Source organism: Rattus rattus, chromosome 12, assembly GCF_011064425.1.
Source record: "Rattus rattus isolate New Zealand chromosome 12, Rrattus_CSIRO_v1, whole genome shotgun sequence".
Taxonomy (NCBI): domain Eukaryota; kingdom Metazoa; phylum Chordata; class Mammalia; order Rodentia; family Muridae; genus Rattus; species Rattus rattus.
The window spans coordinates 68,052,625-68,340,982 of record NC_046165.1 but is presented as its reverse complement, the minus strand read 5'-3'; the positions used below and the strand labels follow the sequence as shown (position 1 = coordinate 68,340,982).

Below are 288,358 nucleotides of genomic sequence, written 5' to 3'. Positions count from 1 at the left end.
TACAGGTAGAAATGGTGTTATTAGAAGATCCAGGTCATCCTTAAGCTGCCTGATAAATTTAAGGTCAGCCTGTGCTGCATAAGACTCTAACTCAGAAAATAAGTAGGAGTGTTGTCTTGATTTTAAATGTTTTATTGTTTTAATTTTTGTTTTATGGTATGAATGTCTTGTCTCCACATGTAGTTGTGGACAACATGCATGCCTAGTGTCCCAGTGGCATCAGAAAGAGGGTGTGAGATCTCCTGGGACTGCAGTTACAGATGTTAGGATTTGAACCCAGGTCTTCTACCAACAAACCAAGTGCTTTTGACAGCGGAGCCATATCTCTGGCCTCTTACTTATTTTTAAGCCCCAAAGATAGAACCTACAGTCTTGTCTTATGCATGCTAGGCAGGATGCTGCCACTGAGCCCTACCTGAGCACCTCTGCTTCTGAGATAGGGTCTGGCCTTCAGCCCACTCTGTAGGCTGGCTTTGCACCCTGGAATCCTCTACCACAACCTTTTATAAGCTTTAACAGGCCTGTGCTACCAGAGTCACCTAACATTCAGATCTTACAGCATTTCAAATTATTCAGTTTAGCAATGCTTGACCAATATTGGCATAAATAACCCCAAATCTAAACAAAAAATCAGATTTGTTCTGGTGTCCAATATAAGGGATATGGAACCTTTGTAACTTATTTACATTCTCGTGGGGCATTTAGATCCCCACACTGAGTTTGCCTTAGGAAAGCTTGTTCCAGTAGTCTGGGGTGGGACTCTCTGAGGCCGGCCTAGTTAAATAGCAAGGTCAGTGCTACAGAGTGCACACAGTGAGACCCTATCTCAAAACGTAACTAATAGGAAAACCATGTCTTGTCACAGAAAAGCTGTGATGTCACTTTGTGCCTATAACCCTCACCGCAACTGTTTCCTTACAGCATAGGGGTGTTCATGAAAAGTGCTTATAAAGATTGTTTAGTCTCTCCCTCTGGGTTCTGCTTTAGTTAGAACTAAGGAGGAGGGTAGGAAATCACCACTGAAATGTTCAGAAAAAATTAGATTCTTGGAATTGGAATATAAATAGAATATGTAAATAATAGATATTCCTGTGTTAATCTGAAAAGCTATGTGAATGCCAATGTGACTTACACAGTCTAATTTTTGTAAAGTACATACGTGCCTTAAAGCAGTATTTCGTTAGTAGATAAAAGCAGCTTTTTACTGATGAATAATATTATATTATTTTAGAAACCAAGAGGTCAGAATAAAAAGTACGAAGATGAAAACTGGAAAATAAGATTTGAGGTAAGTTACAACTCAGATATTTTTAAAGCCTTTCATCAGGAGAAAGGATCTGATTCAGATTCATGGCCAAGCAGACACCCGAGTTTAATACCCAGAACCAGATGACAGAAGGAGAGGCCTGGCTCTCAGGAGTTGTCTTCTGACTGTCACACATGCCCACCCTCTGCACTTGCTCACCACACATAACGACTAAAAAGTAAATTAAGAACAAATGGGAGACAGGGTCTCACTATGAAACTATGTAGACCAGAAAGCCTCAAACTCACCAAAATCTACCTATCTCTGCCTTCCAAGTGCTGCTATTAAAGGTGGTGCCACATGCCCAGCCACATCTTTTCATTAAAAGAATACTTTAAAAGGTGAAAATCTAGAATCATTTCCTTCTCATGTCCTCTCTATCGAGCTACTATTTACATACTATAAATTCGTGTAATTCGTTGGACTCAGTACTCAGTGAGTTGTGCAGCTAATGCCACTAAATCAAGAGCAGGCTAAAAAGAAGGAAAACATCATTTTCCATCCTCCCCTCCTCAGCGTTTGGTAAACACTCAGTCTGTGCGTCTTCCTACTCAGTAAAGTCAAACAGCCTGCTCCTTTGTCCTCCTTTTCCCTTCACCTTTTTCTTTCTTTTTAAAAATAATAGTTCTTATTTTTATTACATTTATTTATTGGGAGGAGGTATGCACATGCCATATCCCACATTAGGAGGTCACAGGACATCTTGAGGGAGTCAGTTAGGTCCTTCCCCATCTGGGTCCTAGGGATTAAATTCAGGCCATCAAGTCTGTAGATAAGCACGTGTATGGGCTTAGCCAGCCCTCTCAGTCGGTTGTGCATGTAATATGTAGCAGTACTGGATTCTGTTCAATATCAAGCAAAGGCTCCATTCACTTGCCTGCTGAGGGACAGTGTGACTGTGGGCACTACTTTCCACGAGCATTATGTATAAGCTTGTGTAAGCTTCCTCAGGGTGTGCAGGAGGAAACATGCTCAGTCTGATGATCAGTAGGTTTGAGACCTCAAGGAGCTTGAGACCATTCTGCACAGTGACGTCACTGCTGTGCCCACAAATCAGGGTGTGCAGGTTTCTTCGTATCCTCCGCATTGGTGAGGACTTTTCTTTCCCATCTTAGGCTACACGTCAAGTAACTTATCATTGTGTTTTATCTTTTTTTTTTTTTTTTTTTTTTTTGACTAGTTGTTGAACTTTTCCCATGGGGTTAATATTTTTAATGTTTTTTAGAAAAATTCAAATTATCTTTTTTATTCTAGTTGTAGGAATTCTTCATATATGTTATATACAAGTTCTTTTCAGATGTGAGTTGACATTTTTTTGGTATGTTTTGTAAAACAAGTCCTTGCAAATTAGCCCAGGCTAACCTAGGCTTCCCTATGTAATTTAAACTGACCTTAAATTTATAGTAGTCCTCCTGCCTCAATCTCCTGAGTGCTGAGTGCCCAAATCTATAGCTTGCCCTTTATTACACCAGACTGATTTTATTATTCTAATTATGTGTGTGAGTACCTATGTGGGTTTGTGCACAAGAGTGTAGATGTCTTCAGAGACCAGAAGAGGACATCACATCCCTTAAAGCTGTAGCAGTCACAGGCTGTTATAACTGGGAACTAAGCTCAGTTCCTCTACAAGAGCAGTGAGTGTTCTTTAACCACTGAGCCATTGCTCCAAACCTCGCTCCTCCAACCCACAACCACTGCTTCCAGAGCTTTTCAATTTAATGAAACCCAATTTGTCCTTTTTGTCCTTTGCATCAGTTTTGATTCCGGAAGAGTTTTTCTGTCACTTGGGTTTTAAGGTGTGGTGATCAGGTCCTGGTGCCTCACAAATGCTAGGCAAACTGCCATTGAACTATACCCCGAGGAGGAGTTAAGCCTTCTTGGCACAGTTTCATTTCTATGTTTATAAAATGTGAAGTGGTTCTTACTTTGTAAAAAGTAAAATTACAAAATGGGTGCCACTTTGTATAAAACTTTCCTGTGTTTAGATATTTTACCCCCACTTGGAAATATTAAACAGTAACAAAGTAACCTACACGGTTGACTATGATGACTTTTTTATGTTACTACATTCCTAAGGAGAAAGATACTGCTGGCCTTTGCAGATACCCTGCACCTACACTGTACACTCCTTCGCTTTACTGCTGATTCCCATGAGCCTCTTGAGAATTGAATGCGTTTGTTTTTCCCTTATACTTTATAGAACTTAAGAACCGTCTTACTTTAACTTACCTCTTGTGAGCATTTCATGTGTTATTTTAGTTTTCTTATGCAGTAACTACCTGTTACAAAAGCAAATACATGCAGTGGAATAAGTCCCCCTCCCCTGCCCCACATGGATATATAAACCTTTAATTCGAGCATTTGGGAGGCAGAGACAGGCTGATCTCTGTGAACTCCAGACCAACCTGGGCTACATAGTAAGGCACTGTCTCAAATAAAGGTGTGGGGGGGGGGGACTGTCCCTCTGTACTTCAGCATCCATCTGTACTTCATTCAGCATCCCAGTACTCTTAATAAGTGCCACTTTGAGCACTTGTCAACCACACTCCATGTCTCCCCTGCCACAGACCAGGAGTCATCCCACCTGCTGCTCGTGACCTTTGTTAGTTTGCTTGGTTGGTTGGTTTTGGTTTTTTTGTTTTTGTTTTTTGGTATCTGGTACATAGAAGAGCTTGGTTCATGGTAATTGAATAAGTTGACACCATAATAAAGTTTTATGTTAATTTTCATGATTGGTATTCTAAAATTAAACTTTGTGTGTGGTGTTTTAGGACTTGCTTTTGCCTGAAATGGAGGCTCCCATTTTACCACCATATCTGTCTTCACTTCTGCCCCCACCAGAGGAGCTCTATGCGGTGCAAGTGAAGCATATCGTCTCACCTGATGAAGTACGCGCCAGGCTGGCTGGGAATAAGGCTCAGGGACACTGCAGGTGTCTCCGTCTCAAACACTGTCTCTTCTCCATCTTCCTAGCTCGACAGTGGGGATAGGTGGCCTCCACTTAGCCCCGTTCTGTTAGGTCTTCAGGACACTGGTGTTTCTTAAGCCCCTGCTGATTTCCCAGAGTTGACGTCCTTTACTTTTCCACATGTTTATATGGAGTGCTTAGATTTTTATAAATGTAAATGTATTCATAGTTTCTGCCTGCATGTATGTGTGTGCACCACATGCATTCCTTATGCCCGTGGAAATCAGAAGAGGTCCATCAAGTCTCCTGAAATTGGAGTTAAATGGCTTTGAGTCATTTTGTGGGTACTGAGAATAAAACTCAGGTCCTCTGGAAAAGCAACAGCTACTCTAAGCCACTGAGCATTTCTCCAGCCTGAGATTAATTTTAAAATGTTTACTTTAAATTTATTTTTATTTATGAGTGTTTTGCTTCAGAGGTCAGAGTTTGCTGCAGATCATCAGTAAGTGGGGTTATAGATTGTTGTAAACCAGCACATGGGTGTTGGATTCAAACCTGAGTCCTCTGGAAGAGCAGCCCTCCGTGTCCTTAACCACTGAGCTTTTTGTCCAGCCCCAAATGAATAGCCCAAGTGAGCATATCCTATTTGACAGATTAGTTATATTTTTAAGTTGATCTTTTCCCTGTGAAACATTGAATATCTCACTCCTGTGTCTCTCCCTGCACCGAGCTCGAGTGCTTTTCCCTACTCCATGATTTTCTGAGTTTCTTAAGCTGTTTCCCACATTGTCCTATTCATGGTGTTTGGCTGCCTTCCTCTCTAGAGGGTAATAAGTCCATGAAAATGGGGGTTTAGTCTCTTCTTTATTATATCCTTAGAACCTAGGGAATACCTGATATATAGTAGTCAATTAGTAACTATTGATTGAATAAATGCACTAAAGAAAATTTAGTTGATGTCCCTGGCTGACAAGAAGGTGAGGGGAAAGCATCAGGAAGCACTGGCAGCCCTTGCCTTTGCAAGGGAACAGGCAAGAAGGGGGAGGGGAGGTTGTCTACTTACATGCTTTGGATGACCTCTCTTAGTTGTATAATGTTTGTATAATTTTTGTATTATTTGTTGCTATGTGACAGATTACTCCAAACTTAGCAGCTTAGAACATCACATACTGGAGCTAGAAAAATGGCTCAGTGCATCCCGTATCAAGCCTGATAGTGTGAGATCAATCCCCAGAACCCACACGGTGGAAGGAGAAAACTGATCTCCACACATGTGCTCTGATACCTATGTGCCTCCCCCATAACATGTGTAAAATAATTTTTAATTTAAAAGTGCACATTAGGGTCAAAAACCAGAGAGTTGCTTGATTGAGTCGAGCTCAAGAGTACATGATATTACAGTCGAGGTTCAGATGAGGCTACAGACCCCACTTCTGAAGGTCACATTGGCAGGCATGGGGAGACACACCTGCAATTTGAACGCAGGAGGTGGATGCAAATGATTAGGAGTTGAGGCCAAGGTCAGCTGCATGACACCCTGTCTCAGAATAAGTAAATACTCATGTGACATGTCCAGAAGGCCCAATGCTGGCTCTAGGACCCTTTTAGGGATTGCTACAAGAATGCCTTCCTGGTTCCCATCTCTACAGCCAGTCTTCACAGCCACACGGTCACTTCCATGTGGTCTCTTGGTACAAGATCAGTATGGCAGGACGCAGAGAGCACTGTACAGGGCCATGTAGCAGGAGACCAGGGTCACTGGGCTCTGGCTGGAAGTGTATTCCAGAAATGTCAGACTCTGCAAGGTTGGTTTCCCTTCTCCCCTGCCTCTCCCGGGTAGGTGTATATTTGCCTGGACTCTGTAGAAAGCTGTACTCAGCTTAACAATCATGGTGACACGGACGACAGTGGAGTCAGCTGGGAGCCGGAGTCTGAGAGCCTGGAGGAAGCACTGCAGAGATTGAACAAGAATGTGGAGACCTTTCCTCCCCTCACGGATTTTAGCTCAGGTATGCTGTGTTCTGAGTGCCTGGGAGCTTGGTGAGATTCGCCTCTATCAACACCACAGGGAGGCCAACGGGCTATGTATAACGTTAACTGGAATTTCCTCTCCTCAGCATATGTATCATCACGTGTATGAGCTCCAAATTCTAAAGACACACATTTTCTAGATTAGCAAGGTGACCCAAGTGGGTTAAGGAACTTACCACTCCTATGGGGACAGTTCCACTCTGCATGACTCTGGTGAGTTGGAAATTGAGGGTACAGTCACATAAAGACGATTGTTTTTAAGTCTGAGGCTTTACCACTAGCTCAAACTGTGACCGTTGACTTTCAGACTACAGTGGTAATGACTTTGACTACAAATCACCTAAAATGACAACTTTGGAAGTAGAGGCTCGAGCTGCGATGATTTGTCAAGATCAGTTAACATTCTTAGTGTCCTTCATAATCGTTCTTCACTTCTTTACTGAACTGCTGCGGTTCTCTTCTGAGGAAAGTGTGCCCGCTTGCTGTTGACAGCCCCTGAAGGCAATCATAGCTACACATTTTCTGTGTGGGGCATAGGGCTACCGTACATTTCCCTCTACCAGGGGTGCCTGGACACCACTGGCACACTGCCAGGAGCAGGGCAAAGTCCAAAACAGGTCCATGGTGGTTCCTGGTCTGCTTTCTGGGCACCCAGGCATCACCAGAGTATCGTCTAGAGAAGGGGTTAAGAGGAGAAGTCAGGAACAGGTATGAAGTCTAAGCTCACCCTCAGGCAGGAAGAGGAAGTGAGTCCCAGATTGGGGGAATCAGGTCTGGTTGAGAAGGGAGGCCAAGAGTACCGGAGAGGCTAGAGGGAAAGCCTTTCTGGCGAGTCTTAGGCTGGGCTCTTTAGTTGAAAGCCTTCTCCAGGCAGCTTTCTGAGATGACCCTTGCTTGTTCATACTTGTTTATTTGATGGTGGGTGTGAATGCATACACTTTATTCAGGGTGAAGCAGGGATTAAATACCTCTGGTGGGAAGGAATACCCAGGAAGGGGAGGCTCATTGGCTGAAGGTTCAGGGCTGTCTGGATATATTAGCGTGGAGAACTCTGGCGTCAGGCTACATGACTCAGCACCCGGAGTCCTTAGCGGAGTGTCTGGAACATGTGTTCCAGAGCAGGAACACAGACAGATACGAGTCTGAGCTCACTCACCCTTGGTGAGTTCTTAGTGTTTGTAATGTGGTCCACATGCCCTATACAGAGCTATCTTTATTCTTGGTCTGTTGTGTATCAGAGTATGTTTAAACAAATGAAAAATAAGTCAGTCGAACTTCTCGCCTGATTTAATTAGTTTAATAAGCTCTAATAGGCCATAACTGTTTTTGGCTGATTACTGCTTACAGATCCTTTTGCTTGGAGTGTTCTTCCCTCTGACTGTCTAGCACATTTAAAGTGTGTTGCTCAGGTCTCCCTTATTGGAGGTCTTCTCTTACCTTTCCCAGCATGGAGCAGCACCCCCTCCTCCTCACCATTTTACAGAAGCACTGTGAGCAGGTACCCGTCAGGTGCATCAGCAGCAATTGGAAGGGCACTGTGCACATAGGCCTCATAGTTACCAAAGGAGTGTAAGAGAAAACTTACTAGATGAGCTTTGTGTGTACACACTGACAGCCCAGAAAGAAAAATCCCTCCTCATTCATACCTCCAGGGAAATCATAGTCGGGCACAAAGTAACGTCTGGGTACTTCAACGCCTCCAAGATTGTTTTCATTCTTAGCACTGAGCATCTAACCCAGGGCTCTGCTCGTGCTGAGCAGGAGCTCTGCCTATGAGCTTCATTCCCAGCCCTTGGCAATGTGATGTCGCCTGTGTGGAAATGCACCTAGGAACTCTGAGGGTGGGCAACTGCCTTTCTTCAGAGCAACCTTAGACATTAGTAAGAAAGCTGGATAAAATGTAGGGAGGAAAAAGAGAAGCCACCACAATAGTCAGCTCTGTGTAGTGACCACGTGGTTCTACATTTCTTTGTACTTTTTGTGTTAAAATTGTGGAAGACAACCAGTAACAGTTCTGTCACTTGTCTCCTTTGTCTGCCTTTCCAGAGATGCCTTGCCTTGCAGAATATGCTGATGGTTTATGGTATAGAGCAAAAATTGTTTCCATTAAGGAATTTAACCCTCTATCTGTCCTGGTATTGTTTGTTGATTATGGGTCCACAGAGAAGTTGACAATAAACAGGTAAAGGGAAAGAAAAAGTGGGATAAGATGCTGTTTAAAGCATATTTATGTGTGTGGTATATATTTCTTTGTGGGTGTATGCCTATGCAGAGGTCCAAGGTCAATACTGGTGTCTTCTATTCCTCCCCACCTTGCTTTTGGAGACAGGGTCTCTAACTGCATCTGCTTTCCATTTCAGCTAATGCACCCTTTTAATCTTAATGTGTGTTCTCTTCCATGCCCTGTTCTAGAGAGGAATGTATACAATGATGTCATAAAATAAAAAGTAAATGAAATCTCCTGAAGTTATTTTTCTCCTTCCACCACATGGGATTCTAGAACTGAACCAGATCTCAGGCTCCTTAGCAGCAAACCACCAACCCGCTGAGCTGTCTCACCAGCCCAGATTGAGTATTTTAAATACATTTGTTTTTATTAATTATGTAGAGGCCATAAATATCAAATCCCCATGTGGCTAGACTTACAGGGAGTTGTGAGCCATCAAACATGGGTGCTGGATCTCAAAGTTGGGTCTTCTGCAAGAGCGCGGTATATGCTCTTAACCACTAACCTCTTGATCTTGAGCCCCCAAATTAGGAATTTTTAGCATAGGTTTATAATCTTGATAAGATATGCATAGGTTCACCATCTCAGTATGTAGATATACTCAGTATTTATTTAGATTAATCGGCTTCTAAATACATTCACAGTATTATTGAATTTTACATTTTCCAATCATTTTTAATCAATCTACACAGAAAGTCTTCCATCAGCCATGATCCATTTCACCCTCACCTAGCCCACTTTCTGTCCTTTCTGTGCCTAGTCTTCAAGGTTCACCCATGTGCACATGCCACAGGTCACTTCCTAAGGCAGTTATCTGGACATGTCTGTCAAACCTCAGACACTCTTCATGGGCTGACTGACGCTGGGATGTTTACTTTTTCCAATCTGAGCAAGACCGTAGTGAATACAAGCATACGGTGCCTTGAGACCCTGCTTCCAGTGTTTGGAGTGTAAACAGGAGATGGGATTGGCTGGATTGGCTGGGCCACATTCTGTTTTTACTACCTAAGTAACTCCCACAACTGTACATCACTAACAGTGCCCAAGAGGTTTTGGCTTTTCTGACTTTTTTTTGGCTATGTCATCTTTGCCAAATCCAGTATCATGAAGCTTTCCTCCTGTGTTCTACTGAGAGTAATATGATAGAGCTTTCACTGAGATTTAAATCATGGCATTCTGATCATTTTATCACTCTCTTGTAACAGATTACGTCAGATTCCTATTCAGCTTATGCAGTACCCAGCCCAAGCCATAAAGGTGCTCTTGGCAGGGTTTAAACCTCCCTTGAATGACTCGGGAAAAACAAGAATACCCTACTGTCCCAGGTGGAGCATGGAGGCGTTGTGGACTATGATAGACTGTCTCCAAGGGAAACAACTTTATGCTTCCTCTGTGGTAACTATGTCTTAATTAGCCAAACCATTTCAAAGCTATTTCCATAAGCCCTATTAACTTCATAAAGTGTTTTGCTTCTACTTAAAAAATAATAGTTAAAGCATATAAAGCTATGTGGACTCCAGAAGTCTGAAGACAAGTTAAAATGTTTTTATTTGGGGCTTGGGATGGAATTCTACTAACTACCACAAGTTAGTCATCACCCTGGGCCCTGTCACACCTACCAAAGAAAAAACTAGTTTTAACAACCTAAAGTGATACATATTGAGTAATATAAAGTAATAAATATGCTTATATAATCCAAACACTTTGAAGGTAATGAAAACAAGCATACATACCATTGACTGATCTGAGGTAGCCTCAAAGTACACTAGAGGTATAGGTAACTGTGGGCGGGGGAGATATAAAAATGACTGTTTTCATCTGAAGAGACCTGGAAAGCTGCTTAAGAAACGTGTTAGTAGGTACTCAAGTGACTCACTAAGTAAGCAGGGCCCAGAAAGTGACACACAAGCTGCACCCTGAAAGCTAGGGGAGCTCCACTGGAGAGGCTTGCATTGTAAGGTGGCTAGACCTGTTTCCAAGCTGCAGGTGGGAACTGGAGATATGAGGGATTAGAGGTAGAGGGACCCAAGTCTGGTTCCTGGTGGCTCACAACAGTCTCCCAGTTCTGGGATCAGATGCCCTCTTCTGAGCTTGCTGGCACTGTAAACACTTGGTGATCTTAGATACATGATAGCAAAGAACTCATACACATTAGATAAGTTTAAAATATTTTAGAAAAAACTCCAGATGGAAAAGTAATCTCTTTTTAACTTATGTTGTACAATAGTGTCCCACAGGCAAGCAGGAACCTAGTTTTGCATGGTGTTCTAGAACTGAACATTTTTTTATCCTTACACAAACACACACACACACACAAATTTGTTTTTGGGTTTTAGCTCAATATTATAAAACCCAGAGTTGATAAACTTCCTCCTTGACATGGCCCTGGGCTGGGATGATGGTATAGAAGGTGTCTGTGAGTTAACCTTGGTCCTTGCAACTGGTATTCAGGCCTGCCTGCCTCCCTCCTTTGTGTTGTCAGGTGCTAGGACAAAGAATCCTGTATACTGCCTTCCACAGGGATGAACTCACAAGACAAGGCCATTACTAGAAAATGCTTTTGGACAGTCCTGTTATCTGTGCACTAGCATATACATAGTTCATGAAAGGTGTTTCTAAATAAGTGAAAAAATACAGACAGGTCAAATATTTATTACAAATATGCATTTCTTCACTTCTATGAATAACAGCCCAATTTTAGCCTCTACATAGTAGATAAAGTATATGGTGTATAGAATGTAAAGGAAGCTTTACATTCTAAAATAGTAAGACTATTGACTATCTAGGCAGAGGAGAATGGAAGGAATAGGATTTAGCAGGAAACCATTAGGTTTGCCCTCTGAAAGTAGAGTATGAATGAGTCCTGTGCCTCTCTCCCTGGGAGAGCAGCCAGAGCAGGGAGGGAAAGGGCACCAAAGACAGTATTGTGTTTTGTTTGTTGGTGTTAGTTTTTGTAGTTGGTGAACTTCCTGCTTCTGCCTCCTGAGTGTTAGGATTATAGGTGTGTTACCACAACATTACAGGTGTGTACATTGTTTTTCTGATAACTATCTTTCAATTTTAGGCTCAGGCACCAGAACAGATAGTGACATTATATGAAGATGAACAATACCCAGTTCACATGTCCTTGGTAGAAATGGGGCTTGCAGATAAAGATGAATGATGTAAGTGTACTTGTTAGTCTCCTGTTCAGTCATCACGTGTGTCTGCACAGGACTGCTGTGACCACAGAGATTAATGCTTAATTGCTTATAAATGCATCTCATATTATTTCTCAAAGGTGACATTCTATAAAAACTCTCTTCCGGGGCTGGGGATTTAGCTCAGGGGTAGAGCGCTTACCTTGGAAGCGCAAGGCCCTGGGGTCGGTCCCCAGCTCAAAAAAAAAAAAAAAAAAAAAAAAAAAAAAGAACTCTCTTCCATACTTTGTTGCCTGAGGCCTTTCTACCTCTTGAATACCATTATCAATGTAGAAGTGGGTGTGGGGCAAGCAGAACAGGACGACTTGTACCACAAATAATTTAGGCTCAGTACCAAATGGAAGGCATACAGAACCACTGGGGCCCTAGCTAGCTAAATTCCTAGTCAGCCAGAACGGAGGACAGCGTTGAGGCCAACTTTAAAGGAATACTTTTTGTCTTTCAGGTGTACAAGAGCTCCTGCAGCTGTCCAGAAAAAGTTTTGTTAGATTTGTACCATTTCAGGTTTGATTTTATCTTGTTCTGCAGTGCTGTCTTTTTTTCCTCCTTTAGTCTTACTTGGTAAATTGTTAAGGAATTGTGTGAAAAGTTAATGTTTTCTTTGAAACATTGTTTTGTTTTTATTTTTATTGTAATTTCAAAATAAAAATTAGCCATATAGAAACTTTAGTTCATGTTATTAAGCTTCTGCTTAAGGAATAGCAGAATTGTCTAAGGTCCCGAAATGTCTCACCCATGAGCACCTCACTTAGAGGTGAGTATAATTGGGATGGTGTCTGTAATGACTTCGTAAGTCTGTGTGGTTTTGCTGAGTAATGGGAAACCTAGGTAGCATTCTCATGGTCCTCACTGCCCATCTGAGTGCATGGTCTGTTGTCAGTTACTGGACGCTTTTTGTTGTTTCTTAATTGTGTGAGAGGTTTACTTATATGTGCACAGTAGAGAGATTTGCTGGGTCAGGGGGCAGTTACTTTTGAAAAAGTAGCTACACATTCCTGAAGATGGCAGTTCACACCACCATTTCCTTTAAAGTGTATGCCTCATGTCTTCTTCTGCAGCCTAAAGTAATATAGCTTTTGCTTTTCACATTTCTTTCTTAAATCACGCAGAATGGCTATTTTTTTAATGAGTAACTGCCAAGACCTGTTGTTCTAGTCATAAAGGTACAATGGGCAACTTTCCCTTTCTTTGAGCATAGCTTGTGTGTGCTGCCTACCGCCTCTGGTAATAACAGTAATAACAGGGGGCTGTGGTTGGCACACACCAGCTACTTCCTGCTGCTTTTGACAAGTTATGTAGCATCCTGGTTGTAACTGTTTTCGCCTAAGATTTGTTAGTACATGGTCTGGCCCTCGGTGCTTGTCTCTATTCTTGTACAAGTCCTGAGCCTTTGTACGGGTGGCAGTTTTCATCTCAGATTTGGCTGCAGTACTGTTTTGGCTTTCACTTCTTAGTTCACATCCCATGGAACAAGTATTTGGTATACTTCTTTTATTCTTGGCTTTTCTTATTTTGAAAACCTGTACAAGCCATGTGTGGTGGTACATAGTGGAGACTGGTCTTCAAAAGGCAAAAAAAAAATATATATATATATATATATATTTTTTTTTATTATATAGTTTACAACAAAGTAATAATGTTTTCCTAACTATAGAAAGATACATACACTAGATAAGCAGCTTTTGTGTTTCAAATAATGTAAAACAGAGACTGTATAGCAAAACTTTAATTTTAAAATTCAAACATAATCTTTTTATTTAGACACACGTTATATAAATTAAACAACTGAACACATAAGAAATGTACATCCTCTGAACAGAAAACCATTTAGTGTTACTTCATGATTAATCCCACAAAGACCTTTCACATTTCTGTGTCCATTAGCACATTACCATCTTTGTCCTTCACTCTGACTCGGCCAGAGGTGTACTTTGTCTCCTGATGACCATTTGCATAGACAGTCTTAACAGTCCCATCGGGGTATTCTCGTCTCTTGAACTGGGCAGTGTGGAGCTCTCTTTGGCCATTATTAAACTCTATGATTTTGTTGCCATCACTGTAAAATTTAAACCAGAATATAATTTCTTTAAAAACTGTATATATCCTTATGGTCTCCATCTGCACCCAGAGCTAAGGCTGTCCCACAACCCTACGGACCCAAAGCCTGCCCGCAGAGAACTGGTCTCCCAGGAGCATTCTCAACTCCTAAGCCCACAGATGAGACCCCACTTTGTTCAAAGAGGGAACTGCCAGAAGCGCACCGGAACTTAAGAGCAGCCTGGGACAGGATCCTTCCAGTCTCCATCTACACTCAGAGCTAAGGCCCACAGCTCTACAGACCCAAATCCTGCCTAGGGAGGGCTGGTCTCCTAGGAGTGCTCTCACTCCTAAGATCACTGGCCCTCACAGGAAGGACAAGCTCCAGACAGAGACAGCAAGACTAACTAACATCAGAGATAACCAGATGTCAACAGGCAAGCACAAGTCTTCTTCATCAGAACCCAGTTCTCCCACCATGCCAGAGAAGCAAGATTTGGATTTAAAAATCAAATCATAATGATGATAAGAGGACTTTAAGAAGGACATAAATAGGGGTTAGGGATTTAGCTAAGTGGTAGAGCACTGGCCTAGCAAGCGCAAGGCCCTGGGTTTGGTCCTCAGACCCAAAAAAAAAAAAAAAAAAAGGACATAAATAACTCCTTTAAAGAAATATGGGAGAACACAGGTAAACAAGTAGAATCCTTTAAAGAATCACAGGAAAACACAGCCAAACAGATGAAGGAATTGAACAAAACCATCCAGGATCTAAAAATGGAAATAAAAACAAGAAATCACAAAGGGAGACAACCCTGGAGATCAGGAGTCATAGATGCAAGCATCATGAACAGAAGAGACTGAAGAGAGAATCTCAGAGGCAGAAGATATCATAAAAAGCATTAACAAAATAGTCAAAGAAAATGCAAAAAGCTCCTAACCCAAAACATCCAGGAAATCCAGGACACAATGAGAAGATCAAACCTAACCCCTGACCTCAACAGGAGCTGGGCACAATGGTAGGTACACAGCTGTAATACCAGCCGTCAGGAGTCTGAAGGAGGAGGACTAGATGTTCAATACCAGCCTCAACACAAAACCTTGCCTCACCTCCCCTGAAATTTAAAATAGAGCTGGAGGGAGCTCAATGGAAAAGTACTTGCCTAGTGTGCATGAGGCCTTGATTCAATCCTCAATACTATGGGAGAATAAAAAGAAAAGAAACGTATACCAGGAAAGCTGGATAAAAGTAGCCTTTGATTTTGGCAATTGCTTCTTCCCCTAAACACACTACTTGGTCCAATACAATTGCAAGTTCTGTTTGCAGTATTTCAGTTCAGTTCCCGCTACCAAATCAGCCTTTACATGTGACCATGAAACGTTTCTATTAATAATTTATATAGATTATATCGTTATAAAATATATAAAAAAGTAAATTAATATAAAGTGTTTAGTTTTAATTTTAGATGTGTTCAGCCTCTGAAATTATTTTTATTTTTTTGCAACAGAGTCTCTTTATGTAGCCCTAACTGGCCTACAACTCATTATGTAAAGTATGCTGTCCTCAAACTCCCAGTGGTCAGCCTGCCTCCTCAGTTCCTTGTGTATCCTATGTAGCAAATGTGCAGCTTGGTCTTCATGCGGGTGCCCCGACAACTGGAGCTTGGGCTGTCCCTGAATCTGTGGCCTGCCTGTGGATCCTGTTGTCATAACTGAGCCGTCTTGTCTGGCTTCAGTGGGAGAGGATGTGCCTAGTCCTGCAATGACTTGATAGGGGTCTTGAGGCGAGGGAGAATACCCGGGTGGGGGGTCCTCCTGAGAAGGGGGCCTGATATTGGGATGTAAAGTAAATAAATTAATGAAAAAAAAAAAAAAGAAAGCTTGCATATATCACCATGCCCAGCTCAAAGGTGGTCATCATGTTTAAATTTAGCTACTCAGTTTCCTTGGGGGGAAAATTGAAATAGTTTGGGTTTTTTTGTTTTTTGTTTTTTGTTTTTTGTTTTTTTTTTTTTCACTAAATGAAGACTGCTTGAGTACTTAGAACAGTTAACACCAAGTGGATTGCTGGGCATATCTATGGGACACTCACAATGAATTTCCATGACCAATAGTCTGGGGTTACAGACTGGGAGTCAGCAATTCAGGACATAGATAGGCAGGTGTTACCAGCAGAACAGTCTTGTGCCACATATGTGTGTGAGACACAAAAGCCATTCCAAAAGCTGATGCTTCCTCAGGGGATTCCGTGCCCCATCATAGCTGCAACTGAACAATCCAGGTGATTTCAATGGCACACTACAATATAAGAACCACAGCTCTTAAGTAAAAAATAATCCTGCCTATGAAAATAAGAATGGCTATGAATTAATCTATGTTGAAGCTAGATGCATTAGTACATAGTTTTCTTATTTCTCTCTTTACTACGCAAAACTTGTAAGAGTAAACAAAATCTTAAATGTGTATTTAAACTATTCTACACTAAGGGGAAAACACTACAATGACGTAAGAAGTCCATGTACCACCTGGATTCGTTCTACTTCCTTGGCGAGTTTTACCATAAACTTCATGCTGATCCGTGTTACCTATTCTCATAAAAGGGGGTATTCAGTTGTCACATCCTAAGATGACAAAGGAAAAGCTCAAAATTAGATGTGGCACAGCTTCGCCAGGCCATAATTAAAATGGGATAAAAGGCTCTGCATCATCATCTGTACACACGTGGGAGGTGAAGGCCAGCCTAAGGTACAAGAAACTCTGCTTTATAAAAACAAACAAAAGGGCTGGAGAGAGGGCTCAGCGGTTAAGAGCACTGGCTGCTCTTCCAGAGGCCTTGAGTTCAAATCCCAGCAACCACATGGTGGCTCACAACTGTCTGACGCCCTCTTCTGGTGTGTCTGGAGACAGCTACAGTATTCTCATATATAATAAATCTTTTTAAAAACAAACAAAAAAACAATACTTTTAATTGTAGATTGGGCCTCCAGGGACCACATAAAACTAACCTTCAGAAATGTAATATTCAGAAGGATAAAGAGCTTATTGATTTTGAAAGTTTGTATCAAATATGCCAAGAGATTAAACGTGTAACACAACAGAGAGCTTGAGAAATTGAAAATACAAGCAAGATGGGAAAGTCTAAGCATGGTTCAGGGGTTCTGTCAACTGCACACTTGAGGGCAGCCTGCCTTCTGCATCTTCTGAATTCAGAATTCACTAAACTTCTAAACAACTTCCACCCCTGAGTTCTGTGCAGCCTCTCTAAGTCCCATTAGCTCACATTGCTTCTAAACTTGTCAGTGCAAAGTGTCTGTGCTCACTTCTCGTCACTGATGCATTTTGTTTTATATTTGGGAGGCTGCACGCTTCCTTGAATGCAGAGCCAAAGAGGGACTCGACTCTATTCCCTTAGGACAGGGTCTCTCACTCAGCTGGAACCTTTCGGATCAGGCTGGGCTTCCTGGACCCACCTGACTTTCCCTACCCCATTCCCAGCACTGGGGTCACAGGGACATGCACCCATGTCTTTTATAGGATGCTAAGTTCCAATTCAGATCTTCACTCTGCACAGCAAGCGCTCATCTCTACTGATAGATGCCCGGTCCCAAATGTTTCAGATTTATTTTAAAATTGACCCATGAAAATTGGAAATATAGAAACAGACTTAAGAGGTGCCATACCGTTGTACTCGGACAATTGTGCCATCTGGAAAGATGCTCTCTTCTTGACCATCAGCAAATAAAGTCTTAATGGTCTGGTCAGGAAATGTGATTTCTTTTCTTCCATCTGGGAAATGCTTTTCTGTTTTAAAAATGATTGTTATCAATATATTTTCTTAAAGGAAGGTTAGAGTTTAAAGTGGAAGCAAAGTAAGTTTGTACCTATTTGCCCACTTGAGAAATGTAAGACTTCAAGCCCTTCTGGGTACGTGGTATGTGTGGTCTGGGCAGCAGCATAGTAGTAGACCTGCAAAGACATTTAGTCAATCTGCCCCTCTCCGGAGATGATGCAGCTAGAAGCATCGCCCTGCGCATACATACCACTCTCTCATCTGGCATGACCTGTTTGACGTCACCATTGAAGAATGTAACCGTGATGCTCTTCCCGTCCGCACTCACTTCTTTCCGAGTTCCATTGGGAAACAGAACAACCCGGCATCCATTTTTATAAACTTTTTCTACCTGAAAAGATACAATGGTAAAATCCTTAGTTACCCTCCCCAAACAAGTATTTATGTCCCTTTTTCTCTCCTCCTTTTGGTCAGCACACCCACTTTTCCCAAGGAAATGGACCACAGAGATGGCTTGCAGGTTAAAGGCACTTGCTGTCAAGCCTGAGAACCTGAGTTCTTAGGACCCACATGTTGGAAGGAGCACCAACTCCTGGAAGTTATGCCAGGACTTCCCCATTTGCCTACACAAATAGCTGTAAGGCCAAGGACAGAGTTATGCCAGCTGGTAACAGACCGGGCTCCAGAGCAGTATTTTGAAGACCACAGAAGAGAAAATGCAGGAGGCCTTGTAGCTTTGTGTAATGCAAAACCAAGGGACAATATTCCTCCTTTTGTTTGTCACTAAATGTTCAAGCCCCACAGTCCATAAGGTAAGCACCATCCACAGCCTTAACACATAGCCATGGATGGGCCATGTGCATAATACTCTCCCTACTGGTAAATGAAGCAGGAGAATCTTTATTCCCCTCATCCCAGCCATCCTCAGGCAGCACAGCATCGAGGTCCTGTGTTTGTGGTGATGGCTGTAAGCCTGTACTGACAGTTACAGGAAAAGTACATCACACAATCACATAAAGTGCTTAGAACCTGATGTAAGACAGCCACGTGGCTGCTTTGTGTCTTTTCCGTACTGTGCTTTTATTCTAGCACACACTCCCATATAAACGTTTATGTAAACACCACACATGTGTTTATATCATCACAACAAAGTCACCTGGGCTTCAGCTTCTCTGTCGCTTTGTTCATTTAGGCCCTCAGAACAGCTCTACCGTATACATTCCTATGCACACACACACACCCCCACATACATTCACACACGTGTGGCATGGCCCGAGTCTGACGTACATGATCTCATAGGGCTGTGGAAGCACATTCTAGGATGTTCACATTGTAATACAATCTGTAACAATGCAACAGCTCTCAGAATAGGTCCCTGTGGTAAAGTGACAAGTGATACTCTTTTTTCAGAGTCTAGGCTCCTTATTTTAAAACATACTTATTTTGTATCACATTTTTAGTGACTTATTGATTTTTATTTTTATGAGAATCAATTGGTGTTCTGCCTGCCTGTATGTCTGTGGGATAGCATCAGATCCCCTGGAACTAGAGCTACAGAAAGTTTTAAGCTGCTACATAGGTGCTGGAAATTGAACCCAGGTCCTCTGGAAGAGTAGCCAGTACTCTTAACCACTGAGCCATCTCTCCAGCCCCAACACAACCATTACTTTAAATGAGTATGTTTTTAACCTTCCCATCAGGATGATTGATTTCTCCCTGAATTTCTTCCTCTTTTTCCTCTTTGTTTTTATATTCAAGGTCTGGGAAGTTCACTGGTTGAAGAGGCTCTCTAGGCAAGGCAGCCTACAAGACAAGACATTTTAACCAGTCACAATCTGCACCTATTAAAAGCTAGATTCTGAAATTACATGATTCTATGACCAGTGTTTGTTATATAGAAAACATTTGCAATGTTAAATAAAAGCCCTCCTTTTTACATGGTTTGGAAATTTAACAAATCCAGTTCAACCCTGAATAAAGTACATTGACATATTAACAACATAAAAAGATTTACTTGTCCTTTATCCAAGCTGCCTAAATCACGAGGCGGCACAGACTTGGATCTTCTAGATGAATTTCCTGTTAGAAAGTAATTGTCAGAGTTAGTTTTGATGCTTAATGAAAATATTTAACTTACTGGTCTGGTAAAACAGTTCCTTTGGGGCCAATGAGATGGCACTTGCAACATTAAAAACCTTTAAAAATTAATCCTTGGAACCCACATGGTGGGAAGAGACAAGAACCCAGTAGTACACACATTCCCACACCAGACACAAAACATTTCCTTTGTCAGTGCTGTTTTATTAACCCAGCTTCCTTATTTTATTTATGTGTCTATGTGAGTCTGTCTGTGTATACATGTACTCAGAAAACAGGAAGAGATGATCACATGCCTCAGCAGTTAAGAACCCTTGTTGCTCTTACAGAGGACCCAGGTATAGTTCCCAGCCCCAACATAGCAGCTAACAACATCAGGCAACTCCAGTGCCCTCTTCTGGCCTCTGCAGGTACTAGGCAGGCATATGGTTCACAGACTTACAAACAGGCAGTACCATCCATACACAAAGCAAAACTACACCTTGCAGAGGAAAAAGGCCTAGCAATATTAAAATAATTTGGGTTCACATAGGCTAGCCTTAGCTGCAGCTCAAGACTAACCTGAGCTATATGGGACTCCATCTTTTAAAAGAAAGGTTGATAAGCAATAGGTTAAGAAAAGGTTTTGTGATGTAGGTAAATCAGATTGGTTAAAGACCCAAATAATTTTCCTTTTAAAAAAAGGTCAGTGCTGGAGAGATGACTGAGTTTTTCAGTACCTGCCTTGCATACAAAAGCCTGAAGCCTTAAGCCTTGGGTTTCAGTTCCTGGTAATGAGGGGGTTGGGAGGAATGTTTAGTATCCATATAGCTAGTTGCAAAGGGAATGGTATTCAATGCATTTAAATGATCCTGGAAATGCAAATTAAAACAACAATGACACATACACTTAACCTGTTAGCAAAAAGTCAAATCTGGCAGTATTGAGTGTACTGGGCAAGTATGGAATCCCACACTCTCTCAGCTACTGAGAGTATAAAACTAGGGCTAGGGAGATGGTGCTGTAAGTAACACAAATGCTGCTGGGAAGGTCCAGTCACTTAGTCTAGAGGACCCACGAGGGAAGTTACTTTCTTACAAGTTGTTTTCTCAGTCCACATGTGCCGTTAAAAAATAATAAATAGATCCCGGCCTGCAGCAGCTCTCTGCTCCCAGACCCCGGGGGAGAAAGACCTCACCGCCTGGTCAGGTGGGCACTCCTGAGGCTGCAGAGCGGAAGAGACCACCAACACTGCCCACCCCTGCCCACATCCCTGGCCCAAGAGGAAACTGTATAAGGCCTCTGGGCTCCCGTGGGGGAGGGCCCAGGAGCGGCAGGACCCCTGCCTGAGACATTGTCGGAACCTGAAGGAAACAGACCGGATAAACAGTTCTCTGCACCCAAATCCCGTGGGAGGGAGAGCTAAACCTTCAGAGAGGCAGACAAGCCTGGGAAACCAGAAGAGACTGCTCTACGCACACACATTTCAGACGCCAGAGGAAAACACCAAAGGCCACAGGTAAGACCAACTTGTCTGCTGCAAGTGACCTGCCTGGTAACTCAAGACACAGGCCCACAGGAACAGCTGAAGACCTGTAGAGAGGAAAAACTACACGCACGAAAGCAGAACACTCTGTCCCCATAACTGGCTGAAAGAAAACAGTAAAACAGGTCTACAGCACTCCTGACACACAGGCTTATAGGACAATCTAGCCACTGTCAGAAATAGCAGAACAAAGTAACACTAGAGATAATCTGATGGCGAGAGGCAAGCGCAGGAACCCAAGCAACAGAAACCAAGACTACATGGCATCATTGGAGCCCAATTCTCCCACCAAAACAAACATGGAATGTCCAAAGACACCAGAAAAGCAAGATCTAGTTTCAAAATCATATTTGATCATGATGCTGGAGGACTTCAAGAAAGACGAAGAACTCCCTTAGAGAAACACAGAAAACATTAATAAACAAGTAGAAGCCTACAGAGAATCAGAAAAATGCCTGAAAGAATTCAAAATGCCTGAAAGAATTCCAGGAAAAAACATAAATAAACAAGTAGAAGCCCATAGAGAGGAGTCACAAAGTCCCTGAAAGAATTCCAGGAAAACACAATCAAACAGTTGAAGGAATTAAAAATGGAAATAGAAGCAATCAAGAAAAGAACACATGGAAACAACCCTGGATATAGAAAACCAAAAGAAGAGACAAGGAGCTGTAGATACAAGGTTTAACAACAGAATACAAGAGATGGAAGAGAGAAATCTCAGGAGCAGAAGATTCCATAGAAATCATTGACTCAACTGTCAAAGATAATGTAAAGCGGAAAAAAGCTACTGGTCCAAAACATACAGGAAATCCAGGACTCAATGAGAAGATCAAACCTAAGGATAATAGGTATAGAAGAGAGTGAAGACTCCCAGCTCAAAGGACCAGTAAATATCTTCAACAAAATCATAGAAGAAAACTTCCCCAACCTAAAAAAAGAGATACCCATAGGCATACAAGAAGCCTACAGAACTCCAAATAGATTGGACCAGAAAAGAAACACCTCCCGTCACATAATAGTCAAAACACCAAACGCACAAAATAAAGAATATTAAAAGCAGTAAGGGAAAAAGGTCAAGTAACATATAAAGGCAGACCTATCAGAATCACACCAGACTTCTCGCCAGAAACTATGAAGGCCAGAAGATCCTGGACTGATGTCATACAGACTCTAAGAGAACACAAATGCCAGCCCAGGCTACTGTATCCTGCAAAACTCTCAATTAACATAGATGGAGAAACCAAGATATTCCATGACAAAACCAAATTTATGAAATATCTTTCTACAAATCCAGCACTACAAAGGATAATAAATGGTAAAGCCCAACATAAGGAGGCAAGCTATACCCTAGAAGAAGCAAGAACTAATCGTCTTGGCAACAAAACAAAGAGAATGAAAGCACACAAACATAACCTCACATCCAAATATGAATATAACGGAAGCAATAATCACTATTCAATATCTCTCAACATCAATGGCCTCAACTCCCCAATAAAAAGACATAGATTAACAAACTGGATACGAATAGCGAGGACCCTGCATTCTGCTGCCTACAGGAAACACACCTCAGAGACAAAGACAGACACTACCTCAGAGTGAAAGGCTGAAAACAACTTTCCAAGCAAATGGTCAGAAGAAGCAAGCTGGAGTAGCCATTCTAATATCAAATAAAATCAATTTTCAACTAAAAGTCATCAAAAAAAATAAGGAAGGACACTTCATATTCATCAAAGGAAAAATCCACCAAGATGAACTCTCAATCCTAAATATCTATGCCCCAAAATACAAGGCATCTACATATGTAAAAAAAACCTTACTAAAGCTCAAAACACACATTGCACCTCACACAATAATAGTAGGAGATTTCAACACCCCCCAATCTCATCAATGGACAGATCATGGAAACAGAAATTAAACAGAGATGTAGACAGACTAAGAGAAGTCATGAGCCAAATGGACTTAACGGATATTTATAGAACATTCTATCCTAAAGCAAAAGGATATACCTTCTTCTCAGCTCCTCATGGTACTTTCTCCAAAATTGACCATATAATTGGTCAAAAAATGGGCCTCAACAGGTACAGAAAGATAGAAATAATCCCATGCGTGCTATTGGACCACCACGGCCTAAAATTGGTCTTCAATAACAATCAAGGAAGAATGCCCACATATACTTGGAAATTGAACAATGCTCTACTCAATGATAACCTGGTCAAGGAAGAAATAAAAAAAGAAATTAAAAACTTTTTAGAATTTAATGAAAATGAAGGTACAACATACCCAAACTTATGGGACACAATGAAAGCTGTGCTAAGAGGAAAACTCATAGCGCTGAGTGCCTGCAGAAAGAAACAGGAAAGAGCATATGTCAGCAGCTTGACAGCACACCTAAAAGCTCTAGAACAAAAAGAAGCAAATACACCCAGAAGGAGTAGAAGGCAGGAAATAATCAAACTCAGAGCTGAAATCAACCAAGTAGAAACAAAAAGGACCATAGAAAGAATCAACAGAACCAAAAGTTGGTTCTTTGAGAAAATCAACAAGATAGATAAACCCTTAGCCAGACTAACGAGAGGACACAGAGAGTGTGTCCAAATTAACAAAATCAGAAATGAAAAGGGAGACATAACTACAGATTCAGAGGAAATTCAAAAAATCATCAGATCTTACTATAAAAACCTATATTCAACAAAACTTGAAAATCTTCAGGAAATGGACAATTTCCTAGACAGATACCAGGTACCGAAGCTAAACCAGGAACAGATAAACCAGTTAAACAACCCCATAACTCCTAAGGAAATAGAAGCAGTCATTAAAGGTCTCCCAACCAAAAAAGCCCAGGTCCAGAGCGGGTTTAGTGCAGAATTCTATCAGACCTTCATAGAAGACCTCATACCAATATTATCCAAACTATTCCACAAAATTGAAACAGATGGAGCACTACCGAATACCTTCTATGAAGCCACAATTACTCTTTATACCTAAACCACACAAGACACAACAAAAGAAAGAGAACTTCAGACCAATTTCCCTTATGAATATTGATGCAAAAATACTCAATAAAATCCTGTAAACCGAATCCAAGAGCACATCAAAACAATCATCCACCATGATCAAGTGGCTTCATCCCAGGCATGCAGGGATGGTTTAATATCTGGAAAACCATCAACGTGATCCATTATATAAACAAACTGAAAGAACAAAACCACATGATCATTTCATTAGATGCTGAGAAAAGCATTTGACAAAATTCAACACCCTTCATGATAAAAAGTCCTGGAAAGAATAGGAATTCAAGGCCCATACCTAAACATAGTAAAGCCATATACAGCAAAACCAGTTGCTAACATTAAACTAAATGGAGAGAAACTTGAAGCAATCCCACTAAAATCAGGGACTAGACAAGGCTGCCCACTCTCCCCTACTTATTCAATATAGTTCTTGAAGTTCTAGCCAGAGCAATCAGACAACAAAAGGAGGTCAAGGGATACAGATCGAAAAGAAGAAGTCAAAATATCACTATTTGCAGATGATATGATAGTATATTTAAATGATCCCAAAAGTTCCACCAGAGAACTACTAAAGCTGATAAACAACTTCAGCAAAGTGGCTGGGTATAAAATTAACTCAAATAAATCAGTAGCCTTCCTCTACACAAAAGAGAAACAAGCCAAGGAAGAAATTAGGGAAGCGACACCCTTCATAATAGACCCAAATAATATAAAGTACCTCGGTGTGACTTTAACCAAGCAAGTAAAAGATCTGTACAATAAGAACTTCAAGACACTGAAGAAAGAAATTGAAGAAGACCTCAGAAGATGGAAAGATCTCCCATGCTCATGGATTGGCAGGATTAATATAGTAAAAATGGCCATTTTACCAAAAAGCGATCTACAGATTCAATGCAATCCCCATCAAAATACCAACCCAATTCTTCAAAGAGTTAGACAGAACAATTTGCAAATTCATCTGGAATAACAAAAACCCAGGATAGCTAAAGCTATCCTCAACAATAAAAGGACTTCAGGGGGAATCACTATCCCTGAACTCAAGCAGTATTACAGAGCAATAGTGATAAAAACTGCATGGTATTGGTACAGAGACAGACAGATAGACCAATGGAATAGAATTGAAGACCCAGAAATGAACCCACACACCTATGGTCACTTGATTTTTGACAAAGGAGCCAAAACCATCCAATGGAAAAAAGATAGCATTTTCAGCAAATGGTGCTGGTTCAACTGGAGGTCAACATGTAGAAGAATGCAGATCGATCCATGCTTATCACCCTGTACAAAGCTTAAGTCCAAGTGGATCAAGGACCTCCACATCAAACCAGACACACTCAAACTAATAGAAGAAAAACTAGGAAGCATCTGGAACACATGGGCACTGGAAAAATTTCCTGAACAAAACACCAATGGCTTATGCTCTAAGATCAAGAATGGACAAATGGGATCTCATAAAACTGCAAAAGCTTCTGTAAGGCAAAGGACACTGTGGTTGGACAAAAGCGGCAACCAACAGATTGGGAAAAAGATCTTTACCAATCCTACAACAGATAGAGGCCTTATATCCAAAATATACAAAGAACTCAAGAAGTTAGACCGAGGGGAGACAAATAACCCTATTAAAAAATGGGGTTCAGAGCTAAACAAAGAATTCACAGCTGAGGAATGCGAATGGCTGAGAAACACCTAAAGAAATGTTCAACATCTTTAGTCATAAGGGAAATGCAAATCAAAACAACCTGAGATTTCACCTCACACCAGTGAGAATGGCTAAGATCAAAAAACTCAGGTGACAGCAAATGCTGGCGAGGATGTGGAAAAGAGGAACACTCCTCCATTGTTGGTGGGATTGCAGACTGGTACAACCATTCTGGAAATCAGTCTGGAGGTTCCTCAGAAAATTGGACATTGAACTGCCTGAGGATCCAGCTATACCTCTCTTGGGCATATACCCAAAAGATGCCCCAACATATAAAAAACACGTGCTCCACTATGTTCATTGCAGCCTTATTTATAATAGCCAGAAGCTGGAAAGAACCCAGATGCCCTTCAACAGAGGAATGGATACAGAAAATGTGGTACATCTACACAATGGAATATTACTCAGCTATCAGAAACAACGACTTTATGAAATTCGTAGGCAAATGGTTGGAACTGGAAAATATCATCCTGAGTGAGCTAACCCAATCACAGAAAGACATACATGGTATGCACTCATTGATAAGTGGCTATTAGCCCAAATGCTTGAATTACCCTAGATGCCTAGAACAAATGAAACTCAAGGCGGATGATCAAAATGTGAATGCTTCACTCCTTCTTTAAAAGGGGAATAAGAATACCCTTGGCAGGGAAAAGAGAGGCAAAGATTAAAACAGAGACTGAAGGAACACCCATTCAGAGCCTGCCCCATGTGGCCCATACATATACAGCCACCCAATTAGACAAGATGGATGAAGCAAAAGAAGTGCAGACCGACAGGGGAGCCAGATGTAGCTTCGCTCCTGAGAGACACAGCCAGAATACAGCAAATACAGAGGCGAATGCCAGCAGCAAACCACTGAACTGAGAATAGGGACCCCCTGTTGAAGGAATCAGAGAAAGAACTGGAAGAGCTTGAAGGGGCTCGAGACCCCATATGTACAACAATGCCAAGCAACCAGAGCTTCCAGGGACTAAGCCCTACCTAAAGACTATACATGGACTGACCCTGGACTCTGACCTCATAGGTAGCAATGAATATCCTAGTAAAAGCACGAGGTGGAAGGGGAAGCCCTGGGTCCTGCTAAGACTGAACCCCCAGTGAACTAGACTGTTGGGGGGAGGGCGGCAATGGGGGATGGTCGGGAGGGGAACACCCATAAGGAAGGGGAGGGGGGAGGGGGATGTTTGCCCGGAAACCGGGAAAGGGAATAACACTCGAAATGTATATAAGAAATATTCAAGTTAATAAAAAAAAAAAAATAAAAAAAAAGATATGGATCCAAAGGCAAATTTGCTGAATATATGCCCTACAATTGTTCTAGATGATCCATACCGAGTATCAATATTTGTACCACATTTTTACAAATACTAATAATGTTAAGACATATTAGATGCCAGTGCCACAAATAGTTGATACAACAATAAATTGGATGTTTTAACAATTGAAAAAAAATAATAATAAATAAATGTAATCAAAACTTTAAGAACGTATTAGTATATTCTGGAAATAATTTTGATACAATCTGTTGGTATTAAAAATATTCTACCAATTGTCCAGTTATTCCAGCCCTTGCTATGTACCTAGGGAACGGCATGGGTGTATTCCAGATACAGAGAAGAATGTCTGTGGTACTGCAGCATCACACACTGACTAATACAAATAAATTTGTTGAGGCTGGAGAGATGGCCCAGCAGTTAATAGCACTGGCTGCTTTTACAAAAAACCTAGGTTCAGTCTCCAGCCTCCACATGGTAAATTCATAATAATCACGGAAACAAGCTGTCAAAACAATTTATAAATTGTATGAGCATACATGAAATGCTATTGGGAATTATCTGAGGAGTAAGACTGATATAGACACCCTAAAACAACCCCTACAGGGTTCAAGTTTCTCCAGAAATCTCATGGTGGGGGAAGGAAAGGCTACCGTGCAGGCTCCAGAGGAGGAACTGGCGTCAGGAACAGCACCCAATCCTGGGCACTTACCTCACAGTTAAGTGAATACATGCATTTCTGGTCTTTCTCTTGTCTTTTCTATAAAACTTAACCATTATAGTTTATCCAAACTGTAAATGAATCCATTCTTTACCAGTTTGTTTCCTCACTTCTGAAACAGAGACTAAAGCAGTCTGCAGAGGCTTCAAGATCACTCTGGTTTGATTCCTTGAATGTAATCCTCTCTCCTATTCCCATCCCCTTCACCAAGCCAGTCTCACTGTACCAAGTACCAGATTGGCCCTGAACCTGTGGTAAGCCTCCTGCCTGATAGGGTAACAACTCATGTCACCAAGCTTAGCTCAAATTACCTATTATGTTCTGAAATATAAAAGAAACATGTAGTCTCTTACCTTGTGCTGGCAAATACTTTTTCTTACATTTTTCTCCCTGGACTCCTAAAGAAGCATGACTCTTTTGAAATTGAATTGATGAGTTCTATAATATAAGAGATAATTTTTAATATAATTGTTATTCTACATTTTATGACACTGAACAAAAATAACTCAGTTAAGAGCTGTTCTTCTGTACTCTCAATTACCATAGGAGGCCAGGTAAATGCACACACATACACATGCAGACACACACATTATCCTCCAACTCAAGACACAAAACAGACCTTCATGTCAGGTAGCCTCTTCTGCAAACCTCCCTCATGCCCCCAATGATGAAGCTGCCTGACCTGACTCCCCCATCGCCAATCTGTGCCCATCACCAGCACTGTCGGGACCTCCCACCTCCCTGTCTGTCATAACCTAACCCCCCCCCCCAACCCATCTGTGCTATCTGTCCAACCTCACCTTAGGACAGTCCCAGAAATTGCCACCATCAATTGTATTAATTCCTTCAATAAACAGATGCACAAATCATAATTTCAAAACAATTCAGTTACAACCAAACAATTAGAGTCAGGGACACTTCATAAAATGCTAAAGTACTTAAAGGCTAGGAGCCATGATTTGTACCAGCTCCTTTCAACTACTTTAGCCACACAGCACAGTGAGATAATTCATAGCAGTCAGAGCAGGGACGGTTCAGGACTCTGTCACACCCCTGTGACCTCCTGTCCACTAGGAAGCTTCTATGATGAAGCATAGAGGACAAGTAAGTGCCTCTTCTCGGAAACTGTATCCTGTCTTCCCAGATCATGCCCTAACCCTCACCTGGACAATGTCCACACCCTAGAGCACACAGTCTATTGATCCATGCATGCTTGCTATGTCCCCTGCACCAGTGGCCTTGGGCCTTCTGATACACCTTACATTCATGGTCACTCTTAAACATTGCGAACCTACATCATCCTCCCCTGTGCAGCAATGTTCACCTTTGCCAAAATCTAAGTCTACATCAAAAGAGCTCAACAACAACCAAAAAATAAAGCAAATCATCTCACTGAAGTGCAGGGTCTCCCACCCATGTGACCCCACTGCAGCTACAAACCTGCCTTCCCTGCTGTCCTGGTTTGTTTTCTGTTGTAATAAAGATCATGACCAAAAGCCAGGAAGTGGAAGGCATCCCAATCAGAATCTATCACTGAGAAAAGCCATGGAAGGAACAGAGAAAATGGAGGAACACTGCTTTCTAGCATACTCTTCATGGATTGCTTAACCTAGCCAAGGCTACAGTAGGCTAGGTCCTCCCACATTAATCATCAAACAAGTAAATGCCCCACCAGCTTGCCAATAGTCCAATCTGACAGAGGTATCTTCTGAACTAAGGCCTCCCTGTTCAGTTGACTCTAGTTGGCCAGCTACCTCCCCAGGATCTTTGGTTTCTATTCTCAGTGTTCCCACATCTACCTTCTGCCTCTTCCTTCTCCAGCTCAATGAGTGTGCTCCTGTTTCCCCAAGAAAGACAGACCTTTAGAAGACTTCCCACCAGCTGCCACTCTGTATCAGCCTGGCCCGGACTTGCCTCACAACAGACTGCATCTAGCCAGAGCCAGCCCTCATCTGTTTTAGGATGCTGGCCCAGCTATTCCCTGCTTCCTCCTGCAGCTGTGTCCTCTTCACTGAGACACACTTAACCTGTTCATTCTCTTACCTAAAATAACAAAATCCTTACCCCAGCCTCTTCAACCACTGTCAACATCTCTACAGGGCTATTACGCTCTGCCCTTATCTTCTCTGCATCCTTGCCACCATAAGCACATAAGGGTCTTGATGTGCTGCAGTTTGGGGCTTGGGAAATAACCTGGCCATTAGTCCTCAATAGGCCCAGCAGGTCACTCTCTCAAAGAACCCTTCAGGACACTAGGACAGCCTTTTCCCCTCCTCACCTGCTTTATCACTAAACCAGCGTTTCTCCATGAAGCACAAATTCTGAATGCATCAAGTGTCATCCACAGTCTGCACTTTCCCTAACAGTGGTCTAGGGCAACATTCCCATTTTACAGCTAGGAGAACTGCCATGCTTACCTCACCACCTGAGCTCTACGGTAGTTGAATGAGAATGGCCCCCATCGGCTCATATATCTGAATGCGTGCTTCCCGGCTGCCGGGACTGTTTAGGAAGCATTAGGAGGAGGTATGTCACTGGAGACAGGCTTTGAGGTTTCTAAAGTCCATATCACTTCCAATGAGTTCTCTCTGCCTCTTAAATGGAAGCTCTTACCTGTTCCTCAAGCACTATGCCTTTCTGCCTTGCTCCCCACTGTAATACTCATGGACTCTTAGCTCTGCAACCATGGGCCCCAAATAAATGCTTTCTTTTGTATGTTTCCTTGGTCATGATGTATTGTCACAACAGAAAAGTAACTAAGACAAGTGGTACACTACACAGCATCCCGAATTTTGCTCTTGAATAAAGTTTACACTGGAACTGCAGTGCTTCTGACTTGAACAATTATCACCCTGTCCACCTCTAGAGCTTTCAGTCTTGTGACAGTCTCCTGGATCTGTGTAACACTAACTTCCCACCCGCTAGTCCACCATTCCATTTTCCAGCTTTATGAGTTTAAATGTGCAAAACAGTCGCCATGATTTGACAAAACGGTTCCCAAACCTACCATGGACTCATCCTTTTTTGTGGCCATCATGTACTGGCAGGCCTTGGGACTGTTCTCAATAGCTTCTGCTCTCTTCCAGGCCTCCAGTCGGAATCTTTCCATTACTTTTATTTCTTCTCGGAGGTCTGTATTCTCTTTGACTAGCATTTCTATCTGGCTTCTGAGGCGACCGTGTGTACTTGACCATTTTGTTTCCTTCCTTTTCAAGTCTTCCTGTAATTCCTGTATTTGCTGTTTCAAAGCCTCACAAAAGAAAAAGTTACAGAATTAAAACAAAGCAATGGGAGAAGAGATGCATCAATAAAACAAAATGCCAGCCCACCACAGACAGCAGGAGAACAGGCATAGGCAGTAAATGACACTGGAGTTTTCAAGAGCTGAGATGTAAAGTCAGGTAAATGCTCACCTTACATTGTCAACAAATGATCACAAGTCAGGGCAAAGCAAATTCAGCCCTGAGTATGGCACAAGGAAATGCAGCCTAACCTAACCACTAACTAAAATGGGTAAACTAAAAAAAAAAAAAAAAAAATGAATTCTTGAACAGAAGTCGACTTGTGCTAAAGAGAAAATTGAATCTAAAGTCAAAGCCACTTGCCCTGAAAATAGATTAGCCGAAATCCATGAGCAAGGCTGTCCAAAGGTGGTGTTACCTCCATTGACTGTTCACAGTCAGTGCAAAATTGAATTCCTTATTCAAAACCCCACCCCTTTCTCACTACTGCACTTGTCATTAATGAGTAGAAAGCAATATTAAGAAAATGAAGGAGGCACTATGTTTGCCAAGCATGTACAGGGTCCTGGGTTTAGTCCCCAGCAGCACAACAAACAAAAAGAAGAGAAAAAAAGGGAAGAAAGGAAGGGGAGGAGGGGAGGGTGAGAGGCTGGGAACGTAGCTCAAAGGTAGAAAACACTTGTCGATTTCCCAGTGAGATTCCCCAGTAGTGAAAAGGGAGAAATGAATTGTTCTAGATGGAAAAACAAAACGAGTGAAAGAACAAACTGCAAACGTCCACACAGAAATCAAGGCTACAGTCGGCATAGAATGTCATCAGTGACTTGAGAACTGCAACAAAGAAGCTAAGGGGCAGCACGAGACAGTCTGCCAAATAAAACAGGCATCCCATTCACTGACTCACTGCAAAGACCCGAGAGCGGAGCACCTGAGTGGAACTGCAATTGCTAGAACTGGGAAGGACGGAGAGATGCTGCCGGCCTTCATATCAGATTATGTACCCTGGGGACTGGCGGCAGGCCCCTCACAAGGCTGAGGCATGGCTTTCATGGCTGCCTAATTCATGTTAGGCATTCGCGTTTCATAAAATCAAAAGGGAAAAGACACTGTAAAATTCATTCTCGGAAACCAGCATTACTCTGATAACAAAGCCCACACAAGTACACAACACAAATTCTCATTTCTGCCCGTCATCCTGCTAAGGATTGAACTGGGGTTTGAGCATGCTGGGCAAACACTGACTTACACCCTCAGGCTTAAACACTCAACAAAATGAATTCTCTTCATGAGACATACATCCCTGGGTGAGAGAACTGCAGGAGAAGAAAGGAGGTCCTGTGACAGGCCCAAATTGGGATCCATCTCAAGGGGAGGCTCCAGGGCACTATTACTGATGCTATGATGTTCTTACAGACAGGAGCCTAGCATGGCTGCCCTCTGAGCGGCCCAACAAGCAGCTGACTGAGATAAATGCAGATAGATACCCAACCAATGGACTGAAGTCGACCCCTATCGTTGAATTAGGGAAAGGCTGGAACTTGTTGAGGAGGTGACCCCATAGGAAGACCAGCAGTCTCAACTGACCTGGATCCCGGAGATCTCATAAGACACTGAGCCACCAACTAGGCAGCTACACCAGCTGGTACAAGCCCAACACACATACACCAGAGAACGGCCTGGTCTGGCCTCAGTGAGAGAAGATGCACCTAGCCCTGGAGAGACCTGGCAGGGTGGGGGATGCTGGATGGGGGATATCCTCTTGGAGATGGGGGAGGAGGAATGGGATGAGGAACTGTCAAAGGGCAGACTGGGAAGGGAATAATGACTAGACTGTAAAAAGAAAAAAAAGATTAAAGATAATTAAAATAAATAATTGTCATCACTTGTTCCTGTTGACATGACCTTGAATAAGTGCTTATGTTTTAATGTCAAAAAATTCTCAATAAAGGTCTATGCAGACCAAATTAAATGCAGACAAAGTAAATAAGACCATATAACAACATGATTAGGTTGGTTTCATTCCAGGGATGCAGGGCTGGTTAAACATGTGAATAATAAGTGTAACACAGGGCTGGAGAGATGGCTCAGTGGTTAAGAGCACTGACTGCTCTTCCAGAGGTCCTGAGTTCAATTTCCAACAACCACATGGTGGCTCCAAACCATCTGTAAAGAGATCCGATGCCCTCTTCTGGTGTGTCTGAAGACAGCTACAGTGTACTTATATATAATAAATGAATAAATCTTTAAAAAAAAAAAATAAGTGTAACACACTACATAGAAACAGATCACATTATCATCTCAATGGAAACACCTTGACAACATCAATATACCTTCATGATAAGAAGCCTTAAAGAAGCTAGAACCAGAAGGCTAGAGCAAAAAAGGCAAGAGAAATAAAAGTAATACAAAAAAAGGAATTCAATAATCCCTGTGTGCAGATAACATGAGCCTATACTCAAAAATAGATTTTAGAAATAAGACTTCCACCAGAAAACCCTCTAAATCTGACGCATTCAACAGAATGGCAAATTACTGTATATAGTTAATGAGGAAAAATACTAAACTGCTAATATATTAAATCACAATCACTAATAGGATGTGACAGAAATCAAGAAAGCAGTGTCCATTATAATTGCTTTAAAATACACATATATCAGATTTCGTATATCCTTGGATTAAATCTAACCAATGTGATAAAAATTCTCTACAGTGAAAACTAAAAGACTATAAATAAATACATACATACAAAATACATACAAAAAAATTAAATAACACTGGAGAGTAAGGTGAATTCCCACACTCATGGGTTACTAGAATACACTGTGAAATGTCTGGACTACCAAAAACAATTTTCAGATTCAGTGGATTCGAATTCCCAACATTCTTCACAGAAATAGAAAACAAATCTGTAAATGCATATGAGAGTATGTGAGACTCCCAAAGCAATCTCAGACTGAAAGAGCCATGAGAGAGGCGCTGCAGAGCCTGACGTCATATAACATCGCCACAGAGCTGGGACTAGACACGGCTAGAACAGACGAACATTTAAAAGATGAAAAATACTAAAGGTAGATTTAAGTGGTCAGAGCAAGGACGAGGTATTTGTTCACCTTTCTATATGTTTATAATGGAAGTATATATTACCTCACTTTTTCAAAGGTTTATTGAGCACACCACAAGGAAGCGGTGGGCAAACATAGAGCTTTTCTATACATTACCTTTTAAGATGGGATTCTTACTAAAGCATCAAATCTAACCTGTATTTAATAAACCAAAGAACCAGAGTGTAATAGCACGTCTCCCTACTTAAATAAGCTAACAGAACAAATACCTAAGAGCCAGGTACAGCGGTGCCTCAACCACCCAGGATGCTGCAGACATAGGCTCTCAAAGCCAGTGAGGGCTATGCAGTAAAACCCTGTCTTAAAAAAATAATAAAATAAAAACACAAGTGATATATGGTGTGTGGTAACTGCCGGAGACCAGCTCTGGAGGTCTGGTTCTCTCTTGAAGGAAGCTGAGGGAAAGAACATCAGCAGGGGCAAGACCTGGTCTGGCACAAGATTACGGTTGCTTTCTATAGCGTTTACCTTATCTTGGCCCAGGTCCTAAGGCTGAAAGTTTATTTAACTCCTTGTCAGCTAGGTAAAGTTGCTCACAGGCAGAAAAAGAGGAGACAGTTTGAGAAAGAATTCTCATCTTTACTGCTAAGGGAAAGTGAAAGGGGGGAGGTATCAGACTGTATGTTCTCTTAACTTCTAAGTTACTCTGCTGTCCTCCTTCCTCCTAGTCTTGCTCTCTCCTTCTGCTCTAATATCATCGTTCCTAGTTTTTGTGACCTTTTTAGGAAGGCAGATCATATGTTTTTCTAAGTATCCTTTTTTTGCAAGTTCAGTAAAAGCTCAAACATAAATTCAAATCATAAATTGAATAAGAAGTTTACAACAGGTGCTCACATTGTTCCCATTACAACTAGTTATCTAGCTAGGCATTCATTATCAGTTACTAGTCCACAAGTTGAGAGTCTAAAACTGTAATGTTTTAGTCTAACTTAGCATTGAAGTTGTGTATAGATAAACCCAGTCAATATTTCATCTTCTGTCTTTGCATCTACAGTAAATCATTCATTCCATTTTATGACCTTTGGTTAATTGTTTTATAGCTCCAAGGAATGTATTCTAAGTTGTAAATGCCCACTTTCTATCTTAGAAGCAGTTAACCTGTGACACATGAAGACTGACAGGGTTCTCATTGCAGTTTTTACATCAGAGAAGACTTTAACAGCAGTCCTACTATAAAGGGCTTAGTAGCTATTAGTATAATTTTAGGAATTCTTATGAAATTATCATTAGTAATTAAGAAATCATGTGATCTGCAGAACTCTGCTCGAAAGGATGGACTAATACTTAGTGATTGTTATATATATTTAATAATAACAGCAAAGGCATATTAATAGCATCAATCTCTCCTGAAATGTCATCCCCCTGGCCTTGCCTACAAGGGTTCATTCATTGTGGTTCATAGACCACAGTGAAACCACCTCAGGAAGCTACCTGCTGGCTTTTAGCATTTAGTCCTAGATGGCCTCTGGCAGGCAACCAATGCTACAGGTGTGCAAATGAAAAGCAACACCAAAGTGCAGATGCCTCAGTCCTCCTTATAAGGGGGAACAAAATCCTCAGGGGAGGTAGAGGGAGGGATAGAAGAAGGGGTGGGGAAAGGGGGAGCAGAATCAGGTATGAGAGGAGACGGGGATGATATACAGAGGGTCAGGAATTTGAACAGAGGTATGCAGCAATGGGGAATGGGGAACTGGAGTAGCCACCAGCAAGTCCCAGATGCCAGGAAAGCAAGAGGCTCCCAGGACCCAAAAGAAATGAGATTAGCTGAAACACCCAATGAAGGGGAAATAGAACCTGTAGAGTCCATATCCAGAGGTTAGGCAAACCCCCAGTTGGGGGATGGGGCCACCCACCCTTCTCAAAATTTTAACCCAAAATTGTTCCTTTCTAAAGAAAATACAGGGACAAAGAATAGAGGAGAGACTTCAGGAAAGGCCATCCAGAGACTGCCCCATCTGGGGATCTATCCCATATGCAGCCACCAAACCCAGTCACTATAGCTGATGCCAAGAAGTGCTTGCTGACAGGAGTCTGATATGGATGTCTCCTGAGAGGCTCTGCCAGAGCAATACCGATACAAATGAGAATGCTTGCAGCCAACCATTGGACTGAGCATGGAGACCCCAATGGAGAAGTTAGAAAAGAACTGAAGGAGCTAAAGGGGTTTGCAACCCCATATGAAGATCAATAATATCAACCAACCAGACTCCCCAGAGCTCCCAGGGACTAAATCACCAACCAAAGAGTACACATGGAGGGACCCATGGCTCCAGCCAAATATGTAGCAGAGGATTGCATTGTCTTGCATAAATAGGAGGAAAAGCCCTTAGTCCTGTGAAGACTTGATTCGCTAGTGTAGGGGAAGGCCAGGTGAAGTGGGAGTGGGTAGGTGGGAGGGGGAGCATCCTCATAGAAGCAAAGAAGGGGTGGAGGGGGGAGCAAGGAAAGGGGATAAAATTTGAAATGTAAATATATAAAATATCCAATAAAAATTTAAATTGACTTCTTCTGCTCACATTCCTGGTCCAAGAAGAACCCACCTAAAGCCCTCTAGACCTAGGAGCAGTCAGGGAGAAGATCCTTCCAGTCTCTGCCTGCGCTCAGAGCTGAAAGTCAGTCACCAGGAGCACTAACACACCTGAGAGCAGAGGTAAGACCACCACTTCTACTCTGAGAGTCCCACCAGGAACCCTCAGGACACTCAAACCCAGGAGCAGTCTGGGACAGGACCCTTCTGGTTACTGCCTACAACCTGGGTTGACCCAGTCCCACAGCTCTCTGTACACAGATCCCGCAGGAGAAAGCTGGTCTCCAGAAGTGCTAACACACAGACTTACAGGAGGGAAAAGCCACTGTCAGAGATGGCAAGACAAGCTAACTCCAGAGACAACCTGATGGTGAGAGGCAAGCACAGGAACCTAAGCAACAGAAACCAAGACTACTTGGCATCATCAGAGCCCAGTTCTCCCACCAAAGCAAATACTGGATATCCAAACACACCGGAAAAGCAAGATTTGGATTTAAAAATCACATCTCATGATGATGATAGAGGACTTTAAGAAGGACATAAATAACCCCCTTAAAGAGATACAGGACAACACAGGTAAACAAGTAGAAGCCCTTAAAGAAGAAACACAAGGGCTGGAGAGATGGCTCAGTGGTTAAGAGCACTGACTGCTCTCCAGAGGTCCTGAGTTCAAATCCCAGCAACCACATGGTGGCTCACAACCATCTGTAATAAGACCTGATGCCTTCTTCTGGTGTATCTGAAGACAACTACAGTGTACTCACATATATAAAATAAATAAATCTATCTTTAAAAAATAAAAATAAAAAAATAAAAAAAGAAGAAACACAAAATCCCTTAAAGAATTACAGGAAAACACAACCAAACAGGTGAAAGAATTGAACAAAACCATACAGGATCTAAAAATGGAAATAGAAACAATAAAGAAATCACAAAGGGAGACAACCCTGGAGACAGAAAACCTAGGGAAGAGATCAGGAGTCATAGATGCAAGCATCACCAACAGAATAGAAGAGATAAAAGAGAGAATCTTAGGGGCAGAAGATAACCATAGAAAACATTGACACAACCATCAAAGATAATGTAAAACCCAAAAATCTCCTAGCACAAAACATTCAGGAAACCCAGGACACAATGAGAAGATCAAACCTAAGGATAACAGGTATAGAAGAGAGCAAAGGGGTTGGGGATTTAGCTCAGTGGTAGAGCGCTTGCTAGCATGCAAAGGCCCTGAGTTAAGGTCCCCAGCTCAAAAAAAAAAAAAAAAAAAAAAAAAGAGCAAAGACTCCCAAACTTAAAGGGCCAGTAAACATCTTCAACAAAATTATAGAAGAAAACTCCCCTAACTTAAAAAAAAAAAAGAGATGCCCATAAATATACAAGAAGCATACAGAACTCCAAATAGATGGTACCAGAAAAGAAATTCCTCCTGTCACATAATAGTCAAAACACCAAATGTACAAAAGAAAGAAAGAAATTAAAAGCAGTAAGGGAAAAGGATCAGGTAACATATAAAGGCAGAACTATCAGAATTACATCAGACTTCTCACCAGAGACTATGAAAGCCGGAAGATCCTGGGCAGATGTCATACAAACCCTAACAGAACACAAATGCCAGCCCAGGCTACTCATCCAGCAAAACTCTCAATTACCATAGATGGAGAAACCAAGATATTCCATGACAAAACCAAATTTACATAATATCTTTCCACAAATCAGCCCTACAAAAGATAATAGATGGAAAACTCCAATACAAGGAGGGAAACTACACCTCAGAAAAAGCAAGAAATTAATCTTCTTGCAACAAATCCAAAAGAGGAGGGTCACACAAACATAATTCCACCTCTAACAACGAAAATAACAGGAAACAACAATCACTATTCCTTAATATCTCTTAACATCAATGGACTCAATTCCCCAATAAAAAGACATAGACTAACAGACTGGATATGTAAAGAAGGCCCAACATATTGCTGCCCACAGGAAACACATCTCAGAGACAAAGACAGACAATACCTCAGAATAAAAGGCTGGAAAACAATTTTTTAAGCAATGGTGGCAAGAAACAAGCTGGAGTAGCCATTCTATAGTGACTTTCAACCAAAAGTTATCAAAAAAAGATTAGGAAGGGCACTTCATATTCATCAAGGGAAAAATCCACCAAGATGAACTCTCAATTCTGAATATCTGTGCTCCAAATGCAAGGGCACCTACATTCATAAAATAAACCTTACTCAGCACACATTGCACCTCACACAATAACAGTAGGAGATTTTAACACCCCACTCTCATCAATGGACAGATCATGGAAACAGAAATTAAACAGAGATGTAAGAGAAGCTAAGAGAAGTTATGAGCCAAATGGACTTAACATTTATTTATAGAACATTCCATCCTAAAACAAAAGGATATACCTTCTTCTCAGCACCTCATGGTACCTTCTCCAAAATTGACTAGATAATCAGCCACAAAACAAGCCTCAACAGATACAGGAAGATTGAAATAATCCCATACATCTTATCAGATTACCACAGACTAAGGCTGGTCTTCAATAACAACAAAAACATCAGAAAGTTTACATACATATGGAAGCTGAACAACGCTCTTCTCAATGATAACTTGGTCAATGAAGAAATAAAGAAAATAAAGACTTTTTGGAATTTAATGAAAATGAAGGCACAATATACCCAAACTTATGGGACACAATAAAATCAGTACAAAAAGGAAAACTCATAGCTCTGAGTACTTCCAAAAAGAAACAGGAGAAAGCATAGACTAGCAGCTTGACAGCACACCTAAAAGATAGGTAAAGAAAAAAAAGAAGCAAATACACCCAAGAGGAGTAGAGGGCAGGATAATCAAACTCAGGGCTGAAATCAGCCAAGTAGAAACAAAAAGAACTATACAAAAAAGTCAACAGAACCAGGAGCTGGTTCTTTGAGAAAATCAACAAGACAGATAAACTCTTAAGACAGACTAGCCAGAGGACACAGAGAGAGCATCCAAATTAGCAAAATCAAAAATGAAAAGGTGGGTTGGGGATTTAGCTCAATGGTAGAGCGCTTGCCTAGCAAGTGCAAGGCCCTGGGTTCGATCCTCAGCTCTGCCAAAAAAAAAAAAGAAAGAAAAGGGAGACATAACAACAGAATCTGAGGAAATTTAAAAAATCATCAGATCATACTATAAAAGCCTATATTCAACAAAACTGGAAAATCTGGATAAAAAAGACAATTTTCTAGAAAGATACCAGGTACCAAAGCTAAGTCAGGATCAGATAAACCATCTAAACAGTCCCACAACTCCTAAAGAAATAGAAGCGGTTATTAAAAGTCTCCCAAACAAAAAAAGCCCAGGACCAAATGGGTTTAGTGCAGAATTCTATCTGACCTTCATAAAGACCTAATTCCAATATTGTCCAAACTATTCCACAAAATAGAAACAGAAGGAACACTACCCAATTCCTTCTATGGAGCCACAATCAGACTTATACCTAAACCACACAAAGACCCAACAAAGAAAGAGAACTTCAGACCAACTTCCCTTATGAATATCAACATAAAAATACTCCATAAGGGGGTTGGGGATTTAGCTCAGTGGTAGAGCACTTGCCTAGCAAGCGCAAGGCCCTGGGTTCAGTCCCCAGCTCCGAATTAAAAAAAAAAAAAAAAAAGTTTAAAAATACTCCATAAAATTCTTGCAAACCGAATCCAAAAGCACATCAAAACAATCATCCATCATGATCAAGTAGGCTTCATCCCAGGCATGCAGGGATGGTTTAATATATGGGAATCCATCAACATAATCCACTATATAAACAAACTCAAAGAAAAAAACACATGATCATCTCATTAGATGCTGAGAAAGCATTTGACAAAATTCAACACCCCTTCATGATAAAAGTACTGGAAAGATTAGGAATTCAAGGCCATACCTAAACATGTAAAAGAAATATACAGCAAGCCAGTAGCCAACATCAAACTAAATGGAGAAAAACTTGAAGCAATCCCACTAAAATCAGTGACTAGACAAGGCTGCCCACTCTCTCCCTACTTATTTAATGTAGTACTCGAAGTCCTAGCCAGAGCAATCAGACAACGAAAGGTCAAAGGGATACAAATTGGAAAGGAAGAAGTCAAAATATCACTATTTGCAGATGATATGATAGTATATTTAAGTGATCCCAAAAGTTCCACCAGAGAACTACTAAAGCTGATAAACACCTTCAGCAAAGTGGCTGGGTATAAAATTAATTCAAACAAACCAGTAGCCTTCTACTCAAAGGATAAAAAGGCTGAGAAAGAAATTAGGGAAATGACACCCTTCACAATAGTCACAAATAATATAAAATACCTCAGTGTGACTCTAACCAAGCAAGTGAAAGATCTGTATGACAAAAACTTCAAGCCTCTGAAGAAAGAAATTGAAGAAGATCTCAGAAGATGGAAAGATCTTCCATGCTCACAGATTGGCAGAATTAATATAGTAAAAATGGCCCTTTTACCAAAAGCAATCAACAGATTCAATGCAGTCCCCATCAAAATTCCAACTCAATTCTTCATAGAGTTAGAAGAACAATTTGCGAATTCATTTGAAATAACAAAAAACCAAGGATAGCAAAAACTATCCTCAACAATAAAAGAACTTCTGGGGTAATCACAATCCCTGACCTCAAGCTGTATTACAGAGCAATAGTGATAAAAACTGTATGGTATTGGTACAGAGACAGACAGATAGATCAGTGGAACAGAATTGAAGACCCAGAAATGAACCCACGCACCTATGGTCACTTGATCTTTGACAAAGGAGCTTAAACCATCCAGTGGAAAAAAGGTAACATTTTCAGCAAATGGTGCTGGGCACCAAAGGGAGGAGAAGCCCTTGGTCCTGCCAAGGCTGGATCCCCCAGTGAAGGGGATTGTCAGGACAGGTAGGTCAGAAGGGGTGTGTGGTTGGGAGGGGGCAGGAACACCTTCACAGAAGAAGGGGTACGGGGGGTGGTATAAGGGGTTTATGGACAGGAAACCAGAAAGGGGGATAACATTTGAAATTAAATTTAAAAAAATCTTATAAAAAATTTTAATTAAATTTAAAAAAAGAGAGAGACAGAGAGTCAGCATTGCCCTGTGGTGCCATGCAAGTATGGGAGGCAGAAAGTGAGCTCACACTTGATCAGCACAGGTACAGTTGTGTAAGCTGGGGTGTGTAACTCTAACGTATGCTCTGGATTTGACACTTAGCTAATGAGTTTCCTTAGGAAGCTGTGCATGTGTCAGTGCACACACTCAATCTAGCTTCCTCTAGGTTGACAGTTCTCACACAGGCACTCATGGAGCTGGAGACAGCTCAGTGAGGAAGAGCACCGGCTGCTCTCCCAGAAGACCTGAGTCAGATTCCCAACACCCACTCGGCTTCTCACAACCATCTGTAACCCTAGTGCCAGGAGCTCTGACACCTTTTTCTGATCTCCAGCGGCACTGCACATATGTAATGCACATGCACATGCACACACGCAGGCAAATACCTACACATGTAAACATGCACTCACTGTTTTCAACTGTTACTTCCTCTGCTCTGCCCACGTCCACCTCTAAGGTGACCAGAGCCACTGCTCGCCCTCTCCGTTCCCAAGTTTTGGAACTAAATCCCTAGTTAGTATGTGGACATAAAACAGCTATGAATGCAAAGAACTCCAGCAGCCACCGTGCTGGTCAGGATGAACATACAGCACTGAACTGGTCACACCCGAGTCCTGGCTCCTCCCTCCCCCTCCCCCAGTCTCTGCAGGAGCTGTGTGACTGAGTGAAGGACTGGCAACTGTGTCTGTCAGAGCCACACTGTGATGAGGTGTCGCAGACCCCACTTCTCTCCCCGCCCACCCCCTTGAGACAGGGGTTCTCCCTCCACCCCTCTAAGAGCTGGAATTGGTGGCACACATGATACCCAGTTCACACTTTCTTTCGGAAACATCAAAGAACTCTAAGGGGCTCTTACAAGATGGCTGCCTTTATTAACCTGGAATGTGGTGCAGAGCCAGGTACCTGTATCTCTTCCCGCTCCTTTTTATCTGGGAATGTTCTTGCAGCTGCTGTGTACTTCTCGAAGACTTTGCGCTCCTTTTGTAGTTTCCTCGTCTCCTCCTTTTTATACTCTTCTATTCGAGCCAGTTCTCTTGCTTTTTGTTGCTCAAAGTCAGCAATGTCTTTCCTTCAATAAACATACCACATTGTCATGGGACAGTCTCAGCATAATGACCTGTGTGCACCCGAGGGTGAAGGTATACACCTTCATTCCTAGCACTGGGTGGCCGAGGGTACATACAGGATCCCTAAGATACAGAAAGACTCAACCCCAGCCCGGGAAACACAGTGACACCCTCCATCACAAAACTAAAACAAAAAGCACTGAGTTATAATCCCCAGTGCTAAAAATAAGATCAAGTAAGTAACTCAGCCTGTGACCCACCGGCCTCCAGGGCCAGCCAGTTCACTCGCCCTAACATCCGTTCACCAAGCCTCCATCTGGGCCCACTGTGACACTGCCACGGGACAGACAGACAGTCACAGGGCCAGCGAGATGGCTCCACGGGTGAGTCCTGAAAACTGTCCTCTGACCACATTGGTACCATGCCGTGCACGAGCCTCACAACACATGCACGACACCCAAATGGTGAAAATAAGTAAGCGTGTGGCACTTTAGAAACATGAGGAAAGTAGAAGAGACGTGAGGCTATCTCTGGCACACTCGCCAGCAAGTGTAAAAGTACTTTTTAAAACTGTAGTAAGTGTGGACGATTGGAGTGCACTAGCACCGTGGTGCTACAGACTGGATTAAAGAGGACATTTAAGGAGGCACACGACTCAGAACCAGGCTGCTGAGCTGGAACTGTGGCCCCTCCCTTAAGAACAGACCCAGGCAGCCTCTGGTCAGTACCTGTTTCCTCATTTCTAACAATCCCTGAATCCTTTGATGATGTCAATGTTCTTGAAAAGTATAATTCTAATGAAGTATAGAATTTGAAGTTGCCTTGAGTGAAGAAGACCTTTTAATTAAGTTCCTACTTTCTACCCACAACTATTTTTAAACCACATTCTGTTTTAAATTACGTGTGAATGTCATATGGGTGCACATGTGCACGGCACCTAATTTGTCTCTCTCTACCACGTGGGCCCTGGGGACTGGCCTCAGCTTGGCAGACTTAGCAGAAATGCCTTTACTAACTCAGCCAGCTTGTTGGCCCACAAGCCTACTTTTAAAATAAGTATACAGTTACAAGATATAATTGTAAAAATAAAGACTTTTTCATTAGAAAATAACAAGAAGCTATTCTGCACCTTATTGTTAAACTCATCTCAGGAACACGAACCGTAACTGAGATTCTCTGTTAAGTGGGTCTTTAATTCTTTATCTCTATTCTCTGAGGCCAAGCATATTTTAGAATTTACACTTTTCTAAATTTTTAGAAAAGAACAGAAATGGTATCAGGGAAGATGGTGGAATAGGAAACTGGAGAAACTGTCCTTTCACCTAAACAAACTAAGGCAGGAGGAGACAACAAGCTCAGAACTCAGCTCTAGAGAGGTGAGCACCCAGCCGAGGCTGTGAGTCAGTTCCAGCATTTCCACAGGAGCGTCTAGTGACCCCTTATTCCTCCACAGGAGCGTCTAGTGACCCTTATTCCTCCACAGGAGCGTCTAGTGACCCCTTACTCCTCCACAGGAGCGTCTAGTGACCCCTTATTCCTCCACAGGAGCGTCTAGTGACCCTTATTCTTATTCCTCCACAGGAGCGTCTAGTGACCCTTATTCCTCCACAGGAGCGTCTAGTGACCCCTTATTCCTCCACAGGAGCGTCTAGTGACCCTTATTCCTCCACAGGAGCGTCTAGTGACCCCTTATTCCTCCACAGGCGCGTCTAGTGACCCTTATTCCTCCACAGTCTAGTGACCCTTATTCCTCCACAGGAGCGTCTAGTAACCCTTATTCCTCCACAGGAGCGTCTAGTGACCCCTTATTCCTCCACAGGAGCGTCTAGTGACCCCTTATTCCTCCACAAGGAGCGTCCTAGTGACCCTTATTCCTCCACAGGGCGTCTAGTGACCCTTATTCCTCCACAGGGCGTCTAGTGACCCTTATTCCTCCACAGGGCGTCTAGTGACCCTTATTCCTCCACAGGGCGTCTAGTGACCCTTATTCCTCCACAGGAGCGTCTAGTAACCCTTATTCCTCCACAGGAGCGTCTAGTGACCCTTATTCCTCCACAGGAGCGTCTAGTGACCCTTATTCCTCCACAGGAGCGTCCAGTGACCCCTTATTCCTTAGGCCTCCTGTGGGTAGTTCTAGGGACCATGCCATCCTTCCTGAGGTACCCTACTGGTGCAATGCTGAGAGAAACATGAGGCCTCGAGCTCTGGCCTGCCCCACGCCTCACTGAGGGCAGGAGGAGCCAGACTGATGCTCCCACATCCTTTCCAGAGAGGCTTGTTGAAAGAATTCAGAGACAAAGCAGCTCATGAGGGCCAAAATGGCTAACCAGAAGTGCCCAGCACTCGCCTGCTTCTCCACAAAGAACTAAAGCAACATGCACATGGCTGCTCTCCAAGGTGAGCAACCAACACAAGAACAGCAGGAGAAAATGGAGCCCTGGGCCAGGCCGGTGAGGTCGCTCAGTGTGTGGGGTAAGATTGACCCCAGGACCCACCCAGTAGAAAGAAAAAACCAATCTTGAATGTTGTCATGCATTCCCATGTAACTAACACACACACACACTCACATTTTGTTTTGTTTTTGAGACAGGGTTTCTCTGTGTACCACTGGAATTCACTTTGTAGACCAGGCTAGCTGGCCTTGAACTCAGAGAGCTACCAGCCTCTGTCTCCCAAGTACTGGGATTAAGGGCTTATACCACCACACCCAGCAGTAAATGTAAATTTATATATTCTTTAAAAACAGAAACCTTGTAAACTGTAGACATCTGGGGCAATGGTATAACAAAACCAAAATACCCTCATGTGTTACCCAGTTCCACAGACAAGGACTCTGTTCTGCAGGGATGGGGGCGTTAAAGAGAGTCCTAGCAAACTTGAGCACACAGATGTTCCCAGCACTATCTGTTGGCAAGTTCCAGTTCTCATGGGTTTACAATCACAAGATAAACTGAAATCTGCACTGTAGTCTTGCTTTGGAAAAGAATTTCCTATCTCCCAGGGAGCTGGGATCTGAAATTAAACTGCTCTGTGGGTCAGAAATCCACACATATTCTCATATCTGTTCTACACTGGCACAGAAAATAAGGTCAGGAAACAGACTTAGCCCAAAAAAGTAGGCTGCCTCAAACCCACAAAATGCCCACACTGTAGGAGTTGGGTGTTTAGACACAAGAGTCGTGCAAGGCATCGTCCCAACCCCAACACACCGATAGACGACAGAAGTTTGCCCTCTACAACCTTTGGAATGACCAATGGCATATAGATTGGTACCAGTGTGAAGACTGAAGGCACCACCTTTATGGCCATCTCCCGCCTGGCACTGTCAGTCCTGTCTAGCCGAACAGGCAACTCTCTGAAGCTGCAATGCCCTGAGGGCGCTGGGGTGTAAGCAGCACTCGGCTGTCGTCCCACCCCAGGGGCAGGCACACAGCTTACATGCATCTAAAAGGAAACTACAAGGACTAGCATTTAGCTTCTGCTCACTGCAGTGGGCACTGCAGTCAAGAAGTAAGTCAGACAGAGACCACTTCAGAAAAGCACAGCTAATCAAAATGCAGAATCGTGGACTCCGGTCCCAGTGGACACATCTACAAAGCACTCTAGCAGCCAATGCTCAGGGACATTGTGGAAGAGACTGCAAGAGCAGAGGACCAGGGAGTCTGCTGTGAGACTGTGTGTCCTAACAATGTAAGAAGCTCAGCAACTCAACTGCCGAGAACATGAGCTGGACAAGGATGATCCCCAGAAAAGCACACCAGTTAGTTATCCAATACCAAATGGTCAGCCCTGAAAACCCTCATACAAGGAGCATTACACAGACTGAGCGAGCGGCTTGCATTTAGGAATGCACATGTACATACATACACATATATGAATGTAATAACAATGAAAAAAGAGGCCATGAATTTAAAAGAGAGCAAGGAGGGGTGTATGGAAGTATTTGGTGCAGGAGAGAAAGGGAAGGGAGAAATGTTATAATTAGGTTTCAATCTCTAAAAAAGAGTAAATGAGTGAGAAGAATGCAAACTACCCCTAGGTTAAAACATACCTTTGTCTCCTCCTTAGAGGTTAATCCATACACCAAATAAACCTAACTGCCTCACAGAGAACACTACCCAGCTGTAAAAAGTGCGTCCTTCTCAACTAGGAATAGTGCATTCCTGCCGTAGCGGACCATCTGTAGGCCACGCAATCTGAGACAAGCGACATCATGCAGTACCTCCTCTAGCCAGAGCAGAGCAAAACCAAGCAAGCATACAGGAAGGCACAGCTCTGAGGGTATCTGTTTGGTTGGTTTGGGGGTTTCGTTTCTGCTTGTTTATTCGGGGCATAGGGATTGATAGAGCCTCATTCTGTCATTCTGTTACCCACAGTAACCTCACATCTGTGGCATCCTCCTGCCTCAGCTTACTCAGTGATAGGATTACAAGTCTGAGCTACCACCTATTTTAAACTATGTGTTTGCAGTCATTTATGAGTCTAAAGCATTCTTTTTCTTAGAAGGCTCTAAAGGCACATTTTATCTGTATGCATAGGGTCCCAGTCTAAAGTGTCCAGTTTCCTAGATACATAAACAATAATAACAAAATACATTCACGCTCTTAAAATTTTAAATCTGACTGAAATATACACATATATTAAACTACAGAAAAATTAGTGGGTTTTTTTTTTCAGCATAACAGTCTGACCTCCAAATTTGTTTTATGATTGGCTTCAATTTCTAAAACATTCTGTGTAATGAGGGAAAAGACCATATGAACTTTTAATGCTAAAATCCCATTTTAAACATTGCTTTTATGCATATATGGGAAACAACAAAGGTAGCCAACTGTACCTCAAAAGTAGTTATGTGTTATTGAATGTTGTGCTTACACAGTTCAATTAACTGGCATTTTAAAGTAACGTAAAACAATATACTGCTCCTCTTTATAAAATTTGCTTCCAAAGAATCTTGGAGAAAATAGTGATGAATTGGAAAGCGATACAAAGTATCTCTGGACAATTCTAATTGTTCTTGGAATACAATAAAAACATGCCAGGGTTTCACACAAGGCTGCTGTAAGCTCAACTCTTCATATAGCAGCATACTTCCATGTTTCTCACTGGACTCAAATTGGGACAATCTTAAGAGACGAGCTCGCTGTGATTACACAGTTAATTCAACTGCTGTTGCTGAAGCATAACGGCCCCAACATGCTAGGCACATGCTAGGCACAGGATCATCCAATATTGTTGAATTTAGGAAAAACAACAAAGTAACAGGCCAGGAGAAAAAAATTAAAAACAAATGAACAAAAAACTCAAAAAAATCCAGCAAAGTAAGTGTCATGATTTGCAAAAAGGGGATACCATAAGATTAATTAAAAAGTTCCACACAAGTTTTAATATTGACAAAAATAAATATTGTTTTCAGTCTTAAGGTACATGTTTTGAAATTCAGAAGCCATAATGTTTATAAGGGACAGGTAATTTTCTAATTTTTTTTTCTATTTGGCTCTTATTATAGCAATAATTTTCACATGCTGGATATTTTTAAATAAATGATGGATTTTATTTAAAAAATCTCCACACAGATCCTCTGAATTCATGTAGACTATTTCATTAAATTATTCCTGAGTTTGGAGGTACAGCTTTATTGTTACAGTAATTATAAAATATCAACTGTTTTATCAAAAATATTTATACATAGTAACATTATATTGCTTTTGCCCTCTGTAACTGCCAACCCAAAATGCATAAAATGCATTTAATATAAATGCTAGAGTTTGAGGTGTCTGCGGTCCAGACCACTGTACAAAATGGTGAAATTAAAAAGTCTGCTTATAACTTAGAACATTACAACATATATATATATATATATATATATATATATATGATACAACTTACACACACACACACAAGATAACTAGATTGATGTAAGTATACAATGCATGTCATTAAAGGGTTAATCATGTTCATTAATTTTGGAAGATCTGACTAAATATCCTTGAGTGTTTAGACTTGGGAAATGTGCAGCTAACACAATGTCTTGGTTCCAGCTGATCGGAAGTCGTCGCTCTTAATATTAAATAAATGCTGATGTTCTGAGCCACCACACGCAGCTTTTTGGTTTGTTTATTTTATTTTATTTTTTTGCAGTACTGGAGACTGAACTCACAGCCTCATGTCTGTATATTCAACCACTGACCAGTTCTGACTATATTGGGAGACTCAAAAATTAAATAAGTAAGAGAGAAAGGTGAGAGTAGGTGCTGCCTAGACAGAGAATCAGACAGGCAGAAGAAAATACTGCATGAAGTTAAAAACAAGAGAGAATGTGGCCATGACACCACAGAAGCAGAGACCTCAGTGATACTCGGGCCAACCAAGGACCACCAGGAACTGCCTGCCTCAGTCACCAGAAGGTGGGTGGGTAACAAAGACCAGGTCTGGACTTCAGCCATCCAGCTTCTAGAAACATGAATTTCTATTGGTACCCAAGTAAGTCACAGAGCTTTGTTACAACAAGCTGGGAATGACTATGACCAGCCAGTCGCCACTGGATTCAGAACTACAAACTGATTTATGAATTTCAACTTATCTTACCACTAAAAACTCCCTTTAATGTATGTGGCTAAACTGGGTCATTTCGTATAATTAAAGTTTTGAGATAGGTCCTCATGTAATCCAGGCTGGTCTTGAATGCACTATATAGTTGAGGGTAACCTTGAACTTCTGATCCTCCTACCTTCAACTCCCAAATCTTGGGGGTGTAGGAGAGTGACGCCACACCTCAAGTTCATGGGTGCTGGGGACCCAAACATATGACTCCTCACGCATGCACGGTAAGCATTCTAGCAACTAAGCGATATTCCCATAACTAAAAGTACATTGATAACAAAAATGTGTCCTCTTCATTTATATTTGTTACAAGTGATCAAAACTTTGAACATAGTCTTAATGAAACAATTAAATCATTGTATTTTCTCTTTTCATAAGTGAAAACTTACCTCAGTTTTTCCAAGGCACTTTCTCGTTCAATACGAAGTTTAGCTAAAGATGTGTTCTCAGCTTTAAATTTTTCTATTTCTGATTCCAGTTCAATAACTTTCTCTCTTAAGACCTGAGATCGAACACTGTCACCTATAAAACAAATCATATATTCTGAGCTTTACAACCAAACACTAGCCATCTATGAATGCAACAGTCAAGGTTTGCCGCTGGCCTGTATAGATTTGGGAGTTGAAGGTAGGAGGATCAGAAGTTCAAGGTTACCCTCAACTATACAGTGCATTCAGACAGCAGGAGGGAACAAAGAGCCGGGCTTTCTAAAAGCAAACAATTAACCTTAAGAAAGAATCAAGGCTGGGCCGCTGAGTGCCTGCAATCCCAGCACTCAGGAGGCAGAGGCAGAAGGATTACTCTAAGTTCAAAGGCAGCCTGGTCTACATAGTGAGTTTCAGACCAACAAAGGACTAATATTATAGGTAAAAAGAAAGTTTAACTCAGATCCTTTAAAACAGACAAGTATTGAAAATGAATTGATTCGCATGAGATCTGAAGAGCTAATCAACACCCAAACCAAATGTAAACAAAAGAAACACCAGCTGGACATGGGGACACGGTTGTGATCCTAGCACTCTGGAAATTAAGGGGAAAGATTCCAAGTTCAAAGGCAACATGAGGTACACAGCAAACCCAGGCCAGCTACTGAATTGGTCATCATCGTATCTCTAACATACATGTGCACGTACACGCGCGCGCGCACACACATACACACACACACACACACACACACACACACACACACACGCACAGGAGGCGCAGGGTTTGCAATTTTTTTTCTTATTAAATTTGCTATTTAAAAAGTAAATAGCTAAAGTTTTTTGTAAATATTTTTATCATTTAAAATTATACGTACATATGTGTCTGCATGTAGATATACATGTGAGTGTGGTGCCCAGAGGCATCAGACCACCTGGAGCTGGAGTTACAAACAGTTGTGTGCCACATATGGGTGCTGAGAACTGCATCTGGGTTCTCTGTGAGAACAGCAGTGTCCTTCACTGTGAGCCACCTCTCTGGTTCACCCTGGAGCTCAGCGATCCTCATCTGGCTATTGCTGCTCAGCCCTGCCCTCCTGAAAACTGCATCGGGTCTACATAACGGGATAAAAGCATGTGCTAGGTGGAACACTGTAATACATGTCAGTGTCACAATAAAAGCAACAGGAAAAGTGTCTACAAAGGAAACCCCAAAAATGGTATGGAATTTACCTTAGGAAATTTTAATTATAAATGTTTTTGCTTTGTTACATTTCAAGCATTCGAATTTCCTGCATATTTGAGTTTATGTGTTAGAGCACTCTTAAAATGTCACCTTCAACGAAGAGCTGGAGGAGACGATGCGGCTAGCAAGAGCGCTCGCTGCCCTTCCAGAGGATCTGACCTGGTTCCCAGCCTCATGCAGGGGGTTAACAAACCACACACACACACGCACACACACACACACACACACACACACACACACACACACACACACAAACTCTTTTGTATCTTAAATAAGTCATACAAAATTGCTCTAAGAAGCAGCAATAATATTTTAATACATGCGTACATACATACATTTATTTTCCTACATTAAAATTATTTCAGAATGCATAAATGCAATGAATGGTAATGTTAATACCATCATGAAAGGTCTAGGGAAAGAAAAAATATAATTGTATAGCAGAAACACACATACTTACACACACACACACACACACACACACACACACACACACTCCACACCTTATCAACAATGAATTTCTCAGTTTCAGTTCCTAATAGTCAACTACAAACCACACGTATTTAATAGAACATTCCAGAAGTTATTTTCAATTGCATTCCACTCTAGGTAGCAGCACAGTGTCACACTGAAGTCCTTCTGGCCAGCATATATCCACGTAACTCACAGTCACTCATTCCACATCAGGTTATCAGATCCACTGCTGCAGAACTGCAGTGTTCATATTTAACCCTTAATGCCCCGAAGGACACGAGTGGGGTGCTGGCAGTCTGTGTCAAAGATAAAGTGCATAAGTAGGTGCACAGTAAAACGACAGCAGTGTGGTGGCACAGCCCTGCCACGTTTTCTCATGCCTTGACTTACCTGGTGGTTGATCTTGACTCAGGCTTAACTTGGGTTCATCTTCTACGTGTGACTCTAATTTTGGCTTTGGTTTCAAAGAAGGGAAGAATTTTACCATCAAGTCAGATGGAGGAGGACTTGCGCTCCTGTCAGACTTGCTGAAGTCTTCTCCCTTCTTGACTGGTGCAATCTTCCTTTTTATTGTTCTGTCCAGAACACATCCTTCACTTGTACTGTGGCAGTGTGTCTGGGAAGTACCAGACATGGCTTCCTCTCTGGGAACAACGCCATGTTCATGTGGATTCTCCTCAAGGTCTGCCCAAGATCTTTCATCATCGAAGTCGACTTTACTCCCGCCGTGAGAGGAGGGCAGCCTCAGCGGCTCCAATCCTTGATTGCTCAGACTTTCAACTACGACAGACTCGTCACTGCTACATGCTTTATCAGACAGGTCCAGGTCTGCGTCTCTCCACTGATCTTCTTGAGCCCCGGTGTCCCGAAAAGGTCCTTTGGCGTCACAGACTTGTGGACTATCCTCTCTGTTGCTGAAGACCCTGTCCTCAGCCTCGGTGGACGGTTTGATGGTGATGTCAAGCTCCTCAGACTCAGAGCTACTGTCGCTGTTGGCAACGTCACCATCCCCTGCATCCCATCGGCCCTGGTTCTCAGAAGTGCTGTTTTGGAAGGCTTTCTTACTAAGTTTACAGGACAGTTCCCTCAAGCCAGGTGACCCTGAACCCCGAGACAAGAGCATGGCCTCAAACTCACTCTCATCCTCATGTGCAACACTGGGGCGGGGAACCTCACTGTGGTTACTCTGCCCCCGAGGATCTGCCTGCTGTGCCTTCTGGGGCTGCACAGCTTTGACAGGGGTGGAAGACAGCCTGTGACCTTCGTAGATCTGTTGGTCTCTTTCTAAGATTTTCAGAACAAAAGAGGAATTACTAGAAAATGATATTTCATCAGCAGCCCGTTCCAAAAATAAAAATTCATCTAGTTCCAAGTTTTCCTTTTCTTTTTCTCTCTCCCAATTCTCTAATTTTTTCTGAAGAGAAATATCAAGGGAAGATTCTGTCTGTCTATCTGTCTCAGGTACCAAGCTCCTGGAGACCACACAGCCAACTGGCTCTATGGAAAGAGGAAGTCTGTCTCTCCCCTGTGTCTTATTCCACACCTTGCAGCCAGCACCCCAGGGCTTTATGTACGCAGGTACATTTTCCTTATTATTAGTGGGCACATTTCTCTCTAATTTGACCTGGGGTCTAAATTGTCCATCGCATTTCTTCCCCGTCTGTACTTTCCGTCCCGGCGGGGATAGACTGTCCCTCCTATTGGTCTTGGTCACTTTGGGTTTCTGCCTGAGTGAGGCCAAGCCAGCCTTGGACCTAGCTTTACTGTCCTTTTTAACAGAGGTGGTGTCTGCACACAGGTCCTTATTTACGAGCGCGGTTTTCCTCTGCAAGTGCTGTCTGTCTACTTTAGGCACAGACTGGTGCTCTGACGGACTCTGGGTACTCGCTAGCTTGCTTTCTTTCCCCTTCTGAAATTTACATTTAGCATTAGTAAACCTCGCTAAACCTTCTCCTCGTTTTAAAAATGGCTGCTTGGGTTTCATTTTCGTTAGTAATGGTCCTTCTGCTTCCTAAAATAAAAGGACAAAACCTAATTAATTCACATACACGAGCCATCTCAGTCATTTCCAAAGCCGGCCTCCCTGCAGACGGAGAGCTGTGACAACAGCGCTCAGCTCACCTGTAGCTGCTTCTGTCTCAGTTCTCGCTCTTCCAGTCGGATCTGCTCCTCTAAGTAGTCCTCGAATGTCTGCTGCTTCTCTCTAATGGCAGCTCTGATTGGCCTAGTCATAAAAACCAAGACATGAACACTCAACTTACAGGGTGAGTGTTTATACTCAGTGTGACAGTCGGCCTACCTCAGCCTACTCTATCCGCTAACGCTTCAGGGCCAGGGGCCAGGTCAGAGTTTAACAGCAGAGCGCAGGCTTTGCATGTCCTAGACCCTGCCATCTCCAGAACAGAAGAGAAAGAGCAGGTACGCTGATAACTATGTTAGCCATCCTAGCACTCAAGGCACTAAAGCAGTCGAGGCCAGGCAGAGCTACACTGAGACTCTGTCTCAGAACAAAACAGGGCAGGTAGAGGTGCCTGCTATGCAAGCCTTGAGAGCTAAGTTCAAAACCCAGAGCCTACAGTGAAGGAGAGGACCGATACCCACAACCTCTCCTATGACCTACATGCACTGTGGCACACATGTGCCTGCCCATGCATGCACAGAGCAGGAAGAAAATAAAATTGAAATAAAGTAAGCAAAAAGACCTCTATTTACCTTCCCCTTTGAAAACCTAATGACATCTACAACCCGACTCTAGCCCCACAAAATACAAAACTATGTAACTCCACATAGGACTTGGCACTAAAGAACCCTCCCGAGCTCCACCCACTGACTGCAGACATATTCACTGCATAAAGTGACATAGTTGTTATTTAACCTTAAACATTAATAAATAACATTAAGTATATATTTGTAAATTTTTTTTCCTTTTTTTTTTTTCGGAGCTGGGGACCGAACCCAGGGCCTTGCGCTTGCTAGGCAAGCGCTCTACCACTGAGATAAATCCCCAACCCCTATATATTTGTAAATTAAGAAAGGTTGTCAAGTAAAGCCATAATCAGAAGTTATCTGGCCTACAATATATATATGAGAAATTCAAAGATATAAAAGAATAAACTAAAAATACTTTTTCTTTGAAATACTTTTCGGTTTTGGTTTTGAAGACAGGGTTTCTCTGTGTAGGTAGCCCTGGCCACCTGGAGCTTGCTGTACAGACCAGGCCAGGCCAGAACTCATTAGAGATCGTCTGCTCTGCCTCCAGGGTGCTGGGTCAAAGGCGAGGCCACCACTGCCCAGCTGAGCTAACATTTCTTAATTCCTCTAACTTTAACTAACGGTGTGAATATAATGTGTAACCAACGCCAAATGTGAAATTCCAACATCCGGTTTTCCTTTCTCTGTGACTATTTAACTATAAGGCAACCTTTTTTTAAATAGGAGGGGGGCGCATCAGGACGCCCTGTGTATCCCAGGCTGTCTTCAGGTTTTGCTGTGTGGCTTCAGTGCTAGGATTGCAGGCCTGAGCCACAAGGCCCGGCGGGAGGTGTTTGCTTGTGAGAGAGGAAACTCCTCACAAAGTTCTTCCTGTACAACGTCACGACTGCTTCAACTGTCCTTCGTTCCCAACCACTGCCCCTTGCTTAAGAGTATGCAATGGAGAGAGATAAGGGACAGAGACGGAGAGAGGGTGAGAACCCATGGCAGGTGATGTTAAGATTCTGCTCTGTGTATTTACAGGTAGTTATTAATGTTCTCAAGGGATGGATGGTGTCGGGCTTTGTATGTTTAAGTGGACAATTATATCTTACCAATTGGAAAAAAAAAAAAAAAAGTATGCAATGGGTTACGTCATCAACCTGATGCTCTGAGGAGAAACAAGAAAGCATAGATCTCTCCATCATGGCGCTCTGTAAGGAAAACACCACGTGGTTCATTTCTTACTTAGTATTTGAGTATGAGCCGTACCTCTCTTCAATATTAACCACTCCTGAGGAATCTCTACTTTTTTGTGAGTTCACATCCTTCCCTTCCTGGCTCTTCCCCATCTTCTTTTCCCAGCATGGCAAAGCACCTTCCCCTAGAATAAAAATTAGGGACAACTTAGTTCAAAACCTGCAGAATAAAGTTTTAAGACGTAAGACGATCACAAGTTATTAAAATATTTAATTAAATGTGGTACATACGGCCTTGGATTTAGCCTAATATAGATCACTTGCCCAGAACACAAGCCTTAAATTTGATCTCCAGCACCACAAAAACAAAAAGAAAGAATTTAAAATAGCCAAGTAGGCTGACATATATCTCTAATCCCAACACCTGGGAGGCAGAGACAGGAAGACAGCCATAAATTCAATGCCAGCCAAGGCTATATAGTAAGAACCTATCTCAAAAAACAAACAAAAAGAAAAAGAAAAGAAAGAAAATATTTACACCAAAAAAAATTAGAAAACTTAAGGATTTTAAGAAAGAAAAATTATGAAACTACAATTAAGATAATTAAGATACATGACATTCTTCCAGAAACTGTCTTTTAAAAGTAAGTATTGAAGTCTGCTCCCCCAGTATAGCTGCAGCCATTTTGTTCCATGCCTACCAGTCATTCGATGTTGTTACTGACACAGAAAAATAGCTTTGACTCAGAACAGGGTCCAGCTTACCACATACCCTGTTATGTTCTGAGGTTTGTTAATCTTAGAATTCCACAACTGGGGCTGGAGAGATGGCTCAGCGGTTAAGAGCACTGACTGCTCTTCCAGAGGTCCTGAGTTCAAATCCCAGCAACCACATGGTGGCTCACAACCATCTGTAATGGGATCTGATGCCCTCTTCTGGTGTGTCTGAAGACAGCTACAGCGTACTCATACATAAAATAAATAAATCTTTAGAAAAAAAATCCACAACTGTAAGCTTGTAAGCTCTATTTCGGACCAATCGGAGTAAAGGTCAGTTAGAACTGGTCTGTGCAGCTAGCCAAAACAGCTTGAGTCAGAGCCGACCACTGGGCAGAGCTTCCCGCACCTGCACATGAGCTCATTGTGGGTTTTCCTTTAGAAAATGGCCCTAAGAAATATCCGGAGCCCACAGTCAGCTCCTGAGTCTGGTCTGTGGTCCTGATCAATCAGTCTTGGGATGTATGTTCAATAAACCAACCCTGTTTAACTGAGATGACTGTCTGAGTGATTTTGTAGTGATTCCAAGATCTCAACATTAAGCATACTGCTGGTCGTGCGTGGTGCATATATCTGATCCCAGCACTCAGGAGGCAGAGGCAGTCAGACTTCTGAGTTCAAGGCCAGCCTAGTCTACAGGACCAGGACAGCCAGGGCTACAGAGAGAAACCCTGTCTCAAAAAACAACAACAATGAAGTAGGGATGTTTTAAAGTTACAACAACCAAATGCAATGCAAAAATTTGACTGGATCCTCATTTTTTAAAAAAACACTAGGGGGCTAGAAAGATGGCTCTTCGGTTAAAAGCACTTCCTGCTCTTGCAGAAAACCTGGGTTTGGTTTCAGTACCCACGCGGCAGCTCATAACGTCCTGTAAGTTGGGTGATCCAGTTCTGAGGGATCCAATGCCCTCTTCTGGCTTCCTCGGGCACTGGGTCTGTGTATATGTGTTTATATATGGCAGCTACATATATATACAAACAAATACACATATGAAATACAAGTAATTTTTTTTAAACTGTAAAAGATCATTTTAGGGGTAAATAGAAGAAATTCCCAAAATAGGCTTCAATATTAACGTCCTTATATATAATAAAAGTATAACTATAAAGACATTCTAATTTGTACTTAATATATAATAAAATACTTCAAATAGAGCTATGATGCCTGAATACCACCTACAATAAAATGTTCAACAGATAGACACACACACACGCATACATATAACCAGATTCATATATACATATATACATATTCCTGTATATAGCAACAATGGAAATATGCAACATATTAACCCCATAATCAGTGATCTTTCCATTCTTCTGGGTATTTGAAATTGTCCAAAATAAAAAGAACCTGCACTGTGTAAAAAGCAGGAAAGGAGCCGGCGGGATGGCACACGCCTTTAATCCCACACTGCAGACCACGGCAATGAGTTCGAGGCCAGCCTGGTCTACACAGTGAGGTCCAGGACAGCCAGAGCCATAGAAAAACCCTGCCTCAAACAAACAAAGAAGAAAGAAAGGGCTTTTGACTTTCCCGTATCACCGGCTTCCTCTAAGTTGGAAAGAACGCATGAGGCAAAAGGAGTCCTAATTCTAAATCCTGAACAGTGCCTCTCTTTACTGTGCTGTCTTTCTGTAGCTTTAATTACAAAACATTCATGAAACACATCCAATTTAAATTGTAGAAATACTGAAAATAACTGACTCTCTATAAGAAGTATTAAATAGATGTATTGTGTGATGGTTATTCTAATGACGATTATAGAGCATAAGAATTTTCCAAAAAAAAAAAAGAATTTTCCAAGTTAAATAGAAAAAGTACACAGTATCATATGATATTCATAATTACAAAACTGCAAAGAAAGGGAAGGGGGACAAGAAGCAAGGCTGTTTTGTTTTAAAGATTGGCTGGACTGAGGAGACGGCTCAATGATTAAGCTCTCGCCATGTTAGCATGAGGACTGGAATCTGGAGCTCCAGAGTCGCCTTAAGTGCTGGGTGGGAACAGTGACAAGCTTAGTAATTCTAGCCTCAGAAGGCAGACGGCTGATCCGCAGAGCAGGACCGGCCATGCTGGAGAACCTGACTGAGACAGACCTAACCGATAATATGGTCAAGAGTAATTGGGATGAGTCCCAACATCAACACTGGGCCTCCACATGGACATGCACACACATATACATGCATGGGCGTTAAAATGGAAAAGAAAAAAGACTAGCTAGACGAGTGAAACACTGTGGTAGAGCACTGATCTAGCATGTGTAATGTTCTACATTCTATCCCCAGCCTGCCTGCCCTGTCTGTCTCTCTTACACACACACACACACACACACACACACACACACACACACACACACACACACACACACACACACACACACATACAGAGAGAGAGGGAAGGAACGTACATCAGAAAAGCCAGGTAGCTCAGGACTCTGTTACCACCAAACAGGAGGCCGACTCCCTGGCAGGAAGGAATGTGTCTCTTGCTGGGGACACAGCAGCACTGTGAGGACAAACTTGCAGCTGGTCCGCTCACCTGCCACAGCTATCACAAAGACTTTAACAGCCCCAAATTCTCAAAAACACTTGATGCAGAACTCACTGCCTCCCTCTTGGAAGACGCCACGCTATCTGTGAAGTCTGAGGTAGGAACCAAGACCCAGCTTAGGGTCAGTCTGGGCAGCATGGGGGACCTTACGACTAAAGCAGCAGAGGATAGGGTACACTGTGAAAGGATGCCCTGGTCCTAGGACAAACCGACAACTCAGTGATGTGACTCACCTGAAGGATGGTTATGGCTTTCCTCCTTTAAATCATTTCTTCTCGCATGTGCTTCATGATATTGTGACTCATGAAACAAATCAGAAGCATTTTTTGAAGTTAAAACAGAATCTTGTTGAGTGGCTCTACAGAAGTTACTTTGTTCATCGGGTAGAAGGCTGGAAGCACGGGAGTTGTCTTGGGTTGGATTGGGGTAGCTGGGTGGTGACAGAGTGGCCTTCTCTCCTGAGGCTGACTCTCCTGGAGAGCGATGCTTCTGGCTCAGCTCATCAGGCAGTAAGGAACCTCATAAATGAAAAAACATCAACAAAGCTCAGACCACCCTACAACGCTTTCACTTTTATGCGGTAGACACCCTTCACCCCACAAAGTAGTTGCCAAGATAACAGAAGTACTTTTCTCCATATTAGTACGTCATTTAATGAAAGTATAAAACCTCAAAATCCAAAGTAAACAAATGTCACACACTTTAAGGTTAGAGAATATTTATACTACACTTTCTATACAGACTGCAGATGGCACAGTTACAGTACACTGGCTCGGAAGGCGCCATTCCTGGGCCATCTGTGAAAACACCTTGGCAGCTGCCAGCCCTGTCGTCCAGGACAGGCGGGCGCAGGTGCAAAGCCATGCAGTGAGCAGCTATACAAACTATCAGAGCTGCCATTAGGACTGATGACCAGTGACTAATCATCCCTCCTTCAGACCAACCCTGAAACTTTCATGCTGTTGGATAAAGGGATTACTGCTGACTTCTTAGTTTCTAAATGTATGCTGCGTTTGTCTATTTTGTTTACGTCAGCTGGACTGTACGTATCCCTCTGAGCATCACTTCTCAGAGCATGGAAGGCGTACCGTGTGCCCTGTCTGCCACACCAGCCCAGGAAATCCTGCTGCCAGCCTCGTTCAGCTGATTGCCTCACCTGAATTTGGAATATAGACACCTGGAGGCTAAAAAGACAGTCCCTGTTGCTGCGATCGGCAGAGCGCTCGCCTGGCATGAACCAGAGAGTCTGTTCGGTCCCCTCACTCCATAAAACCAGACATGGTGGTACATACCTAGAATCTCAGCACACAAGATGAGGGGAAAGGATCTGAAATTCAAAGTCATCTTTAGCCAAACACTGAGCTTAGGACCAGCCAGGGAAATATGTGACCCTGCCTCAAAACACACACGCACGTGTGCACACACACAGAATAACAACGCCTACCTATTCACGCCCACCTCATCCCCAGCCCACATCTAAAATGAGAAAGGCAGGCAGGGCCCCACACTGTCAGCTTCAACTTCTCATCTTTTGCAGTATTACCTCCCCACACACCCCAGCATGGAAATATTTTTGAATGGCAGACATTGCAGCTGAATCTGAAGAGTTCTTTGATAAAAGATCCCAAGGTAGCCAAGATATGATCTATTATTCATCCCTAAAGATCTTCAAGACCCTGTCAGGAAACCTACCAAGGTAAAATTACTTTTATAAATTATATATTGGTAAAGAAGGCAACCTAGAGACCTGCTGGAACCTCAGTTCAAGGAGGGCAGCAGTGCTGTCAGCAGCCACGGTGTTTACCTTCCCCTTAGAAATGCCACAGCCAAGCCATCACAGAGCCCACAGACGCTACACAGGACGCGGGACAAGAGTCACCAACTGCCTTACCCGTGCGGACCCCACAGGCTACTGGACTGCCAGGTAACACGCACCCCTGTGCAACAGAGGAATGACTGTCACGGGGTAACTGCTTTCTTACTGAGTTTGCAGCCTGCTCCACAGAAGGAAGTGATGTCTAATAACATCACTGTAAACCTGGTCACGCGCTCGTCTCTGGGGAGGTTCTATGCCACAGGAAAGAAACCAACTAGTATTGTTTTGCTAAATGGCTACTAGAAAAAGGAGAGTGACTTTTTTTTTTTTTTAAATGTTTCGAGTTTTTTGTCTTGTTTTGTTTGGTTTTGAGAAATGTTTTTTTCTGTAACACAGTCCAAGCTGACGTGGAACTCGCTCCATAGACCAGTCTGGCTTCGAACTCAGAAATCTGCCTGCCTCTCCTCCCAAGAGCTAGAATTAAAAGCATGTGCCATCACAAGGAGGGAGTGCGTTTCCTACAGGCACGTGGACCCTGGTAGGCTGCCGTGTTCCAGTAGACGGCCCCAGACTCTTGCATATACAGGCAGCACTAACTGAACTAATGACCCACGAAGGGCGTGCCAGGTGCAGTGACATGGCGTATGGGAGTGGATATAATCAAAATACAATAAATTCTCAAATAATACCCAATCTAAGGCCAGCCTGGTTATCAAGAAAGTTCCAAGCCAGATGGAGCTATAGAATGAGATCCTGTCTCAAAAAATAGATGTTAAGTAATTTTATTAAATTTTAATTAAATAAAATATATTTAAAGAAAATTTCATATATTTTAAATTTAAATATGTTTAACTTTATTAAGCCTCAGTCTATGAGCAGTGGCAATGGCACATAACTCGTGCCTACTGTAAGCCAAGAAGGAGCTGTGAGACGGAACTGTAGGCTCCCCTTACACAGGGAACAACACTCCGATTTACAGGAGTGAGGAACAGTCAAACCATGATTATGTAAACCTGTGTTTTTGACAGATATTTTCTCAAAAAAGAATAAATGCTGTGACCCCAAAGAAAGCAGCTCACAGTATATGTTGCTAAAGATAAAATTTGATCTTTCAAATAAAAATTGCAATTCTGGAAAGCAGCCCCACAGTGAATCTGGCAGCTGTCGGGGACTGGGTCTAATGCTCTCATTTCATCGGCAATCTGTGTGTCCAAACGCTGAAGGTCCTTGTCCTCAACTGGTTTTTAACTGATCAATAAAGATGCCAGAGGCCAATGGTTGGCAAAGGGAGATGGGTTGGGACCCTTAGATTTGCATGGGCTAGGACGTGGGAGAGAGGAACAGAGAGAATCACCATGATGCAGTGGGAGACGATCAGACTTAGAGCTGCAGGACAGAGAGCCAACCAGCCACGTGAGATTTTGGGTGGGTGGCTACTGGCCACCTCCCCAACTGGGCCTGGAGTGGCAGGGGAACAGCCTTTGAGATAGCCCAGGCATTTTAAAATTAACTGGCACGTGCGTGTGTGTCTACCATTCATGAGTCCAGACAGCCCCTGGGTGAGTGGCTGAAAGTGGGTAACCACCGGGAGCACAAAGCAGAACCCATATTTACTGCTACAGCAGCTTTCTAGTACTGTAGGACATTTAAGATTGGGTTTGTGGTGATATTAAAACATGCGATTTCTGTTGTTAAGATAGCATCTCGCTATGTATAGCTGACTGACTGACCTGGAACTCACTATGTAGACCAGGCTGGCCTTGAACTCACAGAGATCAGCCTGCCTCTGCTTCCCAAAGGCTGGGATTAAAAGCTTGAGCCACTACATTCAGCCACATGCAATTTTTTGTATTGTGTGAGATCTGTCAATGTTCTGAAAACCTACAAAACTCATCAAATTACTATTTTCTGGATGACCAATGCATTAAATCATACACACACACACACACACACACACACACACATTTATATATATATATATATATATATATATATATATATATATATATATATAAAAAAATTACCACGCAAAGAGGAATATCCTAATTATCTGAGAAGATAGTAAAGTACTCCTTTTCCCTAATAATGTAGCCATATAAAAGATAGAGATTCTTTTCAAATACTTTACATCATTCATTTACATACAATCATTAGTATCATTCCAGAGACCAGGTATAGAAGTACATGAATCTGCTGACTTCCCTCGATCCAATCAAGACGGAGAGTCTTTTGGGTATCTACAAAAAGTCTTTTGGGTGGAACAGCTACATCTTGTGGTAGATCAGCTCTCAACTTTTTGAGGAATCTCCATACTGCTTTCCAGAATGCAGCCCCCACGGGGACATGACAGACCTTTTAGGAGGTGGAGCCAAGTTAGAAGGAATTAGGTTATTGAGGGTGTCTCTCTCTCAGCCATCAGGAAGTGGGCAGCTCCCCTGTTACCTACTCCCGCCATAGCACATGAAGCTGCCACAGAGCCCAGCAACCAGGGCTGAAACCTCAGAGCAGGAGGCAAACCAACTGTGCCACTTTCCGCACTGTTTATCTTGGGCATCCCATCACAGCAATGAAGGGCTGACTAAAACTGTAGGCCACTCACTACATATCCTTCACAACAGAAAGAACCTTGGAGCATCAATAATTTGAGAGCAGTTGGGGACTAGTGAAATGGCGCAGAGGTTAAGAGCACTGACTGCTCTCCCAGAGGTCCTGAGTTCAACTCCCAGCAACCACATGGTGGCTCACAACCATCTGTAATGGGATCTGATGCCCTCTTCTGGTGTGTGTGAAGACAGTGATGGTATACTCATAAATAAATAATTCTTTAAAAAAAAAAGTACAGATGGTGAGGTGGTTGAAAAGAGGGAAGAGAGACAGATAGACAGACGTATCAACTGTGACCACAGTCCAGTGAATATACATGTATGAACTACCGCAGTGAAACCCACTATCTTAAATGAAAAGTGAAAAAGAAAATAAATTAAACCTTGTCATTAAAAAAGAAAGAAAAGAAAAGAAAAAGAGAGGGAGGGAGATAGATTTTTGGGACTACCGATTCCCTGTGCTGACAGCAACAGCATATGCTTGGCAGGTACAGGGCTCTAGGTCCACTATCCAGCACCACGAAAGTAAGTCAAATTAAGAAAATTCAGAACCCTGTTGTGTTCAAGCTAAGTGTCCCAAAGTCAGTGTGGCTTGTTCTCACATTAGTAACTTCAGTCTGCTCCTGCCACCCTATCATATCTGTACGATAAAAAGTCATAGCCTTGTATCCAAATCATCTTTAGTGTTTACAGATTCCTCAAAGCAATTATAAACGATTCAATTATGTTAAGATAAGCTAAGTGTGGTGGTGCTCGTGGGAGATAGGGGTAGGCAGAGCTCTGAGTTTGAGGCCTGCCTGGTCTACACAGAGTTCTAGGGCAGGCAAGGCTACGTAATGATAGGGTTATCCCTATCTATATTGTGTGTGCTCGAGTGTGTGCGTATAAACAGATATATAAACTTTTATATTGATATAAAGACTAGAGGCTTTCTATATTTCTCCAAAAAAGCATCCACATTTCTTATGCCCCCAACCCTCTTCCACCTAGCCACACTTGGCACACTCATTTAAAATATTCACACTAATGTCTTCTCCATACTCTCAGTGTCTGGCATAGTAACTGAACAGAGCAGGCCCTTCCTGAATCTCTGAGGTGTGTCTCTTACAGAGTAGTGCCAAAGAGCAAACGCTGCTCCAGATCACTGCTTGTAATTTATGAAACATGATCCATTGACAACGCTATGCTCAGATGACAATGTCCTCGATTATGGCTGGGGACATAGTCCAATTGGAACAGTATTTGCCTGGCATGCACAAGGCCCCAGGTTCAATCTCCCATGCTGACGAGACTGAGCGCTGGTGCCCACTGAAATCTCAGACAATGGAAACTCTCCAGACTGCTCACACCAGGGCAGCAGCAAGCACTGGTGTGGAATTTGCTCGTCCTGAGTCAGGACCGAGAATGTTTTTGTTACTAAGGAATCTGGTCAGAAAAGCTTTCAAGCCACTGCTCCAGATCAAATTTCACCGTGGTTTTCTCTGGTAAGCTCCTGATGCTTTCTGTTAACAGACACGCATACAAGAGAATACTGCCACCTACTACCCTAGGAAACACAGCTCTTCAGTCAGGCAAAATGGTTTCTATGGTTTGACCACTGTAGCCCTGAATAGTTCCCATGCATCGGCCAGGAGCTGGATACCAGTAACGACACAGATAACTTAGCTTCTATTCTGCTCCGGTTCTTCCCCAAATCAACGACTGCTGGCTGGGCATGTGGCTCAGTGAGCCCGAGCTTAGCGCGCCTGAGGCCCTGGCCAGCCCTCGTAGGAGCACGCTGGCGGAAAGCACGCGGGCCGCGAAGGACGGTGCACGTCGGGATACCAAAGCACCCCCAGTGCAGGCACTACTGCATCATCACTTCACACTCATCGCCCTGGCCCTGAAGCGGCATTTCCGATGGGAACATAGGGACGCAGAACTGGGCTGCCCGGCAATTAGGATAAGAAACATACCTGGAAACATGTGCTGCCCAGACACCATGGTGAGCAGCTTCTCTTGCTCCTCCATGAGCCTCTGCAGTTGTTCCAGCTGCTGCCTCTTCAGCTGTTCCTGCTTCTTCTGCTGTATTTCTTTCAGCTATTTAAATGTAAAATCAAAGGAATGTTATGCTCCTGACATCCCTTACCACTGACATTAATGTCTTCATCCTCCCCTCTCAGACTATCCCCGACAATTAATTCAGAGAAAGACTCCCCAAAAAGTAAATCTTGCCACAAGAACGAATTTGTCTTACAAATGTTCCTACCAGCTTCCCAGTTAAAGCCCATTTTTTGGGTATTTACCCATTGTGGTAAACATTTGCACAAGAGTGCTAAAATCTACTTTCTTCTAAAGGAAATCATGTCAGTATCTCAAATAAGAAATGGGGGGGGGACAACCCCTTTGAGTTTTATAAAAGGACGGGTGTACCAGGACATAAACTATTTTCTGATATTTGATCACCCATTTCTAACTTCAGTCTTACCAAATGAGGTGGCAATGGAAAAACATGAATTTATCTTAACTGCTTCATTTTGTGTTTCTATATGTACATGTATACCAAACATATCAACATTTCACATTAGATAAAATTGGAATTTTGAGGGTTCTGAGTAAAGGGGAAACAAGATGACCGTCATACACTGCCTATAACAATACAAATAAACATCTATACAGCCAAACCTTACCTGCTCCAGTTTTTTAAAAAGTGGGTTTTTACTAGCCACTTCTTTGAATTCACTCTTGAGATCAGGCGTAGCGGCATTTCTGTTGCCCTCCTGGCATCCCGGGGCGTCCCGACATGATGCTATCGGCTCCCTTCTGACTGAAGCAGAGACTGGATGAGCTTCCAGGTCTTCTGACCGTGGTCTATAAGGTCTTCCAGCCTCCAACGTCTGTTCTTCATGAAATGAATCCTCTTCACTACTAATACTGAAGCTACTTGAAAAATGGGCGGCTTTCACAGGAAAGCTGGCAGAAACATTTGTAGCTGCTTGCTTCTCATCGGCATCCAAAATAGGAAATCCTCGATTTAATATGACCCCAGCCCGAGAAGGACTAGTCATCCACTGGGTGAGGAAGTTCTGCCCAGTGTTTAATTCTGAAGAGGTTGGCATCAGGAACATTTTCATCTAATGACCCAATCTGAACACTGGGAAGTCCGCAACACCTACTGGCTTCCAACACCTGTGAAAAAGGAAGCAACATGGATGCTCACTGAAATCTATGCTTATCCCAAGCAGCCCAAGCCCCAACCCAACACAGAGCTAATATTAAATATGCAAAACACTCTATCAGGGACTGACAGGTCGGTTCAGTGGGCAAAGGTGCTTGCCACCAAGCCAGATGACATGAATTCAATCCCCAGGTCCCACATAGTAGAAGAGAACGATTCCAACTTGTGAGTTGTCCTCTGAGCTCAGCATCCATGCACAGCATCAATTAAGACTTTAATGAAAAAGCAATTAAGCAATAAACTGCTTGGCTGGCTTGGGTTCTGCCCTCAAAAATCTAAAGTGAATAGATCAGAAGCCTCGGAACACAGCTGATACAATCATTCGATCACTATGATATACAAGTACTAGATCACCTAGGAAGGCACAAGCAGTGTCAGGTACTACACACTGGTTCCTTTGCACTGTTGGGGGTGAACAAGAGTCATCATCCTAACACCCCACACACAGCCCCACCTGCCTGCTGGAACCTGACCTACAACTCCTTAGCCACTGGCAGTCCTTGTCTGTCTTCCAGATGGCCCTTCATCAACAGTTAGCACTAATCTCAGGATTAGCGACATCTTGATGATTCACTCTACCAAACTGTGGAGATCCTAGAAAAACCTATGCATCTCCACTGCCTAGCCACACACGCATAGAAGGAAAGCGGTGATTTGCTAAAATTGTTAAGAAATAAAATAAGCCAGAAGTTTGCATTTAAAATAAATTCGGTACTCCAGAGTGTCTGTGCTCACTCAGAGTTCAACAACACAGTGACATTGGCTCAAGTTATAGGAGCATCCTGTGTGAACCATCAGACTTCAGTGTTGAACTACACTGCGTGTAAGAAAAGACAGGGAAAGTGGGCTCCTCCCCTTAGTATGTTTGCTTTACCCCCACTGGCATTCCTAACTTCCTGTTCTATTGTTTTAGGCTCTGGACACATGTGGCTGTTAGGGTTTCTGCTGCTGTGATAAACACCATGACCAAAAGCAACCTGAGGAGTAAAGGGTTCATTTCACCTTACAGCTTTAAGTCCATCACTTAGAGAAGCCAGGGTAGGACCGCAAAGGCAGGAGCGGATGTCGAGGCCATGAAGGAGTGTTGCTTACTGGCCTGCTCTTCATGGCTTGCTCAAGCTGCTTTCTTACACCACCCAGGACATCCGGTCCAAGGGTAGCATCTCCCAGTGAACGGGATCCTCCCCCCATCAGTCACTAATCAAGAAAATACACCACAGACCCTGTCCTCAAAGTGCTCCCCAACTGCACCATCACCCTGACTCTGAGACATCAGAGATGAAAACTCATTTTTTGGATTTAAGTTCTTCAGACAGACCTCCCTGGTCCATGCTGCCACCAGAGGCCATATTGAGACCCAAGTTCTGTGTGCCACTGGAGGCCATGTGGATGTCTGCAGTCCCTGCTGCAGCTGGAAACCATGTGGAAGTCTATGATCCATGCTGCCATGAGCTGCTATGGGCAAGGAAGCTCCTTCTGCATTGATATCAATGACTGCAGACTCCTAACTGAGAATGAGAGACATTGAAGGTTTCTGTGACAAGCCCCCCCAAAACAAACAGAAACAAACAGAAACCAGAAACAGTCCCGACAGGAAGCTACTGAAGAGAGTCCGTCCTTAAAAACTGTGATACAGATGCTGGAGTGTAGCTCTTCATAGTTTATGGCTTCCGGTGGGGGCGTGGAGGAGGACTCAGTTTTCTTTTAGGGGCTTGGCCATCAGGAGTTTGATCATGCCCTGTAAATTGGACTCGATGTATTTTCCTTTTTGGAGGGAATGGGGTGGCACAAGGGTGGGAGTGTGGACCTGGGAACAATGGGAAGCAAATGTGATTGGGGTGCATTGTGTGAAATCCCCAAATGATTAATAAAAATATTATGTTGGGAGAGGAAGAAATAAAATGAAGTTTGGAAGGAAGGAAGGAAGGAAGGAAGGAAGGAAGGAAGGAAGGAAGGGAGGGAGGGAGGGAGGGAGGGAGGGAGGGCGGGCGGGCGGGCACCAGAGGCTTCCCAACAGGCCGGTATAGTGAAGGTATTTTCTCAATAAAGGTTTCCTCTTTCAAAATGACTTAGCTAAGTCAAGTTGACATAAAAGTAGCCAACATAAGTAAGAGTTTAGTGGGGAAAATATTCAAGTAAGTTACATTATATGAGATAAACAGTAACAACTGGAAGAAGGGTTGGGGATTTAGCTCAGTGGTAGAGCGCTTGCCTAGCAAGCGCAAGGCCCTGTTCCCCCAGCCCGGAAAAAAAAAAAAAACCAAGAAAAACAAACAAACAAACAACTGGAAGAAAATAAAAGTTGAACAGGGGAAAGAAGCCATAAGCTTAGGCAGGGTAGACATAGGGGACTCATTTATTGAAGGTGGGTGGAGCTAACAAAATTAGAACTACGAAGGGCAGAGGAAGAGGAACCATCACCTAGACTCTCCAGTCTTCGCTAACAACCGGCTCCTACTATCACTACCCACTGTAAACTCTGCAAACTCATCTCTTTCTGCAAGGAAACCTATGTCCAACAAAGAGTCCTTGGCTCCCCGTACCTCAGCCACCCCGCACCTCAGCCACAAGACTCTCCTCTTCTCTCACACTGCACTGCACTCTAGTGACTGGTTCTCTTCACTGCCCAATGTCTTCAAAGCCAGCACATCCACCAGCGAAGTGCCCTACGCACCCTTCCCCCTTTGTCTATTTCTTCGCCTTCCTGAGAACGCCTGTTCCAGTGAAGCCCACACTCTCATACCAAGGGGCTTGAAGCAGAATGTGTGTTCTACATTCTTAGTTCTCCGGGACTCTCCTTCAAACACACACACACACACACACACACACACACACACACACACACACACACACACACACACGGGGAGAGAGAGAGGAGAGGGGGGAGAGGAGAAGGGGAGGGGGGGAGGAGGGAGGGGAGGGAGGGGGGGGAGGGGAGAGAGACCCAGCCTCTGAATCCCATACAATAAAAAACTGTATGACCCAGTGTTCCCCTTTACCATCTTTCTCTCACTTCCTGATAATGTGAGAACAGAGTTGCCACTCACGGAAATGAGAAGCCTGGGGAGTAAGGACTAACTGCAGGGCCTCTTCCCACAGAGCTGCACCTAGAGGATCCAGATCCACAGTGGAAGGATGCCCGCAATGCTTTGACGTGTGACTGCAGACTTCAGCTTTATCAAATCTATGCTCACAAGTGTGCGCTTCATAGGAAGAAGTGTTCTCAGGAAATCAAAGAGACGTACAAAGAGGGAGGATACACGGGACACTGACAGGAGACAGTGGATGCATTGGCTGTGGAGATGTAACTTAGGAGTGGAGAGAGTTGGGTATTGAGTATAAGGCAGATGAGAGAGTTAAGAGGTTAGAGAGGAAGAGGTGAAGGGCAGCCTGGGAGCCTAGGGCTCCCTGTGGACATAGGTTTAATCGCACACTCACACGCACACACACAAAGGAAAGGTATCTAGCTTTCCAAGTGGCATATAGAAATATACAAAAGATATAAGCAGAAAAATAGATATAAAAAGAAAACAGATACATCAAAATGTGTTCACTCCTGTGCCACTTTTCTGCCCCCATGCACTAGGTTGGCAAAGACTAAAAACTGCTAATATTCAATATAAAAAATTATTTTATTAAATTATCCTTAGATATATAACATATTTTGGAGAGTTAAGGCAGTTAACTAACCAAACTAAAAAATACACAAAAGCCTTGATCTAGCAATCTTGCCCCGAGGCATTGTGTACCACTGTTTAAGGGGACAGACTCACATTTGAAATGAAGAGAAAGCAAGCCAGGAACTGAGACCCCACCTGTTATTCGAGCACTGAAGAGACTAAGGCAGAGGGAGTTCCAGGCCAGCCTGAGATTCAGTGTAAGCCCCTGCCTCAGACGTGGTTTTCTCAAGTCTGTTCACCGTATGTGATGCCCTAGATTCAGCACCCTGTATTAAAGTTAACAGGCAAGCCAAGCACCGTACCCCGCCTGTAACTCCAGCACCTCGGAAGCTGAGGCACCACGAGTCCCAGACCGACCTGGCTTACATCGTGAGCTCCAGGCCAGCTGCCCTACAGAGTAAGATCCTGTCTCGAAAAAACCCACAAGGGGCTGGAAAGAGGGCTCAGTGGTCAAGAGCTCTTCCTGCTCTTCCATAAAACCCAAGCTGAGTTCCTGGCACTTACACAGGTCAGTTCACGACCACCTGCGACTCCAGCTGCAGCGAGTCTGATGCCCACCTCTGCCCTCTGCCAGCACCCACGTGGCACACATTCATTACATTTACACACACACCCACAAATAAAACCTAACGAAGTGATCCAAGGCATACCATTAATCATAAAGCACCGAGCAAGAGCAAATGTAGTATAAGAAATACAGACTGAGATGGCTCTGTGTTAAGAGCATGTGCTGTTCTCGCAGAGGATCTGAGTTAAGTCTCAGAACCAACACAGTGCCTCAAAACCGTCCGAAACTCCAGTTGCTGGGAATTCAAGCCCTCCCTGACCTGTGAGGGCACTGGGCACACAAGTGGTGCACATGCATAAAGTTAACTGGTGAAGCAGAGAAAAATGGAATTATAAAAGCGAGAATGGTGGACACCAGTGCGGGCTTAGTTCTCGTCACTTAGGATAAAGGACCCTCACCTGAGGAACTGCCTCCATCGGACTGGCCGGCCATCAAGCTGCTTGCACTAGACATGTCGTTGAGGCATTTTCTTGATTAATGACTAGTAACGGGAGGGCCCAGCCACCGTGGGCAATGCCTCTCCTAAGCAGGTGGTTCAGGGTTATGTAAGAAAGCCAGCCATGAAGCAAGCTAATAACATTACTCTTCCATGGTTTCTGCCTCAGTTCCTGCCTCGCCCCTACCCTGGCTTCTCTGCATGACAGACCATAACAGGTAAGCTGAAATACACTCTTTCCAATTTGCTTTCAGTCAGGATTTTATCACAATATGGAGATCCAGACTAGAACACCCAGACAGACAGGGGCTGGTTCTTACTGGGAAAGGACTCCTCCTGCAGGGAGTATATACACTTAAGAGTAACACATACAAACTAGCTACCTGTATCCAGTAACTCTTAATTCCTGAATAGTAATTTCCTTTAAATCTCTTGTAAGAAAGATAATCCTAATTGTTTTTACATTAGGCAAGGTAGGGGGTTTTCAGTTAACCTTGGTTAAATTTCAACATCCTTAGTAAGAAATCTTTTTAAATCAAACTTGGGAGCTCACAAGTGTAATCCCAGCACTGAGGAAGGAGCTGATCGTCACGGGTGTGAGGCCAGTCCGGGTACACAGCAAGTTCCACAGGACAGTGTGAGTGTAAAGTGAGAAAATGTCTTAAAAACAAAAAAACAAAGAAGTCAGAGCTGGAGAGATGGCTCAAAGTGGGTAAAGTGCTTACCCCACAAGCCTGACAATCCGAGCTGGTCCTGCCACCCACATAAAGGTGAAAGGAGAAACCGACTCCATCAACTTGTCCCTGCTCTCCATACATGCATGACATGCATGAAACCAACGCATATCATATACACAGCAACAGTAAGTATTTTTTTTTCTTTTTTCTTTTTTTCGGAGCTGGGGACCGAACCCAGGGCCTTGTGCTTGCTAGGCAAGCGCTCTACCACTGAGCTAAATCCCCAACCCCAGTAAGTATTTTTAAAAGGTAATCTTTAAACTAAATAAATTTTTAAAATCTTAATTTAGAAAGTAAACAAGTGTAATGTGAAAATCATCAACAATTCCCTATTAAATTGACCAAAGTGTAAGGATCTAAGGCAGCATCTTAACATCTTAACACACACACACACACACACACACACACTTTTTTTTAAAGCACTAAAACTTCTGTACCTTTGCTACTTTACTACATTGCTACATTACTATGATCCTAAAACTATACTTACTGCTAATTTTAAGTATAGAAATATTGATTCACGATTGGGCATTGGTGATGCACACCTGTAATGAATGCAGCGTTCATGATGGAGGGCCAGCTTGGGCTATACAGCAAGTCCTTGTCTCAAGAACGCTAAAAATGTTCCCCTAAATCTGTTTTTTATTAAGTAATAAACTATATAACCTGCAAATAATAGACTGTCTAGGACAGTCTATTATGCAAACTCAGACATTAAAATCCAAGGTACAACACCACCTGCTTATCAAGCGGTAGGCGTTACCATAAATTAATTGTTCATCGATAAAGCTGCCTGTAAAAAAAATTCGACTAATTGAAAGCTTTGACATCTTTAAAGCTAACTGTAGAAAACATAAATTATCTGCAGTGGAGGAGAAGGAAGATATCAGGAGACTATTCAGACCCTGAAAACTTTCAGCTGACAGGTCCGCCTCCCCTGAAACACAACTTTTCTTCAAAGCAACAAAGCTTTTGGAGAAGCCCGGATAAGGCAAGGCGACATGGACCCTGGAGGATTGCAAGCGGCGCCACTGCGCCCGGCCCGGAGAGACTGAGTCCGGAGCACGTCTCCCGGGACAGAAACACCCACCCCCGCCTACCCCCTTGAGAAGCGATCTCTCGGGTGCTCGGAAGAACAAAGCGGGCTTAAACCCCGGAACCACCGCCGCCCGCGGGCTCCCAGTCCTCCGCGCTATGCCAGCCCCAAAGCCCAAGCTGGCCTCTCAGGAACCAGGCGGCGGACGGGCTTCTCAGCTCCTTTCGCCCACCAGTTACCGTTCCACGAAGACACAGCGGTTCAGACCGCTCCGACCAGTGATAAAGTCACCATTGAGCAGGCCCGGCATTTACGAAAGAGCCGCCACAACCACCGCCGCAGCCAGAGCCCCGCCTCCTGGACCGACCCCGCCCAGCCCTGCTCCAATGACTCCTGGGAAATGTAGTTCTTACAGCCCCTATGAGCTTGCGCGCAGGCGCCTGGGGCACATGCAAACTACAACTCCCAGCAACACCACCATAAACGTTGCTAGGTTGCGCTTTGCGCGCTCTTTGGCGGCGGGCACTGGTCAACAGCTGTTGTTCTGAAATCAACCCATTGAGACCTGACCCCTGCGGTAACAGAGGGTGCACTCCACTGTGCCAGGAACACGAAGACTCAAACCACATCTAAAAGACGACAGGTTTGGGAGAGTTTCGTTGTCTTCGCTTTTCTCTTTGGATGGGTTTGATTTAATAAAGACCTGTTTAAAACAAAAAGTGACATTGTTTGGTAGAACAAATAAGTGAAGATAACCGTGGAAAAAAATTACTGGAAATAATCACCTGTTTTGTGGCTAGTTGGTGGCTTCACAAAGTGTATTCATTCAGTGTTTAAATTTTATATGAAATACTGAAAGTGCAGATATTTAAAAAAAAAAAAAATGCTGAGCATAGATTTTACTGTTTATTTGTATTGCCACCAGAGGGCTTCCAAAATAGACATGACCCTTTACTCTAGGATGCTACAACACTTCATGTTACCACAGTTTTCAGACCAGGTTTGAACAACATTGTAAACTAAATAGTATCTATTTTTATAAAAAAAAATCTAATTTTACTATTTTATTTTTACTTTATGTGCATGCATGTTTTGTCCGAATGTTAGTAGGTGCCTGGACATGTGTGCCTGGTGCCTGTGGAGGTCAGAAGGGGCCATCGGATCCCATGATCCCATAGAACTGGAGTTACATATGTTTGTGAGCTACCGTATAGGGGCTGAAAACTGAACTCGATCTTGGGAGAGAGAACAGCAAATGCTCCTAACCACTGGGCCATCCCATCTTCCCCTCTCCAGTTGATCAAATGTGTGCCTAACATGTTCTATCCCTGGCACTGTATAATCCAAAACTGGTGGCCAGTCTCTCAGATCCTCCAATATAAAGTGAGTTAGAGACCAATATGTAACACGAGATTCTATATAAAAAGGACATCAAAAAGAATCGCCCTTTATGCTAACTCAAATAAATCACTATCATTAAAAATTTATACAGATGCCTCAAACCTGGAGACTTGGGGAAAGGCTTTGAGATTTTGTTTTGGTTTCGTAGGTCACATCATAGATGAAGAAACCAAAGTTCAGACCTTCCGAGATCACATGCCTAAGATGTCGGAAACAGATGGAGCTCAGTGGGCAGCAAAGCCCTTGTGTACCAAAGGCCCTGAGTCCCATCCACAGCCCTACAACCCATCAGTCAGTAAATTGGGAATTTAAGATGTGAATGAGGGTTCAAATGGTCTTCCTTTGGCCTGAAAGCGAGCCCAGAAATCTTTGTTTTAAATGTGTATCTTTGACAGTAAACAATATCCTCTACTATTTCTGCCTACATTTTATTCTGTATAGTGCATTGTGCCACATTACTTGTTGACTGAATAAATGAATTTTATCAAACTCATCCTTCTTGTCTGTCTGTCTGTCTCTATCTCCTGATCCTCTTGCCTTCACTTCCCAGGGTATGTGCCACAAAGCATGTGTCCACATTCAAGTTTAAAGTAGCTTTTAAGATTTTAATGTAGAAGTTATCACCTGGAGCCTACATTTAAAAAGTAGTAGGGTTTAATGTCATCCTGTCATCCCACCACTTGGGCAAAGGAGGCAGGAGCAGCCTTGAACTAGCTACTTAGAGTTTAAGGGCAGCCTGGACTACATAGCAAGGCCCTGTCTCAAAAGATAAATGAGCCAGGCATGGTGGTGCACAACTTTAATCCTAGCACCCTGGAGGCAAAGGCAGGAGGATCTCTGTGAGTTTGAGGCCTGGTTTACAGAATGAGTTCTAGGACACCCAGGGCTGCTATATAGAGAAACTCTATCCTGGGGGAAAAAGAATAAAAAATAAAATAAATAGCACACTATTCAACTGTTGGTTGTGTGACCGCCTCCCCAAGTTCATAGCCTGGGCCAAAATCATAAGCAACATCATCCCGTGGGCTAAAGACTGAATTGAATTTTAGGAAAGCAGGCAATACTCATACTTCCTGACTGCAGACAAGATGTGATCAGACACCTCCTGGTCAGACCTACGCTGACAAGGACTGTACACCCTAGAACCGTAAGCCAGCACACCCTGTCCTTCCAAAAGCTGCTTTTATCAGGGCAAAAGACAAACTAGAACTGTTTCCTTTTCTGCTTTGTTTTCTAAGAGCGCACTAAAGATCTCTACCTCCACATTGCAGAGATTCCAGACATAAACCACCAAGCCTGTTTTTAATACATTGTAGGGACTGAATCCAGGGCTTCACACAAGCACTTTAACCTGCTGAACCATATCCCTAGTCCAGTAAAGAAGTTTCTAGGGATGGGGAGGTGGCTCAGTCCCTAGAGTGCTTGCCTTAGAAGCATAAAGACCAGAGTGTAACACACAATACCAACATTTTGAAAACAGCTGGAATCCAGCTAGGTGGCTCAGTGGGTAAAGCATTTGTCCTACAAGCCTGACGACATGAGTCCTGTTCCCAGAGTCATGTCAAAGTAGAAATAAGCACACATACGTGTACACATGCAAACAATAAATATATGTATATATTATACTTATAAAACCACACATACTGGTATGTGCTTGTAATCCCAGTGCTGGGAGGCAGAGACTGGTAGATTCCTAGTGCTCACTGGCTAGCTAGCCTAGCATACTTAATGAGTTCCAGATCGGTTGGCACCCGAAGACATCACCCAATAAAACATGTCACCAAAATTCAGCTCCACCTTTTACATTCAATTCTCTAGTCTAGACCTTATATTCTCATTTCATCGTATTCTGAGGAATCAAATTTTTTTCTAAATCAGTCCCTACTCAGTACATTTCTGATTCTAGCACCCAGGGCCCACACGTGTGAAACTAATAACCAACTGAGCTGTAGAGCCCTAGTCCCATCGTTTGAGTGTCTCCGATTAGTGATGGATGCTATTGTGCGCTCCAAACTCAGAAGTTCTCATTTTCTTCCACTGTTGATGCTGAAAATCCAACCCAGGGGCCCACAAATGTTAGCCAAGCCCTCTACCAAAGACCTAGCTCTTCAACCCTAAATTCTCTGTGATGTCAAACCTTTGGGAAATTTCTCACCTGCTCTGGGATTCCAGCGCGCTACTTAGCCCCAATCCATGATAATTTCTCTGTCAAAAGTCGCCATCTGTCACATCTCCCAGATTCAAATTTTGGATTTACCCCTACTGGCAATTTACAGTCTGAAAAAGAAACTGAAAGTCCTGAAAGCTGGGCTGATCTTGGAAGCTGAGGCCACGCCTTCTCGCCAGCTGGCAAAGTGATAGGGACAGTCTCAGGGCACCCCGCTAAGGGGCGCTGGCAACTTTGAGCATAGGTCCAGGGTTCAGGAGACTCAGCCACGGCCCCGCCCTGACGCGCCCCACCTCTCCCGGAAGCACAGAGGCTGGAACGCTGGCTGCGGGGCTCCGAGGAGAGGATCATCCGTCCCCAGAAGGGCCAGGAGGGATCTCCAAGCAGGTGCGTGGGTGCCCCAGGAGGCTGTCTGACAGCCCGAGGACCCCGGTAGTCCCGGGTGGCCATGACCTTCGCTGAAACTTTGCGCAGGGGTCGCGCCCCTAGGCCGGGTGCGCTGGAGAGGTCAACCTTGTCTGCGCGATCAGACCCTCTGCTGTTCTGGGAAAATAAGCAGCAGAACACAACATGTCTTTACTTTCTGAAAGTTGAATTTCCAAGGAAACTTATGGTAGAAGAAATTAACTCATTGAGGTCGGGAGTTGAAATTTGGCCAAACCTGACTGACTGTAAGGTTTAGCTCCCGGTCCTACTAAGACAAAAAAATAAATAAATAAAAAGAAGGGATTGGGTTAATTTGCAGTTTTAGCCAAGACTGGGAATAGAGAAATTCTTAATCTGTCTGACCCTACCTATGGCAGTTACAATTCATTTTAATGAAAAAGAGGAAGGTCAGGAAATAAGCCTTTTTTTGTTTTGTTTTGTCCTTGTGTCGGATATATGCCTCTGCCCTACTAAAAGCTACTTCCGGTGCTATGGCTATTCTTGTCTGTTAAATTGACACACCTAGGAAAAGTGAACCTCAACTGAGAAATGGCCTCCATCAGATTGACCTCTGGGGCGTGTCTGCAGAGCATTTTCTTGATTGCTAACTGAAGGAAGAGAGCTTAGCCCAGAATTGCGGCTTCTAGGCAGGGGGTCCTGGACTGTATAAGGAAAGCAGGTGAACAGAAGCAGAAAGCAAGCCAGTAAGCAGCGTTCTTCCTTGACTATTAATCAATTTATTTATTCGCTTTACAACCCAATCGCATCCTTTCATACAGTCAGTTCCTTAAACTGTGCTACTGTTATGAATCGTTATGTAAAAATATCTGTGTTTTCCCGTGGTCTTAGGAGACCCTGGCAACGGGGTCGAGACCCACAGATTGAGAACCACTGGCTTCCAGGTTCCTGCCCAGAGTTCATGCCCTGACTTTCGTGTTTGACCGTAAGCTGTGAGATGAAAGAAACCTTTTCCTCCTCGAGTGGCTTTTGGTTATGATCTTTCTAACAACAATAGAAACGATTAACATAAGGTTCTCGCATGAGCCTCTTTATTCCCAACCGGGTGTTTCTTGCAGAGATCCTGTTTCCTACGGCCCCTTACAGAAGACACGGGTCTGTAAAATAGTTCCTGCGGGGGTGCAGAATGATTCACTGGGGGACGGAGTGGGTAGACCTCAACCTTCTGTGGATTCTGGACTACTAAATGACAGTACAAAAATAGCGACAACCCAAGTGTGCGTTTTCGAGGGAGAAAGTCACTCTAGAGAATGAGTGTGTTGCAGAATTTTTCATCACACTTGACTCCATCTTTATTCAGGAAGCTCTTACTAGGTAAATAAGTTTAACGCCCTGTGCCACGAGGATACATCTGCTTTCCAGGGAGTTAATCCTTCCATTACAGAAGTGTGTTACCGATGCCATTTAGTCTGGCCATGCTGACAGTATCAGAAGGTTTTTCCATAATCATGGGCTTTACTTTATGTGCGAGTGTTTTAAAGTGATCCGGATTCTAGCTTGTAAATAAAGCATAGCTCTTAAGTAGAATTAGCCCTCATGTAGAAACGAAGACAGGAGTGGAGAACAGCCAATGAGAGAAGAGTAACTGTGTGATGCTGGGACCTATCTCAGGGCAGCCAATAGGATGGGCAATAGGTTGATGGGCAACCCTGGGACATCCTAAAAGGAAGAAACGTGGGTGATGAAAGCTACCACTACCGTTTACTAGAGAGGCAGCCTTTCCTCCACTGTGTAGTTTCTCACGCTTTTGTCAGGAATTCGATCTCTGCGGCTGGGTGGGCTTGTTTCTTGAGCCTTCTGTTGCACCCATGTATGTCTGTTTCTATGTCTGCACCAGAGTTTTTGTTACTGCGACTCTGTAGTGTGAATCAGAAATGAGCCTTGTTCTTCCTGCTAAGGGTCGCTCTGGTTACTGTGAGTCGTGTGTGCTTCCGTGTGATTGTTTTCCTCTTCTATGAAGAATATCTTTGGGATTTTGGTGAGGATTGCTTTGAACCTGTAGATCATTTTCAATAATACAGGAACCTTATACTATTCTGTCAACGCATTCACAGGGAAGGCCTCCCTTGTAGTTTCTTCTTTCGTGCTTTAAAGTCTTCATCAGAGAGGTATTTTACCTTCTTCATTAGGGTCATTTAATTAGGGTCATCCTAATTTGATTTGTTTTGTTTTGTTTTTCAAGACAAGGTTTCTCTGTGTAGCACTGGCTGCCCTAGAACTTGCTCTGTAGACCAGGGTGTCGTTGAACTCAGAGATCAGCTTGCCTCTGCCTCCTGAGTGCTGGGACCAAAGGCATGCGCCATCACCACCAGGCTTTAATTTAACTTTTAAAAACTATTGGAAATGACTTTTTTAAAATGCAGGTCTTTTTGACAAGTTTGTAATTGGTTCAGTGAGAAGATGCTTACGCTTTGTTGGTTTTTCCTGCTACTTTTCTGAAAGTGTTTTTCAAGTCTAAGAATTTTCTGGTAGAAGCCAGTCATGGGGACACACACCAGTAACCCTAACACTCTGGAAGCTACAACAGAAGGATCACCATGAGTTTGAGACCTGAGCTTCACAGTGAGATCTAGGCTAGCAAGTACAGACTGGATCTCAACATTAAACCAGGCTGGTGAGGTATCGTGGTGCACACCTTTAATCCTAGGACTTGGGTGAGAGAGTTAGACGGATCTCTGAGATGGAGGCCAGCCTGGTCTACATAGCAAGTTCTAGGCTAGCCAAGGCTACAAAAATGTAACGCAAACCAAACAAATTCAATAAAAACCAACAACACCTAGTTTCTGGTGGAGTCTTTGGGATCTTTTGGGGATTGCAGCCTGTCATACAGAAAAATGGATGAGCTGGCTGTCCCCTTTCCCATGTGTATTTCTCTCGTTTCTCTCTCTAGTCCAGTAAGACTTCTAGTACCATATTGAAAAGAATGGAGAACGGCCACTCCTTTCTAACTTTAGAGGAAATCCCCATGGAGTGTAGTGTTGACTACAAGCTTGTCATGTTTAGCTCTTACTACATTGAGGTGCGTTTCTTCTGTCTCTAGTTCCACAGAGGCTTTGTCACGAAGGATGTTGGACTTTGCCAAAGGCCTTTAATGTGTCTACAGATTCGGGCAGTCATGTTTGTCATTACATCTATTCAGCCATTGTGCTCTATCCATAGGTCTGGACATATTGAGCCAATCTTATATGCCTGGGATGAAACTAATTTTATCACAGTGTTCTTGAAATTGATTTACAATATTCTTAAGAAATATGGTGATTGTCAGAGGATTTGGTCTGTAGTTTTCTTTTTGTTGCTCTTGTGTCCTCTCTGGTTTGATGTGCAATGGCTTTATAGGATGAGTGTGGGAGTTTCCCTTCCCTTTTTACTTTGTGAAGCATTCTGAGAAGTGCTGTCTTCCTCTTAGCAGCATGGGGCAATATGGCTGCGAACCCGTCCCATACTGTGTGAGACTTTGTGGGCACGTTTCATTACTGTTTCTACTAGTAGCCTGTTGCATCTGCTTACGTTGTTTATGTCTTCTTGATTTAATTCTGATAGGTCAAGAATATCTAGGAATGTATTTATTTCTTCCAGATTTTCTACATTTTTTTGGTAATTCAAGTTAAAGTATTGCTTAAGATACTCTACATTTTATTTCAAGATATTGTAATATTCCCTTTTCATCTTCAAATTCTTCTTTTTTTTCCCCAATTCCACTCCTTCTTAAAAGGGGGGAAAATATCCATAGGAGGGGATATGGAAGCAAAGTTTAGAGCAGCGACTCAAGGAATGGCCATTCAGAGCCTGACCCATATGTGGCCCATATATATACAGCCACCAAAACCAGATAAGATTGATGAAGCTAAAAAATGCATGCTGAAAGGGACCCGATATAAATCTCTCCTGAGAGACACAGCCAGAGCATGTCCAATACAGAGGTCAATGCTAGCAGCAAACCACTGAACTGAGAACAGGACCCCCTGGGGGGAATTAGAGGAAGGATTGAAAGAGCTGAAGGGGCTTGCAACCCCATAAGAACAACAATGCCAACCAATCACACCTTCCAGGGACTAAACCACTACCGAAAGACTATACATGGACTGACTCAGGGCTCCAACTGCATATGTAGCAGAGAATAGCCTTGTTGGGGCACCAGGGGAAGGGGAAGCCCTTGGTCTTGCCAAGGTTGAACCCCCAGTGCAGGGGAATATGGGGGGGCAGTAAGGGGGTGGATGGGGGGAATACCCGTATGGGGGAGGGGGAGGGAAGGGGAGGGGGGCTTATGGACAGGAAACCGGGAAGGGGAATAACATTTGAAATGTAAGTAAGAAATATATCTAATAAAAATTTTTTTTTAAAAAATAATAAACAGATGGGTCACTCTTTTACCCCAGTTTTCACCCAAGAAGCAAAGGGGAAATTCTATACTTTGTGCTAACATTATATGAACTAGAGTGGAAAGTCAGGGTGAAATTTTGCCCATATTAGGGCTCTACCATCTATCAGGAAGTGTGGAATGATGTCATTAAGCAGGTGAGGCAGGTACAGGATAGAAGGAGGCCTGACATTGGACGAGAAGGAAGGATGGTGGGGAGAAAAGTTTGAGAGAAGAGGAGACTGGAATGGGAGGAGGAAGCTGTGAAGAGAACATGGAGGCTGACGTTAAGATTCCACTCTGTGGGGGTTGGGGATTTAGCTCAGTGGTAGAGCGCTTGCCTAGAAAGCGCAAGGCCCTGGGTTCGGTCCCCAGCTACGAAAAAAAGAACCAAAAAAAAAAAAAAGATTCCACTCTGTGTATTTACAGGTTGTTATGAATATTCATCTCTAAATTCTTAACTTGGTGCTTTCTATCCATCTATATCTATCCATCTATCTACCTATCTATCTATCTATCTATCTATCTATCTATCTATCTATCTCCATTCTCCTTTACGGCCTTATGTAACCATAAAGACTTACTCAGACTTACTCATCTTACTATATAGCTGAGGATAACCCTGATAGTCTGACCCTCTACCTCTACATAGACATGCACCACCATGAACCAGTTTGAGCTGACACTGAGGGTCAAGTCCACCACTTTACTGCACTCTGCAAACCCAGTGACACCTCAGCCCTTCTCTCTTTACTTTGTCAGTCTTGCTTATCTTTTCCAAGAAGCAGCGTTTTGATTGGCTAATCCCAAGTCTCGATCTTCTACCCCGTTCCGTTTGTTCCGTTCGTTTCTGCTCCACCACCTACTGTTTTTGCTTTCAGCTCGTTCTTGCTTTTCTAGGTAGTGGGGCGGGGGGATCGTTAGGTGTTTAAATTTCAGATTACACTGATTCATTTTTCTTTTTATTTTTGTTAAACATCTTTTAAAAAGCATTTATTTATATATATGGGTACTTTATCTGCATGTGCATCTGCACATCAGAAGACAGCATCGGACGGTTCTGAGCCGCCATGTGGTGCTAGGAAACGAATCCAGACCTTCCCAAGTGCATAAGTGTTCCTAACCACTGAGCCATATCTCCAGCTACTTATTTTATTTTATTTTTGAGATAGCGTTTCACTATGTAACCTTGGCTGGCCTGGATCTCACTATGTAGACCAGGCTGGCCTCAAACTCACAGAAACCACAGGCCTTTGCCTCCTGAGTTCTGGGATTAAAGACAGGCGCCACCACACTCAGCCTTACTCTGGTCTTTTTATTGTAAGCACTGGTAGCCGTGGATAGGTGTGGCCTTTGCAGTCTGCATGGAGCCATTTACATTTAAGGGAATCACGGAGAGATGTTTACTACTTCATGCCACTTTACTGGTTGTTTTTCTGGGTGGAGGGATAACTATTCTTTTCCATTGCTGTTGGGAAGTTGCTGGTTTACTGTGTTGGTCGTAGCTTTGTCCATCTGTCCTTCCAGAAATGTAGTATTTCCTCTGCTCTTCTGTTGAGGATCCTTTCCCTCCTCTGTGGAGAGAGAGTATTACAATATTGTGTAAGCATCTTCTGCAGTGCTGGCTTGCTGGCCATGAACTGCCGTGGACTGTGCTTTTCCTAAAGTGCCCTTACTTCACAATCAAATTTAACAGATACTTGCTGGATACGATAATCGAGGTCATTAATTCTTTACTTTCAGCAGTTACAGTGTGCAATCCATCCTTTCCTGGATGAGAGAGGTGATGTCACTGCGTGTCTCTGTAGGCGAGTTGGTACTTTCCCACGACACTCCATTTATTTTTTTCCTCGTATTTTTGACATTTTGGAAAGTACCTTTGGCAGCCCCGTCAGTCTGGAATTCTAAATGCCTCTTGTATTTGGCGGTCTGTTTTCATTCTCTAGATCTGGAAGATTTTCTGTTACAAGTGACTTGAGTTAGCAATGAAACAGTAACAATCTAAGAAAGTCTGACAGTGGAGGAGGAACATGTGGGGAAAGAAGCCCAGCGTGGTAGCTCACACCTGGAATCCCAGCGCTTGGAAAGCTCTGCAATCTCACGAGTTCAAGGCCAGCCTCGGGTAGAGAAGGAGAAATGAAAAAAAAAAAAACAAACAAACAAACAAGGAAAACAAAAAGATTTGCTCATAGTGACAAAGCAACTATGAATAAAACGAGATAAATAGAAACATAAAATATATCCATTTGGAGATAATTTGTAATATGGTAAAAAATGAAAATATTCCTAAAAGTGTAGTTACTGGGAATGTAAGGCAAAGAAGGAGAAGGAAGTGGAAGTGTGGAAGCAGCCTCTTTCTGGTCTTAGAAACCTGGAGAGGTGGCTCAGCCATAGAGGATTTACCTTCCTTGTCAAGCACTGAGTTTGGTCCCCAGCCCCACTTCAGATGGCTCACAGCCACCTGTAACTCCAGCTGTAGGGGATCCGACACCCATTTCTGGCCTCCACGGTCACTGGCACATACACAGGGCACATATGTACACCCCAGGAAATAAATCGATCTTTAAAAAGAGAAAACTGGACACTGCCTGTTGTGTACCAGGGAAGCCAGTTGGACTTTAGGGACTCTCCCCGTGTTTATGTTGGTGTTGACTGGCATGCCCGATTCGCGAGACCCCCAAAACGACCACCAAGAAACTGTATCCGATGCAAATACAAGAAAGTCTATTTGTGAGCTCAGCTCAGACCTCCTCGATCCGCCCTGACGCTGCAGGGTAGGAGAGCAGCAGCGAGGCTTAGGGAATCAGGGTTTATAAAGGAAAAAACCTGCAGGCGCAAGTGGGGGCAGGAGGGGAGAGCGAGTGGGGGAGGGTCGTCTGTGCCTTGGAGTTCCGTGATTGGGAAAGAGTGTATTGGGGAATGGGCCAAACCGCAAGCGGTGTTTCTAAATCAAAAAAGAGAATAACACAATCGGGTGTTGATTTTCCCACTGACTGATCCACTGTGAATGCAGGTGGGTGCATCTGGTTCAACTGAGAATGGACATCTCATGGTCGTTCTTTGAACTGGGAGGTCCCGGTACCTTGGTGGGGGGGAGGCGGAAGGGCTGTGACAACGGCCAATTTCCCCTTTGTTTTTTAAACAGAGACTTCCCAGTACCTGGTGGGGTGGGGAACTGGAGATTGACAGTTCCTGTTTCACTGGCCCTGTGCTGCACAAGCGTCCAGCACCCCCAGCACCTGATCGTCACTTCAGTAGCTTCTCCCTGCACGCCAGGGGCTTCTGCTGCTCTTGCTTAGTTTCACAGTCTGTGGGCAGGGCAGTTTATCTCACCCTCCTGAAGTTCCCCAGATCCTACTCACTGGCTAATTTGAAAATGTCTCCCAGGTGGAATGTGGGCAGCCACCACAGTACTGAGATCTGTTCAGGCGGAGGACCCGTTTTAGTGCTTTCAAAACTATTAATCACTTTGTTCTCAGCCCTAGCTGTGAAGGGCGGAGAGGTGGCCCCAGAGGCTGAGTCACACACAGTCCTCAGGTCCTCAGGTCAGGGATATTTCAGCTTGTCAACACTCGCCCTTACTGTTCTGCAGAATTTCCTCCCAGGACTTCAGACTGTGACACTTAGATTCAGACTCTGACAACAGCACTTCCCTGTTATGTAAGCCAGGAGATTGACAGGCCCAACTGGATTAACTCTTATGTTTTGAGTAGCTTGGACTCTTAGGTCTCCATCCAGGCCAGAGAAATTGCTTTTCCCCAAGGAGCCTTGATCAAAGCTATTGTAGCATTAACAGAAAAAAAAAAAAAAAAAGAAAGTGCGTTTGACATCTTCTAGCCTGGCTCTTAGACCAGTTCCTGCCTTGGCAAGTTGATCTTTAAAGGTCAAGAACTAAGCTTTCTCCTCTTGTCCCACAGACTTGGAGGAACGCTCACTGCATATCCTCTTATCTCAGCTAACTGAGCATGTCTTATTAGTTTTGAGGTATATCCTGAGAGGCCTGCTCTCAGCCACTCCTACCCAGGGCTCCTTTTGGCTGAGAGAACCCACCTCTTTTCCATGTTCCAGCTAAGGAATCGAAGCCAGTTTGGAAGGGGACCGTGGCAGGAAAGGTCACATGTTCATACTTCTCCAGCATCACGACCCTCTGAGCAGGTAGCAGACTGGCCCGTTCCTCTGTGGAAATTGAAAGTCATTGACTAATAAGGGCCTGGCAGATAAAGACACAGCTGATCGGATCTTTGACAAATGGCCTGTAGCTTTTCAGCCAATGGAGGTGGTGTGCACTGTGTTGTCACAGCCAAGCCTTTGAGCCTCGTACCATGTAATATTTTACTTTGGAAGTAAAGGCTTCTGTTCTGGGGGAGGCAGGGATGCACCTCAGGGACGAAGGCTTTAAGCACAAGCCCTGGTTGAATTGCTAGCATTTCAAGAAAAAAAAGGGGGTGGGGGAGAAAAATGAAAACAAAGGAGAGGTAAGGGGGAAGAGGGGGCAGGGAGGGAGGGAGAACATGCTTTTAGGTTTTTGAGTCACGGGTCTGATCCATAGCTGAGATCTGTCGTATTTCTGACGGGGCCCTTCGTATTCTACATTATAGCAACACGTGTGTACTTCATTCTGAAGGAAGGAAGCTGCACACACAGACTGCCCGTTGTTTGCTCTGAGTCAGCCTTCAATTTAGATGTCAGGAGGAAGGTGAAACCCAGTGACCGTGGTGTATGTGAACCCTCGCCCGCCACCCAGGGAGAAAGAGACAATATGAAGCAGAGTTCTGTTTAGTGAAATAATAAAGACGCACCATCCCACACTACCCGGACAGGGCACTGGTGGGCCTGGCCAGGCTCTCTGACCTGGAACTCCGAAATCTCTCCACCCGACTTGCTAAGTTCCCATGGCCGGTCGCTGCCACGCCAGCCCCACACATTCAAATTCACATGGCTAGTTCCGGTGCCCTTCTCGCAAACCCACGCCTTGCCGCCATACCTTTCTCTCTGGAACCCAGCTGAATCGCCACATGAAGGAAAACCCTGCACAAACGTAGTTTAGAATCAACAATTGCTGGGCTCAGCAACAGGCTTCCTAATTTGTAAGCCGTTCTAAGTTAAATCTTCCAGTAGGGGATCCAGAGCCGGGGTGTGGGGGAGGGGTGGGGGGACGCGGGGACACACCCTTCCCGTAACCTGTTGTTTTTTTTGGCCTCCACCTGTCCCTTGTTCAAAAGCAAGCCTTTTTTTCTGTACCCCCTTTCTCCGACCCAGAAGGCCTGCCTACTACTCCTCGCCAGTGATTGGTCCACTGAAATCTTTATTCATTAGGGGAAGGTTCTGCCACAGAGCTCCATCATCACCCACCACGTGACCAGAGGGGCAAGACTGACTCTTGAAATGAGAGACTGCCTTTATTACAGTCCACCTCAAGATGCCATAGAAGTCAGATCTTTAGATGCCAATCCATTCCCAAATTCCTAAGCAGACTGCCAAATTTCTGAATTAAGCTAATTTAAAGATTCGATTCCTGGGTTCGGCCTGTGTGTCAGGCAGTACAGAGCTGTTACGTTTTCATTAACGTGTGCATTATGAACCTGTAGAAAGAATTCTTAGGTCATAAGATCAGCCATAAAAACTAAAAATAAATAGCAAGTGAGTAAAAATTGAAAAACTACATATTAATATTGCCACAAGCTGGGATAGTCATGTTAGTGCTGGCTTTTGGATAGAGTTGGGTCTCAGGAGGACCCTGACAAATTGCTAGGGACTGAGGAGTTTGGTAGAAGAGTTATTAACTCCCTGAGCAGAGAGATGAATGGGCAACACCATGCTAGGGGTTCCAAGGAGAGCCCTGGCACAGTCAGAGACCTCATGCCTTCTTTTCATACTGTCTGTCTGGGAGAAGGTACACAGCAACAACCTGCAGCCAGGTCCTTGATTTGTGGCAGGAGGCAGGAAAGGGGACAGGGAACAGGATATGGCACTACTCTAATGTCCCTGTCAGCAATATTCACTGAGAAGTGACCTCTTAAGAAATATGACTTGAGCTAGCTGTAATCCCAGGACACAGAGACTGAGGCAAAAGGGTCATCACACGCTCAAGACTGGATTACAAAATGTATATACCAGGCCAGCCAGCAGTACATGAGAAATAACTGTCTCAAAAATTGTGTGTGTGTGTGTGTGTGTGTGTGTGTGTGTGTGTGTGTGTGTGTGTACGTGTGCACACATGAGTTTGGCTTGGGAAAGTGTCATAATGCCATTATAGTGCATAATTAAGATACATTCATAAAAAAGCGTCTTAGGGGACTGGAGAAATGGCCTCACAGTTAGGAGTGTACCCTTCTCTTATAGAGGACACAATTTCATTTCACAGCTCCAGTGACAGGGGCTCACGAATGCCTGTAACTCCAGCTGTACTTGGAGGTAACATCTCCAACCTCCAAGGGCAACCACACTCCTATGTGCGTACCCTAGCCCATGAATACACGGACACATAAATAAAAATTTTAAAAACATTTCCTAAATGGAAAACTAACTCAAAAGCAAGCAAACCCGGGGTTGGGGATTTAGCTCAGTGGTAGAGCGCTTGCCTAGGAAGCGCAAGGCCCTGGGTTCGGTCCCCAGCTCCGGGGGGAAAAAAAAAAAAAAAAGAACAAAAAAAAAAAAAAAAAGAAAAAAAGAAAAAGCAAGCAAACTATCCCTCCAAAGAGGGCTGGGAGTGTAACAATGGCAGAGTGTTTGAGCCCTCAGGTTCCAACCTCAGCACCGTATGCAAAAGTATGGAAATAAATCCACTTAACATGTACTTAAAATACTTATCCTGGAGCTACAGGTACAGCCTGATACCACAGCAAGTGCTTAGCTTGCCCCAAAGCAGATGCAACCTGATTAAACCAACCACTGAAAGGCAAATATGTATTCTCTCATTTGTCTTTCCAAATTTTCATATAAACACAGAAAATCACACATGTATACGTATGTATGTAACATATATGTATATAGAAGTAAAACTGTCTATCAGGACAAAGAGAGGCAACATAAGGAATGAGAAGGATACAGGGATGTGAGAGGGAATGTGTTCCGTGTATAATATATACACACATGAAGCTTAAACGTCACATAATTACAACAAGCCTAGGACTCAAAACTATCTTTTTTTTCTTTCAGGATGACTTTGGGAATCTTTGCAAATTGTATATTCTGCTTAAAAGTCAAGTACTTACCTCGTCAACAGAAGAAAAAGCTGCAAACTGATATTAAGGAAAATGGCGGAAAGTTTTCCTTTTTATTAAACCCTCAGGTATTTCCAAATCTCACCAGTTACTGTCTGATTAATAGGATGTGTTCAGGGAACACTGCTCGTGACCAGAGAGTAAGCAGAGGAGACTGGGCAGGTGACAACATGAGAAGGCTGGAGACACTGAGACATGGCCCCCTTGGGGATAGACCAGAAGAAGCAGAGGATGCCAGAGGACCCAGCCCAGCCCAGCCCAGCCCAGACTGTTCTACTCTGGGTGGTTTATAACACTGTTTCTACCTTGTCAACCTGACCTTTGGGGCTTAGCCATAGATGTAAATAGAATTTCAGAGCAGCACCAGTTCTCAAAAGAGAAAAGTCATACTGTGCACGTTTGCAAAGGGCACACGGCTGAATCTTTCTGCGGTAGCTTATGGCATATGAGCTGAAGGAAGTTACTGGACCTCAAGAGAATTGTAGCTCTAAACGTTTAGATACAGAGTTTCACAAGTGGATGTAGTCTTGAAAAATGTTAAGGCAATGTCCTCTTTTATTTAAAAAGAAAAAGGCAATATGGAAGCCTAAAGGCATTATGTCCCAAATTATCTGACCCTATCCTTAGTTCTTCCTTCTGTTGATAGGTCTGACCCTGGCCTACTCCATCCCAGGCAGTAGCCACAGTGAGCCTCATCTGTTCTGAGAGGCAAGGTCAGCTCCAGCAGGGTATTCCATTCACCTCCAGTTCAGGCAGAGCAGTACAGACCTCTATCACAGGGAGACTCCCAGCCTCACCACATTCATGGGCAGAAAAATAATCCACTTAAAAGTAATAAGTAAGCTGCCTCCTGGGTGAGAGTTGCCCATGGTCTCTGGTGTTCAGGAAACTCTTACATACTGTATATGAAACATTTTGGATTCCTCCTCCTCCTCCTCCTCCTCCTCCTCCTCCTCCTCCTCCTCCTCCCTCCTCCTCTCTTTCTCCTCTCCCTCCTCCTCCTTCTTCCCAATGTATATAAATGTTTGAAGTATGCAAAGGAGACACAAAGCCAGGTGTGGTGGCATGTGTCTATAATCCCAGCACGTGGAAGGCTGAGGCTGGAGGATTAAATTCCTGACCAGGCTGGGCTACATAGTGAAAATGCAATAAAACAACAATAAGTAAGTATATGTATGTATGTTTGTATGTATATATGTATATGTGTATATATGTATATGTGTGTGCATGCACATGTGTGCGTGAAGTTATACCTGTTGTCTATAAAGAAGAGCTCTAGAAAGTTCTATGAGGAGCAGATCACAGTAGCACCTCTGGGGGAGGGCACTGGGAGCAGTAGGCAGGGAGGATTAGCAAATACCTATCACTGCTTTATAAACGCTTATACCTGGGGTGATGGTTCAGTGGGTAAAGTGCTGGCCACACCATTGTGAAGACCTGTGTTTGGACCCCCAGAACTCATGTAAATGAAGAAGGACGGTCTGTAATCCCTCAGCCCCCACAGTGAACCAGGGGGAGAAATCAGAAGAATCCCTGTAACCTCGTGCAATATCTGTGGCAAGTGACAAAGAGACCCTATCACAAACAAGGTGGATGGTGAAGACTGACACCCACTGCCGTCCTCTGACTTCCACACGCACACAGAGGAGCAAACACATCACACACATGCACACGTGTGTGCAGCCCCAGCTTTTTCAAAAACTAAATAGAACTACAAAGTAATTTTGTGCCTCCCTCTCTTGACTAAAGAGATAATAGACCAGAACGTAAAGATGTGGACATGATACTGTCCACAGCATGGAGGACTGAAGCCGCCTGTGATGTTACCTCCCACACTCGTAGTCTGATCACCGTGGCTCAGGGCAGGGGATGTAGCTTGGTGGCAGAGTGCTTCCCTAGCAGGTCACAGCCCTAGGTTGGATCTAGAACTTGGAGGTTTGGATGGAACGGCCTGTTTTTGTTTGTTTAAGTTTTTCTAGAACTGTAAATTATGTTTCTCAGAAATCGCTGTGAGCTTCCTTACCTCTCCGGGTACAGAGTCAAATGCTGTTCTTACGTTTCACTTTTACCGCTGTGTGACAGACTTGCCGTTTATCCGCAGTGCACACACGTCATCGTTGACAGTGCTGACGTCCTGAGCCGGTGTCATCTGAACTCCATCCAGAAGAACGATGTCCAGATAGCAAACCCAGCCTTCATCGAGGACTCGGTCAGACAGCGCAGACTCCTGGATGTGAAGAATTATGATCCCATGTCGCCGGCTGGGGCAGCGCCTGCAGCTGAAAAGAGCAGTTCCAGTGAACGCGCCCTGCCGAGCGCTCACTATGTTATACATGGTAGACACTTTGACATGTCAGAGGTGTTATGGGGGAAAAATGTCCAGAAATACTACAAATTAGTTATGTTTCATTTGACCTCAGAAACAAGAAACAAAATCCTGAGAGACCACAGGCCAACTCAGCAACAGATCAAGATTTTTTTCTACTCTGGTCAGACGCAAAATGACTAGTCAACCCTGGTGGTTTCAGAATATTTGATATACAATTTTTAAAAATATTATATTTTAATTAATTTTTTTTTGCTTATGGGTGTGAATGCATGCCCCATGGTACACTTGTGGAGGTCAGAGGTCAGACGACCTGGGGTATCATCCTGTGGGATGCTGTCCACCTCCTTTCCAACAGGGCCTCGGTGGTATGGAGCTCACTAATTAGCCTACGATGGCTGCCAAAGGAGCTCCACCTCCCCAGCGCTTGGATTACAGGATCGCCCAGCCGAACTCAGCTTTGCGAGGACCTCATGCCTGCCAAGTAGACGCCTTACCAGCCGAGCACCCCAGCCTCTGCGTACACTTTGAACTGGGGATAGAGTGATACTTGATGTTTTTAAAGTTAGCACGGGCTGGTAAGATGGTGCAGGGGGTCGCTGGAGCCTAGGAGTCCAGGGCCAGCCTAGGCAACTGCTGAAACTCCCAAAACCAAATAAACCAGTAAAACAGAAACACCGCTGAGGCTGGGAGCGCGCCTCAGCAGCAGAGTGCTCAGCCAGGATGCGTAAGGCCCCGTCTGAGTCCCCAGAACACTGAAGGGGAGGGGAATATACAGCCTGTATATTCTGTAATCTCTGTATGTAAGAATCATAACAAGCCCAGCTGCGGTGGGGCACACCTTTAATCCCAGTGCCTGGGAGGCAAGAGGTAGGTTCCAGGCCAGCCTGGTCTACACAGCGAGTTCTAGGGTTCTAGGGCAGCCAGAGATATACAGAGAAAGCCTGTCTTGAAAAACCAAAAAAAATTAAAAAATAAAAAAAATAGCGATTAGTTTAACAGTAATTAATTATAAAGCTTTGAATAGTCAGCAAGTTCTCCTTTTAATTCTAGAAGTGCAAATAGAAGATCCGCCTTTGGACAACACCCCAGAGAAAGAAAACGTCGAAGTTGTTGAGTAAGTGAAGTACTCTGTTAGCGTCAACCGTAGCATTACAACTGCAAATGATGCCAAGGGTGGGATGTAAGCCAGCACATGGGAGACTGAGGCAGGGCTGAGCTGCCACTAAAACCAAACCAAACAAGCGAAGGACAGGTGACACGGTGGGCTTCTTCATATTGTAAAAGGACTCGACATAGCACAGAATACTGATGCCATTGCTAGGAGCCAGAGCCCCTACCAGGCACAGTGACCAGAGAAGGCAGCAGCCTGCCCTCCCCTCCCTGTGCACCCAAGGTTCTGGGTGTTAGTGCTAAGGAATGACGAAGAGGAGGGTGGAGATTTCCCTGATCATTCCTCACTGCGTGCACAAGTTAAATGCTCACGCTCCAGCCACAAATATGTAAAATCAAAAACAGTAATAAATTAGTTATGCAGAAGATGGCTCCAACTGGTTCTCACAGTTGTTTTAGAATACCTAAGGACTCGCTGTACCTTCTGGGGACTTATTATGTACATAAGGAATTAGGGGCTCTCCTGGAAGGTTCTGTGTGGTCTAACATTCCATTTCAATCATAAATGTTTAATTATACAAATTTCAGGGTCTCTGCAGAGAATGTTGAAATTCCTCCCTTTCTTCAGGACTTTGAAGTTGTGAAATATAACGTCTTGAAAAAAGTAAGAGTCTGATTTGCACCTTGGGAAAAGAAACTGAACGATTTCTGAAAACATGTCCTCTTTGGTGATTTTCTCATTATTTTGAAAAATTGTCCATATTCTGAATATTGTATATCCTGTAGCACTAGTTGGTTTACTATTCAGAAAATGTTTGTTTAAACTTTTGCCTGGGGTGGTGGCTCATGCCCAGTCCCAGCATTAAGAGGTCAAGGAGGAGGGTTCCGAGTTCAGGGACAGACCTAGCTACACAACGAAACCCCTACTCAACTAAAACCAAAAGTTAAGTGAATTTTAACAGAACAATAACAAACTTTTAGTGTTCTTCATGAAAGTAATTCATGCTCACAATATATAATGTTTGTTTTTGAGGCAGGATCTCATATATCCCAGGCTATCCTTGAACTTACTACCAGTGGAAAATGACTTTGAACCTCCTGATCCTCCTGCCTCTGCCCCCCAGATGCTGGGTTTGCAGTGTGTGCACCCAGTTTATGTGGCACTCGGGATCAGGGCTTCAGGCCTGCTCAGCAAGCTACACTCCAGCCACTCACGACACACAATTAACGATATAAAACGTCAATATGGCGTTAGAGATGAACCTCTCCCCCGTCATTTACAGTTTCTCATATCTGGACAGGACAGATCGACATCAGATATTTTATGCCATGTTGAATTATTCCTTTTATGTTAAAGGAAAGCTGAAAATTTTACTGCACAGTTACACAAATTAAAATCAACATTTGCCCTTGAAGTGGTGTCCCACTTATATTTCTAGATGCTTAAATAAAATATAAATGTTAAAGGGTACTTTCCTCTATAGTAAGAAAAACGTGAAAAGTAACATACTATAAACACAGAGAAAATGAAATACAAAAATATTGATAGCGATGATATCTCTATGATTCTGACTCTCTCGGTACTTCTGTGTTGTCTAAGATTCTTCTCCAGAGGAGCACATCAGCGGGCTTTTCGGACGTGGAGTGTGGCTAGCCCCACAGCTCTGCTCCTAAAACGTACCCTGTATTGCAGATGGGAGCAGACGGAGGCCCGGAGACGGTGGTGGTGGAGCTGCAGAGCTCCCGAGACCCGGGGAGCTCCCCGTTTGTGATAGCAGCACACTTCCTCCTGGCTGATCAAAAGGTAGAGAAGAGCCCCCTCTTCAGTCTCTCCCTCCTCCGACTCTTCCTCCTCGGTCTTTTCTTCTTCCCAGCTTTTCTCCTTTTTCCTCCTCTTCCTCCTCCCCTTCATCCTCCTCTATTCTTCTCTCCTCCATCTTTTCCTCCTCATCTTTTCATCCTTTATCACCGCCCCCCCCTTTTTAAATGAGACAGGGGTCTCACTCTGTATTCCAGGCGCCTCAAACATGGCAGTCCTCCTCCATTGGCCTCCCTAGTGCTACGATTACTGCCATGAGCCACACACCCGCCTCACACCTGATTCTTCCCTGGGATCCCCTGTGACAGTCCTGACACTGCTGTGCATGGGAAGCACTCAGGGGCTCATGGTCATAGCTGGACATCACAAGGGTGGCTTTGCAGAAGAAGCCATGGCCTTTGTCCTGCATCAAGTACAGAGCCAGTTGTGATCTAAAGCAACTCTGAAATGAAAACAAATCCAGAGCAGCTGCCTAAACGTTAAAGTACGCAGCAGGCAGCACCCACCAGGGTGTCTTCTCACAGAGAGTCAGCCTTCTAGATCGACTGTGGCCAGAAACACAGCAGCTGGCAGGTGAGTCCATTCTCCAGGAAGGGAGGTCCCCACCTAGATCCGCACAGGCTCTGGAAGCTTCTCATCTCGTCCCTATCCCAGGTCTCACTCCAATGGACAGGAAACTCACATCGAACTAAGGCATGGTTCCAGGCGACCATGGAGATGTACCCAGTTCTACACTGCTCTCCAGGGAGGCCAAAGCTCCAGTTTCACCATGTGTGGCTAAAGTCCTCGTCTCTTTGCAGTGTAGCAGAGATGTCACTACAGTCATAGCTGACTGTGTTTGGGGAGGCAGAAGGCCTGCACTCCGAAACCAATCTCACTCTCTCTTCAGCCTCTCATGTTGGGGTTGAAGTCTACACTACCGTGCCAGTCTTATAGCTGTATCGGGTTCCCATGGGAACAGAGCTAGATCCTTAGTCCAGGGGCAGATGTGTCCAGGTAGGAGCTCTTTAGCCTTGTGTCCCCAAATATCTGACTACTTCATTATTTGGATAAAAAGTAATTCAAAATCAAATCAAGCACCACAGTAGACTGTGTTCTGTGTTTATAGAAGAGTAACAGTGCGTAGTCCCTACGGTGCTCCTAGCAGCCATGACGGCTGCTCTGTGAAGAGTTTCCTCCTGCTTGCCCCATGTCATGAGGCCCTCAGAGCAGAAATCTCCAAAGTGTTCCATCATTAGGACACTCTCCATCTCTGAGCAAAACATCCGAAATAATAAACTTGTAAAAACAAAAGACGGGGGCCAGAGAGGCGGCCCAGAGCCCGGTGCTCACCTCTTATCCAGAGGATCTGCATCTCAGCATCCATTTTTAACAATTGAAAAGAAAGAAAGAAAAAGGAAAAAGAAAAGCTTTCTTCTCAGTGATAGAAGCCTTGTGTAGCGGGTTTGAGGTCTCTGTGGTTCTCTTTGGCCCTGGACGATTGAAATCCAAACTCTAGCAGCTACCTTTTAAATGGAGTGGCCTGGGCATATACTTCACTTCTGTACATTTCAGAGATACCCTGCAGTGAACAGTCTAGGAGGGTGACATCTTCCTGTAGCTGGGCACTGCAGGGTCAGGCCTCGCCATCATCTAGGGGACATCAGGACACCCAAGTGGGGCTGATCTCCCTCTGTCGTCTGGGGTCAGCATAGGTCGAGTTGCTCCTGTCGTGGGATGGGTTTCCAAGAAGAGCTGGAAACCTCCACTGCAGGAGGAGCCCGTGCCTTTCTCATCATTCGTCTGACCACAGAGCTTTTCTGCCCTCTCCCGGGCCGGCAGCTCATTGTTTTGACTGATGCCTGCCCCCAGCAGTACCATCCTTTATGAGGTATTTTTTTTTTCTCCTTTCCAAACCTTGGTTGGCTTTCCACATTTCTGAAAAGGAGTAGGATGCCAGTCTTCAAAGTTCATTAAACCAGTGTGGAAACAAAGACTCCATAGGTTGTGGCCAAGTGCTGGGCTGAACACTTCCCTTCCCCATTAGGAGTCCTTTCTCTCTTCTGCTTTTTCCTCCCTTAACTCCACCTTTAAAGGCTGTCTTTGTAAAGAACCGAATGAAATAAGTGTTCCTTTGCATCGCTTTTTGGCCTTTTGGCTGAGATCAAGGGTAGTGTTCCTTGTCTACACTGTGATAAAAACACCCTGACCAAAGCAAAGCACTGGAAATGAGTAAATAGGACGCTTGAAGCGGGAAACAAAGCTGCCCCGCCCCCATGATGCACGTCCTCCCCACCCCCAGCAAAGCCACACCTCTAAGCCGCCTCAAAACAAACAAACAAACAAACAAACAAACACCAACTAGGGGCCACGCTCTGCCATCAGGGCCTGTGGGAGACATTTTCATTCACCATCACAGTAACCCCTGAACGCCATGACAGGATGTAGTCACTGAAGATGAGTGTGTACTGAGTTTCTGTGTCTCTTCCGTGTGCTGCAATCCCCAGACGAGAAGAGCGAGCACTGGACAGCAAACCTCCGAAGGTGCAATCGAGTATTATGAGAGTTATGTGCAAGACCTGAAGAGACAAGGATTCCTGCTCCAAGAGCACTTCACGGCCGAAGCAACGCAGTTAGCATCCGAGAAGCTGCAGGCAGTAAGCTGGCTTCGATTCGATTGTGTCGGGCTGGCTGAGCTGGACGGCGTGCTGTGGGATGGCTGTTTGGTTTGGTTTGGTATTTTAGATAGTCTCTCACTCTAGTCCAGGATGGCATCAAACTCAGACAAACATCCTGCTCCAGCCTCCTAACTGCTGAGATTCTAGATGGGCACCACCATACCCAGATGGCTGATTTTTTTTCTTTCCTTTTTTTTTTTTTTTTTTTTTTAAATTAAAGAAAAGTCATGCAACTCTGGCTGGCTTAGAATTCATTATGTAGACCGGGTTAGCTTTAAATTCACAGAGATTCACCTGCCTCTGTTTCCTGGGTGCTGTGGTTAAAGGCTTGTGCTTCCGTGCCCAATTAGAATATATTTTTTAGTTATTTTATGTGTGTGGATGTTTTGCCTATATGCCTGTCTGTGTGTTACCTGTACTGACAGGACCAAAAGAGGGCATCGCATTCTCTGGAACTGGAGTTACAAATGGTTATGAGCCGATGTGTAGGTGCTGGCAGTCAAGCCTAGGTCCCCCTGAAGGGCAGTACTTGCTCTTAACCACTGAGCCATCTCTCTAGTCTTCTTTCAATATTTTTAATAGAAATATTAATATTGTTGGTCAGCCATGGAGGCTTACACTTATAATCCAAGCATCTTGAAGATTGAGTTGAGAGGATCTGGGGTTCAAGTTTATCCAAACTTAAATAGGATCTTTGAAGTCAGCCTTGGGGGTTGGAGAGATGGCTCAGTGGTTGAGCGCACTGACTGCTCTTCCAGAGGTCCTGAGTTCAAATCCAGCAACCACATGGTGGCTCACAACCATCTGTAATGAGATCTGATGCCCTCTTCTGGTGTGTCTGAAGACAGCTGCAGTGTACTCATATACAATAAATAAAATCTTAAAAAAAAAAAAGAAGACAGCCTTGGTTTCATGAAGCCCTATATCAAAGAAGGAAATACTATTAAAAAATAATAAATAATAAATAATGAAACCAAAACCTGGCAGGGGAGAAGGACAGTTAAGAAAAAGATAAACTTGAAGACATAGCGCTGGACAGTGAGATGTGGGACAGCCACAGGTGTGGTATTTAGCTCAGTGACAAACTCACAGCTTTGAAAGATTTCCCTACCATCTCGGCCGATTCCACGCTCCTTAACTCATACTGTGTGTGCTTAATGCCACTGATGGGCTAAAGGGAAAGATGAGAGAAAGAGTGGAAGGAAGGTGAAAGGAGAGGGGTATTTACAGGGGTATGTGGCAGAGAGGCATGAGGACCAGGAAGCCCGGAGGAGAAAGGATGCCTGAGTATACCAGCTGCCTAGAGTCTCTTGTGTGGCTGTCACGAGAGGCTAAAAACTTTATAAAGTTTATTTGGTTCACATCTGGTGGCTTGAAGGTAAAGTCCCATGGCACTGGCATCGATTGTACGTCCACAGTGGAGCCAAGCTGCCAGCACTTGAACCTTGAGGGACCCTCAAGTCATTTCTAGCCCTAGTGCCCAGCTATGGGAGTGGGGGGGCCTCTCTTGGGTGATTTTTTTTCTCATGCTTTGTTTCTGGGTCTATTCTCTTCTCTTTGGTTAGTTGGTTGGGTGGTTGATTGGTTTGTTGGTTTGTTGGTTGGTTGGTTGGTTGGTTTGTTGGTTGGGTGGTTGGTTGGTTGGATGGTTGGTTGGTTGGTTGGTTGGTTGGTTGGTTGGTTGGTTGGTTGGTTGGTTGGTTGGTTGGTTGGTTGGTTGGTTGGTTGGTTGGTTGGTTGGTTGGTTGGTTGGTTGGATGGTTGGTTGGTTGGTTGGTTGGATGGATGGTTGGTTGGTTGGTTGGTTGGTTGGTTGGTTGGTTGGTTGGTTGGTTGGTTGGTTGGTTGGTTGGTTGGTTGGTTGGTTGGTTGGTTGGTTGGTTGGTTGGTGGTTGGTTGGTTGGTTGGTTGGTTGGTTGGTTGGTGGTTGTTGGTTGGTTGGTTTGTTGGTTGGGTTGGCGTGTCTGTTTTACACAAAGCGCTCATGAGGACTTTTCTTGGCTGTAACTCTTGGTCACTTTGTGTTTCAGTTGCTTTTGGAGGAGGTCATAAGTTCAGGTACCCTGAGCCAGGAGGTGACTGATTTTCTGGAGGTGATCTGGACAGAAGCTCTGGGCCACCTGGAGCACACGCTCCTCAAGCCAGTGAACAGCGTGAGCCTGAATGACGTAAGTCAAGTGTGTCACTGAAGCACCTCAACAAACCTACTTCCTGGTGAACAGGGGTAGCACAAGTGCTAACATTCACTCACGTGCTGCCTGGTCTGCTCTGAAGTCTTCTCCTCACTGTTCTTCCCTCTGTCCCTAAGGAACAGATGTCCCTGTTGGTTCACAGTGGTGGCCAACATAGGCCTCAGCATTGGTGCCAAGGAACAGAGGGGTAGTGGCACTTAGATACCCAACTCCTGGCCTGCTTCACAGCATCTCCTTCAGCCTTTCACCTTCTTGCTGTCTTCGGGAAGGCAGGGCTGCTTCTAGAACACGAGGACATGACTGAGTGGTTATATGAAGACAATGCAGGGAGTGTTCCCCTATGGAGTGAAACTGATTGTTCCAGGGAGAAACAGACTTCCTATGATTAGGTCCACAATGCACTCGCATTTTTAGGTACATGGCCCTGGTTTGATGCTGACGTCACTCTATGTTTCCCTGTAAAAAGTACGTCTCCTACAGTTCCATCCACATGGCTGTCTGCTATGTGTTCCTGTGCACACATGTATAGAAATATGATGCTGCATTTTTCCTCAGTGGTGTAGGCCCTGACAAATTGCCGGTGATCCAATGGATAACCCTGTGTTTAAACAAATGGAAGAAACCCATGGTAAACTCAGTGAGCTTCTTAAGAAATAACCTTCTAACGTCATCTCCACTTCCCTGAAGCACCTCCCCAGAGAGTCAGCCTTCAAACAACAGCCTTAGGAACACAGTCAAGACCCAAACTAACAGGATTGAAGTGGCAAAAGAGTTAATAGAAGATGTCCTAGGGGTTGGGGATTTAGCTCAGTGGTAGAGCGCTTGCCTAGGAAGCGCAAGGCCCTGGGTTCGGTCCCCAGCTCCGAAAAAAAAAAAAAAAGATGTCCTATTTCTTTTAAAGGCCTGAACTGCAGCAGCAGCAGTCTGTAGAAAACTCATGGTCCCGATGCCCCTGGCAGCTGTTTTGGATGTTTTTATGGCTATCTCTTCAGTTTTGTGACTATCGAGATTTAGGTTTTAAGAAGTACATTTGCTTTTGTGTCTGCAGGTGAGTAAAGCGGAAGGGATTCTCCTTCTGGTGAAGACAGCACTGAAGAATGGAGACTCGCAGGAGCAACTGCGGAAGACAATGGCCGAGTTCTACCGGTTGCTGCCTCACAGACATCCAGCATCAGAGGAAGTTAACCTGAGGCTGTTAGCTCAGAAAGAGGACCTTTGTCAGGTATGGTCCTGGAGAAAGAATTCACTTTTCAATGTGTGGCTGGCTGGGTCATCCCTTTAAAATATGGTGAGTTAGGGCCGGACAGATGGCCCAGTGGTTAAGGGCACTGGCTGCTCTTGCAGAGGACCTGAGTTAGTTTCCCGTGCCCACAGGTGTCTGTAACTCCAGTCCCACGGGACCCAGTGTCCTCCCCTGGTATCTGTGGGCACCGGCATGCATGTGGTGTATATGCATGCATGTGTGCAAATACTCACACAGATAAAACAAAGTAAGTCTTTAAAGTAAAATAAAGCTGGGCATGGTGGCTCGCACCTTTAATCCCAGCACTTGGGGGACAGAAACAGACAGATCCCTATGAATTTGAGGCCAGCCTAGTCTATGTAGTGAATTCATAGATAGCCAGAGCTATGTAGAAAGACCCTGTCTCAAAAAACAAATGAAAATGTGATAACAATACTAGTAACAATAATATAAAAATAAGATATATATGGTGAATAAGCCAGGATGGTTATGTGCACCTGTGGTCCCAGCACTCAGGGAGGCAGAGGCAGAAGGACCAGGAGTTCAAGGGCAGTCTCAACTACATAGCAAGTGTTAATCTAGTCATGACTACACGAGGCCCTGTCTCAAAAACAAAAACAAAACAAAGGAACAGGCTGTAGAGACGGCTTGGTGATTAAGAGCACTTGTTGCTGACCAGGTTCAGCTCCTAGCGCCCACATGGTGGCTCACAGCCACCTATAACTCTAGTGGTAGAGATCCCATGTCCTCTTCTGACCTCTACCAGCACCAGACATGTACACAGTACATATACATACATGCAGGCAAAACATTCATACGTATAAAATTAAAACATGATTAAGTCTTTTTAAAAAGTGTGTGCTGGGCAAGTGCATCTCAGCACTCGGGATGCAGAGGCAGGTGGCTCTCCTTGAGTTCCAGGCCAGCCTGGTCTACATAGTGAGTTCTAGGATGGCCAGGGCTGTATAGGGAAACCATGTCTCAAAAAAAGAAAAAATAAGCAAAAGCGCTGGGGTTCAAGACTGAGTAAGAAGGAGAAAGTGGGATGGGCATCAGGATCTCATCTCTCTGTTTCCTGACAGCAGAGACGGTGTGACCACAGGTCTCAAAATCCTGCTGCCATGCCGCCAAACTTTCCTTCCTCCCTTCCTCCCTTCCTTCCTTCCTTAAGTTGCCTTTGTCCGGTATTTTGACACACTAATGAGAAATTTAAATTGCTAGACTAATGTACACTTCTATCGTGCTCTCAGGGAGCAATTCTATCTATCTATCTATCTATCTATCTATCTATCTATCTATCTACCTACCTACCTATCTATCTACCTACCTATCCCCCTACCCACCCACCCATCCATCCATCCACCCATTCATCCATCTATCCATCCACCTACCCACCCATCCATCATCTATCTATCTATCTATCTATCTATCTATCTATCTATCTATCTACCTACCTATCTACCTATCTTTTTTATCTATATTGGGAATTTCGCTATGCATCCTAGGCTAGCTATGAATCTCCTAGGCTTGAGTAACCCTGCCTCAGTCTCCCAAGTAGCCAGGAAAACTGTTTTGTACCAACCCTTCTGATCTTTAAACCTTTATTTTTACTTTTGAGACATAGTCTTACACTGCAACTTGGGCTAGCCTGGAACTTACTATATAACCTAGGCTAACCTTGAACTTATAGCAGTCTCCCTGCCTCCTCTCCCCAAAGGCTAAGGGTAAAGGTGTGAGCCACCATGCCCAGCATTGTGACCAACATTTTTCCAGTTTATTATACTACCAACCTCAAAAATTAATCATAAACTTTGTTGGAAAAAACCCTAATTTTTATCTTTTTGGAAACTATTAATTTAGTATGCATTGGATACATACATACATACTTGGATATGTGGTGTCTCTAACATCTCTGTATCATTTCTATCCACAGCTGGTAAGAGACATGGTGAATGTTTGTGAAACTAATTTATCCAAACCCAACCCACCATCTCTTGCCAAATACCGAGCTTTGAGATGCAAAATCGAGCATGTTGAAAAGAACACTGAAGAATTTTCCAGGGTTAGGAAAGAAGTGTTGCAGAGCAGTCGAAGGTAAGCATGAAGCGAGTCTCTTTAACAGTGCAGTGCCTGTGAGATCCTGTGGGCAAGTCAATCTCGACATTTAGAGAATGAAATCTTCTACATCCCAACAATGCATCTGCGGACCATGACGAAGAGTTACTGTCTGTGTTTGCATTGTCTTGAGGGACTGAGGAGATGACCCAGTGGGTCGAGAAACTTGCTGCTAAGGCCCACAACTTGAGTTTGATCCCCGGAATCCACGAGGTTGATCTCTAACCTTCACAGGAGTGCCATGACACCTGTGGGGACACACACACACACACACAAATGCAATTTTAAAAGGAAGGTGAGTCTTACCTGGGGGGAGGAGTATCCTATGCTAACAAGTATATCCCATTCTCTCACTCGGCTTTCTGGGTGACCTGATCTTTTGGTGCTATTATTATGATGATTGTGCATATATGGTGCGTCACGTGAGTGTCGGTGCACATATACCACAGCATACATATAGCGGTCAGAGGACAACTTTTTGGAGTTCGCCTTCTTCTTCACTGTAGGCTCTTGTTTGCCTAAAGAGCACTTTACCAACTGGGCCATCTCGCTAGCCTGTGACCTAATCTTGTTGAAGATTAAGTTTAAACTTCCAGAGGCTCGGCAAAGGTGGCCCAGCTTCTTTAGCATGTGTAGGCCTTGGGTTCCATCGCAACATCACAGCAGCACATACACAGCGCAAGAGCATTACAAAAGAAAGGTTATTCTATTTAAGATTTAAACACACAGTAACAAAGGTGTGTGCCCTTCTGACATGTCCATCCGAGGTATGAAAAATGCGCCGAAAAACTTGGGAAACGTGTGATGCTGGTTCAGAGTTTTTATTATTATTGTATTTTATTTAAGGGATGTGGGAGTGTACTGTAGTCTGTGTGGAGGCCGTAGGACAACGTTGGGAGTCAGCTTTCTCCTTCTACCACATGGGCCTCAGAAATGGAACTCAAATTGTCACGTTTGGTGCCTGCCAGCCCTGTGCTGGTCATGTTTGAATAGGACTTGACATAGTCTGTCACATGGGAGTGTGTGTAGGGGCTGTCTTGATTATTAACTGAGCTAGGGAGGCTGGGCAGCACCGTTCCCTGCTTTGGGGTCCTGAATAGTGTAAGAGAGAGAAAAATCTAGCTGAGAGAGAGAGTAAACCAGTAAGGATCTGTGCTTTTATTCTCTCTCCTTGTTCTCGTTTGTGGGTGTGGGGTGACTCCTGCTCTGAGTTCGGCCTGTACTTCTCATCAGTACTAGACCACAGTCTGGAACTGCAAACCAAACAAACCCTCCCCTCCCCTAAGTTGCTTTCGGTCAGGGCACTTCACAATAGCAACAGAGATGACACCAGGACAGAAACCATTAAATAAGAGTTACGTTTGTCCCCCAGCCTGTGATTAGTGATTCCTCCACATTACTTTTTTTTTTTTTTTTTTTTTTTTTTTGGCTAAGACTGTCTGGTTTGGTTTAGTTTGAGACAGGGTCTCATTCTTCAGCCCATGATGGCCTTGATCTTACTTAGAGAGATCCTCCTGCCTCAGCCTCCAGAGGGCGTGAACACCATGTCCAGCTAAGACAAATGTATGTTGTGAAAGATTAGAAACCATGTAAAACTACAAAGGAAGAAATATCTACCAACCTCACTGTCACAGCCCACGGGTAACGCAGCCCCTTAGTATCTTAGGGTGGAGCATATTTCACTCTGAATTATCCTTTCATCGTTCACCGTGTATGTGCTGGTAAATCAGCTCTCTGGATTAAATGCCCTGATTGTTGATGACCTATTTTGCAGATGAGTGGGTTGAGATAGGGTCTTCCTATGTAGCCCAGGCTAACCTAGAACTTACTATGTAGACCATGCTAGCCTTGAATTTGTGCAGTCCTCCTGCCTGTTTCCCAGCTGCTAGGACAACAGGTGTACACCGCCATGCACAGCCTTGATTGACATTAATCTTTTCTGTATACATATTCCACCCATGACCAATGTGAAGTTACAGCAGCATGCTTCTGACCATGGTGTCCCTCAGCAGTGTCCCAGTGTCCCAGGCCTCCCTGTCTTGGCCAGTCATTCACAGCCATCATGAATTCTTCCTCCCACCACATCCTGTCCCTTCAGTCATCAGCCTCTCTCCACTTGTGCTGTCATTGGTGAGGATGACATCATCCCATCCAGGGTCTGCCTCATCCTCCCCAATGCGTTTTCCTCTCCTACTCACCCTGTCCACTTGAGTCCTTATGATAGCCGTTAGGTCGTATCGCATGCACTGTCTCAGACTAATATTGCAGTAAATGTCTCCTCAGAAGAGCGGCCTTTCCACCATGCTTTTTTCTGGACCTAGTTGGTTTCCTTAGTAGCACATAAATAATTTGGTAACTTGTTAATTCTTTCATTAGAATCTAAACTCCATGAAACCAGAGATCCTGTTGTCTTATTTCTAATTCCTGGGGAAATATTCAGCGCACAGTATGATTGTGAATGCATAACTGAATGCATTTCTAACCCATGGTCATAGGGATCCCGCTGTAGCTTGACACAGCTCATGGATGGAGTGGTTATACCACAGTTCGTATTATATATGTGAACTGCTTGGTTTCCATCAACTAGACACAAATTACAGTTGTCTGGAAAGAAAGAACCTTAGCTGAGGGGCTGCCTCTATAAGATTGACCTGTAGGCAAGTCTCTGGGACATTTTCTTGACTAATGGTTTGTATGGATAGGCCAGCCCACTGGGACTGTGGTAGCCCTGGACATGTGATCCTAGCTTGAAGAAGAAAGCAGGCCATGGAGAGCAAGCCAGTGAGCAGCATTTTTCTGTGGTCTCTGCTTCCGTTTCTGCCTCCAGGTTTCAAGCCTGCTTGAATTTGGCTTCCCTCCATCACCACCGACTATAACCTATAATCCAAAAAGCAAAACAACAACAACAACAGAACCTTTCCTTTCTTTTGGTCATGGCAGCAACAAGAAAGAAAAACGTGTATGTGTGTGTGTGTGTATGTGTGTATATGTATGTGAATGTATGTGTGTAAGTGTGTATGTGTGTATGTGTGTATATGTGTGTGTATGTGTGTGTATGTGTGTATGTGTGTGTGTGTGTGTGTATGTGTGTATGTATATGTGTGTATGTGTGTGTGTGTGTATGTGTGTATATGTGTGTATGTGTGTATGCATGTGTGTATATGTGTATATGTGTGTGAATATGTGTGTATGTGTGTGTATGTGTGTATATGTGTGTATGTGTGTATGTGTGTGTATGTGTGTATGTGTGTGTATGTGTGTATATGTGTGTATGTGTATGCGTGTGTGTATGTGTGTGTATGTATGTATGTATGCATGTATGTGTGTATGTGAGTGTATATGTGTGTATGCGTGTGTGTGGATGTGGATGTGGGTGTGCATGCATTTGCCACTGTGTGCACATGAAGATCAGAGAATGGTTTGTGGTGGCTCGTTCTCCCTTTCCACCACGTGTCCCCAAGACGTAAGTGGCAGGCTCGGCAGCAAGCGCCTGTACTGAGTCACAGACTTCTGAGTTTTCTGAGATTCTTACCTATGAATGACTTTTGGTTTTCGTCTATTTTCCAGCGAAGGCCCCGTCGATATCTTGCAGATATTTAGAGTTGGCCGAGTGAATGAAGCTATGGAGTTTGTGAGTAACCTGGGCAACGTGCAAGCCCTGTTCCATGGATCTCCTGTGCGGAACATTCTTGGAATCTTGTCCCGGTAAGAAGCACATAGTCTTTACTTTTTAGTTTTTGGACTCGTGGATGTGAGATGTCCCCCTTCTTGTGTAGCTTTTGTCTTTGATCCTAAACAATATCACAATAAATGAACAAAGCACGTGGGCCTAAGTTAAAAGCAGCAAACCTCGTCATGGAGAAAATTATGTCATTTAAAATTATGCATTTGTGGTTATATATTATATATTTGTGGTCTTTTTTAAGTATTCTATGTAGGTATGAATTGCTCCTTGAGATTTGGGCATAGTAATGCCTTTAATCCCAGCAGGCTGAGGCAGGAGAATTGCATCTGGTTCAAGCCCAGCCTTGGTACAAAATGAATTCAAGGCCAGCAAGGGCTTATATAGCAAGACCATGGCTCAGAAAAACCAAGCTGCAAGTGAACACACACACACACACACACACACACACACACACACACACACACACACAAACCCAAACAATCAAATGCTCCTTCACGATCCCTTATGTGAAAAGGAGCTGGTCTACAGTGCACAGTTCACAGTGTCCAGGGAATGTGAGTTATTTGTCCAAAGCACAACCCTAATTTTCTGATTGCTTTAAATAACCACATACTATTGGAGCAGAAGCTGAAGTTACTAGGGCAAGGGGAATTATGAGTATATTTCAGTCCTTTAATTAAGCAACTAGGAAAATTAAGAGGTACCTAGGTGTGGTGATTATTCTGGAGGCTAAGGCAAGAGGCAGGGGGATCTCTGTGAGTTCAAAGTCAGCTTGGTCTACCAACCCAGGGTACATAGTGGGACTCTGTCTCAGAGAGAGAGACAGAGACAGAGAGAGACAGAGACAGAGAAACAGAGACAGAGACAGAGAGAGGAGGTGAAGAAGAGGAGGAGGAGGAAGAGGAGGAAGAGGAAAAAGAAGCTGAAACTTAAGAGCTAAAGATGTGACTTAGTGAGGCAGAGTGTTTGCCTAGCAGGAGTGAGGTCCTGGGTTCAATCCCAAGGACGGAAAAACAAGTAATTGTATAGAAATGACCTTTCTATATAGTACCAAATCCCAAAAGCCATCTTATAAACTCAATCTGATGTAAAATTTAACAATTGATGTTTCTGTAATCACGAACAGAAGCCGACTTTACCTGTCGGTGTAGAGAACACCATGGTGTCATGCTGAGAGAATCCTGAGTGCTGGGAGTGCAGCAGGAGCCTGAATGAGAGCCGAAGCAGTGAGAGAATCAGTCATCACCGGGCAGACTCACTCTGTGTCCTTGCCTAGAGGCAGGAAAATGGCAAGAGCATTGTGGTCTAGACAGTGGTGGGGAAACAACCATAGCTGGTAACATGTTAATAGCACGTGCTGCTCTGGGAGATTCTAGTGAGGCTTGGTATCTAAGCAGTTGCTTCCAGAACTTTCTCAGATGTTCAAACCTCTAACATTCAAGGGTCTTTTATGAAAGAATTTACATAGAATGGAGCTGGCGTTTCCCATAGACTTTAAGTTATATCTATGTGATTTAACGGTGTCTAACACAGTATAAATGTTATGGCAACTGTTGACAGGAAATGTTGTGTAGAAACTAATGACAAGGATTGGAGAGGGGACTCAGTGGTTAAGAGAACTGACTGCTCTTCCAGAGTTCAATCCCCAGCAACCACTTGGTGGTTCAGGACTATCTATAATGGGATCTGATGCCCTCTTCTGTCATGCGGATAAACAGGAAATTGGAGTGCTCATATGCATAATTAAATGTATCTAAAACTAAAACAATGACAAGAAGTACATATTTAATAGAGATGGATTTTTTTTCTGAATATTTTGAATCCATGGCTGGCTGACTGTAGGTATGGAGGGCCAGTTGAACTCTGACCTAAAGTTTGTAAAGACAGCAAATTTCCCGTTGGTCACTGAACCTGAGGGCTGCGTGGCAGAGTCCTTTCCTTTCATGATCCTACCCTTTTCTTCCAGAGGGCTGCTCTTACCTAAGGTAGCAGAAGACCGCGGTGTGCAAAGAACAGACGTTGGAAATCTGGGGAGCGGGATCTACTTCAGCAACTCACTCAGGTTAGTGTCTTCTGCCCCGAGCCCCATCACAGAGGGATCTTCGAAACCTCCCTCTCTTTCCTTAGTGAGGAAGTCTCTCGCCCACTGAAGCATCTTGGAAAGCAGCCGTTGCCACAGCATACTGCAAAAACATGGTTTCTGTAGTGAACATTTGAGAAAATTGTTTGAAGTCTTAGTGTTTTACTTTTGCTCAGAGCCTTTAAATGTCTATTACTTTGATCTATTTATCTAGTGTGTGAACGTGTGTGCGCATGTGGGGTGGAGGTGGGGGAGACGTGTGCATGCCCCAGTGCATTCGTGGAAATCAGATGACAACTCGACGGAGTCAGGTTTTTCCTTCTACCAAGTAGAGCCCAGGGATCAAACTCAGGTCCTCAGGCTTGGTAGCGGACACCTTAACTGACTGGGCCAGCCCGAATCAGCCTCTACATATGTTTTCTAGCTGCATCTTCTCCAGTGCCCCTCATCTCCTCTACTCTCAGACGCCACCCCACAGGCAATTCTCGTAGCACAGATGGGGACCTTGAGGGCACCAGGGGGCGCTAGCCTCGGAACGGGCGACTAACACGGGTCACATGGGGAGCCGGCCTTTGCTGTTTTGTTCTTTCTCGAGGACAGTGGTATTAGTTGTTTTCCTGATGGAAGGTGGAGTTTTGTTTTGGGTTTGTGGCTCCAAGGAGTGGAGGGCGACTTCCGGAGCCTGAAGCTAAGGGCTCACTCTTTGAACTACAAACACAGAATAGGTCGCACTAAAAAAAGGCCTGAGGTTTGAAACTTCAAAACCAAACCCCAGCACACACCTCCTCCGACAACTCCACTCCCTCCTGAGCCTCGATAATCAGTGCTGCCAACTGGGGGCCAAGTGATCAAAGCCCAAAACTGTAGGGAAACATCTCATAGGGGTTCATGGCGACTGAAGCATCTATGGGCCTGTGCTAGGTCTTCTTCTATGATGCGGTTGTTTAGCTTGGGGTGTTTGTGGGACTCCTAACAGTGGGAGCTGGGATTCTCTGACTCTCTTGCTTGCTTCTCGGGCCCCTTTCCTCCCACTGGGTTGCCTCATCCAGCCTTGGTATGAGGGAACGCGCCAAGTCTTGTTACTTGCTATCTCATGTTCTGTTGATATTCCCGGAAGGCTGCTCCCCCCCCCCCCGCCTTGCCCCGCCCGCCCCACCCGTCGTCATCCCCACCCTTCCCCACCCCCCCACCCCCGTCCTTTTAGAGTGATCTGGGGAAGAAGGAAGGTTGGGGGCAGAGACTAGGAGGAGAGGAGGAAAGGAAAACTAGGGTTGGGATATAATGTAGGAGAGAAAAAACTGCCTGCAACTTTGATTTTCCCCAGTCTCGCACACTTCTGATCTGCTTTTTAAAATGGGAGTGTAAAATAGACGAGTTATTTTTATGCGGAAAAATGTTTTCCTTCTTATTCATTGCTCTGGCATTCCTTGCAGGACAATATAGATATTTTTAGTGGCTGACAGAGAACAGAGCACTTCGATCGTTATCTGCCATAAAGAAAAGCACTATACACTCAGTTACCTAATTGTTTTTATTCTTTTGAGAGGGGTCTCACTATCTAGCCCAGGCTAGCTGGAAACTCATGTATACTAGGCTAGCTTGGAACTTGAAGTGATCCTCCTGCCTCAGCCTTCTACAGACTAGAGTTACAGGTGTGTGCTACACTGGGTTTTTTAAATGAATAAGTAGGGGTTGGGGATTTAGCTCAGTGGTAGAGCCGCTTGGCTTAGCAAGGCAAGGCCCTGGGTTCAGTCCCCAGCTCCCAAAAAAAAAAAAAAAAAAAAAAAAAAAAATGAATAAGTATATAGTGAACAACACAGCCTCCTCCTTTTTCTCTTCCCCCATTCATCCCCCTCCTTCTCATCCTCTCTTCTTCAACAGGGATTTACTGTGTAGCAGAGGCTGGCCTTGAACTCATGAGCCTTCTGCTCACTTTCCCAAGTGTTGGGTTATAAGTGCACACCTACCCAACTTCTCACCATGAAGTTCTAACTCATATGTTTGGAGTTATTGCTACAGTGATAAACTTTGGAATGATCGCCCCAGAAAGTCTTTCAACAATGCAGACTGAGCATCCCTTGTCTGAAGTACTAGAAGTTGGTTTTTTGGTTTTTTGGGTTTTTTTTTTTTCAGATTTGGGATTATATGTGTGTACACAAAGAAATATCTTTAGGAACACACGAATCCAAATATGAAATTCATTTATGTTTCATCTACACTTGATAAACGTAGCCTGGTGGTGATTTTACACAATATGTTTAGAGTGTGTACCTCAGACACCTACCATCTCAAGGTTAGGGGTAGAACTTTCCATCTGCGCTGTCCCATCAATCAGTGATCAGCGTTTTCAGTTCGGGCCGTTTCAGATTTTGATTCACAGTTGTGGGTTAGAGGTGCCCAAGCCATGTTTCTTATTTATACAGTGAAGTGAGGCTGGCCTCGTGTTCATGACTTGTGTTTATTTCCTTCTTCATGCAGTACGAGCATTAAGTACGCACATGCAGGAGAGACAGATGGCTCCAGGCTCCTGGTCCTCTGTGACGTTGCCCTGGGAAAGTGTATGGACTTATTCAAGAAGGACTTTTCTTTAACTGAGGCACCACCAGGCTATGACAGTGTGCATGGAGTTTCGAAAACAGCCTCTGTCCCCACAGACTTTCAGGTATTTTTGGGGGGCAGACATGCAGACCCAGGGTTACGGGTCAGTGGTCAAGCCCTCAGCTAGCACTTTAAAAAGAATCAAACAGTAAACAAACAAGAAAAAAGCCAAAACAGGCAAAATGGGTGCAACTGTGCAAAGACCAGCCTTAGAGGCTGGCTTCCACGTTCATGAAATGTTTTCATTTAAGGCATGCCGCCATCTTTGCTAAATTGAGAGCAAATAGAAGAGTGTGCTTTTTGGGGAGATTTTGGATGTACTTCTCTTCACACATTATCTCCTGTCAATTCCTGTTTGCTCTAGGATGATGAATTTGTTGTATATAAAACCAATCAAGTTAAAATGAAATACATTGTTAAATTTTGCATTCCTGGAGATCAAATAAAGGAATTCCATCCTCATGAAAACACTGAATTAGAGGAGCACAGAGCTGAGCTCTCAAATGTTCCAGAGGTTGAAGGTAAGACAGCTTCTTTTCTTTTTTTCTCCTTTTGGTTTCTTGAGACAAGGTTTCTGTGTAGCCCCTGCTGTTCCTGAAACTGACTATGTAGACCGGGCTGGCCTTGAACGCAGAGATCTGCCTGACTCTGCCTCTCAAGTGCTGGGATTAAAGGTTTGCACCACTGACTAGCAAGATTGTCTTATGGGATAACATAACCCTGAAATATATTCTTTTTCAAAAGCATTTGCGTCCATGTTTGGCAACAGCATCTATAACCTCCTATTTCATTTTCCTTTTGTCCTGAACATATAAAAAACAAGATGCTTAAGAAAGATAAGCGATCTCCACATGCTTTGTCACCAGCATGCCTAAGGTTACTTTAGAGTGGCTTAATAATACAATTCATTTTGGGAGTCTTTTTTTGTTGTTGTTGTTGTTGCTATAGCAAAATACTAATAATGTTATAAAGAAAAATATAATATTTATGTGTGTGTGTGTGTGTAGGTCAGAAAACAATTTGTAAGAGTTTTCTCTTTTTACCTGTAGACCCTGGGGATTTGAACTCTGGCCTTTAAAACTTAGGAGGCCAACACAGGAAGATCGTGAGTTCTAGACTATCTCAAAACAAACCAAAACAGAAACTGTCTGATTGACAGTTTCAGAGGTTCAGAGGCCTGATACTGCCTTCAGTTTGCCTCTGATGTGGACCTCAACGTAGATAGCATCACAACAGAACCATGGGTGAGAAGGAGAGGTCACAGCATGAGACAGTCAGCCAGAGTACAAGCAAGGGTCCTGTCTTCTGAGAGGCTCTACCAAGCAGCTGACTGAAACAGATACAGAGACCCACAGCTAAACGTTGGATGGAGGTTGGGGACTCTTATGGATTGAGGGCCCTGCAGGGGGTAGGAACTCCACTGAAAGACAGAGTCAACTAACCTGGACCCTTGGGGTTCAGAGACTGAACCACAGACAAAGAAACCCAGGCTGGAGCTAGTGTCTTCCACCCCCACACATATGTAGCAGATATGCAGCGTGGTCTTCATGTGGGTCCCATGTCCCGAACAACTGGAGTGGGGCTGTCCCTAAAGCTGTTCCTGTCTGTAGAATAGTTCCCCTACGTGGGCTGCCTTGTCTGGCCTCGGGGAGAGATTGCGCCTAGCCCTACAGAGACTTGATCTCCTAGAGTGGGGGAATAACCAGAGGGTCCTCTACCCTCTCAGAGGAGAAAGTGAGAGAGGGCATGGAGAGAGTCACTGTGTGTCTGAGGACTGGGAGAGGGGGCAGTGGTTGGGATGTAAAGTGAATAAATTAATCAATGGGAAGTTTCCATCCACCCTTCAGCATCACCATCCTGGTGACTAAGCTTCCAACACATGAACCTTTGGGAGATGGACTTTGTCCCAGCCATGGCACCCATGGAACTAGGTCAGAGCTCAGTAGTACTGTGGAGCCAGGTAGACCAAGCGCAAGACAAAGCTATAGTCAGAAAGCTCGTGTGTGACTGTAACCACTGCTCAGCAGGCTTGGACATTGACCCCTCAGACATGAGAGTGTGTCCTTGTTTTTAAGTGTTGCTGTAAGCATTGAGTGAGAAAAGAGAAAGGGCCCCACAAACTGTAATGCACACTAACGTCAAATAGCCAAGCCTCCTGGCAGACCATGGCCCCAGCTCTTATAATACCACCTCATGAGACAATAATCACATACTACAGGGAAGCCATGATGATACAGCTTATAATCCCGGTGCTTGGGAGCCTAGGGAGGACACTTGCCATAAATTTGAGCCTGTGAGGGATACATAGCCAGACCCCCTGGCAATATACTTCCCCCCACAACTAATACTTTTATTGATGACCAATTTTGTTTTGGTTTGTTCCCATTGTGATGCTAGGGACTGATCCAGGTTCTTGCACCTGCTGAAAAAGTACCACCACTGAGTCCCCACCACAGTACTCTCATTCCTATTTATGTTTTCCTGTGCGGAGGATTGAGCGGAAAGGCTCACACATAACACAAGTGCTCTATTGCTACTCAGTTACATCCTAGCCCTTTTGTGCTCACTGTGTCATCCCACCAGGGTTTGGACTTTCATTTCTCTCCCCTCCGGCTCACAAACATCTTAGATAACAGGTCTATACTGTCTTAGTTAGCGTTACTCCTGCTGTGATGAGACACCATGACCAAAGTAACTTGGGGAGGAAAGCGTTTATGTCACTCGCAGTCCATCATCGGAAGCGGGGAGGGCAGGAGCTCTCAGAGTGCAGGAGCCTGGAGGCAGACGCTGATGTGGAGGGAGCTGCTTTCTGACCTGCTCCTCATGGCTTGTTCAGCCTGCTTTATTATAGAACCCAGGACCACCAGCCCAGGGGTGGTACAAACTACAACACTGGGTACTCCCCTGTCACTCACCAATTAAGAAAATGCCTCTGGAGGTTAGAGAACAGTTTCGGGAAGTCAGTTCCCTCCTCCCACTGTGTGGGTTCTGGGACTGAGCTCAGACCCTCAGCCTTGGCAGGGAACGTTCACCCGCTGAGCCATCTCACAGGTCGCTCATGAGTGCTGGATGCACAAGTGTTCCACAAAATCAACCTGCCCTTCTCAGAATTTCTATCCACTACTACTGAGGTGCTAAGGAGAAATCTTGAGCTTGTTCCTCGCCAAGCAGAGCTCCTGCTATGGCTTCCCCTGTGCTGTGTCACGGTGAGATCTCAGTAGCAGGTTCCTGTAGTGTGTTTTCATACCCACTGGCTTTGATCAAATCCCCTCCTCCCTTTCTCCATCCCTCTCACCCCCCCCCCAGAAGTCCTCCATTTCTCTCTATCCTCGTAGCACTCACATCTAACACCGTCTCTACCACTCTCCCTTGAAGTCCATGTTCCCTCTGGAGAACTCTTTTCTAGTTTCCCAGGTTCTGAATTCACTCATCCACATAAACACACTTAGAAAAATTAGAAAACAAGGGCTGATTAGTGGCTCAACTGTGAAGTGCTTGCTGGACAAGTTCTATCCCAGAACCCATGCGAAGATTGAAGAAGAGAACTGACCTTATACAGTTGTCCTGTCCTCTAACCTCCACACACGCACAAACATACACACACATACATGCACATACACTCACAAACATACACACACATACATGCACATACACTCACATACACACTCACAGACACACACACACACATCAATAATAAAACAATTTTTATAAAAGCTAGGATTGGCACATGAGAGAGAACATGGGGCATTTGTCTTTCCAGGCCTGTGTTACCTCACTTAATCGTTTCCAGTTCCACCCATTCTCCTTCAGAATTCCGTTGTGCGCGAGCACCAGATTTTCATTATTCCTTCATCTGCTGGTGGACATGTAGGATGACCCCATTTCCTTGCTATCGTGAATAAGCAGTAATAAGTGGGGATGATCTCTGTGGTAGACTATAGAGTCCTTTGGGTTTATGCCCAGAAGTGATTCAGGGCCTAAGGTGGTTCTAATTTTAGTTATTAAAAAAATTTCCACATTGATTTCCATAATGGCTGCCCCAGTTTATACTCCCAGCAATAGTAAACAGAGATTCTTCTTGTCAGCATTGTGTCATTTGGCTCCTTGGTGGTAGCCCCTGTGACAGGGATGAAATGGAGTCTCATAATGGTTTTAACTTGTGTTTCCCTGATGTCTAAGGATGTTGAGCTCTTTAAAATGTACTTGTTGGCCATTTGTATTTCTTCTATTGAGATCATCCAGGTCCTTAGCCCACTACTGTTTTGTTTTTTAGACAAGATCTTACTGTGGACCGATGCCTGGGCTGGAACTCACTGTGTAAACTAGGCTAGCCTCGAACCACAGAGATCCACTGGACTCTGCCTCCTGAGTGCTGGGATTAAAGACGTGTGCCAGCACGCTTCGTGTTTGCTTGGGTTGGGTTGGGTTTTGCTTCTTAGCCCACTTTTTTGATTGGATTCTTTATTATCTTGTTCAGTGTTTTACTTGTTTATATATTCTAAGTATTAGTAATCTGTCAAGTGTGTAACTGGCCTAAAAACGCTTTATCAAATAATCATTTCCTCAGTGGACAGCAGTTTTAAATTCCATTTGTTCATAATTGGCCTTTTCCTCAGAAAGAGTCCTAGAGTCCTCCTCAGAAAGTCCACACCTATGGCTGTATCTTGAAGTGTGAAGTCCGTCCTTTTCCCTCTAGAAGTGCCATTTTCCCATTTTATATTAAAGTCTTTGATCCATTTCAGGTTGTTTTTGGCAGGGTAAGAGGTAGGGATCAAACTTCATCTTCTACCTGTAGATACCTAGTTTTCCCAGCACCATTTGTTTTGTTGTTGTTGTTGTTGTTGTTGTTTTCTTTTCTTTTTTTCAGAGCTGGGGACCGAACCCAGGGCCTTGCGCTTGCTAGGCAAGCGCTCTACCACTAAGCTAAATCCCCAACCCCCCAGCACCATTTGTTAAAGGGGCTCTTTTCTCCCCAAAGGTTATGTTTGACGTCCTTGTCCAAATTGGTGGCCATAACTGTGTGGGTTTGTGTCTCGGTCTGGTCTTCCACTGGTCTATGTGTCTGTTTTGTGCCAACACCCGCTGTTTCTATAACCACCCCTTTGTCATATAACTTTAAGTCCTGCATGGCGACACCCCAGCACCACATGGTTGTAGCTATCAGAGATCTTTGTACTCCAAACAAATTTTAACACTGTTTCAGTTTTGTTTTTATTCTTGTTTTTTTGTTTGTTTTTGTTTTCTGTTTCTGTGGAGAATGGCATCGGTGCTTTGGTAGCGCTTGTATCTAGATGGCTTTTGATAAAGTCGCCATTTTCACAATGTTCATTCTTCCAAGCCATAAGCATAGAAATTCTATCTTCTAGCTTTTTCCTCTATTTCTTTCTTGGGTGTTTTAAACATATATTTATCTTTATTAATTTATGTATATACATGTGTACATGTGTATGTATGTCTATGTATCTGTGTGTGTGTATGTGAGTGTGTGTGTGTGTGTGTGTGTGTGTGTGTATCACATGTGTGCAGTGTGCTCAGAGGCCAGCAGAGGACGTAGGTCCCCTGGGGCTGCAGGTAAAAGCAGTTGTTCTGAGCCCCCCGTGAGTGCTGAGGATCTTCAGAGGAGCAGGAAGCATTCTCCATGTGCTTTATCAGTTCTTCTGGTGAAGAGGTGGGGATTTTGTGTCTAGAATCACAGCATCTGCAAATAAGGACGCTTTGACTGCTTTCCCACTTGGATCCCTTTGTTGCTTCTCTCTTCCTGTTGCTCTACGTGGGATCAGCGCTCTGTTCTTGACTTCTGTGGTGGTGCCTTGAGCGTCTGCCTATTCAATACAGTGTCAGCTATAGGTTTGCTGTTTACAGCCTTTATTATGTTGTGATTTGCTCTCTTCTGACTTTCCTCAGAGCTTTTATCATGGAAGGAGGTTTGGTTTTGTTAAATGCCCGTTTCTGCGTCTGTCCAGATGACCGTGTGATTTCTATCCTTGAGGCCGTCCATGCAATTTTGTTTGTTAATTTACCTATGTTGAATCCTTTTGTGACTCTATCCATTAGGGAGACGGGTTTACAATTTTCTTTGTTGTTGATGTATGGTTTTGGTATCAGGATAATACAGTCCGTAAGAATAACTTGGCAGTATTTTCCCTTTCCTGTTTCATGGATCGTTTGAGAGACTTTGAAGACTTTTTTTCTTTGAAGGTCTGGTAAATTCAGAGTAAATACAACTAGGTCTGAGCTTTTCTTACTTATGAGATTTTTTTTAAATTTCTTGAGCGCTCTTTACTTCTTTTTAGAGATCTGCTTAAATTATTTGTCTAATCTTGGTTAAATTTGGAAAATCGGGGGCTAGAGAGATGGTTCGGGTTAAGAGCACTGGCTATTATTCCGGAGGTCGCAGGTTCTATTCTGGGCACCCACATGGCAGCTCACAACCACCTGTACCTCTAGAGGACTCACGGCCTCCGCCCTCCAGGAACACATGTGGACAGGCACAGACACACATAGCAAAATACCCATGCACATAAGATAAAATCCTCTTAAAATTTTGGTATAGATTATATACATCTAGAAATTCACCCATATCTTTTAGTTTTTTTTCAAACTTAGTGGCATGCATTTTTAAGATATATCCTAGTGGCTCTGAATTCCATTAGTGGCTGTTATAATGGCTCTCTTTCATCACTAACTTTATTAATTTGAGTTTTTCTATTTTTTTTCTGGTTAGTTTGTCTATCTTAACAAATATAGGAAAAACGAAAGGATTCCTTGTTTCCTACCTTATCACAGTAGGAGAGAACGGAAAGTCAGAGGGCTGGATAGATGGCTGAGTGTTTCCGAGAGCTATCTATCCCTCCAGAGGATCTGGATTCAATTCCCAGCATCTACGTGTGAGCATCCCAGCTCCCAGCTATCTGTAACTGTGGTTTCAGGGGATACTACACCCTCTGCTGGCTTTTGTGGGTTTTAGGCACATACTTGGTGCATAGACATGAATACAGGCAGAAAATGCATATAAAATAATTTTTTAAATAATTTAAAAATGGAAACAACACAAAGAATCAATGAAACAAAGAGTTGGGGTTTTTTTTGTTTTTGTTCTTTTTTTTAAAGAAATAAAATTCAGGTCCTATTTTGATTTCAAACACAAATAAATAATAAAGAAATAAAACTGTTAAAGGTTATTGTGTGTGCACACATGTGTAGATCAGAAGACAGTGCCTTCTCTCCTTCCCACATGGAAAGCTTCATAGGCTTGAGAGCAAACGCCTTTATTCACTAAGCTATCTCAGCAGCCCGATAAAATAATAATCTTTGGTGAAATAGAAAAATAGGAATGATTTTGACAGTGCTTTCCTCCGTGGGTTTACTTTTCATAAGTGGGTATTAAAAATCACAGTGGCCCGAGGGTGGTTCCGTTGGTAGCGTTGAGTGGGGCCCAGTCAGTACAGTGCTCGCTTCGTGTGCATGAAGCCCTGGGTTCGGCCCTCCACTGCCACAACGAAAGCAAAAAGACAAGACAAAAGCCAAGTTATAAAGCAACATCTAGACGTGGTGGCACGCGCCCCTGAGCCCCGCACTTGCACTGCTGAGACGGAAGTTTTCCATTTGACAGTGGACAAGGCTGGCTGCACAGAGGGAGCTTATCTTAAACAAAGAGTCATCGAACACTGTGAGTGTGATATCATTTTCCCATCTTTGCTGAAAGATAATGTCTAAACAAAGTAAAGAGAAAGGATGGTGACGACAAAAAAAAAAAAACAAAAAAAACAAAACACACACACACAACAAAACAGAGCCATGGTTGTTTTAAAGCTGATGTTGTGTTTGCAACTTGCAGATTTCCAGTTACCAGATGTCAAGTCCCTCAAAGACGTCAAAGCCGGCCTTCAGGACGCGTCTGCAAATCCTGTCCCTCTTGAAAGTGTTCACATCAGGGGAAGAATAATAGACTTTGTAGCCCAGGTATATACTTTTTGTGGTTTTATGACAATTAAATGAATATAAGTCATAAATAAGAATTTGGTTGCAGTCATGTCAACTAAATGAAATACATATGTCACTTGTTTAAGGGAAAAAATTTTAAACTATGTACTTAATGCAAACACATATTATTTTTCCCAAGTATTCTATCTGTAGTTGGTTGAAGAAGACCAATAGTATGTCATTCTAAAATCTACTCATTGAATTAATTTCTCACTTACATTTTTTAGCTTATCATGAATTTATTGAGAGATGACCCATCGTAGGGCCAGGAATGTCTGTATTCCAGAAGTTCCCAGCCATGTTGACACCTGGGAGGCAGCAAAATCCTTAGCAGGAGAGGGTTTTGTTGACTCCTACTCTAAGTCAGGCCCCTCTAAATGCCTAAACATACAGTTGGTGCACTGGGTCCCGTGACATGAACAATCCACTGTGGTCATGGAAACCATGGACCCCGGAAGCCAGGCTTGTGAGTTTGGAGGACATGTTGGAAATGTAAGGGGTTTAAACTGTCACGGTGGTTCACACATGTAATCCCAGCACTTGGGAGGTAAAGGAAGGGAAGGCAGGAGAATCCAGAGTTCAAGGTCAACTTCCATACAAGTTCACATGTCCCTGTCTCAAAAAAGCAAAACAAAACAAAACAAACATGTTAGGATTCTGAAGTGAGTATGTATAATGCTTTTCATTAGTTGTTCTTGTAAATGCTCCATGTCATTTTATCAATTATATGAGGTTTTTTCCCCCTCCTCTTTCAGGTCATTGTTTTTCAGACATACACAAATCAAAGCCACGTGCCTATTGAGGCAAAATACATCTTCCCATTGGACGACAAGGCAGCTGTGTGTGGCTTCGAGGCCTTCATCAACGGGAAGCACATAGTGGGAGAGGTGAGAGGAGGAAGGGTGTGGAGTCCTCATCTACCCAAACCGCCATTATCCGAGTGCCTGTGCTGCAAGGCTAGGAAGTAGCAGCACTAAAACCCAAAAATATCCTTTGAAGAATGGCCTCACACAGTTGGTCTCTCTACAGTCTCCTCCATTTCTGTCCAAAGTCTTTGTTTAGGTAGTTTAAACATAGAAAATTACTTCCTTTTGTCTTTCTTCCACAGATTTTTTGCTGTGTTTTTATTTGTGTGCGTGTGCATGCACATGCATAAGCCAGGGCCTGTGTGTGAGAGTCTGAGGAGAACTTCAGGAGTCAGTTCTCCGCTTCCACACGTGGATCCCTGGGGTCCAATTGGCACCGTTAGGCTTGATGGCACATGCCTTTACCCACTGAGCCGTCTCACTGGCCACAGAGGAAGTTATTTCAGTGTCTGAAGTTTAAGAGACAGAGGAGAGAGCAGTGACTTGGGCCCGCCATACAAGCATTCAGGAGGCTACAGCAGGGTCTGAAGATCAGGGTTCACTGTGCGGCCCGGGATGACCTCACAGTCACTCTGCAGCCCTGGCTAACTTTGAACTTGCAACAGTCCTGCCCCAGCCCTCTGAATGTTGGGATTAAAGACATGCACTACCACATCCAGCTTCTTATATAAGTTTACAAAATGAATCCAGTCTCACTGAAGTGAATTTTCTCAGGAAAAAAACCCCAAAAACCAAAAAAGCCCTACCCAAAAAAGTAGTAGAAGCTAGATGTGAAACTGGAGGTATAGAGAGCACTGACTTAACATCCACAGGCCCCGACCCCACTAAAGACTAGCCTGCATTGCAGTTATAATCCATGACTTGCTAATTATAAAGTAGACTTTGGAGTTGAAGAATGGTTCAGTGATCCAAAACATTTGCTGCTCTTGCAGAGGACCCTGGTTCAGTTCCCAGCACCCACAAGGAAGCTCACGACTGTCTGTAACTCAGTCCGGGGGATCCAACTCTCTCTTCTGGCTGGACAGACATACACGCAGGCAAAATACTCATTCATATAAAGTAGAGGCAAATATTTCAAAGGAAATCACAGTTTAATAAATTGACTGTAAAGAATAACAAGAAGCTGATGTGATGGTGCCCAGCTTTAATCCCAGCACTCAGGAGGCAGGAGCAGGCGGATCTCCGTGGAGTTCGAGGCCAGCCTGGTCTACACAGTGAGCCCCAGGTCTACCAAGACTACACAGTGAGACCCTGTCTCAACAAGAGGAAGAAATAAGAAAGAGGAGGACGAGGATGAGGAAGAGGAGAGGGGAAGAGGGAGGAGGAGAAGCAGACTCACTATTTTAAAAATAGTACATGAAGTAAACACTTTTGTTGTGTCTAATATAAAGTTCCAAAGTTTTCATTTTCAACTGCTGACTGGAGTCTGGTCGTAGCGTGAGGAGGGGTCTCTCTAGTTGGCCCTTTCTAGTCCCGATTCCTATCTGGCAGGACACTTTGGTGATCTGTTTATGTAAGTTTTTGTTCACCTAGGCTTGGTTTCCTAGCTTTGTCTAGGCTTTTAATAAATACTGGGTCAAGTCTGAAATCACTCTCCCTATAATGAGCATTTTAAAAATCTTTCCCAACGTTGGGCATGGCACCTCACACCTGCCATCTCAGCAGAGGCAGGAGGATTGTTGCAAGCTCAAGGCCAGTCTGGGGTACATGGTGAATTCCAGGCCAGTGTAGGACACAGTGAGACCTTGCCTCAAAAATTCAAAACCAACAAAATCATCATGACTGGGGGCTGGAGAGGTGGCTCAGTGGTTAAGAGCACTGACTGCTCTTCCAGAGGTCCTGAGTTCAATTTCCAGCAACCACATGGTGGCTCACAACCAACTGTAATGGGATCTGATGCCCTCTTCTGGTGTGTCTGAAGAGAGTGACAGTGTACTTGTATATAATAAATAAATATATCTTTTTAAAAAAATCATGATAATTGTCTTTTTCAGATAAAGGAAAAAGAAGAGGCCCGGCAGGAATACCGAGAGGCTGTCAGCCAGGGCCATGGTGCTTACTTGATGGACCAGGACACTCCGGTATGGCTTGTTACTCATCCTGTAGCCAGTGCATCATGGGAAATGTAGTAGGCATTCATAAGAGAAGCCACCATCTTTTACAGTACTCTGGGCTTATGAGATTCCTCATAAATGCCACACAGGGCGGCATACACCTGCTGCAATTTCAAGGCCCACCTGCTGTTCTACACTGTGAGCTCTAGGCTGTCAGAGCGACCTAGCGAGACCTCACCTCAAACACACTCATGCAAACCCCCTCGGAGTACAGGAGGCCAAGCCAGCCATAGCCATGTGCATTGACTAAAGGGGGAAATAAAGTCAGTGTTGGACGAAGCAGGAAGAACTGGTGCCGCCGCCAGGCACTGGGCTGCCAGAACTAATAAGAGAACACACACACTGGGAATACAGTCTTCGGATGTAAGATGTAATCTATTAATATCTCTCCCAGAACTAATCGCTGATCAATATGTCCACCTTAACCAAGCCGTGACGCAGAAGGCATCCCTGTAAGGTCTTTTAGAAATCCAGTGTTTGGTTGAAGGAAGAGCACACTGAAGGTTAATGCAGATGTAAGGGATAACTTGCTCTGTGCTTACATTTGATTAGTTCGTGTGCGTGCACACACACACCTCAGAATGCACACAGACGCCAGAGCACGGCTTTCTATCTGAGTTGGTTCTCTTCTTCCAGCTGCGGGTCCAGGAAACAGAACTCAGGTCGCCAGCCTGGTGGCTTGTTCTTTACCCGCTGAGCCATCCCTTCAGCCCATTCCAGGGCTCCCGGCCACACACTCAAAGGATCAGCACTGTGGCTTCTGTAATAATTGCCCCTTCGTTGTTTTAGTTCCTTTCTACAGATAGAGATACGTAATATCAGAAGCAATAATTTAAGGCTGGCGAGATGGCTTAGCAGGTCAGAGTGCTTGCTGCGTAAGCCTGACACCCAAGTCGGCTCCCCAGAACCCATATAAAGGTAGCATGAGAAAATGGAGAACCCATATAAAGGTAGCATGAGAAAATGGAGTCCACAAAGTTGTCCTCTGGCCTCCACGTGCATACGCAGAAGGCAATAACTTACATACATATCCACACCATGGCACATGCATGCTCACATGCACACACAGTGCATGCCCACACTCAGACACCTCACACACATACATGATACACACATACACCTGCACAATCATGCTTCTTGCACACACGCACACCCTCAGTAGGTTTAAAAGCAAGCAGCATATTAATAACTTAACGCTTAAGCCTAAATTAATCATTGATCCAAATGTGCTACGTTTTCATCACAGAGGGAGAATGGCCAGTATAGTTGGAGAAGTTGAGGTGAACTCTGCACATAGCAGGAAATAGGTATCTCTAGATAGTTGTAGATCTGGACACATAGTGTCACAGAATTAACATGCCTCCCAGTGAGAAGTCACTCCAGCATTAGAGATAAGTAAGGGAGAGCTCTCACGATAGTGCACGACCTGTTCTGGCTAATGCACAAAAGGGAGCCAGCCCTGAACAGACGCCCATGTCAGCTCATGTAGGTTCAGAGACAGAAAGTCCAAGGTTTGGTTGTTTGGACAGATGGGGAGATTTACAACGTAAAATGCAGTCTTCATGCTGCTTCTCCCAGGCGGCCGCTAGCCCGGGTTGTCCGTTTGCCCAGCTGAACTATGCTCTTCCTGGTAATAAGAGAGAGGGCCGGAAGTGCTGCTTTAACTAAATTCCGCTTTGTGGGACTTCGTATTTCCTGGACAGTCTTGGGAGATGCTCAATGAATCCATTTGTTGGCCTCAATCTCTCCTGGATCAGTAGCTCAGGCAGAAGAGCGCTGCCATGGAGCCCTGGGTTCCCCTTAGCACCAGGCAAACCAGGCAGGAATCTTGGCACTCGTGAAGCAGAAGTCAAGTTCATCCTTGGCTCTAGAGTGAGTGTGAGGCAAGTCTAGGATATATGAGACTCTATCTGAAGGAGGGAAGGAGAGGAAGGAGAGGAAGAGGGGGAAGAGGGAAGGAATGGAAGACGTAATTTCTCCTTTTTCTGTCTTAGCTGCTCATTAGATCGCCAGCCTCTACAACAATTATCAACATTCCATGCAAAGAATGTTAAGTACATTTAAAAGTACAGTTTTTAAATTTAAATTTAAAGGGTTTTAATGAGTAGCTTAAGCATCACACAAGCTTAGAGAATGCTGCTTTCTGCAGCCACTGGGGAGCCAGTGCCAACAGCCATTAAGACCAGAGAAGCTGCAGGTCCTTCCAGGAAAGGGTTGCATGGAGACACCCATGTGTCATAGTGTCCGCACCTATGGTATGGAGTCCCTTGAGCAACTTTCTTAATGACCAGCCTCCCTCTGCCTCTCCTCAGATGTCACCCTGTCCCCATTAGTAGTGAATTGTTCCAGAGTTCCCCTTTACACTACTAAATGGTATCTCACCATTTTCTGGGGAAGAGCTTGGCTAATTGTCATTAATCCCTTTAGTAATACAAGGAATTAACCAGCAGCGCGTGGACGTGCTTTTGAGCCGCTGTTTGTATTTTAGGACATCTTCACTGTAAGCGTTGGAAACTTACCCCCTCGGGCTAAAGTTCTCATCAAAATCACCTACATCACAGAACTCAGCATCCAAAGTCCCATGGCCATCTTCTTCATCCCTGCCACTGTAGCGCCCTGGCAACAAAACAAGGCGTTGAATGAGAACCTTCAGGTGGGTACGCTTAATGTGAGCCTTGACAGAAGCCGTGTGCAGCGCGTGTACTTGGAAGGATGAGGTGGGCAGATCTCTGTGAATTCAAGGCCAGACTGGACTACATAGTGAGTTCCAGGACAGCCAGGGCACCACAGTAAGACTCTGTCCCAAAAAGCCAAAAATAAAATATAGGGGATGGTGCTGGAGAGACGGCTCAGTGGCTAAGAGGACTCGCTGCTCTTGCAGAGGACCAGCACTGTCTAACTCCGGCTCCAGAGGATTCAGCGCCCTCTTCTGGCCTGCTCAGGGACTGCACTCATGCACCTCGCACACACATGCACGCAAAACATCCATACACCCCAAATTAAAAAGTATAAAGTAACCTTCAAAGAAATCTTTGTGGTAATTGTCAGAGGTATCCCTGACATTGGTTGAATTTTAGAAGTTAATGTCATCCCGTGGCCCACTGCTGTGTATCTCGATGCTTGGGAATGAGACTGCCTGTCTGGATGCTGTCAGCTATGCCCGGCAGAGATCACCTTAGTACCCTAGCGCTCAGTGGAAATTCTATTATTCATGTACTCTTTTCTTCTAACAGGACACAGTGGAGACGATTCGTATAAAAGAAATCGGAGCAGAGCAAAGGTTGGTTCCCAAAATATAAATCCTGTGGGTTAACGCCTCCGACGGGCAGTGGCTTTATAGCTTAAATTTTCATTTGCGGTTGTTAGAAGTGCTGGGGGAGGGGTTTGGTTCGGTGCTAGAATGCTTACTTGTATGCATGGAGCTCTGGCTTTGATTCTCAGGGCTGCAAAAAAGGAAGATTATTTGAAACAACTGCAGGCGGAGACTTAAGACCTTGTACTAATACTGCCTCTTCATTGTCGGCAGCTTCTCCCTGACCATGTCCATTGAGATGCCCTACATGATTGAATTCATTTCCAGTGACACACATGAGCTGAGACAAAAGGTCAGTGAATCCTTTGCTTTCTGAAGGGATCTTAGCTTCCCATTCATTTTTTGTTGTATCGGAAATATACGCACGTGGTATGGTGTCCTAGGGCCCACCAGCTTCAACAAGCAGCAGCCAGTGCTTGTCCCTTGCTGCTCCACAGGTCAGAGTCACGTGGGATGTTTGAGCTGTCTCTCTGCTGTTACCCCAGGGTTTTAAATAATCATTTTCGCCATTTTCTCTTGATCCATCTGCTCCGTGTAGGAATGGATGTAGCTCAGGTGTGTGGTGCTTGCCCAGCATGTCTGAAGCCCTGGCTTTGATCCTCACTACTGGGGAAGGAGGAGGTTGCCTTTCGGCATCCGGTTTGATAGGAGTGTGTGAACGGTGTTTAATTTAGCCAATGAAAAGACTTATTTTTATCTCCATGTGAGCAGTATTTGCCTGCATACATGTATATGCACCACTTGTGTGCCTGATGCCCACGCTGGCCCAAAGACAGCATTGGATTCCCTGGAACTGGATTTACGTGTAGCTGTGAGCCTCCATGTGGGTGCTGGAAACCAAACCCAGGCCCTCTGTAAGAGCGGTAACTGGGGCTGGAGAAATGGCTCAGGGGTTAAGAGCACTGACTGCTCTTCCAGAGGTCCTGAGTTCAATTCCCAGCAACCACATGTGTCTCTCAACCATCTGAAATGAGACCTGGTGCCCTCTTTTGTTGTGTCTGAAGATAGCTACGGTGTACTTATATAATAAATAAACCTTTAAAAAAAAAAAAAAAGAGCGGTAACTGCTCTCAACAGCTGAACCATCTTTCCGACACTGGTGTTTTATTTTTTAACATCTTCATAGTGTTTACTTTAAAAAGTTAGGGTTTTATTTGCTGTGAAGAGACACCATGACCAAGGCAACTCTTATAAGGGGCGACATTTCATTGGGGCTGGCTTACAGGTTCAGAGGTTCAGTCCATTATCATCAAGGTGGGAGCATGGCTGTGCCCAGGCAGACATGGTGCAGGAGGAGCTGAGAGTTCTATATCTTGTTCCGAAGGCAAACAGGAGAAGACTGTCTTATAAGCAGATAGGAGAAGGGTCTCAAAGTCCACCCCCACAGTGACACACTTCCTTCAACAAAGCCACACCTAATAGTGCCACTCCCTGGGCCAAGCATATTCAGACCACCACAGCTAGGGATATAACCTTGAACTTGATATGTACCCAAGGCTAACCCTGAACTCCTAAGCCTCCTGCCTCAGCTTCCCAATGCTGGAATTAGATTGTGTGCCCCTTTGCTGGCAATAGTTATGCAGGCCTTTAATCCCAACACTCAGGAGGCAGAGGCAGGTGGATCTCTGAGTTCCCGGCCAGCCTGGTCTACAGAGTGAGTTCCAGGACAGCCAGGGCCATGTAGAGAAACCCTGTCTGAAAGAAAAAGAATTGTGTGCCCTGGCTTGAAAATGTATTTAATATTTTGTCTTGTTCTCTATGTCCTGCCTCCTGTCTGATTTTCTCTCCCCACATTGGCTTTTTCTGTTTGTTTATTGTCTCCACAGTTCATTTTATAAGTTTCCCCCCAAATGTCAGAAGTGTGGGTGAATCTTTGTATTCATCCTTCAGATTAAGATACAAGAATACGGTCAGCTGGAACCAGGGTTTGCAGAAGATGAATGAGAAGCATGAGTGGTTAGGTGTTAACTTACTTTTCTCTCCCCTAAATGAAGCAACCCTGTGCTCTAGGCTTCATCAGCCTGGAGCTTTCAAGTCTGGGCTCTCTCTGGTCAAATTCTCTTCAGTGACAAAGTGTATTTTCAGGTTTGCTTTTCCTCCCATTAAGATGAAGCGGAGTCTGAAATGGTGGGGTCTGCGGGATCCCAGTCCGGCTGTGAGTGGGGTGGGGTGGGAATTTTAGCGTTACAGCTCTCAGACGGTACTCAGGGAAACAGCTCTCTCAGACACTCTTCAGGAGAACAGCTTGTGCATACACTTTATTTGGTGTGGACAAAGGCTGTATATGAACCTTGGGGCACGGGGAAAAGGTTTTCAGGGTGAATGTAACTCATAGGCTGGAGTTTGAATTCCAGGGATCCCGGTACTCGCTGGGCAGGATCTCATTGTGAAAGAAAGAGGAAGCTGTAGGATTGCCAAGGACTATGTGACCTTCTTCAGGTGACAGGTGTAGGTGTCAGTCTCCCCAGATAAGGCCGGAGAAGGGGAAGACCCGCTAGAAAAAGGAGTCCTCCATTTTGTGGTGAGCTCAAAGGAGCTGCCCCACATGGTAGACTACATGTGGGGCATGGGTAAGTTAGCAGGGTTTCCCAACGATAAAGCTCCGGTTTTCTTCAGGGGGAGATGAGGAGTAACTGGCGCTCACTGCTTGGTTTTCCCGAGTCCGGAGGCTCCTGGGCCTGAGCACTTGGCACGTGACCCATTCACGTACTGTATTTTCCCAGTAATGTGTACCTGCAGGCTGTGAGCCTTCCTTCCTCCGCTCCTCAGAGCTGGCGAGCACGCGGCTGGCTGGAGTCTGTCTCACTTGGGTAGCAATCATAAGGCTGAGTCACCTACAGCGTCACGATTACTCATTCCCCCTAAGACAGATTAACAGCTTTCTGTGTGGCTGCTCCCAAGTCTACTTATGGCCTCACATCGATTCTCTTTCATCGTGAGATCTTACGGCTGCTCCGGAGTGAAAGTCAGTGCAAGTCCTCCTCCCTGGCTACCTTCCTCACAAACAAATATTTCCACAACTCTGCCGCTTAAAATATCGAGCAGTTTTTATTCTCAAGTCGATGTGGCTTGGTTGGGACAAGATGGTCTAGGACCACCTGCTCACACGTAGCTGCTGGCCTGTGGCAGTTTGTATGGCCACTGTGTGCTTGCATCGCTCAGGGACATTCGTGTAGTGAGAAGTTTAGTCTCTTTAAGAGAACAAGTAAATGTTACAAGAGTAGGTTTTCACTTTAGTCACAGTTGTGTGGTATGGGTGCTGCTTGAGACTGTCCTTAACGGCTGACTATGGTTTGCCTCGTTCGTGCTCTAGGAGCATGGTTTCACCAGCAGCAGATAGTTTCTGCGATTGTGTGACATTTGGAATTCTGGGGACTTTTCAGAGGGCTCTGAGAAGTCTGGGTTGTTGGTTGTAGGTTATTGTTTGCTGCTGGTCTCATAAAAAGGAAAAAAAAAATAAGTTAGATATCCTGACAGCAAAGAGCAAACTTGTCCCAAGGAACTCCATGGCCCTAATCATCAGGAAGCAGTCAGTGATGACATTGCCTCCTTTCCTACCCTGACTTTATTTGGAAATTTCTTTCTCTTTATACCACTTTCTCTTCTACCTAAAAATAAGTCTCCTGGGGTTGGGGATTTAGCTCAGTGGTAGAGCGCTTGCCTAGGAAGCGCAAGGCCCTGGGTTGGGTCCCCAGCTCCAAAAAAAAAGAACCAAAAAAAAGTCTCCTACCAAAAGTCTGGCTACACATTCATGTAGTGTTGGGAGAGTCCCAGTAGCAGTAAGCCCAGGCTAGCCCTTTGGCATGCTGTTCAGTCTCCTGCTTGCATCACACTTGCCTGTAGTGTTGATCAAAGGAGGTCACGTGGTCAACCCCGTTGGTGAACTCACAGATACCATTCCCAAGTGAGGGGTGCTCCTTAAGTCCCTGCAAAAGGCTTAGTGTCCCAGAGCACGGAGCCTTGTGGTCGTTGTACAGTGTTGTCGCCATTATTTTAAATTATATCTTCAAAAGCCGTTTTGTATTTGTGAATTCATACCTTAAAAGTGAAGTATAATCCCAAGACGTCTCGTGAATGTTAGGTTTTATTATTTCAGGTCCTGCTTACATAGTGTGCTTTCTGCTATATCCAGATGAACAGACAGATCTGTCATCCTCAGATACAGAAGTGATCGTCTCATACTTAACCAGATTTGTAGTGTACAGCAACTGTAGAGCTTCAGGAAGGTGACCAATGTGATAGTGGTCACTCACACTTTTCGGTGTATTACTGCAGTGTTGATTCATAATGGAGTTATATAAGTAATGCGAGTACTTACCGCCCGGCTGGTCGGTGCTCAGCACAGACAGACAGAATGCCATTATTCCCTTGCTTACTTTGTTCTGTGCTGGTTTTGTGTTGCAGAGCACAGACTGCAAAGCTGTAATTAGCACCGTGGAAGGCAGCTCCCTGGATAGCAGTGGATTTTCTCTCCTCATTGGTTTGCGTGATGCATATCTCCCAAGAATGTGGGTTGAAAAACATCCAGAAAAAGAAAGTGAGGTATGGTCCCTCTTACTTGGGAGTAGGAAACACTGACAGATGTGGCAGTTCACTTAGAGAAGCTGAGGCAGGAGAATGACCACTAGTTCAAGGCATGCTTTGGTGACATAGCAAGAAAACACACCACACACACACACACACACACACACACACACACACACACACACACACACAAAATAGTTGGGCATAGTTATTGCCAGAGTTTCTCAACCAGCCAGCTTCCAATAATGTCAGAGACTTATTTATTTATTTATGAATTCTTCAGCTGAGGCTGGCTGCCTCTCAGCTGGATCATATAACTTCAATTAACCCATTTATTCTAATCTATGTTCTGTCACGTGGCCCATTACCTCTCATCACCAGCACCTGTTCTTTCTCTGCGTCTGGCTGGTGAATCCCCCCTCCTGATTCTTTCCCAGAGTTCCTATCTCTGCCCTGAAGCTCCGCCCTTCATTTCCTGTCAGCCCTTTATTAAATTAATCAGAAGTGATGGAGAAAAATGTTTATGAAACACTGAGACAGGTGATGCTTCACAAAAATAACAATACCAAAGTCTGGACAGTTCTTGGCATATGTGGCATGCTGGTACAGAAATCGACATTTGAAATAATACAAAGACGACCTTTACACAGTGCACAAGAGATCATCCCAACACACAGTGCCTGCTGCCTGTCAATCCCAGGCCTTGGGAAGTAGAGGCAAGGGAAAATCAGGAGTTAATGTTATCCTTACATCAAAATTTAGGACTAGCATGTGCTATATGAGAATGTCTCAAAGATGATGATGATGGTGGTGGTGGTGATGATGATGATGGTGGTGGTGGTGGTGATGATGATGATGATGATTGGAAGCACTTACCTATTGGGAAAAAAGTATGACTAAATATACTACTAAAGTTGGAATTTCTTTCTTTGAAACAGGGCCTTTCTTTGTAGTTCAGCCTAGTCTTGAACCTTCTTTGTATTCCACACTGACCTTGAACTTGTAACCTCCCAGGTACTAGAAGTACAAGCATATGCCACCCCATTTGGTGACAGTGGGGTGAGGGTAGCTCTTGGTCCTTGTTTCCTTGAAGGAAAAAAGACAGTATAATGGTGCACACAATTTAGCCAGTTCGTTTAGCCCAGCTAGGCAAAGCAAACGCCCCAAGGAGACTGAAGTGGGCTGCTCCAAAGGCAAGCAGCCCAGTGTCTCCTTCATGGATTTTCAATGTTTCATGAACACTTACAGAGTGGGATGAGGTAACCCTTCCCCTCCCAAATCCTGGTGGCTCAGTCCTTCCTCTTAGGGTATTTCTTCCTATGCCCTAGAAAAGTCCCAGGTGAGTATCACAAATCATAGCCTAAGGACTCTGCAAGGACAGCAGGCCTTTTAAGGACGCAGACTGTGCCTTAGTACACACATGTGTGAGAGTGCCCTGGTGCCTTGGTTGCTATGTAGCAGGAACAACACCTCAGAGGGCACTTTGTATACCAGAAGACACAGCTACCAGGATGTGGCTGAAGTATTCCTCAGTTACCTGGAATCCACAGAGTGGGAAGAGACCTGACTTCTACAACTTGTCCTTTGACCTCCACATGAGCACATGCCAGGCACACACATACAAATATGTAAAGAATTATTTATTTATTTTATGTATACGAGTACACTTCAGCTATCCTCAGACACACCAGAAGAGGACATTGGATCCCATTACAGATGGTTGTGAGCCACCATGTGGTTGCTGGGAATTGAACTCAAGACCTTTGGAAGAGCAGTCAGTGCTTTTAACGGAACTATCTCTCTAGTCCTACAAATATATAAATGTTAAATAAATAAATAAATAAATAAATAAATAAATAAATAAAGGCCAGAGAGATTGCTCAGCACTTAAATGTGTTTGCCTCCAAGCCTGACAACCTGAATTTAGACCCTTGGAACCTGCATGGTGGAAGGAGAAAACTGGCTCCCAGAAATTTTCCTCAGATTTCTATGTGTATACAGTGGCATGTGTGCACTCTACACACACACACACACTCACACACACGCGCGCGCGCGCACACACACACGCACACACGCACACATACAGACACACCAAACAAATAAGTAAATAAATAAATAAGCAAGCAAAAAATGCAATAAAAACTTTTTTTAAATAAATAAAAGTACTTATGGCCATAATACAATTGTGCGTGTTTGTAACGAAGAATTGCTTCTTCATTTACAATTAACCTGAGCCTTGGGGCCAGCTTGGTGGCTGAGCTGATAAAAGCAAGACACGGATGAAGCCTGAAGACCCATGTGGTAGAAGAGATCAGGCTCCTCCACGTTGTCCTCTCACCTCCACACACATGTGAACATTCATATGTATCCACCCAATAAACAAACAGTGAGGTAATGTAGAAATCAGGGAAGTGTATGGAAATAACTTACGGGGCTGGAGCGACGTCTCAGTTGACAGGAGCCCTGGCTGTCTTGGATCCAGGTTTGATTGACAGCGCCCACTTGGTGGCTCACAACTGTTTGTGTCTGGTTAAGAGGGTCTGACATCCTCCTTTTGCCTACACGGACACCTGGTGTACACATGTTACATAGATAACCATGCAGACAAAACACCCACGCACATAAAAAATAAGATTAAAACAATCTAAAACTGAAGCTTACATGACAGCAGAACTATACTGTGTGCTGCTTAACACGTGTCCTGTGCATGTGTTTTTGTAAGTGGACAGCATCTGTAGTCCTTTTAGAATAGTGTGTGACCGAGAGAGAGGATTCATACATTCACTATTTATACAAGGTTAGAGCCTGTGTGTGTGTGTGTGTGTGTGTGTGTGTGTGTGTGTGTGTGTGTGTGTGTGTTTGAAGATAGTCTGTATTTGAGGGACCAGGGTGTTGTGTAGCCCAGGCTGGCCCGGAAGTCATTAAACTTCTGATCCTCTTGCGTCTACTACTCGTGGATAGGAATTAGAGGGGACTACCACCTCCAGTGTTATGCAGTGCTGGAGATCACCCCAAGGCCGTGGTGTGTACTAGATGTACCAATGAGCCGTGTCCCAGACTCCAGTGTAGACCCCCGGGTCCTTGGGCATTTTCGTCCCAAGTGTTTGCATCATTATCTCTAACATTCTACTCTGTTTCAATGCCTCGGCTGCCCCTCCCAACACTAGTAGGTCATTGTATCACTGGAAAAATAATAGCTATCAGTGGTCAAACATCGCTCTGGGAAAATAGACAAGAGATCAGAATCTACAGCCACCCTCAGCTACTTAGCAGATTTTAGGTTAGCCTTTCCTACACAATGGAGACTCCATCTCAAAGGAATAAAAAGAGAGATCTTACCCATTTTGGTTTGGTAGCATCAGTTTACTAGAAGGCTTGCATGTGCGTGTGCATGTGGGTGTGTGTAAACGTGCCCTAGAGTGCATGTGAAGGTTAGAAGAAAGCTTTTGAGAAAGGTTCTCTACCTCCCTGTGGCTTTGGGGACGGAAGCCAGGTCACCAGGCTTGAATAGAAGGCGATTTTTACCTACCGAGCCTGTCACAGGCCCGAGACACTTTCAGAATTGTGAGTATTTCCTCGTGTAGGTTGCGGGAACCTCTGACCCACTCTCTCCTCTTTTTAGGCCTGCATGCTTGTCTTTCAACCGGAGCTGGCAGACGTCCTCCCTGACCACCGAGAAAAGAACGAAGTGATTATCTGTCTTGACTGTTCCAGTTCCATGGAGGGCGTGGCATTCACACAAGCCAAGCAGATCGCCCTGTATGCTCTGTCTTTGCTGGGCGAGGAGCAGAAAGTCAACATTATGCAGTTTGGCACAGGTGAGTGCGCCGTCCCCAGTCCCTCATGGATCTCTTCCTTAACCCAAGTATACACTGTGCAGACCGGTGACCACTGGGGCGGGCCTCATCCGTGCAGGTGGAGACGCCTTAGCATGAAGTGGAAGCACAGAACTCTGAAGTCAGCGCCTCGTGGTGAAGACCTGCCTCTACCATTCCCAAGCTCAGTAGTCGTCCCTGGGGGCAGGTCAGCTTGAACTTTCAGGGCCTCGGGTACTGTTTCGTTTCCCTCGCCTACGTGATAACAGCCCTACATCTTAGTCTCGCAAGGGCAGAGAGAGTCTGTGCCAAGGATTTTAAGCTTTGCGATACAGTGAGTGAGACACAGATGTGACCAACGTAATCATCAACTGAACAAGGTGCAGCCTCGGTTTACTCAATAGGAAGGTCCGAAGAGTCAGGGCTGACATTTGCAGTCAGCCCAGTCACAGATGACATGGCAGACGTGGGCTCAGGCAGCACCAGGCCAGCACTGTTACTAGAAGATCAATGTCACCTTCCAGGAAGGAGGGTGGGGACAGCTCAAGATTATGGCAGGGCAGAACCAGGAGTGACGGCTCAAATCTGTGGATCAGGGGCTAGAGAGATGGCTTAGTGGTTAAGATCACTCACTATGGGCTGGAGAGATGGCTCAGTGGTTAAGGGTACCGACTGCTCGTCCTGAGGTCCTGAGTTCAAATCCCAGCAACCACGTGGTGGCTCACAACTATCTAATGAGATCTGATGCCCTCTTCTTGTTTGTCTGAAGACAGCTACAGTGTACTTATATATAATAAATGAACAAATCTTTTTTAAAAAAAAATCAATGGATCAGGTTAATGGCTTAACCACTAAGTAGGAGTTACATAAGATGGTTTGAAACAGCTTGGCTATGCCATACTGCTTGGATATTGACTGATGGTAAAGGGATTACAAGAATAATCTCAGGGTAACCAATCACATGGCTAACAGTGCCTTTGGGCCAGGTATGGTGGCTTACTTCTGAAATTCTAGCATTCCAGAGACTGAGGCAGGAGTGCTAATAAGATAGCCTGGGCTATATTGTGAATTCCATGCTAGCCTGAACTATAGAACAAAACCATATCTCAAAGAAATAGCTAAGTAAGGTATCTCAGGGGTGAAGGAAGGAGTGTAGAGTTGGGGGTGGTCCTGCCTGATGAGAATCCTCTATGCATCCACCTATCCCCTTTAATAATGAAGCTGGGTGGTTCTGAAAGACCCCCAGAGCGGGGAGACCCTCACTCAAGTCTCGGAATGACGTGACCCCCCAAGAACTCACGTGAGACCATCCTTGCTGTAATAAATATGAGGTTTATTGATAGGAACCAGTGCACTGGGGTCGAGACTCGTATCCCACGCAGGGGCAGTGGAGCTCGACCCTGAGAGGCTGGGAGAAGAGGTATTTAAAGGGAAAAACCACAACCCAAGGGGGCAGGGATGGTGTCATTGGAAAGTGTGGAGAATACCAGTGAAAAATCACAAGGAGAAACTCCCTGTTTCTCAAGATTGTTTAACTTTATGGTCTGCTAGCTCCTGGGAGAAGCTGCTTCCTGCTTCTCAAGATTGTTCTCTAAGATTCTAATCTAACTTCATGGTCAGCTAGTTCCTGGGAGAAAGATGTTGAACCAGCCGATATAATTACCTATTCTATAGCCCTAGGAGAGGCTTCCTGGAACATACAATTCTGGGGCCTAACCTGTTTCTTTCTTCTGCTCTAAACTTTGTGTCTAGGGGGGCAACTTTAACTTTTGCCTTTCAGTTCTGCCAGGAACATGGGTCATATGGGGATGGCAGGCACTTTGCTGGGGACTCTGCCCTGCCCAGACTGAGCTGCCCATGTCGCTGACATGTATTATACCTTGGTTTGCATGGGTGATGCTGAGATCTCTGCATGGAGCTTGACTCGGAGCATCTCATGTAGAACAGCTTGCAGAATGTGTTTGAAATGTGGTTTTGTATCCATGGTCTTCTGAAAAGGAAGCACACACATAGCATTGCTTATGGTAGAAACAGTAGCATTGGTGGTCAATGGTGGTCAGTCTGTGAGTGTTTAATGGCAATATATCACACCTTCTTATCACACAGGTTACAAGGAACTATTTTCATATCCTAAGTGCATCACGAACAATAAATTGGCCACGGAGTTCATTATGGTAAGAGAGCTCTCTTCCCCTCCTGAGTCTCCGCGAGGCTTGAGTGGTTCGTCCAGGGCCTGGTCCCCGAATGGTTCGCACACTGGAGGATGCAAGTGAGCTTTTCTACAGATGCATGAGATAAACCTACTTGTAAGGAGGAGGGTCTCTGGTCTACACCTGCAGAGGTCTCCGTCTGTAGGTGCTTAGCCATCTGCCTTTGGTCCTTTAGCAGAATGACATATTACAGCAGAGGGAGGAGGGTCATTCACCCAAGGGCTCAGAAGCGAAGAAAGGCAGGAAGGAATCAGGGACCCTTCATAAGGGCACATGCCCCAGTCTGAATCCTAGCACAATGGGTCCCATCAACTCCCAGTAGTACCCACAGGCAGGTATAGAGCCTTTAGGGGTGGGAGATATCAGTTATCCACCCACAGGAGGTGCCTGTGATGCTGATGGTGCTTTTGGGGATGAGGGCGATGGTGAGGATGATGGTAGAGACGGTCATGGTGGGTTTTTTATTTTCCTATATTCACTCCCTCAACATTAAGATTTATTTTTATTTCATGTATGTGAGTACACTGTAGCTGTCCTCAGACACACCAGAAGAGGGCATCAGATCTCATTACAGATGGTTGTGAGCCACCCTGTGGTTGCTGGGAATTGAACTCAGGACCTCTGGAAGAGCAATCAGTGCTCTTAAGTGCTGAGCCATCTCTCCAGCCCATGACCTTTCTTTAACTGGGAGTTAACAACAGTGAAAACAGAAAACTCAAACCTGTAGTTTCAGCACTCAGCAGGGGGAGGCAGGAGGATCAGGAACAAGAAGGTCAGCTATTAGTAAGTTTGAGGCCAGCCTAAGGGGTGTCTGTCTCAAAAAAAAACTAAGATAGTGGCTGGTAAGATGGCTCAGTGAGTAAAGGCAGTGACTGAGTTCTTCTGGGACTCACAAGAAGGAGAAAACTGGTTTATGCAAGTTGTCATATGACCTCCACACATGCACCATGGCAACTGTGGACTCCCACATACACACACATACAAACATACATATATACACATACAACCTCATGCACACATACATGCATATACATACATACACACATATACAAACATACGTGCATGCACACACACACATACACATGCACAGAGACATAAATACACATACACACATGTACACATGCATACATACACATACATACATGCACACGTACACACATGCATATACATACATATACACATATACAAACACACATACATACACACACGCACATACATACACACAAACACACATACATACATGTGCACACAAATGCATACATATGCAGAGACATAAGCACACACATATGTACACACATGTACACATGCATACACACACATACACCAGCCAATATAATAAAAAAAAAAAATCAAACAACCAGGTAGAAAATCACCTACATTCTTACCATCTACTATGATTCCACAAACATTTTAAGCATTTTGGAAATTTTCTTCTGTCCATCGTTTTAAAATGAACAAGCTGAAGATGGCCACTCATACCCCCAGGTCAGCAAAGCCAAGGTGCTTTGATGGCGTGTTTCTTTGCACAAATGTTTAGTTCTTTAAAAACTGTTGTTTGCTTTATTTAAATGCTCAGTGGTAAAAAAAAATATAGTTGCTATGGGGCACAGGACAAACTAAAAGGACATATAAGTATACATGAGTGTACAAATCTTTATGACGACACTGTATCTCCAGGTTCTCCATAGGAGACGAGCTTGCCTCAGTGAGTGATGAATTCCTAGCAGGTGTCCATGATGACACAGAGAGAGGCTGGAAGTAATAAACCAATGTTATAAAGGACTCAGTGATAAACTTGCTAGGGATATTAAGTCACACAGAATAGAACGCATCAGCTACAGGAGCGCCACTCCCACACAGCTAGAAGATAAGTGGTGCAGTAGCTGGGCTTTTTGGGAGCTGCAGGAACACAAGAAAAGTAGAGCTGGCTTCTGATGTAATTTCGCTCAGGCTTACCAACACTTCTGTCAAGCTTTGTCGCCAAGACTACCATCCATTAGCCGCTATTCCCATATAAAAGAGCGTCGCTCTGCCAGCCAGGCAGCATGACCCCAGCTCACAGCCGCCCTAAAAGAACAACGCCAATCTGATTCAAAACAACTGGGACAGTGGTTTTGCTGTGCACAGCTCCCACTTGTCCAAAATGGCGGTGCTTCCATTTCTGTCTCTTTAAACATGTTTAATTGCTGAGAGAATAACTCGGAGCTGGGCCCTAACAGAGATTTTCAGATGACAGCGTATGTAGAATATCACAGCTCAAGATCTATCAATGCTGTAAAAGATTTCTGTTCAGGGCCAGCTTCTCTCTGGGCATTTGCCAGATCAGATGTGCGGTGCTGTTAAAGAGCTTTCTCCTCGTTACTCCCTGGTGCTTGGAGTGAATCTTCGCTGGGGTTAGGGGTGATAAAAGGAAGCTTAGTTTGTCATAACAGCTAGAATGTAGAGGCTATCATGTGCAGCTGCACATAATGATGGACATGTCTTAAGATCGTGACACTTGCTCTCCTGCAGTCTGCAGCACCTTCCATGGGGAACACAGACTTCTGGAAAGTTCTCCGCTATCTTAGTTTCCTGTACCCTTCAGAAGGGTTGCGGAACATTCTCCTCATATCCGATGGCCACCTTCAGAGTGAGAGTCTGACCTTGCAGCTTGTGAAAAGAAATATCCAGCACACCAGAGTGTTCACCTGCGCTGTTGGGTAAGTTCCAGAGATCTGGTCACCATAGCGACAAAGGTGGCTAGTGGACAAGTCTTTACGCTGTCTGTCCGGGAACTTTGCAAGCTTGGAAGTTGGTATAAGACATGAAATCTGTATGCTGCAAGGAGCCGAGCTCTTCTTGCCATAGGACGGTGCTGCCAGGGGCTTACAACCGCAGGGACCCTGAGCAGGTCATTTCATTTGTAAAATGGACCTCGTGGGACTGTTACTTAGCACAACAGTTCAGATGACCAGCTTGTCCTGAGCAGCCTGGCACAGCTCCCTGGGGCATGTGCATGGTAGGCAATGCCTGCTCTTGGAGCTGCGTCTGCCTCTCACCTGCCTTCTCCCTCTCCTGTGCTATCAGGTTTCTGCATTTGCATCGAGAAGTCCAGGGGTCACAGTCGAAGGGGGTCACAGTCGTTCCTCTAGTTGTTGGAATGGTAGCTGGCATCTGTGTAAGGAAAAGGCAGGGAGGGTCTCCTGCTGTCCCCGCAGGGCCCCTGCCTGGTGCCTGGCCCTGAAGCCCAGACATTCTTCCTGCACAGCTTCTATCCCAGGACACCAAGAACCTCTGTTCTGAGGCAGATTAAGAGGTGATTTGTAGACTGCAAGTGAACCCTGAGTACAAGCTCTGGGCTCTATCCCAGCTTCCTCATAGCCTCTGAAGGCACTCCACCGCTACTGATGATAATGAAAGACCAGGGCGGGTGGGGAAGACCCCCACTCAAATCTCAAGACAACACAACCCCCAAGAACTCACAAGAAACTGGTCTTGATGTAATGAACAAGAGGTGTATTTGAGGAACCAGAGCTCTGGGGACGACACGTATCTCACACAGGAGACAGAGGAGTTGACCCCGAGCCCAATTAGGGGAAGGTATTTATAGGGAAAACTACATAGGCAGTTGGCAACAGTCACACAAAGCAAAGCAATTTTACTGGTTTGTTTACATTGGCGCACATGATCTAGCTTGGGCTCAGTTCAACTCCAGGCCACCCTGCCTCTGGGGCGAGCTGACCCCAACTCTTTTTCCTCAGGACTGGTAAGTCAGACCTTATTGAGGCCAGGTGTCTTACGTCGAGTCAGGCCTTAATGAGGCCGGATGGCTTATGTTCAGCCAGGCCTTATCGAGGCCGGATGGTCTATGCAGAGCTAGGCCTTATTGAGGCCAGGTGGTCTATGGCCGGACTACTTCCCCATAACATGTGATGTTATTCTTTTGTGAGGTGCACTGGCCCTCACAGCAGGGACAGTGGGGGATAGTTTAAAAATCTTTATTCTTTCAATAAAAGTGGAACTGGCTGCTCCCACACCTCTCTCCACACCTCTGTTTATTTTTTTCCCCTTTGTATTGGTTGTTTTGGTTTGTTTTAAGACAAGGTATCACTCTGTAGCCCAGACTAGACAGGAAATTACCAGGCAGACCAGGCTGACCTGGATCTTGTGATCTTCTTGCCTCTGGATTGCAGGCAATGTGCCACCGTGCCTGGCTGGGCTGATGTTTTGTTTTGTGACAGGGCCTCTGATCGTCCTTGGGCTCTGATCTTCCTGCCTTTACCTCCCAAGTGTGGAATTCCAGATGTGTACTGGCACACCTGGTCTGGTCAGTGCTGGGATTGAACCCGGTAACTTGTGCCTGCTAGGCAAACACACTACAAAGTGAGCTACATCCTGGCTCTTTATCAAGTATCCTTCTACTCTCTTTGAAGTTTTTTGCTTTGTTCACAGTTTGGTTTGTTTAAGAAAGGTCTTTGTGTGGCCCAGGCTGGCCTTAAATGTAACCAAGGATACCCTTGGACTCCTGGTCCTCCGGCCTGCGTCTCACAGCTGCGAGTCAAGTCCTGTACCTTCTGCAGTTGCCGCTGTTGTTATATTTGTTTTTAAGTGGGGGAAGTATTCGATTTTATTTATTTATTTATTTTACTGTATTTCTTTTTTAAGATAGGATTCCTCTGTATATCCCTGGGCTGTCCTGGGTCTCACTCTGTAGACCAGGCTAACCTTAAACTTAGAGATCCACCTGCCTCTGCCTCCCAAGCACTGGGTATAGAGGAGTGCAGCGCCAACTGCCTGGCTTTATTTACTGTTTGATATTTCTGCTGTGGAGGTCTCTGCAAACACCCTGGCCAGAAAGAGTGTCATTTGTGTGAAGCAAGAAAGAAGTCTGCTTCAACACAACTCACTAGAAAGTGTTCATTCACATTTCTAGCGTCTGAACCGGGACGTTTATTTTAGGCATATTTGAGCACAATACATTTTGGGGGGGAAAGGGTTTCTTGGTATAAAACAATCCTGTGTGTACAATGAAGCTTAAGGCACAGTCACATCAAAGCTCCTACAGGTTACCTTAAAGGCTTGGGAAGTCATTGTGGTCACCATCATGCAGATAGCACAGAGGTCACCAGACTACTAACCATCCCCACTCCCCGCCTTCGGGGTAGAAAACAGATTGCGCAACTCTTCCTTTGAAGAGGCAACCCTGCATGATTAACAGTCCTGGATTTCCTAATGCTAATCTGCACAAGGACTTTGTGCCTGCTACATTTGCCAAGGCTACATTGACTCAAGAGCCCCACTTGCCTTGGGTATGCTCGACCATGAGCAGCATCCTGGCTGCATTTAATCTGTTTAACTCGGGAACAGAAAAGTAAATTCTTCACTCATCTTTCTTAACATTGCTAACATCTGTTTACCAACTATGTCTAGAATATCTTGAAAATTACTGGGTGTCATGGCACAAATTTTTTTTTTTTTTTTTTTGGAGCTGGGGACCGAATCCAGGGACTTGTGCTTGCTAGCCAAGCGCTCTACCACTGAGCTAAATCCCCAACCCCATGGCACAAATTTATAATCTCAGCTAGTGACAGGTTGAAGTTAAGAAACAAGTTCAAGGCCAGCACAGGCCACTGAGTAAGACTAATGCAGCTCAGCCCGTCATAATGTTACATACCTGTAAGAGATGGAACTTGCCCCAAGTTCAAGAATAGCCTGGGTTACAGAATGAGACTCTTATAAAAAATAATTAAAAATAAAAAGAAGAAGAAAAAAATGAGGCAGAGGCAGGCGGATTTTGGTGATTTCGAGGACAGCCTGGTCTATAGAATGAGTTCCAGGACAGCCAGGGCTATTATACAGAGAAAGCTTGTCTGAAAAAAAAAATGTCTTTAATTAAAATGTGTGAAATGTGCTCAGTTCTACAGCGAATCGTCACATCCTAAGGACCTTGTCTCAGTGTGGTGCTGGAGTGTTTGAGTATTTTAACTCAAAATCTAAGCACAGTTGGAAAAAACAGGTATGTAGGTTTCTTTTTTAAATATCTGATCTGTACTCGTTTGTTTACATGTAGAAATCCTGTCTTCTTACAAGTCTGGTAGTGACTTCTACCTTTTGTGAATAGGCAAGACCTACAAGGTCAGAGGTTTTAAGACATCTTTAATAATAAGAGAGGCCAAGCCAGACAGGGCAGTGTATGCCTTCATTCTCAGCACCTCTCTTCCCTGTGCCCCACAGCACTGGATTACAGACATGACCACACCCCATGGCTAGTCCTTCATCGTGATTTGCATAAATCACGATGCATGAAAGACTTACAAATCCAAAGTGGTCTAAGCATCATTTCCAGCCATTTCCAGAACCTCACATCTAGTCTACAATCACTTAATATAAATTAAATATGGTAATAACTCTGTATTGCCTTCAGTGCTGGACAATATCTGTTCTACTTCCAAACTTTCTGAGTTTGCCTTTTCCAGATATTTCTAGATGCACAGGCATAAAACATTTGTTCTTTTGTGTCTGGCTTATTTAACTTAGTGTAATGCCCACAAGACTTATCGGTATTGTGTTGTTGACAGAATTTCTTTTCATTTTAAGGCCAAATATTTTATTCTTTTTTTTAATTGGGTTTTGATAAAAGGAATCTCATGTGACCCAGGATGAGCTGAGGATGGACTTGAACTCCTGACCCTATTGCCCCCATCAATCCAAGTGTTGAGATTACAGGCATGGGTCACAATGCCCATCTGAGGGATGAATAAGAGTGTGTCAAATACTCATATATGATTATTCTATCATAAATAGGTGATAAAGGGAGAGATAGAGAGATAGGAAGAGGTGCACACACACCTCGTTGTATTTGGTAGCTATCAGTGAACGTGGCCTATTCCCACCACAGGCTGCTGTGAATGGTGCTTGCGTGAATGCTGGCACATACTACCTGTCGAGCCTTTCCAGTTGTTCAGCTCTGGGTTTGTACTCAGGAGGGGAACTCTTTTTTGCACAGCAGCTGCACAGTTCCCATTCCCGCTGGCTATGATCCAGAGCTGCCCAGCTTGTGTGACAAGTGCTCCCATTGTTGAGCCACCGCCACAAGCTGAAACAGGAAACTTAAATGTATTTATTTAAGCTGATGGCACCTTTAATCCCAGCCCTCAAGAGGCAGAGGCAGGTAGATCACTGTAAGTTTGAGACCAGCCTGGTCTACAGAGCAAGTTCCAAGTCAGCCAGGACTAGATATTAAAACCTTGTCTCAAAATAAAATATCTCCCCCCATGACAGGAAGGGAAAAAAACTATAAAATCCTCAAAGACATAATGTAAGTTTCTAAGTGTTAAGTAACTATTTCTGGGGTTTGTTGACTTTGCCATACTAGAGATTGAAACCATACAACCATTTATACAAGGCAAGCACTCAAGGGTCCGGCCAACCAGATGTACCTCTGGCTGGCTGGCTCTGTGTTTGTTTTTAGATGTTAACATTAAAGGAGCCCTTTATTTTCTCTTGTACTATAGATAGAAGCCCAAATGACCAGGATACACTCGCCAAGTTGTCACTCCGTCTCTGTGAAGTGGCAGCAGCTTAGCAGAGATGCCCCTGAGCCCCTGCAGGCTCCCACGTGCGTGCCCTCCTTGTTTCACAATGATCGACTCCTGGTCTATGGATTCATTCCTCATTGTACACAGGTGAGAAAGGCAGAGCTCCTTACACCATGGGGAAGACGATGGATTTCGCTATGGTTCTTCCCCTCTTCTTGGCACTATGGTTCCCCTCTGGCCAGGGAAGCTCTTGATTTCTCTTGGGAGGGGAGGGGGTGGCCAGAAGGGGTGCTGCACCATTAGCACTCACTGGGAGCAGAAATGCTAACAGAGCCCTTGCGTTTCTCCTGTTTCAGGCATCCCTGTGTGCATTCATCCAAGGGAAAGAGTTTTGCACAATGGTGTCAACTACAGAGCTTCAGAAGACAACTGGGACTGTAAGATTCAAATCTCAAACGGCGGGGCTGTGGGTAGAACTCAGTGGGAAAGCACTAGCCAAGCAAATTGAGGGCTCTGCATTTCCAGGCACTCACAAACGTAAGCTATGGGCAGAAAGTTATAATCGTCCATACAAGTTCCATGCGTTTCCTATGTCATCCTATGCTGAGAAGTCAGCACACACATGGAGAGTGGTCAGGAGGTTATCTGTGCACCTGGGATGGGGGCACGGCTCTTTAATGGGTCTTCATCTGGGAGTCTTGGATCCGTCCAGGGGTAAGATTAGCTTACAAGCAGACATATTTACCTGTAATTGTGTGTTCATACTTACAGCCCCAGCACTTGAGAGGTAGACGCATCAGGATTGGAAATTTGAGTTCATCCTTGTCTACAAAGCATGTTCAAGGCCAGCCTAGGCTACATGGGCCTCAGCTCTGGCTACAACCGTCAGCTGTAGCTCTTTCTGTGGAGCACCTCACAGCTACTGTCCCCTATTCTTAAAGTTTGGCTTTCTTTTATTTTATCTTGGTTTTGTTGTTGTTGTTGTTGTTGTTGTTGTTGTTGTTTTGGGGGGGGAACCTCATGTATCCAAGGCTAGCCTAGAACTTGATTTGTAGCTGAGGTTAGCCCTGAATGTCTGATCCTCCTGAGTTTTATCTATTAAATGGTGGGATTACAGGCATGCATGTCTACACCTAGAAACAGTGTGCTTCTTACATTACATGTGTGTTCCTTCTATTTTGTGTGTTTGTGTGTAGGCACAAATGCCACAGTGCATTTGTGGAGGTCAGAGAGGACTTCCACCATGTGAGTTCTTGAATCAAACTCAGGTTGGCAGGCTTGGGGGCAATGACCACCCACTGCGTCATCTTGTCAGCTCTAAGTGCCATTACTAACGCTGAAATTTTAAAACTTAGAATTATTGAGAGCAGACATTGACAGTATGTCAGTATTACTGGTGTGGTGTAAGACAGTCTTCTCAAGCTGACCACAATGGCTCACGCCTGTAATCCCAGCACGCAGAAGGCAGAGGCAGCAGAATCATCGTGTTCAAGCAGCCAGCCTAGGGAGGGTAGAGGGCTGAGGAAATGGTTCCGTGGGTAAAAGTGCATACTTTACCATGCAAATCTAACCACCTCAGTCTGGATCCCTGGAACACACATAAAAAAGGCAGGCAGAATAGTGTGCATGCCTGTAATCCCAGCTGAGCCCTGAAGGAGGGAGGTAGAAGGCAGGACGCTCTCCAGAAGGCTGCTGGCCAGCTAGCCCGGCTAACACAGCAGCAGAGAAACCCAGTCTTAAATAAGGTCAAAGGGGGTTGGGGATTTAGCTCAGTGGTAGAGCGTTTGCCTAGGAAGCCCAAGGCCCTGGGTTCGGTCCCCAGCTCCGAAAAAAAGAACCAAAATAAATAAATAAATAAATAAATAAATAAGGTCAAAGGGCAAGGACTGACACAGGCTGTGCTCTGGCCTCCGCACATACACTTTTAGCGTGTCCGTGCCACACACACGAGTAAGCACACACCGGCACGCACACGTCTCTCACACACATGTAAAGCCAGTTTAATTCTTTTCCCCCCTCGCTTCTTAAACACAGATGATACACAAGCTGGCAGCCCGAGCCCTGATCAGAGATTACGAAGACGGCATCCTCCACGACAACGAAACCAACCACGAGGTCTGCTCTCCTGCTAAAAGCCGATGTGCATTGCTCTATGTCACTCCTAAGTTGATTTATTCATAGGAATATAAAGTAGGGATCACCGAATAAAGAAGAAGGTGATGCTGGGGCATCCGTCAGCATCTGCAATGCCAGTCCTGGGGTGTGGGTGCTCAGTGGCTGTTTGCTGAGTTCATTAGTAACAGTGACCGTCTGGGACTTCTGTGATCTTCCCCCATGAGGACAGTCTGGAGGAGGACTGGGGGGCGGGGGTGTGCTCACGGAGTGCCGGGAATAGCCATCACCTCTCACCACCCCAGCTGCAACTCAGCTGCTCAGGGACAGGGCTGTGGTAAGAGGCCTCGGACGCTAGGTGGAGTCACATTCACCTTGTTCCCTCTTTGATGGACAGGAGAGTCCTGGCAGAGGGCCATCTTGGCCAGCTACTGTGACAGTCAGGCTGTGTTCTTCGATGAGTTTGGGCTTCGGTGTTCAATGCCAGGCCTGGATAGGATGCCAGAGTACCATGTAGGGAGGGCCCAGTGGCCATCACAGCGGGTACCACATGGCCCTGTGCTTTCCCTGCTCGTGACCACGGGATTAGCCTCTCTGTGCTCCCTTTGACTTGAGGCCCACTTAACGCCTAGTGTGTCTGACCAGCTGTGCCTTAAATAATCCTAAATGAGTAAAGATATCTGTACAGTTCTCCAGCTTTACAGTGGGAGCCTAGACTCAGAGAAGTGGGAGACATAGACTCACAGCCCGAGAGAGTTCTCTGGAAGCTGCTGTACAGCGGTCTACTGTATACCTGAATACGGAGGGCTGAATAACTGCCTTGCTTCTATGACTCAGCTAAGTGAGCCGTCTCAGGTGACCTAGCTGTGATATTTAGACAGGACTCCTGACTCTGTGTCTAAGGCAGGAGAGACAGCTGAGCTGGTAGAGGGCTCGTGTAGCATGTGCACGGCTCTGAATCCAGTATCCAGCACTGTGTCTCCAGGTGCAGTGATGCACACTAGGGAAGTAGAGGCAGGAAGAGGTCAAGGTCAGCAGCAGCAACCTAGCTGAGTCCTGGGCCAGCCCAAGATACATGAGATGCTTTCTCAAAAGAAATGGATGAGGGGTTGGGGATTTGGCTCAGTGGTAGAGCGCTTGCCTAGGAAGCGCAAGGTCCTGGGTTCGATCCCCAGCCCGAAAAAAAAAAAAAAAAAAAAAAAAAAAAAAATGGATGGGCCAGGGTGGCTCATCTTTAATCCTAGCACCCAGGAGGCAGAGGCAGGCGGATCTCTGTGAGTTCAAGGCCAGCCTGGTCTACAGAGCAATTTCTGGGGTACATAGTAAGACTTTCTCAAAAAATAATATGTTTTGAAAAGAAAAAAAAAACCACTTTGCTCATTACATATAAACAAACTAACACAGTTTCATTCCATCCTAGATGAAGAAAAACATCATGAAATCTCTGATCATCGAACTCAGTAAAGAAAATTCTCTTATTACACAATTTACAAGCTTTGTGGCAGTTGAGAAAAGGGTATGTATTATTATTAATTTAAGATTAAACTTTTTATTTAGTCACTTTTGGGCTGGAGATGTGGCTCAGCCAGGACCCAAATTCAGTTCCCAGCTCCCACAGACGGCTAACAGTAGCAACTCAACTTCCAAAGGATCTGGCGCCCTCTTCTGGCCTCTGTAGACACCACACATAAATAAAAATACCTTTTTTTTTTCTTTTTGAGATAGTGTAGACCAGGCTGGCCTAAAACTCACAGAGATCCACTCACACATATCTCTGCTTCCTGAGTGCTAGGATTAAAGGTATTTGCCACCACACCCAGCTTAAAATAGTTTTGGAAGCGTTTTTTGTTTTTGTTTTTTTAAAAAAACTCACTGTTACTGGCAGTGGTGTACAGGCATTTAATCCCAGCACTTGAGGGGCAAAGACAGGTGAATCTCTGTGAGTTTCAGACCATCCAGGGATACACAGTTAAACCCTGTCTCAAAACACAAAAACAAGCAAGTAAATAAGAAGAAACTTTAAGACCAGTACTCATTTATCTGGGTGTGGAGGAAGACCGACAGCCCTAGCACTAAGGAGGCAGAGGCGGGAAGAGGTTGCGTGAGTTCAGCCCAGGCTACTCAGGGAGATTGTGTGTCAGAACACAACAGCCGGTTATGGTGGTGCATACCTACAGTCTACCTCTTTGGAGGCAGACAGGAGGATTGCCACAGGTTGGAGGGCAGCCTGATCTACATCGTGAATTCTAGGCCATCCAGGGCTACACAGGGAGACTGTATATGAAGAAAACAACAAAACCCAGGTCACTCTTGCCCTGATCAGCAGTAAGGTGACCAGTCCAAGGCTAGGAAGGGGACATGGAAGGAAGCCGGGAGGCAGGAGCCAGGGCCTCTCGTCTGTGGGTGCTTGCACTTGCCATGATTCCTCTAAATGAATCGTGTGTTGTTCTAGTTAGGCTTCCACTGCAGTGGTAAAACACACTGACCCAAAGCAATGTAAGGAGGAGCAAAGGGTTTCCTCCGCCTTAAAGATCATACCTTTACCCTGGCGGAAATCAAGGCAGGAACTTAGAGGCAAGCGGAGGCCATGGAGGCTTGCTCCTCCTGACTTGTTCAGGACCACCATAATCAGCTGGGCCCTTCCAAGTCAATCTTCAATTGAGAAGATGCCCCAGAGGGTTGCTACAGTCCAGTCTGAGGCAGGCATTTTCTCAATTGAGGGTCCTTCTTCCCAGATGACTCTAGCTGTGTCTAACTGGCACATATGTGTTAGTATTTTCAGTGTTTGGATTACTAACTATCTGTATGTATATTTTAAGATATAAAAGCAGGGTGGTGGTGGCACATAACGTAATCCCAGGGGAGGCAGAAGCAGACTGATCTCTGAGATGAAGGCTAGCCTGGTCTACAGAGTGACTTTTAGGATAGCCAGAGCTACATATAAAAACCCTGTCTTTAAAAAAGAAAAGAAAAAAGGACACCTATGGTAGTTTGGGACTTAGATGTGCCAGCTTACTACAGCTAATCCCCAATACACAATCGTGTGCCAAAAAAAAAAAAAAACCCTATAATTTTGTTACTTTTTTTAATTTCTAGATTTATTTTTCAGATTGGTCCTTAGGCAAGCCTGTGGGACATTTTCTTGATTGGTGATTGATATAAAAGGGTCCCTGATAGCCAGAGAGATATGATCCAAGTATATGCCCAAATGTTTTAAACCCAATTTCCGTAAGACTTCAGAATGCGTTAATTATTTAATATGATAATATCTTTTTTAAAAATTGTAACCCAGTTGTTATCCTACATAGGACGTTAATGAGGTTCCTTTGGCTAACGCCCCAAGTATTTCGGAACTCGTTGCCAAAGAAGATGTAGACTTTCTACCGTACGTGAGTTGGCAGGAAAAGCAGCCTGAGACCTTCACATCACAGGTGAGTGCAACCCCCAAATTCAGCATTCGTTGCTTGACAATGAAGACGTATTCTGAGAAGTATGTCGGTAGAGATTTTTACGCAACAGAGTTAAAGATGGCCTCACTCTACCCCACCTCAATTGTGAGGGGACCCCTATGAAGACCAAGCTGCACGTTTACTACAAATGTGTAGATGGCCTAGGTCCAGCTCCTATGTATTCCCTGATTGGTGGCCCAGGTTCTGTGGGCTCCCGTGGTCCCAGGTTAGTTGACTCGGTAGGTCTTCTTGTGGTGTTCTTGACCCCTCCAGCTTGATCAGTTTTATCCCCCCGACCCCCCACTCTTCCACAAGACGCCCCAAGCCCTGTGTGATGTGTGGCTGTGGTCTCTGCATCTGCCTCCATCCGCTGCTGGATGAAGCCTCTCAGGGGACACTTGTGCTGAGTTCCTGTGTGTAAGCAGAGCAGAGCATCAGTAATAGCGTCGGGGGTTAAGAATATACTCTGAAAAGATGGTTTATAAAGGAGTCTGGGAGCTCAGTGTGACTCACACACAGTTCAGAGTTGTCCTTAGCTGCAGGACAAGTTTTAGGCCAACTTGGGAAACGTTAGATTAATTAGAAGACACAAGGCTGCCAGGATGCTTGAGCAAGTCAAGGCACCAGACCCGACGAGCAGTTAAATCCCCAGAAGCCCATGTGGTGGAAGGAACAAAGCAACTTCTTCCATTTGTCCTCTGGCTTCTACACGCACAAAATAAACAAGTAAAACGCAAAAGGATTCTAGGGGCCAGGGGCCAGGGGACGTTTCACAGAAAAGAGCATTCGCTGCTACTTTGCACCGGGTTTGATTCCCAGCACCCACATAGTGCCTCACGACTCTCTGTAACTCCAGTTCTAGGGGATCTGACTCCAAGAGCCCCAGGCACACATGTGGTGCAGGCCAAACATTCATACATATAAAGAAATAAGTCTACAAAGTTTTAAACAATTACAGCACAGTAAATACATCAAACACTAATGGCCATTTGTTGTCATTACTCGTTACAGAGTAGCGGGGCTGGAGGACAGCTCAGGCAATCAGAGTACTTGTTCCTCTACACAAGACCACGGGCTACAACGCTCTCTTCTGAGCCCTGCAGGCACCACACACATGTGGTCCTCATACATATATGCAGGCAAAACACAGATACACATAAAATACAGCGAAAACTTCTTTTAAGCGGGTGAGGGCTGGAGAGTTGGCTCAGTGGTTAAGAGCATTGGCTGCTCTCCCAGAAGACCTGGTTTTGATTCCCGGCACCCACATGGCCGCAGCTCACAACTGTCAGTAACTCCAGTTCCAGGGACGCTGAGGTCCTCTCTGGCCTCTGAAGTCCTTGCAGTCACTTGGTACCTGCATACATGCCGGCCCGTATACATAAAATAAAAATAAAATAAACCTTTAAAAAGTACTGAGGGGAACCCTTGGCTAGACAACACCTCTCTTGTCTGTATGTAGGAAGAGTCTCCTTGAGAATGTAAACTATTCATGCGCTGATGAAGATTCTGGTGCAACACTGAGACAGCAGCCATACAGGAATTCAGCTGTAAAGTTCAGGAGAGAAGGGCTAACAAGCTGCCCATGGATACAGGAAACTCAGTCATTAGGAAGAAAAGAATTTTTTGAGACAAGCTCTCAGTATTCTGTGCTGGCTTCAAACTTGCTATACAGCCACAACCAACCTTGAGCTTTGATCCTTTGCCTCTGTCTCTGAGATGTTGGGATTACAGGAGGGCACCGCCATTCCTAGATTCCTGTCATTACAAGATATCAGAGGGTCCGGTGTGGTGACGCATGCCTTTAAGCCCAGCACTTGGGAGGCAGAGGCAGGCAGGGTTACGTTCAGTCACAATTAGAAAATACAGACAGACAGACATCATCACCACTCTTGTCATCAGCCCTGTAGCTCCTATTTAAAGAATCTAAAGAATGCCACCTCCAAAGCAAACACATTTTCTGTATGACAGTCTGCATTTAGGCTGGCAGTGTTTGCTATTTAAAGCACTCCAGACAAACAAAGCCTATCTGAACCGGCCTTTTCATGAGTCACAAGTAATAATACCTAACTTCTTCTACTATGTGTTTTGCTATCTACGTTATGAAGTAGGAAAAGTTTATTGTAGTCAATCTGTCTTATTTACTGAGTTTTAATCCTTCAGGAGTATAACCCGTGAGTCCTTATCTTTACACTACATTTATAGAAACCTCAACGCTGCAGTAAAAAGAGACCTTGAATCTGTAAGCCGTTCTCCGGCCAGTCAGAGTTTGTCAGTTGTCTGCTTGCCCTGTGTCGGTTATACTGCTTGAGTTAGTTCTGGGGCAGATACCCAAGAAGATCCCCCAAGTAACAGCCTCATCTAGCTCTGTGCTTATCCGTGCTTACGACGTCCAGGGCATAAGGAGACCTCTGGCTAAACAGTGGCCAGATAAAGTTAGATTTAGGATTCTCCTAAAACGACTCAGACATAATTCTTCTCAGGAAAAGACATAAAATGAATCATAACGCAGAAAGTCCCCAACAATGAAACACACAGAAACCAAAAGCCACAGGTCCGAGGCAGAAGGACAGCGATTGCAGCAAACCGCTCAGCTTACTGGAGCTGTGTCAGGCAGCGGTGCTGGCTCCGAGACCCTCACCGTTTCCAGTGGACATGGCTGTGCTAAAACACATCATCTGGTAAAATTAAGTTTCTAAAGGCAGGGCCTCGCTGGCCTCACCTTTGCATCAATCCTCTTCTTCCCTCTCCAGAGTGTTTAGACTGAGTGTGCACCGTGCCTGGCTTTTAAAGCGTTTCCTAATCTGTAAAGAATTTCTGTCAACTAAGAACAAGACCAAACCAGGCAATAGGGACACACACCTTAGTCCTAGCACTCAGGAGGCAGAGGCAGGTGGATCCTATGAGTTCAAAGCCAGCCTGGTCTACAGAGTGAATTCCAGGATAGCCACGGCTACCCAGAGAAACCCGGTCTCAAGAAAACAAAACAAACAAACAAACGAAGGCTATAGGTGCTATGAGCAAACTTCTTGGACGTGAATCTCAGCCTCTGCTGAACCCTGTGGAGTGGAGTGTCTGTGTGTCTTCTCTGTGCCCTGAAATGGGCACAGTATAAATTGAGTTTCCCCAACCTGGAGTTTGCTCCTAAGCAGGGCAGTGGTGGTGCACACCTTTAATCACAGCACAAAGGAGGAAGAGGCAGGTGGATCTCTGTGAGTTCGAGACCAGCCTGGTCTACAAAGTAAGTTCTAGGACAGCCAGGACTATATAGCAAGACTGTTTTTAAAATTAATTAATTAATTAATTAATTAATTAAAATGCCCCCAAATCTTTAAAGTGTTGAGCTCCTCCGTAACTTCCCAAATGGAAAATTCCGTGACAGGTGCGGTCACAATAAAGGAACTCTAAAAAGATTGTAGCATTGCCCTTAGGAAACATGTACAAAGGTGACTGTAGCACAGATATGAAACTCATGCTCAGATCTGCATCCCAAACCCAAGATATCTCAAGGTATAGATTCCAGTATTCTGAAAATTAGGAAAAAATCCCAACTATGAGGCATTTGGGGGAAAGTACACCCATGTGATTTCAGGGTTACGAAGAGCAAAGGGCCTGGTCCCATTGCCCTCCCCAGCATGTCTCACCATGGCAGCTGTTATGTCAGTTACCATGGCTACCAAGGATTTCTGAAATGGATTCTGTCTGTCAAGCCAGACGTCTCAGGGACTATCCCAGCCCACACAGCCTTTGTTTAGGGCACTGTGTCCACATCTGTAGAGCCGTTAAACATGAGACATCTCATGCTCAGAAAAGACTCCCTAAAGCGGGGTGTGCACAAGAAGCAAGAACGTTGTGAGAACAGTTTCCATGGTGTCCAATCTTCCTATAAAAAGAACAGGACACAAATGTATTTGCTTATTGGCTTACTTTCTTGTTTTTGCTCTATTTTATAAAGCTTCCTTTTTTGTGGTGCTGGGGACTGAACCTGGTACCTTGTGTACGCTAAGCTGGGGTTGTACGGTTTCAGGAGAGCAGCTAGGTGGCACAGGGTGGAGAGAAGAGGTGTTAAAGGACACGAGCTTTGTCATAAACATCCGTTTGCATACTTCTACTGCTGTACCATAGGCAGAGATGGAGTCTTCCAGACTAAAGCAAGATAAAGGCAGCGAGGGCAATGGATTACGACAGGGGTGCCATTAAACAGAACTAGGCATGGTGAATTTTCAGAGGAAAAAACTTATTTTTCCAGTTTGCCATTTATCGTGATTGATTTTTATATTTCTCTGTGTGTGTGTGTGTGTGTCTGTGTATCTGTGTATGTGTGTGTCTGTGTGTGTGTCTGTGTATGTGTCTGCGTGTCTGTGTATGTGTCTGTCTGTGTGTGTGTCTGTGTATCTGTGTCTGTGTGTTTGTGTATGTGTCTGTCTGTGTGTCTGTGTGTCTATGTGTGTCTGTATGTCTGTGTGTCTGTGTGTCTGTGTGTCTGTGTGCATGTGCCAGGGCCTATGTGTGAAAGTCGGAGAACAACTTGGGGAAGTCCATCTCTGTTCCCACCACATGGGTCCCAGAGAGAGAGGTCACGTTTATCAGTGAGTGCCTTTACCCACTAAACCATCTCGCTGCCTCCCTCCCACCCCTACCCCCACCCCATTCTATATTTTTGGAAGACAGAGTTTCACTATGTAGCCCAGGGTGGCCTCAAACTCCTGATCCTCCTGCCTAAGTCCCCTGGGTACTAGCATGCCAGGCATAGTCCTTGACTGCCACTTGTTTTGTAATTTTAGTTATTTTTTTTCTTTTGGTCATGCACAGTCTTTAGTTTGTGCTACTTGGGCCTCAGCCTTCCAAGCAGCCGATACCTGTTAAATTTTTAAAGTGTATTCTATTTTATTTCTGTGTGTATGCTCATGCGTATATGTATGTGTACAGCCATGCACACACATGCGTACCGGTGCCGTAGAGGCCAGACGACGGTGTTGGATCCCCTGGAGCTGGAGTTAGAGACGGCTGTGAGCTACGAGAGCACATGGGTTCTGGGAACTGAACTCAGGTCTCCCGAAAGAAAAGCCTTCATCCCAGAGCCGTCTCTCCAGCCACTCTACCACATTTTAAATGCTTTTAATTTCTTGCTTTGTACATGTGTGTTGGGGTGCCTTCTATTTACCCTTTGACCATTTCTTACATTTATACAATGAATTTGGTCATATTCACACCAACTCTCCCTCCCAGTTCCTGGCTTTCATTTATTTATTTTCCCACTTTGCTGTGCCTAGAAATACTTTAGCACTCATAGGTTATAATTCCCCCTTCGATTCTTTTAGGAATGCTGTTTTGTTTTGGTTTTGCTGTGAGAGAAGCCAGATCTTCCATGTGCTAGAACGGCTCAGAACCACCCGGCTTCCTCCCTAGGTCTGCTCGTTCTATGTCTACATTTAATTTCTATCACTGAAATGTATTCTGGTGTAAGATAAGGTGGAAAAGCCAACCCTCTTCCTCCAAGAGTCACCCAGTCTCCCCAGCACTTAACTCACAAGGCCACATTCCCTGAGTCCCGTCCTGAGCGTCAGGGTCCCGTGCTTTAGTAGCCACGCCTGTACCATCCACTCTGTGACAACCATCTGGTTATAATGTTACCAACGGCTTTGACATGTGAGAGGCAGGTCCAGTCCATCACCATTCATCTTTCTTAATATTCTGGTTTCTCAAGAGACATGATGGCCTAGGCCTAGAATCCTGGCTACTGAAAAAAGCCAAGGCACAGGTATCAAAGCCAGTCTAGGCCACAGAACAAGTTCAAGGCCAGCCTGGGCAATTTAGTGAAACTGTTTCAAAATAAAAAGTAAAACTACTAGATAGATAGATAGATAGATAGATAGATAGATAGATAGATAGATAGATAGATAGATAGATAGAAAGAAAGATAGATAGATAGATAGATAGATAGATAGATAGATAGATAGATAGATAGATAGGCAGGCAGGCAGGCAAGCAGGCAGACAGATACCAGGCATAGTGGTATAATACCTTTAATCCTAGGACTTGGGAGGCAGTGGCAGGCAAATTGCTATGAGTTTCAGGCCACCTTGCCCTACATAGTGAGTTCCAAGCCATCTGGGCTACACAGTGAGACAGTGAGACCCTGTCCCATTCTGTTGTGGTGATGAAATGCCTTGGCAAATGTAGCTTCAGGGAGAGGTGTTTATTTTGGTTCACAGTCCCATAGGGCATACAGACCACTGTGGTACGGAAGGCACGGGGCATGGGATGGCTTAGTGGCTTAACACAGTGTTGCATTAGCTAAGAGAGCCCAGCAAATGGCTACAAAACCTCAAGGCCCACCCCCAATGACAAACCTCTGCCATCAGGGCTCCACTTTCCTAAAGGTTCCATGATCTTCTCAACAGTGCCACAGCTGGGAACCCAGAGTTCAAACACGTAAGCGTGGTAGACATTTCACATTCAACTGTAGCACTAGGGGTGCAGGCTCATGGCTGTAATCCTGGCTCAGGAGACGAAGGCAGGAAGAATCATAGCAAATTGCAGACCAACCTGCCTTGCCTATCCAGTGTTTTCTTCGACTTGGTTTTTCAAGACAGGCATGGACTCACTTTGTAGACTAGGCTGGCCTTGAACTCAGATATTTACCTGCCTCTGGCTCCTGAATGCCACCACACCAGGCCTTTGGCTATCCAGTTTTATGTAAGCTAAGAGTAAGACAATGTCTCATGGGTCAGCAAGATGGTTCAGCAGGTGAAAATGCTTATCTTGTAAGTCAGTCAGACCACCACGTGAATTTGATCCTCAGAACCCACAGGAGAAAGACAGAACCAACTCCCTAATGTCGTCTGGCTTCCACACATGCATTATTGCACACATATGCACACATGCAAGTGCATTAACAACAAATGAAACAGAAAATTCCAAAGGTTTTGACTCAGAAACAAAGAGGCCTGGGTTGTAGTTCATCAGTAGCAGGCTTCCCTAGACTGTGCTAAGTCCTGGGTTCTATTCCTAGTTCCCTGAACAAAATATGAGAAACAACCCCCCTTTCTCTTTGTTGTTGTTCTTTGAGACAGTCTCACCGTAACCCAGGCTGACCTCAAACCCAAGATCCCCCTGTGTCAGCCTTCCAAATGCTGGAATTGTAGGTTGGCTCTAGGCAAGATGTTTCCATGTTTAAGAGTTGGCAATAAGGACTCACATGGATGCGCAACTTTAATAAGACAATGCAATTTACATATTCTTTAGAGTTTTAGTTACACGTATTGTGTGCATGAGCCTGAAGTCTGATCCCCTCCAGCTGGAGCTGCGGTAGGCAGGTTTGACTCACCAGAGGTAGCTGCTCAGTTCTCTGGAAGAACGGCATCCAGAGAATCTGTATTTAAAGTAAACAGTAGGGCTAGACAAGGTGACACACCTTAATCCCAGCACTGAGGATGCAGAGGCACAAACCTCTGAGTCTGAGGCCAACCCAATCTATGTGACAAGTTCGAGACTGTTCAGGGCTACGGAGTGAGAACCTGTTTCAAAATACTACTACTACTACTAGTAGTAATAATAATAATTAATAAAACAAAACAGGCAGAGCAATGGAATACATCAGAATCCACTGGAGGAATAGGAGGTCACATGAGCAGAGTTGCTCGAGGGCCCCCGTTATTATTTGGGGCCTCCTCCCAGAGAGAAAGGAATTTGGTTGCTGAGGGGTGTGGTTCATGTTTCTCTATACTACAGTAGATTAGGTCAGATAATTATTTTTCTATTGCCCACGTCCATTCTCATTTTAATCATAAACATGCCCAGTTACACATCGGCATAAGAGAGTAAATAGAAGGTTCTTCCACAGGTTCACTTTGAGGACACTATTTGCCTTACCAAACACCTGTTTGCACCTAAAACCAGTTCAGGCCAGGTTAGGCTTTCTGTTCTCTTATCCAGATACATTAGGGATATTTTGAACAGACAATATCTAAGTTTGATTGTTGTTAATGACGAAAAGACTCTCTTACCCAGAGAGGGGCATATGCATGGACGAGGGCAGGTGGGGACTGAAGGGGTCCTGAGGTTGCTGGGTGCACTGTTCAGAGATGAGTATGCATGTGTGCATGCGGGTGAAGGAACTAGGGTCAGGTGACTTGTTACCAGAGTTTGGGATGTGCATGAGCAAAGCCAAACAGGATTCCAGACTTGGCACTCACTGTGCCTCCTTGCCTCAGGCCTGTATCCATGGCTTCAGTTCTCTTCAAATCATGTTTGCCTCTTACCATCGGTCTTCGTCTATTAACACATTATAAAACTTCTAGCCAGTAGTGATGCAATCTTACACTCAGAAGCTGAAACAGAAGGATTAATATGAGTTCAAGGCCAACCTGGGTTGCATGATAAGACCCTTCCTCAACAAGTAAAAATAACTAAATACATTTAGGCCTTAGGTATAGATCAGTGGGAGAACACTTGATCAGAAACAAACAAAAGATAGGCATTACTATCTTTTTACTTATTTACTTGCATTCTGGGGTGTGTGCGTGTGCATGTGTTCCTCCAGAAGCAGCAGGGAACTGGGCAAAACACAGGATTCAGATAGGGTTGTATGGGTGGGATTTTTTTTTTTTTTTTTTTTTTTTTTAGGGTAGAACCTGGCCATTCTCCCACCTTGGGGTAAGAAACATCCATTGCAGCCCAGTGGGTAGGCCTTTTGGTGGAAGGAGGAGCTGGAGCTCCTCAGGAGTCCTGTGTGTGTGTGTGTGTGTGTGTGTGTGTGTGTAGGGTACGGGTGTCTCTGAGATTGACTTTGGGCTGTGGAAAGTACCTGTGTGCTGTCCCATCTCGGCGTCCCACACACTGCTTTTATTTATCTTTTCTTGTTCTTCTAGTGGTGTCCCTGAGTGAACCAGAGTTGGGTTTGCTCACACAAAGGAAACATCCCATCCCCAGCCCTCGAACTTTTACTGTTGTTGCTTTGAGTTGATTTCTCAGTGTAGCTCTCTTCTCGCTGTCCTGGAACTCACTCTGTAGATCAGGCTGACCTCAAATTCAAGAGATTTACCTGCCTCTGCCTCCCGAGTAAGGATTAAAGGTGTGTGCGCCACCATTGCCTGTCTTCAATTTTTATTTTGAAACAGGGACTCACTAAGTTGCTCAGTCTGGCCTTGAATTTAGGATCTTCCTGCCTGAGCCTCCGCAGTGTAAAACTAGGGATTGAACCACTACACCATCCCTAACTGACAATCCCCCGGCTGGTTTGGCTTTCCTGCAGGGCTAATGGTCTTCATTCTGTGATCTTGCGGTCACTAACAACAGTGTCCCGTCCCTCAGGGCAGTCGACCAGGGTCTGGGGTCCACCTAGGAGAGAATGGGGGACAAGAGACAAAAAGAACAGACAGCAAGTCAAGAGGTCTGATCAAGCTGACAATTTTTAATTTTTCTCAGGCAGAAGATATACTGGTAGAAGCAGGATATGGGGAGGGGTTAGGTAACCACAAAGGAATGAGCCTGGCTTGATGACCAGGATATTGGCTGGGTAAATCGGTCAGCGGGGGGAACAGTACAGGGTGGGTTGCTCAGTGACCTGACCACCAGTGCTAAGCAACCTGACAAGATTTATTCTATCTATTAAGTTCAAGCAGAACTGCAGGTGCAGACTTAAGTATCTAACATAAGGCTGAAATATGGTTGCTTTTGATCTAACATAAGGCTGCTCCAACAGTCCAGCTGCTTGGAAGAATGGTCCCTAATTTATTTTGTTCCGTTTTTTCTCTTCACGTGCACAACCTTCCTCCCAGCCCTTCTCCATCTCTTCTGAAGGGAATGAGGAACCATCACTGCTGACTGCTGCTAAAAAATGTAAAGTAAAGACTAGAAAGATGCGTAATCTAAAAGTTTCCGAAGATTTTGAAGGAACGCCCGCGATGGCACAGTCACCCGCAACGGCGCAGTCTGACTTCCACCTGCCTCTCAGTGTCTGCCCACAGCCGGTGAAGCTAAAGAAAGGAAGAAAATTTCGAAAACTGCTTATGGCAGATGAGCCTCGAAAGGCGCCTGTTTCCATGGTTTCTTCTGCTCCGGCAGTCACAGCTGGGTTTTCTTTCCTTTCTGCTGGTCATTCCAGTTCTGCCTTCCTAGCTCCTCTCTGCAACATCAGTCTTCTGCCTCCTCCTCCTCCTCTCCCTGGTACTACTGCCAGCCCCCTCCTCCCACTCCCTCTCTCTTTGGTGGTACCCATCTTCCTCCCCTCCTCCCCCCTGCTGGCACCCACCCTCCCCCCTCCCCCTCTCTTTGGTGGTACCCATCTTCCTCCCCTCCTCCTCTCCCTCCCTCAAGACTGCTCGCACCTACCCTCCTCCCCTCCCCTCTCTTTGGTGGTACCCATCTTCCTCCCCTCCTCCTCCCCCCCTCTCCCCTGCTCCACCCACCTCCCCCCCCTCCCTCTCTTTGGTGGTACCCATCCCCCTCCCCCTGCTCCTCCCCCTCCCCCTCCTGGCACACAATTCTCTCTTTCTCCTGTAGGATTCATCCCAACTAACTCGTGTCGACCTATGTTCAACTATAGCCATAAACTTGCTAAAGCTACAGACATCTGTGACAGAGAGCCACCTCTCAGGGGCTTTAGGGGTGACAGCCCTAAGGATATGAGCTCTAGGGGTACGGGCTTTAGGGGTGGTACTTTCTCTGATAACTTCGCTGGTTCAAAGGATTTTGATCCAGGTAAGTTTTCCCAAGACCTCAACAACATCGGCTCCTCTCCCCAAAGCCCCTGAGCTGGCTGCTACTCAGAGGTCACCTTTACGCAGTCCTCCTAAACCACTTTCTGTCCCTCCCTCTTGTCGCCTGTGAGTTTAGCCTGAGCTTCCCCAGAGCCATTCTTTTTTCACTTTGAAAGTGGCTCAGCCCACCGAGCCCCAATTACAGAATGTCAGACATGGCGTCACTTCGGTCAGCTCTCTCATTAGATTATTCTGCATGGGACTGCGTTCTGGAAGAGGCCGACTCACTGGATGAAGGTTCTTCTAAACGAAACAGATGAGGCAGCAGCATATACAGCATGCGAGTTTTTAACAAGTATGGAGACTCCCTCACATGAGGAGTTTGTCATCGGTGATGATGAAGGCGGCAGAGTCCCGTGTCGTGGACTTCACTCTTTGCTCTACAGACTGAGGTATTTGTCTTATTTCTGCTTAAGTCTGTGGTCAGCTCACTTCACAGTTTACACCAGTGCTTCTCAAAGCAGTTGGTCAGAGAACAGTTCTGTTCCCAGTCTAGCGTTCAGGGCACGTGTCAGTGTGGGAGGCGGGACCAAACTCTCCTCTGCATGTGGTGCTGGGGGTGTTCGTCATGCTTTGTCGGTGACTATTAACATTCCTCAGTCGAAAAAAGAGGCCATGGACTTATTTTCTAAGTTCTCGTATCGGGAATTGAAGTTGCTAGAAATTTCCTCCTGCCCAGTAAACATAGGTGTGGTAAATATTCTAAATATTTTCCTATCGGTCTAGAGATACGGTTAGCAGCAGCAAATATGTGTGCTGAGGCGCTCAAGGAAAAGGTATCTTAGCAGTTGAGAGCCAAGGGATACCGCAAAGTCACATCGTGCAACAAACCTCACCTAAGAGTTACTGGGAGGGAAAAACACGTGAGAAACAACAAGAGGTCTGAGAAGGAAAGCCAGGCTTATATAGGATATCGGGGAGGTGGAGACAAACTTTCCAGGGTGAGGATTGGTGGGATTTTAAGTCCTTAGTCTGGGGGAGCTCAGGCATTGGTCGCTTTTCCTGTTCCGAGATTGGTGGATTTTTCGTGATCAGTGGGTTTCTGTGGCAAGCTCAGGGCCTGGTGGGATTTTTTTGGGTTGTTGTTGTAGAGCAGGTCCTGCTCTGGGAATAACAGAGATTGTTAGGGAAGTCTGGGGGCAGGGCCTGGCACCATTGGAGATCCTCAGGTAGAGGCCTGGCCGTGTCCCTGCCTTGCTGGTTTACAAAGTTTACAGAGGGAGTCTGGGGTAGCTTCGGTTGTCCTGTAGTAGTTTGCAGCAGTGTGGAGGGGCACAGTACTCCATCTGTTAAGCTAGTTAACACCTTGTATCTCTGACTAGCTCCTGCTCTGGCATTGAGACCCAGGCTCACATGTGCAATCTGAATATGGGGCATCACATCCATAGGCAAGCATTGAACCCCAGAGCTATAGTCCTAATCTTTTCTCATTTTTAAAAATTTCTTTACTTGTGTGTATATGTACCTGAGTCTGTGTGTACACGTGTTCATGTAGGTGTGAGTGTGTCTGTGTGCATGTGCACATGGGAGACAGAGGACCACGGTGAGCATCTCCCTCAGTTGCTTTCCACATTATTTATTTTTAATTTAAAATTTTAGGGGGTTGGGATTTAGCTCAGTGGTAGAGCGCCCTAGGGCACAAGGCCCTGGGTTCGGTCCCCAGCTCCAAAAAAAAAAAAAAAAAAGAAAAGAAAAAGAAAAAATTTTAATCTATAACCAGGTATAGTAGTACTTATCTTTAATCCCAGCACTCAGGGAGGCAGAGGCTCTATGAGTTCCAAGCCAGCCTAGTCTATATAGTGAGTTCCAGGATAGCCAGGGCTATGTAGAGAGACCTTGCTTCAAAAAACAAACAAACAAAAAAATATATATATAAACAAAGAAATGGGGAGTAGTTTGTTTGGGATTTCAGGGGAAAGGATTTATTTCTATTTCTGTGTATGATGTGTGTATTGGGGGGGGGGAATCCAGAAGAGTGTGTGTGCTTGATCCGCTCGAGATAGGGTTATAAGTACTTGGTTACTGAAGTCAGGGCCTCTGGAAGAGCAGGAAGTGCTCTCAGTCCTCGATCCACCATCGGGGACTTGTTCCTTTTTGCTGAGATAGGGTCACATATAGGAAAGTATCTTTGGAAACATCTCCAGTGGATCAGTTTTAGGAGTCAGTGCGCTGACCCTCCGGGTAAAGGAGCTTGCTGCATGGGCTTAATAACCTGAGTTCAATCCCTGGAACTCACAGTGTAAAGAGAATGACTTCCAAAAGTTGTCTCTGACCTTTACACTGTATGCATGTACACATGCATAATCCCCCACACTATGTACATGTCTGCATATTCTCTCTCTCTCTCTCAGAAATTTACAGTCTCCTCCTCTCCATCTCTCTCTCTCTCTCTCTCTCTCTCTCTCTCTCAGAAATTTACAGTCTCCATCTGCTAACCTAGGCCTAGTCCTGAAGTTTCTGGCCTCCATACGATCTGGGCCTACAATGTTTTCAGCCTCTGAGACTTGCTACTTGTGCTGGTTTGAATATGGTTGGCCCAGGGAGTGGCACTCTTAGGAGGTGTGGCCTTGTTGGACTAGATGTGTCACTGTGGGACTGACCCTGGTCCTAGCTGCCTGGAAGCCAGTCTTCTCTTGTTTGCCTTCAGAACAAGATGTAGAACTCTCAGCTCTTCCTGTGCCAGGAAGCTGCCATGCTCACACCTTGATGACGTTAGATTCAACCTCTGAACCTGTGAGCCAACCACAATTAAATGTCGTCCTTTATAAGAGTTGCCTTGCTCAGGGTGTCTGCTCACAGCAATGGAAACCCTAATTAAGACACTACTGAATGAGGTCACCCCTTCCTAGTTCTGTCTGCTGTCTGGCAGACTGATTTAACTCAGCCGTTCTGACTCAAACTCCTCTCCAAGCTGACTGATTCAGTCTGGTTTCTTTCTCAGCCTCTTGATTGTTTTGCTCTCCTAAGCTTCATACTATCTTTGACAATCTGTTCTAATTTTCTGGTTCCTTGTCATTCTCCGGCTCATTCTGTCTTCATCTGTGTCTAGCTCGTTCTCGCTCCGCAGCCTGTCTCTCTATCTAACTGTCCCTGTAAAACTGCCTCCTCTCCCCCTCTCAGTCAGCTCTTCTTCTGTTCTCCTGAGAGTTGGGTATATCCTATCCTGTCAGATCTCTCTCAGATTTGTCACTTTGTTTGACCCTCAAATAGACATCACTTTCAAACATGGCTGCCTCCTTCTACAAACTAACTTTACCTTCATTGTTTGGGATTAAAGGTGTGTACTAAGGGTGTGTCTATATTCCAGCCAGAAGGATTAAAGATGTGTTCTAAGGCTGAGACCACCACAAGTAGAAACACATTTTTCCAGTTAGCCACACAATCTCAGGGTTCACAGTGTGATCAAATATCCTTTGTCAAATGTGTATTTTTAAATACTGAAAAAGAAATCATGCTAGAGAAGTACAGTATGACCTAGGACCTATGATTAACAATATAACTTTTTTTTCTTAATTTTACAGGATGGTTTTTGGAAATTGACACCAGAACTAGGACTAATACTAAAACTTAACGTAAATGCTCTGCTCAATTCTCTTGAAGAGAAGGGCATTCGATCTCTAGGTAAGCCACTGTTTTTCAGTTAATTGTCACTATGTTCCTTCATTTTCCAGTCATTTATAGACAAACTCCTCATTATAGTAAATTATTTTGTAAACTAGTACATTCATTTGGAATGTACCACTTTTGGAAGTCGTTCACATGTAACTTTTGGAAGTTACATGTGACTAAAATTAGATTTTTTTTTTTTTTGAGTCAGGGCCTCACAATGTAGCCCTGACTAGCCTGGAACTCTATGTAGAGCAGGCTGGCTTTGAACTCACAGCAATCTACCTCAATTTCCCAAGTGCTGAGATCAAAGTTGTACACCACAGCTTTACCAGTGATGAAAGTATTATCTTGGTAATTTTATTAGTTTACATGGCACCAACTATTGAAGAAAAACAGCCCTGAATCTGAGAATAGTTACATATACTGGTAATCCTTCTGTGTGGCCTTATCCCAAAGACAGGTGGATCGTGAGCTTGAAGCTAGTCTGGGCTACATTGCCAGATCCTGCCAGTAACAGCAATATCCAAGAGCTCAATTTCACATGCTCAATAATTATTTTCTCGGTCATAACATATGTACCTATTGGCCAACAGGGACATCCTGTTTCACTTAGTGATTTACTTGGAGACCTTTCTACATTGTGGCCCTTCCATCTGTAACACCCAGCTTTTAGCGTCAAAGAAAGACAAATCAAAACTACACTGAAATTCTGTCTCACTCCATCAAGAAACAATGGAGGCCGAAGAGACCCATGGTTCTGGGTTAAGAACAAACACTGCTCTTGCAGAGGACACCAGTTTGGTTCCCATGTCAAGTGGCTGACAACTCCCTCTAATCCCAGTTCTTTATTTTATCTTGTGTGTGTGTGTGTGTGTGTGTGTGTGTTGTGAGTGTTTTGAGACAAGGTCTCTGTATGTAATCCTAGCTAACTCACTGTACAGACCAGGCTAGCCTCAAACTCACAGAGATCCTCCCAAGTGCTGGGATTAAAAGTGTGTGCATCACTCCTGGATTTAACCCCAGTTCTAAGGGATCTAACTACCTCTTCTGGTCTATGAGGGCAACTTCATTCACATGCACAGCAAACTGGAGAAAGAAAACAACAAATACCCCTGAGGACGGGGCAGGCCAAACCTTCATATACTGTTAGTGAGTCACTATGGAAACCAATATGATGGTTCTTCAAGAAAACCTAAATAGAATTATTATATAAGCCAGTTATACCACTCCTGGGCACATGTCTGATCAATTCTAAGTCAGTATATCATGGAAATACTCTTCTGTCCATGTTTATTGTGGTACTGTTCATAATATCCATGATATGAAACTAATCAAGATGCCCATCAACCTCTGAATAAAGAAAATTGAGTGAGGCAATGGTGGCACACACCTTTAATGCTAGCACTTGGAAGGCGGAGGTAGGAGACTCTCTTGAGTCCAGGACAGTCTGATCTACAGAGGATTTCCATGACAACCAGGGTATACAGAAAAATAAGCAAAAGAAGAAGAAAGAAAGTGGGGGTGGGGTGGGGGTGGGATTCAATACTATACAGAATGAAATTTTATTCAGGCATGAACCAGGCATGGCTCATGCCTGAATCCAAGCACATGGGGAAGTTGAGGCAGGTGGATTGCCACGAGTTTAAAACAGCCTGAGCTATAGAACAAGACCCTATTAAAACAAAACAAGGGCGGAGAGACAGCCCAGCAGTTAGAAATACGTGCTGACCTGAGTCCCCCCCACCCCACCCTGCCACATGGCATCTCACAACTGTCTATCACTCCAGTCCTGGGGAATTCAGTGATCACTGCACACATGCAGTGCATGTGTATACATACATGCAGGCAAACATTCATACACACAAGATGAAAATGATAAAATCTTTAAAAACAAAGCGGAGGGGTTAGAGAGATGGCCCCGCCATTATGAGCACTGATTGTTCTTCCAGAGGTCTTGAGTTCAATTCCCAGCAACCACATGGTGGCTCACAACCCTCTGTTATCCAATGCCCTCTTCTGGTGTGTCTGAGGACAGCTACAGCACACTCATGTACATAAAATAAATAAACAAATCTTTAAAAAAGCAAACAAACAAAAACCAAAGCAAAGACAGTTTAAAAAGCAACATCGATGTAGTTTCCACGTGATATGCCTTTGGCCATCCCCACTACAGAGCCCCATGACTCCACAGTAAGACAGTGGTCCTCACAGATTTAATTGTGGTATAATTCAGTTAGGTGTTTGGTTTTGTTTTCAGACAGGGTCTGGCTCTGTAGCCCAGGCTGGTCTAGAATGCACTATGCTCATGGAATTCTTCCTGCCTTAGCCTCCCAGGTGCCGGGGTTACAGGTAGGAGCAACCACACGTAGCCTCGTAATTCCTCGGTAGAACTTTAAGGCACAGAGGGCATTAGTTAATTACTTTTTTGTTGTTGTGCTTAAAAAAGCTAGAAACAACTTAAAGAAGAAACTTTATTTTGGCTTGTGGCTCCAGAGTGTTAGAATCCAGAGTGTTAGGGATGGCATCGCAGCAGGTAGCTTGGGCAGGACACTGGCTGTTCACATTGTGTCACACAATAGGAGGAGGCTATGCCACCCCTAGTGAGCCTCTTCCTCAAGTACGACTCCATGTCCTGAACCATCCAAACCTCTCAATAGCAACACCACCTGGGGACCAAATGTTCAAATACACAAATGAGCCTAGGGGGACACTTCTTCAGATCACCACAAGAAGTAAAGAAGATCTTTGTTTTTTTTAGGTACAAAAGGAAGAGAGCAACTCCTGGACCTGATCGCCACTTTACTCGTACTGCAGTTTCTTTATACCAAGTTGGAACAAGAAGGAATGGCTGCCGAATCTCTGATAAAGATGGATGACGTCCTCATTTCTAGGTGCTTCAATGTCCTAATAAGAAATGTTTTGAGGGGTTGGGGATTTAGCTCAGTGGTAGAGCGCTTGCCTAGGAAGCGCAAGGCCCTGGGTTTGGTCCCCAGCTCCGAAAAAAAAAGAAATGTTTTGAAAATTTGGCATATACCCCCCTTATATTTTGTTTGTTTTTGAGACCAGCTCCCACAGGGTGATTTGGAACTTGCTATGTCAGTAAGAACAACATCAATTTTGTAGCAGTCTCCCTGCCTCTGAAATATTCGAGTTGTGGGCTGTGCCATCATGCCTGGTTTGTAAATGATAATCTTAAGGGAGAATTTGTCCACAGGTTACAGCTTGCTCTGAGGTTCTTGTAGCAGGATGACTGACATGGGATTTTTTTTTTTTTTGTCAGACTGCATGGGAACAAATCTCAGAATGCATGTGCATGTTGATGCCAGAACATAGCTTTTTGGGCTCCTGGTTTGGTGCTCCACACTGGAGTTGCTCATCTGTGCCTTTAGAAGAGCCACATTGTGATTGTTGGCCTGTTCCAAACAACCGTGTAGTCTGCAACAAGAGTGCAGATGGGAACCATGTGCCTGTGTCTGAGTACTTAAAGTCATGGAGGAATGCTGGGACTGAACCTTAGTGAGAGAGAACTTGCCTAGTGTACACTGAGACCTGGTGCACTCTCTCTCTCTCTCTCTCTCTCACACACACACACACACACACACACACACACAGAGAGAGAGAGAGAGAGAGAGAGAGAGAGAGAGAGAGAGAGAGAAATCAAAGTATCAACCTACTCAGGGTGGCACATTCCTGTAATCTACCACCGAAGAGGTTACAGATGAAAATCTTAATTTATGGGCCAGCCTAGGCTACACAGGAGGACCCTGTCCAAAACAAAAACAGTAGAAAAAGCTATCAAACTATTAAATAAAATACATTAGAACATTCTTCCTGGAATAGTAGTGCACATCATTAATTTCAGCACTCAGGAGGCAGATACAGGTGAGTCTCCTCTCCTCTGTGAGTTTGAGGCCAGCCTGGTCTACATAGCGAGTTAGTGACAGCCAGACCTATACAATAGAGACTCTGCCTGTTTTAGTAAGTTTTCCTATTGCTGTGATGAGACACCATGACCATGGCAACTCTTATAAAGAGCAGCATTTAGTTTGGGCTGGCTTACAGTTTCAAAGGTTTAGTCTATTATCATCATGGTGGGAAGCATGGCAGCATACAAACTGTCTTAATTAGAGTTTTATTGCTGTGGAGACACCATGACTAAGGCAACTCTTATAACTAAGCAAACGTTTAGTCGGGGCTGGCTTACAGTTTCAAAGGTTCAGTCCGTCATCATGATAGGAAGTATGGCAGCGTGCAGACAGACATGGTGCTGGAAGAGCCAAGGGTTTTACATTTTGATCCAAAGGCAGCTAGAAGAGGCTATCTTTCTATACTGGGCAGAGACTGAGCATAGAGATCCCAAAGCCCACTCCGGCAGTGATATACTTCCTCTGATGAGGCCACACCCACTCCAACAAGGCCACGCCTCCTAACAGTGCCACTCCCTACGGGCCAAGCCTTCACACACATGAGTCTAGGGGCCATTCCTATTCAAAACACCACTGCGTCTCAGCAAAACAAACAATGTTTTACCTTTCAATCCCATAACCACCTACATAGTCAGGCTCAAGTTTAGCTTTGCTTAGCTCCTGGGTAAAGCTCTACAGGATCTTGGAGACAAGTGAAGATAAAAACCCAGCTCCTCACCCCAGACTGCACATTATGATGACCACTACCTCAAAGAAAAAAAATGGAAAGACCTAATCTTTGAGTTTGCCCGCAAGGGTCCTGGGGATTGAACTCAGGTCACTGGACTTGGTGACAAATACCTTCACCTGCAGAGCCATCTCACCAGCTCCAAGAAACCGGTTTTGTTTTGTTTTTTTCAAATCAGGTATCTCTGGTGTCTGGAATTCACTATGTTGACCAGGCTGACCTTGAACTCATCAAGATCCACCTGCCTGTCCCTCCCAAGTGCTAGGATAAAAGGTGTACACTACTACACCCAGCTAAGATTTTTTTTTTTTTTTAAGAAGGAACCTCAAGTATCCCACGTTGACCTTCAACTCACTGCATAGCTGAGGATAACACTGAACTTCTAATCTTTTCTCTACCAACTGAGCCATACCCCAATAGAATTTTTTTTAAGAATCTTGTAAGGTAGGTGAAACAGCCCAGCGGGTAAAAGTGCTTGCTGTGTAAGCCTGATGACCTGAGTTTAAGTCCCATGATCCACAGGTTGGAAGGAGAGAACTGACTCTCAGAATTGTGCTTAGACCCCATATCCAGCTATGGTCATGTGTGTACTTGAGTTTATATTGTATTTATCACACACACACACACACACACACACACACACACACACACACACACACACGCACAGTTGACCTGCTCTGTGGCCAGCAAGGCTAAGTCTCTGAGGATAGTCTAAGACCTGTGTAGTGCATCAGACATTTGAGCTCATGAGTAGTGTGAACAAACTGTGATGATTTAAATATGCTTGGCCCATGAGAAGTGGCAGTATTAGGAGGTGTGCCCTTGTTGGAGGAAGTTCATCAATGTGGGGATTGGCTTTGAGGTCCTATGTTCAAGCTCCACCCAGTACAGAAGAGAGCCTCTTCTTGGCTGCCTGTGGAAGACAGTCTCCTCGATGCCTCGAGATGTAGAACTGTCAGCTACTTCTCTAGCACCATGTCTGACTGGATGCCATGCTTCCTGCCATGACGATAATGGACTGAACCTCTGAAACTGTAAGCCAGCCCCAGTTCAATGTTGCCCCTTATAAGAGTTGGTCATGGTGTCTCTTCACAGCAATAGAAACCCTAAGACACAAGCCAAGCAGTAATGTCCCACACCTTTAATCCAGAGGGAAGTGGATCTTTGAATCTGAGGCCAACATGGTCTGCAACGTGAGCTTCAGAACAGTCAGGGCTACAAAGAGAATCCTGCCTTCAAAACAAAAGAACAATACAAACAAAGCACTTCTCACTTTTATTATTAAAGTAAACAAGGTATGAAGCACTGTTCACAATTAGCTTAAACAGAGAATATACTGGTGTTATGCCTTATCATCGTTGGTCATGTAAGAGCCAAGAATACTCCTCCCAGGCCTTTGTCTTTCCCACGAGATAATGTGGACATGCAAGGGCATGTCATGTCCTTGGTTCTGGTACACTTGTTGTGATAAATATTATTTAGGGGTTTCTACCCCAGCTTAGGTCATTTAGTTCCAAAATAAGTGACACGAAACTTTTTTTTTTCTTTTCTTTTTTTCGGAGCTGGGGATCGAACCCAGGGCCTTGTGCTTGCTAGGCAAGCGCTCTACCGCTAAGCTAAATCCCCAACCCCAACTTTTATATTTATAATAAGCCTTAAAACCCTAGAGCTCAGCAGATAGCAACCCTCTAAGCTGTCCTGTCTACTCTCCTATCGGTAACCCCGAGAGAGCACTTGCCATGTTTTACCCGGGGCCATTCCTACTTCATCAGGCTGCCCCCATGGCCATGCTCTCATAATCCACTACTCCATGGTGGCTTCTCCTTTTCTCTTCATCTCTCTTTCCCTCATGCTTCCAGCCTCAGACCCCAAGACCAGGGATCGTTCAGCTCCACCTCTCTTCGGCCCAGTTACAGACTGTGGGCATCTTCATTAAGCAATCGTGGATAACCTGGGGGTAGGGGGCAAGATTTACACAAGAAAATCTGGTATACTTGAGGATCAACATCTTGGAGCAACCAGATTCGGGGGTCTAGAAGCTAACATTTGAATCCCAGCAGCACCAGACCAGCCTGCACACAGTCACTGATTATAGTTTATGCAACTCTTTCTAGAAGTCTTAGTCAGGGTTACTATTGCTGTAATAAAACACCATGGCCAAAGCTACCCAGGGAGGAAAGGGCTTATTTTGCTTATACTTTTACAGTTCATCAGAAGAAGCAGTCAGGGCTGGACCTCAAGCAGGGCAGGAACCTGGAGGCAGGAGCTGCTGCAGAGACTGTGATACAGAGAGATGCTGCTCACTGGCTTGCTCCTCACTGTCTGCTCAGCCTGCTTTCCTATAGAACCCAGGACTACCAGCCCAGGGGTGGCCACACCCACAAAGGTCTGGGCCCTGCCCCATCAATCACTAATTAAAAACTGTGCTACAGGCTGGCCTGCAGCCTGATCTCTTAGAGGCATTTTATTAATCGAGCTTTCAACTCAGATGACTTTGACCTGTGTCAAGTTGACCTGAAACTATTAAGCACAGCTACCTTGTGGGAAGAACATTGTGCCCTCTGCCCTATCCATACTTTACTATGAGTTCACAGCTTTCTTACATAGGCTCCACACACACAATAAGTTAAATTACGGGGTTAGGGATTTAGCTCAGTGGTAGAGTGCTTGCCTAGCAAGCACAGGGTCCTGGGTTTGGTCCCCAGCTTCGAAAAAAAGAAAAGGAAAAAAAAAAAAAGTTAAATTGCATGTTAAAACTTGGGGGGCTGGGGATTTAGCTCAGTGGTAGAGCGCTTGCCTAGGAAGTGCAAGGCCCTGGGTTCGGGTCCCCAGCTCCGGAAAAAAAAAGAACCAAAAAAAAAAAAAAAAAAAAAACTTCGGGTAAGGGCTGGCGGGGGGAGGGGGGGTGTTAGGTCTTTACAGCTGACTCTCGGATGCTCATGCATCTGGAACAATTTGAAAACTCCCAGACAGTGGATGGACATTGAAACAAGGGCTCAAAGACACTAGAAAAGGAACTACAGGAAACAAATACAAAGCAAGAAAAAGCTGCAGCTCTCCCAAAGGAGCAGGAGTGGGGAGGTGGGGTGGAGGGCTTGCTGGGCACAGTGGGAGCTGGGAAATGAAGCAGGTAAGAAACTAGAAATGTGCTGAGTTCAAAATCCCCATGACACATGGGGATCTCAAGATTTTACTTTTATTAAAATCTTCATTTTTTGATAGAATCATTTCATCCAATACAGTGTTATAGATTTGGGACCACACTGCCCTTCACATATTCTGAACCAATACAAACTTTTTTTTTAATCTAGGAATATTCCATGGGCTTTTGAGAACATAAAGAAAGCAAGAGAATGGGCCAGAAGAACAGAAAGACAGTATCCATCTATTTGCCAACGGCTCGAGCTGGGTAAAGACTGGGAGTCAGCCACAAAGCAACTACTGGGAATTCAGCCCCAAGGCAACACTTCCCTTCACCGAATTCTACACTACAGTCAAGGCTGAAGCCAATGGAGTTGCACTGTAAACCTTCCTCATATATCTTTTGTTGCTCTTTTGGTTTTGTTTTTTCAAGACACGGTTTCTCTGTGAAGCCCTGGCTGTCCTGGAACGCACTCTGAACAGCAGGCTGGCCTCACATTCAAGGGACCTGCTGGCCTCTGCGTTCCAAGTGCTGGGTTTAAAGGTGTGTGCGCCACTGCCCTGCTGCCTTTCTCATATTTAGAAAATAATCAAATAATAAAAGGTATCAATAATGACATGTAATCTGTTTTAAGTGTAGCTATCATCTCCTTTAAAATAAAATTAATGGAAAGAATTGATTAATCATTTAACGACAATAAAAGCTGTAAGAACTAGATGCTGTCTCGTGTCTTGGTAGGGACAGGGGTGGCTCCTCATGTCTTCCCTCCGGGTGTCCAGTGGAAGGCTGACAGATTGAGCAAGATAGAAAGCAGTTGGTCTTTGGCTAGTGGCTGTGTTCTAGGCTGGTGCCTGTTTCTAGGAGCCTGGTCCTCAGGCCGTATGACTTGGTGCGATGCTTCCTCGTGTGGCTCTTCTGTCTGCAGATACCTCAGTCGATACTTGGTGTCACAATGAGTCTTCTATGGGTCTTGTTTTGTTGTCACATCCTAAAAGTCAGTCAACAAACCAATAGTCAGCTATGTTCTCTGCTATTTCACCTTCCAGACATTTTCCAGGTTTGGAGTTTTATGTTTGGAATTATGATCCTCACTGAGTTACCTGGTTTATTGTTACATTTGGGTTGGCTATGAAATGTCTTCTACATAGGCTCACACATTGGGAGCTTGGTAGTCAACGGATGAGCCTTCAGGAAGTGCATTGCAGACCTCATCCTTGCAGTAATCCCTTGACGAATTTCTCATCTGATGCCCTTGTTGGAAAATGCTGAAAAACAGGAGATAGGGTCTGCTTAAAAGAAGTAGGCTGATGGAGGCTCACCTTTGTGGGATGCACGTCTCTCACTCTGCTTTTACTTCCCACTTCCTGTCCTGAGGTAAAGCCGCTTTCCTCAGCCGGTGCTTTCTGCCCTAAAGCTTTGTCTCTCCATGGACTGAACCGGGCTTGGCTTCCCTGCTTCCCAGTGTGACGAGCAGAAAGGTTCCCAGGGCATAGTGTTTCCCAGCCTTGACTTTGAACCATGGGAGATGGGAGTATTTGACATTATAATGACACACATTTAAATTCAAATTTATGGGGGGGAGAGGGAGAGAGAGAGAGAGAGAGAGAGAGAGAGAGAGAGAGAGAGAGAGAGAGAGAGAGAATGGAATTGTAGCTGCTCTTTGCTACTTTGTGGGCTCTTCTGTTTCCCACCCTTTATCGCCCTGGTTTCACCCACTATCAGTAGATAGGAAAGAGGAATAGGGGAGAGAGAGAGAGAGATCCCTGCATCTAATTTCTTTCCTTTTGTTTCTTCATTGAGCATGACTACTAGCAAACTGAAACTAACCCTGAACAACCCATCACCAATCACCAAGCCTGCCTACTGGAGCGCTAGCATTTATATCCCCTCTGAAAATTTTCCAGAATTCCAAATATCACCCAGTCACAGAAACTATCTGCAACTGGTTGCCTCCGCTTGCTCTAGCTGACCACAGTCAGCTGCTGCAAAGCAGCACATCCTGTATCCCACACCTGGGATTAAGATGAAGCATATTCTTATATTTCTGTATTTTTTTTTCCTTTTTTTCGTGAGCCACCATGTGATTGCTGGGAATTTAACTCAAGACCTCTGGAATCACGGAGCCATTTCTCCAGCCCTTTTCTGTTTTTCCTTTAAGCCTTGGCGATCCTAGAACTCTGCTCTGTAGACCAGGCTGGCCTCAAACTCATACAGAGAGCTTGCCTCTGCCTCCCAAGTTCTGGGATTAAAATCATCGGCCACCACCACCAGACCCAACCTTTTTTGTTTTAATAGTTTCCCTAAGGTATTTGTCATAACAGAATTCCCACTTCCGCCATTGTTCTAGTCCTTTGTATAAAGCCCTTGTGTATAAAGCACTTTAACACATAAATCCTGTCTTGTGGGGACTCAGACTTCTCCCTGTTCTCTTCATCAATATTTACCTGAAGCCAGGACTTTCTCTTGTTTATCTCCCGCTTAGGCAGCCCAGCATCTCTGTTCCCACTGCAACCCTTGCTTGCCTCCTTTTCAGTGATTTTGGCTGACACAGCCTGTCCTGGCTGAATGGGACTCCCTTTTGTTGGGACTCTAAAAAGAACAAAACACCAGGAAATTTTATTTGCAGGACATAAGGAAGAGGGAAACACTTCCAAAGTCACAGGTCCCCAAGCTAGGCAAGCTGTCACTTATTAGGATGGGGAGACATGTGCAGAAGTTAAGAGGGGAAATATCAGTAGAGTCATCATATCTAGGGTAAACCCAGAATGAAGAAGTTTTCTAAGGAAGTACTGACACCTTGAAGAAATCATGGTAGAAAACAGTGATTGTTTTCTGCGATTTATAGAGTTGTTTTTCTGAGGAGGCATTACAGCCTTTGCATGACTTTAGTTACAAGACAGTCCTGGCAAACATGGAATGTCTTGTGTTACTGAGTACTGCAAACAGTGCAGTAAGGCAATAAGGCACTTCAAGGACCATGTAGATCAGATCTTGGGTTTGGTATGAGGAAATCGTTTTACTCTAAAAATAGCTTTTGTTTCACACTCAATAAATATCCTTCTACATGGCTGTATAGGTTCAGTCCATCAGAGGCTGGACCTCTCGGGTGCCTGCAAGGCCATAGTTCACCCTGAAGTCACCATCTTTCTTTGATCATCCTGGTGACTGTGATACAAACACAAGAGGCAGAGCCATCAGCACTTAGGTACAATAGGAGCTGTAGAAACGAGGCTTGGGCTCTTCTCTGGCTGAAGATTTGGATATGGATGAATGGAAGAACTGCACAGGCCAGTGAGATAGCTCGATGAGTAAGGCACTTAGCATGAAAGTCTGAAGACTTGGGGTTGGGGATTTAGCTCAGTGGTCGGCGCTTGCCTAGGAAGGCGCAAGGCCCCTGGGTTTAGTCCCCAGCTCTGAAAAAAAAGAACCAAAAAAAAAAAAAAAAAAAAAAAAGTCTGAAGACTTGAGTTCAATCTCCAGAACCCACATGAAGATGAATGAAGGAAGTGACTCCCCGGAGTTGTCTCGTGGCCTCATACATATCGTGAACATTCCCACAATAATAATATCTACTACGACATGACGATGACGACGACGACGATGGTGATAGAATTTATTTGTAGTGTTCATACCCATTTCACAGTGTTATCTTTTTTTTTTAAGATTTTTATTTTATGTATATGAGTATGCTATTGCTGTCTTTGGACACACCAGAAGAGGGAGCCAGGTCCCATGGTGGTTGTGAGCCACCATGTGGTTGCTGGGAATTGAACTCAGGACCTCTGGAAGAACAGTTCAGTGCTCTTAACTGCTGAGCCATCTCTCCAGCCCCAGTGTTATCTTTTTAAGACAGATATTTACTTACAACTTGAAGAGCCCAAACAAAGACAAGGCACAGTGTGAATACCTATAGTCCTAGTGTTTGGAAACTAAAGGCAGGAGGATTGTCATGAGTTTGAAACTAGCCTAGGTTATGAAGTAAGTTGTTCCAGGTCAACCTGAGCTACATAGCAAGACCATGTCTCAAAACAAGTAAATAAGTATGTGGCCATGTTTTTATAAATCTACAAGTCTCTTTCATTTCTGTCTTGTGATATGAAGAAACAATGTTAACTGCCCAATCAGATAGCTCATATTCTGGATTTGTCACACACCCCCCTTTCTTTTTATGAGTTTCATTTTATTATGTTTTGCCCGCATGTATGTCTGTACCACGTGTGTGGCCTGGTACCCTCAGAGGTCAGAAGAGGACATTAGATTATTAACTGTGGCATGAAGTCCAGCAAAAGTTCCAGTCTCTTTGAACGTAAGAGACATCATAATACAGTTCCAGTAAGCAAAACGTTCCCCACCACAGACTTGTTACTGACTTTAAATTTAAAGCAAAGGGGTTGGGGATTTAGCTCAGTAGTAGAGCGCTTGCCTAGCAAGCGCAAGGACCTGGTTTCGGTCCCCAGCTCTGAAAAAAAAAATTTTTTTTAAATTTTCAAAAAAAATTTGGGCTCAGACTTCTTCGAGCACTTAATTTTCCAGAGGTCATGGTTAATTATAAAAACTGAAAAAACCATCTGCAGTGTCCATGGGCCTTGGGGCTTAAAAATATTAGACTAGTTTTCATCAGATACATAAACAAATAAATTTTTTAAAAAATTTTTTATTGACCTTTTCCAAATTCCATTCTCAGACTTCTTCTGGTTAATTTTCTGCAAAGAATGAATTAGTTATAAAAAGCTGAAAAAGAGCTGCAGTGTCCATGGGCCTTGGGGCTTAAAAATATTAGAGATCTAGTTTTCATCAGATCCATACACAAAAGAATTTTAAAAGGTAGCCATGATATAAAACAGCAGCTCCTGTAACTTCTGCAAATGTCACCTCTTCAGAAGTTGCTTCAATTCAGCTTGCCTCATTCTTAGAAGCCCCATCAAAATTCTCCACCAGATCTGGAACTTGATCATCTTCCTCCTCTCCAGAAGCAAGTGCTGCTTTTCCATCCACAGATTGTTCATGAAGAGCTTCAGTCGGTCTCTAACTGGTCAGACCGTCTGCACCAAGCTGGTTGAGGATGCTGGGAAGCATTTCTGTCAGGTGCTTTGTCTCACCGAGGCCTGTCATGGTGAAGGTGTTTGCTGCCAGAGACGCCTAGACTTTAGGGTTGTAAAATGGATCATTGCTCCTTGGTTTGTAAACATGTTCACCTCTTCAATACCAGAGACGTTGTTTACCCCTAACTTGTTTAAGGAGAACCGCAGTTTCTTATCATCTGTAGTGCTGTTCTATGAAATACCTCCTTTCTTAGAGCAGTTCCTTTCCCACCCGTGGGCACTTGTCCCTGCAGTTTGGTGAGGTTTTGTTGGTTCCTGATGGTTTCTTATTGGAGTGGGAATGGGGCCTGCTGAGGGAGGAGGGTACTACAGTTCCCATTCAGGAGGGTCTCTGGCAGACCAGCTGAGAAAAGGCACACATATTTGTGGACACGAGAGGCTAGAGGAAGGCCGGAAGTAACGCCAGAAAAATGGTTTTTTGTTTTACAGTGTCTGCAGCCAAACTTATCCCCAGGTCCCAGGTTACAGCACCCAGGGCCCATGAGCAGCAGAACTTGTGGCAGCCATTAGAAAAATGTCTTTTAAGTGACTTTTCCTAGCAGTACTGTACGAACATCAAACAATTGTCAGTTATTCATAATCTGCACAAATCATTTTGTTATCTCATTCTCTGATGTATGTTGATAATATCTATGTTGTCTTCCATCTACATCTGGTATCTATCAATCTAATCTGTCTAAATGTGTTTTTTAAACCAGTCTGGCTTTGAAGTCTTCACTCTCCCCCCTTAGCCTTTGGAAGGCTGAGGTTATAGGAATGTGACCCGTTCTAAAGTTAGTATGTCTTTATGGTGAAAACTCACTCCACACACTTTGATTAAAATACCATGAATCTGGCTCCGGATAATGCTCAAAGAGGGGTCAGCTGTGAACAAATTTTTACTGACTTACATTCGTTTTCAGTTTATGCATTCCACATATGCTATTCTTACGTCTCATTCAGGTCCCAGCTCCAAGTTACTCTTGGAACAATTTAAACAGAGACAGGAGACTGAAAGTTTGTTCACTCGGGCAGATACAAGATTTACACAGCAAGGATAGTGTCAGAATTATTTCTAAGTGTATACACCAGTGTTGTTCTTTTCCGTACTTGTTATCCAGGGTCATCTTGCCCACCTGGCAGAATTATGCTTTTCCTGATGAGGGCACAGGGGACTTAGTGGCAGACTAGGATTTAATGATAGTTGTGACTTGGGATTCAGCCATTGAGCTGTCCCTCAGAGGCATGTTTTTTTTTTAATAAGGGGGATAGGCTTAATGGCTGGTTGTAAGTTAGGATTGTCTCCTTTTGTTGTGGGAATGGAGGCTCATTGGAGGTCATTCTTAGGGCACAAACACTAACAGAAACTTTCTCAGCAACCCAAAAACTTCAATTTTGGCCCACAAATGTCTTTCCTAGACTTTGTAATAAGCCTGGTACCTTCCAGTCATATGGGAGGCAAGCTTCTTCGTGAATTCTTTGTAGCATCATTATTACTTACGTTTCTCTTGCATCAACCCCATACCTGCCTGTTATTTTCAATTTAATAAGAAGCAAGGGAACTTGGGAACAAACATATACATGGTTTTGGCTTGGTTTATCAGGTGTGAATGATTAATTAATTAAATATAGCCCAAACCGGGCCAAGCCAGGCAACCTGAGCTCTCTATTTCGAAGGAAAGAACCAACTTTTACTCAGGTGCTGGACCTTGCCTCCAACCTTCACCTGCCAGACACCCTATCATTGAACTACTTCCAAAGGCCAACAAGTAAACTCAAAGGCCGACAAGTAAATCCGATAAATTATTATTAACTTAATATAGTGTCTTGCTGTGTAGGTTGACCTTGAATTCTTCAAAAAATCCTGCAGTCTCAGCGTCTTCAGTGCGGGAATTACAGACTTGAGCTTTTCATTTCCTTCCCTCCCTGCCTCCATCAGTGTTGTGTATGTGTGTGTGTGTGGCGCGAAAGAGATTGAGGGAATTTTCTCGCTTTGTGGATCCTTAGAAATTAAACTCAGGTCCTAATACTTAGCGATCAGAGCGCTGAGCCACCTCCCGGGTCCCCATTATCTTTAAATGCTACTCATTAAATTGAAATATCCCTATAGGCTATATGCAATTGATTCTACTACTGACACCATTTACGCCAGCCAAAACCGTATGTAAGTATGAAAACATTCCTGGGCAGCCATTCCGCAAAGACCAGTCTCGTTAACACCGACGGCTCCTTTCCCAGAACCCTCAAGGTCTCCCTGAGATTATCCAAACAACAGGTCTCCACAGGCAGCCAGCCTCCCGGGCGTCAGGGAGGTTACATGCTAGGACCGCCCCTCGCACTCTACCCCCCGGGACCCCTTCCGCTCGACCCCGAGGCAGCGTTCTTCCTCAGAAAGCCTTTCGACCCGCCCATCCACTTCCCGCGAACTCCCCAGGGCTCCTGGGAGCGCCCCTTTGCACGATTGGCCACTCAGTGTGTCAATCCGAGACTCGGCGCCCACAATTGGCTGGCTTCTCCCACTGTCGAGTCACGCCGCTGAAGCGGAGTAGGGCGGAGCGGCCGGCGCGCGGAGCTGTCTCCCGTACGTCGCTGGCGGTTTTTCGCGTTGGTTTGCACAGCGTTTGTGATGGCGGCGGCTACTGAGGAAAACATGAGTGTGGCCGCGCTAGTTATGTCAGTTCCGGACAACATTGGCCGGTCTCCCGAGGTGGAAGGAGGTGGAGCAGCGGGCGAAGAGAAGGACGCAGCCACCAAGGGAACGGTGGCGGTTGGGGACAGCGAGGAGGATGGGGAGGACGTTTTCGAGGTGGAGAGGATCCTGGACATGAAGTGCGAGGGAGTACGTGGGGGCTGCGCGGCGAGGACGCGGCCAGAGGGCAGGGGCGGGGGCGGTGGGTGTGAATCCGAGTGGGACGCCGAACAGCCTGGAACAGCCTAGAAGGATGGTGCCGGTCCGTAAGCGCAGACTGGCATCCTGGAGAGGACCCTGACCGCAGTCTGTGGAGGATGGATGCTTAGGGTAGTTCTAAGTGTTTTGGCAGAAGAGACGAAGCAGTGACATGGAATGTTGAGAGTCGTAGGATACAAGGCAGCTGGTGGGGGACTTCTGTGGCCTTCAGTATTCGGGTATACGGTTAGGGCTACTGCTTTCCGTTAGGAAGGCCTGGAGGAAATCCCACGAGTCGTCATAGTCCCTTCTCCACACCGTTGTCCCAATGTTTTCTAGAAGTAAAAAATGCTCCTTGACTTAAATTCAGGAATTTCCATTCGTCTTCACAATTAAACCCCAGTCACGCTGAGTGCTGGGGACGGTAAAGGTTTCCCAACCCAGTGTCCCTTTCTTTTCTGCTTGTTTTATGATTGTAACTCAGAGATTTAGAGTAAGTTTGAAAGGAAAATCTTCGCACATCATCCTCGGGCACTTAACATCCTCCTTACTGCAATTGTCGTCCCCGGCGGAAATTCCAAGTCTTGGGGTCCATCTGTTTGTGATACCTTTAACACAACACACACACACACACACACACTTCCCTTACCTGAGAAAAAGGTGCTTTCACATGTTTGTCCTTATGCTCTGTGGAGACCTCTATTTAAGGCCTTGTCTTTTATCTCTACATTTGTCTTTTCTGCTCTAGATTGTGGGCTCTTTTAATCGGGGGATGTGGTTTATATTAATGCTTGAATCACGGACACTTAGTCCAGTAACAGCATGGGCAGATTCGTTATCTGATACTCGAACTGAACCCAGGGTTGCAGGCATGCTAGGCAAGAGGTTTACAGCAGAGCTCTGTCCCCCAGCCCTGGGATTATTAAATGAGTAAATGAAATGGGAGTTTGGAGAAAGGAGAAGGTAAGGGCTGTAGATAGGTATCATGCCTATACGATGGTTTGTTTCTATTGTATTTTCTGTCATTTGTTACCTACCATATGCCAACTTTCACCTGTTAATTTTCAATCCATTGACAAACTTTTTGTTAATGGACTGCTGTTTACCCTGTGCCCTGTTGGCTTGTTGGTAGAGATTTCTTTAAAGTGGTGCTTTTCTCTGAGAACTCCTCTTTTGTTTTGTTTTGTTTTGTTTTTGACACAGGGTTTCTCTGTGTAGACCAGGCTGGCCTTAAAACTCACAACTTCCTGCCTCTGCCTCCCTATTGTAGCCTATTTTTTATGTGTTTAGTTGTTCAGCCTGTATGTCTGTCTGTGCACTACATTTGTGCCCAGAGAAGAGGGCATTTATTGTCCTAGAACTGAAATTACAGATACTTGTGAGCTGCCACATGGGTGCTGGGAATGGATCCCAGATCTTCTGCAAGAGCAGCCAGTGCTCCTAACCACAGAGACAGCAGCTCCAGGTTCCCCTCTGCAGACCTGAGAGGTCGGGTCTCTGAAGTCCAGGCTAGCGAAGAGCCTGAGACCTTCCTGCAGTTACTAACACAGGAAACATTTCATGTCAAGGGAGAGTTAAATTATTGAAATTCACTATCGTTATGGAGCTAGAGAGGTAGGGCCAGAATTCAAATCCCCAGAGTTGATGTAAAGTTGAATGCCAGTCTATAAACTTGGTGTTCCTGTAGAAGGGTGGGAGATGGAGACAGGAGAATTACCTGCTATATTATCCTGTTGTCCAGTTAAATAACCAGACTCCCTATCTCATGGTGAAAGGCAAGTTCAAGACTGAGTTTGTCCTCTAAGGTCTACCAGCAGCTGGCACACCTGTACCCACACAAGCCGCCACTTGTGAATGGCTAGAAGTGGATTCTGGAAAACAAACGAGGGTCTTCTGTGAGATCAATAAGCAGCTTTGGGGTTGGGGATTTAGCTCAGTGGTAGAGCGCCCTATGGCAAGCGCGGGCCCTGCCCGTTGGTCCCCAGCTCGAAAAAAAAAAAAAAAAAAAAAAAAAAGCAGCTTTAATGATTGCTCCAGCTTTTGACTTCCTTTTCTCCCTCCAGACCCTCCTATATACTGCACCTTGCTGACTTTCAAATTCATGATCTCCATATCTTTTTTTTTTTTTTTTTTTTTAAAAAAAGCCGAGCTTGGTGGAGTGGCACACTCCCTCAATACCAGCATTTAGAAGATAGGACAGTCAGATCTCTCCTGTGAGTTTCAACTGAGCTGCTAATTACCTCTGTGATTTTTGACCAATTATTTATTCTATCTACAGTTTTCAATTACAGAATAAGTGATAGCGTCATAGGCTATTGTAAAGATTAACTAAGCTGTTGAAAGTAGATATTTAGATAATGTATGGCATTTTGTAAAGCATATCATGAACCGTTCACGAAGCATTGTTTGAACCACGTGTCCACTTTATATATGCCTGTGTATTTTTTTTCTTTAGATTTTTATTTTATGTGCATGTGCACCACATGTGTACCTTGGGCTTAGAGAAGTCAGTAAAGGGTGTTGGGTCCCCTAGGTCTGGAATTACAGGCACTGTGAGCCTCCATGTGGGTACTGGGAATCAAAACCAGTCCAGGTTCTCTTCAAGAACAGTGGGTACCTGTGCTCTTTTTTTTATCCCCCCATTTTTGAGACAATTCTCATAGTATAGCCCAAGATTGCCTGAAATTTGCAACGAAGCATAGGCTTGACTCAGGCTCCGTAACTGTTTTCTCTGCTTTTTCTCAAAAGATTGTAGGTGTGTACCACCATACCCAGCAGCACACTTGATTTTATTTTTTAAAGATTTATTATTTATTTGTTTTTGGATGCCTTTGGAGACCTGAAGAGGTAGATCTCCCCTGAAACTGTAGCCAGTAGTGAGAGCTGCCTATTGGTGTTGGCAGCCAAAAGGGCTCTTAACTGTTAAGCTATATAGGTCTCTGCAGCCCCTACCCCCACCCCACCCCGCTGCCATTTTGTCGGTCCCCTCTGTCTGTGTGGTGTCTGGGGCTCTTACCTCAGGTTTACCACAGAAGCACCTTTGCCTGCTCCACCCTTGTGCTGCTCTCCATCCCCTTTTAAATCTCACCTCTGAGAATAAGATGTCAGAGAAGGACAAGGGTACCACTGCTTCAAGTGGTGTTGGTACACCTTTTTTTTTTTTTTTTTTTTTTTTTGGAGCTGGTGGGACCCGAACCCAGGGCCTTGTGCTTCCCTAGGCAAGCGCTCTACACCACTGAGCTTAAATCCCCCCACCCCTTAGGTACACTTTCAATCCCAGCCTTGGCATGTTGCTACACAGAGAAAAACATGTCTCAGAAATTAAAAAAAAAGCAAAAAAAAAATTCTAAACAATGTTGCTTGTGTGATAGAATAATCTCTGTTTATTAAAAATCATTGAATGCCTTGCCAGTTTTTCATTGCTATTTTAAGAGTGCACATTGCTTAATAATCAGAACAAGACATCAGTCTTGTTTTTTTTTTGTGGGGGAGGTTTTTCTTTTAAGACAAGGTTTCTCTGTGTAGCCCTGGTTATCCTTAGAGATCCACCTGCCTCTGCCCTGCACCCCTTCAAGTGCTGGGATCAAAGATGTGGGTCCCAGCTGCCTTTTTTTTTTTTTTTTTTTTTTTTTTTTTTTTTTTTTCAGAGCTGGGGACCGAACCCAGGGCCTTGCGCTTCCTAGGCAAGCGCTCTACCACTGAGCTAAATCCCCAACCCCCCCAGCTGCCCTTTTTTTGCCTTCCCACACGGGGATTTTCTGTGTATCCCTGGTTGTTCTGGAACTAACTCTGTAGACCAGGCTGGCCTTGAACTCACCCAAGTTCTACCTGTCTCTAAGCCTGACCGCACCCCAAGTCTTTTAAAAACAAAACAGGCTAAAGGTACCTTGCCCCACTCCGTGCCCCAAGATGAATGTGCATACTTTGAGTTTGATGTTAGTCTTTGTGTTGAGGCAGTTTTCAAGTTCTCTTGCTCCACAGCTGAATGGATTTGAAATTTGAATCAGTAATGTGCTTGTTTTTAATTTATGCTATAGGGTAAGAATCTTTATAAGGTTCGATGGAAAGGATATACGTCTGATGATGACACTTGGGAACCTGAGGTTCATCTGGAGGACTGTAAAGAAGTTCTTCTTGAATTTAGGAAGAAAGTTGCTGAGAACAAAGCTAAAGCAGTAAGGAAAGATATTCAGGTATCAAGTTTTATCTCATTCTTCTTTGGTTTGATATTCATAATTTTATTTATACAAAGTATGTATAATAAACAATTTATAAAAATGCAGTGTCCAATAGTTCTTTTATGAATTCCATTTTGCTGTTTGTCCTCACAGACTGCTTCTGGTGATTTTATTCAACTCTTCTTTTCCAACCTATGGTTCTATTTGGCAGACAAGTATAGTTTGCATGTTGTTAGTTTACATTGTAATGAAATACCTAACGTAATCTAAAGGCATGTTTTAATTTCATCATATAGTTCTAAGGTGTTAGTCTACCTCTGATGCCTCTAATAAGAAGCACCAGGGAGCTGTGAGCTCCTTGTTTTCACAAGCCAGGAAGCACAAAAGAAACCAGGGTCCCCAATCTTCTTTGAAGTCATCACAAATGAACTAAGAATTTCTTATTAGGCTTCACTTCTCTAAGATCCCACCACCTATGATATGAGCAACAATTCTTTATATGTGGAGAATATTGCTGTAGTTACTTATTTTTTTCTAGTTCACAGTATTGTTAGATTATAACACATAGATTCATATTTAATTTGTGTTATTAACATGACTTTATTTGACCTTTCTGCTAGTTAAATAACTCTTTCTTGACCCAAAGTCTCATAAGGTAGCCCTGGCTGGGCTAGAAGTGTAGCAGACTAGCTGGTTAATCTGGAACCGTGTAGATCAAGCTAGCCTTGAACCTATGATTCTCCTGCCTTTGCCTCCTGAGTGTTGGAATTACGGGCAGCATACCTAGTATATTAGTCAGGGTTTAACTGCTGTGAACAGATACCATGACCAAGTCAAGTCTTATAAAGGACAACATTTAATTGGGGCTGACTTACAGATTCAGAGGTTCAGTCCATTATCATCAACATCTAGGCAGGCATAGTGCAGGCACAATTGAGAGTTCTACATCTTCATCTGAAGGCTGCTGTGAGGAGACTCACTTCTAGGCAGTTAGGATGAGGTTCTTAAAGCCCATACCCACAGTGACTACTACTACTACCCACACCTACTCCAGTAAGGCCACAGCTCCAAATAGTGCCATTCACTCCCTAGGCTAGGCATACTCAAACCACTACACCTAGCAAAAATAGTTTTTTGTTTTTTTTTTTTTACATTTATTTATTATGTATACATCATACAGCTTTCTGTCTGCATGTATGCACCTGCAGGCCAGAAGAGGGCACCAGACCTGATTATAGATGGTTGTGAGCCACCATGTGGTTGCTGGGAATTGAACTCAGGACCTCTGGAAGAGCAGACAGTGCTCTTAACCTCTGAGCCATCTCTCCAGCCCCAAAAATAGTTTTTATCCTCCCTTCCTCATTTTGTTATATGTTTTGGCAGTGTTGTATATTAAGCCAACATTTTACCACAGAGCTAAATCTTCAAGTCCAACCACTTCAGGTTGTGGCAGATGTGTGTGGGCATCTGTTGTGCTCTTGTCATTGCTTTATTATATAAAAGTTCACAGAGGTTCAAAAGATTTTTCTTTAGAATTACTCAACAGTGCCACCACATTCCCTTACCTTTTCAATCTTGGTGACATTTGTTCATCCTTTCTGTTAATTTATTTGTATAAGCCAGTTTTGGAAAATGAGTAATAAAATTAGTATGCTCAAGTTTTTTGTTGTTTATATAAATATCTTTTTTTTTTTTTTTCTGAGGCATGGTTTTTGTGTAATCCTGGCTGTCCTGAAACTTGCTTTGTAGATCAGGCTGGCTTTGAACTCAGAGAACCCTTGTCTCTGCCACTGAGTCCTGGGATTAAGGGCATGCAAAAGGCATGTACTGCCATACCTGGTTAAATATCTTCTTCTTGAGCTTCTTTTTAGAGTAGGAAAACATTTCAGTAGGAACTATTTAAGATTATACAATACAGATCAGCCAAATATGTAAGATGTCTATGTTGCTAGTGTGCTTGTTCCATATAACTTAAATAAGTTTAAGAACATTCTAGAAGGGCTGACAAGATAGCTGAGCAGTTAAGGGTGCTTGCTTTTATACCTGATGAGCTGGGTTTAAGTCTCAGACATCATCACTTGATGGTGAAAGAAACAAAATTCCTCAGTTGGTCACCAGTGCATGCTTACACATAAAAAAATAAAATAATTTTAAATATTCAATTACAGCCCATTTATACATGAGACTTACTTTTTAACTCAGTTTGATGTTTCAATTTGATACCACTGAAAGCACTGACATTTTTGTTCGTTGTGTCTCCTTTTTAAATGGACATTCATTACCTCAATCTTATTTTCTAGGTCAGAAATATAAGTAATACACATGTTAAATTGAAGTAATTAATTGAGGTAGTTAAAGAAGTCAATTTTGCCAAAAATGTTTCCATTAGATTTCATCAGTACTGCCTCTCAAAACCTTGAACATATGTTAGTGTTTTAACCTTATTTTAACTTTATTTTATAGAAACTATCTTTAAACAATGACATATTTGAGGCAGACAGTGATATCGACCAGCAAGGTGACACAAAAGAAGATATGTCACCAAGGAAGAAAAAGAAAAAAATAAAGTACAAAGAAGATAAAAGTCCAGATGATCTGAGGAAGAAAAGGGCAAAGATGGGAAAACTAAAAGATAAGTTCAAGACAGAGCTGGAGAGCACCTCTGAAATTTTAGGTTTTGATGTAAAGACAAAGAAAAGAATTTTGGAAGTCAAAGAAGAATTAAAGGACTCCAAAAAACCCAAAAAGGATGAAATAAAGGAAACCAAGAAAACTAAAAGGGCTGACATAAGAGATTTAAAGATTAAAATAAGAGAAGATGTCAAAGACAACCGAAAAACAAAGAAAGAAAGATATATAGACTCTCCCCTGGAGTCCGAGTCACCTAGTGATTCCTTCATTCTAGAGGATGAGAGTGAAGACTTTCTTTCCGACAACAAAGAAGAGAAACAAAATGTAAGAACTGCTAAGGATAGGACAGGACAGGATACAGTGCAAGAGAGCATTTTTGAGAAACATCTGGATGACCTTATAACTATTGAAGAGGCTGCTGGTACCCGAGTTAGAAGGAAGAAGAAACAGCCAAGGAAGTTTGAGGAACCAAAAGAGATCAAGAAGCTTGAAAACACAAATAACTTTTTAGAAAGAAAAATGATACCCAAAAAGCAAAGAAATCAAGACAAAGGCAGAAGTAACCCGGAGTTAAGTAAGTTACCATCACCTGTGTTTGCCCAAACCATGAAAAGTTTGAGACTGAGTGGGGAAGAGAAGGGCCTAAAGTCCTCTGACTTGGCAGAAGAGGTAAGGATGATAGAGAATGTGTAGAGAACAAAAACGGCCGGTACAGATTACTGTGTTGTATGGTCAGGAGCTCTGACGAGGAATGAGTCAAACTAGAATAAAGTGTGACTCCGGTAGTTAGTGTATATGGTAGCACTGAGGGCAGCTGCCTGTGCTCAAATATTAAGCATTGGAACCCCAAGTTTACCTTTTTTTTTTTTTTTTCCCCAGAGCTGGGGACCGAACCCAGAGCCTTGTGCTTGCTAGGCAAGTGCTCTACCACTGAGCTAAATCCCCAACACCCCAAGTTTACCTTTTTGTGCCTTGTCTTTTACCAAACAAGACAAAAATAGCCCTTAGAGTTAAATTTGTTAACAAAAGTCAGAAATTTTGTAGATTTGTGCAGCATTTTATAGTCAGGCCTCTCAGCTTCATCAACTTAGTAAATTTCATTTGGGGTGTGTATGTTCTCTGTTTTAAAAATACTGAGATTTTGATACAATGCATCTTGATCTTATTTCCCTCCACTCTTTCCCTAACTTCTTCCAGATCCACTTTTACTTCTCTTTCACCCAGCTTGTGGTCTTTTTTTTTTAAGCTTCATCATGTCCAATTTGTCCATATACTACTCCTGAGTGGGGCCATCTACCGGTACATGGTAGATTTACCAGGAGCTACAAACCCACTTAAGGAAAACCTTCTAGAAACCATCCAATAATCAGCTCCAAAGCTCCCCAGTTAGGGGTGGAACTTAATGACTCCTTTCCCCTTTCATGTTAAAATATTGACTAGCTTGATCTTGTTTTTTCATACTTCCTCCCTGTCCCTCTCTATCAAAATGTCTTACACTGTAGCCCAGGCTAGCCTTGAGCTGATCCTCTGGCTCCTCCCTACTGGGTATTGGGAGTTGGGGTTATATGCTTTCACCTTTTTTTTTTTTTTTGTAAGATTTATTTGTGTAGCTTGACCATGGTAGTACCTGGTGGAGGTACCCACCTTTAATCCAGCACTCAGGAGGCAGAAGTTGGTGCATCTCTGAGTTCAAGGCTAGCCTGGTCTGTAGAGTGAGTTCCAGGATAGCCAGGGCTACTCTAGGGAAACCCTGTCTTAAAAATTAAACACACACACAAAGACTTACAGATTTACTGGTAGGAATGTTTTATTTGCATATATGTATGTATGCCTGGTGCCTGGAGAGTCCAGAAAAAGTTATCAAATCCCCTGGAATTGGAATTATTCATTTGAGTGCTGGGAACTGAACCCAGGTTCTTTATAGGAGCACCATGTGCTCTTCACGTCTGAGTCATCACTGCAGCCCCAAGATAGTTTTAATAGAGTTTAATTTTGTAGCAGTTTAGTTTTTATTGTACAGAAGAATATTTCACATTGACGTTTCCATCCCTACTGTAGTGAATTGCGAGACTTTTTGTTTTGCTTTATTTGAGGAGATTGAGGTTGCACTGCATGACTGAGCTGGTCTTGAATTTATGTAGATCTGTCCCTGCCACCCTATTGCTAGGATTAAAGGTTTACACTGTCGTGTAAATGTATACTCAAACATATTAAGTAATAGATTTTTAGAAGAATGGAGAGACAAGTATTGAATTTTGAGTTTCGTTAGTATGGCTTAGGACATCTGAAAGATGATCTTGATCGAGGGAGCAGCAGGAGAAACGCTGAATAACCGGCAGCTGTGTGTTCAGGCATGTGCAGAATGCTTTGGTTTGCTTATATTACAGTACCAGCTCTTTATCTTTTATTTTTGGTTTTGTGTTCATTATTCTTTAGGAGAAAGAGAGAAAAAATGAACCCAAAGAAAAATACCAGAAAAGGTATGATTTGGACAAAGAAGAAAAAGCCAGAAAAGAGCCAAAGGGATTAAAGTGTAAGTATAAAAATTAAAATAGTTCCGTGTTCATTGCCATTGCTCAAAAATTATTAATTGATTTCATGTGTATTAGTGTATACCTGGGTATATATATGTGTGTGCATATGTATACCTGATTTGTTATAAAGGTTGAGTGTCTCTACTCTGAAATATTTGGGACCAAAAATGTTTCTGATTCCTCTTCCTTGTTCAGTGATATTTATATGTACACATAATGAAATTTCTTAGGAATGGGCCCAAGTTTAAATCCAAATTTTGTTTTATATGTACATAATATGCAGTCTTTATGAAATATAACTTTTTAATGGTCCAGTGTTTTTGTGTTTTATTAAATGACATTAAGAGTAAAATTTTCTACTTATAGCTTCATACTGGCTCAGGTTTAATTTTAGAGCATTTCAGAGTTCTCTTGTGTTTTAGTGCATATATGTGGTATAGGCAGATGTGGGTGTGCCTTTGCACAGTGCACTCAGAAGGCCCAAGGAGGACATGGGATTCACTGCTCTGTCACTCTCTACCTTACCCACTGTGTCTGAAGGTGTGCTGGCAGCAATCCACTTGTCCACACCCACATAGTTCTAGAGTTTTGGGTACTTAACATGTCTAGCTTTTTATTTGGGGGTTTGAACTCAGGTCTCATAATTACACAAGCCTTACATGTTATGCCATTTCTTCAGCTTTCCTGACTTCAAGAGTTTTGTTGTTTTGTTTTTTTCAAGGCTGGCCTCAAACTCCCAGAGTCCTACTTTTCCTGCCTTTGCCTCTGGGATTAAAGAGGTGTACTACCATACCTGGCCAGCCACACACATTTTTAATACTTCTCCTCACCCTGTTGGAGGTGGAACTCAGGGTCTTGTTCATGCTAAGCGAACGCTCAGTTGCATCTTCAGTTGTAAAAGTAGATTTTATTTTAGGTGTAGACTCAGACATGGCAGTAGTAATGCCTGTCTCAGTGGCTCATACAGAAAATACTATAAGAACTGCACCTATTGAACAATACAAGAAGCACTTACTACATTTCAGAGATTTGTTGCAGATTCAAAATACTCTCAAATTAATATCTGGGCAAGCCATTCCAGGGTGAACACTGCTGATTCTGAACTGCTCTTCTGAGATTGTGACAAAGGAGAACTGAAGGAAAGAGGGAGCCTCTGATCCTGTCACACCTTACCTTTGGACAGGCACACTAGAGCTTGTGCAGAAGTTGTTTCTGGTGCTGAGTGGGAAAAGAGTGTGGTGTAAAAGCACCGCCCACACACCTGATAAAGCTACAAAATTCTACCAGTTTTTAACTATGAACAGAATGATGACATGCATGCTTACCATATAAGGTTCTACCTAGGTTTTATCTTGGGCACCAAAAAGCTGGAGTGAGGGAGTAGGAAAAATATGTAAAGCACTAGAAAATTTAGAAGAACTTTTGTAAGTGCTGGTTACATAGGTTTTCACCAGCAGGGATATTGGAAACCATTACTCAACAAACATGAAATAAACAGTAGTTCAATTTAAGAAAAACATGCATTGGAAATTGGCATACAGGATGCGGGACCTGGTCTGGTAGAGTGTGTCCAGCATACACAGGGAAATCAATTGTCCCATCCCCCAAAAATACAGGAAGGAAGCAAAAGTTAACTCAAGTAGATATGAATACTTCTTTGTCACAGCTTTCTGGATACTGAGCAGCTAAAAAGACTAGTTAAAATGACTTCGATAGTACATTTAAATTGCTTCATAACCAAGGTAAGTAGTATTAAAACTACAAAAAAATACTTATTCAATATGAGTACAGATTTTCTTTTGATTGTAACATAAATTTGTAACTTATAGTTAACCATTGACTTTAATTTTTTACACTAGCATTTAAGGAAATCAGAAATGCATTTGATTTATTTAAAAAAACAGCAGAAGAAAAAAATGATCTTGAAAATAATTCAAAAAGAGAAGAAATATCACTGGATTATAAAATTACACATGATAACAAAACCAAAGACAAGTGTTCACTTAGAGAAGAGAGAAACACTAGAGATGAGACTGACACTTGGGCATACATTGCTGCAGAAGGGGATCAGGAAGTGTCAGACAGTGTATGCCAAACAGATGAGAGTTCTGGTAAGTTTGCTTGGCGTTGTTCTCATAGGATTTCGGAATGCCCCATATTGTCTTTTTTTCTCTCAGAATATAATGTTCTATTCGGATCTAATAAGTAACTTTTAATATTGAAGACTCAAGTCATTCTTTGACATCTAAATGCATCAAATATTTTCTATGTTCTTATAATACACTTATTTCTACTTTCCAGCTTAACTTGTTTGTTTGTTTGTGTTTGCTTTTTTTTTTTTTTTTTTTGGAGCTGGGGACCAACCCAGGGCCTTTGGCCTTCCCAGGCAAGCGCCTCCACTGAGCCAAACAAGTTTTTTTTTTTTTTTTTTTTTTTTTTTTTTTTTTTTTTTCTCTGCCCTGGAACTCACCACTCTGTAAGACCAACTCACTCTGTAGACCAGGCTAGCCTCAATCTCATAGAGATCCTCCTGCCTCTACATCCTGAGTGCTGGGATTAAAGGCATGTGTCACCACCACCACCCAGCCCAGTTCAATCTTTTATCTTGAGCTTTCATTCCATAGTGATGGTAAAAACTGTACATGGTGGGTGACACTATCCCTCAGATAGTGGCAAGAGGGCTGAGACTTGAAGGTCATCCTCAGCCACATAGGGAGTTCAGGATCCTCCTGGCTTTACATGTTGGGGATTGGGGACGGTAAGTGTGTTGCATCACTCCCTGCTATGTATGAGACTATATTGTAAATGTTAGGGAAATTTTTAAGAAAGGAAGGATCTTGTGTAGAATACAAAATACAAAAACTATGGCAAGAGGAGATTTAAAGGTGTACCTGTATATAAATATAAATGAGATAGCTTGATCCTATATGAACTTATTTAATCTATGACTCTCAAGGAATAGTTTAAAATATGTTTCTATAAGTACATTTTTTTATTTTGTTGAGACATAGTCTCACTTCATAGCCTTTGTTGGTCTGGAAATACTGTGTAGATGTGTCTGAACCCCCAGCTTAGAGAAATCCTCCTGTCTTGTCTCCCAAGTTGATTTATTGTAATAGTATTATACTTCTCTCCTCTTTTTCTCCCCTCCCCCTCTTTCTCCCTTCTCCCTCCTCATTTCTTCCCTCCCCCGTCTCTCCTCTCCCTCATGTTTCTGTGTGTACTTGCGTGCGTGTGTGTATGTACCTGATGCCCAAAGAGGTCAAAAGAGGGCATTGGATCCCCTGAAACTAGAGTTACTGATGGTAGTGAGCCACCATGTAGGAACTAAAAATGAACCCTGATCCTATACCCCTTGCAAGAGGAGCAAGAACCCTTAATCATTGAGCCATCTCTCCAGCCCGGTATTGAGATTTAAAAAAAATACAGAATATATAACACTATATGTTTTAGAAAACCTCATCTCCAGATCCAGTTTTGCATAGTAGACTTGTAAAAGGATTGTTTTTGTCTTGAGGTAGGGTCTTGTGTAACCTAGACTTCCTTCAGATTCCTAAACCTACCACAGCCTTCCAATTGTATCACCATTCCTGTAACTGTTAAGCAGCATGTAATACTTAAAAGATTGCTAAAAAATATGTTAAGATATGACATAAGATCTTAATGGAGAAACGTGTAAAAATATTTTTTGGAAGTAACTAAACATCTGATGCCTAGCTTCTATGAAGACCTGGGTTTGATACTCAGCACTGTAAAGAACCGATTGATTAAATCTTTAAAGGCCATTAGCTGTAGGAGTAGAATGTTGTTAGACATACGATGACTCTTTGTTGCCCTATTGGAGCATTTGGCTTCTGTCAGTAAGGGAAGCATCATAAACAACGGTTTGTATTTGCATGCAGACTAGTTTATACATAATGACTTAATGTAAATAGTTATAGCAATGTGTATCTAAAGAGAAGACAGAAAGACTTAGCAGAGCCTTGGGACGTAGCTCAAGTTGGTAGAGTGATTGCGCAGCTTGCTCGGAGCCTGGAGTTCAGCTCCCTGTGCCATATGACTATGGAGGCACATAATGTGAAATTCCAGCACTTAGGAGATGGAAGCAGGAAGATCCTAAGGTCAAAGTCACCCTTATAAACACTGCTCCCACCCAAATCTATATTTGACAATTATATATTTATATTTGCCCAAGAAATTTTAAATTTAAGCAGAGAAAGAAAAGATTGAGTTACATACTGACTTGTGTTAAAAGCATACTTATCAATCTGGAGATTTCTTTAAAAAACAAAAACAAAAAAAAGTGGGCATATTATACCCAAAGAACTTTATATCTTACTACAGAGATATTTGCACTTCTTTGTTCATTGCCTCTCAGCTCATAACAGCTAGGAAATGTAATCAACCTGGATGTTTATTAGCTGATGACGAGATAATGAAAATGTGGTACGTGGACAAAATAGAATGTTACTCAGCTGTAAAGGAAAATGAAATTTACATGTAAATAAACTAGAAAATGTACTGGATGAGGTCACACAGGCTCAAGAAGATAAAGGTCACACGTCTTTTTCATAATGAGAGGTCTTTTGGGAGTTTATCACAGGACACGTGCAGAAGCTAGGGGACTAGAGATAGGCCCTTTGTTGGGGCTGCACTAAGGGAGGTTAGTAGGATACAGGTGAAGTGAAAGTGGGAAAACTGAAGGCAAGACAGTTGAAGCAGCTAGTGGAGTGGTGAGGACTGGGGCCTGAGGAACCAGGGGAAGGCTCAAAGGAGCTGTTTGGGATCCTGTGGTTCTGCAGTTCAAATAGACAATACAAGAGGGCATAGTCCAATATGTGCCTTATGAAAGGTGGGGTAGGGAGTACTGTGAGCTAAGGTTTAAGCTGAGAAGGGGTTGGGTGGGTTAGCCAGAACAAGGAAGGTGACTGCACTAGATTGTAATCTGTTATGGTTTGTTTTGTTTGTTTGTTTGTTTTGTTTTGTTTTGCTTTTGTTTTTAAAGAAAAAATTGAACCTAGGCGATGCACACCTTTACTCCCAGCACATGGGAAGCAGAGGCAGGCAGATCTCTCTTGAGTTTGAGACCAGCATGGTCTATATCAAGTTCCAGGACAGCCAAGACTACACAAAGAAACCCTGACTCACCCTCCTCTCCCCTCCACTAAATAAAATCTAAATGTAGAGGGGTTGGGGATTTAGCTCAGTGGTAGAGCGCTTGCCTAGGGCAAGGCCCTGGGTTCAGTCCCCAGCTCTGAAAAGAGAAAAAAAAAAGAAAATCTAAATGTAGTATATATAAAAGTTTGTTTAAAATGTGACAAGTTTAATAATCTTAGGGTTTTGTGGTGGGGGGGGTTGTTTGTTTTTGTTTTTTAAGGTACACCATAAGGTCGTATGTTAATTATGTCTTTGTGTGTTACAGATGGCAAGCAACCAATTTTGAGTTTGGGTATGGACCTGCAGTTGGAGTGGATGAAATTAGAAGATTTTCAAAAGCATCTTGATGGGGAAGATGAGCCCTTTATCACAACAAATAGAATTCCCAGCAGTAAGTGACTTGCAGATTATTTGCTTTTTCCACAAATGTAGATTTATAAACTAAAGTAATTTTCCTTATAGATTTGTTGAGGGATGCTGTGAAAAATGGAGATTATATTGCTGTGAAGGTTGCACTGAACTCAAATGAAGAATACAACTTGGATCAAGAGGTACTATGTTTTTTTGGGGAAAAAAAAATCTCTCAAAGAAGCATGGAAAGTGGTTGGGGATTTAGCTCAGTGGTAGAGCGCTTGCTAGGGCCCTGAGTTCGGTCCCCAGCTCCGAAAAAAAGAAAAAGAAAAAAAAAAAAAAGCATGGAAAGTGGTTGTGACACAGTATGGTAGTTCAGTTGTTTTCTTAGAGAAGTAATACGTGATTGTGTCACTTTAAGTGTGCATTAGAGTTCTTAAACTTCCAGCCCTCCAGAGTGACTGCTTTAGTAATATTTACTGTTCTGTTGCTGTAATAAAACGCTCTGACCAGAAGCCACCTAAAGAAGGGAGAGCTGATTTGGACAAACCCTTCTAGCGGCATTGGAGTTGATGTTGGCACGGAGTCTGGGCAGCAACAGTGTGATGGCAGGAGCAGGAGTCTGAGAGGTCATGTCCTCAGACACAAAGAACAAAGCAGAGGCAGTCAGTCTGAGGTAGAGCAAGGATCTGTCTGTCTCAAAGCTTATCCCCAGTGTCGTACTTGCTCCAGCAAGGCTGCACCTCTAAATCATTGTAGACAGTGCCACCAACTGGAAAACCAGTCTTTAAATACTTGAGTATATGGGAGACATTTCTCACTCAAACCATGTCTGGGGATTTATCCTGTGCTGTAGTGGTAAGTAGTATAAAAGAATTTCTTTTTTTATTTGGCTATTATATGCTTTTTTATTTTTTCAAATGAATTTTAATTTTTATTTTATATGCATTGGTGTTTTGCCTGGTTGTATGTCTGTGTGAGACTTTGAAATCTTGGAGCTACAACCAGTTGTGAGCTGCCATGTAGGTGTTGGGAATTGAACTTAAGACCTCTGGAAGCAGCTGGTACACTTACCTGATGAACCATCTCTCCAGCCGCTTTAATTTTTTTAGTTCAGATAATTAATTTTAATGTGTATGAGTGTCTACCTAAGTATATATATATATATATGTGCACCATGTGCATGCAGGAACTTGCAGAGATCAGGAGAGGAGTTAGATCCTCCAGAATTGGAGTTCTAGCTACCTGTTAGCTGTCATCTGAGTGCTGGGAATTGAACTGAATTCTGTAAGAGTGACAAGTGTTCTGAACCACTGAGCTACCCTGCCCCCAGCCCAGACTGGCCTCAAATGCAATGCTTATGTAGGTCATATTGGATACAAACTTGCAGAAATTCTTCTGCCCCTGCCTTCTAAGTGCATGAGCCATCATACTTGCTTGCTTATACATGGATGTTGTAAAATTTAATAGTAATGCTTATTTTTTTTGAAACAGGATCTCACTGTGTATTCCTCACAGGCCTGGAATTCAGAGAGGTCCACTTGCCTCTGCCTTGAGTGTTGGGATTAAAGGTGTTAATTCACCACCATACCTGACAGTAGCCTTTATATTTTTAAAATTCTAGGAGCTAGGGATATATCTTAGTATATAAAAACCTTGCCATGAAATATGAGGACCAAAGTTTGAATCCACGTAAGGCAAGCACAGTAGCTAACATCTGTGATTCCAGTGCTACTAGGGCAAAATAGGAAGTGGAGACAGGAAAAGTCGGAGATTTGTAGGCTAGCTAGCCTGCTGTATACAGTAGAACAAAAGAAGCGACCTTGTGTTTAACAAGGTTTGTCCTCTGATCTCCACCTATGCCCACTTGTGCTGTACACATCCTAGGGCTGGGGATATGGCTCAATCAGAAAAATGCTTACCACACAATCCTGAACTTGGATTCTTGGCACATAAAGAAAGAACAGGGTCAATAGCACATATCTGGGTGGCCGAGAAAGTAATTTATTCCTTGGGCTTGCAGACCAGCCAGGTTAGTTGAATTTGATAAGAAACCTTGATTCCGAGAAGAGTAAAATGGAGAGGGCTGGAGAGACGGCTCAGTGGTTGGGGTGTACTTGCAGGGGCTGCATTTCAGTTCCCGCATGCAGATGGCCCCCACGAGCCTGAAAACTAGAGGTCAGGAGATCCGATGTCTTCTGGGCTTACATGCCCATAGCCCCACAGAGTACATAGACTTACTACACAATTAAAAGTAATAAAAATGAATCTTAAGAAATAAGATAGTGAACACTTGAGGAAAACAATAGCCTAAATATGCATGTCCCATATGAATACTTACTCACAAAAGTCTAAAGATTTTTTTTTTCTGATTACTTACAAGAACATTTTGGTGAGTAACTGTCTTAGGGTTTTACTGCTGTGAACAGACACCATGATCAATGCAAGTCTTATAAAGGACAACATTTGATTGGAGCTGGCTTATAGGTTCAGAGGTTCAGTCTATTATCAAGGGAGGAGCATGGCAGCATTCAGGCAGGCATGGTGCAGGAGGAGCTGAGAGTTCTACATCTTCACCCAAAGGAAGCCAGAAACAGACTGAGCATCCTCAAGCAGCTAGGAGGAGGGTCTCCAAACCCACCCCACAGTGACACAATTCCTCCAACAAGGCCACACCTTCTAATAGTGCCACTCCCCAGGGCCAAACATATACTAACCATCACAGCAGCCTAACCTAAGTGGATGGTTGACTCGGTGTCCTTTAGTGATTTCTTCTTGAAATATCTTGACTAAAGAGACTTGCTTCTAAAATGTTTCTGATTAAAGACTAACAAGGTTTCACTGTCACAGGATTCTACTGGGATGACACTGGTGATGTTGGCTGCAGCAGGCGGTCAGGATGACCTCCTCAGACTCCTTATCACCAAAGGAGCAAAAGTGAATGGGCGCCAGAAAAACGGGACTACAGCTCTCATTCATGCTGCTGAGAAGGTTTGAGACTTGACTGTGAGGGGAAACTGAGAGTCTTTTTTTTCCTAGTAAAATATAATGGTCATGTGTCATGAAGCCTTACTTTGTAGTTTCAGTGGGTCTGTGACATGAGTCTGCTAATAGCAGTACTTTGTAATCACATTTAAAATTGATTACCAAATCAGCAGTTTATAGTGAATAAAACTTCTAGTTGCCAGTGTTTATTTCAATCTTAAATGATTTAAAGAACTCACAGGTAGAATTTCTCACCTGCGAGTTACAGGACAGGCTGCAAGTGGCACTTGGCTGACAAATCATCAAAGGATTAGACCAAGGAGTTGGCCTTCCGTGGCCCTCCAGTGGGAAATCAGGGAGCCTGTGTCCAGTCCCCTGTGTGGAGTAGAATGTACTGAGTCTTCCCTGTCTGCAAAGCATCTAGACTGTAGACCTGTCTTTCACAGAGATCTTGGGATTCCGTTTATTTGGTTGGTTTTTTTCTCTCCATTTATTCATTTGTGTTTCCTGTTCTTTAATAGAACTTTCTAACGACGGTAGCTATTCTGTTGGAGGCTGGAGCTTTTGTCAATGTTCAGCAAAGCAACGGTGAGACTGCACTCATGAAGGTAAGTCTTGAGTTTCACAGTGGGTGTGTGTGTTGGTGCTGCAGACTGGGAAAAGCTTAGGGACAAGGCCATTGTCCCCGAACCTCAGCAGCTCTCGTATAATAGAGGTGGATCCGCAAAGCAGTATAACATGGTGGGTCAGTGACGTACTGGGTCAGTGATGTACTGAGACCCAGCGAGTCATGGCGTGAAGGTCAGCAGGAGTTGGGGGAGATGGAAGGGACTGCGGGTTTCAGTGAATGATAACTATGCTAGGAGTAAAACGTGCTGGAGAGAGGCAGGCCCGAGATTACACACGGTGTAGGTTACAGATGTCTTAGGTAGTTTCTAGCCAAGTGGATGCATATTCCTCAAAGAGAAGGAAGAGTGCGCCTGCTAAGCTAGAAAGAGAGGCTTTTCCTATTATCAGTATGTCCAATGCCAGTTAAGAAACTGACGTCAGAGGTCCATACACATTAGCTGAATGCCTTAATGACTTTGTCTAGCATGAGTCAGGTCATGTGCCAAAGGCGTAATGACAGTACAGTCAGGGTCAGTGTCACATGAATGGGTGCCCAGTATCCATCCTCATAGGTTTAGACACCTGGGGGTAGGAAAGGAATGTGCTCTCATTGTTTTGTATTTTGTGACTCCATCTCCTACGTAATTGTGACTTATAGGTATGTTTTGAGTTCCTGCTGTTGCCCACCACGCTGTTTATATCTTTCTTTACAAGTACCTCACTAGCCTCAGCCCAGAGTGGCTCATTCCTCCGCAGTAATTCTAGGTTTCTGGTCCACAGTGCTGCTAGGACTCAGCAGATCCAGTTGTCCATAGCTGGCTCTGTCTTCCTAATTCTTCCCACAGGTACAGCTTTGCTTATGCTGTGATCTAAGCGGGGATTTCTCTGCAATGCCAAGTTCTATCCTGTCAGATGTGAGGAGCGAATTGGATTGCAGTACAACCGCAGGCTTGTCCTGAACCTTGTGTTCTATAACAGGCTCTTTCTCCTGGGCCTCCTGTCAGACCCTTAAGGTCTAAGCCTTCATCATTGCTTTGTGATTCCTCTCTATGGCTGATTTGGGTTTGCATAGTGTTACTCAGGAGTCTAAGCTTACATGTATGTGTAGTCTTTCTGAGTGTGTCTGCCTTTTATCACGTAAGTACACCAAAGGTAGCACTCAGTAGTGTCTTACTGAGAAACTACTTGACAGCAGACACTTAAGCTCAGTAGAAGAAAGATCACAGGAGTGGAGAGGGTCGGGGCACACCACCATCTTCTAGAGGACTGTCCAGGATTGGGGCTGTTCTAAGGGCACGTGGGAGAAGTTCCCAGATTAAGGGGCGGTTTTATTCTAATGCTCCCTAGTTCAGTAGGGCGTGTGTTCCGGAAAAGACAAGCAGTTTGAAGACCTGAAAGGAGAGTCCTGAAGTTAAGTGAAGTAATATTAGTCTGAACATAAATAGTTTGAGGGATCCAGTGAGCAGTTCTCCAGCACTGTATGGGGTCAATTTGGCAGGCCATGGCAACAGGTGAGAGCTGATTTTCCTGAGTTAGGGAGCTGTGGCAGCCAGAGGTAAGCAGGAACTGGACATCAGCTGTGAGAAGACACCATTGAAAGGTAAAAGGCTGCTGGAAAAATGAAAGTCTAGAGGTCCTGGAGAGGGTGTGTCCTAGCAGGTGCCCTGGGGACTGAGCTGTTCCTCGAAGCAACCTCTAGTTTACTTCTTCACTGCTGTCCTGTTGCTAATGCTTGCTAATACCCGTCCCCAGGTTTCTTCCCTTTGCTTTATGAGGCTTTGTCCTCTTCAAAAAGAGCTGCCAGCCACATGTAGAGAAGTTAAAGTTACCATGGTTTACAATGCCACTCCTCTCTCCTGACCTAGGCATGCAAAAGAGGGAATTCGGACATTGTCCGTCTTGTGATTGAGTGTGGAGCTGACTGCAACATCCTGTCAAAGCACCAGAATAGCGCACTGTACTTTGCAAAGCAGTGTAATAATGTGCTTGTATATGAACTGCTGAAGAGCCACTTGGAGACGTAAGTGTCAGGTGAATGGACCAGGGTCATGTCAGAGTGGGAAAAATTTATAGACGACATATTTGGAATGGTTTGTGTAGGGAAATGTTCAGAAAAGATTATCCTGAGGGTTTCTCTCTTCAGTAGATTGTGAATTAATAAGTGGCATATTTATTGTTTCTGTACAAGTTACCAGAATCTTAGAAAACCATGAGAACATCTCCGTAAAGTGTTAAGTCTAGGACTGGAGATGTAGCTGAGTTGGTAAAGAGCTTACCTAGTATGTACAGAGCCCTTGGGTAGTCCTCTTAAAACCAAGCCTATAACAGCAGTATTTAGGAGGTTAGGACAAAAAGAAAAATCTCGAAGTTAGAGTAGAACTAGGGTAGATCTCTAGAATATGGATACATAGCTAGTTCATGACCAGCATAGACTAGACTGTGTAAAACGCTTTAAAAATTTAACCTCTATCCTTAATTTGGTAAAAGAGTGTGTGTGTGTGTGTGTGTGTGTGTGTGTGTGTGTGTGTGTGTGTATGCATGCACACCCCTGTGTCAACCAGAGACTGAAATGTTTTCCTCTCTTACTATTTGTGTGTGTTATTTTTCAAGCAAATTCTGAATCACAGTCTGAGTTTGTCTTATCTCTGAAGAATTCCTTTGATGGGCTGAGGTGTGGTTCTGTGGTAGACCTTTTGCCTAGCATGTTAAAGTCTGCAGTTCCATCCTGAGTCCCACATAAAAATGAAATTTTAGCAACACCTGCCAAAAAACACTGCTAGAGGGGATGAGGTCCTTATTTGCCCAAGTAACTTTATGAGAACAGCCTGGGAGAAACAGCCCCAGGCTTTATTTTGTAAACTGGGCACATGTTGTAAACAGTAAATTTAGGCAAGGAATTATGCCGCACCTTGCCTGCTGTGTCTGCCCGAAAGCCTGCCCTGGGCATTTCCCATGAAGAGTTTCTGGGAGCCAGTTTTTCCTGCTTTCTTTGAACAGAGGAGGAACTGCAGAGAACCTGTCAGTGAAGTAGCCAGCCATCTTCCTTTGCTCAGGAGTGAGGGGCTCTCATTTCTCATCTTCTTTGTATTGGTCCAATTTTAGTATTTGTGCTGCTGAAGGGAGCACGTGGGGCTCTTATTAATGATTTTTCATTCCTGCATATAGACAAGGGCTAAGCGACTTTTTGTGCCAGCCAGCCACTGTTTCAAGGGTTAATATTATGAAGATAGCAAAAGTTGCCCTTGGTCAACCTCTGGTCCCGTGCAAGGAGATGGATGAGAAGGAAAGTGAAAGGCCACTATCCTGAGAGGAAAGCCAAGTGAGGCCAGAGTTGTGTGTAGGTCCTTCCCACAGAGGTGCTGCTGGGTTGTGGGGTCACGCATAACTGCAGCTACTCAGGCAATTAAAGCATACAGATTGTAAATTCAAACCCTATTTGGGCTACAGAATGAGTTAAAGGCCAGCCTGAGCAAAGTTTTGTATCAACATAAAAAACGGAGAGATTGGAGGGAGATGGTTAAGAGAGTACCAGGGTTTAGCACCCATGTGAACAATGTGAACATGGTCTCATTCACATCTGTAACCACAATACAGTGAGATATGAGACGGGAACTCGGTGTGGGCATCTCTGGGTGCCAACCTAACTGGATAAAGAATCCCAGATTCAGGGAGAGAACTGTTCCAAAGAAATAGGGCAAAGAATGATAAAGCGCAACACAGTGCTGTCTTCTGGCCTCCACATAGCCACACAGGGGCAGGGACAAAACGAAAATTGGAAAAGCAGTTTCTAAAAGGTAAGATCAGGGCTAAGGCTAGCTCAGTAGTAGAGCACTCGTTTTAGCCATGTGCAAGGGCCTAGGTACTACAAAAAATAAAATAACACTGGGCAGTGGTGGTGCATTCTTTTAATCACAGCACTCAGGAGGCAGAGGCAGGTAGATCTCTTTAAGTTTGAAGCCAGCCTGGTCTACAGAGCGAGTTCCAGGACAGCCAGAGTTACACAGAGAAAGTCTGTATTCAAACACAATTAAAAATGCAGTTAGAGGGCAGGCTTTTATGGGCGCCGTACAGTATAAATACATCTTTTGGTGGTTCCCTTTTGCAGAGGGGTAAAGGGAAGGCAGAGTCTGCCTGCCAGTCTAGCTTCAAACTCACTGTGACTAAGGCTGGCCTCGAACTTCTGATCTTCCTTGTGTTCCTCCTAAGCACCAATATGATGGATGCATGCCGTCATACCTGACATGTGCTGCTAATGATCAGACCTGGGCTTCGTGCGTGCTAGGCAACGGACTGCACCCCCAACCCCTAAGGGGCATATTTTAAATTTCAGTGGTACAGTGGGATACAGTGTCATAATGCAGTACCTAATGTATAATTATCAAGTCAGGGTAACTGAAGGATTTTAATTTGTTAACAATAGTTACAGTTACTAATGTATAGTGTAACAATTCAGTACATCTTCATTAAAAGTTTTAAAGATCGGGTCTTGCTCTAGCCATCCTGGCCTCAACCCTGGTCATCCGACATTAGCATTCTGAGTTGTGAGGCCTGAGTGGCCACACCCAACATTAACAGTCTTCCCGTGTTGTGTTACTAGCCTCTCAAGAGTTGCAGAAGAAACAATCAGGGATTACTTTGAGTCTCGCCTTGCTCTACTGGAACCTGTTTTCCCAATTGCATGTCATCGGCTCTGTGAGGGGCCCGATTTCTCAACAGATTTCAATTACATGCCCCCTCAGAACATGCCTGAAGGTAAGCTATGTCCCATTCAACTTCAGTGTGTGTAGCTGTAGTGTGTATGTAAGGATGACTTTGAAGGAACTCTGGAGAAGACACGACTGTGAGAGCTGGCAGAGCTGCCCTAGCAGGAAGTCTTCCCATCCGCCTTACCTGGCACTGTGAGTCCTCTTTAAAATATTGCTTCATGACTCTTAACCTGGAATCTTTTTTTTTTTTGTTCAAAGTTTTATTATATCCACTAAGTTCCTTATTTGGCTTATTGCTTTTTGAGATAAGGTCTCACTCTGTAGCCTTGCTTGTCCTGGAACTTGCTGTGTACATCAAGCTACCCTTGAACTCAAGAAATCCACCTGCCTCCTCTCCTGTGTGTTGGGATTAAAAATGTGCTCTACCATGCTGGTTTGGGGCTTGTTTGGTTTTTTCAATACTCTTGGTCTTATCCTCCTGTCTCAGCCTTCTGAGAGTTACGATTAAAAGCATGAACCATTACCTGGCTTAACTTTTTAAGAAAACCTGGGAGGGCCAGCAGGTACTGTCCTCCCTCTCATTGGACTTAAGTGACAGAGCTATGAGCAGTTAATGGGTGCTGGGTGGGGGGTCATACTCCTCAGCAGAAGAACTAATATTAAGAGTCTAAGTGACGGGGTTGGGGATTTAGCTCAGTGGTAGAGCGCTTGCCCTCAGCAACCGCAAAGGCCCCTGGGTTAGGTCCCAGCTCGAAAAAAAAAAAAAAAAAAAAAAAAAAAAAAGTCTAAGTGACTAACCCAGCTGTGCTCATGCAAGAAACCATAATTAACTGGAGTGGATCATCAAAGCAAAAGGAAGAGAGGGACCTATTGGTTTGGTGGGTGGGTGGATGGGTGGGTGGGTGGAATAAGAGTATATAGTATATGATCAGAGTATGAATACCTGAAATTGGAAAGGAATAAATAAAATTAGAGTCCACAAGGGAGGGCAGAGAACTATCTCTCTCCCTTTAAATGGAAAATAAGGCCTTGGCTATTTTGTTAAACATCTTTATCTACAATGTTAACAAAGTATTTAAGACTGGTGAGGGGTTGGGGATTTAGCTCAGTGGTAGAGCACTTGTGGCCCTGGGTTCGGTCCCCAGTTCCGAAAAAAAGGGGAAAAAAAAACCTGGTGTGGTAACTCAGTGGGTAAGCCCTACTACCAAACCTGGTGACCTGAGTTTGACCTCTAAAACTCAACATGGCAGAGAGAACCAACTCCCTAGAACAGTCCTCTGGCTTCCATACACCATGTGCTGTGAGGGTGCTGTATGCTACATAATGTGTTTGAGTGGATTACTGCTACGGGCACACGTGAACAATTCCAGGAACTAAAACAGATGCAGATGTTTATTCGTACATATAATAAAGACAAAAATGTGTATTTATCTTAAACCTGTCGTCCTAGCACTTAGAACATCTTCACATTACACACACTTGTAAAGGACAGTCAGCTTTCAGAGCTTTTGGCATCCAGTTCCAGGGCTTCTTAAGTACCCTTAAAGGTCTCTGCAGGGAGCAGGCACACATACATGATAAAGAAGGAAGCCACCACATAAGTCTCTCTTGTGGGGTCACTTGGACAAGATCTGTAGAGTTCTGAAAACTGTAGGATGAAGTCCAGGTGCTGAGTGATGCTTTAGGAGCATCCATCTTGTCTCCTCCCCATCTGTCCCTAGGATCTGGTGTCCTCCTCTTCATCTTCCATGCAAATTTCTTGGGTAAAGATGTCATTGCTCGGCTTTGTGGACCATGCAGTGTGCAAGCCGTGGTGCTAAATGATAAATTCCAGCTTCCTGTTTTTCTGGTAAGACTTTTTTGGTGGTTCATTTATTGTTGAAAATTGTGATCAGATCCAGGTTACATAATATATGTTGGTTTTTGGAGTTTTTGAGACAGGGCCTTTAAAATAATATACATACTTGACCACCTTGGTATAAGTGTGAGGATCAGAGGGCAACCTGTGGTCCTTCCATCATGTGGTCGCAAGGGATAGCCTTGGGTTATGCTTAGCAACAAGAACTTCTATCCACTTAAAACAGGTCTTGTTGCACAGACAGCTCAGACGACTACTGGCCCTCCTGCCTCTTGAGGTATAGAACTATGGGCATTCAGTATCAAACCTGGCATAATTTGGAGGACTCAGGTGAATGCTGGGCATACATGGCAGTCAGCTGTCTTGACCGGTGAGCTTAGGGTGTAAAAGACGACTCCACATTTGTCCATGTACACCTCACACATGTATGCATGCATTCAGTACATACACAAAAGGACGTTCAAATAAAAACGTGTATTTCCAGTATCAGTGACATTCACACAACCCCACTTACTATAAAAGAAAATGGTCCAAACATTGTTTTGAAACATTTAATGTTCACAGTAAATCATGGGACCAACAATGTGAGAATATATTCTTAGGCCTGAAAATATTGTGTTCATGCTTATTAATGGTAGTTTTTTTTTGTATAAAGGAATGCTTTTTGGTGTTTATGGTTTGATTTGGTTGAAATACTAAGTTGGCCTTACACCTGCTTAAGGAAGAGCACACCATCAGTTTAAGCACTGTATTGAATGTAGCCATATTGTTTATATTTTGGCCCTAGGTAGTCTAGAACTCAGTGCAGACCTGGTGAGCCATGAACTTGATACTTACATCTCTGCTTCCCAAGTGCTGAGATAAAAGACCCAATAGAAATAGTTTAGTGGTTAAGAACATTGTGTATGGGCTGGAGAGATGGCTCAGCGGTTAAGAGCACCGACTGCTCTTCCAGAGGTCCTGAGTTCAATTCCCAGCAACCACATGGTGGCTCACAAACATCTATAAAGAGATCCGATGCCCTCTTCTGGTGTATCTGAAGATAGCTACGGTGTACTTGTATATAATGAATAAATCTTTAAAAAAAAAAAAATACATGCTTGAAGACAGAATACTCACAAAATAAAAAAATTTTAAAAAAGAGCATTGTGTACATGCATGTGGTGAAGACAGATGCCAGGTAGTCATTCTAGAGTCTAGAAGGTGAGCTATCAAGTTTGAAGTTTTTCTGGGTTCTGGGCTACACAGGGAGATATTATCTCTAAATTAAAACACACACACACAAATACCCTAAGTTCACTGGTCTAAATAGGTTCCTGGTCTTTATTGTAGATGTCACAGCTCTGATTCTGACTTTATCTTATCTCTCTCCCCTCTAGGACAGTCACTTTGTTTATTCATTCAGCCCTGTTGCTGGCCCCAATAAGTTGTTTATAAGGTTGACGGAAGCACCCTTTGCCAAGGTGAAAAATCTCTGCTTCATATTTATAGACAGCAACTGCTCATTTTTTCCCTTTAAATTATATATCCTTATAACAACTGAAATGTTGAAGAACTAAGATGTGTATGTTGGGCAAATATGTGCTTGAGTGTAGACTTTGGCTCTCTGAAACAGGTATGCAGACCTCCCTCCTTAGCAGCCCAAACCCTACCTTCAGTACTAAACTGCCACTGGGCTCCCTAGGAAGGAAGCTGGATTGCTGAGCCATTCTAATGGTTCCACTGATGAGCACGATTGTATTTTTACTAAAAATAGCAATGACCTTAAAGATGGGAGCTGTGTGTACTGACACATTCACTTCTCTTCTGTAGGTGAAGTTGCTAATAGGTGCTTACAGAGTACAGCTGCAGTGACCCATCTCCTCAGCTGGATCCCCGAGTACCTACCGTCTTCGTTGCAGTTTGGAATTGTGGTGCACTGAAACGTTCATCCGTAGTTTAACTATAAACTTACAATGTAAGCCCTGCTGCCTGTTTAGCTTTGTCTACATATTTGTGCCATTGTTCGAAAACGTTCAATGTTCTGCTTAGTTTTTCCACAATGTGGAATATAAGAAATATTTAAGGAAATTAAAAACTTTTGAATTGAAATTTTCTACTAGTCTTTGTGAGTTTGTTCTTTGAAAAAAACAAAAACCAGATTCAGGCTGAGCCACACAACTGAGAGAGTTAATGGGCAGCCACGTCTACAACATGAACCCTTTACAAATCAGGTTACTACAAGTGGTGTTCATTTAAAGCAACTTAATTCTTTTTCTCCTGACCTCTCTGTTCCCAGAATAAAGACTTGAGACTGAATTAAAAACTTGTAACTCAAACAACCCGTTTATTCTAGTCCTCCCTGCTGGAACTCCACCTCCTATTCCTTCCTGCCCCAGCTAATAGGCCATCAGCTTCTATGGACAGGAGATGTTTCCATGCAGTACACAACAGATGCTCTCCACAGTAGAAATGTGTCCCGTGGCATGCAGACTTCAACGCTTGCTCCATAAAGTTCTCCTGGATTGCTGCTTTTGTGTCAACAGGAGGTTTTCCTCACAGCATGCTGTGACCTGTAAGAGGCAAGGCCTTCGTCAGAAAATAGGAAGGATAGACACACACACAGGCATCTTGTTGTTTTAACATGGCCCCACTGGCCTCAAGTCTGATTACAGGTATGCCCCGCTGACCATGCCTGAGTTACTATGTACTGTGTGTATGCACCTCTGTACTCTTAAAGAGGTTTCAGCCCTAATCACCATGTAGCAAGCTTTGACCAGTCAGTACATTTCCTATTGGGGCTTCTCTAATCTAGTGATTAGAGAAACATACCTTAAGATCGTTTTTCTTTTCCTTTAAGCCCTGGCTGTCTTGGGAACTCACTATGTAAACCAGACCGTCCTCAAATGCACAGAGAATCTCCTCCAAGTGCGCCAACAAGACCTGCTTTTTCTTAAACCAAGTTTTTGCCAAGTGTCCTGGGCTAATTGGACAATTCCATGTAGCACAGGCTGGCCTTGAACTCACAGAGCTGCCGATGCCCCAGCCCACTGAAGGCAGGGTTTAAAAAAAATCACACTACACCCACTAAAATGGCCACAAAAAAAAAAAAACAAAAAAAAAAAAACCTATTATAAAGCAAGTGCTTTAACTAGTGCAAAGTGTACTTACAAGCTTTTAAAAGAATAAAACCTTATTTTCTGCCTCTCTACCACGTGGGCCAGGCAGTGGTGTCACATTTAATGCCAGCACTCAGGAGACAGAGACAGGTGGGATTTTGTGAGTTTGGAGTTAGTCTGGTGTACAGAGGACAGCCAGGGCTACACACACAAAAAAGGAAAAAACCCTTTCTCAAAATCCCCATCCGCAGGGGAAATAAAGATTTAGGCCATGTGGTTCCACAGCTTTCACTCTGACATACACAGCCTATGTGCAAAGATCTCATGTTCAAATCACTGCTTCAAATTTTACTTAATGAAAGGGAGAATCTACATATATAGCCATCTGAAAACTTAATTCCAATAAGATAACCACAGAGTGTATAAACTTACTCTAAGCATATTTGAACAGTTAAGCCATAATTGCACAAAGGGCTTTAAAATTTAACACTGGTACTAATCCAGTGACTGCAGCAGGCCAGGACCAGGCCTAGGTACAGTATGTTATGATTGTCTAAAGGCCAGGCAGCAGGATCAAACTGCAAGGTGTCCTTCATAGAGCGACATAGGAGGAAGCAAATGCATACCTTAACTAGTGCCCACGGGTCTTCCAGGGCCTTGTAACAGTGGATGTTCTGACTCAATCCTGCGTGTCCTGCTCACACATGTGCTCTCCAGTCTTGGACAACCATCACTGCTGGTCCACAGTGCCACCCCTGAAGCAGCAGAACAGGTCAGGTGGACAGGACGGAAGTTCCAGGGGGTTCTTCATTTTGTTTTCAAAACGGAAAATTTATGATTCTTTATTCCTAAACAGATGAGAAAGGAGCCACTATAACTTCACATATATACTTCACATTACCCATTTTAACATCATACTTACCAAAGGAACATAAGGTAACTGGTAAATTTGGGACTTGAGAGGAGCTCTAAAAGACAGAAGATAGGACAGCATGGCCAGGCGGTCGGTGAGTGTTGTCAGAAAAAAATCCATTCAAAGAAACTAAGAATTTAGATGGGGGTGGAGGGGGGAGATATATCCCAAATATGAATGCTCTTGAAAGAAGACCCTTCCCTCTAGGCCTCACTAAACATTTCCATTCTAGACCCTCACCTACCCACCCATGCACATCAATATGGAAACACAAGTCTAGACTCTGTGACTAGACCTAATGCCTCACCCCAAGATCAAGGACAGACATAACTCTGGAGTGGCAGTAGGAAAGGATCTATCCAAGTGAAAGCCCTCCAGGCAACCATTGCAAGTCTTTAGAAGGTAGGGATGTTTCAGAAGGCAAGTCACTGCCCTGGATTTCCCTCCCAGCTTGGTGCATGAGTGATGGGAGGCAACCTATCAGGAGCTTAGGGCTACACTGCACCCTTCTGTGCTGACATCATCAGAGGCAGCAACTTAGAGCAAAGAAGAAAACCCATGTATGTACTGATTTCATCACCGAAGGGCTCCCTTCTCTCTCTCCCTCCCCTTACCCACCTCACCCCCACTTCTTCATGGCCACTTCCCTGGCCTTCATCCTTGGAGCTAGGGAACTCACCCACACAAGAGCAGGTTACTAATAAACCTGCATTTAAAAAACAAAAACAAAACATGGAAAAGACTTATACTTTTTTCTTTCTTTAAAATACGGTCTCTCTAGATTTAGTCCACTGTCCTGGAATTAAAAAATAAAAAACAAACAAGCAAACACCTCTTAGACACAGGTAGAGTCGTAAGGTTTCAGCTCAAACAAAACACCAGGGCAGGAGTGTGACACATTCCTTTAGTCCCAGCACTGGGAAGCAGAAGCAAGGTGAACTGGAGGCCAGATTGGTCTCAGTTTCAGCAAAAAAACAAGAAAGACAAAGAAACGAGGATTCTACCCAAAGTGTAAGTTAGGTGACTGGACGTTTGCATGTGCAAAGCCCTGGGTTCAAAGCCACAGAAGCACCAGACACAAATGAAATGATCTGCATGGTACATGCCTAATACCCAGCACTCACTAGCTAAGGCAAAGGGATTAAGAGATGAGGATGGCTCTGTAAGAAAGAGACTGGCCAAACTTCCAGAGAGCCTAGGCTTGACTCCCAGCACCAACAGCAGAACTCACATCTCCAGCTTCGGGGAATGCAATGCCTCCTTCTGGCGACTAGAGACCAGGCACACATGTGATCCATAGACACACATGCAAGCAAAACGCTCATACACAGAAAGATGGGAGGGAAAACAATCCAGGAAGAGCTGGCTACACAGTGGGTTACACAATTAAGACTGTCCCACACCAAACGACGACACTGGGACTATTACCTATGGCAAGTGTAGTGAGCCAATCCGAACTGGAGCATCCAGAATTGTAAGCAGCAGCAGCTTCCTTTCTAAAGTAGGAGACCCCAACGGACCTAATGCAGCAGTCTAAGGCCAGCATTCTGGGCTGTTAAATTCTTCTCCAACAGACCAGGGTCTTCAGTAGATTCATGTTGTAACCACCTATGGATAGAAAATTTTAGAGCTTTAAAAATCAGACATTGTAACAGGTCTGAACAGTAATCAACACTTAAGTAAGATACCATTGCGTCTTGCATGGCCTATTTTTAAATTTCATTATTCATTTACTTATTTATTTTTAAAGATTTATTGCTTTTAATGAATGTACGTATACTGTTGCTGTCTTCATGCACATGGGAAGAGGGCATTACAGATGGTTGTGAGCCACCGTGTGTTTGATGGGAATTGAACTCAAGTCCACTGGAAGAGCAGTCAGTGCTCTTAATCCTTGCACCATCCATCTCTCCAGCCCCCGTGTCAACTTATATTTTGATGTATTATTTTTATTCTGTGAGTAATTTCTCCAATCCAAAATAATCCCAACTTCATCTAAGAACACTGACTAAATTAAGATTTAGACTAATTTGGGGTTGGGGATTTAGCTCAGTGGTAGAGCGCTTGCCTAGGAAGCGCAAGGCCCTGGGTTCGGTCCCCAGCTCCGGAAAAAAAAGAACCAAAAAAAAAAAAAAAAAGATTTAGACTAATTTAATGCCATGGCAATAAACACTATAAACCCTAAAATCTGCTAGCAAGTGAAACATTTTTATTTACGTTGTATCTGTGAGCATGTCACATGTCACAAGACAACTTCTGGGAAGACGTTCTCTTCTTCCTCCACCATGTCAGCTCCAGAGATCAAACTCATGTGGTTCACACTTAGCAACAGATGCCTTTACCATGGTGCCATCTTGTGGTCAGAAATTAGAGAAAACCGTTTTATCTAAGTCTTCATCATGGTTCTAGATTACAGGTGCCTTGACACAACTTAAACCCCTGTGATAGGGCCTCACATGTGAGCACCCATTCAGTCGCTCTCAAGTGACTGTCAACTCCAGTTCTAGGGGATCCAATGCCTTCCAGCCTCTGTGGGTACCAGGCACACGTGTACCAATGGAGCACACATACAGAACACACAACTGCATTCTTAAAAATGATAATGCACCATATGAAAATCTTAACTTCTACTATTCCTACAAAAACTCTTTACTTATGCCAAGGCTGCATACATTTATCTACAAGAAAAATACTTTACATAATGTTCTCCAGAAAGCACAAATGTCATTTTTAAGTAAGAGAAAGGTGTAGAGTTTATCTGTTCCTTGCAAAATGTGTTTCCATAATATACTGGAAACATTATTAAAGTAGGATACAAAAGCAATGTAAAAATCACAACTATCAGACTTCAGGGGTTTTTTTGGTTTTTGTTTTTTTCTCTTTTCTTGGTGGCGTTGGGGATGACAAGTGTTTGAGAAAGGGTTATTTTGGGTTTTTTTGTTTGTTTGTTTGTTTGTTTTTCTGTGTGGCCCTGGCTATCCAAGAACTCACTCAGTGGATTCAGTCTGGTCTTGAACACAGGAAGTACATAACCACAAAACACTGGAACTCTACCTAGACCAGTACAAAAATGTTGCTTAGGTCTTAAACCTGACCTAAGAAATACTGCCACAAATGATAATTCTGGATGGGATATTGATGCAAAAAAAGGCTTACAAAATTCTGCACACACTTACTGGGGACTCACTGGCCTACTAATATGTACCTTCATGATTTAAAGAAACCATAACAATTTATAGAAACCACGGTTTGTTTTTTTTTTTTTTTTTTTTTGGTTCTTTTTTTTCGAGCTGGGGATCAACCCAGGGCCTTGAGCTTCCTAGGCAAGCGCTCTACCACTGAGCTAAATCCCCAACCCCGAAACCATGGTTTTATGTGCTATAAATCAAATTTAAAAACTGTATTAGCAAAGTATGAGGAGAAGGGAATCCCTAAGTACGCCAAAAAATTAAACAAGGGCATTTTCATAGACTCAGATACACAGTACCATGCATAGTCATGATCACAAGAATGTTACAGATACTGTATTCCTAGGAAAAGAGCCACTCTCTACCAATGCACCATCCTCTGGGCCTTCTGAGTGGTAGAAATGATCGATTTTTTGCACCTTTGTATCAGATATAATACATGGTTTATTTACACTCAATTCAGTATTAGAAGCTAAGGAAGCCCTAGGTAGAAGAGATAATACACACAGCCCAATACTGTGGAGGCTGAGTTATTCAAAGAACACACACACAGTAACAGCTCAAGGGTATTTAAAGGGAAATATTGAAAACCTGCTGCTGTAAAGTAACCTAAATAAATGGTGACATTTCCTGATTACCTGCAGTTGTCCAGCCTGAAAGAATGACAATCTACTAGTCCTCCCTACTCAGCATGATTCTTTCCCAAGCAATGCACATTTTGTGGGGACTTATTAGGAAATACGACCACAACAAAGACAGAGAGACCAGTGCTCACAATGGCCCTTCCCATGTGACCGACACAGTAAGTGACAGTGATCTAGGAGCTTTTCTAAGGGAAAATGAAAGTTTTTTATTAAATTTTCATGTGCGTGTCTGTTTAGTCTACACGTGTGCACTACATGTGGGCCCATGACTACAGTTGCAGGGTCATGGGCTACCATCTAGGTACTGAAAATGGAGCACAGGCTCTTTGGAAGAGCAGCCAGGGTCTCAACCACCGAGTCAGTTCTCCTATCATCTCACTTTTCCATTAAAGGTCGAGGTTACCAAAGAAATGTTAGGCTTGTAACATAAAATCTGGTAATTTACAAATCAGTGATTTCATCAAACATGGTTTTATTTTTGTTTCCAAGACCTCGTGTATCACAGTAACTTTGCGCTTATGCCATTGAGGAAGACCTTCAACTCTGACGTCCTTACTCCCAAGTGCTGGAATTATAATGTGCATAACCTCCAGTGGATAAGTAACTTCAAAGAAAAAATAATTAAGCCCAAGTTCAGATAACTGAACCTGAAACACAGCAAACTCCAGCACAAATGTAAGACCATGCAGAAAGTCAGATGTAAGGAAAATGACAGGAAGGGGGCGGTGCTGAAAACTGCAGCCTGGCTCAGCCTCAGGTCTACACTTCCCTCCTCTTTTTACTTTGTGCTTTTGAGACACAGCATTACACAGCCCGGCCTAAATCTAGAATGCAGTATGTAGGCCAGGCCACGGGTGAATCCTGCAGCAATCCTGCCCCCTCCCTATGGGGTAGCAGATACTGGTTACAAGGGACTGACCTGAGGGGCTCAAGTCTACCACTTAGCATCACATCCGTCTCTTCTTGGAACTAAGTTGCTCAAATTCCCCCTGAACTAGCTCAGAAACACACACAGGCTTGAAGCAGTGATCCTCCTGCCTCAGCTTCTGGAGCAGCTGGGATGACAGACCTGTGCCACAATGCCCAGCTGGACTGAGCATTCCAAAACAAACCTCCAGCATGTCCTGTGTCGTTTCCTGTGCATGTCAAAGTAAAAGGCTAGTCAAGGAAAGCTGTAAGAGGGCCATCAGGGATGGAATGGACCAGTCATGAGCGTTTATTTCATTGCTTTCTAAGCTACTGCCCCACTATGTAAGCTGGCCTGGAGCTCAGGCTCCTCCTGAGCCTGCCTGTCACTGTGGGGAGGCAAGGAGGGAACAGCACTTGACGACAGTTCAGTTCACGTGTGGTCTGAGGAGGATGAACTCAGATAGCTGCACTGCTTTCTTTAAAAGGCCAATTTTAATTGTTACAATCTCCAAACGGCCAGCTGCTTATTTAATATATAAGCCAGTTAATACATAGAGAGGTGGAGAAATCACTCAGCGGGTAAGAGCATCGGCTACTCTTCCAGAGCACCCACATGGCAGCTCCTAACTGTCTGGGAACCAAGATCTTCATTCAGACATACATGCAGGCAAAACAAGTGCGTGTGTGTGTGTAAATAAAATAAAAATAAATTATTAAAAGGCATGAGAGGGGGGATGGGGATTTAGCTCAGTGGTAGAGCGCTTGCCTAGCGAGCTCAAGGCCCTGGGTTCGGTCCTCAGCTGGGGGCGGGGAGGGGTGGGGGTGGGAGACATGAGAGGTGAGAGAGCCCTCAGTAGTCAAGGGCACTTGCTGCTCTTACAGAGGACCTGGATTGTGTTCCCAGCACCCACAAGGAAGCTCTGGATCCAGCTATGAATCTTTGTTCTGGCCTCCTTGGCAAGAGGCATGTGTGTGAATGCTTGCAGAGAAAACTCATACACATAAAAGAAAAACAAGTCTTTTTGTTTTCATTAAAAATGTTAATGGTATCAGCAAATATCAAATAATGTTCAAGTTTTTTTAACATTTGTTAAAACAGCACCTCTGCAGAGAAACCAAGCCTCCAGGCAAAGCATTTCATGGGTGTCATTAAAGCATTTCATGGGTGTGCATATAAACTGTCCAAATGCAGCACAAGTGGAATCCAAACACCACGTGGACTGTACCTTTAAACGAGTATGGAAGCAGGTTCTATACAGACTGCCCAACAGGCAAGACCCACCAGCAAGTCCACCCAGGCATGACCTGAGGCTGAGGTCCTCATTTTCAGTCTCCAGGCTCTCATTTTCAGTCGTCAAAGGAGCTGCCAGGGTTGGTCCTTCCCAGTAAACTCAGCCATAATTTCATATGATCAAATGTGGATATATGAACCTGACAGACTTCCCCAACTTCACAATCTTTGCCACTGTCAGAAGGCAGTCAAGGAGGAAGGGGCTGGGCCTTCGGACACAGGAAGTAACCCTAGCTACCAGGAAGGCTAAATACAAGGCCAGTCTGGGTGACAGAATTTCAGTCATCTTTGTTAAAACAGCAATTTAAAGCAATTAGATCGCAAACTATACTAAAGAGTATACAAAAATCAAGTGTAATAAAACTCTTTAAACTTCACATCTCAAAATTTCATGCCTCCATGTGACATATGGTGAGGCCTTCAGTGCCTTTCCCAGTACAAGCTCTGGGCAAACTGCACAGCGCCTCCCTTAACTCGTGGCATCCTTAATCTTCACTGTGCCCCATTTCAGTCACAACCAGCCTAAACTACAGGGCACAAAACGAAGAAAAACCCCATTCTGATTGTGCTAATGATCCCAATACCACCCTGAATAAAATGCCTGTTTACTAATTCAACAAAAGTGCAGTCAGCACCAATATAAGGTCTCTGTGCCCCAACAAAGTCCCCCTTAGCAGGGGGCCAAGAACTGCTCAATATGGATCACAACCAAACGGAGACAAGTTAGAAGCTGTGAGAAAGGTGCACGCCCGAATGCTGGACAGAGACGGTGTACAAGTTCTCGGGAGGGAACTGGACAAACGCCTTCAACAGCAGACCCAGCTCAAGCTACTGAGACCAGTGAGCTGAGGAAAAGAGCCTATGGCTTCAACCACCCCAAAATGTCCCCTTGGTTCCTCTTAGAAGTGACTATGAAGGAAAAACTCAGGCTCTCAAGGTTGCCACCATCTTGTTTCTCACTTGTGTTTGAAGCAATTCTGCAGAGCACTCGACTTTCACTTCTCTTTGTCTAGGGGACAAGTCCAGCTGTCAATACTCTCTAGTCCTACTGGTTTGTGCACTGTGTTTTGCTGACAGTCTCACAGCACACCCTACAATGGCCTTGAACGTACGATCGCTCTGCCTCTAGAAGACATCAAGTTTACTTTCAAATTTTTTGTTTTTTGTTTTTCAAAAAAGACAAGTAGAACCATGGTGACCAGGCTGCCCTGAACTCCGAGATCTGCTCCGAGTGTTGGAATTTTGGGTTAAAGGTGCGCACTATAGCGAGGGTCACTTGTTCATTATCAAGTTATCTTGTAAGTTGTTTACATATATGTAAGCAGGTACATGAGTTCAGTTCACAGAGGGGACAGAGGGGCTGCTAGATCACCAGGAGCTGGTTTTCAGATGTCACATGTGTGCTGGGAACTGAACTGGGGTTCTCTGAAAGATTAGCAAGTACCCAGCTGAGCCATCGCTCCAGCCAATTGCTACTACTTTTACTGATGAGTTAGCACCAGTTTTTATGTGGCACATACTTTTAAATATCACAAGAGCTTTCTATGTGGATATTGATCTTAATTCAATTGATTATAATTTTAAAAGCCAAATACCACCTCTACACTTTCACAAAGATTCCCAACAGCCAATTAACTACAGTCCTGAGCTTCAAATAACAGTAACTAACCAATAAGGCTTATGTGTCACCTGGGCTCCAACCCAGGTCATCCTTGTGCACACTTCCATGTGCTCTACCATTCCATGCCAACTAGCAAGTCTCGATTTCTCTACTCTCAAATCCCACTTCCTGTACCCTAACTCTGGTGTATAGTCTGGGACACTTAAAAGAGCTCCCCAAATTGCTAGTTATCTAAACAACAGATACAAATGTTTTTAAAGTGCTTAACATACAAGTAGGTTGGTGTACAAAATGGTACATGTGTGGAAACCAGAGAACAAGTTAGGGAGGTCACTTCTTTCCTTCCCGAAAGGGGTACACAGAAATTAGACTGTCTTCAGGCTTGGCACTAAGTCACCGTCCCTCATTGTACTTTAAAGTGGCAGGTGCCACTTTCTCAGGCAAATTGGCTTTGAACTCTTGCCTTTTCCTCCCAATTAGTTGGGTCTAGAAGCACCTATCACCATGCAGGACTTCGTTAGCATGACTACCTTGCAAAGAATCCTCTAATGGTTCCTAAATGGAACTAGATCTAGCTATAGTTTCTCATTATTTTTTTAAAGATTTATTTATCATATACAAGTACACTGTAGCTGTCTTCAGATATACCAAAAGAGGGCATCGGATCCCATTATAAATGGTTGTGAGCCACCATGTGGTTGCTGAGAATTGAACTCAGGACCTCTGGAAGAGCAGTCGGTGCTCTTAACCGCTGAGCCATCTCTCCAGCCCCCTAGTTTCTCAGTCTTATTAGGGATTCCTTACAGCTTGTGTTGACTTCCCAGATCCCAACATGTTCTATGAGGAAGGGGCTATCTGTTCATATATACCACCCAAAACAGACATAACCAACTGAAAACTGACACTTCATACCAACCAAACCCTGGACAACAGGACTCCTATTGCATTCAATGCTTAATACTTGCGTTGTCCTTTCTTCATGTATATGGAAGGCAAGTCTCAAGTTAACCTTCTAGTTCTAGAGCTCCTTTGCCGACCCTTCCTACATTACTGTGGTCAGTGCTACCTGTCATTTGTGAGATCATGCCGAGTGCCTTAATGTTCAGAAGACAAAACACTGGCTAATGGAGCTTTGATTTGGTCTCCCACACACATCAGAGAGCCAGACCCCTAATCTAGGACTGCTTCTAGCAGCTCCTTCTGGGAGACGAGTTCTCACAATACAACACAGAAACTCGACTTCAGCCATCTGTAGGCCGACCGTAAAGGTGCACACCATCGCACCCAGCAACAGCTTAGCACTCACTCTTAAGCCCTACACAGGTTTTAAAAATAAGGTATTGACCAAACACTGTGTTGCCTTTATTACTTCATCTGTGTGGCATGACAGTCATAAAATATTTGTATATTTTTACTATACATTAAACATCCCCAGGCGCCATGCCTGGAAGCTAAATGTGCTAAATTTTGCCATTTTTGGTAGGAAGGATTCAGAGGTGTGGTGTGTGTGTGTGTGTGTGTGTGTGTGTGTGTTTGTGTGTGTGTATGTATGTATATATATATATATATATATATATAGAGAGAGAGAGATGGTTGTTGTTTTTGTTTAGATAGGGTTGGTAAGCGACCTACTGAGGAAAAGTGAGTCATGTGGGTTTTACATAGAGTGAGTGGTGCTCAGTAGTCCTCACAGGTGGCATTTTCTACTTGTGCCATCATGTCAGTTGCCCTAAAGTTTCACATTTGGAATCTTTTGGATTTTAAACTTTCAGACAAGGAATAAGTCCAGCTCTAGACCATGATGCCTCAGAACCCAAATTCTGGGACATGGAAAAAGGTGTATGCTACCATGCTTGACTGTAAATTACTTTAACAGTGTAGGAAGATTAATTTAGAAGGAACTCAAACTCACTGTATTGCTTCTATGCACTGTTTACTCCTGTAGTACCCAGGTGACTTTGTTTGTGATGCAAAGGCCAGCGGAAAAGAACTAATGAAGGGGGGTTGGGGATTTAGCTCAGTGGTAGAGCGCTTGCCCAGCAAGCGCAAGGCCCTGGGTTCGGTTCCCAGCCCCGGGGGGGAAAAAAAAAAAAAAAAAGAACTAATGAAGGACAAGCCAAAGAAAGGAAGGAAGGAAGGAAAAGATAGAAAGATAGATAGACCATTCCAACCACAAGTCCTTCTATTCCAGAGGGAGCTGTTCTGGATAAAATCAGCTCAGACCAGCGCAGAAGAAGAAGGCCTATACAGGGGAAAACTAGGGCAAGGCTGGGAACCAGAAGTAGGGTAAAATAACTTGGGATACAGGAAAATAATAGACACTGAATTACATATAAAAACCTATGAAGTTTATAAATACTACTCCAAAGAGCTAATAAAGAGTCTTTAAAAACCTGTTCCCTATTCATTTTGGAATAAAAGGAAAAAATATTTAACTATTACTTTACTACATGTATTAAAATATATTTGTTTTGTATTGGCTATATAGAACAAACCAGTTTTGGCTAATTTGAGTCTATCTGTGTGAAAGACACACACACACACACACACACAGAGAGAGAGAGAGAGAGAGAGAGAGAGAGAGAGAGAGAGAGAGAGAGAGAGAGAGAGAGAGAAGAACTATAACTAGAGAGAGAGAACTATAACTAGAGAGAGAGAACTATAAGAGAGAGAGAGAGAGAGAGAGAGAGAGAGAGAGAGAGAAGAACTATAACTAGTGCAGCAGCAAAGTAACACAACGAACCAATAACATAACTTGAAAAGTTCCAACCTCCTTCCTTTCAGGTACCGTGAGGTGAGGCACATGCACTATGTGGCCTAGAGACAGGAGCGAGCCTGTGCTCTGCAGCACGCACATGCAACTTTCAGTTACAGAGTGCAGAAGGACATGGTGTGCCTTATAAATGAAGACGAGTGATGCAAACTCCATAAAGAAATATCAGCAAATAAGAATTAATATCTCCTTTAAAATATTTAAAATCATCCTTGTAAAAGCTCATTTTGAGTAGTGTTTAAAATCTGAAGAGTCCCCTACTGAACAGAACCAACTCTTAACCCAGAGACGTAGGCACAACACCCGCCATTTAATCTCCAACAACGGAGTGAAAGCAAGCCTGTGAAAACACCAAAGAAACCTGGGAACCTTGAAGAGTTCTCCAATTTTTTGTTGGTTTTTCCAGCACAGGGTACATGTCGTCCTGGTTGTCCAGGAACTCAGAGATCCACCTGCCCTTGTCTCCTGAGTTGGGATTAAAAGTGTGAGCTACCACTACCTGGCTTCTCCAAAGTATTTAACAAGCAACAGAAGACCAATTTAGATGTTTGGGAAGTAGCACTAAATTATAAATTACGTACCCTTACAATGGGATTGCTAAGTCTATGCCACTCCCTGGGGACTTCGAGCCCGCTGGCCAGCACTCCGCCACTGAGCTACATCCCTTGAAGTCCGCTCAGTTATGTTCACAACCTAGCAACGTGCTCATCAAAACATGGTATGTCCTGTCATGGCAATTATTAGAACTTACACAATTAGATATCCAGTGTGTGTGTGTCTACCCATGCAGAAAACGTGCATTCACAGGGCATGGATGGATCAACTTCTAGATCCACTCTTGGTTACAATGTTATTATCAATGCAGACAAAATAAAAGGAAACAAACGTATAAGCTTATAAAACCTGGCTGGCTTAGTTTTATCCTGAACCAAGAGGAAGGCCATTTCCTGCAGATACTGTTGGTAGGCCTAAGAAACTTTTAGATCCTCCGGTCTTCATGCTTGGAAATCCAACACCAAACACATGTTGTAGAGCTGACACTGTGATTTGTTTTAAGGTGTACCGTCAGACCGCCAGCCTAGTCATTAGTTTCCCAGCCTCAGAAAAGGATGCACTGGTACTCAGCCCTCAGCTCCCTCTTTCCATGTGATTTTATTATATCCTACTGAAAACTGGGCGGTTCTTGACTGGCTTCTTGGTCTGACACAGCAGTGCAAAGGCGTAGCTCAATCTTTTTATGGGCTTTCTTCCCACAGTTCTCCTGCCAACTAGGAGACGTCAAACTCAAAGAACCCACTGTATTTTCTCTCATATCACAGGCACAGACAGAGATATTCAGTAATATTTATTGAATGAGTACACTATAAAGATTCTCAGTGACATACTTTTATTGGTACTGAAATGTCCACTATTCACTCTGTAGCTTAGTCAATGCTGGTCTTCAATTTGAGATCCTTACCTTGACTTTCTGAGATACGGAACTACAGGTACGTACTTTCATACTTTCCTTAAGGAAACTCAAACTCAAGTTTAAAATTAAATCCTATTTTTTTATCCTGAAAATCTCTTATCAGTTTGAGAAATAGAGCCATCACTTGGAATCCTATCAGGTGCAGGATAAAACGCTGGGGACCATGAATGAAACTTATGCAAAATCCTCATGCAGATCCTAAGTCACAGATTACTAAAATCTAATTAGATGCTAAAGACATGAACTATAATGCACTTACACCACCAGAATAATGAATATTTACAACTGTGGTTGACTGAGCCCATCAATTTGGAACTTGTAGAGCAGGAGCACACTGCACTGCATGTGGATCAGAATGTGTAGATATTCTGAGCACTGATAAGATAGGTAAAACGCAGTAGAAGAACTGAAGACAGATACGCTTACAGGGTACAGAAGTGACAAGAGGTGACAAGTCAAATACAACTGTCATTCCAGATGCAGAGCTATTCCATCTGGAGAAGAAAAGAGCTAGAGGTTACTCCTTTAAAAGGAAGCACTCAAGACTTTTGTGGAGACAATTACAGAAGGACGGCAGGCAGGGCTACTGTCCTGGTCTAAGGTACTAAAGAGGATATGCACTTGCCTTTATGTATGAATGTATGTACATAACATATATGCATGCAGTGCCCATGGAGGCCAGAGACAAGGGGTGGATGTCCTGGGCATGGAGTTGTCCATGGATCGGGCTGACCATTATGGGTAGAGCGAGAACAGACCCAGGCCATCTCACCTGTCCCTGAAGACACTATCACATGGAAAGGCTTTTTATAGTTTTAAATCCCACTAAACCACTGCTAAGCATTGTTGCAAGAAATGGAGCAAAAGTTCTTCATTAAAGTCCACACTTCCATTCTGAACTTACCATCAGCATTAGAACCTCTTGGAACACCTTGTATCTTCCTCTTTTCTGGCAACAGGAAAGCTAAACTCACTCTGAATTATTCACACGAGGACTCCAAGTATCATCTGGTGTCCTAATGCCATGGGTCTGTGCTGGCACATCTAAGGCCTCTGCTCCTGAACGTTACTATGTACACCCAGGCTAACAGCTATCCAAAGCTACCTACTCGATCTGTTTAAACCTTACCATCCAAGTGACTTCTTCCCAAATTACTCAAAAGAAGTATTTGCTTCCAAGTTTCCAAAGTGCTTATAAACACCATGCATGTGGAAGTACCTGTCCCAGAAAGAGGAAAACTCTCAGGAGGAAGTTTTCTCCATCCACCACATGTGCTCCAGGATCAACAGGCGTGTGTAGCAAGAACCTTTACCCTCAGAACACTTGGCACCCTTTCTTGATAACTAACATATTACCACTCTCCATATACCACTAAATTTTAAACCCTAACTACAGGGACTTGCATTTGCAGATCAGAGCACATTCATTAGGACACACCACATCTGTGCTTGAACTGGTATCATTCATTCATTCATCAAACACTAAGGACTAGCTAGGAGAAAAGCACAAACCACTATGGAATGGATAAGGAGTCACCATGGAATGATAAGGTTCTACACTGTTGGGGCTGGTTATCTTCTATTCCTCCCTGTGATACTAGGGACTGCGCCTCAGCTGTGAGGCAAATCCACCACCATTGAGTTACTACATTCCTGCCATCTTGGATGGTGCCAGTTTCTTCCCAGCAGGACCTTGTGTAACTCCTCTCAGACACTAGGTATTTGAGAATCATGTTGAATTTGATGAACTAACAATTTTAAAGTTTGTGATCTACTGGGATAGGACAAATATGAACACTATACACACATTTAAGAAAACTTTTGTAAAATAAATCCTTTTTCAGAAATTGAATATATGCATTTTTTAGATAAATCAGGTAATAAATACAACTAATAACAATAAAATTGATACAATGTAATTTATTTCCAGAGACCTCCCTGCTCCAAATCCTCCCTTGATGAATGGCAAACACCCAATGTTTTGATTAAAAAAAATAGATCTAATTAATACAAATTCAAATGTGTAATGATAGATATTCAAATTGTTTATCATGTTTGTACAGGGCAGGGAGAGCAAGTGGATTGCGCATGCTCAACAAATGTTCAATAATGACAACACACCCCAGCACTCAAAGTTCAGCATACCATTAGTCATATTTACGGCCTATGTAGCGGGATTCTAGGAACACAAATAATGAGATAAAGTTTGGCAAATTCACTGTGTTGGACAAGTCCTGTCTAGGGCATTAACAGTTTAAGTTTCTAAAAGTAACCGATGCTATTACCCAAATGGTTTATTTGAGCCCAAGATATTCTAATTATCACCCTAACAAACAGCTAAAATAAGCTACTTTACATTTTTATTGATATTAGTCTTTCTACAGCTAATTCAGGCAATTTCCTTGTTAAAAGTCTATAACTGAATACAAAGAGTGAAGGTACAAAAATCTAAATACATTGTTCAGTGTATGATTAATACTGTATTCAAAGATTAGATTATAAAATTTAACAAGTCTCACAGACTCACTAGGTCCAAATACACACTCAGAGCCATACCTGCACCAAGGAGCAGTACAGTCTAGCAAGCTTCACTGCATCCAGTTAAGTATTCACAACCTATTCTGTAAGTACTGTCTTCTTTCAAAAACTTTACACTATCTGAAAGAGGGTGGCTACCATTTGCTTCTTCCCTTTCGACTACATGGTAAACTCTTTTCATGGTATTTGCTCTTCTCAACTACAGAATACAAACCCATGGGTGTCGCTGGAAAAGTAGTGACCCACAGACCCCACAGAAGACCAAGTACAGTTAAACTCAAGGTCACAACACAGCAGCTGAGGGAGACAAGTTCTGAATTAAGACCATCAGATATTGCTAAAGTATTTCACATATACTTAATAGTAAACCAACTTATAAAATCTTAAGGACCAACTTGTGACAGGTTATCTTCCTATGGCTCCAATATTACAAAGCAATTCACATTATGTTAACTGTCGTTTCCAACAACCTATGAACACTACATTGAGAAGTCTCAAAGCAGATATGAAACCTGAGGCTTGCTTTATTTCACCTCTATTCCTTGTGGCACAATTAAAAATAAATTAAATACATTTTATTTAAGGCAGAAAGAATATCAATAAATGTCATTTTCCAGAATTTTCTAATTTTCTTCTGATTTTTAGAAAACCGCAATGGCTCCAAATAAGTATTCACATGTCACAATGAAAGTGAAGCTACAATGTTAATTTCAAGGCTGATTAGCATTCATAAACTTAAAATACCAGGAAGAGATTAAATACATCCTAAAGTGTCAATGTATTTTTTAAAGATTTATTTATTATATGTAAGTGCACCGTAGCTGTCTTCAGACACACCAGAAGAGGGCATCAGATCTCATTACAGATGGTTGTGAGCCACCATGTGGTTGTTGGGAATTGAACTCAGGACCCCTGGAAGAGCAGTCACTGCTCTTAACTGCAGAGCCATCTCTCCAGTCCAAGTATCAACGCCCTAAGTTTGACATAGGGAGTAAACCCATGTTTAAAATCAGATTTCAGTCATCTTCGGCATGGCAAATATAGCAATCATATCATTTGTCTTTTTGAAGTATGTCATCAGGAAAACGATACAGCTCCAAGAACAACTGTCTATACATAAAGGGCAGAGGCTATCCCCAAAGCCCCTCCCTGTTTCACTGAATTCTTGTGTCTAGAAGTAAAAAACTGAGTTTTGGAAAAATGCAACTCATTTTCATGCAACAGGACTCAAATTGTTTCTTAAATTAAGAAAACTACCAATAAAATATTCACAGTTTAATGTGTCATGAAATTTAGTATCTGTATTAGATACAGACACTATGAGTCTATAGAGCAATAGCCCATTTGGAAACAGGTCCACTCATTACTTAACCATCTTTCTATAGGAGAGGCCTATACCTTAGGCTTCAGGTACAAAGAGGACTCATCTGACTGTTGAACAGAGAAAGATAGAGGAATCAAGTACTTGGCATAACGTTAAAGGTTAAAAACCAGTGCCTGGTGGTGGTGCACACCTTTACTCCCAGCAAAAGGAGGCGGAAGCAGAGGCAGTAGATCTCTGAGTTCAAGGCCATCCTACTCTACAGAGTAAGTTCTAAGACTGTCATGACTACAAGGAGAAACCCTGTCTTGAAAACACATGCACGCATGCACGCACGCATGCACGCACATGCTAGAAACCCGGGACTGCTTCAATTATTTACAAAGGCATAAGGAAATTAAGATGTAAGTAACATGAATACAAAGTTAATAGGCAGAGACTTACACAGTTCTTTGAACACCCAGAAACATGCAAAATCTTATTTAGCCCAGTTGACTGAAAAATATAAAATATCTTTTTTTCATAAAAAAGGTTAGAGCACTGAAGTATTACTCTTAAGAAACCAGTAAGGACAAAAGTGGGAAACATAATAAGTGTGGCTTTGAAGTTGTGACACTAATTCACTGTGCACCTTACAGGACACATAAGTTTGTGTAACCGCAACATGACCAGAAAAGTTTTAATAAGATTATCAAAGATTAAGTCTTCAACATTAGTAAAAACTGCTCCTATACGACATTTAAGAAATGTAAGAAAGTACTCTACACATGTTCCTACTGACTTCTAACATACGGGAAAATGAGAAAGAAATCTGTTCAAGTTAAGGAGACAAAATTCTGCTAATTTTAGTCGTAATTTTGGATCTGAAAACCTCATAAGGAACTGAAGTAGTTAAAGTTTACAAGATAGGACAAAGTACTTCTGTAAATATTAAGCAGCCTTTAGTTTGTTTTTTAGTGAGACCTATCATTTTTTAAAAAAGATTTATTCATTTATTATATATAGGTACACTGTAGCTGTCCTCAGACACACCAGAAGAGGGCATCAGATCTCATTACAGATGGCTGTGAGCCACCATGTGGTTGCTGGGATTTGAATTCAGGACTTCAGTCAGTGCTTTTAACCAGTGAGCCATCTCTCCAGCCCTCGTTTTTTAAAAAGATTTCTTTATTATGAGTACACTGTAGCTGTCTTCAGACACACCAGAAGAGGGCGTCAGATGTCATTACAGATGGCTGTGAGCCACCATGTGGTGCTGGGACCTGACCAGTCCTCTCTGAGGACCCAGAGCTCTTCAGTACTCACTGACCTCCCGAGCCCCTGGCAGCTGCTTTTAAACAGAAAGACACTGAGTAAACAACTCTGACTCAGAATATGTTTGAAGGAATCTATTTTCGATGTGAATTCATATCTCATTATTGTCTATACTGAAAATTTCGGTAACTTACACCTGGAAATAGGTTATTTCTGATATTCAATGGGAAACAAAATATAAGTCGAGCCAGCATTAACTTAACCAAGTAAATGAATGCATAAATAATTACAAGGGACTTTTCAAGGTGTCTAGACATAGTTAAGTGTTTTCATTCAAAGTTTAAAGCACTATTTTATTTACTTATTTGGATTTTTTTTTTCTTGAGACAAGAGCTTTTCTGTGTAGCTCTGGCTGTTCTGAAACTTGCTTTGTAGACCAGGCTTGGCCTCAAACTCAGAGTGCTCTGTCTGCCTCTACCTCCCTAAGATTAAAGGTATAATCACTATTTAGTAATATAGAAACGACAACAAAAAACATTATACTTGTGACATAGAAAGTGTTTTTGGTACTTAAAACATAATTTCTGGGGTTGGGTTTAGCTCAGTGGTAGAGCGTTTGCCTGGAAGCGCAAGGCCCTGGGTTCAGTCCCAGCTCGAAAAAAAACAAAAAAAAAAAAAAAAAACAACATAATTTCTAATTTCTGTAAACATAAAAGAATTTCATACTGAGATAATTTTATTTGACATATACAAATTGATATACTGCGCTAAGTTGGATTTAAAATATAATTTTAGGAGCTACATGTAAAAAGTTATCTACAACTATTCCCTTCGACACACAGACACACAGAAAGAAAACAAGAAACTTGACTTATATATTTAGCTAGAAGGTAAAGAGAGGACAACAGTTAACACTTGTATCCCAAGAAACAGACAGCCACTGCTTAACCTTACCTACTGGAGAATGAATCCAGGGCCTTATCGGAGCAACCCTGACCACACAGACCACGCCTGGCTTTTCCTTATTATGTCTGTCAATGCTGGCTGATCCAGACCAGCCATATAGTCCAAACTAGGCTTCAATTTAAAATAGTCCTCTGGTCTCAGCCTCTTGAGAGCCGAGCCTACACATTTGACAGAATTGGGGATTTTGAAAAAATGTTTTTTTAAAGGTTTTATGTTTTCGTTTTCTGTTGGTGGTAGTTCTTCGGGTTTACATCTTATGTCTCCAAGCAGTCAGAGAAAACTTGTCAGAGAAGGTTCTCTCCCTCCATCATGTGCATTCTAGTGCTTCTACTCAAGCCATGAGACTTGGTAGCAAGGGCTTTCAATCACTGAGCCACCCTGTCTGTCGATGGTACGGTCATATGTTAATGTCTTTGAGGCCCTGACAAAATTAATATCCGCAAAACATTTAACTACCACTTGATTCTTCAGGAAGCTTTGTTGATTTACCCTGTAAGGACATATTCCATGTATTTTATATTGACACTTTCCTGTATCCCAAACTGGCATTCTATTACGAGCGGTGGAGTTAGGTAAGGGTTGTTAAAATACAGTCCAAGAGTGGAGTCCTGGGAGAATCCTGACTGCTTTTGAGAAAATCCCAAAAAACAAGGTAAAAATAATGTGACCTCACTTTCTTTAAACATACAGCATTTTCCTTGGAATGTGCTTTCATCCCCCCGGTGTAGTGGACAGAGCTGACTCACCTCAGACTATTCACCAGTGGTCATTCCTATTTGTTTATCCATGTCACTGTACGCTCTACTCATGTGACTCTCCATGTGCCCAGAGTATAAACTGGCTGATGCCTTAAATAAAGTCGGCTACTACATGAGACTTTGGTCACCTCACTTATCAGCTCCATTCCCCAGGTCCCAATGCATCCAGAGCAGTAAACAAAGGATTACGAGCTTTTATTTTGGCCAGCATTGCCTGACACTGAATTCCAATTCCTTTAAAGCCTTAACCATACATTTGATCATAGTTTTCATAAAATTTCATTCATTTGAACATTTGCATCTTTTCCCTTGTTGATAATCTATGTTGTAACTGTTAACTTAGCTTCCTGTTATTACCCATTCACAATGATACTTAACAACAGAAGGTTTAAATATAAATACTAAGATGCTGTAGTATTCAACAGTAGTTCTGAATAAACACTTAAATTATAATTTAGTGTTTGGTAAACGAGAGCCCAAGTCTTCATGTGCATTAATCCTATTGCTATTAAAGGCCAATCACAGCCAGGATAATCTCCCAAATATAATGACATTTCTAAAATAAATAGCTGATATTTCACTGAATGATGCTGAACACAGATTGCAGAAATACCCCAAAACATCAGTGTACGTTAAAATTTACAGAACACAGATAATCCAAGTTTTGTATTGAAAACAAACAAACAAAAACTCCACATCAGACAGGAAGGAAAAAAAATCAATGTGTTGACTTAAAAAATAAAAAGGAAATTCCAATAAAACAATTATAAAATTAGATGTTCCTTTATTTTATGAATATTAACTACAATTAGCACAAGCATCCTGAGTTCTGCAAGACTTTAAATTTATTTCAAGACAGGAAAAGAAATAAGACTGTAGTACTATTATAAGATTAAAATGTTAACTTTTGTTGGAAAAAACTATAATGGCACATATGACATCATTACACTAAATTGGGAAAGCCAAAACTATTGTTTCTTTTCTGAATCTTTCCTACCAATATTAAGCAAATGATATTAAAATCATCTATGGAATACTAATTAATGAAATTTAAAAGTCTGAATAAAACAGCTGTGACGTTAGATAACTACACGAAGCCACTAACACCTGAATGACTAGCCGTTCATGATGTTCCACTTGACTGTCACTCAGAAGCTGACTCCTCTCAGAGAAACCTTGGTAAGCACTGGAACAGGTTTCTTGGTGTAGAAAAGGCTGTGTTGACTCTTTTTCTTGGTGCGAGAGCTGAGCCTGGACTCAGGCTCTCAGGAGTCTAGGGCAACTGAACATCCTTGAACAGTAATATAGTATCACAGCCTTGGACAAAGGCAGTTTGATGTTAACAACAAAAGATTGAGCATCTCCAAATCTTAATTCAGGATTGAATAAAATACACTGATAAAACTGCTGAAGAATTATACATACTAGAAAGACAGTTGAAAATATTAAAAAAAAAAAAACCACTAGAAGTTGAAATTTCTGTAAGAACGCATTCGCAAATTAATGTTACAAGTTAAAACAAAGTGCACACTCCCCATCAACTTAAATTCATGAAATATGTAATTAGAATTAGTCTGCCTATTATTTTAAAATCTCAAAATCATTTAAGTGAGTACTAAAAACAAAGTTTCTGATTATTGTAAGTTTTTAGAAAATAAATATATCCTGCTGCTTTATCTAAAAGAAGTAGAAACATAAAATGATAAAACGAACGATTATTTGGTACAGAAAATTACATCTCAATCATGGTTTATAACCAATTGTTTTACGTAAAATTTCTGATTGACAGATATAGCCTTCTTCCCTCAAAACCAGGAAGGAATTATTCACATGAGTAAAATCTACTGCAGTGGGCTGCTTTTCAGAGGTGTTCTGTAAGAGGACAATGTATGATCACATGTAAGTGTCATGAGAGAAACAGCTGCTATGATCATGGGCTGGGCAACTGGATAGTCAAAGAGGAGACTCCATATACAGAGATATATACATACACACACACATATATATAAAATCAAACTTTAAATACATGTAAATGAGGATCACAATACAGCATCAGTCTTTCTCAAGCACTAAAAAAGAAAATTCAAAATCATTTCCTAGAAGGACCTGACAGATGTCACAGACCCTACTGGACTGAGGAAAACAGAGGAATAAGCATTTGAACAGGTATTCCTAAAAAATGAACAGGTCCAACATCAGACAGGATTTACTGGACAAACTTGGAAATATTCCAATACGGCAGTCACACTACCTTTTAAAACACTTCTAGAAAAACAACAAGAAATGATAAGTGGCTAACCTACTGTTCAGGAATAAGAAGCCACACCAGCCTTCCACTGCCATCCTAACAACACTGTCTGTCTGACTGGATGGTTGTTGGGTTAAAACTTAACACTAACTCTTAAAGTGGTAACTGGGAGAAATGTAAATAGATGATGGCAAAAGATTAAAACCAGGAATTATTTTATAACCAAAAGAGATTTACTTTCAAACATTTTTAAGATTCAAAAGATTTATTTGGAAAAATCAGCACAGAACAAAGATATCCTCAGTAACTTTTCTCAGAATATATGAATAGTGAGACTCTATGAAATGTGAGCAACAACTCTAACTTTACACAGTGTCTATGGTTTATACAATCTCAGCCCCCATGCCGCCCACCCACTAATACACTACAGCATTGACCCCTTAGTGACATCAGCTTTCACTAACAGTCTGACTTAAGGTCTACGGGAACAAACAGAAAAGCAAAATCATTTTCACTGTTCAATAGGTAGGATTAGCTAAAGCAAACACAGCAAGTTTTTGTTAAGATCATGAGGGAATACCACTAAGAACATTTTAAATTAGGCAAAATCGTTTCTTTATTGAGATTAAGTAACTACATAGATTTAATAATAATGCCACATAGCTATCCATAGCTAAGGTCACAAACACATTTCAACATTCACAATGATGGGCATCTTTTCCACTAAGCTAATCTACAAAGCTTATGAATAAAGAAAATACAAAAAAACCCCAAGTTTTACAAAAGAAAAACTTCAGTCTACATACATTAACAATAAAACCATTTCTCCCGCGTAACAGACAAGGTGTAAAGTCATTGAATTTTTTTCTAAACAGCCAGGAATGAAAGAATTTTAATATCTCCGACGCTTATTAGGGCCTTCAAAATTGCCCCCTTGACTCCCTCTGCCAAAGCCACCAGGACCACCACTCACAGGCCCTACACCACTCATTGGTGCCTGGGGGGTTTCAGAACCTGTTCTGTTTCCCATAGGTGAACCCATTTGGGATGGAGGACCTTGGGGAAACCTATCATTGTGCTATCATGACATATAACAAAGTCCATTTGGAACACGCCAAAATAAAAGTGACAAGAAAAATTGGCAAAATCCCAAGTGGTGGTGTCAGGAAGTTCAGCAGAAAGTCCAGCAGAGTCAGCATCAAACATAGAAGGAAGAAAGGAGCAAGTTAATTAGTTCCTGTTTTAACAATCACAACAATAACACTAACACTAAGCAGCATGTGCAGAGCACGATTGCAAACGCTGTGCTCCGTGTCATGGAAAGAGCTGATTCTGACATAAGCAAGTGCCTCCTTATGCCCAATCAGTGTACAACACTACTCTGATCCCTTTTGAAAAAGTTCACACGACATGAAACTATGAGGTAAAGAAAAGAGTATTGTCATGTTGCTTCAAGATAGTCTTATGTAGCCCAGGCTGGCCTGTACCTCAGGGTTCTCCTGCCTTGGCTTTTGCCTCCCAGGTTGGGGGACTATATATAAACATGTCTCACCAGGCCTGGTGAGAAGGGAACTTTTTAAAAAGAAATCAGAGATGTATAACTGAGGAGCAGCACCATACTGTTTTCAGAAGGAAACATTCTAGAAACTCAATTATCAGTGCTTCTAAGAAGCAAGCATTAAGAAATGTATCATCAACAACACGAAGCCCAGGGACTGTAACATCGAGACACATGAAGTGCTTTCCTTTAAAGACTAGTGTTAAGAAGAGAAGTTTTAAGAGTTGTTTAATAACATGAATAATTAATTAAAGCACATTAAATATCTGAGTCATTTATTCTGTGAAATTTTACAAAGGTTAATCTTAAGTGAAGAAGATTTTTTAAGTGAAAATGAAAAAAAAAAAAGACAAAAAAAGAAAAAAGGAAACCCTAAAACTTTAGAATGTCATTGAAATTAATTTTCCAATTTTAGAAAAGTGTGTAGGAATATAGCCAATTGTGTCTATGTTACTGGTAATGATTAGGTGTTGAACAGAGCAAAACTTCAAGTTCCAGGGATTGCACTATATAAATGCTGCCCCTCATCAGGGACAGAGGCACTGACAACTCTGTGTGCCGTCTTTCTGTCCTGGATACTGTGACCCTGTCTCTTTACCTCCCTCAACAATGGATCTGAAAATGATATCGAGAAAGATCGTGTATTCTTCAGTCCTACACTGCACAATGCCTTCCTCTTCATCGCTTCCTGGTCACCATAGAAGCATGCGATGGCCCAGATTAACGACTGCCAGCGCATTTTCCTTCTTAGCCAGCAAGGACTGCAAACCACAGTGCGGTAATCTCAAAGCCAAACAGCTTTTTTGAAATCTGGTCACCTATTTTTTTTTTTTTTTTTCCGAACTTTAAAGAAGCATCACTTGATTTTCTACTAAAAAACTTCAGACAGAGGTGGTTAAGAGTCATCTGTCCTGCTAACTGGTATGTAAAGATGATAAAAATTACAACAAAGAAAATTAATTTTTATGTTTTTACCCACAAAGGTATCTTCACACTCTTCTATCAAAAATCTGTATTTTAAATTTAGTAATAAAAGCAATTAATAATCCTATTAAGACAGTATAACAGTAGACCTTTAAAAATGTTAAATAAAATTCTAATGTTAACTTTTTTCAACAAAGAGAAATGGTTTGAAATAAATCATTACAACATGATGCACCAAAACTAAAACTTGTTTTTTCATACATAGTAGAGTTTGTTTCTAAAGGTAAATAGTCTGCACAGGAAAAGCGCAATAATAACATTTAGCCTTGCATCCATCCATCTAAAGGCAGACATGAGTTAAAAGCACTGCAAAATACCTGTAGCGGCCCATGGACTTGCTCTCTATTGAGGAAGAAGTGATGGCGATACTAAGAAAACATCTGGCCACTTATAATTGTCCCAAATTAATTAAAATGTAACAAAGTTGCGTTCTCGTCAATGGTTGTACATCCATAATATCAAAAGTGATGACACCAAGTTTTATTAAGTGTGAAGTTATCTTTGAGGCAGCAAAATGCTTAGTGACAAAATATAATCAAAAAATTTTAGTGATACGTTACCACTGCGCCATTATCTGGTATCATTGGAGTTCCCATATTTGCAGCTCCTTCTGGTCCCATGGCAGGACCAGGACCCATTGGTGGGCCAGGTATAGTTCCTCTGTTGTTCATATTCATACCCATCATTGGAGGAGGCCCTTGGGTACCAGCAGGTGCTGGGCTAAATGCATCTATGCAAAACAATCTACACTTAGAGCTGTCCTATCTTAGTTTAGTGAACATTAAAAACTTTACAACTCAACCTATTCACAAAATTATCATCAAAATAACAGTCCTTCTTGGAGAATAGAACACTAAACCAAACAATGAAGCATCATATACACAGTAAAATTCTCATTCTAAAACATGCCTACGGAAAATAAATAAGGGCATGTCAATTTTTTAGAGCAACTGAAACTAAGATATTCAAAGTAATATTAATATTAGGTGTAGCTTAGAATTAAAGAAAATGACCCTGAATAATTTTATATTCTACGAACTTTAATAAACAGTGATGGTTTGGCACTCAAAAATCATACTTGTTTTTCCTTAAAGTCAGTGCTAAAAATATCATATATAAAAACAAAAAAGTCTTAAGAATTACTCTAAGGTAGCTGTAAACTAATTCCTTGACTTTTATATGAGTACTAAATACTTTAAAAACTTATCAAAGAATGGTTTTCAATTTTATATTAAAATATATAATCTAAACAAACAAAAAACCCCAAAATACAAGGATAAAACTATGTTTTAAAACACAGTTACATCCAAACAGATAAAATCATTTCCGTGACTACTTCTAAAAAGTAAAATTCTAGAAAGGGAGATAATCATGATTCTAATTTGGTCATTAAGTTGTCATGTTATAATATTTATTGTCTGAGCTGCACTGTAAACATATGGTAGTCTCAAATAAACGATTTGATTGTTTAAAAAAAGTATATGTACCTTTTAATCATAAAAATCCACTCAAAAACTGATGCCAATTTAGAGATCTCTCTACTTACTTATGTTCAGAGTTGGACTTCTAAAATAGACATATAAAGCACTGGGGTGCTCTGAGGGCCACGGAACAATGACTGCTGCAGCTCAGCAACCACAGTGCCAACCAAGGCTGAGGGCAGCAGAGGGAGTCGCACTCCCCAGCAATCCCTCGCACCACTGCTCTGCTACTTAAACTCTGATTCAAGAAACAAGCAATTTTAATCCCAACCTATTCTTTCTAAATAATCAATACTTTAAGCTTACAACGTCTACTTCCTCAATATGGCTTTTAAACATATAATAGAAATAAAAGGGGTTGGGGATTTAGGCTCAGTGGTAGAGCGCTTGCCTAGGAAGTGCAAGGCCTGGGTTCGGTCCCCAGCTCTGAAAAAAAAAAAAAAAAAAAAAAAAAAAAAAAAGGTGGACGGTGACATCTACAAGCCCTCTTAGCTAAGATTTCCTGAAGAAGAAAAAAGAGGTACTGTTTTCTTCTCACTACTTTTAAGAGGAAGGTGAATTGGGTGAGAAGGTTTTGTTTGTAGTCTAGGGTGACTTGCTGTCAGCTGTCACATACTCTGCTGCTCATCTCTCTCCCATTGACAGAATTATAGTTATGAGCCACCATGGCAAGCTCCCTTCCTTATAATAATACATAACTTAGACCGTTAATATAAATCAGAATGTGTAAAATAATACCCCCAATTATCAGTGATGTGGAACCTTATTTTCATTCTTATATCTTCTGCCTGTACAGACCTAAGAAATGTATCTGATAGATCCACTGATATACATCAAAAAATGATGCTGCCATCAACAGGACACATGTTCTTGGGAATACAGGGCCTTGAGAACAACCACTGAGCACAACCTACAACTCTAGGCCGATTAACAAAGCTTGAGGGGCTACAACAGTTTTACCAACTCATAAATTCAACAAAGGCTGACAACCGGAATAAACCGTCGAGATATAGTCTAACAATAAATATTAAAGAAAAGGACCAAGAGAAAATGCTAACAGACTAGTTTTCCAATGAACATTATAAAATTCTAAATTTTTCCTGAATTAAGGAATTCAAAAGCAGATTCTACTCATAAAGGTTTTAATCAGAAGCTGGAGAGATGGCTCAGTGGTTTAGGACATTGGCTGTTCTTCCAGAGGTCCTGAGTTCAATTCCCAGCAACCATGTGGTGGCTCGCAACCATCTATAGATCTGATGCCCTCCTGGTGTGTCTGAAGACAGCTACAGTGTACCCACATACATGAAATAAATCTTTAAAAAAAAAAAAAAAAAAAGGTTTTAATCAATTGAAAAAATGTTTCCAGATCTCTGGGCACTATCAGAAACAGATTAAATTTTACATTTCAAAGTTTGATTCTAGGGTTGGGGATTTAGGCTCAGTGGTAGAGCGCTTGCCTAGCAAGCGTAAGGCCCTGGATTCGGTCCTCAGCTCCGAAAAACAAAACAAAACAAAGTTTGATTCTGAGGTTAATGAAAATAATTATAACTATCTTTGATACTTAATTGAATCTTCCTCTAACCGTCCTTGAAACTCTATTTATTGCCTTATATGTTACCCAAAAGCTATTATGAAAAAATACAGAGCCATATCACCATTTTATACAAATCTGCTTACACTAATGACCCCACATGTCTACACACTACCTGCACAGTTGGGGCCACAGTTTCATGCTGCCTTTGAATGCCATAAATGCCAAAGTCTGTACACATTGGTTACAAAGGCAAATGACCAAAAAACCAGTAATAATCATGGACACACTACTTAAACAAGTTTTATCTAATATTCTAAGTATTTTAAGAACATATGAGATGTGTGGACACTGTCTATTCTGATAGTGTAGTTATTCAAACAGCATGTACAGTTGAATTATACAGACGTTAATTTCATGAGAAGTTTCTGTGGGACAATTTAATATAACAGTGAATATATAGAAAATAAGTCATTATTGGCCATTGATTAACGTATGCCACTTCAAATTGTAAATTTACTAATAATAGCCATGATAGTCCACATATTTTCTCCTCGGTTCACAACACTATTTCACTATACGATAATGAATTTTAATGTAATTACTTTCTTAACATTTTTACAACTCCTCTAAAGACATCACATTTCCTCAACAAGCTACTGAAGAGTTTTGAATAAAAACTTCAGTACTAAATACTGCAACCAAGGAAAACATTTGAAATACACTGTAATATAAATAAAAAGTCTAAACCTCAAATAAAAACAAACAAAAAACAAACTTAAAATAGAAATTCTAAAATCACTTAAAAACACAACTCAGAAACTATTAGCATCCGAGTTAAAATGTGATTTTTGCAGTATGACAGCACTGTATTTATAACTCACAATGATTAAACTGGTCGCGCCATGCATAAAGACCTAGTTTAGAGGTTTCTTTCACTGACCATGTGATTTTGTTGTAAAATATTCTTCCTACGATACATTTTATTGCAGTTATTAAATATAAAAGATAACACCTTCATAACTGTTTGCATGTCTTAGTTTCTCAGCATACAGATACCAAAAACAACATACAGTCCCCAAAAGAATTACAAGTAAGTCTTTTGCTTCAAATCCCTACCTCCCATGTTTATTGCTCCACGGGGACCCATATCACCCATTCTCATTTCCTGTTCTCTCTGTAAGTAAACATAGTTGTCAGAGTCAACCTATCGATCTTATGATTTGACATTTCCCATCTAAAATCAAACAAAAAAGAGTGAGTTGGGATATCACTTTCCATTAAAAATTCTGAAATTTTCCAACAATATTTACTTAAGACTACTAGAAGAGGAAACAAAAAGGAAAAGCAAAAACAAAACAACAACAAACCCTTCAAGCGGCCAAGACTAATACACATTAAGTGCTTAGAATACCCAGGTTACATTTGAAGACTAGACTCCAAATGAACCAAACTATGTTCTATTATTTAGTAATGCTGGTATTCCAAAGAAACTTGCCTAGACCTTTTATCAAAGAAAAACCCAGAATTAATTATTAATGTCAATATATATAGATTCCAAGGTACTAAAGTCTTAAAAGTTACAGACGGTTTTCATTATATAAAACTAACAAATGAGCCTTGCATTTCTACTTAACTGACAGGTGTAACTCCACCTATGTATGATCTACAGATACAGCCTAAGTCTTCAGTAGACACAAGGAATTATTAAAAGTTTTATGTAAAATTGCTTTCTATTAAATAAGCAGTCGTGTTACTTAAAACATAAATAAATTCTCATTTGCCAAGTTCTGAAACGATGCACTGTAGAAGTTAATTATAACACAAGAGGCAGGTCATATAAATTAACACCTTGTGAAATTCCATGACAGCAGCGACTTCATAGGAATCATTTACTACCACTTCAAAATTAAACCAATGAAATCTGTGTGAAATTACTCAGTAACAATGAATTTACAACACTACCTGAACTAATGCACTAAGCGTCCAAATCATGAAAAGCACTGAGATAAAATTATCAATGAATGTTTCAAGTCAATCCACAGCTGAATGAAACACAAATTATTTTTCATAAAATCAAGTTTTAGTAAACTAAATAGTTATTTCATGATAGAACACTGAAGAAAATACCATACAAAACCAAGGCCATGAAATGCTCCAATGAAAAGAACACATGGCATTAATAAGTGATTTCTTCAAAGACATCAGCAGTGTTTAACAGTAGAGCAGTTCTGTCTACCAAGCACAGAGTCCATGGCTGGATCTCCTTGCATAGGTATGCCCGGTTAGTCAAAGGAAATACATATTTTAGTGGAACAGTAATAAAAGCAATGTAAAATGAACAAAGTTATATTTCAACTAAAATAAATGTTTTATCGCATTATTTAGAAAATACAAACACAACATCTTCATAAAAGCTATTTTTTAACTTTCCTAGAAGTATTTTTTGCCTTCTCATAAAATTTGCTTATTAATAAATACTATCATTAGCACATCAAAATGTTAGGACTAAAGCTGGACATGGTAGAGCATGTTTTTCATCCCAGCACACCCACGAGGCAGAGGGAGACAGGTTATCTCTGTGAGGTACAGGCAAGTCAGGTAGGTCTATTTGAGATCCTGTTCTCAAAATGAAAAAAGGAAAATCATAAGATCAAAATGATAACCAACATAAGATCAAAATGATAACCAACCAAGCATCATATGGAAAACATTTTAAGCATTTAATTATTAAGTTTCCTTCTCATGTCTTCCAGCTGTTACTTTCTAGATACTTCTACTAAAACGCAAAGGAAGCAAAGCTTATATAACACAGTGATTTTATTACCTGAAAGAGAGACTCCAGAGTATCAATTATCTACAAGTTAAACAATTTGCAACTGCGTGCCAACCCCAGGAACTTCTTTTAATGATGTTAGAAATCAAACTCAGAGTTTCAAGAGGACAGGCAAGAGCTGAGCCTTTAATATATTTTAAATTAGAAAGAAGGATAACATTTTCTTGACCATAACTATTACTTTACTGTAAGTATTATTATAGTGTAGGCTGAAAACACACAAACAGAAAAAACTATAACCAACATCCCAACAGACTTTTAATAGGGGATAGAAAACTGGCTCATAATTAAAAGCAACTGTTGCCCTTCCAGAGGACCTAAGTTCAGTTCCCAGCACCCCCATACCTGGCAGCTCATTACCACCTCTAATTCTAGTACTGAGGGACCTCATGGCCCCAAGCCTCCAAGGTACCTACCTGAACATAATGGCATGTACTCACAAAGACACCTAAATTCTAAGAAAAAGAAACCAAAAATGAAAAAATCATTTTAATACTACCTAGAGAGATGGTTCACGACACTTAAAGAGCAATTATTGTTCTTGCAAAAAGACCCACGTTTCATTTCTGAGCACACAATTGGGTGGCTCACAACTGCTAGGGAAAATGAAACCCTTTTCTGGTCCCTGCAGGTACCTGGACATGTGTTATGGAAATTAATTCATGCAAACTCATGTACGTGCACAAACACACACACACACACACACACACACTCACTCTCTCTCTCTCTCTCTCTCTCTCTCTCTCTCTCTCTCTCCCTCCCTCCCTCCCTCCCCCCTCTCACAAGTTTCAAGATTTCCATCCAGTAAAATAAAACTATAATAAAAACTTGAGTTTTAAAGCAGATAAAACCCTGTTGGGCAGAATCTTTGTGTATGTGCATGAGCACCTGTGTTATATGCAAAACTCTGGCACATGGTGAACCAAGGTCAATGCTGGGTTTACTTCTTCAATCCCTTTCCAGTTTTTATTTGGGGAATAAGGGTACAATTTCATTGTTTAAACCCAGCTGTCCTATAACTTGTTATGCAGAACATACTGGACTCAAACTCATAAAAATTCTCCTGAGTGTCAGGATTACTGGAGTGCAACATCACGCCTCGCCTTCCACCATGCTTTTGAGACCTTGGCTGGCCTGGAATTTTCGATGTAACGTGTAACCTTGGCTGGCCTCAAACTCATAGCAATCAGACTGCCTTTTCCTGAGTGCTTGGGATTAAAGCCCTCACCACTGTGCCAGACCCAGCTTTTTATTTGGAGGTAGAATCCTTTCATTGAACCTCAAGCTGATGAACTAGGCTAGAGGGACAACAAATTTCAGAAATGGGCCCAATGTCCACCCAGGACATAGTCCCTAAGAATGGAATTGGAGGCTTATACAACCATGTCTGGCTGCAATGCCTGGCTTTGATCATTGGTTCTGTGGCCTTGTGAGTGGATGGTAGGCAGGTTACCACCTGGGCACCAGTCTATCTCTACAGCTATTCCCCTGCAGCAGAAGATAAAACAGATACAGAGGTAATAAACAATTTGTTCAAAGAGAAAATGACTAAGTTGTCTTACAAAAATTCTGCTAATAAAACTCTTAAAATTCCACTATTATAAGATACTTCCATTCTTCAACAATGCCAACAGTAAAAAACAAAGTAACTGAAGTTAACTTATAAAAACTGTAGAGTTCGATAGAAGAATTATAAATGAACAAATGACAAAAGAAGCAAAGTACAACTGTTTTCCAAAACCAAACACAGAAGCATAGTCCAGGGTAGCAGTTTATGAAGTGTTACTTAGAATATCCAAAGACCTTTCAAAAATAATAAAATAACAAAAAATTCTGTTTAACAACAAAAGCTATAATACTAAATTATAATACTGAGATCTTACCATGCATTTTCATGTCGATATTCATGACATTCCAATATGGTAAAAACAATGGTCATGAGAAAATCCTCATGTATTAACACAAATCAGAGAAACTGGAACCACTATATAATAATAGGAACTACCACATTAGTGACATACATCTAATATAAAATATATAATTATCTAAATGAAGCACCAAAACCTGACTAATTTTATAAACTTTTATCAACACCTAAATAGATTGAATTAATACCCTGAATAACTAAACAGGGCACAGAGTGTTTCTACTACATTATAAAAGATATTTAAAAAAACAGTTCCTATCTGATTGGGTTACGTAGTAAACAAATCAGTTTCAACACTCAGTAACATTTTTACCTAGGACTTTAATATCTGACTGCCTGACAAACAATTAGATGATTTGATTTAAAAAGCAATAATTTTCTAATAATTTAAATGATGCTTAAATTTTTTTCATGGTGAAAAGTACAATCCCAAGTTAAAGGCAGACCAAAAGGTTTTAGAGCAAGAGCATTTCTAAGATATTACCTTTCAAGTATTATTCATGTAATAAATTTTTTTAAAAATAACTTTTCATGGGAAAGTAATATAAAATCTCACTGTGTAGCCCTGACTAGCTGAGAACTTGATGTATAGACCAAGCTGGCCTCAAATTCAGGGAATCTGCCTATATCTGCCTCCCAAGTACTGGGAATAAAGATGTACACTACCACATTTGGCTTCAGGAATATATTTGCAACTCTTGAGATACAAAAATCAAACATGGGAAGATTAACTATTTGATATAGCAAAATATTAAACAAATTGACAAGTTTACCAATTCCCCTACTTCACAAAGTTAAACATTAAGACACAGAAACGTAAAATAATAAGAGTGCTATTCCTAATGTAGACATTTTTAAAGCTTTTTTCTTTTATAAACTGTTTTATTTGTGAGTGGTACGTGTGCACATGTCCACAAGGCCAGAGGAGGATGTCGCAGATGGTGGTGCCACCATAAGGATGTTAGTTAGCAGCAAGGGCGCTCAGCCACTCAAGCACCATTTCTACAGTCACTGTATTTTTAACGGGCTGCAATCTGCAACATGGCAAATAGTAATAAAATTAAAATGCTCTTTCAGGTTTTTAGTAAATTTTAATAAAGAAATTTAGATTTCATAAACATTGACATCGTATTGCTTTTGTTGTTGTATATCTTCCTGTTTTGTTTGGAAAGATCTCACCTATAAGAGCTACACTGGATCTTGCTAAGCAGTTGAGGCTGGCCTTGAATCCCAATTTAATTCTCAAGTAATGGAAGAGACATATGCTGCTAATCACACTTGAAAAATTTCTTTTGCGAATATTTATCTATTACTACTACATATATGTGTGTTTGTGTGCATGCACACACTTTGCTGTCCTGTGTATCAACGCACTACCTGCTTGCATGGTAGCCACTGAAAAGTGAAGGACACATTGGATGTGGATGCTGAGAATCAAATCCTGGTCTCCTCCAAAACCACACAATGCTCTTAACTGTTCAGTCATCTCTCAAGCTCCTCTTTCGTTTTTTATCATGTGTACATTACATTGATAATATGTACCCAGACCTGAGTGTCGGGGTGGGTGGCTAAGCTGGAGGCATCAGACCTAGAGCTGGAGTTACAGGTGGTTTTGAACCACTGACATGGGTGCCAGGAACCAAACTCAGAGATTCTGGAAGAGCATTTCACACTCTTAAATGCTGAATCATCTCTCTAGACCCTAGAGAACTCTTTAAAGTTCTAAACATTCCTCTTCAATTAAATTATAATGAAGGAAAAAAAGGATACACCAGTGTACATGAATCTATACCAAAGCACGGTAAATGTGCCACTAGTGGCATCTGATACTATATTTCCTTCAATATTCAGGACAAAAATATGATTTCGCCTTGTATGGTTGTGCTTCTTACAATTATTGTGTATACACATACAGAGTATGTGTTTATATAAAACACAAGGGACTTGAAGAAAATGATTCTTCCTTACGTCAAGTATCCATGGATAAAACGCAGGTTACTAGGCTTAGCAGCATAACATATCAACATATCGCTTGCCTGGTGTCTTTTGTTTTACAGCAATGTCATTTTAAAGAATCATATCATGTGCAACTCACAAGTAAAGTTTACTTCTTATTTTTTGAAAGCAGTCTCACTGGCCATGATCAACAACGCTTAAATGCCGCTTAGACGCTTAAACGTTCTAAGAACTGTCTAGGTATCAACTTGTAACATTTTTAAGTATTCAAATACACAAACAATGTAGTTGTAAAGAAAAAACTAGCATGTTTTTACAGTTAAAAAGATTCATCCTTGGTGCTAGATAGATGGCTCAGGGGTTAAGAGCACTGACTGGTCTTCTAGAGGTCCTGAGTTCAATTCCCAGCAACCACGTGGTGGCTCACAACCATCTGTAATGAGATCTGATGCCCCTCTTCTGGTGTGTCTGAAGACAGCTACAATGTACTCACGTACATAAATAAATCTTAAAAAAAACTAGATTCAACCTTATCAATTAATATTTATAAGTCTTATTATGAACCACACATAGCATCTCTTTTCTCCTGTTCTTTCCTAAGAAAATGTAACAGGGTACTAAAATTAGATAAATGACCAAATTTCCATGAAAAACATTTAAATACTGTTAACGAACAAAAATATTAGCAAACACACTACTACTCCTAGGCACAAAGAATAACACAAAACTATCACCATGTAAGATATTAACAAAATAAGAATAAGAAAGGTTTTGCAGAAACTGGCTGTTGTCAACATAACCAATTTAAAAAAAAAAAAGGCTTATAAAGGTTGCCGCTTTCTTTTCTCTTCCAACTTTCATTTCAAGCCAGTCTTTTCTGGCAAAGATCAGCATCCCATAAAAGCAAGCCTCCACCATCAGTCCCACAAGTGCTGGGATTACAGGCTCATACCATGAACCCTGACTAAATGTATTTTTTTATTTTTAATTCAGTTAATTGAAAGCAATATTCAAAACAACATAACTCCATTTAGGGAAGGAGTAAATACCTGATGAAATATGATTTACAGCATTTAACCTGGACTTCTTGCCTTCAATGTGAATACATGTATTCTAAAATGTTACCCATTCGAACTACAGGATATATTCCTCAGTTTTATCATCATTAAGTAAAATTTCTATCACATATAATTACAGAATTGAAATTTTTAAAGAGACTAGACAGATGACTTGGTGGTTAAAAGCACTGATTGCTCTTGCCAAGGACACAGGTTTTAATTTCCAGCACCCACAGGTGGCTCATGACCATCTAGAATTCTAGTTCCAAGAGATCCAATGCCCTCTTCTGGCCTCTCCAGGCCCCATGCACACGAATGACACACAGATATACATGCTGCCAAATACATTCATACAAATGAAATAAAAATAAACAGAAGAGAAAAAAGAGGAGGAAGAAAAAAGAAAGGAAAGAGAAGAAAGAAAAACCAATAAAAGAGTAAGCATTCAAATAGCCAAAGTGGAACAGTCAATGACACTACTGAATGCTGTAAGGACAGGAGGACCCGCCACTCACTGTTAGTGGGGATGGGAAAGTAGCATGAACTGTCAAAGACAGTCTGCTGAGGACTTAAATCTTACCATATGGTCCAACAATCGTCTCTTTGCATTTACTGAAGGGAACTGAAAACTATCCAATCAAAATCTGAACACAAATGGTAACTAACAGTAAATAAAATTTGAAATCAATAAAATTTTCTACAAATAATTTACTGTAAATCTAGGAAAACAGATTATTTAACACTAAAAAATGATCTCTCAAAGAAGCAGAAAAAATTTTAGTTTTAAATAAAAAGTGTCTATGTAAAGAAACTACACACTGGAGAGATGGCTCAGCGGTTAAGAGCACCGACTGCTCTTCCAGAGGTCATGAGTTCAATTTCCAGCAACCACATGGTGGCTCACAACCATCTGTAATGAGATTTGGTGCCCTCTTCTGGCCTGCAGTCACATATGCAGGCAGAATGCTGTACATAAAATAAATAAATAAATCAAAAAAAAAAAAAAAAAGGAACTACGCACTTTATTATTCTAAATATGACATTCTAGGAACAATAAAATATGGGCACACTACAAGTAACGGATTGTAAGGATACAGAGGGAAAGCTACCAGAGCAGAGAAAAGGATTATGGCAGGGGAGAGGTACATGTGTAAAGATACTCTGCCCAATATCAGAATGGTGAATGTCATTATACATTTGTCAAACCTCTCTCAATTGTAACACATGGAATGAACCCTAAACTATTGGCTGTAATTGGTAATGGTGTGCCAACGCAGGCTCATCCAAGTGCTATCAAACACGCCACGTTTGGAAAGATGGTGGGTGGACACAGGCGATAACACATGATGGAAATCTCACACCTTCCAACCAGCACTGCTAGAACTACCTGTAAGAGGGTACTAAATAAAAAGGGGAAGGGCGAAAGGAGGGAAAATCAGAAAGTAAAGAACACATGTGGATAGGATAACTAGCCTCCAAAAATATAAGTGTGGGTTGGGGATTTAGCTCAGTGGTCGAGCATTTGCCTAGCAAGTGCAAGGCCCTGGGTTCAGTCCTCAGCTCCAGAAGAAAAAAAAAAAAGTCAAAAATATAAGTGCTTCATGTTTCCATTTTAATAAATCATTAAATTTATGCTTTAAAAATTAGTCATAAAAATATCAAAATAATTCATATTTGCCCAATCAGAAATCAAAGTAAAAAAATTACTTAAAACACAAAGGCTTTCACTCAACAGTACATTTTTCAGATCATAAAATGCAGCAAATAGTTGTTTTTAATTCATGGTATTTCTGAGACTGAATTATACAAAGCACATAAAATCTAACAGGTAATAGCAGACAAAAGGGAACACATTGTATATAAACTAATATTTGGACGCATATATCGGGTTGAAAATTTTATTTTTAATGCATTTGCCAGAGGACATTCATTAATGGCTAGAATTTAAAATAATGGTTTTGCTTTGCTTCCTGAGGTAGTGTTCTAACTAAATCTCTTGCTCCTTCTGTCTCAGCATAACCTACCTACTGGGATTACAGACATTTGTTGCTGAAAAGATGCTTGTAATTGCTAGAATATATCAGTAATATTTAATTACTCCTCTATTTTACTTTAGTTTTTTTTCTTAATAATACCAAACTACTACAGGAATGAACAGTGGCATCAGCTACATGAGAAATACTACTGTTAGACAGTGACAAAGCCTTCTAACACCAATGGGAAGGGAGGTCGGCACCCCTTTACTCTCTCTTTATCACCGGGTATGTTTTCTTATGGACACTATGCAACTCTATGACTAGACAGGTAAACTTATGAATGATGAACCAAAAAGGCAAACATCACAATGCAGGAGACAATCTGAAAGTGGTCCCTGGAGAGAGGAAAGCAAGACAAGAACACGTCATCTGATCCAAAGTTATGAAGCATCACATACATCAAAAAGGAAATAGTCTTTATCTGCTCCTTTGCTGTTCACATCGCACCAACAGTTTCACAGGAGCACTGATGTGCTAACAGAGACATTATTGCTGATACGCAGCTCAAAGTAACACCTTTAGTATAATGCTTAGACTTCAACTACTAAATAAAAATCAGTTATATGAAATTGTAAAAGAAGTCTATAACTGAGTCAATGTTGACGATGCAGAAAACGTACTAATATAGCAAAAGAAGTCAGCTTACATCAAATATGGCTGGATTTACAACCAAGTGACGAGATTTAAAACACAGAAGATATATGACAAAAAGCAATGCATTCTGTTTGAAAGTTTTCAAGAAGTCTTTGAAAAAAACAAATATAATTACAACAATCTTATTTAAGCATATTACCAGTAGAGTATGTTCACAAAGTTTTACACCTCTAGCAGCTAAAAGTAAAATGCCCATTTATCAAGCTTAGTTACAATTTTAATATCTAGATAATACATAGATAGCTTCATGATCTCAACAAAGCATTTAAATATTAGGTACAGGCGATCCTATAAACATTTTCAAAATATAATCACCAAGGAAAAGAGTTCCTGCAAAATGGCTCTACACTAAGCAGAAGTAACAAGCTAAACATAAATATGCCTTCTTCAAGTCTGTTACTAACTGAAACTTACAAACTAAGTCTATCGATTGAATTATACATATCAACGACAGTTCCAAAGCCATGTTTAGCCCAGCCACTTCTATTCTCCAATGCTGATTCTCTTCTCCATTTACTCAAAACAGGTACATATCTGTTAAAAATAAGATCTTACCATTATGAACCAAAAATTTAAACTTACCATTTCAAACGAAAAGGCATTGGTATACCTACAACACAGCAGAATAACAAACCAATTTTATCAGTTAAGATTTTAGAAAACACTAAATTCTCAGTAACACTTCCCAGCATAGGACTTGATTCTCTAAACCTCAAGAATATTTTAGCTCTATCTCTTAAAGGTCCATCCTTGCATAAACACTCTGTACCAAAAACGCCCACAGCACAGGCAATAACATGGAATTTTTCCCCCCAAATGGAAAAATGTTCTTGTAATAGAAACCAGTCTTCCTATAAAGTGTGTAGAATCTGCCCATTAAAATGTTAGATTTGCTAACAACCAAGCATGCACAAAAAAAGTTGGTCATTTGACATTGAAAAAAAAAACTATGTATTCACTATGAAGTTTATAAAAATAGTCCAGTAGTCTAGTCTCAGCGCCACACTGTGTTTTTCCAACAATGCACAGTCTAAGACAATATACCAAGGCTCAATATTTAATAATGTACATTTAAAATTTTTTCAGATTTTCTACCTACTTACACATTTTTCTTTTAATACTCAACATATGTAGCGACCCATGGTGGCCTCAAATTTAGATCCCCCTGCCTAACTCTTAAGAGTACTAGGGTTATAAACTTGAATCCCATATGACTACAACAATAGCAGGTGGGTGGAGAACACACACCCACAGCTATTTCATTGTTAGCTTCTAAATAACTGTATTACAAATATACAAATCCTGACCCCTAAATACTCAGCATAACAGTAAACAAAAACACTTTAAAACTTAGAATGTAATTTGTAGGGACTTAAACACACCAACTCCAGGAAGAGGGAGGAGGGGGATATATCTGGGTTATAGACTCCTGAAATACCAAGTTGTCCCTTGATAAGAAGGTGAATAAGATATAAGATATTCTCAAAACTTCCATCAAATTTATTCAGAAAAAAATTGACATAGTAATCATAGAGCAAAGAAACCCGTTTATAATCTGATTTGATTGACTGTGATTCTACTAACAAAGCCAATTTTATGTCTTTTATTTAAAAACTAATAGCCGGGTGTGATAGTACAGAGGTCTCTGAGTTAAGGAGCCCCTGGTCTACATGGAGAGATAGCCAGTTTCAGGAGAGCCAGGACCACACAATTGTGCATGCTCACTCACGTTCACACGTGCGCGCACGCTCTCTCTCTCTCTCTAAATCTCTCTCTCTCTCTCTGTCTCGGTCTGTCTCTCTTAAAAAAAAAAACCAATTTAGAACAGTATTTATTTGCTCCAATTTATATGAAAACTTGTAAGGTTGCAACTAAATATTATTAAAACGAGTATTTCAATATAATTAAAGAAGTAAGTATCTAAATAAACATAACCAGTATTTTTATGCATGTGAATATATTTTTAACCTCCATGTATCTCTGTGAACCACATATATGCAGTGCCCTTGAAGGTCAGAAGAAGGCACTATATCCTTTGAAGCTGAATTACAATAGGCAGTAAGCCTGCCAAATGTATGGTGTGGGAATTGAGCCCCGGTCTGGAAAAGCAGCAAGTGCTCTTAACAGCTAAGCCATCTCACCAATTCCCTTACCAGGACTTTCAATTCAAATGTATTCTAATCATCACAATGCTAAAGAACAGTCCCAATAACATGAGTGAATATCGGCTTGACAAATGTTTTTGTCTAATCATGAGTCTAAGTTGTTCCAATTACATACCCCAAACTACAGATGGTATTCTAATGAATTACCCAGACTCCCTGTTCTTTTCTACTATATTAAAAAAAAAAAACAAAAAAACAAAAAAACAGTTCCTAAAAAACATACCCACCCTAATATTTATAGAAACACCTATTAAGTGAAAGAGTAATAACCAACATTGGGTAAAGATAAAACCGTCAGTGTGACCACTGCAACACCCCTCCATCATTCACTTGGCTTTATCAGCATGTCCAAATGTCAACGAGCTGACCAGCTCTAAAATAAACTTCCTTGTGTATAATTCCCTCAATTATCTCCACAGAATGAAAAGGCCATGTAAATTACTTATAAAATACGCCTTCGAAGGTTCAATTATTTGACTCTTCTCCACTTCTCTGGGAAAAAAATTTTTTCTATTCCAATCAAATTACTTGTTCAATAACTTAGAAAGAATATTCGAATGAGCCATGTAGAAAGCACAAAATTAGAGCTTGTCTAAAAAATACACAAACTGTTTCAAATACACAAATCCCTCGTTAGTAAGATACAATAGGTGTCATTTCTCTTTGCTAACTCAAATTACTGAGATTTTATCATTACGAAACCTTCTGCTTTGAGCCTGTACATGTCACACCAGAGCAAATCAAGTATAATTAAATCATGGAGGTAACGCAAAACAATACCCCAAGACACAAAATCAATACCATTCCAAAGTTGACACTACTGATCAAGAGGAAGCGACATTAAAGAGAATACACTTTAAACCTCTATCAACAGAAGGAAAAGCATCTGGAAACCCGTAAAGCCTCCTGCTGGGCAGCATCACTTTAGCAGATGTCTCTTTGACTCTTGCTCTGACTTTTACAAGACTATCATGAACCTAATTTGGATTCCTCAGGAACCTTGGATCTTACGATATGAGCAGATCTGCTCAGTGGGCCTTCTAAAAACACTGGAAAGGAAACATAAATTAATTAATTTGCATTGTAATTTACCAACTGTTGAGTTTGGATAATCTGAGTTCCCCCTCCCTTTTTTAAAACTCCCCCAATTATCATACTGATTCTAGATCAGGGAGTAGCAAACAGGGCCAAGTAGTAAATATTCTAGTCTCTGCTTGCCATAAGCTTTTTTTTTTTTAAAGATTTATTCATTTATTATATATAAGTACACTGTAGCTGTCTTTCAGACACACCCAGAAGAGGGCATCAGATCTCATTACAGATGGTTGTGAGCCACCATGTGGTTGCTGGGAATTGAACTCAGGACCTCTGGAAGAGCAGTCGGTGCTCTTAACTGCTGAGCCATCTCTCCAGCCCTGCCATAAACTCTTGATATAGTATCTTATATTGTTCACAACTAGTCAACTTAGCCTCTGTAAGGCAAAGCAAAGGTTAACAAATCTAACAAATGGATTTAAAATTAATCAGAAAAACAGAAGGCATGCAGATTGAGCAGGCCTTCTCTAGTCTGCTGATCCCTGGTCCAGATGAAGTCACTAAAAAATAGCAATACCATTAAAGTGAGACTGTATCTCCTACATACATATAGTGTGAACAACCAACCGAAGGCTGACATCCAGATCCACAAGGCACTATTCATACAGAATGCTCTATTATTTAAATTTTATGTATGAATCCCCAACTCTCTCCCATGTTTCCCCAAGCTCATTTACAACTAAAAACTTGTACTATGACCATGATGATTTCAACACATTTAAGTGCATCTTAAGCTTCAAAAAGAGTTAATAAGTTCCAACATTTTAAAATACAACATGTGTCTCCAACATAAACCTACTGATTTCAAAATATTGGTGGATCTAAGGATTTTTCATTAGTTTATGGATAAACTACTACTGTTACCTACTGGTTTAGCAAAACACTCTGCCCAGGCGTACATGCCAGAATCTAATCTAATCACACAAACACAAAATTCTTTCTAGGTATAAAATGTAGGTATTTACTGGGAACAAAGGTTTGTCAGACTCTTACTCCCAACAATAAGGAGGTGAAAAGGTAGGGAGATCTCCTTTAAGTTTGAAACCTAGACCTCCTGACCCTGCTGCATCCACCTCTCCAATACTAGGATCACAAGGCTAGACCATCCTGCCAGTTTGTGCGACGTGGGATGAACTCGAATTGTACTAAAGTTAAATTAAGACTCTTTAGGCTGAGTTTCATCCTCAACCACGTTTCCAGCCTTGACAGGAAGGAGTCAATGGAAGACCACTGACAAAAGAACAGAACTTGAATTAATAATTGCCACATTATAAACTATTCCCAAGTATATCATGTGCACTTATCAAAAATTCCAAGGAGAATACCACTGGCCGTAGTGGTGCACACCTTTACTCCTAGTACTTGGTAGACAGAGGCCAGTCTGGGTTACAGAATGAGTACCAGGACAGTGATGGCTACACAAAGAAACCCTGTCTGGAAGGAAGGAAGGAAGGAAGGAAGGAAGGAAGGAAGGAAGGAAGGAAGGAAGGAAGGAAGGAAGGAAGGAAGGAAGGAAAGAAGGAAAGAAGGAAAAACAAAACAGAAACATATATATATAGGGTCTTAGACAGGTGGCTCAGTGGTTGGGTACACAAGCAGGCCTTTCAGAGGACCTGGGTTCAATTCCTAGCACCCACATGGCAACTCACAACTGTCTGTAACTCCAGTTCAAAGGGATTGGATGCATTTTCTGATCTCCACAGACACAAGGCAGACATATATACATGTAGGTGTAAAACACACATATAGATGAAATAAGATAAAAATTTGAATATATATACATATGCACATTTATACACACATATATATGTGTGTGTATATATATTTTTTAAGATAGCCAAGTAAGACATATTACAAGATTGAAACCTGTCACATTTAATTTATAATTACAGCAGCTATTAACGAATTTGACATTTTCTAAGAAGAATTAAAGTATAATTTAAGACTCACAACTTAAAATTTCTATCTCTGAAATTCTAAAAAACATGTATGTCAAAAATAATTGTTAAAGACTGACAAAAAAGTCAGTGCTGTTCCTCATCTATGCTATACTATTCCTGAAGAGACAAAATATACACTCCATGACCTCCATTCATGCACTTGGTGCTGTTCAAGTATAGCCATGAGTGGAGGACAAGCTGGCAGGAACACCTTAAACTAACCAAGGAAACCTGCTTAGGCTCTTAATTGGGAAAAGCCAACTTACCATTAGACTCGTTCCTTTAAACTGAACAGTGAAAAAAGAGAGAAGACATAAAAATATTCTAATTTTAAAGTTCAAAAAAGAATTAAAACTAATACTTTTTCCAAAGGCACGCTTTCTAAGTAAAAGAATGTGAAAACTGCCTCACAATATTCCTATTAAGAGTGTTTTGCCCATTAACAAAAAAATTATTGAGATGAATAAAGTACTAGTTTACTACTTCTTTTAGAATTTAGTTTACTTAGAATAAATAACAGTAAGCATTATAAAGTTAAAGGCCTTGTGCTTATCGTTTCTCATCTACTGAAACCTTCTAAACCACAGACATGGTGTACGTTCCTTTAATCCCAGCACTCCAGAGGTATAGGCTGGTGATCTCTGTGAATTCGAGGTCAGACCCTATCTCAAAAAACATAAACAGGGCTGGAGAGACTGCTCAGCAACAAGAGCACTATCTACTCTTATAGAAGTCCTGAGTTCAATTCCCAGCAACTGTACAGTGACTCACAACCATCTGTAATGAGCTCTGATGCCCTCGTTTTGTATGCAAGTGTACATGCAAACATTATTCATATACATAAAGCAATTCTTTAAAAACTAATAAAAAAGTCTAAGTAGAACCTATGAATTTCCCTGTAAGTATTAATTCCATTCTTATTAAATGATCAAGCTCATTGAGTATAATGAAAATGACTGCTCTCCAGAAAATAGAGGCTGTACAGCCTTCCAAAGTAAGTATTTAAGAATAAATTACAAATATTCTAACTGATGACTCAATATAATTCAAGTATTGAAGTAAATGAGAATTAGTCTTTAGTACCTTTCTTCCATTTTCTCATCTTTGCGCATTCACTCACTCATGATGCATGAGTGTGCTACATACACACTTGTGCTTTGTGTTTTATGTACATGGAGGTGGAAGGAAAACTCCTGAGAGCTGTTCCACGCTGCTGTGTCGTCCTCAGACTCTAATCAAGGTTGTCTGACTTTGAAGCCAATGCCACTGTTGCTGCTGAGGTTCTTTCCTTTTAATCAACAACTTTATACTTTTATTTTTGGGTTTTGATTTTGTTTTTGTTGTTTTTGGTTTTGTTTGTTTGTTTGTTTGTTTTTTGTTTTTGAGATGGACTAGACGTGAACTGGCAGCAAACCTAATGTTTCAAAGGACTTAGAATATAAGTATATATCAAAGTACTTAGAATAAAGTATATATCAAAGGACTTAGAATATAAGTATATATCAAAACTTTCAACCCTTCAATAACGTGTGTACCATGGGAAGCCAGATGAAGGACAGGAGTTGGCAGGGGGAGTGTCTTCCTCAGTTCCTTCTCTAACTTGGTTTTTGAGGCAAGGCCTCTCACTGAACCTGGTGCTCACTCACCTGGTCAAAAAGGTTGAAAAGGGGTCAGTCTTTGCGTGTCTCCACTGTCTACCCTCTATGGCCCATCCTGTGAGATTAGATATGCCTGGCCATGTATCAATCTCAAGGCCTCGTGCTTCCACAGTCAATATTTTCTACCTTCTGTTCACATCCTGGACAGGTCAACAATCTGTGACTTCCTGTCCATGATACAGAGTGTGTGTGTGGAGGTCAGCGGACAACTTCTGGAAGTCTTCTGTATCCTTTCATAGAGTAGATCCCAGCAAATGAACTTAGGTGTTTAGGCTTGGCAGCAAGTGCTTTGATACACTGAGCCACCTAGAAGGCCCCTCAAAAATCTGTTTATCTTTAAAATGTGGTAGTATGACAAAGGGTAGTAGTCCCAGGCTATAATTTAATAGCCTAAACAGATGTTTTATTATGTGGCTTTAAGCATGCAAAACATACTTTTTCTAACAGCTTGAGAAGTATCTAAATATTATTCTAGTGAAACAATCTTGTGAAACAATAAACAATATCACTTTACAAAAGCCAATAAAACCAGCCTGAGTATTTTAAATATCTAATTTATCTTATTCTCCAAGTTCACAAGATAGTTATAAAATTTTAACTTAAACATTTCCTGAGGAAAAATGATGTTTTTTATGAATTTAGAGGCTGAGCACTTATAGCTCTGCCAAAAGATCAGGTTCAAATCAAACCTTCAGACAATTCATCCCGGCTCCAGGGATTCCTAACCTGGATACACCATACACTCTCCCAAAGATGTGTACCTGATTGTTTTCTTTATCATTTAACAACAACAACAACAACAACAACAACAACAACAACAACAAGCCACACAGTAGTAGTGGTACATGCCTTTCTGTGATTACAGCACTTGGGAGACAGAGGCAGAAGGATCTCTGTAAATTTGAAGAAAACATGGTCTACAAAACGAAGTCGAGGAGAGCCAGAACTAGAGAAATCCTGTCTTGAAATGAAAAAACAAAACAAAAAACAAAATCTCACAGGGCTAGGACATGAGTAGAACTTTACGCAACACAGACAACTGAAGCTCCATCCTAGGAAACCACAATGAGAAGAAAGAGGCAGCTCCCAAAAGCTGGGCTCTGAACTCCACACCTGGATACCCACATCCATTCACAGCCACCGCTACTCACACACACAGGATTTCCATAGGAAATTCAATGAATTCATAACTCAGTTTTAAAATGAAAAGTTTTCCAAGCCATAGAACATCTTAACATTACATCCTATGGTAGAAAAATAAAGAGCAGTCATTCATCATTAATATCTACAGGCATATTAATATCAATGTTAATTTTCACTAAGCAAAAAATGCCATTATTTCAAAAACAATCTACAACTGCATTTATGATATGATAAACTAGTATTAGAAATAAAAAGATTCTTCTTGAGCTGGAAAGATGGCTCAGTGGTTAAGAGCACTGACTGTTCTTCCAGGTCCTGAGTTCAATTCCCAGCAACCACATGGTGGCTCACAACCATCTGTAATGGGATTGGGTGCCCTCTTGTGGTGTGTCTAAAGACAGCTACAGCGTACTCATACATGAAATAAAATTTAATAGAGAGTTTATAAAAAAAATAACAAAAATAAAAATAAAGATTCTTTAAATTGAGAAATAAAATATTTTACTTAATCCTTTCTTTCTAGTCCACTACAATGACAGTATTAAGAATACTACAAATAATTATGTTCATTATAAAACATGTATACTTCATGTCAGGAAAAATACCAAGAAAGTTAATATTTACCTATTTTACTATGAGAAAGTCTTTTAGTAAATATTCAGATAAATAAAAACAATAGGTAATACTTCTTAATCCTCAGTGTAAATTGTGTAAGAAATGTATCATATATGGCTTATATATGATTATTACTTAGAGACTGAAAAGCAATATTAGCCTGAAAATGTTCAATTCCACTTCCTTTTATATTATATAGTATCTCTACATTGATAAATCCAACAGATTCGTGTTCAAAACTGAGATGTAGTTTAAAATAGATGGTTAAATGCTTAGTATCCAAAGGTAAAGCTACAAATTATATGAATAAAAATTTCAAAAGGCCTAAAAATTTCTTCACCAGTTAACTTGGTGACAGAATTATGAGCATTTCTTCAACAGAATTTAAATGCCACATAATTTCCATCCAAAACATATACAGTTGATAATAGGATAAACATTTTTTTCTTGTTATTACCAGTTAAGATTTTTTACTATGTGTTTATAGGTTCTAGTTAAAAACAAAACAAAAACAAAACTAACCATTTCCAGATACAAAAGAATGAGAGAAGAAATAAAAAGCTCCAAAGGCTTGATACTCTCAGCCTGAGAAACGTATTAAAAAGTTTTAGTTCCTAAAAGAATCATTGCTTTTGACAATAGAAGAAAATAACAGTGACTGTTTTTCAGAATAAAGACTATAGTTGGTATTCTTTCAGGTGTACAGTCAAACTCTTGCTTAATTATCATTAAGAACTTGGAGAATTTGGTATTTTTGAAGTATTTATAGAACAGCCATCATTGGGGAATAACAAAAACAAAGTCCTGAACCCAGAGAGAAGGCATCTGCTGAGCAAGCCTGGAAACCTGAGTCTGACAGGACTACAAAGTTCCCCTCTGACCTCCACACACAGCATGGAACAAGCCACCTACACTTAATAATTAAAAAAAAAAAAAAAATTTAAACCTAGACTACCTTGAAGAAAATCCAGGGATAAGAACTGTGTTGAATAGCCTGTAAACAGAAAGTCGAATGGATGAGTTGCTCTAGTCTACATAATGGTGCACTGTGTGAAAAGGAAGAAGAAAAGGTGGAGGGAAACCCCTACAGAATCACACTAATGGGAATACATCAGGGGACAATAAAAGGACACTACACATCCATTTACAAGAGCTTTGCAAACATGGGCCTTACACAGTTAATATTAACATATTGATCAACAAAATTAGATGATATTTTGTACAAAATAATTGAGAAAAGGTAATGTATAAGATGAGAAGGTTCACTTCTATGTTTAGGTTTTAGAGTTGGACACTATATAAATATATCTCTGGAACTTTCAAAAAATAAAGACATAAAACAATATAAAACAAAAATTAGGCAGAGCAGATGCTTGTATCAAGGTATTCTACTGAAGAGCATGTACTTTTATGAGTCAAGTAAAACAGAAGAACTATAACAGCCATTTTATAAGTTATGAATATGACTTCAGAAACAAATGTACTACTATTTATAAGACACTAATAAAACCACCAGTTTAACAACCATGAAAATTTCAGAAATTAGGAAAAAAACTATTAAAAAACCAAAGTCTAAAAAGTTATAAATACACAGCCTCTGATATATAATCCTTCGATCATTTTGGCTAACTGGTATTTCACTTACATTTTCCATATAGTTTGGTTTAAAGCCTTCCTGCTGTCGCCTCAGTTCCTCCTGTTCTCTGTGTCTGATCATTTCTTCTTCACGACGACGATGTTCCTCTTCATGTCTGAAAACATTTTTTGTTTTTAGATTTCAGCACTATGACACGTGAGACTGCAGCTACTTTATTCACGCAGGCGGGGTGGGAGTTGTAGGTAAAACACTCTGTGAAATACACATCGTGCATACCAAGCTTGTGACTGAGGACTGCTGATGGCATGCTAGATTTCACTTTGTATTTTGTTACAAGCCTCTACACCAACAATAACCAAAACACAAAATCCAACTATGCACATATCAAAGAACCTAACCAACTTGGTAGTAAGACCTGTAGTATCATCAGTGAAGCACTGAGATAGAAGGATCACACAAGTTTAAATCATGGGGGCTGGAGACATGGCTCAGCAGCATTTAAGAGCACTGACTTGTCTTCCAGAGGATTGGACTTTAATTCCCAGCACTCACATGGCAACCCATACCTGTCCATATCTCTAGTTCCAGAGCTTCTGACACCTTTAGACAGACAAACATGCAAGCAAAACACCAATGAACACTTAAAAGAAAACAAAAAAATCTAGCATGGACTACCTGCTAGGGAATTATCTGAAATAAGTCAAAGCTAAGAGATGGAGCTCAGTGGTAAAACACTGGTCTAAAATGTACAAAGCATGAATCAGAGGAGTTCAAGCTAGCACTAGGAGATAAGAAGAGGGAGAAAATTAAAATAGGAAAGTCTATAATCTAGTCTGCATAGCAAAATTCACACTCAAAGTCTAAGCAAAGATGAGATGAAGGGGGACAGCAGGAATGAATGGGAAACAAGAAAGGATGATGGGGTTGAATATGGTCAAAACAGGCTACACATATGCAACACTGTTAGAATGAACTCTCTAATGTATAATTAATATATAATAATAAAGTTTTAAATAAAGAAATCAAAAGGATATTAAAACAAAGAACCAACTACCTAAAACTACAGTTATGCATAGGAAGTATTATAAAAAAAATTTCTGGGATGGGGAGATGGCTCAGTGGTTAAGAGCCCTGACTATGCTTCCAGAGGTCCTGAGTTCAATTCCTAGCAACCACACATGATGGCTCACAACCATCTGTAATGAAGTCTGGTGTCTGAAGACAGCTACAGTGTGTTCATATTCACTAAATAAATATTTTTTAAAAAGCACCTGTAGGGGTTGGGGATTTAGCTCAGTGGTACAGCGCTTGCCTAGCAAACGCAAGGCCCTGGGTTTGGTCCCCAGCTCCGGGGAAAAAAAGAAAAAAAGAAAAAAAGCACCTGTAAATCAGTCATTTATTGTCTACAGCTACTTTAGGGCCATAGTAGCAAAGTTGAACTAAATATCAAAAGACCTAACATAGTTACTATTTTGTCCCTTTTCAGAAACATTTACTATGCCTAGAGAGACAGCTCAGTAATTAAGAGCATCTGCTGTTCTTAAAGAAGACCCAAGTTTGGTCCCTAACACCTACATAGTAGCTTATAACCATCTGTAACTCCAGTTCAAGGGGATCCAACACTAACTTCTGACCTACATGGGTAACAGATGCATGTGTGTCTAATATACATACATGCAGGCAAACACTAAAACACATAATATGTATTATTATATATACATCAATATATATGTATAATTAATATATAAAATAATATATATCCTGGAACTCGCTCTGTAGAATAGGCTGACATCAAACAGATCTTCCTGCCTCTGCCTCCAGAGTGCTGGGATTAAAAGTATCTACCACCACCACCTGGCTAAGAAGTATGTTTTAAAAAGAAAACTATTGGGGGCTGGAGAGATGGCTGAGTGGTTAAGAGCACTGACTGTTCTTTCAGAGGTCCTGAGTTCAAAGCAAACTACATTTTTCTGTAATGTATGTGTGTCTGAAGACAATACATTATTAAAATAAATAAATTTAAAAAAAAAAAAAAAAAAAAAAAAAAAAAGAAACTATTGGGGGCTGGACAAAGAGCACTGACTGATTAAGACAATAAACACATGTCATATCTAAAGAGATCCGAAAATTACTTATATAATAAATAAATCTTTAAAAAAAAAAAGAAAAGAAAACTATTTCTTGACACTGATTGAGAAAGCAAACTTCACTTTTATGTATGTGTACAATATTATTAAAATCATAATTAAGCTATACAATGATTAAGACAATAAACAGTCATACTAAAGTAAAATTCTTATAGTACTAGTATTAAATCAGGTCAAACTGAAATATGTTCAGACACACATGTAAGTAAAGTAGTGAACTAAGTAGTAAGAATAGAGGGGCTTAAGCCATTAATCTCAGCACTCAGGAAGTGGTGACAGGCTTTTCTCTGAAGTGCAAGGCTGGTTAACAAATCAAGCTCCATGAGAGCCAGGACTATACAGTGAACATGGATCTCCAAACAAAGGAAGGATACAGACACAGGACTAACAACTGTATGATGGCTTATGAATCACTGTTCTAGATGAAGAAATCAGCAAAATTCTCAAATTGCAAGATACTACTGTGTGGTTTATGTATAAATTTTACCCACAAAATACATGTTTACTAAAGTATTTTTTCCATTGCCAGGAGGAAAAATTTCTGGAACTGGAGAGATGGCTCAGGGGATAAGAGCATTGCAATAGATGAGTTCAGTTCCCAGCATCCACAAAGAGTGGATCAAAACAGCCTCTAGCTCCTGGTCAAGGAGATCCAATGTTCTCTTCTGGCTTCAGCAGGCAAATCTCATTCTCATTCTCATATTCTTCCCCCACCCCCATAGCTACAGACACACACATGAAAAGGAACAGTATTGCTGGCCTAAAGTTCAGTAGTAGAGTTATTTGTCTGGGATGTACAGGGCCCTATTTTCAATCTCCAAGACCCAACTAAAAATGTATTCCTATTATTATTTCTTTTTTTTTTTTTTTAAAGATTAAATTTGGGGTTGGGGATTTAGCTCAGTGGTAGAGTGCTTGCCTAGCAAGCGAAAGGCCCTGGGTTCGGTCCCCAGCTCCGAAAAAAAAGAAAAGAAAAGAAAAAAAAAAAAGATTTATTTTATGTATATGAGTACATTGTCATTGTCTTCAGACACACCTGAAGAGGGTATTGGAACACATTACAGATGGTTGTGAGCCACCATGTGGTTGCTGGGAATTGAACTCAGGAACTCTGGAAGAGCAGTTGGTGGTCTTAACCACTGAGCCGTCTCTCCAGCCCCTATTATTATTTCTAAAAATCATTTGTATAAATATGGAATGGATGGTAAAAATCTGAAGCCACATGTGTTGGGAGTCATTAGGATAGGCTAAAGCTAGCAAGTGGCCTTCCTGGAGGTGGCCCACTATTTTTGCATGGTCTGCAATAGGTGAGCTCCATGGTAAGGTCCCAAAGGGACTTCATCTCAGGATTGCTTCTTGCAGCTGATATGCCTCTCCTGTCATTATTAAATTAGTATAATAATCCCTGGTCATTAGCACACCCCATTGATTAGATTTCCTGCAGATCAATATAAAAAGGAGCTTTCATGGATTAATGCAGTTTAGATGAATTAATGATTGTGTAGAATTCCCGATTTGATTCAAACAATTTTATGAAGAAAGTTTTAAGAGATGGTATTAGTTGTTTTTCTAGAAAGGTGTGATAAACTTAGAATGAAGAACAGAATGTGCCCACTCCTCATATAGTAAATAAAAACTGCATAATAAGTATGGTAAACTTTCAATCACAGTAAAGACAAATAGGCTTGAGACAAATTTGTGTTAAAGGAAAAACATCTATATCCAAGGATGAAGCTACAGGTGTGCACTATAAGGCAAGGCCATGAAAAACACTGTTGCTTTGAACTTATAATGAGCACATTAGAGTGAAACACTGCTTTGAACTTAGTATCAACATCTTTCTGTAACTCCCACTGTATCTAACATTTTATATCTGAGATAATTTCCTAAAGAATTTTTTTGTCAGGGGCTGGAGAGATGGCTCAGTGGTTAAGAGCACCGACTGCTCTTCCAGAGGTCCTGAGTTCAAATCCCAGCAACCACATGGTGGCTCACAACCATCTGTAATGAGATCTGATGCCCTCTTCTGGTGTGTCTGACGACAGCTACAGTGTACTCATATATAATAAATAAATAAAATTTTAAAAAAAAGAATTTTTTTGTCAAAGAAAATATAAAAGGGCTATAGAAAAGAAATATAGTTAGATAGACGGATTGGCTTGGGGGGGGCTCTGCCCCATCCATTTATCCACATATATGTTTCTATTTGTCTGTATGTACATGTATAGGGGTATATATGTACGTTTGTAAGCACGCATGAATACTTGTGAAGTTGTTGAGACAGATGATGGACTGCCTGGCCAGGATTACGGTATATGTATATGTATCTGTCCATATTTACCTATATAAAGCATTTTAATTCTTTTCTTTCCTTCCAGTTCACAGAGAGGCTTCAGCTGCCTTGACAGAAAGAGAGGAGAGCTCTAGCAATAAATTCTTTACCTAACTACCATCACCACCACCACCCACCCTGCCCCTGCTGTTAGCAACAAAGGTCAATAGATCCAGAGGCTTGCAGCTTCTGGCCTTCGTGTAGCTTAAAGTCAAGATAGGCATAAGTTAGTATATAAAGCAACCCTACACTCTCACCAGACCAAGTCTTGCCCCCACTTATGATCTTCCCCTTTGGCTGCTTCAGAGTACCCAGCCACGGACTAGTGTTGTGCACCCGGCCACTGCACACATCCTTGTTCCTGGTTAGCAGAATGTCCTTCAATCAACTATAGGGTCCACTATACCCATTACAATAAACTGAATGGCTTAAGGAAGGAAATAAAGCTGGGTATGATGGGCTTTAATCCCTGCCGGCACTCAATAGGCATGGAGAAAGAGATCTTTGAGGTCTAGACTGCAAATTCAAAGCTAGCCAAGGGCTGTATAGTGAAACCCTGTCTCAAAATATTAAAAAAGATTAGAGGAAATCCACACCGAGAAAACAGCTCACCTGGTAAAGTACCTATTTCATTCAGTGCAAGAAACTGTGGGCAGGTCCCCAACAGTCTTATAAAAGATGGCCACCCGGGGTTGGGGACTTAGCTCAGCGGTAGAGCACTTGCCTAGCGAGCGCAAGGCCCTGGGTTCGGTCCCCAGCTCCGGAAAAAAAAAAAAAAAGAAAAGATGGCCACCCTAGGTACATCTATAGCCAGGGGGAGGGGTCATGTGGAAGGCAGATCTCCTTAATAAGATATAATGTATCTTCCTAATTATCTCTCAATTCTATTTACTAAGAAGCAAGAGTCTCTCACTTAATACAGAACTCATCAACTAAAAGAACAGAGGCAACCTGCCGCACTGATTAACCCTTGTCTCCACTTTCTGCGTCATGGAAGTACCAGAGGCTGCTAGGTTGAGGCAGCTTCAGTAGGTGCTGGGAATCCAAACTAAATTCCTCAGGCCTGCAACAGCAAGTACTTTATCCACTGAGCCGTCTCCCTAGATATACATCCTCACATCTCTTAAATTGGGCTTTTTGTTTTTGTTGAGACAGAGTCTCATTTATACAGTACAGGATGTCCAGAAATTTACTAGGCAATGCAAAGCGGGCCTCAAACCCAGAGCAATACTGCTATCTTAGCCTCCTAAGTGATGTGAATACCCAGTGTGTACCTAAGTGTGTCATCATACCCAGGTAGAATGCAAATTCTTTTTTTCTTTTCTTTTTTCCGGAGCTGGGGACCGAACCCAGAGCCTAGCAAGCGCTCTACCACTGAGCTAAATCCCCAACTCCAAAATACAAATTCTTAATTGCTAAAGAGGCTCACTAGTTACCAGGTAAGACAGGCATGTAAGATAGCCAAACGCAAAGACTGCCAATCAAAGGCAAGACAAAGAGATGTCTTAGCATTTGCTGCTCTTGCAGAAGACCCAGGTTTGGTTTATAGCACCATCTGTAAAGAGTCCGATGCCCTCTTCTGGTGTGACTGAAGACAGTGACAGTGTACTCACATACATAAAATAAAAAATAAATAATAATAATAATAAATTTTAAAAAAAGATTCACTCAAAGCTGGGTATGGTGGCACACGCCTTTGATCCTAGCACATAGAAGGCAAAGGTAGGTAGAACTCTGATATTTCAAGGGCAGCCTGGTCCACACAGTGAGTTCCAGGACTGCCATGGCTACACAGAGAAACCATGTCTTTTTATTTTTAAAGTGAAAGCAGTCGAGGCAAGAGTTTGAGGCCACTCTGGGCTAGACATTTTGAATTAGGAGGGAGGAGAAAATGCCAATCTTTTTGCAGAAATATTACTAGTGTTCCGTTTCTTCTCCTTAATTTTAATGACTTAAAATTAAGATAACGTAATAAAAGCATAATAAATAAAACCTAAAATGTATAAAAAACACTTATAGTAAGTATCTAACAACTGGATCAAGTAACCTATTACAAATGTGCTAGTACTTCATATTGCCATACATGTGGGGCATATTAAAGTCTGCTAAACTCCTTTACTAATCAAAGTTTCATAGAGGCAGAGTTTCTTTTTCTAATGTTTTTAGATTTATAGAAAAGTTTAAAAAAAACAGGAGACTTCACCAAACATTGCACAGTATTATTAGCTTTCAAATAACCACCATGGAATTATGAAAAGATAATCACAAGCACGACGTTAGCATCTACAATGACTTGTGATTAGATTTCAATTTTTAAAATTATATTTATGTATTTGGGTGCATGCACACATAACATGCCACAGTGTACACAAGGAAGTCAAAGGACAAAGGACAAGTTACACAAATGTCATCATTGTCTGCAATGATTAGAGCTCCATGAATACTTTCAGCCACATGACACAAAGTACATAACATCTTTGGTTCAACTTTGACAAATGCCCTACTTCTACCTTCCTCGTGTTTTAGGACCTTACAAGAATTCTATATTTCATTTGATTAGTATCTCTACATTCCACCACTGTTTGGAGCACAGAGGTCCTTTCTTATACTCACAAGAAGCACTAAGAGAACCAAGAATGTTAAACATACAGGTTATTCTCAATGGAGAAGGTAAAATCAAATACCTTCATTCCATTGAGAAAGCTAAATGGAGGCTGTTAATAAACTAGTGAGCTTTTCGCTATCTGAAAAGACAGACCTCATCCAAATTTCCCTAGAATAATTATTCCTGACCCATCCCTCCTCAGACCATTATCTCTCCTGACAGGAGATGTCATGGTACTTCATAGCCTGCTGTCCACTATACTATCAGTCAGAGACCACACAAGATTTAGCTTTGACAAAACACCCACATGAGGTCATGAAGTTACATGTCTCTATGTAGTCACACCTGAAACTTTACTGTGCATCTGGATTAGACTGAATGCACTGATTGTTGCTTGGAAACCTTTTCCCAAATTGTACTGTTTTGACAATGAACTGCCTTCTCCCCCTAAGTCTGATCCAGAGTCAATCTGCACCAGGTTTTCATTCCTGTCTCTTCACAAGTTTACTTCCCTAGATGACACCTGCAGTGAATTCCCTTGAGTTCGCATGCATACGAACACACACACACACACACACACACTCTCTCTCTCTCTCTCTCTCTCTCTCTCTCAAGGCACCAGGCTCAGCAAGGACCTTTATTGCTCAAACATCTTGGGAGTCTTAATTACTTTTCTTCAATTTCTTATACTTCAGATTCTTTTAAGAAACTGCCCCCATTTTTGAAGAGCAAAAGCAATTTTATTATGAACTTGAAAAACAGAACAAACAAGATATAAATCTCTTCAGTTCCTAGGAGGGAGATAGAAAACGGAAAAAAGGGGCTGGGGATTTAGCTCAGTGGTAGGGCGCTTACCTAGGAAGGGCAAGGCCCTGGGTTCGGCCCCCAGCCCCGAAAAAAAGAACAAAAAAAAAAAAAGAAAACGGAAAAAAAAATATTACCACTTTTTGAGTCAGAGCCCAAGAAAGTCTCCTCAATAGAGGAAGGCAGATGGCTGAATAGTGGACAATCAGAGGCACTGCAGAAAAGGGTTAAGAGGAGTCTCAGAAGAATGAAAAGGGACAAATGTGTAGGGGACAGCATGTGTAGACTTTGACCAAATATCTCAAGGAAAAAGAAAGGAAACAAACAAAAAAAAAAAACAAACAAAAAAACCCTCAAAAAAGCCTGGCAGGGGCTGCGGAAATGGCTTGGCAGTTAATCTTACTGCTCTAGGAGAGGAAGACCAGAACTAGATTCCCAGCACACTCATAAATGCCTGTACCTCCCAACTTCAGGGTTCTGACACCCCATTCTAGCTTTTCTACCCATGCACATAAATACAAAATATGAAAAGAAACATAAGCTGCAGTGCTGCAGGAGAGAAGCTTTCAAAAGGGACTATCATTTTCTTATTACTTATTTTTGAGACTTGGTAACATTAATTCAGGTTACCCCCAACGCACTGTATTGTATCTTAAGCATTTATTTTCTTATTTGCATGCTAGGATTAAAATCATGTGCCATCATGTCTTTGAAAAACTGTATGATTGTTTTTGCTTTGTTTTAATTCTATTTTTTTTCATGTGAGTGTAGAGGTCCATGCATGCCAGAGCCCCTGCATGAAGGTCAGAAAACACCTTTTTGGAAGTTCTCTGTCCTCCACCTTGTTGGGACAGGTCTCTCAATCCTGCGTTCCTACTGTATCCTCCAGATTATTACATATGCCAAGAGTCCACATTCTACTGTTTGCCTTCTATCTTTAAGTAGAAGTGCCAGGATCAGAGACCTGTGCCATCCTAACAAACTTTCTCCTGGGTTCAGGAATCCAATTCTGGTAAAGGCTTGCACAATAAGTGCTTTTACCCACTACGAAATCTCCCTAGCCCTCACTCCATCTCCCTCTCTCTCTTTTTAAAGTTTATCTATTTTTAAAAAAGAAAAGAAAAAACCATACACTTTATTACTAGGACTTGGAGAGGCAGGCAGATCTCTGTAAGTATAAAGCCAACCTGGACCATAACCTGGAGTGAACTCCAGGATAGCCAACGATACAGAGAAAACATGTCTCAAGATACAAAACAAGCAGACAAAAAGAATTATTTATTTGTTTGAGCCAGGTATGGTAGCACACACCTTTAAAGGAAGTGTGGAGCACTTGGAAGCTGGAGTTTAAGACCACACTGGACTACAGAGTGAGTTAAGACAGCAAGGTTATGGGGCTGGAGAGATGGCTCAGTGGTTAAGAGCACTGACTGCTGTTCCAGAGGTCCTGAGTTCAATTCCCAGCAACCACATGGTGGCTCACAACCATCTGATGCCCTCTTCTGGTGTGTCTGAAGACAGCTACAGTGTACTCATATAAAATAAAAAATAAAAAAAAAAAAAAAAAAAAGACAGCAAGGTTACTCAAAGACAAACTAACAATTATGTTTTTATTCTGTGTGTGTGTGTCATGAGCATGGTTGTGCAGGTCAGCAGGTACTCTGGAGCTAGAGTTATAGAGTTCTGAGCCAGGATCTCTGTACAAGCAGGATATGGCTCTTAATCACTGAACCACCTCTGCAGCCGGCTCTGACTTCACTGCAGTGGTCTAGTATTTTGTCCTAATGAGAATGAGGCTATGAATATTTAGCAAAAATGTTAGAGAAGATATCAGACACTGAATCTTTACTGAGTAATCAATAGATACCTAATATGAACTGTCTCATTGTACTTGAGAGACGGCTCAGTGGTTAAGAGCACTGACTGCTCTTCCAGAGGTCCTGATTCAATTCCCAGCAACCACAGGGTGGCTCACAACCATCTGTAATGGAATCTGATGCCCTCTTTTGATGTGTCTGAAGACAGCGACAGTGTACAGTACATCTACATAAATAAGTAACTCTTAAAAAATAAAAAAATTAAAAATTTTTTTGTCATTTAGTTGTAGTGTTATCTCCTGGGTTTCTATACTTTAAGTTTATTATTTTTCTACTTGAATTAATACAAAATTTTTTATGTTTGTAAAAATAAATATATAGGGCTGGAGAGATGGCTCAGTGGTTAAGAGCACTGGCTGCTCTTCCAGAGGTCCTGAGTTCAAATCCCAGCAACCACATGGTGGCTCACAACCATCTGTTATGGGATCTGATGCCCTTTTCTGTTGTGTCTGAAGACAGCAAAAGTTTACTCATATATAATAAATAAATAAATACATACATACATACATACATACATACATACATACATACATAAATGGTAAAAAAAAAAATCATTCTTGGGCTGGAGAGATGGCTCAGCGGTTAAGAGCACTGACTGCTCTTCCAGAGGTCATGAGTTCAATTCCCAGTAACCACATGGGGGCTCACAACCATCTGTAATGTGATCTGGTGCCCTCTTCTGGCCTGCAGTCACATATGCAGACAGAATGCTGTACATAAAATAAATAAATAAATCTTTCAAAAAAAAATCATTCTTAATGATGTATGTGTAAATGTCTGTGTCTGGGTATTAAGTACAAATGCTCAAGTGGCAAAGAAGTATCTTGTATCCCAGGCTGGAGGGTGCCTAAAATAGGCACTGAGAATCAAACTGAGGTCCTCTACAGAGCAGTACACTGAGGCTGAAGAGACCCAGTCAGCAGTTAAGAGGACTGGCTTCTTGTCCAGAAAGCCATTCCCAACACCAACATTGCAACACAACCATTTGTAAACACAGTCCCAAAGAGTTTCATTCCCCCTTCTAACCTCAGGGGCATTCTAGGCATGCATGTAGTACATAAACATGCAGACAAAATACCTATGCATATTACATAAGTAAAATCTAAAACGTACATGCTCTTAACCACTAATCCATCTTCCCACACATAAATTTTCTCTGAAGATTGTTGTATGAACATTTGTGCTCATGTGCACATACTACCTAAGAATGCCAGAAGGAATTAGATCCTCTGTAACTGGCATTACACGTGGTTGTTAGCTGCCATTTAGGTACCGTGAACTAAATTTGGGTCCTGTGAAAGAACAGATAGTACTTTTAACCACTGAGCCGTCTCTCTCTAGCCCCCAACAAATAAACTGTTAAGATAGAAATATTTGTATTAACGCTATGCAAAAATCCTATTGTTCCAGGTTTTACCTACTTTCATATTCGCCAATAAATCTTCTCTGGATATGGGTATGACAGGTAGAGCCAGTCATAGGGAGACGGAAGCAAGAAGACCCCGTGAAATACATGAAACACTGACTTGAAAACAGTAACCACTATTTTATTGGTGGGGCATGTGGTCTGTGCCAGAGAAGAACTGGCACAGAACTGGTAAGTTAGAACACGTTCAAACCCCGGAAATCTCAAGACTCGAGACCAAGAGTAGAAGAAGTAGTAAAAGACTAGCTCCTTCTGAGCTGGTAACCAGGCTAACCCCAACCAGGTAGTCAGTCATGTACTCAGAACTGAGGCAACTCAGTACATGAGCTTTCAGTCATATAACCTTTTCCCACCCTGGGTAGTTTCACTCCAATAGTTTACCCAAGTACATTGTATGAATTCAAACCCACCACCAATAAAGAAACATAAACAAGCTAAGATCATCTTAGAGAGCTGTCTCATTAAAGATCATTGGTCAGGGAAGGCTAGAGCCTGTGCACCCACCCCCCAAACTCCAAGCAGACCAGGATCCTGACTATCAGGCAGTAGTATCTGACAACCTGGAGGAAGAGGCAGACTGTGGACCCCATCTACTCAAACGTCATCCAGTCCTCTGTGAGCAGGTATATTGGCATCAGTATTCAGATACCCCGAGAGCGGGAAAACCCAGAACTCTAACTATTCACTTTTATCAGTGAGTTAGCCCTTTTAATCTTTTTCTTTTTACTCTGTTAAATGAAATTCTACTGTGAATAGTTGCTTTTTTCCGTTATGTATTTATCACTTAATACTTTTAGCAGTATAAACTTACAGGAATTTTGTTCTAGGTTTAAAAGCTAATGATCTCATTCTCAGTGTCTTGGTCTCAACCTCTCTAACTTTCTCCTTCTTTCGATGAAACTATTTGGCCACTAAAAGCTATCATGTGGGCTGGAGAGATGGCTGAGTGGTTAAGAACACTAACTGCTTTTCCAGCGGTCCTGAGTTCAAATCCCAGCAACCACATGGTGACTCACAACCATCTATAATGGGACTGAATGCCCTCTTCTGGTGTGTCTGAAGACAGTGACAGTGTACTTATATATAATAATTAAATAAAGTTGAAAAAGAAAAAAAAAGGGGTAATTTCCCTGTATAGGTGGAGTGATGTCATCTGGACTCTTACCTGCTGCACTTGGCATGCCTAAACAGCATGGTTGCACTAAGAACCTCAGAAGAGTCTCATTTATCTTCCTCATTTACAACCCAGGAAGTGGCAGCCCAGAGAGGGTATTGAGAGCATACTAATAAATAATAAATAAATTTTTTTTAAAAAGCTGTCATGTTGGCTTCCATGTTCTTCTGACGCAAACTACCCTATTTTCAGTACTTTCCTACTACTGATAGAATGTCTCTGTTATTAGGGCATGTGGGAAGTAGGTGTGCTCATTGTTGCTGAGACATTACTGTTTCAGGGCCTTTTACTGAACAATGCTGTGAAAACATTAGTTTAATCACATACTTGTATTCTGTATCTACCTATCAACACTAAACACCTCTGACCTCACAGTACTATGTGAGTTTAAGCCAGCATATAGAATTCATTTCTTTCCTCATTCTCCAACAGTGAGAGATTTGAGTCTCATACAATGCTGGGTGAGGGAGTACACACCTATAATCTCGATACTTGAAAAACTGAAGCAGGTAAGCCTGTGCCCATTGAATGTACACATTCAACTGTACATGTACGTCCCCAACACAAAAGGGTTATATAAAGGAAGCAGTCTGGGAAGGGCTAACCACACCTTTAAAACTAGGTTACAGAATGCATGTATGATTTGCTGTGTGCATGTACATGCGTGGTGTGTGCCTGTGCATCCATTTATTTTTGAGAACAGTTATGGTTCTGAAAACCGAGTGGTAGATTGTATTCCCAAATACCTCCTCCACTCCTAAACCCACAACAACCTACTGTCAACATGCCCTGAGTGGCACATTTGTTAAAATCCACCTTCTAGAGTTCAATGGTTCTGTTAGGTTTCAGTTTTAATGTGCATGCTCTAAGTTCAAAGAAAGACAAAATGTAGCATCATACAAACCAGTCTTACTGCTGTAAAACTCTTTAATTTCCTGAAGAGGGTTCAGAGATTAAGAGCTGCTTTTGTGGAGAGCCCAGGTTCCCAGAATCCACACAGAAGCTTACAACTAACTTTAACTCCAGTTCTGAGGAATCTAACGCATGTTTCTGGTTTCCACTGCATGTGCAGCCACTCTCACATACATACAAAATGAAAATAAATCCAGAAAACAATTTCCCTCATCTTTACCTCCACTCACTAACCTTTGACAATCACAATCATCTCCTTAGCTTGCTGTTTCCATAGTAATTGGAGTCTGTGGTGGTTTACATTTTCTTAACCCAGGGGAAATAGCACTATTAGGAGGTGTAACCTTATTGGAATAGTTGTGGAATTGTGGAGGAAGTGTGTCACTGTGTAGGTGGACTTTGAGGTCTCCTAGTGCTCAAGCTCTGCCCGGTGCAGAAGAGAGCACCTCCTCCTGGCTGCTTATGGAAGGAAGTCTCCTCCTGGCTGTCTTTGGATTAAGATGTAGAAATCTCAGCCTGTCCTCTAGCACCATGTCTGCTTCCTGCCAGAAATGATATGGACTGAACCTCTAAAATTGTAAGCCAGCCCCTATAAATGTTGTCCTTTGTAAGAGTTGCTTTGGTGATGGTATGTTTCTTCATAGCAATGAAACCATAACTAAAAGTCATACAGTACTTGGCCATTTTAGATTGTTATCTTTTATTTAGCAATAGGCATATAAGGTTCCTTCCATGTCTTCTGACTTGATAGCTCATTCCTCTACAGCATGTCAAATATTCTATTGCTAAAACTTTCAGCTTATTTAAGTTGCTTCTTTGTCAAGGTCAGATGCAGCTACATAATAAATAAACAACGTTGGGGGCCCCTCGTTTATTTGTATTTCAGGTGCATTGGTGTTTTACCTGCATGTATGTCTGTGAAAGGGTGTCAGATCCCCTGTAACTAGAGTTACAGACAGTTTTGAACTGTCATGTGGGTGCTGGGAATTGAACCCTGATTCTCTTAACCACTGAGCCATATCTCAGCACCTTACAATTTTTATATAGTACTTTGAAAACAAAAATTGTCCAAAACAAAAATGTCAAGTTTATTTCATCTAGCATAGCTTTGTTTAAAACACTAACTTTGGGAGCTAAAGTTCAGCAGTTAAGAGCACTATCTGCTCTTCCAGAGGTCCTGAGTTCAATTCCCAACAAGCACATGGTGGTTTTCACAAGCATCTACACTGAGATCTGATGCCCTCTTCTGGTATGCAGGTGTACATTAAGATATAGCACTCTAAAAGCAAACAAACCATTAATTTTGACTTTTGAATATCTGAAGACAAAGTACTTTACATACTTTTGAGCTAGGGTTGTAACTCACTTGGTAAAGTGTCTATCTACCATGTAAGAGCCCAGCACTATATAAACTAGACTTAGTGGCATAAGCCTGTAATTCTAGCACTTAGAAAAAAACGTAAGGAGGAAGGTCCATACTTTGAAGCCAACCTGGTATACAACAGAGTGATGAGCCAGCCATGTTACATAGATGCTGCCTCAAAACAAACTAAACCAAACAGCAGTCCAAATGTATGTCTATCTGAAACACTGGCAAATCATAAGAGCTTGAGGATTCTTACAATACATTGCAATGCAATCAAAGTGACCTTAACCAGATAAAGAATCATAGCAAGAACAAAAAAAAATTATGGCATATTGTAATTTTCTGTGTGGCCAAACCAAAAAAAGTTTTCTTTTGTATTCCTACTTCTTTTACCACTTGTTTAATCAATAAATGATTGGAATCTTCTCAATGAAACACATTTATATTAATGTTCTTTTACCTCAGTTGTATTTGCTTTCGTTTCTGCAGTTCTTGATTTCTGAGTTCTTCCAAGCGTCTGAGTTCTTCTTGACGTCTCATTAGATCTAGAAAATATTAACTACATATTAATTTTTTACAGTCCATTTTAAAAAAATATTTATTTTATGGATATGGATACAACACAGCTGTCTTCAGACACATCAGAAGAGAGCATCAGATCCCATTACAGATGGTTGTGAGTCACCATGTAGTTTCTGGGAATTGAACTCAGGACCTCTGAAAGTCATGGTGGTTTGAGTCAGGGTCTCATGGAGTCCAGGCCAATTCTGAACTCACTTATAGGTGGCCTAGGATAACCTTAAGCTTATCCTTCAGACTCTACATGTCTACAAAGGTTGGTAGCACAGGCACAGAGCACCACATGGTCACAAACATCTACTATACCAGGTACAGTGGTGCACACCTATTTCCAGAACTTGAGTGAAGAATCAGGAGATCAAGTTTATTCTCCAGTATACAGCCAAGTTTGAGCTAAGCCTGGGCTACATGAAACCACACCTCATCTAAAAAAATACGTAAATAAGTAAGTAAATAGGCAAATAAACCCCCTAGAATTTTTTAAAGGTAAAAGAACAGAATGAGGGCTGGATAGTGATATACTTAACTCTAACATTTAGGAGGTAGAGGAAGGAGAATTAGAAGATCAAGGTCATTCGTAACTACATAGAAGTTCAAAGTCAGCTTGAGTTCTAGGACAAGGCTAGAAAGACAGATCAGCATTTAAGAGTCTGGGCTACTTGCTCTTCCAGAAGACTTAGGTTCAACTCCCAGCACCCACATGACAGCTGGCAACCAACTGTAACTCCAGCCCTAGGGGAGCTGACAGCTTCTAGCATCTGAAAAGACTGCACACATGTGGCTCACAGACACACATTAAGGCAAACACTTAATACACATAAAATAAAAACAAATAACTCAACAGAATCACATCTACATACTAGGAAAATTAAACCTCCTGGAATTGCTTCCAGCAATACTACTCACATAGGAATTTTTAATATATAAATACAGTGTTTCCTATAATCCAGACTGTCCTGGAACTTACTGACCAAGGATACTTCTGATCCTCCTGCTTCCAATTCCCAAGTCCTAGGAATAAGGGCATTCGCCAACCACTTCCACTTTAAATCTAATTCCCTGGGCATGCATGCCATCTACCAACTGAACTACAAGCCCAGCCTACTAACACTTTCTCCCTTTCATTTGTATGTGTATGGTTATTTTGCTTGACCTATGTGCATTCAGTACACAAGGAAGCCAGAAAAGGCATCAGATCCCCTGGGGTTGGAGTTACTTACACTTGTGAGCTGCCATTCAGGTGCTAGGAATCGATCAAACCTGACCTCTAGACCAGTGCTTGTAACTGCTGAGGCATCTCTCCACTCCCCTCAGACTTTTACAGGCTGAATAAGCAGCCTTAATTGGAAAAGCTAAAACCCAGAGATCCAAATCTGTAAGGACTCTGCTCCCAAACTTTTTAGAGGGATACTCAATCCCTACTAAATTTCTGACTTTAAAAAAAAAAATTCTCAAAAGGCAGTGGTGGCTTATGCCTTTAATCTCAGCACTAGAGAAGCAGAGGCAGGTGGATCTCCAGCTTCAAGGCCAGCCTGGTCTACAAGGCTACATAGAGAAACCCTGTTTTGATAAAAAAAAACAAAACAAAACAACAACAACAACAATAACAATAACAAAAACCCACAAAAATAAAAAATGTCTCCCTGGTTGTTATGGCTCTAGTCTGAAATCCCAGTACTCAAGATAAATAAGGTGTTCAAACAGTGCCTGAATTACTAGGTAAGAAGACAATCTCTTGTCTTTAAAACAATAGAAAAAATTTTAATATATTAAGTTACAACTCATTTCTGAACTCCTAATTGGCAAGTTAATACTAGCACACAGCACTCAAAAGGCAGAGACAAGCAGATCTCTGCAAGTTCAAGGCTAGACTGGTATACATAGGAAGACCTTGTTCTCTAAAACCACAACTAATAATAAAATACTAATAATATCTACCACTGGCACATCTCTTTACCTTGCCTCATTAGCATTAACTGGTGTTCATGTCTAGCGGCTTCCATCTCTGCCTCCAGTTTCTCCTTGGCTTCTCTGATGTTTCTATCAACTTGTTCACGCTGCTGCTTCTCCATTTCATCCAGAGCCTTCCATCGAGATGCATATTCAAATTCAAATGTCCCAGGTTGAGCAAACCGTGGTGGCTGTTCTCTTTCCCTGTATTAACATTAAAAACATACAAAAGTGTGTACTTAAAAAGTAAGCAACCTGGGTTGGAGAGATGGCTCAGCGGTTAAGGGCTCTTCCAGAGGACCTGAGTTCAAATCCCAGCAACCACATGGTGGCCCACAACCATCTGTAATGGGATTTGATGCCCTTTTCTGGTGTATCTGAAGACAGTTACAGTGTACTTATATATAATAAATAAATCTTTAAAAAAAAAAAGTAAGCAACCACAGAGATTAATAACAACTATCAATTATTGGACATTTATGGCCTGAACAGTTAGGCAGCATACATTATCTCATGGCAGGATAATAAAATAAAATTCTATAAACACAAATTTATGAAATTTCCACATAGTGTCCAATTAATAATGAAGCCATGATTCAAAAATTATAAAATGCAGTGCTCCAACCTGTGCTAATATTACTACCTCTCATAAGACTTCCTTTGGTTTTCATTCAACTACTACACATACTGAAACCTGCAACATACAAACCCAATGAGCCCTAAGTTAATAGTCTTAGAGTCAGATTTTCTTAGTAATAAATGTTTTGCCATGTACCAAGCTAAGCGGCTAGACTAAAGATAACAAACCAACTCACTCTACCTGTAATTACATATTTAAGAGTTACGTCCTTATAAGACATTACCAGTCGACTATTTAATCTCAAATATGTAGTACAACAGCACCCATGCTGAGCAGCTCATCAACAGCTTCCACTCCATCTCTAGGGGCTCCCATACTCCGCTGACACCTGTACTTGTGCATACACCCACAAGCAAATTCCAGGCCGGCCATAACTGCACAGTAAGACTGTTTTTAAAAAGAGAGAGAGAGAGAGAAAGAGAGAGAGAGAAGAAAGGAAGGGAAAGGAAAGGAAAGAGGAAGGAAAGGAAGGAAGGAGGGAAGAAGGAAGGAAGAAAAGAGAGGAAAGAGGGAGAGGCAAGCAAAGAAAAAAGCTTTTCTAAGTAAACTTAGCATGTTTTATTCATGTATACAAAGAGGACAATTACTACTCTTACAGAGGACCTAGGTTTGGCTCTCACAAATGAGCTCACAATTATCTAACTCCAGGAGTTCCACCCAATGCCTCTTCTGACATCTGTGGGCTCCTACACACATGTAGTTCATATATATGCACTCACAGCATATACACATATACATAAAATTAAATAGTTCTTTCAATAAAAATAACATTCCATATAGACCAAACCACTCTATCAACCAGGTTATATTCTAATAGTACTTCATAAAAAAGGTAATATACCCAAGACAATATATATCTAAAATATCTTTATTAATCAAGCCTTACTTATGGTACTGTTGAGTTTTCTGCATTAGCTTCTCTGGCAAACCATCTTCATCATCAAACTGCTCCATGGGTTCTACAATGACTGGACGAGGTGTTCTAGATAAAAGTATAAAGGCATCAATAAATATTAATTTCATGACTATAATTAACATCCTTTCCTAAATTTTTATAATAACAATGTTCACTTAAAAAATGTTAGTTAAGGGCTGGAGAGATGGCTCAGTGGTTAAGAGCACTGACTGCTCTTCTATAGATCCTGAGTTCAAATCCCAGAAACCACATGGTACCTCACAACCATCTGTAATGGGATTTGATGCTCTCTTCTGGTGTGTCTGAAGACAGCAACAGTGTACTTAGAGATAATAAATAGGGGTTGGGGATTTAGCTCAGTGGTAGAGCGCTTGCCTAGCAAGCGCAAGGCCCTGGGTTCGGTCCCCAGCTCCAAATAAATAAATAAATAAATAAATAAATAAATAAATAAATAAATAAGTTTAAAAAATGTTAGTTAAGAAAAATGTCTACGTATCATGCATATTCATAGATAAAAATAATGCAAGGCATGGTGGCCCACAACTGTAATCCCAGTATCGCAGAGGAAAAGGCAGAAGGAACTATGAGTTTGAGGCCAGCCTGGTCTATAGGGTGAGTTCGAAGACAGTCAGAATTATGCAATGAGACCTGACACAAAATTAGCTAATTAATTTTTAAGATCTTTGTCAAAATAGGTAAGCATGGTTGCTGTGTTGGTTATTTTGTCTACCAGAGACAAGCTAGAACAGTCTAGGAAAGAATCTGTATTTAGTTTAAATGAGAAAAGCTCCCCATAGTCTTGGGCATTTGCAGACTTGGCCCCTAGCTAGTAGCACTGTTTGGGTCCCTTAGGAAGTATAGGCTGGTTAGAAGTAGGTTATGTATGGAGTTTTCAGAATTTCAACAACTCCTACAATTCCCAGTTTGCTGTCTTTGTGCTTGCAATTCAAGATGTGAGCTTCTGGCTCAAACAGCCACACCTTTTTCACTCCACCATCATAGAACTGACGGCTCCCTCCGGAACTGTAAGGCCAAATATATTCACTCTTTCCCAAGTTGTCTTGGTCATAAGTTTTTTATCAGACCAAGAGAAAAGTAACTATCACAGAACCTCAACTATGAAAATGTCATCAACTGGCCTGTGGACAAGACTATAAAGCATCTTCCTGGCTGCTGTGTAAGGGGCTTAGCCCACTGTGGGCACAGTAAAACCCGGAACAAGTGGTACTGGGACATAGCAAGAAGCAAACTCAACAAACTCTGATAGCAAGAAAGCAGTACTCCTCCATAGCCTCAGCTTCAGTTCCCATCTCCAGGTTCCTGTCTTAATTTCCTTCCCTGGCTTCTCTTTATAACTGACCACAACTATAAACAGAAGTAAACCTTTTCTCCAAGTTGCTTTTGGTCAGTTTACTTTTCTGCAGCAACAGAACCAAACAATAGTTTACGCCTGAAATTCCAGGACTACAGATGCTAAGGAGGGATGAATGCCAGCCTCCACTACATACACAGTATGTATAAATGTATAGTTCCTGATCTGTGTGCAAAGTGAGACCTTATCTCAAGTAACAACAGAGTAGAAGAGTAGGGGTTCAACCCAGCACACACAATTATCCGATCCAGATTTTATATATATATGGCTTCATCTCTCAGTCCTTCAAACACTCAGCTTTGCCTATTTCTCAGTCTTCCTCAGTCTAGCAATATTGTTCCATCTTTTTTAAAAAATTCTACAACAGAAGCTAGAGAACTGGCTCAGTGGTTAAGAGCACTGGCTACTCTTCCATACAACCCAAATTCAATTCATTCCCAGAACCCAAATGGCAGCTCAGAATCATCAACTCCAGTTCCAGAGGATCCAACACCTTCTTCGTCTCCTCAGGCCCTGCACACACAAAATACAGACATGCACGAACACAAAACAACCACATAATTTTTTTTAATTTATTTATTCATTTATTTAATATGCATGTTCTACCTACTTGTATGTCTACACACCAGAAGAGGGCATCAGATCCCATTACAGATGGTTATGAGCCACCATGTGGTTGCTGGGAATTGGAACTCAGGATCTCTGGAAGAGCAGTCAGTGCTCTTAACCACAGACATCTTTCCAGCAACCCCCCCTTCCTTTTTATTTTTTTAAAAATTCTATTACAGGTAATCCTTAATCCTTCCTCACATTTGTAACAGTTCTCAATCTTCCTTAATAAAACCATGTTCTTGGGGTTGGGGATTTAGCTCAGTGGTAGAGCGCTTGCCTAGGAAGCGCAAGGCCCTGGGTTCGGTCCCCAGCTCTGAAAAAAAGAACCAAAAAAAAGAAACCATGTTCTCAATGTTCCAAAAAAAAAAAAAAAGCAGCAGAGTATGGTAGTGCAAGGAAGCACATATTATTCTTGTAAGATACAGGGCATAGGAAGATGAGGAGTTCATGTCATGCGATCCTTGAGGGAATGGTCTAGGCCAATCTGGGCCACAAAATGCCATGTCCTTGTCTCAAATAAGACAAACAAAATGAACCTAAACAAAATGAGACCTAAATAAGGCATGGGGTCGGGGGAAGCCACAGGACACTCGGAACAAATTAGGGACTGAGAAGAGACAGGAGTGGTTACTGAAAGATATGCCTAGAAACCCTTCTTACATTACTGTGGTCTTAAGGTAAAATGGAAAGAAGAGTTCATGAGAAGAACAGATGATATATTAAATTTTTTTCTGCTATCAGCTCATCACCATACAAGCAATATGCCTTCAGAACAGTGATACTTGAAGAAATACAAGTCAAGCTCCTAACATCTGAGGTGTAACCCTAACTAGAGGAAAAACACAAAATGAGTTAAGTATTACTCAGTAGACAGAGTACTTGCCTATTATACATAAAATCTTGGGTTCAGACCCCAGAACTGAGTAAAGCAAGACATGGCTTTGCCTATAATCTCAGCACTCAGGAAGCACAATCAGGAGAAACCTAAGCTAAATGTTACCTTAAACTACATGCAAGTGGGCTAGAGAAGAACCCATTTTAAATAAAAGTAGAGGGTGGGCTGGAAAGAGGACTCAGGATTTAAAAGTACTGGTGTTCTTCCAAAAGACCCAGGTTCAATTCTTGACACCCACATGGCAGCTCACAACAGAGATCCAACCCCCTTTTCTGGCTCCACCAACAGTAGGCATGTATGTGGTACAGAATACATGCAGACAAAATAAACGTAAACATAAAATTAAAATTAAATAATTTAAAGGAAGAATGAAGGAAGAGAGAGAAAAGGTTGAACATTACTTCTTCAAAAAATAATTTCTAGCCAGGCCTTTAATTCCAGCACTTGGGAGGCAGGGAAGGATGACCTTCTGAAATAAAACCTGACAACCCCACCCCCTTGTCTAGTTCCGGAATAGACACAGGAACAAAAAAGAGCCAAGATTAGTCACAAGTCTTTTTTTTTTTTTTTTTTTCTATTTTTTTGGAGCTGAGGACCAAACCCAGGGCCTTGCACTTGCTCAAGCGCTCTACCACTGAGCTAAATCCCCAACCCCAGTCACAAGCCTTTTTATCACATAATAAAAGAGGAATCTGAGGTATAACTACTTAAGGAACTGTCCCATTTAACCTTGCTCTGTGGTCTCACTATGCCTACCACTCCTGCGGAAGCGTCCTTTGTCCATTATCTCACCTGGTTTTGTAACTTAAACATGCAGATTTGAGCTCAACCCCCAGCATCCCACTACAAAGGCAAGTGACCCAGGCATCTGTATTCCCAAAGTTGGAAAGGCAGAGACAGACTTATACCTGGAACTCACTGGCCAGCTAGCATAGCTAATCATAACAGTGGGTCTCGGGTCTTAGTGAGACCTCGCCTCAAAAACAAGGCAACCCACTCTAGAAGACAACAACCAACATTGATCTCTGGCCCTCAATGATATTTACATAGACACACACTAAAACAAACAAACATACAAACAGAAATCAAAAACAAAAAACAAAACCCTGAAGTTTCAGTTTTGTAAGACTTCTCCCACCCCATTTTCCCACCTAATGCATTGTTTGTTAGGAACTTGAGAGGTATTCTATTGTGGGGAATAATGGAGGGTTTAGTTTAGTAAGTCATCAGGTGATAGGACAAAGCAGCAAAGGGTGGGGTATCTTTGGGGGCCTGTGCAAACCTGTGCTGCTAAATAAACCCACACAAAAGATCTAGTGCAAGAAGTTTACTTGAGGAAGTAGGGGACAGCAAAAGGCCATCTTGGAGTATGAACATGAGGGAGGGAGAGAAGTAGACAGAAAGAAAAAGACGAGGAGGGAGGGTAGAAGGGAAGGAGAGAGAAAGGAAAAGGAAGGGGGAGGGAGGAAACATTAGAACAGGAGAAACACAGGCAAGGGACTGAGTAAGACAAGTAGGGAATGGGGATCAGGGTGGGCGGTGCTCTTATGCACCTCACCTGTTAGCAGCAGGTGATCAGTAGGTGAGATGCCTCTAGGTCCCTGAGGGGAGAGAGAGATATGACCCAGCAGTCAAGTGCAATACTGCTCTTCCGGGAGACCCGAATTAAAGTGGGTGGTTCAGGAGCACCACTACCTCCAGCTACTGCTGTTCTTTGAAAATCACTATTTAAAAAATTAAAATGTCGCTCCAGAGTAGAGGCTCTCAACCTTCCTAATGCCACGATCCTTTAATTGTTTAATTAACAATCCTCATATTGTTGTGACCCCTAAGCATAAATTATTTTGTTGTTCCTCCTAACTGTAATTGTCTACTGTTGTGAACTGAAATGTAAATATCTGGTATGTGACACACACACCCCCATAGGTTGAAACCCACAAGTTGAGAACCACTGTTCTAGAGAGATGGCTCAGTGGTTAAGAGTATATCCTGGGGGTTGGGGATTTAGCTCAGTGGTAGAGCGCTTGCCTAGCAAGTGCAAGGCCCTGGGTTCGATCCCCAGCTCCGAATAAAAGGAAAAAAAAAAAAAAGAGTATATCCTGGCTTTGCAGAAGAGACAAGTGCTTCTCGCACCCATATTTGGCAGTTCACAACTGCCTAAAACACCAGACTGAGGAGAATCTATCTAATGCCTTGCCACCTCTAGCCTCCAAGGGAAACTGAAGTCATGTGCACACATACCAACACATACATATACATATACTTAAAAAATAAAACTTAAAAATTAGTAAAAAAAAAATAAAGTGCACACCACAGGGCTGATGTAGCTCAAGCAGAGAGCTTGTCTACCAAATACAAGGCCCTAGATTCCACCCCATGCACTGCCCATGCTTCCCAAAGCACAGGCCACAAGCTGGACATGGTGTGGTGGCATGAATCTTTACTCACACTACTTGGGTGGGAGGCAGAGGGGGATGGATCGCTGGGAATTCAAGGCTAACCCGGTATACAGAGAATACATAGTGAAATCCTACATCAAAACAAAACAAAAATGCAAGCCACAAACTAAAAGAACTATTTACAATACTGATGTGAACCTAGATTATAAAATTCACAAAGAGGGCAAACTTAAAAAAAAAAAAAAAAGAGCGAAAAAGTTTCAGATACTTCATGATTGTATGTATATCTGATATAACTGGCAAAAAGTACACAAAAAGATGTTCAACCTTTGTCATCACAGAAAATCTAATTTAACCTGCACTGAAATTTGTCCACATATTTAAGTCCAGAAATAGAAGTAGGTAGGACTATAAAACAACTAAAGCCTGCCATTCATTACCACTTTGTAAAAGTCCTGAAGCTAAACAATCCACACCTTATTCCAAGGCTGAGGATGGTAGCACACATCTGTAATGATACAGACACATATACATCAGAACGAGTTCAAAGTCATCCTCAACTGCACAGAAAGTTCGAAGCCTGAGCTGGACAGATGGCTCAGAGGTTAAGAACACTAACTGCTCTTCCAGACGTCCTGAGTTCAAATCCCAGCAACCACATGGTGGCTCACAGCCATCCATAATGGGATCTAATGTCCTCTTCTGGTGTGTCTGAAGACAGCTACAGTGTACTTATGTTTGATTGATTGATAGATAGACAGACAGACAGAAAGACAGATAGACAGACAGATAGATAGTAAGTAAGTTTGAAGCCAATCTGGTTTACACAGCAAGACTATGTCTCAAAACAACAACATAGTTCACTGAGCCAGACTTTAATTTTAGTACTTGGGAAGCTGAGGAAGGCAGACTATATAAACTCCGTATGCTACACATACAGAGGGTTCCAGGTCAGCCTAGACTATAAAGATAAGAAGACTCTGTATTCAAGGGGTTGGGGATTTAGCTCAGTGGTAGAGCGCTTGCCTAGGAAGCACAAGGCCCTGGGTTCGGTCCCCAGCTCCGAAAAAAAAAGAATCAAAAAAAAAAAAAAAAAAAAAAAAGACTCTGTATTCAAAAAAAAATTTCATTTAAAACAATTGGATTTTTGATATGAGAAAATTATACCCCAAGCTACAATTCCTTAGGATTACTCTATATGACTTCTAGTGAATTCTACTTATCCTATGCAAACATGGACAAATATTATTCCAGAACAAACCACCCATAATGACACACATTTACTTGTAAACCTAACACTGAGGCTGGGCAGGACTGCTGCAAGTTCAAAGCCAACACCTGCAGCAGATTTCAAAAAAAAAAACCTAGATTTCAAAAACAAAAAAAAAACTGTCTTTAAAAAAAAAAAAAAAAAGCCCAGGCCTAACAGCGCGTGCTCACCTTTAATCCCTTTGCTCACTAGTCAGAGGCAGGAAGTTTGAGACCAAACTGTCTCTATAGTGAGCATGGGGCCGTCCAGAGCTACATGCAGAGAGATCTTGTTTCAAAAAATTAATAAAATTAAAAACAAACAAACACAAGTCCATATTTAACTGGGAAGAGGACAAGAGAGTTAAAACTTACGTTGTTAGCAAGAACGCCCCATCACCACATCTCTCCAGAGCCTTTCGTGCAGGAGGTTTCGCTGCAAATTCTACAAAACCTTTTCCTGTAGCTCTACCACGATCATCCACAACCACGACAGCTTTCTCTACTGGACCAAACTGGGAAAATGCTTGCTCTAGAAGCTCATTGGAAACAACTGGAGACAGGTTCTTGACTGTTAGGGCTGCTCCATGTGTAGCAAAGCGAATTCGGAGAGGTCTGCTCTTCAGTATGGTACCATCCAACTCTGCTTTTGCAATTTCAGCCAGTGTTCTGGATTCCTTTTTAGGAGGAAAAATCAATTTTTTAAAAGTTGAGCAACAAAAAATTTAAAATAGTGGTTTGGCTCTAAGAAGTCTGGGTATCACTGAGAAACAGATACTAAGGTTCCTTTCATCTTTAACTTTGGCATCACCTGATTTACTATGTATTCAAAACATCATTGTGAACATTTTAAGTTAAAAACAAAACAAAACAGTCATTAAGCATTCAGAGCAGATGTAGGTTGATCTCTAAGTTCAATGCCAGGCTGGCCTACAGAGCAAGTCCTAGAACAGCCAGGCCACACAAAACAAAAAAAACATTATGTTTGAACACAAGTTATTTCATCACACACATCTCAATGTTTGACACTAGTTGGTTGGTTCATTTATTTATGGGATGTTTTTTGAAACAGTCTCCCCAAGCAGCCTAGGCTGGCCTCAAAGCTGTCCTTCCTCTAACCCCACCTCCACCTCCACAGACACACACACACACACACACACACACACACACACACTTCTGCTTTGTGAGTGCTGAGACGCAAGTGTGTGCCACCATGTCTGGATGACACTACAACAAATCATATTCTCAATGTCAGCCTATCCTCATTATCTGCAAACACTAGCATTAGGTCTTGTTAATCACTCCTCCTGAAATACCTGCCTGGGCTATGAATTGCTATCATGGGAGAAGTCAAATTCAAATTCATGAACTGTAAATTTTCTCCATTATACTGAAAAGCAAGTGATACATTCAGACCTGAACATTTCCCTCCCAAATGCTGCAATTTACAGGCATTTGCTATTTCCTAGAAAGTTCTCACAAATGAGTGTGCTTTCTAGTTTGTAAGTACCTATGTACATTTACTTCTTAACAGGAAGGCAAGAACTGTAATTACAGTCCACAAATTACTTGTTACTTGATTTGCAGTGAGACCCTATGTCCCAAAGCAAACAAGCACTGTGCCAGTGAGATGTCTCAGCAGGTAAAGGCACCTGTCACCAAACACGATGACTGATGTTTGATCTTCAGACCCACAAAAGGTAGAGGAGGACAGACTCCTAAAGGTGTTCTCAGACTTCCACATGTGTGCTACTGGCTACTGTGTGCATGCACTCAAGCAAACATAAGCACACACACACACAAATAAAATCTAACAAAAAAATGAAAGAGAAATTCCTATTTATAGATTTCACACTTGTGGTACAAGGTAAGTATATATAATAACCAACAATAAATTTAGTAGAAATGGTCTTCATTGTGCTCAATCCTCAAACTTAAAAAAAAGCCTTCATTGTATGTATATACATACATACAAGTATGTGCACACAGCATGAGCAAGCATACACACAACTTTAGCTTGGTGAATAAAAGCACTGGCTGCTCTCAATCAATTCCCAACACTCATATGGCAGCTCAGACCATCTGTGACTCCAGTCCTAGAAGATATGATGACTTCTTCTGGTCTCCATAGGCATTGCATACACATGATGCCAGACACACATTCAGTACATCCCTAAGACAAAAATAAATGAAATCTAAGATAAAGAGACATTTGTTCAATTCTCCAGAACTGTCATTATCGGGGCTGGAGAGATGGCTCAGAAGTAAAGAGCACTCACTGGCTGCTCTTCCAGAGGTCCTGAGTTCAATTCTTAGCAACCACATGGTGGCTCACAACCATCTATAAATGTACTCTGATGCCCTCTTCTGGCATGCAGGTTTACGTGCAGACAGAGCACTCATACATTACATAAATAAATCTTAAAAAAAAAAAAAAAAAAAAGAAAGAAAGTTTTATAAGGGGTTGGGGATTTAGCTCAGTAGTAGGCGCTTGCCTAACAAGCGCAAGGCCCTGGGTTCAGTCCTCAGCTGGGGGGGGGGGGGGAGTATTATAAGGAATTCAAGATCATCCTACACTACAGGGAGAGTTTGAGGCCAGGTTGATCTGTACTGGTCCTTATCACACACAGAAATATAAAAGAAATTTGTGTTTTATTCTTTTTTTTTTTTTTTTTCGGAGCCGGGGATCGAACCCAGGGCCTTGAGCTAGCAAGCTCCTACCACTGAGCTAAATCCCAACCCCAATTCTGTAATTTTAAAACACAAATTTCGGGGTTGGGGATTTGGCTCAGTGGTAGAACGCTTGCCTAGCAAGCGCAAGGCCCTGAGTTCCGTCCCCAGCTCCGGAAAAAAAGGGAAAAAAAAAATTACAGAATTAAGGTTAAACATGACATCTTTAGTCCCATTACTCTTGGGAGGGAAAAGCAGGCACAGTCCTGTGTGTTCTAGGCTAGACAGAGTTTCATAGACCATATCTCCAAAAATAACTATTACCAAATAAAAGGAATGTCTATGAACTACAGAGACAGATCAGCAGGTAAAGACAAGCTGCCGTGGAGCCTGGCGACCTAAACTGTATCCCTGGATCCACACAGTGGAAGGAGAAAAGTGACTCCTACAGGTTCTTTTCTGAACTCTATCCAAATGCTGTCATGCACATGCACACATATAAAAGCAGAAATAACAAAAATGCTTTTTAAAAAAGTATTTCTAGGGGCTGGGGATTTAAAGTGGTAGAGCGCTTACCTAGGAAGCGCAGCCCTGGGTTCGGGTCCCCAGCTCCAAAAAAACAAAAAAAAAAAAAAAAAAAAAAAAGTATTTCTAGGGGCTAAAAAGATAGCACAGCACTTAGGAGCACTTGTTGCTCTTTCAGAGGATCTGGATTTGGTTCCCAGCACCTACATAATGGCTTGCCACAATCTATAACTCTAGCTGAAGAGAATCTAATGCTTCCTTCAGTCCTCCATGGGCACAGGCACACAGAGGGTTGTAACTAATCTTTGCTACCCTGTTGGTTCTTTTTTGGCCACCCTTTATCTCCCAGGGTTTACGCCCTATCACTAGATAGGAAAGAAAGAAGAAAGGGGAGAGATATAGAGATTCCTAAATCTAATTTCTTTCTTCTTTTGTTTCTTCTTTGAGCCCAACTACAAACAAACCACAACCAACCCCCCCCCCCAACAACCAACCACTACAATCCCTGACTATGGGGTTCTAGCATTCATATACCCTCGGAGAAGATCCCAGAATTCCAAATGTCACACAATCACAGAAACTATCTGCAGCTGGCAAAACTATGCTTCTGATAGAGCAGGAGGCAAATCATAGTCAGCTGTTGCCGACAGCCCCATAGCCCTTTAAAAAGCACATTCTTATGCTATTTCTGTATTTTTTTTTTCTTTTTTTCAGAGCTGGGAACCGAACCCAGGGCCTTGCGCTTGCTAGTGCTCTACCGCTGAGCTAAATCCCCAACCCTATTTCTGTATTTTTTAAAGAAACCAAAAATCCAGACTTGTCACTACACATAGCGGACACACACATGCAGGCAAAGCATGAACACATATATTTTAAAGTTGAAGATGATAATACAGTTTTTTGGTTTTCAAGACAGGGTTTCTGGGTAGACCTGACTGTCCTGGTCTCAAGCTCACAGAAATCAATCTGCCTTTACTTACCAAGTGCTAGGATCAAAGGCATGCACCACTAACACCCAGAGACGACGCCCAGAGTGATAATACATTTTTAAAAGTGCTTCTAGAGTACAGCACTGGTTCTAACTATAATCTCAACACAATGAAGGCTGGTTACACACTCAGCCTGTCTCCCTTAAAAAAGGGGAGTTGGAAAATCTCTAGAAATACAAACCAGGCAGACTTCATATCAGTTTTATAGTCATTCTACCATCTACTTACAAAGTCACTGTGTATCAATATTTATTTTGCATCTACTATACAATTATATGCATTTCCAATTGAAAAAATATACTTAAGCAACACTTAGAATTTATAAATTTACCTACCCACAGAATTCACATTATACTGTAAAATTACCTAAAAAGTTAAATTTCTGTAAGTTAACTCCTAGTTTCCAATTAACAGGTCCTTTTATTCCTACACAAAAAACTCTGGATACCAGGTTAAGAGGAACACATTTCCCATCCCACCCCTTATCCTGCTTTTCAGACAGTGTCTGTCTATTTAGTCCTGGCTGTCCTGAAACTTACTATGCAGACCAAACTGGCCTGGAACTTACAAGAGACCATTCCACCTCTGCCTCCCCAGAGCTAGGATCAAGTGTGCCATCGTACCCAGCTTACAGGAGTTTGTCCTAAAGGAGCAAAAGAGCAGTCTGTTCATTTCCTACTTTCTAATTCCAGATTTGAGGTGGGTGGTGAGGGATGTCAAGACAGTAGGGTTTTTTTAAAAGATTTATTTATGTATTATATATACAGCACCCTGCGTTCTGCCTGCATGTATGCCTGCAGGCCAGAAGAGGGCACCAGATATTATAGATGGTCATAAGCCATCATGTGGTTGCTGGGAATTGAATTTAAAGACCTCTCTCTGGAAGGGCAGCTATTAAGTACTCTTAACCTCTAAGCCATCTCTCCAGCCCCAAGACAGTGTTTCTTTGTATAGCCTTGGCTGTCCTAGAACTAGCTCTGTAGATCAGGCTGGCCTAGAACTCAGAGATCCGACTACCTTTACCTCTCCCTCCGGAGTACTGGGATTAAATATATGCTCACCACCACCACCACCACCACCACCAACCCACCTCCTCCTCCACCTGGCCAAAAAATTATTTTTAAATGAGAGGTAGCCAGATTACAGCTCACACCTACCTGTAAACCCAATGCCCAGGAGAGGAAAGCAGGACAACTGCCAGAAGATCAAGGCTAACTTAGGCTATGCAACAAGTTACTGGCCAGCCTGGGCTATAGGGTGAGGCTCTTATCTCAAGATATGTATCTCTCATTATGGTAGGACACATTTTAATCCCTGAGCCCCAAGAGACATAAGTAGATGGGTCTGTATGATTGAAGCCAAGCTGGTCTACAAAATGAGTTCTATGCCAGCCAGAGCTGCAGTAGCCCTGTCTCCAAGGCTGGGGGTGGGGAGGACCTATCAGAAGACAAGCTGTTGCTCTGCATCTGAAAGATAAGTAAATGTATTGAGGGCTGGACAGACAGCTCAGTAGTTAATGGCACTGGCTGCTCTTCCAGAACACCCTGGTTCAATTCCCAGCACAGTTCTGTATTTTTCACAACTGTCTCTAATTACAGGGAATCCAATGCCTGCTGACATACATGCAGGCAAAACACAAAAATACCCATAAACATACAAAAAATTAAACTAAATGTTTTCTAAGTAAATATATTTGTAATATACACTAAATATTTAACATTAATTCTAAGAAAATTTCCCACTCTCATTAGTATCTTGCATTTATCCTCCAAGCCACGTACATTTTCAAGTCTCTGTCCCAAAAATGTAACCAATTATAGTTAATTTTCTCTATATATTAAATCTACATCAATAAAATTTCAAAACCCAACAATCTCACCCATTGGTCGTGGCATTTTCCTTTAATCCCAGCACTAGAGAGGTAGGATCTCTGAGCTCCAGGCCAGCCTGAGTGAGTTCCAGGACAGCCAAGGCTATACAGAGGAACCCTGTCTCTAAAAACCAAAAATGAAAACTTGAAACCCAGTCTCAAAACAAAGAAACAAAAACAATCTCACTAGATGGCTGCAGAGATGGCTTTTCATCTCAACACCTGCTGCTCCAGAAGGACTCAGGTTCAGTTCCTTGCTTTGCACCCATGGCAGGCACCCGCACTGGCATCCTACCCTTTTAGTCTTTGGCCTTAGAGGGCCAACACTCATGCTCATATACCGACACACATGCACAAACACAAACAGCAAAAATAAAAACATTTAAAAATTTAAAAAATAAAAATAAAAAGGTTCCAATAGAAACTTTCTCCAAGCCCTCTCACTGGCATGTCTAATACCAGTAATCACAATACCAAGTCAGAGGCTCCTGAGTTCCAGTCCAGTCTGGGATATATACTGAGGCTGTCTCAAAAATGGATAAAAATGGGGTTGGGGATTTGGCTCAGTGGTAGAGCGGTTTGCCTAGGAAGCGCAAGGCCCTGGGTTCGGTCCCCAGACCCGAAAAAAAAAAAAAAAAAAAAAAAAAAAAAAAAAAGGATAAAAATGTATGCGGATTGCAATTAACATATCAGGTATAAGCTAGGTGGTGGTAGCGCTCGTGAGCCTCTAATGCCAGAGCTCGGCAGAGGGAAGCAGATCTGACTTTGAAGCCAGCCTGGTCTACAAAGTTCCATGGCAGTCAAGGCTATATAGAGAAACCCTGTCTGGAAAAACTAAAAATGAATGAGTGAGTGAGTGAGTGAGTGAATGGTGACAAACTAGGCATTTTTTTTTTAACCTAACTGGAATTTTTTTCTTTACTTAAATTTAAGAGGGTATAGAATACTATTTTAATGCTAGGATAAGTCAAATAAACCGTAGCGCCCACCCTCGCCCCCAATTACTGTCAGGAGTTTGCAGACCTGGGTGGCTTAGGGTAGACAACAGGCAATGCAGAAACAGAGGGCGAGTACTTGCTAAAATGCTGGAGAAGGAACCATGGGCCTTGAGCATGCTAATGCTAGGCCAAGTTCTGCCATTGAACTACACCACCCAGTCCTTCCAGGCACATCTCCTTGAAAGCAAAAGGAAGATATAGATCATTCTTTTAAAGGGAACAAGTCCGCTGCTGAAATTCCTTAAGTTCATTCCTAATTCACCTCCGTGACAACAAAATTTTGTCCCGCAAGACCATCAGCCCTCCGCCGCCAGCCCTCCTTGACCCCGCCCCCTGCCATAGCGGCGCGCTGGCGAAGTTAGCCTCGCGGCGCCCAGCACCTAGCAAGGACCGATGCCCTGCGGCGCCCTCACGCCGAACCCCCCGCAGCCCCCACAGTTTTTATGTTTGTTTCCTCGCGCCCCGACGCAGACTCACCAGGCGGATGAAGCCGAAGCCTCGGTCGCGGTTGATGAAAACCTCGCTGGGCTCGCCGTAGCGCTCAAAGAGCCGCTTGAAGTCCTCCTCCGTGATGTCGGTGGGCAGGTTACCCACGAAGAGGCGGCAGCGCTGCGTGTACGTCTTCTCGCCGGGCTTGAGGAAACTCTTGATGTCAATGGTGAAGCCCATCTCCTCGTCCGGGTGCTCCTCCGAAGGAGCGGGTGGCGGCGGCTGCTCCCCGGCCAGCGTCAGCGCCATGGCCGCCGCGGCCACCGGCTCGCTCTCTCCGGCCGCCGACTCCAGGGCGCGAAGGCGAGCCGGATTTTTCTCAATACGTACTTGCTTCAGGTTTCCTCTTAACATCATTTTAGCTGGTTCGCTTGGGATGCTGGATACCGCCTAGACGTCTGTGTACCCACGTCTCCACATACAGCTATGGAAACGAAGCAAGGAAAGCCTGGTAAAGGAGGGGAGCCCTGCCTCCCCGCAATCACGCCCGCGGTGGCCGAATGCTCAAAATGGCGCTGCTTCAAACTGCAGTTGGAAGAGACTCGGGCAAGAGTCCCGCCCCTCCGCGGCGCGCCTGCGCAAAGCCCGTACCCGCGAACTGTTTGCTAGCTTGGCGCGTGCGCACACTGTGGCGAGCCTTAGAGTTCACTCCTAAGGACATCGCAACCTAAGAGTGGAGACTATTGTGGGAGGGGGTTGTTTTGTTTTCTTGCTTTTTGCAACTGGATGTGTATGGACATATATACCCGAGACCAGCCTTGGCTTTCGATCCTCCAGCCTCAGCCCTGGGACACCTAGGTCAGACACTGCATGTGAGGAACAAAGTATTAAATGTGCAGTACGGTGTGAAAAATTCAGTAATTTAGGGAATGTATTTGCCCTTTTAAAT

The 288,358-nt window shown here is 42.6% G+C and overlaps 5 protein-coding genes, 2 long non-coding RNA genes, 1 other non-coding gene and 2 pseudogenes across 13 annotated transcripts in view; 5 read left to right on the top strand and 5 right to left on the bottom strand.

Moving 5' to 3' along the window:
* Rnf17 (ring finger protein 17) overlaps positions 1-12,336 on the top strand; it is a 118,738-nt gene extending 106,402 nt beyond the window's left edge. For 2 of the 3 annotated variants that reach the window (XM_032917897.1, XM_032917898.1), the window contains exons 30-35: positions 1,232-1,288; positions 4,078-4,194; positions 6,055-6,223; positions 8,292-8,427; positions 9,678-9,867; positions 11,537-11,635. In XM_032917897.1, the coding sequence (XP_032773788.1) occupies positions 1,232-1,288; positions 4,078-4,194; positions 6,055-6,223; positions 8,292-8,427; positions 9,678-9,867; positions 11,537-11,635 (768 nt within the window). Of the gene's footprint in view, positions 1-1,231; positions 1,289-4,077; positions 4,195-6,054; positions 6,224-8,291; positions 8,428-9,677; positions 9,868-11,536; positions 11,637-12,117 lie in introns of those variants that run through there. The other variant, XM_032917896.1, reaches the window with a different exon arrangement.
* A 1,049-nt stretch (positions 12,337-13,385) lies between these two features.
* On the bottom strand, positions 13,386-66,647 carry Cenpj (centromere protein J). Of its 3 annotated transcripts, XM_032917229.1 has the most exons (16): positions 65,976-66,647; positions 65,262-65,385; positions 59,121-59,405; positions 55,628-55,739; positions 53,786-53,888; positions 52,055-53,675; positions 49,912-50,044; positions 42,756-42,921; positions 30,834-31,076; positions 28,180-28,264; positions 19,511-19,575; positions 19,186-19,299; positions 17,747-17,887; positions 17,588-17,672; positions 17,387-17,507; positions 13,386-13,728 (listed from the first exon to the last, which is right to left on the bottom strand). In XM_032917229.1, the coding sequence occupies exons 1-16, from the start codon at positions 66,417-66,419 to the stop codon at positions 13,536-13,538; spliced, it is 4,035 nt and encodes a 1,344-aa protein (XP_032773120.1). In that variant the 5' UTR covers positions 66,420-66,647; the 3' UTR covers positions 13,386-13,535. The 3 variants fall into 3 exon arrangements, 2 of the variants coding, with proteins under 2 accessions (XP_032773120.1, XP_032773121.1); XM_032917230.1 differs by lacking the exon at positions 19,186-19,299; XR_004389595.1 differs by lacking the exons at positions 19,186-19,299; positions 19,511-19,575 and having other exon boundaries at positions 13,512-13,728.
* Positions 66,648-73,520: 6,873 nt separating this feature from the next.
* On the top strand, positions 73,521-74,874 carry LOC116913096. The gene is made up of 2 exons (XR_004389594.1): positions 73,521-73,623; positions 74,530-74,874. It is a non-coding gene; the product is annotated as an uncharacterized LOC116913096 (long non-coding RNA).
* Positions 74,875-76,820: 1,946 nt separating this feature from the next.
* Positions 76,821-152,582, top strand: Parp4 (poly(ADP-ribose) polymerase family member 4). The gene is made up of 31 exons (XM_032917228.1): positions 76,821-76,935; positions 88,508-88,640; positions 90,674-90,869; positions 91,952-92,015; positions 92,600-92,675; positions 93,705-93,815; positions 96,317-96,466; positions 98,518-98,655; positions 99,728-99,901; positions 101,856-102,016; positions 105,605-105,742; positions 107,689-107,784; positions 110,281-110,464; positions 110,765-110,921; positions 118,238-118,362; positions 119,139-119,270; positions 121,244-121,330; positions 123,852-124,016; positions 124,597-124,643; positions 124,890-124,968; positions 129,081-129,218; positions 132,823-133,018; positions 135,122-135,189; positions 137,737-137,924; positions 141,121-141,220; positions 142,719-142,889; positions 143,099-143,179; positions 144,777-144,857; positions 146,275-146,370; positions 148,163-148,285; positions 152,429-152,582. The coding sequence occupies exons 2-31, from the start codon at positions 88,509-88,511 to the stop codon at positions 152,501-152,503; spliced, it is 3,729 nt and encodes a 1,242-aa protein (XP_032773119.1). The 5' UTR covers positions 76,821-76,935; position 88,508; the 3' UTR covers positions 152,504-152,582.
* Positions 152,583-159,221: 6,639 nt separating this feature from the next.
* Positions 159,222-171,185, top strand: LOC116913093 (annotated as a pseudogene). The gene is made up of 4 exons (XR_004389593.1): positions 159,222-159,458; positions 162,588-162,687; positions 165,434-165,566; positions 170,640-171,185. The product of XR_004389593.1 is annotated as a protein mono-ADP-ribosyltransferase PARP4-like (transcript).
* Positions 171,186-175,363: 4,178 nt separating this feature from the next.
* Positions 175,364-177,074, bottom strand: LOC116913209 (annotated as a pseudogene).
* Positions 175,999-176,158, bottom strand: LOC116914102. Its single transcript, XR_004389670.1, has one exon. It is a non-coding gene; the product is annotated as a small nucleolar RNA SNORA5 (small nucleolar RNA).
* A 1,023-nt stretch (positions 177,075-178,097) lies between the features above and the next one.
* On the top strand, positions 178,098-205,538 carry Mphosph8 (M-phase phosphoprotein 8). The gene is made up of 14 exons (XM_032917214.1): positions 178,098-178,390; positions 182,476-182,631; positions 185,080-185,916; positions 187,684-187,780; positions 189,641-189,892; positions 193,204-193,329; positions 193,401-193,489; positions 196,140-196,280; positions 196,796-196,882; positions 198,749-198,903; positions 201,481-201,635; positions 203,311-203,438; positions 204,827-204,910; positions 205,260-205,538. The coding sequence occupies exons 1-14, from the start codon at positions 178,178-178,180 to the stop codon at positions 205,299-205,301; spliced, it is 2,562 nt and encodes an 853-aa protein (XP_032773105.1). The 5' UTR covers positions 178,098-178,177; the 3' UTR covers positions 205,302-205,538.
* A 207-nt stretch (positions 205,539-205,745) lies between these two features.
* LOC116913084 lies at positions 205,746-208,074 on the bottom strand. The gene is made up of 2 exons (XR_004389592.1): positions 207,172-208,074; positions 205,746-205,999 (listed from the first exon to the last, which is right to left on the bottom strand). It is a non-coding gene; the product is annotated as an uncharacterized LOC116913084 (long non-coding RNA).
* A 20,598-nt stretch (positions 208,075-228,672) lies between these two features.
* On the bottom strand, positions 228,673-287,994 carry Pspc1 (paraspeckle component 1). Its single transcript, XM_032918369.1, has 9 exons — positions 287,458-287,994; positions 280,304-280,605; positions 273,373-273,468; positions 271,854-272,050; positions 269,778-269,862; positions 254,723-254,828; positions 235,114-235,171; positions 231,543-231,712; positions 228,673-229,518 (listed from the first exon to the last, which is right to left on the bottom strand). Exons 1-9 carry the CDS (start codon positions 287,824-287,826, stop codon positions 229,333-229,335), a joined length of 1,569 nt encoding a protein of 522 aa, XP_032774260.1. The 5' UTR covers positions 287,827-287,994; the 3' UTR covers positions 228,673-229,332.
* Between the last annotated feature and the right edge of the window lie 364 nt (positions 287,995-288,358).

Coding starts and splice junctions, on each gene's coding strand:
- Cenpj (XM_032917229.1), bottom strand. CDS start 66,419: ATGAAAATGTTCCTGATGCCAACCTCTTCAGAATTAAACACTGGGCAG. Junction 19,300..19,510: donor GCAGCTTGGATAAAGGACAA/GTAAATCTTTTT, acceptor CTTGTCTTGTAG/GCTGCCTTGCCTAGAGAGCC. Junction 13,729..17,386: donor ACAATTGTCCGAGTACAACG/GTATGGCACCTC, acceptor TAAATTTTACAG/TGATGGCAACAAAATCATAG.
- Parp4 (XM_032917228.1), top strand. CDS start 88,509: ATGACTTTGGGAATCTTTGCAAATTGTATATTCTGCTTAAAAGTCAAG. Junction 90,870..91,951: donor AGCTGAAAAGAGCAGTTCCA/GTGAACGCGCCC, acceptor TTTTAATTCTAG/AAGTGCAAATAGAAGATCCG. Junction 121,331..123,851: donor TGATGGACCAGGACACTCCG/GTATGGCTTGTT, acceptor TTTGTATTTTAG/GACATCTTCACTGTAAGCGT.
- Mphosph8 (XM_032917214.1), top strand. CDS start 178,178: ATGGCGGCGGCTACTGAGGAAAACATGAGTGTGGCCGCGCTAGTTATG. Junction 178,391..182,475: donor TGGACATGAAGTGCGAGGGA/GTACGTGGGGGC, acceptor TTTATGCTATAG/GGTAAGAATCTTTATAAGGT. Junction 203,439..204,826: donor TCCAGCTTCCTGTTTTTCTG/GTAAGACTTTTT, acceptor TCTCCCCTCTAG/GACAGTCACTTTGTTTATTC.
- Pspc1 (XM_032918369.1), bottom strand. CDS start 287,826: ATGATGTTAAGAGGAAACCTGAAGCAAGTACGTATTGAGAAAAATCCG. Junction 280,606..287,457: donor GCTTCGGCTTCATCCGCCTG/GTGAGTCTGCGT, acceptor CCTCCTAAAAAG/GAATCCAGAACACTGGCTGA. Junction 273,469..280,303: donor GGGGCGTTCTTGCTAACAAC/GTAAGTTTTAAC, acceptor ACTTTTATCTAG/AACACCTCGTCCAGTCATTG.